A 247,860-nucleotide genomic window follows, 5' to 3' on the forward strand; every position below is an offset into this window, starting at 1 on the left:
TGAGTGACGATGGTAGATGGTGAGGCAGTATGAGGTGAATGGGAGAATGTGGATAACAGCTGGGTAGCTCCAGGCATCATTTTTAGTATTTTATTTTGCACAGGAGGAAGGTCTCGTGACCAAGATCACAGGCAACAAACATCTTCCTCTTTCTTATTTTGGATTAAAACCTCTCCATTTCCCTCCCTCACGGAGGGAAGACTCTGCCACTAACAGAGCTCCCTGTCTCTGTATTCAGCAGAGAGTGCTGCAAGCCATGGGGTAATAGGTGGCTAGGGGCACATCAGATGGGGAATAACAGTGGTGATTATCTTCTCTGCCTCCTTGAAGTAATAGATGAAAGCCTCACAATCATGTAATAGGCTACTTAAGTCTGTCAAGGCGGGAGAATTTTTTTCCCCCTGTCCTTATTTGCCTTGTGCCTCTCGTCCCTCTTTTGTGGTTAAATACGCTTTGTCTGAATGCCCCTGATGAATAGCACGGGGCCTTTCTTCCTCCCTCTTTCCTGACATGATAATAAAAAAAAAAACCACACGATGTGCTTTTAGTTCCCTTCAGGCTAGATCCCCGCAATCAAGAGTCATTTAAGATATGACACATCCCGCCGCTAAAGAGCAGTCTGGCCAAGCAGGAATAATCACACTGTTATCCATACTTTGACATCATTAATGAGGCAGAAGACGGGGACAAACCACGACGTGAGGAGTAGAATGAGGCAGACAAATGGGCTTTTTTTTTCCCAGGGAGATCATATAGCTGATGCTTTTGCATGATCATATCACTTAGCCCTCTGCGGCTCTCTCAGCAAGAGCTGTTGTTTAGCTGTTCTGGAGGAGGCGAGGCTAGCTGTTAGCAGGAAGCAATGACACCTTCAGTATCTGTGCAGCATTGATCTGAGAGCGTTATCTTGTTAAAAGCTCACCTCTAATGGCTGCTGATGCCATTAAAGGTGAGCGTTGGGTTTTAATTTGCAGCAAGCACCATGCACCCACATGTTAATCCAAAAGCACCTGCAATATCTTTGCATAACTCTGCATAAAGTCCTTATCTTAGGCTTGCACAAGACGTGTAAATGTCCTTTAATGTTCTTATTGGGAAGACAACTTTGCAGAGCAGAAAAAAAAAACGATCTAAATGCAAATAAACTGTATAATCATGTCACAATCGATTCAGTTTATCATGCCACAGCTGCTGCAGGGCACATTGTTTTAAATCAGACACCCTCCTTTGCGTGCACGATCACATCATTTTTTTTGGTCTTTCATTTTTGCCACCAGCCATCCTTGGTCAGGCCTCTTTATCACCTCCTGAATCATCACTGGCAGCGCTGCAGCCAGGCCACATTTGAAACCAAAATAAATTATTACACGTCCCAAACAGTGGCTTTCATCTACACTGCTAAACTGAGATTGGGGTGAAGCAACAATTTAGTCCAGCTATATCGCGTAAATTCAGTGGTTTTTTTCCTGGATCCAGCCTGTATGAGCTCAGCTACATGTTTGTTTGCTCCAGAAATAAATAAAGCTGCACTGTCCAACTAAGTTTCCATCAGAACTGTCATGTGTCATATTTAAGCCTGAGATGCACAATTTTGTCTCTATTAGCATTGGGTTTTCACAGTACAGCAGTTGCAAGTTTGTGATTGTTTTGTAGGGGTTGTGGTCACTGAATCCTAAATGAAGCGCATGCGACATATATCTAGATGCCGAGAAAACATACTCAGTTGTTAATTGTAAGCAGTGAGTTGTCTTCAGTAACTATGTCATCCAGTGTTAGTTGGTTGAACATCAAGGAGCACGCTGCAAACCCAACCTGCCAGTAAGTAATCAAGCATTCTTTGAATCAAGCAAATTTGCTAAAATGCACAACAAGCCTGAACTCCCTAAATTCGTTGCACCTTTATACTTCCTGTGTGCATCTTTGAAGCATATGGGGACAATGGCATTTGTCATATTTACTCACTCTAGGCACAGTTGCCTTGTATCATGTTCTTCGCACTTTACTAGCCTGTGACTCCTCCACAGGCATGACACACGTGTTCCATGTGTGCGCACAGTTGCCTGCCTAGTCCAACTGAATCTTGGGCAGGACAGGGCAGGCTGTGTTCGCGCAGGGAATCGGTCAAGTAAATCGATTTTGGGGGGTCAAACGTGCCTTGACACAGAACAGACTACCTAGTTTGAGTATGTGGAGAGTGATATGCCAAACTGAACCATAAAAAACTATGAAAAGGACACAAAGGGCTTATGAAATTCCTAAATATTTAAAGATACTTTATTTACTCCAACATTAAACTGGCATCGGCGTAACTCAAGCAGTACAGTGCCATTACTGGAAGATTTTTTTTAAATCTAGACAAATCGTTAATATCCACAGAGACAATAGAAAATTATGTTATTTACCAAAATCCCTCATTTGCTCAGAAACATAAACAGCAGAAGCCTCAGGTCCAATTTCCACGTGTTTTATGTGGTTTTGAGGAAACTTTCTGCAAGACACTTGCATTATCATGCATTATTGCTACAGAAATGTCAAACAAATACAAATATATTATAAATCTATTTACCATCCTTTGCCAGTACTGCAGTATTAATCACACTCTCTCTGAGGCCATCTTCTTTCAGGTTTAGGTCAGACTAAGATGCATCATCTCATTTGGTCTCATAACTGATATAAAAGACGTGGGGGTTTTTTCTTGTGTGTTGTGTGGCACTTGTGCTCATTTTGTGCAAATTTGTATATAAGGGAAAAGGGTTAATAAACACATTTCAGAGTGACACATGCAGTCAGGAGGGAGAGAAGAATAAAGGCGCACATCTGAAATAGAAGAAAAGCTGATGTAACAGGAAGCTTGTTTTGTTTCTGTGCACAGGGAGCCTTCCCTCAAAATAGCCTCCTGCATGTAACAGAGGGAGTATTAAGGAAAGCATTAATTATCTGAATAAAGGTAGCTGACATAGAACTTTTTAAAAATTCACCCTTTTTCAACCTACGTGAGAAAAGAGATTTCAAAGTTTATTTAGGAGGGAGCTACTTCGTGTAGCCCATAAAAACACTAGTTTTTGCATAGTAGACACAAGTGCTAGATGATTGAAAGGTGCATTAAAGGAGGTAATGGTGCCTCGTTCAACAATAACCGTTCAGTTTATTTGACCTAAATTACATTTCACAGAGACAACATACAGTAGAACTCTTCTCATCTTGCGTGGTAATTTTCAAGGGTTGCAGATCATATCCATGTTTTTCTGACATCATCTCTTGTTCATAAGAAGAAGATGATATTATTGCTACTTCTAATGTCCGCCAAGCTCATTGCTTCCAGTTAAACTAGTTTTACAGTGTTGCTTTCCTGCTTTCATTCTGAACTGATGTACACTTTGAGAAAACATAAATGAATAAAAAACTGTAGTGAACAACTATGGTTCACGAAAGATTACTGCATCAAAGGGGAGAAATGTGATCTACAGGAACGAAACAGTTTGTCACATCAAAGAAATATGCTTTGGCCTGCCACCAAACTGTGCTGCACGTTACTTTGTGAAATAAACGATGCATCTTTAGCCACCACGGTGCTCCGACTCTACCATGATGTGTTACATAACCTCCGTTTAAACAGACAAATCATCCTGCTTGAGGTACAGTGTATATTTGCATCAAGAGAAAAGTCTCTGCTGATGCTTTGACATGATGGTTGCTTCTATTGTGCTTCTCAATATACAGAGCAGTGACTTAACAATTTAAGCCATTTTCTTGTGTACTGATGTGTTAAAGCTCTGGCTTGAGGCTAGCGCCAGTTTGTGCCCCTGGCGTATTACCAGTACATTTCAATCACAATGCCATACTGCATGCACAGAATGGTGGTAAGCCACAGGACAAATACCTGAAAATGAGACTTAAGTGCTGTGTCATTAACTTTTGCACATGTACATTAAAGCAGATTTGAATGGTTTCACCCCATTAAACGGCCATTATCATTAGTATTACATTCATAATTATGCTTCAGGAATGTTATCGTTATAAATTATATTTACATTTTTTGTTACTGCAAAGTGAATTACAAGTGAGGTACAAGGCAAGCAAAAATCGAAGTGATGGAGAAGGGACGCAAGTGCAAGAAGGAACAGATCATCTTCATTTTAATCAAGCATATTACTGCATTGTAGAGATACTGCTTTAAATATATTATCTGTGTTCTGCAGTTCTTATATTTTACTACTGCATCAGGTTTTTTAAGCTCATCAGTTTTTATATTTATATTTCTTGTTTGCTGCATTTATCAATACCAAATGAGCACTAGGTATTTCAGTGCTGTGTGGTAGTTTGGAGGCGTCTCTGTACGTTAACCTGATGGCTCTTAAAACTGTTGTTTTTCACTGTTCAGTCGTTGCCTGTATATGAAAAATAAACATTGCAACCGGCACCATTTTGGAAATGGGCGAGCATTCTGGATTCAAACTAGCCCACATCTATGTTTCTGCTACACAGATTGGCCCTTCAGGATACCTATAAACCAATCTTAGCCCCCGATTCTCGGACCAACCAATGGTGTGCATTCCATTTGATGATGTAACAACATTCCATAGCCAATTAAATAACGGTTTCAACGATGTTTGTTGGCCCTCTGTAAATAGCAGTGGCCCCTTATTCTCAGTGAAATGTGGCTATTTCACTGAGAATAACGGGGACGCTCAACTGCAGTGCGCATGCAGGATGCACAACATTGACTTTAGCACACAGAGACAGATAGATAAGCCATCTGATAAGCTAATATGATTAGTTTTTTCAATCTGTATTAAAAAATATGGTGTTTTGCAGTTCTAAACATCTACAGAACCTTTTGGTCCATTTGGCGTTCGCCTGGCCATACCCTTACAAAAACCATCCAAAAAGCCAATTTTTCTGCTATTTTTTCACATCATTTGTTAGATTTCTGGTCTGCCTGGGAGTTCATATTGTTGTTTGGTTCGCCTGGCACTAATTTAAATTAAAAAAACAGAGAAAAATTCTGGCAAAGATAAACCCAACATTTATACCAACTTTGTGCCTCTGTTTGCTTCGGTATCACATAACAATATTCTGTCTTTTTAAAAAATTAGAAAGGCCATTTTAGGCAGTTTGCTTTATTGTGCACAAAAACAGCGGCAAAATCAAAGGTAAAATTTCATGTGCACAAAATAGATGTAGAACAGTCAAGATTTGCATTTTGTTGTTTGTACTGATACACACAACTTTCATAAGTGATAAATGAGGCCCCTGGTATGCTCCGTGTTTATTACTGTAACCGTGACGACAAGGTTTTAAACATAATAGACTAATGAGCAGACTACAAGGTGGAGAAGGACTCTGTTGTGGTAATACTAACTGATGATGAGTATTCAATAGCGTGGTCGGACTCAAAGCAGGAATGCAATTCTGCAAACAGCTGAATATCTGAGTTTAAAGACTGCTTTATGTATCTGGGTCCTCAAGAGCGAGCACACCAAAACCTATTAACCATCATCGCCTTCCAAAGCTCATCAATTATGCAACATTACAAGCAATGTCCATTAAACAAGCATATATGAAGCTGCTATTAGAAGACACACGGTCCACTTCACCCTTTTCATATGCAAAATGCACATCATCAACAGGCTGAACATGAAGAAGAAAACCAGCACTAAGAGCATAAATCACCACAACTTAGTGTCATGAGCAGGCGGGCTAGCATTAAAAGCTTGTTAGCATCTGTGCCAGTGCCAATTAAATAAGAATATTCTGTATGTGCAATTAGGAGTGTTAAACTCAGCACAGGGATTGCTATGTTAGACAATACCTGTGATATTGCCCTGGCTCAATGTGACAGAACCTGGAACATGTTCTCACAGTGTTATTGCATAACAGAAGTGTTATGTGCAGGTACACAAATTTAACACATGCAAAAACAGACAGACTCTGAATGAAATCTACATGATGCATCTTTAGGCGGATGCAGGCATTAAGGAGTGGGAGTCTCAGGGATCTCCACATAGCTGATGGGAAATAAAGCAAACAGATCGGGGGTGTGGACATGATAAGCAACAGTGAATATCTAGAGAGCAGGGGGCTGCAGCAAGGTGATAATCAGGACTGGTGAGAAAACGATCAGCCTGCTGATCGTGAAGACAGTGAAGATGCTCTTGTCAAAGAGTAAGCGAGGCAGAAAAACCCACAGCTGTAGCAGAAAAAATACATTAAGCTTAATATACAGATTTCTCAAATAAGAGCCAATTTAATAATAGTCAAGTCTCCAGTAACGGCAGCATCCAGGGCTGACGTGAGGGTTAAAAATACATAGGTTCAGACGGGAATGCTTATATAATTGTTGTTGTAATTATGAATGTTCACACATCCTTCATATTTGTGCAGTCTTTATGCAGTGTCAGCAGGACAGGAATACCAGGAAAAATACCATCATTCGGATGGTGGAGCATATCAGCATTAGCCTAACGTGGTTACCCTCACTGTTAGACCCGTGACACTACTAAATAGCTACAAGGTTGTACTTTCATTGTTGACGGCACTTGAAGCTTAGTTCACAAATAGCACAGAGGGGAAACCACGGAAACACACAGCAGTCAAGACAAAACAATAGTGTTACCAGTAAGTAAGATCATTCTGTTTTCATCTGTTAGATCATGAAGATGTGGTTTTAAAAAAAGTAAAGTTTACAGAATAATCACAATGTTGGTTACATTTTTGAATCCCAGCTTCTGTAAACATAAGCAGAGTAGTAGCAGCACTAATGTTAAAAAAAAAAAAAAAAAAAAGCTGGAGTCATTGTTTCAGCTTTGTTTACTTGTATGTATTTCACTGCTCTCGCTCACTGATGCATTTTATGGGCACAGACCAGAAAATACCGGATATGAAGCATAAAATACCCTGAGCCTGGTTCTGTTGGAGGTTCTCTCTCTTTAAATGAGAGCTTCTTCTCTCCTCTGTGACTTTTGTTCCGTAAGATTTCGACCATACTTAAGAACATTCCATAAGATTTCTGCTGTGATTTTTGCTTTTAAAACTGATTTGTGTGTTTGTTTTTCATGTAACCGCATACAACAGCATCTTTACAGCCACTTTGAACCTTTCAAATCTTAAACACATGAGTTAAAAGAACTATGCCGCCATAGCTAACAAAAATCCACTGTAAAGTATAAATACTGTGCTGCTATGAGAAATACTGTTAAATTATGTATTGTTTCACTTCTAACAATTTAGGCCTCATGTGAATCAGCTCTATTGCATCACTGCAATCTCTTTCACAAAACTGTGGTAAGATAATAAGAGATGCAGAGATGCTTTTAAATAAAAAGATTAAAAAACATATTTATAAAACATTTCAAATAAGGGAAAACCTGTCTAACATGAGGCTGCTTGAAATGCTTTAAATGAATGTTAACTTATCTTCTCAACAAACTGTGTGGTGAGTAAGCTTCAGACTGAGCAACCAAGAGTCAAATGAGCATTCAGTGCAGGTGAAAGTCTAACTTGATCTCAAGTGGGTCTGAGGCAGAAATCAGGCTTTAGTGGCAGCCTGTGTCCTCCCAATTCCAGTAATCAAAGCTCTGTAAATTACAATGCCACGGGGGATAAGCTGTTTTGAAACCTTGCCATGGATCAAATGGGCAATCTCGATTCAAGCCAACTACAAAATTAGCCCACCAGTTTCAGTGGTTTTCTTTTTTCTTTGTCTCCTTCCAGAGAGAAGTCCAATTTAATTTCACCCCACGTGGGCAGAGAGTTTGCTCAGACAGTGTGATCAATTGATAATAAGAATATGGGCCAAGCAGGATCGGAGTTTCATTATTTTAATTTCTTTATAGCTGCCCTCAAGCATAAAGCCACATGAATGTATTTGTGGTCAGATGAAAGGATTAGTATATTGATTACATACATGATTAAATGTAACAAGGCTTATAATGAGGGCTTATGGAAATCAAAAAACAATTGAAAATCATTTTTTTATGTTGTCTACAGTAAGTCTGCCGGAGTGGAATTTTTGTTTACTTTGCTTTGTTTTCCCTTGATGAGTTGGGGATTTTTACTTTCACAGTTTTATTGCTATTGCTGCATATGAGATCAATAAAAACACAGACATCCAACAGTTTGAAGAACATAAACATACTGTAAGTCAGTTATTTTGTACTGTATATTACTGGAGACTGTGGTAATGATAACAAAGCGGCAGTAAACATTTTATCTTTCAGCTCCCGTGTGAGGTCTGTGGATGATTCACAAACTTTGTTTTCATGTTTACTATAATTGCAGCAGCTCTTCACAGGCTAAGCAGTATAATTTTAAAAATGGTACAATATACGGGTGAGCTGCATTCCCCTTTCTTTCCTCAAAATCTGATCAGTGATGTGATGAACAGAGAGAAAGAAAACAATCCAGATGACTGAGAACAGTTTGCTCAACATTAATGTCTGAAACCAAGAGTTAGTATCAGTGGAAATTCAGTTCTGCTCCATTGAGCTTTAGCTTTAGTTTATATCTCTGACAGGATACGTCTTTTTCAACGTGTTTGATTTGGAGTTCGATGAGCTCCTTATTTTAAATCAACCTTATAACTGACAGTCACATTGACAGTCTTTGCTGTATCACTGTAATTTGTTTATTTGCAATTCCAACACTTATGAAATGACATTTGCCTTCATTGAGCATTGTGCACTTTGGTGCTCGACAATATTCACTCGACTTTTACCTCTGATTTAGCATTACCAACTCAAGAGGGAAATATCTAACACGAGCTGGCTACCTGCTGTACCTGCTACAGCTGACACAGCCAAAACAAACACAACAACCAACTGAACAGATGCTAAATTGCTCTGTAGAGCCTGGGGAACTGCCAAATTGTGTGACAATACCCTGTGTGGTTGTCCTTATGAGGGTAAAATATTGGAGAATAGGGTTTAGAGAAGGGCGGCAAAATGGAAAAATGTTTAACACAGTCACATCATAGCAATTAAGTCCGAGGTTCCAACCAGGGTTGTGTTTTCTCCACGTTTTTACTTGTGACTCTAAAGAGCCTGTACAGTTGGTCCTATTGAGAGCAGCTGCCTGTCCCTCTTTTTCGACAGAGCTATATTGCCATCAAGTTGACCTTCCTTTGCCTATTTACACTACACTAAAACACAGCCCTTTTATTAGCACAGCTGATGGCACCCCAGCATGGCATGACAGCTGAGATTACATCCGGTGTGATGTATAACGTATCCGGATCTTAGTGCATTTTCAAAGCATTAAAGGCAGAAGATGGAGTATGGATGCACTTTAGCAAGTCTTGCACATTTACAACATAATCTGGCCTCAAGCAAGGTTGTTGGACAGTGTGTAAAACATATCAGTGATTATGGCCATGAATTCACTTTCCTGCGAGCAACAAGTTTGTGCAATAAGATTTATATTGAAGGTGAAACGGGCAGAATCTCAAAGGACTTGTGCATTTTGGAAAAGGGAGAGGAAAACACTTTGGGTTACGTTAAATTTGAAGTCAGGTTAGGCATCATAACACATGAAAAGTCACTGCATGGCAAGGATTATGTAATTTGGATCCCCAAACATCTTGTTCCAAGAGCGTAGTGTGCTTCTGTACCAGTCTGCTCTTCTGATTTTATTCCACTCCATTTCGGAAGCTGACTGAGTGGATGGTTTGAGGAAAGCTCTCTGTGTGTGTGTGTGTGTGTGTGTGTGTGTGTGTGTGTGTGTGTGTGTGTGTGTGTGTGTGTGTGTGTGTGTGTGTGTGTGTGTGTGTGTACATGAACTAAGAAATATAGGCTCTTGGTCAAATGAAAATAATCCCATGTAATGGGTTTCAGCCACAAGCCCACACTGATGTTAAGTAACAAGGTTCCCAAACTCATCCCAAACTGAGTTGGTTGGATTCATGGCTCTGCCCAGGACAGTCCAGTTCATCTACAACAAGCTCAAATCTACTTTATAGAGGCACTGTCGGGTTGTAGTGCACCAAAAGAAAAACCTATATCTACAATGATCAGCCACAACATTATCATTAGTGGTCTTATGGCCACTCTGAAACGTCTACACAATAGTTACATTTTAATTGTACTGGGCAGACTCACTAGCTGTGCAGCCCATATTTCACTACTTGCAGGCCATTTAGCACTGTCGTTTTAATTGTGTTATTATTATTCCTTGGAGACACATTCAAGTGCAACTCTAACTTAGCCTGTACTCAAATCCATCTTTAATGCATTAATACTAACAGCATAAAATATTTAACAGTCCAGTACTGTTTTGTACTCTTAATTTTTTATACTTGTACTGTATCAAACACAATAGATATTGCTTTAGACTGATGCAACGGCCATCTGCAAACACACTATCTTTTAATAACAAAAGTAGAAAAATGCAGAAGAAAGTAAAGACCACAAACAATTTAGTTTTTGTTTTCAACGTCAGCTGAAATTACTTTCACTTAGTGAAATGACGTTGTCGCCCGAATTTTGCCTTCTGGGAAACACCCAGAGAACAAGAGGAAATTTGACAATAAAGTTAATTAAAGAAAGGTCTTTTTGTTTTTGGTAAATGTAACAATGAATACATATTTCAGGACCAGCAGTGAGTTCAGTACTGTGAGAAGACCAGATATATCAAGTCGAAAGCTGCTTTAACACATATACTCTTTAAAAAGGAAACCTTGCAGGCTTTAAGCAGTAGATTCAAACTGTCTACTTTGTATGAAATTGCACTGAATTGTCCCCAAGTGCAGTTTATCTTACAGGAAAGTAAGAGTCAATTTTGGCATTTGACACTATTCTCAGTGTCAGAGTTGAAGGAGGTGACAACAGGATGCAGCATGGTTTAGGGATCTGCACTGTAAGAAGGCTTCACATCATACTGCTGTACGTCACAAAAGCTTTCAGATTGACTTCTGATTAACAAACAGTAGCATGGCTTCTTAAACAAGTTAGTGGTGGAGGCATGTTCAATCGAGTTTTGTTGGGAAGTAGCAGTAGCTTCAGGCTGCGTGTCAGTATGACATCATGCATTAGTTTCTGTTTGAACCTCATACTCCATTGTCTCTGTCTGGTTGCCCAAGTTGTGTGTTTTTATTATTATTTTTTAAAAACTTTTTAATGGTATAAATAAAATAATTACATTTTATACTTCAACAACCCTGATTCAAAGTTCGTTTACCAAAAGGTAACACCAGAAAACCCAGAACCAAGTTCCTTGCTCACTTATTATTACTTGGGTCTAGATAAATCTACATAAATTTAGACTGAATTAAAACAAATGTCCTCCATAATGCTGCTTGTTGCTTTGTGAATTTATTCTGGATCGTGCTATTAAATGCAGCTCAAACAGGAACCAACCAAAAACCTAATAGTGTTGAAACAGATGTGAATACCCAGCAGCCTTTAACAGTGCTGACATCATTCCACCGGAGGGAGAGGGGAGTGAAATCTTGGTCAGTACTTTCTAAGACTGCAGTGGCCCAGTGTGACCCTCTTAACTCCAATTACATGCAGAGCTCCTTTCTGAGAATCACACCAAGCTCACCTAAGACATTAGGCTCGATGCTCATTGGCTAGGCAGGAGGGGTCCGTCCCCAGAGAGCCTCCACCATCTTTGCTAATTACCCCTTGTCTTGCTTTTACATTCAAGAAGGCTCCCATCTCATCAGACAAGGAGGGAAAATTGCACACCTTGAAGTGGGTAATTATTCCTCACATTGTTCAAGTTTCAACTGCAGGCAACTTAGGAAGTAAAAAAAAAACTAAATTGTGTATAATATGCTGCTTGTTTTAACCCTACTGCTTTTACACTCAGTAAAGACGCCTGAACACCGAAGACACAAGTTAATGCCTCTTCAACGGTAATTATTTGGCAACAGGTGGGTTAGCGTCCCTGCAGAAATAAAGAACACAGACCGCAGTCTGAGTTCAACTTCGGAGAAATTATACATTTCTGTTTAATGAAAACCTGCTTATTAATGAATGAGCTGATTTTGGTTAGCACTTTTCCCATTTCCAGTCTTTAGCAAAGCTTATGTTAACTGCCTTTTAGCTGTAGACGTGAAGGGGACGACCTTTGAACTGTTTCTGTACAACACATGAACTGAAGTTTGAATTATTTCACAGGAAATTATCTTCAAACTAATTTATCCGGCAGTAGCCTCTTATTAATTCTCTGATATCCTCTTTTATTTAGTTTATATTCATTTTTTTATGTTGCTGTTGATGTTTAAATCTGGTTAAATCTCTGCCTTTAATAAACTCCCAAACAAAACCACAGACATTTGCTATCAGACTGTCATTTTTTATGATATGCCAGGTAAGAACACAGGAATGTTAGCAACATACCTAATAATGGTAGCACTTATTTAAAGTTAGAAAGCTGGAACAAGTGGACCCTTAAAAAACATCAAGCACTGCTCTCATTAGGTGCTCATTAGCCTGTTTAGCCTTTTACAGAAAAGCAAATAAAACATTTTACTAGGCGAGTACATTTACGTTTGTGACCTCAATCTATTTTTGTCAATAAAGAAATTTTAATATTAGTGTGAAAAAAAGTGTTTTTTTCTTATTAGATTTTCTCTTTGTTGGCCCTCTGACATTCTCAGAAATAACCTTGTGAACTACATTTGATTGTGCGTGCACGCAAATGATTGTCTTTTGCAAATGTTGCTCACCCAGCGTGGACCCACTCTCCTTGCCTTGCTGAATGAGCTCACCTCTTTGAAACATTTATTATGAAAATTTTCTTTCATCCCTGTTAAGAGAAGTAATTTTACTAATGAATCTCTGGCTGAATTGTAATTGACAACAGCCAAAGACCAGGTGTTTTCCTGCATTTGAATTTCAAAATTGTGCTGGATAGATGTTTGCTTAAAGCACATATTCAAATGCTGAGTGTGTCAAGATGAAGGACCAGCTTTGGCACCAGCTGTCTGGCACTACAGAGTCCCTGATTATGGCACTGGGGGCGGCATGTCAGCCTGAAATACTATGCCCTGGGTTAGCATGTTTTGAGGCCAACAACTCTAGTAAAAACCCAGCTGGATCATGACTTTACTCTGTGATAGAGAGTAGGCGAGGGAAGGCTGCAAAGGAAGCAATCCCAGGCAAGGACATCTGCAAGGCCAATAAATAATAGGGTGCAAGGAGCCGGGGTGATAGCTAGCTGTACTTACTGTTTGCATTTGTTGACAGCTGTGTGAATGTGGTGTTTTCCTTCTATTTAAACTCCCTTGTCTGTGAACAATTAAAGAAAACCATACTCAGATCTAGACTCTCAATGATTATGGAATATTGATGAGAAGTGATGCTGAGCCAATCCTAACAGGTTTTCACTGCTGAGTCTTGCATTGCTTCGTTTACAGTATGTTCTGTTTAGTTCCCCCTCTGTGGGTGAAAAAAAGGCTCCAAATATTTGGTTGAGTATGATGAGGTGTCAATAAGGACATTTAGACGCATCACCTGCATAAATTTCTTTTCTTCTGCATAAATATGTGAGCCATTAAGACATTTCATTTATATCCAGCATTATGTTTTGTACTGATAGTGCTCCTTATGTAATAACATATGGGTTGACTCAAGATGATAACAGACTCAGGGATGGGGCTAAAAAACATTGTCATTTATGAAAAAACAATTTCTCAAACACTGTATTTATTATTTGATTAACTAATGGGGCTTCCAGCCACATGCCCAGGACCACAAGAGGCAATCCTGGGTCGGAGCCTTTGAACTGGCTTTTTTTTTATTTTTTCCTGAAAACCTGCACAGAGAAACCAAACAATGATAAAGTGACTACACAGACAATAACTACAAAGAGTAGTACAAAAATGTACTTGCAAAAAGACACAAAATGACCAAGAAGATGACTACAAAGATGCAAAAAACACAACATATAAAATGACCTGAAAATGACACTAAACAACCACAATAGCACCTTTCAGCCACCATGCACCCGTCTCCATTAATCTGACAGCATCTAAAAGGTGTTGGCCTTATGCCTCAATGAGCATCCTGGTCCTTTTCCCAAAAAGTCGCCCACTATCTGCTGGTGTATGTATGTTGGGCAGGACATTTAGTTGCCACAGTATATATTACAGGTGACATGCATGAAGAAAACTTCATTCATCTATTCATTTATGCAGTAATTTATGTAATAAAGGTCAAATACATTTAAGAAAATAGACAAACTTGGATGAAACTGTGCCTGGAGAACCTTGCGCAAGAAGTGGTGTAAAAATCTATATACAGGTGAGTGAACTTTGTACCACTAAGATGAAATTCAGCTTTGCATTGAAATCTAAGGGAACTTGATTACATCTCACTAATGGCACAATGCTGTATTTTTCTGTTTGTTCGCTTATCAGACAGGTGTCATAATTAATTCTCCCACACACACTTGCAATGTCAACTGGCATGATTTTGGCCCCGCAATATCTGAAATAATCTTGAAGAAAACAACTGCTGAGATGGAAGTGGAGGCAGAAGATCAGTATCCCGTGAATTTATCTCCTGTCTGTCAACAGCAAACTGGACTCCGGCCAGCTTGGTCTGATCAGCTGTGCCAGTTTTACCGTGAGCCTCTGGAAGATATGACAGTAAGTTCCATTAAAGGCAAGCGATAATCAAATCTTTCAGGTTTGTTTGAGCCAAGCAACTCCTTCTGCAGTTCAACAGCAGCAGCAGACTAAACGTGGGATCGAATAACAGGAGTTCTCTTCTTACTTGCAAAGGGCAGCACAGACTGGTAAAGGTGAAGCATCATAAACCAATGGGTCTCACTCATTTAGAGTTTCACGTTAATTGTTGTTCATGAACCACATGGTTGGTGCTGTCCTTGCACCTCATATTAACGCCATCATGTATGTCAGGGCTTCTCAGCCTTGTTCCTCACGGGACATTGTCCTGCTTGTTTTCTCAACTATTCATGCTACAGGCACCGCTGATTCTGTACTTCCATCAGTCACTGGATGATACCATTTACCAGCTTCTGATTGACTGATCAAAACTTGCCCAGGCAATCAGCAGTGCGTAGGGCAGGAACAGCTGGAAAATAAGCAGGACAGTGAGCCCTAAGGACCAAGACTGATCAAATCAAGACATAACCCCACATTCAACTGCTACTCAACATGTTTACAATTGGATTTTGGTACAGGTCAAATAAGATATTTTAACATGTGAGGTACTGAATTGCTCATGTAACTTCTTTAAAATTTTAGCACCATCTGAGATATAACTAGGAATTGTTTAATACCCTATAAAGAATTTAATTATCCAATGAAAGTTAATGTTAAAAGTAACTTGTCTTCCAGTGCATTTCCTCTGGTGTCCTGCTAATCTTCCATCAGTATTTGCCAGCATCACTTTGATTACTCGTTGACCTTTATTGTACACAAGTTTGAAGAAACTTAATCTAACTAATCTAATATCAGATTTCTCTGGACTTATCATAACCCAGTCTCTAATTAGTGGCACGGGAAAACCGCCACACAAGGGTTGATGATCAGGGTGGGATTAGATAAACTTTTCACGTGACCTCCACCTTAGTTTGTAAAAACTAATCCTCCAGGAGCATCTTCCTGATTTTGGTCATTCGGTCCAGCTTGTTTATCCTCCTATTTAATCACACGCTTCTCCTCTAATCTACACAACAGCACAAGAGTGTTGTGCTGATTACGGCTGACCCTAAAAGTAATTGGCAGGCTGCTTGCCAAAGCAGGGAATTAATCTAATGTTTTGGAACAATATGATGGATCAAAATCATTCAGAGGGGATAAATCACAAGAGGGCCAAAAACAAATGATAGTGACTGTAATTATCAGGAGGACTTTGTTTTCCAGTTTTACCTAAGAACTCAGTGTATTGAGAGAAAGGCAATAAAATTCTCTAAGATTGAGGACGTAGTCTCAGCAGACAGCCAAGCTATTGTGCAAGTTGAAGCCCGGCAATTACTTTCTGCATCAACCACAGTCGGAGGCAGCAGATTATGGAAGTCTGCTGAGGGGTGTAAACATAAGGTTGCCGCTTCAAATTGTGGCTGCTCCAAAAACACGGTGGCAAAGAACGTTCATTTGAAATGCTGTCCTCTTCCCTGCAGACCCAAACTCACCACACTGAACACGGTGGAACTGTTTAGTGGTTAAATTCAAACCATATTTCTCAGGTCAAAAAAAAGAAGTGGAGTCTGGTGTTACACCCTTATCCCATGCTACAAACACACTGTATGTGCTATACAGGAGAGTTGCATGTTCAATAAAGTTTAATGAAGTATTTCAGGCCAAAGAGAAAAAAGAAAACCCACACTCTGCTGTCTAAAGACAAAGGATAAGCAAATTAATTTTAAAATACATTCTTGAACATCCTATAAATTGAATATATTACAACACCTAATGTTTTAGCCCCTTCTTTTTTGTGATTTTAACAAGCTTCAACAATAAATCTGTTCCTGTAAGAAAAGCTTCAGCTCTGGGTCCCTCTCTTTATGGTTGCAGCCATATCCGGAAAGTGGGAGGCACAAACCTGACCTCAACGGACTGAGCTGCTTCGTCACCCAAATCTCAGTTGCAGTGCTCCTTCACCAGCTGTACATATGTTTAGAGATGCCAGTGTCACTAATAGCTACCAGCTACATATAAGAAAAATAGTGACAAAATGATGTGGATGAAAATGACAGCTGTACAGGTTGTGGGTCCAGTATTATGTCGTTATTTAAATATTTTTTATAAATAGTGTGTCACATCTGTGACCTTTTATTCACCAAAATGTTTAGATCCTCTAAGCACATCTGTCCTTACAGCCTAGTTTCTGATCCTGAATGAGAGTGGAAAGAACCTAGTGTGGGTCATGATCTTGCTGCAATGCAATCTCAGACTGGAGAAATTACATATGGGCTCAAAAGGGAGCCACATTGATTTTGTGGTTGTAGAAAGAATTTGTACTCATAACAAAAACATTTGTGCATCTTTAGAAAAGATTTGTGCTTGCAGAAAAAAAAGTGTACTCGCATTAAATAAGTTAGGACATACTTCAAAAAGAAGATCTGTACTCAATTAAAAAGTTTGTGCATTTATAAAAGAAAATACTTAATACTACATTTTTTGTTAAAAAAAAATAAATAAATCAGTTAACAAACCAAATTGGACCAGGGACAATGTTAGCAGTGCTACTACATCTGCCTACTACTAAAGTATGGAGTTGAATATAATTTACAAAAGCACAAGAAAAATCAATAAATGGCAACCATACAAACCTGTTCACACCTTCCAGGTGACACTTAAGTGCCTACAGCATCCTCAACATCTCCATCTACCATGTAAGCAAATTGAATGAAATCCAATTTTCCCTGGGTTTCATCTAAGAGCTCACCTTCAATGATCTACTCAAGTGCCTTCATGTCGTTGCAAGATTTTGGTGCTTCAATCTTGGGCACGGGCACATTGACAGAATCTTTACAAAGGTGAGGAAATGTATTTAACTGAAGAGAAAATTTGGAGCCAGTGCACATTTCTTAAGATGTCGCCCAGTAATATCAGGGACAGGGCTTTTTTCTTTTTTGTTCCCCTAAAAAGTTTAAAAACAAGGTTACTAGTAACGTCAATGTGTGTCTCCGTGTGTTGGCCGAAAAAGGTTGTCCAACTTTAAAACTAAATGCAGCTTTCAGGTGGACAGGAACATCTGCCCTCTTATTGGAGACTTAGAATGTACTACAGTCTTTGTCTTTATCCAATCAGACTCAGGTGAAGACAAATTGAAGAGCATTATTCACACACCCTCAATTGTTTTTACAAAAATTATTTTTTTAATTATGACTACAAATCTTTTCTACATTCTTAAGAGATGCACACCCCACAAATCTTTTCCACAAATACAAATCTCTGTGGCACCTTCTGAGCACTTAATCAATGCAGTGTTGCACTGCACAAGGTGTACGTATACATCACTTCCTAGCATGTTTGATTTGCCTTTTGATTGTGGTGTATTTTCAGGTACTGCGGTAAAAGCTTGCTCGTGAGGATCACGTATTTGCATCATTGTGGTGATGGCTACACCTAAGACTGTAAGCATGACAGCTGCAGAAAGCCAGCTGACAATCCTAAGAATGTACACTATCTGTCCAACATTTGTTTTTGGGGCAGTGTGTTCAATGTAAAGTGCCTTTATAAGAGGCTCAAACATATTTATAGTTGTTGATGCAAAATATAACAAAATGAGTGGCGGGTGTCCTTTTCGAAATTATTTATGGGGGAAATAGAAAATAATTTGGTTATCTTAAGCATAGAATTTACATATGAATTTACAGTTGGAAAATAGCAGCTTATGAGGCTTCTATTTCTCAGATGAATAAAGGCTAACAAGAGCAGACTGAATGATTTTACTTTCATGTTGCAATTTGTTTATAATCAACATCTATTCTTTTGAATTTTATTATCTGTGAGTGTCATCAGTAGGTAAATGGAAATCAGATTTAAATGGGTGGTTGTAAAATCAATCAGCACCGACTTTTCTTCCCAAAGCCAACAATAAAAGTCATTTTGAATCCAATTACCAATCATGCCTGATGAAATATGAAAATATATCAACAGACAAATGCCAAAAATCAGGGCTGTTAGTCTACAAGCTGTGATGTTTTGTTTCATGCAGTGCATTTTGCTCTTCGAGACACTTTGGCCGCTGACGAGAGAACTGCTTGTTCTGAAGGAGCGGCTGCTTGTGGATCTTTTAAAAAGAGTAGAAACATGGGTATTCATGAGATTCTGGAGACTTTTCAGAGCTGATGCAGAGCTGCCCTTCACCACGGATGAGACAGTCACAAAATACCTCAAATTAAAGGATAATGGTCAAATATTAGAGTGTTAGTAGGGACAGGAGGAGGGGGCAGATAGAAAAGGCGAGAATGAGAGAGAGGGAGGCGAGCGAGGAAGCAAGCCAGTGCTTTCATGTCCTTCCAGTCCTCCCTCTCACATAAGGGTTTACTCTGAGAAATCGGCCGTCTGTGGTTCTTCATAGAGTTAAGAATTGGCCCCATTGGTGGGATTTGTTTTGCACAAAAGGGAGACGTTTGGACTTGGATTATCACAGGCCCAGACCTCCGTGTCTTAGCTCAGTGTAGCAGCCTGCCAGATACGCTCCTTCTTGCCAAAGCCTTTTAACCCTGGACCCAAATAATGTTTGTGGGGCTGCAATGTTAGCTACGTTAGCATGTCTGTTTCACTGGACAAGAAGCATTTCATCAGTTCACAGGTTAAGTAGAAAAGCCACACAACTAGCCACGACCGACATATGTCTGTCCCTCGTTGTGTAAGTCAACTAAGGTTTTCAAGCTCGGGTTATAGTGAGCGGTTCTGTTTTACTTTTTGCTTTGGGGACACTCCAAACACCACCACCAGAAGAGAATATTATGCAAGACATTTGCCAATAGTCTGTTTTTATTCTACATAACGGAGAGGTTTTTTATTCCAACCTCTGCATTTCATCGCACTCTACCAATCCACACATTCCTATGTATGTGTACAATCTGTACCGTTGCCAATGAGAAATTGAAGAACTTGACTATCCTTTTCAGGACCTTGTGCACTCAAGCTGTTAGCTTTTAGAATGATATCACAAATGCAGCATCATCAAATGCCTATTTAATGTTCAGATTACAAGAATCTGGTATAACCTGAGCAAGACAGAAAGAGAGCACTTTCTCTATACTTACACGGCTTCATTTTAGCAGGCTGCAAATAAGAACCCAGAATCTGTTTACTTTTGCATGAAATCAAGGACTCACTGTTTAAAAAAGATGTGTTTATCATTGTGCCAGAAGAGAGTGGAAATCCTGGCAGACTTATAGTCACTGTCACTGCCCAGTGTCAGCTAAAATCATCTCCAGCCCCCTTAATGAATCCCTACAGGAACGGCGCTATAGTTAATGGATGAATGGATGGCCAAGTCATGAAAGGGCAGAGCTTAGCTCAGCAAATGGCCAAAATGTAGTTGCTCAGTGCATGAGTGAAAGTAGTTATTACAGTCTGAAGTCAATAAAAATGTTGATGTGAATGTGGTTTTAGTATTTCTAATGATCCTCCCTCCTTTTGCTGCGGCACAGAGATTGTAGCTGGTGATCTGGTACAGATCATTTATTGTTCTCTGTCCCCTGTTAACAGAATACGTAAATAGTAGTAGTAAGTACAAGGATGTGCCCAGCTATTTCCACTTCTTACTACCTTTCCTTTAGGTTTTCTACTGTTAAATACAAACACACACACTTCCTTTACTGCTAACTTAGGAAAAGAATGGATATTTACAAAGGGAAGTTTAAAACATCAGTGTTTTCATTAGATAACTGGTGCCATTAATCGCAGATTACAGTGTCAACATCTTTTGTAGTTGTGCCTCAACCATCTGCTGTGTACCATGAAGCACGCTGCGTACGAGACAACAAGCAAGGAAAGGCACTGATTAAAGGAAATTTGGTAAAAAGAGGTTCTCATTAATTTAGAGCAGAAGCACCAGTCTGCGTTTCTCCGGTGAACATGAAATTGGTGCAGCTGCTTATCCAGCTCCCAAAAAAATAAAACCTTTAAAAATTAAAAAGAAAGATTAGTCATTTGAGATCATTTCAATCAGATTTCTCTTCAAAGGGATCAAATGGCATTGCATCATATCTCTTAGAGCAGCGTGAAAATGTTTATTCTTACTGTGTTTGTGTGTATCGTAGGCTGAGCAAACAGCGGTGTCAGGGTTTGTCAGGGTAAAGATCTCTTATACCGAGAGCCACAACAACAGCAACAAAAATGAATAGATAAAATGCCTGGCTGCTAATGGTAAAAGCAAGACAAAAGCCAGTCACGGGGGATTTGTAAAGTGAGAAAAAACATTAAACGTTACAGATAGTTTTGTGGCACAGCTGCATCTCATCAGCAGAACTTGAACCCTGAAGTCTTTTTCTTTGCCCTTTTCCATGCAGATGCAACTTCTCCTGCCATATCCCTATCGTCACATCATCTCTGTCACCCTCTTCTTTCTGTGCCTGTTCTGAGCATTGCCATCGTAAGCTTAATGGCCTCAGATGCACAAAAACAGAGATTTAAAAACACATAAGAAAAAGGAACGACAGAGAGAAGCCCCAGAGGCAGCGGTTGTGGCGGCAGTGGCATTCAGTATATTTTTGTTAAGCTTCTTTTCTGCATGCCCCACAGACATATGAGATGAGATGCAGCTACCATGGAGAAAAGACCTGCAGAATATCATGTTTGCCTCATTAAAAACGACACTCACAGTGAGGTAAGCATGAACAAACAGACAGTAGGAATAATAAGAAGCCCTGCAGCTCCTCACATACCGAAATGGTTTGGTTACATGCAGATTTGCACATCAGTATTTAAAAATGTTATGTCCATGCTCACTACATATTACAGGCCATCAGCCTCAAGCAAGCAGAGGAGAATCAATCAATCCAAAAGTAGTTCCTTCCTCTGAAACTCTTTAGTCACTTACATTCTAGCATGAAGTGTGTTTCATAGGTTGATTATCATTAGTTTCATCCAGAACACTAAGGATACACAATTAAAAAAAAGCATTTACTTTAATCAGTATGCAGCAGAAACCTTATTTAAATATTTGCTAAATACCAAGTGGATTTTTAATTTAGAATTACCTCCACTGTTACGCACTTCCTCTGCACTTTAATGCGGAGCCAAGGACAAACAGTTTACACTTTACGGCCATCTGAGTATTTAGAACATTTGCAGATTGTCTACATGTATGTATTTAGCACCGTGTTAACCGTTTACCTGTACCTGCTACAGTGGTTAGAATGAGTTACCTGCATGTTATAAGTTAAGCTGAAAAGTTCTTATATCGCTTGAGTTGATTGGAATTTGTTGTAAGAATTTTAAATTGATTAATTGTTCAGCCATTCTATGAACATGGCAAATAATATATCACCATAACTACCAGCACAACAGCCAGACAAAGAGTCACACTAACAGTAAGCAAGAAAATATGTTATCTTGCAATTTAGGTGATCCGTCATGCAAAGTTTAGAATACCAATGTTTTATAACTAGCACCAAAAACTAAGTATTGAATGACAGTGCAGATATTTGGTAATAAATTTAAGTAGTAGACACATTTTCTTTAGAAAATGACCCAAGGACTCTCTCTGCAAACTGTCCTGCCAATCAAGCCTTTATATGTTGAAACATTTTAGTCCTAAAGTGTTGCACCGACTGACATATAAACTATTATAAAGTATTAGGCCACACTGATATTGTGGAATAATATGATCACATTTACTGCTCATTATTCTGGAAACGTATGCTTACACCCGAATTTCAACACAATTAAAAGTCCTCGGTATGTACACGTTCCTATTCCTCTGAATGTGTTGTTCCTTTTTTTTTTTTTTTCTTAAATTCTACAAACTTTTGCAATTCAAAAAATAAATATGTGGAAAATGGCCTTTTTGTTTGTGAACGCCACACACAGGGCAGTAACGTAACATTTATGTTTGAATTATGCATATGTGAGGGGAAGTGTGGCAAGTACAAAGCATTAGACATGGGTCCTCAAATACTGGATGTTATAATAGAATACCACTCAATATGCAAATTCTCTTCACGTTTTCAAGGCAATCACAAGCCCGCTCAGTCACTGCTCTTTGCTTTCACGGATACGGTCTTTATTTATTATATGGAAATATGTTTATTTTATGAATTCATTCATTTTTCTGTTCAGTACAGTTTACAGTATCCATCCAGGCAGAGAAATTGATGCATTTTTTTTCCTGCCAAACCAAATACTATTTTAAGGGGTTTGAGGTAACACACGTTCTCCCGTCATAAATTCATTATGTCTCAGCTAAATTCCACTGCAACTCCGTCGCATGTTTGTAGACTGAAGAGTTTCAGCCCGCACACTCTGACAGTATGAAGAAATCTAAACAGGCTCACCAAGTTTTTGTCCACACAATCCAAAGCAAAGGAAGCAACATGCACATTTATCAAAACAATGTTTCATGAGGCTGCTCTTTTGAACTCATGACAGTCCTCTGAACATCGCAGTGGGGATGGAGGAGTCTCACCAAAGGGTGTCATTAGACTGACAAGAGAAATGAGTCGTCAGATTCAAAGCTTCCTTTGTGTGTAATTAAGGGAAATTATCCTTCACAGTTTTGGCAGGGCAACAGGCTGATGAAAATGTGGCTCTGCTGCGGTCAGAATGACTGCAGAAAGGACAGTAAATAGGCCCACCATGGTAAGATGTGTCAGAGTGACTTCTGAGACCACCTAATGTTTTAAATTGACCCTTTCCTTTGAGTTAAGGTGGCAAATTAAACACAATTAAGTGAACGACTTTGATACATGTGGCACAAATGGACTTTTTAAAAAGCAGTTACATCTGAGATATTTTTCCACTGAAATGAACTTTCAAATTCCATTTTTATTTTATTTTTATTTCTTTTGCTTCCTTTGAGGTAGATCTTTGAGGAAAATTTAAAAACATAGTTTCCTGTGATCTTTCTACCGTTAAGTTTCCAGCGATGGCATAAAAATGTCCATCAAAAGATAAAAAAGTTGTTATGCTTTGAAAACTGTTAATAAAACCAGAAAGCTATGATTGCAAATCACTTTATACTGCTCCAGGCCCGTTTAGCACCCAGACTCTTCACTACTGAGCCAGGCCGTTAAAATGGTGGTTTGGCATTGCCTCGCTGAAATAAACACAACCTTCCCTGAAAAAGACTGCACGTCATCTGCACTGCAGCATATGTCGCTCCAACACCTGTATATAATGTTCAGCATTGATGGTGCCCTCACGAAAAAATGACTCAAAGAGAAAATATTTTCAAAACCAGCAAGAAGAGGTAGTTAAAAAAATAACTCAAATTAAAAGAGGGGCAGGGGTTCATGATGTGGCTGAATTACTTGGACATCAATAGAAAACAATTGAGGGGGGAGTGGGCTGATTCCTGGGGTGGGCTGGTTGAAGGTTACCTTTGTTCCTTGCTTGGAAGTTGCTGATGGCTTCTTTTTACAAGAATCCAGGCTCGTTTCTTTACTAATCTGATCATCGTCCCCTCAGCTAACTTACACCTCTCTTTAGTGGCTTTTACCCATTTCACGCCTTTTCACACACACACACACACACACACACTCAATGTTCTGGACATTTTGTTTTAAATGGACTGAAATAAGCTATGGTGTTGATTTTGTGTTAAACCTTACTAAATGAATTCATAATGTGGCTTTTATTACCAGATGAAGTATATTTTACTTTGATTCATTTGATCATTGTTTGGCGACTTACGGAAGAAAGTTATTGAATAATAAAACTTAAGAAATATGTGTTCTCTGTTTGTTTCCTTTTGTAGTGAAGGAAGAAAGATAATTTAGAGAGAAATCCTGGTTAACAGAAATTAATTCAACTTTTTTAAGTGACAGGTTTTTCATTATTCTGCTGTCTGGCTCCCTTTTATTTTCCAATCATGTTATTCTTCATTAGTTGTGAGATGGTCCAGCAGGTGTTGGGGGTTTTTTTTGCATTAAACAGCTTTTCCATTCTTTTATTGCCCCTGTCCCAACTTTTTCAGATTTCTTGCTCACATCAAAATCAAACTGACTATTTTTCAGAAGTTAATATTCAGTTAATATGAATTAGTATTCAGATGTTTGTACTTCAAAAGGAACAAAGTATGTAGCTTTAGTGTAAGGTGTGGGGTTTTCCTTTCACCCTTTTGCAAACACTTTCACAACAAGCTGCTAGGAAGCCTGACTGTGCTGGAAAATGAAACATTCACCTATTGGGATGTTTGGTGACTTTACCTGTAATGAAATGTGGCAGAAGTTTCTTTTCATGAGATATTTGGCAGTGAGAAATAAAGGCAGCCTTCCTTACTATTCCAGACCTTTTCAGTTTCTTAGCAGCTCCCTCAGGCCACCCAAGCTGGAAAGGCATTAGCCTCCACAGAACCAAACCAAATGAGTAAAACTATTCAAATTTTAAATGAACTACTTTAACTACACCAAGTGTTAAGCCAGTGTGATGAGCCACATCCTTTACCTTGGCTGTGAAGATCCTCATTAACAGGATGTTCTCTCAATGGAAACACTTCTTTTGTCATTTTCATTACTAGCCCATATGCTAAATAATAGCAGCTGAAACTATCAAGAGAACCTTTTCGTACTTCACATGCTCTCATTGGAAATCAATCTAAAATCCAAATGCCTGAGAAAACAACTGCCAGTGTTGAGCCACGTTTAAATTCAAGTCTTTCTTTATTGTCTCACCCTAAGGCTTCTTTTCTTAGATACTTAATTTTTAAAAATGAATACACAGAGCTGCTGGATCCCCCACCCCGCCATAACTGCCAGATTCCCTTTGTCTTCCCAACAATAGCACCTCTGGCATTTTGATCACAGCTTCAAGGTCCCCGACGCCTCAGCTTAAGTTGAAAATGGCATGAGAAAGGAACTCCAATTAGGTTTTTGCTCTTATTTTCAGTCAAACAAAAGAACTGAACTGTACGAGAAAAAGAAAGCAGAGTTTGAAAGCGTTTGGAGGTACAGTAAATACGATGACTTGAGTTGACAATTTCTTCGCAATACTTAAAAATTACGATGACAACCACTGACAGTGTTAAATTTAACTGTGCCACGAGCAGTTTGCTTTATCGGTTCCTGAGTGTTATTAACTGTGATTCATAATTTACTGTTTAGCTGAGATTTCACAGCTGAATTAAATTACAGTAAATGGTTACTGGTACCCAAAGCACTTTACACTGCTTCTCATTAACAATCACACACACACTCCACTGGGAGAGATGCTTTAGTACAGCTGGCCTGCACTCACTGAGAGCTGTCGATCGATGGGGGGATGGGGATCAAGGGACTTTTACCAGGGACATCTTTAAACTACTTAGCTCAGTTGGTAAGGCAGTCGTCAACGGACCACAGTGGTTCGATCCCCGGACCCGGGTATATATCTCTGGGCAGGACATTGAACCCCTAACAGCCCATTCCCCAGCTCTGCAGTGCCAAACCCGACACTGTCTTGAGATGACTTGGTTGTGAATCAGCGCTAAATAAATAAAGTTGAGTTAAACTGAATTGAATCGCCATCTTGCATTACTTAGATGTTTGTTTGCACTTCCAGTGCCTTCTGCATCTGGCAGGAGACATGATAGGTCCCAGGCTTACCGAAAAGTAAAGTGTATATGTTTTCATTCTGGTCACAAGCTTTAAATAACAAATTTGCACATTTTCAAAGAGCTGCCACACTTGAGGTTTTACCTTAATTTATGTCATTATCTCAAAAGGCAAGAAAAGAAAAATCCCAGCTACCGAGGTGACATATTCTCTCTTACAAATTTCATGTAAACCATGGTTCATTTGAGCAATGTCACGGAGAAGCCACTTTCCGTCCCTTGGTGGTGTTAAACGGATACAGTTGGTTTTTGCATGTTTTCCTTAACAGTTTCCAATCTCTAACCCCATAGTCAGCAAAGGCTGCACAAAGACTGGCTGCATGGGAAGCACAGTACCATTTGTACATGTCTACTGTCCCGGACTGCTACCCTTACTTCCCTACTTCAAAAATATGTATCCACTTCAGTGCTAAGATTCTGGTTCCTGCAGGAACTGATCTCTCTAAGGTGTTTACAGTAGATTTAAATCCTCCTCATATGATTTCCTTATTTGCCCATTGTGGCTGATGTTCGGTACAAATAAATAAATAAATCATCACACCAAGCATTACTACAAGCAACAATAAATGTAGAAAACAACCACAGTCATTGTTTTATACAATGTTTGTTGGCATAATTTGATCACCGTTGGTCTTGAAGGAAGGTTTCAACAAAGAAGCTCCAATAAACCCCCTACCTGCCCCACATCATACATCTGAAAATGTATAGACTGCAGCAAAATCTGACAAAACTGCGAACAAAGCCAGATCTATAATGGTTAATTTTTAATTGATTTGCCATGCACATGACCACCAATGAATACAAATGTTGCTTGGTGCAAAACAAAAGCTATCTGCTAACACATGGGACATATCCCTTTGATAAAACCATGAGAATAGCTCAGTGTTGTGTTGTGTTGTGTTAGAGAAATCTATGAAGGCTGCTCTAATCTCCACAATAGTACCATAACTGGCATCAAAACACACATCTGAAAAAGTGAAATGTGCTTACGATACCCTTCCCAGTGCTTATAGCCCTGAAATCCCACTTACAATATCATTCACAGTTTCGCAAACTGTGAAGCAATCGTCTAGTGGCTAATAGAAGAACTGCATCTGAGGCCACTTAAACATGAAAAACATTGAGGTGGAGGTCTTTCATTCTACGTGTAAAATTGCTCATCAAGGCCAAAACATGACAACATCCAGCTTACACATCAGAACTGCATGTGAAGATTGTACTCAGTGAGCATTCTCATGTCCTTGTGGAGGAAAAGCATCTTCTTTTCCACTTACCACAGCATTCAACAAGACTTTCTTTAATTTGTTTCTGGTTTAAACATTCTCCTCTCCAATTTTCTCACCTTGCTTCTTCAGAAATACAAACGTTATGATGCTTGGAATGGCTGGTTAAAAAGTCTGTGTTACTCAGCTCTGTCCTGAGTGTTAAGTACAAGGCAGCCTGGAAAGCTGACATAGTCAGTCATCACTAAAAGGCCATACATACCCCCAGAACCTCCCCCTCCAATCCAAGCAACTTGTCATCTCACATTAACCTCACTCTGCATGGCGCAAAGACGTGCGTGCATCCCACCACCCTGGACTCATCTGGAGTCTAGACTTATCTGAGAAGAGCTTTCATCAGCATGATCATCACACTGCAGCTCTTCAGCCCTGAGGCAAATACTGTGTCTCGTCTGAATTACTTTGTTAGCCACTCAAAGAGCTTCCGAACAGGTAGGTCTGACGTCCTTCCTCACATCTGTTAACAAGACTTTCATGCCATCACTTTATTTACCATTTGATCAAAACTGAATTTACAGGCACAACTTCACTGTACTTCACTGACATCTTAACTGAAAAAAATGTGATAAATTCTCCCAAATTGCCCGATCACAAGCAGTGGGAAAGTTGCAAATGAAATTTAAAATAAGTGCACAGAAGTGTGAAAGGAAGAGAGGCTATTTACAGCAAGTTAGTGGCTGTGTGTAGCACTAAAAAAATGATAGTAAACAAACTAAAACCACATTTATTTAAATAACTGGAACTAACAGTCCTTAAAGAAACAAAAAGGAAAACAAAACTATTATAAACTGAAACTAAATTACATGATAATTAAAAATGGAAAGAAATAAAGACCAAGTTAAAAAGGTGAAATTATAAGAAAACACTGGTGTTGAGGATTTGTGGTGCACTGCAAACTGTCGTGATTGAAACTGAGCATATCATGTTGGACTTGGCACTAATAGATGCTGAATAGATTTACTGAAATCCCTGCAACACAGAAATGAGAGAGGACCGTGGGTGAGATGATCTGAGCAACGTCTAAACCACTCAGGGCAGAGGGACCAGACTGACCAATCACAATTGCTGCAGTCTGCGCTGCTGCAATGTGCAGTTACATCCCTGTGGTGGAGCATGTGCGTGGCTACATACCGTAATATCTAAAAAATGCCTAAAGTGTAGATTTGACCCAGAAGCATAAATTAAGTTGTTTATGTTTTTTTTTAATTAAAACTTTATTGTTGGGCATTAAGACAAAACAACATCAAACACAGTGGAAATTATACCTTCTAATGAAAAATGGGCCTAATGTTTTTTTTGGGTTTTTTTTTTTTTAAAGGTGTTTTGCTTGTTAGATTGTTGTTTGGGCAAGTTTAGGCAGAAACTAAAGTAAAAGTAGCCCCACGCCCCTCTCTGCTGCAATATTTTATTTCCCATCATGTTTCCTTCTGTGGGAAAACTTGTTTACGTTTCACAAAACACAAGCAGACAAGGCTCCAAAAGTAAAGTGTTTTATCTAGCTCTAGTTGTTATTTTTCCTCATTTTCTACTTTCTGGGGAGACTTGAAGTATGTGTTAATAAATAAGACAAGCGACTGGGTACTAAAAACTGCCTGTGCTTCTTCTTTTGTTTGTTTTAGAACAACATTGTTATTATGATGTCTCTACAGTGAATTGCAAAAGTCTGCGAAGACAGGTCACAGCTCTCCTTGTATTTGCACATTAAAAAGCCTCACAGTTTCCTCTGCATATTATTATTCATTTTTTTCTCTCTACAACAGTGGAAAAGGTCCCTGCAGATGTTCCCTTGGCTTTTATGTCAAAAGCTATCTGACTGATAGGAGGAAATGTCAGCCGAATCCAAAAGTAAAAAACAACCTGATTATTCGTTTCCGTGAAAGGTCACCTGTGACACAGTATCTCGGAATGGTAAGATAAATTTGTACAACATAAGTTGTATCCAGTCATACAGTATCTGAGCTGGTCACATGTGTCTGTCTCTGCTCAGACTACAAAAGAAAACAATCACCAATCACACGCTGTTACATTTGTTTATAAAATCGGTGGCTTCCTGATAAACTGCGACTGCAACTAGTCACAGGAGTTTTATGTCGACAGTACACGGTTCACAACTGACATTGGTGTGTATTCATGCCACGACATCTGATGTCTCCATCAGACTCATTGTGTGTTTGTCCTCATTTTGTTTCCTTCCATAGGTGACCGCCTTCTTCACTCACACAAGTGATGGAAGATGGAAGAGGATTTCTTTTTATGGATTGTATTCTTAACAGTTGGGAGTGCTGCTTTTCTTGGGCTGGCTGTAATGTTCTGTACAAAATCACAGTGGGGGGTGGAGACTCTTTACATTGTGCAGTGGTGCAGCACCTCTTGAAAAGGTTTTTATCTGGTGGCCGTTGTAGAAAAAAGCTGCACTTATTTTTCCTGGAAAATGGTTAAACTGAGGTAATATAGTCCTGCACATCTTTGGATGATTTCCTGTATGTTGTAATATAAAGTACAATCAATATATGTACTCGTGTTTCGTGTGGCTCCCCACTGAGGACAGCACGAATTTCGTCTGGAGCTCTGACACTGAACGCAGCACTCAAGCTTTTTCCTCTTGCCTAATGATGCAAATTATTAAAATTTTTTCTCTCCAAAAACCTGTTTCATGTATTTCCATCCAGAAATAATAAAGGAATCTTTTTATGTTTTCAATTAGCAGCTTTTTTCTCATCCTCATCTCGGGTTGACATTCATTCTAATTGCTAAAGATTCAGGCTTCACTTGGAAATGTTGCGGGGCATTACAATAACAGGCACTTTATTTTCCCTGTCAATCTTCCACAATAGGAAGGAGAAATGAGAGGGAGTTTACAAATAATTACTGGAAGAAAAACATTTTTTTTTTTTGCTTTCTGCATAAAAAAAAACACTCTTTGCTCTCAGGGAGTAATTACAGTGAATAGTGACACACTACAACGATACATTTTTTGTTTTTGTTTTTTCAGGAAATTTCCTGTATTCACACCTGATGCACATACACCTTTAATCCAGTCTAGATTAAAACTGTTTTGGTTATTTTCTACATTATGCACAAAATAAAAGGTCTCTTGTATCATGTTGCTGTTTTAATTTTTCATTGCTTTGGTAGATAATTTATGTATTGTATCCTACTCTAACCTGCTGAGCAGGTTATTAAGGGTTTGCAGCGTCATCCTTCATGGACAGCAGCAGCTGCGGTCAGTTTGAATTCATTTTGGTTGCGCACATACACATGCATGCACACACAATTCATAGAAACCTCCCAGACAACTTCTGCAGTTCAGTTCCCTTCTGCTCTTCAGAGGATATCAGTTTACCTCAAACACCACATTGTCATTTGTTTAGAATTGGTTGGCTTACAGTGAAGCATCGATCGTAGCAGGAAGTTTTTAATCATAAATGCTACTTTTAATTGTTGGACAGACTCGAGGTCATGATGACCTTAACCTTTACCAACAAAATCTAATCAGCTCAGCCTTGCATACAAGTGGACATCTGTGTCAAACACATATTGCATTTACATAAATGGGACAGACAGACAAACAAAACTACTGAGAAGTAACAGCATACAAATACACTGGACAAGTATTGTTGCCAAATGCAAGTCATTAACAGAATTACAACTGCGTGTCATAGACAGGAATTATAATTTAAAAAAAGCTGTTTAAAAACGTCCCCCAGCACTGCCCTGATAGATGTGAAAACTAGACTGGATGATTCCCTTGGGAGGATGTGGCAGATGCACGCAACCATACTTGCCCTCCCCAGTACAAATACAATACACACATAAACTAGGCCCAGAGCTCTCCAGGGTTCTGTCTCAAGCCAAGCCAAAAACCCAAGCTGGGGTAATCCCAGGGGAGCTCAACTCCTCCAATGGCTCTCCCCACAAATCCTACTGGGTCTGAAAAGCCAGAGAAACAACTGCTAAACCACTGGAGGAAGGATGGGGGCGCGTATTTTGCTCACAGTCTGATACAGTAGCGTTGTCCCCGTGGAGAATGTTTGCATGGCGGTGGGGACAAATCAGACACAGGGGCGTTCCGTGACTTAGCTCCCAGCTGAGCCTGGCCAGCTGGGAGCTCGCTCTACAGACATACAGAATATATACTGTCATCTGTCTCCCGGGGTTCAGGGGCACATCACACACATCTAACAGTCGAGATCTATCAGCCACGATTAGGTCACATAAGTGAGTTGAAAGCAAAATCAAAAGAGGAAAACATTTTACATCACTCACAGCATTTCAATCAATTCCAAACTAATCTACCGAAAATACTGCGGCCATCTAAACAGCCAGGCCACAAGGTTCGCCTAGAAGCCTGGCACAGCAGCATCATGGCAAATTCCTGGGGCTGGCATAGAGAATCAAGAAAAACAACATGTGCCAAAGAAGAGTGGTAAATTACCAAAGATATAAAAAGTAAAACTAACTGGACAGATATGTAGGAACTTTTGTTGTGACATTTTAAAACGCAAATTTTCTACCACATGGAAACATCGGTATTACTATAATATACTATAATATTTAAGGCAATACATAAAGTAATACAACAACAACTTTATAATGGAGCAAATTACTTACCAGCATCAAAATATGCATGAGTCAACGCTGGGATTATATAAAATAGTTCCATGTGATATTCACATACAATCTGTCAACACATAAAAGTAGACTGTTATTAGTCTACAACTCACTGCCAATCCCCATGTGTGAAGCAACCGAAGGTCAACATCTGTGCTCGCCAGTTTGGAAAACACTGGGAGGCAGAGGAGGACTTAATTGGGTCATTAATTGGCGATCGAAATCTGAATTTGTTGGGAAAATGGACAGAAATTATGCTACTTCTAGATAATGCAATATACACCGGTCTGCCGCAGCACTACCTGCTGGTTTTAAAATTAAAGTATTACTTGTTTCTTCTAGCAAATAATACTAACTAATAAATGCTGAGCAGATAAAGTGATTTAAAATTAGTTCTACGTTTACCGACAGTGATCTCTGACCCTTATTTTTTAATAATTACTGGACGTGTTTTGCCATAATTACCATAATCAGTATGGCTTAAAATACTTTGTACTTGAAGCAGTACATAATATGCTTACCAACTGCTTACCTGATTTACCTTAGTACTTACCTTAGTACTTGTGTAGTGAGCTTGTGTACTTTTACGCCCTCTGCACACAGTGCATCACATTTTGCTCTGTATGAGACTGTGTAGTTCAGTCTGCTTCTTTACAAAGTGGGTAGTGGAGTCGTACTGTGTATTATATAAAGGGGTGTAGCTAATGTTTTTTTTTAATTGATGAGGGATACTGGATAATAAAGAGGTATTAAGAGGTACCACCAAACCCTGATATGTGTTAATTTGAGCCTTTTTTCTCTATGCTTTGCCTTTAAAGGCATACTTCAAAAATCAAGCTAATGATTTATTTGGGAGAAAATGTAACAAATCATCTACAACAACTTCAGTAACTGCAGTCAAATCCATTTCTCCACAGTCCATCTCACGCTCGCCGTTTCATTTTCTATTGTTTAACGTGGTAAATTGGCTGAGCACACACGGTCTTTAATAGTAACACCGTTGTTACAGTTGCACTGAGAAGTAAAACAAGTGCAACATATTCACAGCTCACAATCACAACCACATGAGCTCAATACATGCAGAACCAGGCAGGTAGAGGATGACTACTGAACAAAATCTGTTACAAAGACAAGCACAGTCCAGGTCTCTGTTTCCAGGTTACAGTTCTCAATTTCCTGTTAATATTCTCCCTACACAATAATAAGTAATGGGCAGTTGAAGCACTTCTAAGCCTTGGATGGAAATGACTGTTTTGTTGAATTGTCAGGCTCCGGTTTTTCAACATCTGCAGCACTATGCTGCAGATGCTCTAAAGCTCCAAGCTTGTGGCACAACAATTACATTATTTCACCATGTTAAATATAGTAATATCATGCAATGTCAGTATCAATGTGTAATACTCATATGCATATGAATTAGTCTTCCATAGTATTACAACTAGATACAACATTATGATCATCATTATCATTGCTATTTCATTATCATTGTCATTATTTGTTATTGTTATTATCATTGTCATATCATTGTCATTATCATTGCCTTTTTTATTTTTTTTTAAGTCATTGCACTTCTCTGTTTATGTGCTTATCATCATTACTGTTCATAGCCTTGCTTACCATTTCACTCTGAATACCTTTTGTCATTACTGGCCCCTTTCCATTGACTAAAATCTAGATTCCTGTTTTATGTCTGTGCGGTTCCTTTCTTCTCTTTTGAGTAAGGGGTATAAGTAATGTTGCAAAGCAATTTCTTCTTGGGATCAATAAATGTCTTAGAAACTTGAATCTTTGAACCATAAAAACATAATCCAATAGCATTGGTAAACTACCCTGGAAGGGCTTGTTTTTCTATGTTGGGAAATAATTTGCGAGGGGAGAAACACCACTGAAACCATTGGCCCTCGCCACCAATTTACAACTATATGTAAATGTTAGTCAAATTCTGGCTAAAAACACTTAATTTTGCACAGTTAGGAAATGTGCACTAACGTGCATTCATTTCCTGCATAGTAGAACCCTTTTTGGCTGACAAACCTCTAAAAACTGTCAAACGACATTAACTAAACACCAGAGTAATGGCAACAACTACAACCATTTCCCTTCACTAACAGAAGAGCAATTTCGTAATATGCCAAGGTCAAATCATGTAGAATATATTGTAGATATAGGTAAGATGCCCATGTTTATTATTTGCAGAAGTTCACAAGAACATGACAACTGAAAATTGTTGAGTTGGTGTAGGCTGAAAATATTGTGCATTAACAAAGTTGTGCAACATCCACAAAATTTTGATTAATTACCTCAAATAAAAGACCAAAAATGTCCATGTAGATGTATATACAGTAGCACTAACACTCACAGCTTTCCTGTTGTAATTATAACTTTGATAGTGATACGAACTATATTTACAAGACGTGACAAGTACATAGATGTAGCTACATTTTGAGTGGAGGAGTGTTGTGCAGTGTTGTTTCAAAAGAATCTACAGATGATTTATACGTTTCCACAACCTGCTTTCTTCTGTGAAAACATATGTGAAACTGGCCACAGCTGATGTTCGCTATGATGGAGCAAACTACAAAGCTTTTGTAACCACCTCAATGTCTTCAGTGGCTCAGTTGTAAAATACTGCATGTGGAACATCACTTCAAATTTGCAGATCCCAGTAACTTTGGAGGGATGTTTGTAACAGAGATGAACATGTTAAAATCAGTGTAGTGTCTTTATTATTTAAGCAGAAGTTGACATATTTGCATTTGTTACTCCATACTCCTGCTTTTGCTTGTGAATTAGAAAAAGCCTTTGTAGGAAAACCCTTTCTTCAAGAGTTTTATCCCCATCTGCCCACGTTGGCATCTTCACATTCAGTGTAACTAATCCACCGTGCAACATTTGTTCCTGTAAAATATTAGACACTGGTTTTGCATCCTCATGTGCACAGCATGTATGGATCACTCTGCATGGCATCTTGCATTTCACACGTCTCATCACTGCAGAGGAGGGAGACCGTCTCTGCAGTGACACACAGCAGCTTCTACCAGGGGTCCATACACCCGCATAATATAAGTAAAAACACAAACCCAATGAAGCAAAGACACACAATCACACAGTCATGCTGAGATACTTGGAGCACACAGACAGAATTTGAAAAACAAAGACTATTCAGTTTATCTGCTTGTTGACAAGTTGTGCCATATCAGTTTTTGCAAAGAAGAAAGAACATCAGCAGACAAACTGTTGAATCTATTCATGATGAAACTCACAAACTTCAGCTTGCATCACATCAAGTCACATGTTCTTTGATTGTCCTCAGAGTCGCCCAAAACCAGCACCTCTGGGACGATGCTGAACTCCTCTCTAACATCATCCTCCACTGCTCTCACAGCATACAAGCGAGTGTCTCTCTATCCAAATTATTCATCGAGTCAAGCCTAGCCAATCTGAAAACTTAGGACTGACAGAATGGTAACTAACTGTCAAGAGAGAAATTGGTCAAGTCCTTTTCTTCTCTCCTCTGCTGGTTTAAGATGTCAAAAAACAATGAATCTTGCACGTGCCGCTGACACATAGCAGACAACTTTTCCAAGAGATTTGGTTTGTCATTTAAATTATTTGTGCCACTGCTGTGTCACGGCCCGACCAAATCAACAATTCGCAGGAGCTTTGCAGCCTCTGGTGGCAGTGTTTTGTTTGGTATATCCAACTATGACAAACCTTACGTGACAGTTGTGTTGGCAGTCTATCACTGATCCAATAAGGAGAAGTACAAGGCTCCGAAACCTAATTTATCATAGGTGGTACCTGGGTGGCTTAGTTGTTTCATGCATTACACAACCATTTTGATATATCTTCGAGGTGCATGGTCTTGATTCACATTTCCCCTGTGATTTGAAGATTTCCTTTAGATTTAAGGAACAACTGGACAAACCACACCATCTCTTATAAAGTGTCGTATAATTCTTAAGCCAGTTAAGCATCTTTAATGTGGCGCTTCATATTCTTACGAGTCAGTAGTATTGCAATGTTCTTGTGTGTAGGATCATTCACTAAATGTTCCAATGGAGATTACCGGTTTATAATTTTAGGTTTCGTGCATTCTGGTGTAGGTTTATTAAGTCAGGCTGAAAGTAAAAGCCTTTCCAGGCAGTGCAGAGCCTGGTTTGACAGACCCTTTTTTTAACTGCACAGGTGACTCTTATAGCAACAAGGAGCTGAATCATGAATTAGACAACCAGGACCAGCAGCCACTGCACATGTCCATCAGACGGTAAATGGCAGTTTGCATGACTGCAGTCCAAAAGCCACTGTCAAGCCGCCAGCTAGCCACAAAGCAGCAACTGTCACAAGGAAGAGATAGAGCTGACAATTAGGAAGCTTTCGCTGTCATTCACTCCCAATCATTCACGTATAGAAGTGACTAGTAGTCCAGCAAGAGAGGACAGACTTCAACCACTATTTCTCTCTCCTGTTTTTTAACTGCACACTTTTCTCTCATTAACTGCCATTGATGCTTCACAGAGACTTTACCCACTTGTCAATTCTCACTAACAATCTGGCCATCAACCACAGCACACAGAGGGCATCTGGCGTTTCCAAAATTCTCCTTCCATGTGACTTCCAGGAAACTGTTGTCCCCATGCACAGTGGTCAAAAACATAAAACTCCAAAAAGTAGAGCACTGAGGGGAGTGTGTTTAGATGTCATTTAATAACCATCTGCTCTTTGCAGATCTGCTTTGACTCAAAGGGAAAAAAAGATAAGATATAAACAAACAGCTCTAAGGATTTTCTGATATTGCTGGTGATGTGTCTTAAATCTGCTGCCTTTAAACATGAATGAGATGAAAACAACAAATGCCACTCTGAATTGAATTGGCACCTCAAAGAAGAGCCCTGTGTGGTGATAACCTAGGCTTTTATTATTGTAGTTTTGGGTATCATTGGCACCAATAATGATAACATTACCATGCGCTTCTTTGAAATGGGAAATTGTTGTTGCACAGCTTCACAAAGATGAGGACGATACTATAGGGGTTTCAGTGTCGTGTCCAATGACAGTTCGACATGTGGCCAGGAGGCAAAGCGGATCGAATGACCAAACCTGGGGTTCATGGATGACTGCCTTATCAACTGAGCTACAGCCACAATTAGGATTAAATCTCCAACCTCATGGGAAACTATTAAAATCAAGCAGACAGTTACAGAATACACGAAGTAGTATGTGAACTATGGCATCAATGAGACTGCCGTTGACTCCACGTGTACATAAAGAGCAATAGTATCCATGGCCTTTACAGGACGAGGAGTTTCGATAATAGATGGATTGAAAATGCCAATTATAAATTAGGATTTGTAAAAGGTGGGGAAAATCCTTAAAAAATGTAAAGTAAAATGTCCCAATAAAAAATGTCCTCTAACCAGCAAATCAGTGGTAATAGGTAGTGTCACTGTAGAGACATGTGCAAAAACAACATGCTCTGCCCTACATTTAACGATTTCTTTTTCAGGCACTTCCAGTTTCTGCACCTTTGACAGAAAAAAGGCAGAATCCTCATTTTGCCTTTTTTCTTTATGCCGTCATTTTTTATTGCCTAACTATCTAGGTCTTACTTTAGTTTTATTCCTGCCTCTGTGTCTGTGCAGGTTTACCATGCTGCTCTAATTGTTTTTTCATCTCACTCTCTGGGGATGTGTAGGCATGGCCTTATTATCCCGGCTGATCGATGTGATTTATAGGTTTAGAGAGTGAGACATGCAAACTTTCTCATCTCCTGGGGATAAAGTGAAGAAATCAATCACACACTCACACACACACACTCGCTGAGTGCGGGGGGCCAATCCACACCTGAAAACTATTTTCTCCAAAGACCATCGTGGAAGCTGCAGCTCTTTAAATCCAACTACTATATCTATGTTGTTTTTTCCTCCAAATAGCAAATTTAAACTTTAACCCTTAGGATTATGAGTGGTTTGGGTGTTTATGATAAAAGCACACAGTATTCTTGATCAGTTGAAACACCTGGAAACATTTTACCATTTTGTGTTTTTCCCTGCAGTTATGCTGATTAATTTGTTTATGCCATTGGACTGTGTTGTAATTTGCCATGATGCAGATGGCCGGCTTGTTAACATAATCAGGTTGGTCCTCATGAGGACAGCAAGAAATTGCAGAGTTCTGCACAAGATTTCTACCAAAATTTAATGGCAAATGCTTTTTTATTGACATTCCGTCACGGCCCTTCATTAACAGAAAAACTCATGTCGGACTTGTATCATTGCATTACGTTGAGGTTAGTGCACATAATAAACTCCAAATCACTGTAGACTGGCAGCTGATTTTTCATTGATCGTATACATGAGTCTGTCTTGTGAAACTTACAGACAATGACAGCCATTCAAAGACAGCACTGAATTGAAGTAACTCCTAGTTTTTTTTTTAATGAACATCTCCCTTAACCAAGATGGTGCATGACAGTCTGTCAGACAGCTGTGTGATGTCAATCACGCATACGGCAACCTGTTAGTCACAGCAGGACGTCTGCATCAATACAGTACATTTAGAATCATCTCCATCCGGCGCTGCAAAAATGTAATAACAGATGACATCTTTTAACATTTATCTTCAGTACAAGCCTTGAATAGGGCTGTGCCATATCATATATAATGATTCTTCTCCAAGATAAGAAATTCCCGAAAATATCACAATATTGATCACATCACTAATGCGTCTGCATATATTTTGCAATGTGCCCATGAGCTTCAGAGCGTCGTAAAAGCCATAGTGAGCCATTATGCCAGGCTGCCAACTGTAGCTCCTCTCTCACACAGAGAGCAATTCTTTCCGGAACACAGACAATGAGCTTCGACTATAAACTACATTAAACTCATTTTGTGTTTTAAACCAACTTTTTTTGGACACACACTTTGTTACCAGCTTCCATCTTCCCTCCAAATACTTATCTGGGCTTGTAAGTGCGTTTATTGTCCAACCTCAACTTTCATTTTGTACACAAGGTATATTTTGCATTATTAACAACTATGGCTGAAACAACATTAGAAAATAATTACACTGCATATTTTATATTGTAATTTATCTTGCATATTTTGCAAATGTTCCTTTTTCCTCTCCATTATTCAATCCAAACGATAAATGACAAGAAGACCATGCCAACACTGAACAGAATACTGTCATCAAATGCATCATCAGGTAGGCCTCACACACATACACACAGTACAAAACATCCCCAAGACAAACAAACTTATTCATTCCATTATCATCTTAATTTCTGTCAATGCTCTCCATCGCCATCCCCCACCCCTCCTACAGCCCATTAAGAAAGTCTGGCTGGTGTATAAATTCCATTAACTGCGATTTGATCCAACTCCTTGTGAAGGTATGGCCTTGCACATTTGGACCAAGGTAATCATTAAAAATGTCAACACAGCGCAGTGGAAGTTTGCATGTTCAGTCAGTCAGACTCATTCAGTACGATGCCTTCTAAATCTTTTGCAGATACCTTAGTTTTCCATCTTGCTCCAACAAGTCAGGGTTTGCTTCTGCCGAATTTTGTCATGTTTAGCAGCAACTAAAGCTAAACTTATTTCAGTCTGGAAGTTTCTTTGTCCATCCTCACTCTTCCCCCAGAGCCAGGAGAGTGCATTCATTTACACTTTTTCCTGTGAGACTTAACGTAAGACTACAATTTTGAGCATTGGCTCTGGCTTTGTTGGCATGTGGCCATCTCATGAGTAAATGAGCTCATTGGAAATGCTTCCCAGCATCCGGGGACATAAAGTGTCGCTGGATGATTTTTATCTGTTTTCCAATGGCTCAATATTTTCAATTAGCTGCAATTAGATGTGTTTAAGGACAATTAATCATTAATTAACCGAGGGAGTAGGATGGTAAATATTTACTTATTTATCATACGTTTTTTTTGCTTCGCTTGTGATTATTTTATGAGACAATTTTCTTATAATGTGTGCTCATGTGCGGCGCATTCTAATCGAAGGGGCTGGTGTCGCTGACTGCCCATTCATCATGGATGTTAGACCATAACCATTTATTCCTGCTTTATACAGTCTGTTGATGAGATCCAGTTGAGAGCAGGGATCCTATAGTTAAAAGACTATCACTCCCCTTTAAAAAGAATTGATTGTAGTATTTAGAATGGTCATATACACAGCGAGAGGGCTTGCAGAAGTGAGAACAAATGAAAAAGTGGTGGAAAAGTGAGTGGAACAAAAGAGTGTATTTTGAGTCCTGCAGGTTAATTCAAAGCCTTTCAGACACAATTGCCATTTCTAAACATTCATGAGCCGTAAATAAATTGAGAGAGGGAGGGAGGGTGGCAGAGAAGTGAGGGGAATGGATGGAGCAACAGCGCAGTGCTCAGACACAAGAGAGAGAGCTAAAGAGGCAGCTGATGCGTGAGCTCGTCCACACGGCACTGAGCAGGTAGAGCAAGCACAGCGAGAGAGACGGTGAGAGACAGACACAGAGAGAGAGAGGGAGGGAGTACAGGAGGACGTCTGTCTTTTCACCTGAAAATTACTTTGTCTCGCACTTCACTCGCTCTGAGCACTGGAAGGAGCAACACGGAGGAGGGAGCCGAGTTGATCAGGAGGTGCCAACTCTTGCTCTCTGGTCTTTTTTCTTCTTCTTCAGCCCAGGGGTCAGTGGGACTTCTCCACGAAACTCCCCAGTGATCAGATTCCACCGGAAAGACTGAGAGATAGAAAACAACAGGACAAGAGCAAAAAGTGAAAAAAAACTGCAGCAAAAGAAAAGAAGTTTCACTGACAATTCACTTCTAGTAGGTAGGATGTGCATTTTTTTTTATTTCTGAGCACTGTATGAATGATACAACTATACAACCTCAAGTGCTAGTGACTGAATGTACATTCGTCTGTGTTAATATGTCATTATAAAAGATATATTGATTTTTGCACATTGTGATGAGAGCAACCAGTTGTAAGGTAAGTCTTCACATGCTGCATTTATGGGCTGCCATAAAATGTGGCTCCTGCCAGTCTGATTTATTGCAAACATGAATATAACTGATTGACTGTCGGGGGGGAAGCAGCAGTAATGTGCACTGTTTTATTAGTCTGAGCCCCACGTGGTAAAAACTGTGCCAATGTAAAGTTGAACAGAGTGAAGGGAGAAAAGCAGCATTTGTAGATAATACAAGTTACAGCAGAGCATGAGGTGAAAAATCTGACGGAGACAGAAGAAGATTGGACAGTGGAAGGAACAGAGTGGGAACGAAGGCAGGGCAGAAAAGAAACAAGTGTAAAGCAGAGCTGGACTGAAAAAGAGTAAAAGGGGAATGGAAGGAGGAGGGATGGAGGACTGGAGTGGCAGAGGCTCACTGGCAGCCAACTTAGTAACCAAGGCAGCTGACATGAGGGAGAGCCAACAGGGGACAGTGGGATTTCTATTTTTCACCCTCGCCGAGATACGCCGGGGCTCTGCCAAGTCCTCTGTCTCACCCCCAGATAAAGATTTCATTGTGCAGTGCTGTGATTCATTAAGCATCTACATGTACTCTCCCCTGGCCACACTTAACTCTCTTACGCTCCTTTTCTCACTGAACTCCCACTTCGCTGGATGATACTCACTCTGCAGTGTCTGCTCCTCCCCTCCCGCTTTCATTAGAGTCTCAACTGGCTCTATAATCAGCTCAACTCCAATTGCGTCAACAGTTGCATTTTGTAAAGGTCCGCATTGAATTTCAAAACCTTTGTTATTATTCTTAGGGGAAGCTTTTATTCAAGTGTCAGGATGCCACATGGGGTCGCTCTAGATGCAGCTTGGTGGGGGGGGGGGGTTCACAGGATGTTAAATAAATGAAATCTGGGGGATTCTGCTAGAGACATTAAGAAAGAGGATTGTAAAATAACTAATAACAGACATGCATAATAAAATAAAACAAAAATGGCCAATTTATTCTTTTACTATTCAGCACTTCACCTCAAGGAAAAAAAAGATGTTTATTAAACATGTCTATAAACCCTTTTTTGTTTCTTTAATATTAACAGCTCTAAGCGTTTAGCATGTTGCTGCTCATTGCTGCCCTAATCAGCAGGCAGCAGGTTTCAATGAAAATTCACAAAAGCCCACAGTATGCAGTCTGGTCAGCGCCGACGAAAGACAAAGTCAGTGATTAGCTAGTGACTGTTAGAGCATTTAGTCAAACTTATTAAATTGGCCTTACATTGTTCAGGCAGCCACTTACTTCTATTGAATGTGTAGATTTTGCCATATTAACTTAATGGGCAGCTTGTTTCTGCTGCCCCAGAAGCCGAAACAATCAGGCATTGCAGGTTTCAAATGAAAGCCCTAAATCCTGTTTGAGTTTATTCTGAGGTTTAATCTGTGTAAATAAACTAATATCTCAGATTGATTTTATGGATGTGACGTCCTTACACAAGGGACCGATTAAAATCAGGAAAACTATTAAACTGAAAGGAGTGCTTCATTTCAAATCAGCTCACCTGAAGTCTCTACAACTTGTGGCAAAAAGACTAAGAGGAAGACAGGCCCTGCTTGGCATTAAACTAATGTATCATTTCTTTAAGTACCCTGTTTGTGCCTCTTTTGAATAGTTGCAGATATTACACAAATGATATACTGTCATAATGATGGACATATCATCACGGTGCGGGTAAGGATTTTTATTTGGGAAACTTTCTGATTGTAGTTTGGTTTGATGAGATATTGTCAAGTCAATAGCCTCAAGAGCACAATTATACCAAATAATTAAATCAAGCTTTTCTAATCCATTACTTAGATGAGACCGAAGAACCTAAATACCAGAACCACATCCATTTGATCTTGGATCTGTTTAGCAATGTACAAACAACTGTTTGTACATTGTACTCAAGCTTGGTAATACTGTATATTTGGATTTTTTGGGGGCCCGAGTGTTTCACAGGAGCTGTTTTCCAGCATTCTCCCACTGGCAAACAGTCCAACATCTCATTTTAAAGTCAGAAATTCAAATTGGAACTGGAAATCTCCAACTTTGGTGGCATCACATTGTAGTGTCCAAGAAGACAGTGTGTTCGGTAACCACACACACATTTTGGATCCTTTTAGCAAACCCCCCCAGTAACACTATAAACTCTATTAAAAAGGAACAAACCTCAAGGTATACTTCATTTGTTTGAAATGTTTTGTCTTAAAGCATGATCTTAGTTAAATGCATGAATATATTTTTTGACACTATTCCTATAATAATCTTGGTTAAATACATTGTAGGCTTATAAACAAGTACAATACTACAGAGGATAATGACTTTACATAGAAAAAGCTGTATATGTTTTGTTTTTTTTGTGGATTTTCAGTGTTTAAGTCTTGTCATACCTTTCGTCACGTTTATGACCAAATCATCATCCCTTTAGGTAAAAGGCTGATAAAAGGCTCCTTGTTTCCAAGATGTGAGACACTTTGCTTCTGGTGAAATCAATAGCCCAGTAAATTCTTAATTGAATGACTGCAGGGCTGGAGCCTGATGGTGTTTTATGGGCTACCATAAAGGTATCGCCTTTGAGAGCATGCGGAATAACAAGGACCCCGCTGGCATCGATGTGGTCTGGGAAACAATGTTATGTCAATCGGTCATGCCTGGCAGGTGGCAGTGAGAATGTTTGTGCTTGTACACCTGCCATGTTATGCTTCAACTAATGTTGGTGTCACATTGCCTCCAATTAGCTTTTGTTCCTTTGAAACGCTGTTTTTTGCCCATTCGATCATGATGTAGCATGTCTCACCCATGTTATCTGACACCAGGAAGCATTATCATCATCATGCTGATAGAAGATGGAAAATCTCCTTCAGGGTGTCAGGTTGGAAACAATGTCGGGAAATGGACACTAGATGTCAAAAGAGATGTATGTTTTCTATACACGACACACCCTCATAGTATTGTGTAGCAGAGCGAATCCTTTTGTGGTGGCTGTCTCTCTGAGCTGTGGATGGATAGACTGATCTTTGGGCTCTTGTTACCACTTCAACAAAAGGGGAAACACAGGATTGTGCAACTTCATTTTTGACCAGACAACTAAACCAAACACACTCCATCCCAGTTTCCATAACTTGTATGCAACCAAATAATCCAAAATTTACATGCAAGTTTTGCAGCAAATGGACAGATGTGCAGAGTTGCAACTACTCTATAAATTATTTTGGTCATGTGCTCCTCCACGTCCTGGCCTACTTATTGATCTGTTCCAAAGTTTAGTTCGGCTTTAATTAACTAACCAAAAGTCTTTTTTATTCTTCCTCAAATTTTGCACAAATAAAACTAGCAGTTCTGTTTGTTTCATGTTTTAATTTGAGAAACTTTAGAGCCGTCAACATAAAAAAAGTAATTTTGTAATTCCTTCCCCCTGCAATTTGCTGGTGTTTTCCAGTTAAGGATTTTAAGGCATTGCTAAAATTTTAAATAAAAAGAGGAATGAAAACGCTGTGGCAACAACTTCATCTTTGAGGACGGCTTCTATGAAACATGTAAGTCTAGTTCAGCTGGCTTAATCTAAATGGCTAAAAACACGCTGTCCAATCATGCATTTCTGCAACAAGGACAAACAGTTTTAGCAAAAGATGTTTGTTCTTTAAACACATTTGCAGTGTCTTAAAAAGGAAATTACAATCTGCATTTCTTCATATCGAATTTAAAGTGAGGCAGGTGGTGGATAAATGGACAGAGTTAACTTAAGTATATTTTAAATACTATTGAAACTCTCAAAGCAAACATGATTAGAGCTAAAAAAAACTAACTTGCCAATAACAAGAGAAAAGTTCCTTCCTTTGTTATTCAGAATTTGTAACCAAAGTCTACACTTTTGTCTCACTATACACCACAATATTCATCTGTGTACCACTGTTTGTGTGTTAGTACCAACAAATTCCTCAGTGCCCGAGTCTGAACACGCACCAGAAGATACAGGTTTTCATTCCATTTAAGTGCTCCTGCAACTCCCTCTAAACTCAGACATTGAAATATTCCATCCTCTCTTGGATTGAAGAAAGTAATCATGGTTTTCACTTCACTTTTTCCCCAGGACTGACTCTCAGGCAATGGATCTATTCAAAATGAGAGTTGCTTAAAGTAATAGACAGAAACACCCCATCTCTGAAATTAATTTGAATTGATTCTCCGTAGTCCTTTTCCCCTGCCCTGACAAGGTTTTGAGAAGGAAATTTTAAACGTTCAAGGCCACATGTAAGAATCAATTTCTAAATGAAGCTGATCAGACATCTCAGCAGTTTCTCTTATTAGTGCTCACTACAGAGAGCTGAGTATTTCAAACACATACCTTAACTGGTGCATGGCAACATATAGACCCTAATTATTTTAACAACAGATTTAGTAAAACATATGTCTTCATTTATCCATGTTAAAACTTCTGTATGATATCTACAAGTGACAAAACTGTCATTTTTGTTCTGCTTTGTTAGGCTCAACACTTCTCAGAACAACCAATATGCTATAAATCAGGAAAACACAAGTTAATAAACAGTTTAATGCCATCTGGCCTGATGTGAATCCACAGTCTGTCCATACTGCATATAGTGTGGCCGACCAATGAAAAAACAAAAACGTCTGTGCCAGTAAGCAAGTATTTCCGTGAAATTACTTACAATATCATTGTTAGCAGTCTCCTAGAGGAGTCATGTAGTTTAAGACACGTGCGGCTCATTAGTAGCTATAGCAGGCAAACCAGATAAAACTTTCATTGCAGAGTTAGTTGTCAAAATATACTTGTCAGATAATGCTGTCTGCTATAAACATGCTAGAATTTGCATGTCCATGAAACTGACATTTTAGATTAAGCTCAACTCGCTAGTTTTGTCACCAGCCATTACTCTCGTTCAAGTTAGTATGCATGCTAGCCATTAGGCAGAAGTAATTCATTTTAAGTAATTTAATTGATGCCTTTAAAGTAGAGCAGCAATATCAATTGACAGCAAATGTATAACTGATAATGGTTTTAGTATTAATTATATCAAGAAAAACTGTCTGAAATATCAAAATTCTCAAATATCAGGATTTGATGCTTTTTTTTCCCCCCACATGAAACTAATGGGTCTACTGTAGACTGAGTGGTTGAGACTGTCCTAACTGATGTGTCACCAGCCTAATTCATTAATTAGCAAATGTTCTCAATGAATGTTCAAAGATCCTATCTACTCAGTTATCTCAGTCTGAATTCAAGCACCAAAAAAACAAACAAAAAAACACCTAAATCTTTTCATTTGAAATGCAATCAGAATAAAGAACCCATCACCAAGCATACAGGGAAAAACTAAAAGCTAATCCACTTTCAGTTAAGGCCAGAACAATCATCACATGGCACAAGTAACACAGTATGACCTTGGTCCTGGCAGACAGAGATTACATTTTATTGACTCAAAAAGAAAGAGCCCAATACTCACCGATGTACTTCGGAAGTATAAAATAAACGACGGAGAGGAATGAATTATTGCCTCTGCCGTAAATGTGCTCCAGTCAACTTTTTCCTTCTCCTATAGCAATGGAAGGGATGAGCTGCCATAAATCTGACCGATAGATCCATCTAGTTTCAGTACCCTGCAGCTGATGGAATTAGGCTTCAGTCTCTAATTCTCACTCTGTCCACGGCTCTTTGGACAACAAGAGTAAATGCATCCGTAATGCAAATTACGTTTCTTTGTGGATATTTTCACACGTAAAGTAGTGCATGCGTTTGTCAGTTTGCCAATCAGATCCTGTGAAATTTATATGTACTGTACATGTCTACAAAGAAAAATAACAACAAATAAAATACTAGAAGTTACTCATAAAGGGCAGCTCTGCCTCTGTAACGCCTACCATAGTAAGAAACCGCTGGAGGATCTAATCTGACACTGATCAACAGAATCCTATTCAAACTGTGTGAGAACATCAGTTTATCAATTTATTATCAACGAGCAATGGCCAAATCTAAAAGGGATCCATGGACACAGGCCTGAGAATAATTAGACCCTAATCATTTACAATATGGTGGAATAAAATAAAAAATAAAAAACAACCACTGGCAGCAGCTGCAATTGAAAAACCAGTGATTTGCTGTTTGTCACCACTGCACTAGTATCCAACGTAGTGTACCAAATGGAAATACAAGGCCCATTTATTGACCAGACGTAGCACTGATTACTTCCTCTTCAAAATACCCGCTCACACCGCCAAACGCCACTCACCCCCACTAGAACTCATGCTGCACAGTGTAAAACCTTGTTCTTTTTAAAACACACATGTGATATCTCTCTCACAGCTTTTGTCTTTCATGCAATTATGTTACATAAAACCTGTCCCGCACTTTGGAATGACTATAAAAAAAGTGTTCCCACAGTGTTGGAGAGGCTGTACTGGTTTACGGATTAGAAGCATGTCAAACAAGTAGGACACGCAAGACCATAAAGCTATGAAACAAAAGTCATTTTGAAATCAATACAGAAACTTGACAAGGACCTAATGTATAATCTTTAAAAAGGTGCAATATGTGCTGTCCTCGTTATCCCGGTCAAAACTAAGGCAGCAAAATCCTAAATCAGCTGCATCTGATTTTTGAATAAAGAACAGCACTGTATTAGTCCAGCTGGCTCAGTATACAAACATGCATTCGTTTCTCTGTATCACTCAAACGGAAATGGAAAAACAAACCAGGATTTAGTGACAAACCGTGCATATGCCTGAAAATTCAATTCTGAGTCAAAAAGGAAACAGATGGACCAAAACGTAAATGCTCTAACATTTATCCTTGGTGGCCCCACAAAGTATTTTAGATGTTTTGGACAAATTGTCATTCCCAGTTACTACGAACTCTCTGCCAGAAAGTAAAGAGGCCAAATCACTCAAGCAGCTGTGATGCCTCATTTTTGATTAAAACAACACACATATAAAACAGAACCCTAATACATTTTCTGAGATCATTCGGTAACTGAAGCTGGCGGTTGCTACTTTCTGTGTTTATGCATGACTTTAAACCCGCTAAATTACTGTATGTGACTGTGCGGGAAGTTTTTGTCTACAACCAGTGCAGATGCCTGTGTGTTTGTGTTTGCCTCAGAGCAGATTGCTCATGAAATATGACCTCTGGAAAAGTTCCTTGTTCTCATTCTCCTCTTTGAACTTCAATCCATTTTCTTCAGGTATCAAATTCATCCCAACAGGTGTAGTGTGTTAAATGATACGGGCCCATGGCAGCCTGCCATAGATGTAGGGATGAAAGGGGAGAGTGAGATCAGGTGCAATGCACTGGCTGCTTATACACACAAACACACACATACCTGCATGGCTTACACATTCACAGTGGCCCCTACTGCAGTTATCACCTGCATCATCTGCAGCTGCAACTGAGAGCGTTGCTCCATGTCATCTGATGGAAGATGGGCAAAATTAGTTTTTTCTGGTAGAGATGTGAATCGAGTTTTTAAAACATTGAAATCGGGATTCAATACATTGCGAGATACAGTTTGTGCTCTGATTAGCTGAAAGGCATTTATCTGAGCTTCCCTCAAACATCATTTTTCTACCGTATCCTGTAGCATTCGATCGATACAGCAAGAACCATGTAGGCAAAGAAGACAAAGTCAGGAAAGTCTCACATCTGTTTCTTTCCTGCTGTTTGCTGAGACAAGCAAGAATTGTGAGTTGGTTGAAGTGTAAAAATACATCTTTGGCTCCTTTTTTTTTTCCCCCTACTGAACTGGAAGTGAGATACTTCAGAGTCTCACACTTACATTGACAAATTCTACTATGCTATGATGAAAAAATACCCGACCATAAAGTTGACCTTTAAAGCACTTTTAGATAAAGAATGAAAAGTATTTCTAACTTAATCTTTAAAAGTAATAGCTTTTGGCACTTTAAAACATATAATGTCTCTAGTCACATACCACAGGAAGGTTTTGGACACAGCCTCAGTGCTTGCTCAATATTAGTAACTGATGTGGGAGAGGTAGCACAGAATCTCTTCTCCTACTCACTGATTGCATTCGAAAGTTACCAACTGAGATTTGCACGTCGCATCCATTGGCTTCTTCCGCTTTTTATTTAAGAGTGGAAGTGGAAGAATGATAAATTTCATGAAGGTTCAACCTTGGAATAATCATGACCTGGATGACTGATGATCTTCACAGACACAAAACAAATTGCAAATATAATTCCCTAGTTTTTAACCTTGTTCACGCTGAAGTCTTTCCATCAATGTGCAGAACTTAAGTGTTATGGATCGTGATAATGTGCTAATAAAACTGTCACTCTAACTCTTACTGAACACCAACTCAGGGTCTCATTCAAACAAGGGGCATTTAATGTGCCCTAACAAAGTTTGTCAGAAGTTTCTTTTTTTTTTGTTTTTTGTATTAACGTACATTATCACCTTGAGTGACAGATTCCTAGCCAGATTAAAACAAATGGGAAGGAAGAGGAATATCCACCTATATTACGTCTCTGAAATAAGTGATAGTGTACTACTATAACCAGACTGAACCAGGTGATATTTCCTATACAGGCCCATTTTTTTCTGTGAAATGATACATGTTGCTTCACTTCAGTGAAAGAGCTCAACCCAGAAGCTGTTTGCTCACACTATTGCAAAGCCTCATGAAGAGCTCATGAAGGCAGTTTGATGAGCCAACATCACTGATGCCTTGTTACTAGGAAGGTGGGGGTGGAGAGGTCTACGATTACCACCAACCCCCTCCCACACACGCAAGCCGTTTGATCTCGATGTACCCCAGTTCAAAAGAGACCAACCCCTCAACCGCGGTCACAACCATCTTCTCAAAACACACTTCATCACCCATCCTCCCTCTTCTCTCTCTTTCCGATTTCATGATTTTTCCTTTTGAAATCACATAACCTGTGTCCTCTTTTTAAGATGAGGAGTGAACTGTAGCAGATGAGACAGAATGGGAAATATAGAGGAGGAGTAGAGAGAGGAAGTAACCACAGGAAGAGTTCAGTATCAGCTGTCTACAGGAATTCCCAGTCAGGTGGGAAGATCAGTTTCTCTTCCTAGTGTATTCAGGAGACATGTCTCCAGAGGATCTGTGTGTCTCATGTGGTTGCAACAAAATACAAATCATTGAAAATTCTGAAGAGCCACAAGTGGAAGATAAAAATGACCTGTATTAGCTCTACAGTGCATGTTTTTACAGTTGCTTAGTTTCCATAAAATTGTGTGTTCGTAGTGTAGTAACTAGCATTGTGTCTGCAGTTGTGCTTGAGAGCTAGTGGACATACCGGAGCCATTTTCACTCAACTGCTGTGCACACAGAGCCCTGAGAGTATGCTCTGCTTCTATAATACAGAGGTTTGGGTTGTCAAACTAAAACCATGAGATAAAAGGAACTGAAATACATTGTAAAACTGAATGAAAGTGCCTAGTTCAATGATAATAACTTGGTGTGTTTGTCAATACACGATAAGTTTAAAATGAGTTTATTACAGTTACGTTAACATAACTGTAAAACCTGTGCTTCTAAAAATTATACACTGATTTTTTTGATCACTACAGCTTAAGCTGTAGCAAAATCTTAAAATGAAAAATCTTTACTTCACTTTTAACCTAACCAACGTGATTCTACACCAGTGCTGGTTTACATGTAATACACAGTTTCCGAATGAAACTCTGGAAGGTAATAGATCAATGTCAGTTAGGGAAAAAGGAACAATGGTTTAGCTTCCCTTCTTAACTTCGATGTGAGCTCTCGTGGCCATATGTTTGAGTAAGTGCCTGTCTTGTACAACAACCTACCGCTGCTTGTCAAGTGGGCCCTGGGATCCATGTTTGCAGTCACTTCAATTCTTAAGTCCTACCTTTAAATATTTGAAGAGGCAGACATGAATTAAGAACAAGAAGAAGAGAGGCTGCACGGTGCACATGCAAGAATAGGAATCCATTCATAATGAATGCGCCTCTGTTCCCTCTCCATTTATTTCAAGGCGAATGGGCATCGTGTGCAAGAGCGAAATAAACTTGTTTTACACACAATAACATGTGATGTGAATGCCAATTGTTTCTCTTGAATTAGAAATAAGTCTCCTGATTGTTTAAAGAAAATTTCCTATTGTCAGACTGTCAATTTGAGAACTTGAAAACACAGGCATGTATGGTCCTTCATGTTGGAGATGTACTCACCCTTAACTGTTCCTGCCTTGTGTATGTCAACTTTAGTCATTTCCAACATTTCCCATAATATGTTTTTGAAGAGCCACACAGCATGCTTTGCACAGCCGAGGGACACATGTGATCCATGAAAAAATGGGAGTCGTGTAGTGCGACTATGTCCTGTAGCTTTATAGCATCATGGTCTACTGAACCCACTGTTTGAAAAATTGGCCTCTGTCTTCCAATTGATTTTACTCTGTTTGATGCTTCACATGTCTAAAAATGTTGTCCTGCTCTCAGACACCACAGTGGCTGTATTTTTTATGGACCACATCATTAACACAGTCATCTACGCTACATGATTTAAAAAACAAAACAAAAAAAAAAAAAAAAAAAAAAAAGCACAAAAGCAAACAATAACGTGTTCAGTAGAGAGGTTCAAGCATGTCTGGTTGGATTGTTTTTCTGTCGATGACAACATATTATTTTAAAGATTAGATATGATCAGCAAAATGGCTGCAGGCATCAAGCTTTTATTATTTAAGATTCTGAACTATACTTAAACCCAACACTGAATCCCTTCCTGCTCATTCTCAAGTGGGCAAGCCGACCAAAAACTGCAAAAATAATAATAATTTCCCCTTTTCCTCATGACTTTGTTTTGCAATGGGATTTGAAAGTATGCAATCAGGAGAACCATTTGAAAATGCAGTTCAAACCTTCAGAGTCATGTTTTATTTGCTTAGTGGACTGTTTCGTTTCAACATTGACAGCTTTACACATTTGGCGTTGCTGCCTAGATTTGTTTTTATGGCTGAATGTTTATTAGAACAACTGATGTAAATTACTTCTCTTGAGGAAAACGCTACAGCACCGTTTATTCCCTGCTCCAAACACAATTTCTTTCCCTGTTTACTAAAATTTTCAAATTATAAGCTGCAATTTAACCATGTTGCAGTCAGTTATCTATGATTAGTATTAAAGCAAGAGAAAGAGTGTGTGTGTGATGCTGTTTGTAGATCTACATGAATGTGCTAAGCTTAAATGACAAAGAATATGTGACATTGATATAGTGTGAATAAGAAAGAGAAAACGAGACAGAGACAGATACATGCAAACAAAGCAGGCACAGAAAAAGTGAATTGGAAGCCTGCTGAGTGTTGGACTGTGGATCTGTCTCCTCAGCTCCTGGCTAAGGCCATCATCTGTTCAATAGTTGAATTAACATCTGGTGAAACCAGCATAAATACAGCTCTGTGAGCTGCGGATGGAGAGGCAGTGAGAGAAGCTTACATTTGACTGGGTGTCACAGCGGTGAAAACACTGGAGCCAGTAATTCGGCATTTTCAGAACATCAGTGTATTCTGTTGGAAGTAATGCATCATAAAGCAGGTAACCTTGCTTTTACCCCATTACGGTACCTTTGTGTTGGCTATTAAAGATCTAATTATAGTCATCACAGGGCATTTTTGATCTTGTTAACAGGCCATGTCTCACATTACACGTACAGTATTAGAAATGACACAGAAATAGCATACCTATTTAAGTCTCTGTGATGCTCCTGCATTATAACAAGAGCAGAGAGGTACAGGATGCATGCGAGAGAGATGAGAGGCTCTGATAGGAGAAAGATACTGTATTAGCCATGATACCGGTAGAGGTAGAAACTTCTAATAGGCCGCAGACCAGATATCAGATATAGCTTTGCCTATTGGTATATGGCTTAAGGTTAAGGGGTGAAAATAAAGTCTTTTTACGGAATTGGTTTAAGACTTTTTTCATTCAATTAGTAACCATAAACGTTAGCGTTGGTTTAACATGGTGTTTTAATTGATATAAGAGGGGTTGTTAAAAGTGGGCAAAGTGAAGTTGCTGTTGTGCTCGGTGCACTGGTCATTGCACACATCACCTGCGACGTCAACACAAAGCCAGAACTCGTGCATGAGGTTCTCTTAACTCACTCCATTCTTGTCCTAAATAGGTGGTGCTGCTGAGAAAATTACACTGCACCTTTGTATGTTATGGGTCATAGCCAACACGGTGCTGCAAGCAGTTTGCTGCATCTACAATTATATAAATACTGCCTTCTATATTATTATCATCATCTGTGCAAGGGTCCCTGTCCCTTGAATTGCTGAGTACTCGTATGCCTGTAGTGACAAACCTGCTCACACGCTCTTGGTCCAGCTCTTTAACGTCCTACTGTTCCACCAAGTTACACAAATTAGAAGCTCGACCAAGCCAAACAACAGCAATGTGCACTGCCCACCAGCAGTTGTGAGGCCAATTTTGGCAAGCACACTAGCTGACAAGGTGAGAATGGGAAGAAAGTTAAATCTCTCCTGCAACTAAGACAATTAAACTGATTGGCTATGTGCAAATTCACTACATCTCAATTCCCACAAAAAAGTTCAAGCTGCCTACATTTTAAGTCATTAGGATTCTCAAAGGCCCCTATACTTAAATGGAGGGAGGAGATGACCTTTTTCAGGTGTTGATTGTTGCATTTGTGCCACTATTATTAATGAGAGGTCTGCTGATAATTCACACTTTTGATTGCTGGGCACCAACACCCTTGTTAGAAATAACTACTTCTAGGCAATTATAGTCAACATAGCTGAAAAGGCAATAAAGTGCTATCTACAAAAACTAAACGTTTGTCAACTGCAATTTTAAGGACACCACAGTTGCAGCAATAAAATGGCTGATACAACAAGTGACAGAGAATCACAACAGCTATAGCAGCGTGCAACTAAAGATGGCGGAGAGAGTTAAAAACAGTGTGCAGTGTGTAGACACAGTGTATCAGTCAGCCTTCATGGCCCATCTTCAATGCATCAAGCTGTCGTTCTATTTCTGGGCAGTGGGAGAAAGACGTCCTGTATCAGTGCCTGTTCAGGCTCACTTTATGGGAGACCTCCTCCTCTTGCAGTTCAAGTCAATTGTCAACATGATTTATGGAGATGTGAACTATCTCTAGACTGGCTCTTCAATCTTCCCTGGACAAATTGGTACCATCGGCCCATGTAACAGCCATTTGTTTTCTTCACTGGCCAATTTTCATCCAAGCTGACAAATTAAGTCTGCCATGTTTTTGAGGAAGCTATTTTCCCCTCCCTTCTTTTTTTTCCATATATGACCTCCTCAGCAATTACTGGAGATATGGTTTTGACACCAAGAATGAACTTCACACAACAGTTTGGCACATCTTTTTTCCCCGTCTCCAAGGCACTGATATAAGTAATATCCAGAATTTAAATGGAGGTATAGAGTTGAGTTAACATTTAATGGTTGGGAACTTGAATTGGATTAGACGCTCAGAGTCCTGCATCTCTCAAAGACACGCACCACTTATTGTCTCAATAACCTCATATAGCTCACCAACACAAATACAACTTGATTAATGTGACTGGCTTTTATAAACAGCGTAAAAGGCTCTAAACATTACCAAGGCAATTATAATATCCCTGAAAACTCTTCTAAAACCAATGGAAAGCTCATGCAATCAACATAAGTGGTGGTAACTTTTTGAAGTTTTGCTATTTAAGTTTATAATTGACTTGTTTCCACTACAACTCCAAGGAAAGTAAGTATTCAGCCGTATCTTTATCCAGAGAATTGTTGTCATACTCTGTCCTGGAATTAACTGCCGGCAGCAGGCGGCTGAAAAGCTGAGGAAAACTAAACAAAGGCTAATAGTCTAAAACAAACTACTATGCCAATACACCTAAAAAGGTCATTATATTGTCGCCAAGGTTTTTATGCAGAACCGTGTCATCAACTTGTTGTCTGGCGTCCTTATAACTGTTTAGATACGTGAGGTGGGAATCCAGGGGGAAATGTTGCTGTGGAGGCCTTCTCTACAGGCAGCATTTTCTCTGGACATCGTCATCGGCTGGAAGTGGAGTCCTTGTGATGCGTTGGGCAGTTTTCATCACCTGTTGCAGTGCCGTGCACTCAACAAAAGTGCAGTTCCCGTACCAGACTGTGATTCTGCTGGTGAGGATGCTCTCTATCGCACAGCTGTAGTGGTTCACCAGGATGGCTGAGGACAGGTGGTTCTTCTTCAGTGTCCTTAAGAAGAAGAGTCCAGGCTGGAGGTGTTGGTCATATAGGACAGGTCCTCTGAGATATGTGTCCCCAGGAACTTGAAGCTGGTGAAATGTTCAACAGCCCATTGATGCAGATGGGGTGCCTCCATTCTAACTTCTAAAGTGCACAATGAGCTCCTTAGTCTTGGTGGAGTTAAGCAGCAGGTTATTGTCCACAGACCATGCAGCCAGGTGTTGTACCTCCTCTCTGCATTTATTTTTTTATTTTTTTTTTATTTGTTCATTTACAATAACGATCTGGCTAAGAGGCAGCATAAAAGACAGACGCAAAACAGTCATTAAAAAAAGATTTCAAACACATTCAAACATTTATAATGATAGTGCAGTATATGCAATGGCATATACTCTGATGAGGCTGATCACTGTAGTCTCATCTGCAAACTTGATGATGGAGTTGGAGCCATGCACAGGTCTGCAGTCATAAATGAAGAAGGAGTAGAGGAACGGGCAGCCCTGTCGTATGGGGATGATGATGGTGGTGGAGCAGGTGTGGCCTGAACTGACATGCTGAGGTCTGCTAGTCAGAAAGTGCAGGATCCAGTAACAGAAGGAGGTGCTGAGGTGTTGAATAGCTGGGCTTGTAGTTGCTGATGGCCTGGATGCCCTGCCATATGAGTGTATGAGTCAGCTGGAGTTAGAGAAGTGTTCCTCTACATTCAGCTTGCGAAATATACTCCAAGCTGTCTGTTGAAACCTGTCCTGAAGTATAAAGTTTGTCCCCGCTGGCTTCACTTTAATGGACTTTATTAATGGCTTCAGATCATGACATTGCATTCCATACATCTCTTACTGTGGGTGATGTGGAGCAGTATTTCATCCATCTTATTCACCAATGACCGCACATTAACGAGGAAAATCATGGGTAAAGAAAGCCGGTGCTGTGTTGGCTTTTAACCCGCTGTTCTTCCCCCGTCTTTCTTTACAATCTCAATGTCGCTTGTGTTCACTTTCGGCCAGCCAGAGTGCGTAGCCTCCGGTGTTCTGGAGAGCTTTTTTTATATATATATATATATATATATATATATATATATATATATATATATATATATATATATATATATATATATATAAAAAAAATGGTGATAAAACTGTTAGAGAAGCTTAGACCAACATCCAAAAGTTCCTGCCGATGTAAAAGCAAAGCTGTTCTGAGTGAACAGACCTGAAACAAAATTGCAGCTAAATTACAAAAACTGAAGAGAAGCCAGGACTCGCCATGTGCTCCCACCGCCATCTTGATAAATTTTCTAGCCGTATTCATGTTTACGGTTATCAAATGTAAAAAAAATAAGAAAACAAAATAAAGAGACTGCCCAAATGCTCATTTTCAGACCGCTGTAAAACCAACACTGCGAACACAGTTACAGAGGAAGCATAACATTAACTGTTAACAGTATTGTTTCCTTAAAATCCTGCCAATCTCAAGAAAATATATTCAAACTGAAACAAAATGCTAATAGTTCAAATTCCTAATATTTTTTTATGTTTTCGCTGACCAGTAAGCCTAAACTGAAGCTTAGTCGTGGCGAGTGAAGATTCAGGAAGGGATTAAAAAAAGCTATGGGGCAATGAAAGAAAGGGATTCAGATGAAACACAGCAGCAAGGTGATTCATGTGAGCTGTGGATTTCAGGAGACAGGAAGCAAAGCTTAGGGCTTTTAAGACCCATCCTCGCCCCTCCTCTTTCCTGCCACTTCCACACAACACAAAACAACACAAACACATGTACATCTGTGCACGATCACACTGAGTATCACCAACTATAGTGCCAGCTGAGAGAGATAGATGGGGTGGCAGTGGTTTCTGATTTAGTCGGCACAATGTGGCCAAGTGATTTTCTCTGTGGGGCATGTCTTGCCTGTCTTAAAACTGCAAAGGTAGGACTCGTCTCCCCCCACCCCCACCCCAATACCATACCCTCACAGCCCCTACCGTCTTTGCTGCTCAGCAGATTGCCTCACTTTTCCCCGTGTGATTGGGGTGATAACCACTAATGGATTTGGAGCCCTGGGCACATTAGGAGGAGATATGTTGGTAAATCTTGTTTTAACTCTGTAATAAGAAGGAAATGTGGGATGTTAAGCCTCTGCTATGTGGTCTTTATCTGAAGAGCAGGCTTATGAAAAAGGCTTTCAACTCCCATGTTGGCAGGTGAGCATATTACACGTTATATTTTCCCTGTCATTCATATTACTCCTGTCCCCCTTCATGATTCTCCACAGATGTGCAAAATAAACAACTGAGCAAAGGACAAAGAAAAAATACATAATATTAAGTGACTAAACTCATGGTGCACACTGTTTGTGTACAGGCTTTTTTATTTTCCATCTTGCCTGGGGGTGTGGAAACTGGATTGTCATGTTAAAAAAAAAAAAGTGCACTCAAAGCAACACTTTAAAGAAGGGACATGTCACAAGGAGCATGTGAGAAGCCCCCTCACCTGGAGGCAACAAGAAAACCTGTCTGCAACAGAAGGGAGGAGGAAGTAAACAACAGGCAGCAACAACAATACTTGACATTTGTGTACAAGCACTCATCGGAACTGCTGCTGAATACATCATCTGAGCAGCGAAATGATAAATATCCTGTCGGGCCTCCAGAGAGAGGAGTTATTGGGTTTGGAGCGAGGAGCCTGAGACTTACAGGGAGTCCAATTTACAACCCAAGAGAGCCAAAACAAAGTCATGCAAACTAAATAAAGTAGGTTCTTTGTCAATGCCTCTCATTTTCTAAGGCTTGTAAAACAAGGTAGCTTTGGAAATTCACCAATGTGGCCTAACAACATTCTTTATCTAACATTAACCCGCGATGCTGCTCAACTCGAACCAAGCAGAGATAACACCGTTATATGAAACCGGTTTGTTCCAGATAAAACAAAGTTGTTACCTGAAAAGAAAGTGTTTTAGAAAGTGAAAAGATTCAATGGATTAAAAAGGAAAGTCTCATTTACCACAACTCTTGTTGTAATCTCATTACATAAACTTACTTTGAAGAACCATGTTGCCTATTTGGTCGCTTATTGGTATATATCATTTTGGGGACATCTGTCAGAGCAGAGAAACAACAGCATTAGTGTACATACTTAAAATACTGGAGGAAACCATGAGACAGCATTGGGCTTTGTTTATTGCCTTGAAAATAAAATCTCTGCGACATCTGGTGCAGCATTTTGTACCATCCTCTATTGTTGAACACTTGAGAAAACAAGTAGGCTGCTGGGGAGTCACATATCCCAGCACCTGGCAAACTACATGTAGCTTCTCTTTTACTTAAGGGTCACTTTATGAAATAAGACAGAAACAATTGTATCACTATAAAAATTCAGAAATGTTTGACACAAATCCATTTTTCTCGTTAAAAATCATCACCATCTCACTGTGGCACCACGGTTGTATCAACTGATTCTCTTCAAACCAATAACAAATAATTTCTCACCATAGTGGTAATATTTTGTTTGTTTTAAGAAAGGCTTTAAGACCTCTATTTTTTCCAGGTGTCGTTCTGTTAATCTCCTGGTATCCTATTTGTATGCCCTCTTTGCACCTCTCTCTATTATGTCTGTCTAACAGACAGCCTCCGAGGGCTTTCACGCCTCAGTAGGCGTACATGCACCTAGACAGAGCGTCTTAAATGGGAAGATAGGTCACACCAACAAAAGCAGAAGTGTAGTAAACACATGACTTGGAACCGGACACACTGGCAGTGTGGCCAATTATTTTACTGTGTTCAATGTCTCCTTCTTTTCTTTTTCACATGTACAAATACACAGACGAGTTGTGCGGCAAAGTACTCATCTCTTGTTAAAAGGTTTTAAAGACAAGTTGAAAGCTGTAAATGTTTGTTAGCAAGATAGATGGGTGTGGGTGGACATCTTATTGTGACTTCTTGTCAGTTTCATCCATTTTGACAAGTTTCCTGGCTATACTGTCAATGCTTTGGCATCCGAGTAGAAAAGCAACCCGTGCTGGCCAGTAAGAGCGTGTGAAAATCAATGATGTTGCGATAAGCTCGCTATCAATCCTGACATCTGCTCTACCTCCTCTTCATCTTTTTCCTCTGCTGAGCACAACAACAAGATAAACAAGTGTCAGAAACATTGTGCTTTGTGTGCGTGCATGCACTTGTTGGATCAAAGTGCCTTATGGGGGGGCGAGGAAGATAGTTCAAGTACAAAGAAAAGCTAAATAGTAGAGGAGTTTGATGGTGAGGTTGCAGGGTGGAGAACACTCATTCTACATTATGCTAATTTTACTCAAATCCTGAGCCTTATACCAGCATCAGTGGTGAGAAGTGCTTGAGTTTTGGGATGCACAGAATCTAAGCTGCAAAGTTTACAGATCTCAGATTGAGATCTGAGTGGGTATAAGGGAATGTTTACTTTTGTATGGTTTTATTCTATTTTTGTTTGTATATTTTCTCACTAAACTGTGAAATAATGTTATTTTAATGTATTCCTGATTTATTATTATCTTTGTTTTAGAGACTTATTATTGGTATTTCTGTCTCAAGATTTATTTATTGCTCAGCAGCAACAATTTCACATGTGCTGAGAATGGAATGAGACCCACATTCTCCCACCTCACATTTCCATCCCGCCTTTCTTCTATGATCAGAAGCTAACATGAGACATGAAGAAAAGCAGGAGATGGAAGATTTGAGTAGGCCTCAAATTACTATAGTTTAGAACCAGACCCTCTCAGGGAAAGAAAATACCTGCTGTAAAGAGGTCCAGGTCAACATTAGAGTGGATCCTAGAGCCAAAGCTGCATATGGGCCCTATTACCAGCAGCAGATGGCATGTAGAATTACAAATAAAGAGAGATGAGGAGCATTTGATGCGGGCTGGATGATAGACTCTAGGGTCAGGGGTAAGATTTGGAACCAGAGAGCAAAGCAGAGTACTCATGTGTAATTTAGAGCCAAGTGAAACACCAAGTTAAGTTTCTAGATGTGAGATGGTGGCCTTTCCTTCTTAGGATGGAGACTGTGGTTATTATATGGATGAGTGGAGAAATGATGGACAGAGAGCTAAATGAGTAGCGACGATGTAATCATGATTGGCCAGCCGTGGAGTATCTGAAGAGGCAGATGACAATACAGTTTTTTTTTTTTTGTTTTTTAGGTTTCTAGTTACTGATTGTTGGCTTAACAACCTTCTCTCTTGGACAGACCTGCTCATTTTTTTTGTCAATGAACTAAACTTATTTATTAGGGATACTTCCAGCCAGTTTAATTCATCAGTTTTACAATAAATCCTCACTTTATAATATTACAAATTTGGTTTGAAACTACTATTTTTAATATTCATCAAATGTTTATTACGTTAAGGATATTTGTCTCTCACTTGGTATTATTGTATTTGAAGTGACACACAAAATGAGAGATAAAGAGAAAAGGGTTTGTGTTTATATTCAATCTGAACTTAAAACTGTATTTCAGAAATTCAGCTTAGGTTTCAGAGAACAAGCAATGGAGCAAGGATGGAGTTAGCGATTTAAGAGCTGCAGGCAAATGGAGTCAAAGTGTTTTAATCCAAGCTCAGATGGTCAGATAGAATTAAAGAAACACACCTATTTGAAGACTTTCTAACTTTGTTTTTAAAGTTGCAGCTACAATGAATTAACCCAATACTTCCTCTTCTACTGCTGTTGCAGTTTGCTACTCAAGAGTGTTCTCTTAAATAAATTACACAACAGAAAATGAAGCAGTCAATTTCCTATTTTCAATTTCTTTTTTCTGAAGTACTAATAACAGTTCTACAAGTACCAGATTTATGTGCAGTTAAAGTAGTTGCACTGATAAAATCTTAATACCAACACCTAGCACTGCCATTGATTAAATATAACTTGAAATGACTGAATTTCAGAACTAGACAACATAATGTTGAGTGATCCTCAACTTTTTAAAAAGTGTGACCGCTTGCAATTTAAATGTTTTTGGGACTTTTTGGTTATTATTTCTGACTGCAGAACAGCTTTTTGTCCAACAGCCATTGATGGACAGATAGTTGCAATGAATTATATGAAGACAATTCACAGGTTTTTGCTTCCAACAAACATAAAGCGACATTTACCATTCTTTTAACATTTCTGGTTACCAAACAAATGAAAATCATCTGGATACACAGTATATAAATGAAAATTATCAGTGGTGAGACTGACCCAAAATGCTAAAATCAAAACAATGAGGTGAAAGATGCTACAACATCCTGTAAACTAAGGGGATCTGCATAGTCGATATTTTTCTGCTCATTACAAGTGGATATTTTCTTTTAAAACCCTTTTTAACCTTTGACCTCCCATGTTTGGAAATATCTAATAAACAAATTGAATGCAGTAACATTACAGTTAGGGACACGAGAAAAGCAGTCATGGACTAGAGAGAATCAGAGATAAGAAAAGAAATGAGGAGGCATCCTTTGGGGTTTTAGTTGTGTCATTTTGTTGAAACTCTGCTCTGTGCCAGTTCCCATTCCCGATGGGCTCTATTACAGCATATACAACTCCCTCTGCCCAGCCAGATACAAACATAATCCCTCTATGGTACAGCGAAGCCAGTAGCTCGGGGAAGGGCACATGTTTAACATGTCGATTCTTCTTATTCCACTGTGGGAGAAGCAGTCTTGGCAAGATCATGCTCCAAGATCAACACGAGGTTGACGGCCATCTGGTCTACAGCACTGAAAAACCTCAAATGGCAAATACCACCCACTGCCTGGGCTCTGTTTCCCAACAAACACAGCAGTGGCAGGCTCCAACAGTCACTCAGGCAGGCCAGCCCCAACAGGAGCAGACCAACAGCTCCAGACCAAACTAGGGAGATTAGATCAAACAAACGATTCACTGTGCAGGAAGGTGGCACGCCTCTTTAAACAAAGAGGTGATTGGCTTTGTACTCTTTTATTTATAGCAGTGTTTATCTGAGGGAGGAATAGATTTTGCGAAGGTCAGGGGGGCTCAGTCATGCAAGGGAGCGGGGTTTGTGAGCTAGTCAAGGCTGTATTGCACTACGCTCTACGATGAATGGACAGGAGGTGTGCATGGGGTACTATTATCCTCCTTTGCCAACATGTCCTCTCTGGATCATCATTTCTATAAGAGCTGCTATAAATCATTTTTACTGCAATGGAAACATCTATTGTGATTGCCTGCCCTTCTTTTGGCAAATGTCACTGTCATAATAATACTTGGGAGGTTTCACTAGTGTGATTATAAGTGCCAGGTAGATATGACTAGGTGGGCAGTACCATATAACCTGAGCGAATAACATCCTCAGGGGTCGGATGACTTTTATACAACAGTTAGCAACTCGTGTCTGTATGAGAAGCTCAATGTGAAAGGTTCATTACAAACTAAAGAAATTAAAATGCTCCAAAAACAAGTTCTCTCATTCAGCTCCTTTACCATTAAAATGTGCGATAGGGTCCTATATGAACATACAATTATTTATTAATGCTTTATGTGCTTTATGTTTATTTAAGTGCATTTGTCATTGGTTTGAAGTAGATGGGGCTCAGTTGGATAAAAGCTGGTGTGCAAATCAGAGCTTGCATTATTGAAACCAGAATGTGATGACAGTTGTGAGGTTGCTTAGTGACTTTTATTGTTTAGTTGTGAATATTTCATTTCGTAGAAGAGGAGCTCAAATAGATAATCTATGAACGTGAATAAGACCTAAATGTTGTAAATTAATACATATTAAAGCCTAACACATCATAACCAGAGAACCCTCTGGCAAGACAGCCACGCGGCACCTGTTAAAAAATCCTATCAAGACTCATTATTCTAAAGTGAAACATTTTGCACTCAAGATAAAAGCTTCTCTGTTACCGCAGTGACACTGAGTCCACTAGTTAGCGACCACTGGTATACAAAATGCATGTAATACTAATTGTATAAAAAGTATAACAATTCTCCGTTTGCAGCTCTTAATGGCAACATTAGCACGGAAAAAGTTTAATTCATATAATAATCCAGGTACCATTAACTTTGTTTCAAAATATCTTTCCTCTCTTTTGAATCAGGATTATACAGACATTTTTAGGAGAGATTTGAATAAAAAAGACAAAAGTAACAATAAGTTAAACAAAGCTACAGACATACATTAGGTGTGTAGGTAATTTCTGGAAAGTTGTTATTTGCTTAAGTGTGCTTTGATACATGAAACAAGCAAATCATATGAGCCATATGCAAAAGAAAATCACAAGTGTTACTGCTGCAGCATGCAGAAACCTGGTCCCAGCAGCCTTTTGTAAACAATGTCTTCCAGGAACCTGTATGTCAAACTTTACCAAACAGAACAACTGGTGAGCTCACAGAGGAATTCTGTTGTTTGGGACCTGGGATATGTCATTCTGAGTCTGGGGTGTCAGCTATGAGAGTGGCTTCCTGCTCCCTGTATCACCTTACACTGCAATGAAACATCTATATCCACCCTTTTCTACTCACTTTTTGTCTCATCTTTAACTCTCACCAACATATTACACTTTCTTTACTCACTCTCCTGAGACAAGAAGATTTTCCTTGTCAACCTTGTCAGCTGTACATAGATCAATCCTCTGCCCGTTTGGCTAATTGTTGGCAATTGTGAGTGGTGTTTAATATATCCCTGGGCATGATCCATCAGCCGATCGAATGTATTGACATGGAAGCTTCGACATTTTTATCACACCGCCACCACGAACACACGCAAAGAGAAGCCTGATGGATATTTATCATGTCAAGGAATATGGAACAATGTACTGAAGAAAGCTCAAACTCAACATAATGGGTTGTGCTGAAAATAATATTTAACATTTTTATTCTATAAAAAAACCAAAACAAATTTAACAGTAGATGAAAAATAAGCAAATTAAGAAAGTAATTATATAAGCATACGCCTCAACACTTAAACAATCACAAGTTATATTGGTGACATGAGCTAGTAACATTTTTAAATTCCCTCAGCCTAATTAATGTTGATCAGCTTTTCTGCTTTCAAAGCAGAAACAAGTACTGAATTATTTTAGAATTTATGAGCAATATGATCAACATGAGCCTTGTAGGACAATCTGCTGTCAGTGAAGATATCAAAAAGCTTTGAACAGGGAGGTCTGCAGGTAATTAAAACTTTCCTGTAACCTGGAGAAAATCTGGTTTGCTGTAGATAGTCCTGATGGAGTTGGAAAATAAAGGTGTTTTAAGAACAGAGTAAAATTAATATATCCTTGAGGAACTTCTTCACCAGCCACCTGGTAACTTAATTTTAAAGCATAGGCAACAACAAATTCAACTCCACAGATCTACAAAGAGTGCAGCTCAGTATTGCTATGGTCAAATTAATTAACAATGCCATTTAATACAGCACTTGCAGTGGATGTTGTGCTATGTGAAGGTCTAAAACCTGACTGCTGTGGCTGAGGGGATGTAGCTTCACTCTACGTCCACTTACTAGCTTTCAAATGGGCTCTGGAAAACACTGAAATTTCCAAGGTCAAGACAGAATGTCCAGAATCTACTCTATTTTTTTAGCCATGTATCTGTAAAACATATATAGTATCTGTTCATTTTAATTTTTCATCAAAATTATAGAAATGAATCCTTTCAGACAACCAATCAAAACCACAATTATCTAATGACATAATCAATAGATTAATTGAAATGTGTTCATAAATTGATCGGCCCACAGCACTGTTTTATTTTTGTTATATGAGAGCAGGCTAATTCTGTAAATCAGATGCAACTCCCTTTATGTGACAGACATACAGCACTTTAGAAACCTGAAATTGTTCCTACAAATCACTGTGTGTAATGAACACTGGGACCAGGACTCTTTTTTTTTTTTTGACGGACATGAATTATTGAGAAAAAGGAAAAATAAAAGACAAAAAAAAAGCCCAACACCACAAAAGCAGCAGACACCAACTGACAACACAGCCTCAACACTCAGATCCTAAAGTCCAATTCTCTGACAACAGAGATGGCAGCGCCTGCACTAGGTGACAGGCCTGATCCATTTGGCGCCAGCAAAGAGACAAACACAAGCTGTCTAAAGGGAGTAAGGTAGACTTCAATCAGCTAAAAGGTGATAAAACATAATTAATTCAATCACCCACTCACTCCCTTTCTCTCCTTGTCCTCTGAGAGAAAAGAAAAAAAAAAAGGCAGTGAGTAGAGATGCACTCACACAAGGAAGTTAATGGGAAACTTCATTCACTGGTTCTTTGGAAAAAGCCAGCACCGTCATCTCTATTTATCTAGTACTTACCAACAAGCTTGATCACACCTGATTATGTGCAGTTTTCACAAGGTGGCTCACAATACAGCCCATACCATTTAACAACGACCTACTAACACACCCACCATTACCTGTTCATGCAGATAAACAGATCTTTATTCACACATTGCATGTTGAGACCCTCTTTACACATTTACCTTCAATCATTAACTGCAAGACGTAGAGAATGATAAATGACTGGCGGTAAGGTATAAAAGACTCCCAAGCAAGTAAGTACATATATTGTTCTGTGTCCACACGATGCAAAATAAACAAGTGAGAAAGTGTCATTAGCACTGGTCAGTGCCCTCGTACTGTCTGAGAGACCGTTAACACCCCACCCAGCCCAGCCGTTATCTGTCAGGGTCAAGTAGGTCATGATTACTCAACTGCACGCTTCATTGATCATCAAAAAAGAACGGACTGCAAGCATCCGAGTTTGCATCAGACATCTTGTCAGGCTGCTAAGAAAAATGTACCTGAAACATTTGTTGGTTACCTGTGAATATCACAATGGCCTGACGGTTCACGTGGAGAGATCAGAAAAGTGTGTGATTTGTTGGAATGTGTGCACCTTGTTATTGGCCAAAATGAGTAACTGAGCAGGTAAAGTATATTACTGAACCTGGGCGGGAGAGTGCTCTCTGAGCGTATACCCCGAAAACTGGTGCAGTGGTGAAAGTGGAATCCACTTCCCGATAGAGCTCATCTCCCACTCCAGCAAGGTGTGAGAATGAGAACAATAGCTTTTGAAGGCAGAGTCATGTTTCAGCACAATTGCTGCCCCCTGTAATACAAGGCCGCTACATCCTGTCTCCCATGACAACCAAGCCCTGCGCTCCAGGGATTGGTAGGTAACAAAGGAGAAGGTTTGTTCCCTCCAGTGTTGCCTCACCACAGCAGATAGTTGTCATTAGATATGTGGAGGTCAGTAAAAATCAAGGTTGGAACAAAAAAAGCTCCCGTTTGCCAGAAATAAAAGCTATGATATATCAATATAATTCAGTGACTCTCAGAACAGGCATTAGTCAAACTTTTTTCCCTAATCCCATAATAGGACAACTTTAATTACTCTGGCACTACTTAAAATCAGATTTCAAATCAACAAGTTTTCTTCATTCTACATATAACCATTTCTATAATATGGCTGCTACTTTATTTTTGCCCTGATTCTATTTTTTTCCTTTTTGCTGTATAGCACTTTGTAATTTGTTTGGTAAGTGCTATATAAATAAAGCTATTATTATTATTATTATTAATTACAAGTATGATAAAGCAGTCCATTTTATCAATTTTAAAGCTTCACTAATGTATTGTTCTAAATAATAAATTTTCTGTCATTTTTATTAACTACAAGTGGGAGCTTGCAGCTGATGAATTCATAAAAAAATATATCATTTATATTATTTCCAACTATGTTGCTCTGCACAGACTCTAGGCTCTTTTCACATTTTGTGTCTGTTTTATAGCACATTTGCTCTATATAGTCTTCCTGCCATCACTTTTTAAGCAGCAGCATGCATCATTTAATACAAAATGACTCTGTTAAAGTCATTGAATGCTACCTGCCCAGCACCAAAGAGCAGCCAAAAATGTTAACTAGCTGGTCAACAACAAAGTGTAGATACTGTAAAAACACAACTTTAAGTGAATGCTAATTTGTTTCAGTGTATGGTGTCCCTGAAGACGCCTCACACATGATGAGGCACCAGGGCATCAGCTTAAAGAAAATGATGGGTAGACTTATCAGAAAAAAAGAAAGGGTGTAGCCATCACAACTACAATCCGGAACTGACCAATCAGGTGTTTGATTAGCATTATGGTTAACCTCTGTCACACAACAAGCAGAAACCTTTGTCTAAACACAAATTTTTGAATCTTGAACTGGTTTAGTGTAAAATAATTTACACTTTATGTCAGCAAAGTAATATAATGATGATATATCTAAAGTATTAATACTTAGAAGTAACACAATATCAAACTCCTTGACAAAATCTGTCTAAAATAGTAAGTGGACTTTTTTTTTTTGGGCAAATGAAATTATGTGTGGCTAGAACTCCAATGGTTTCAGTCTCCACTAATGACAGATTATAGCATCACAGCGCAATGTAGCATAGCTAGCATGCAGGACAGCACATTATAATCCCATTATAAAGAAGTCATTTAGTTTCTATTGAGTCCTTTAATCTTGTTTTCATAAGACCAGGTCAAAAATATTTCCCAGTGGGGTGATGTCATAATGAATACAATCATAATTTTATTCATTTCGGAAGCAGTTCTTCCTGCCAGGAGAATTTCTAAGCTGTAATAACTGTACACCACAACACCAAAAAAATACTGGAAATGTTTTAGAAACAATTAAAACCAGGATATGAATATTGTCCAAAGCCAAAGTACAGTTCTTGTTCCTTTTTCTGCTCCAGTGGGAGATGTTGCCCATTAAGACAGAACTAAAGAGCAAGAAAAAAGGGAGCACAATAGTTAGACAGACACACACAATGAGACAGAGCACTGAAGGAAACAGAGAGGTTTCTGTCTCAATGTGGATAATTACATTTCTACCTTTCTCTGGCAGCTGAATAGCCTTAATGCTCGCAATTAATTTAATTATTTTTGGCCCTGGCTGTTGAGTGCAGATTAGTTCTCTCTGAGTTGTGGGGATAAACACACGGAAATTGCTTATTACTCTCAGAGCGGGCATTAGATTATACTAAAGCCAACGAATTACAAAATATCCAATCACCTTTAGCTAAAATTTAAAACCCACTATTGTTATTGTCATTGCTTGTTTTCATTTGTCCAATACATCTTTTACTGTGTGCCAAGCACAGTGGAAGAGCTTATAACAACACTCTGTGGCCCTGAGGCATTCTGTTCATCTTTGTTGTTTAAATGTTATTTTTCCCCATTCTGTTTGTATTCTTCTCAATTTATGAAAAGATTGTTTGCTAATATGGTCTTGTAAATGCATGTTCAATGACTAGTTACATTGAACATGCATTCTTTGAATCTAGTGTTTACAAATTCCTATTCATTTTCAATACAATGACCATCTTTGATTTCATCCAACTTATCCAAGTCCTTGAGCCTTTTTTCACTTGCACTATTTTTTGCTGGCCTTTTCACAGTCCACAGTCCTTTTCATTGCACAGTTACATTTATACCTGGAAGCTGGCCTCCACAAACAGTCCCCTCCTGCTGACTACTGAGCAACAGCAAGAATGCGTGCCTTGCTCAAGCAGACCTCTGTGGTCGTTGTTTATCAGACGCTTCATACAGAGAAATAACGAGTTGGACTCTTCAGCCTTCTGGGCACAACTGTGATTCCCAAACATCTGTCTACTAATTAGCTGGTGTGTAAGATAGTTTTCTATGACAATTTTCAGTGAAAATAAAAAAAAAAACCTTTTCATTTGATTCTTCTTAGATAATTTTATGGGGTAATAATAACTCATGACGCCCTGATGGCTGTTTTTTTCTCCATCGTAGCAATTAGGTCTTACTGAAATCTTGTCAACATCTTTCTCATTACAGAGTGAGAAGAATAATCAGCCAGTTGAAAAAGTCAATACTTTGTGTGATTTGACTAATTCTGAAGTGAACAAGTATAAACTACAGCTATTAAAATTATTTAGCCCACCAATAATAGTGCTTCAAAGACTTTTATATATATATATATATATATATATATATATATATATATATATATATATATATATATATTTGCAATGTTGTTTAATATTCAGGGAAATGTTTGAAATGTAATTTTTGTAAAACAAAGTGCACATCCTATATAACAGCCCCAAATAATGTTTGAAGTACGTCTGCAAGACATCCAGAAATTTACAACTTAATATTATCATAGCAAAGCTGTATTAGTTCATCCACATCACACCACTTTCGTTAGGTGCTTTGTAAATGTATTTAAATTCATTATTGTCAGCATACAAACACACAAAGAAAAATGACTAAAAATATGCTTTTTATTTCTGTAATAAATCGGCTTCTTGTGCCATGCATGCCTATGCGTTTCCTGTGGTGTCAGCTATTAAACCAGCAGTCCTAGGCCAACAAAACCTCCGTCCCCCTCCAGGAACTGAACTGTTTCTGCTGGCTAGCTCTGGATTTGAATCTCAATTCACCAAATTGTCTGAACAAAGTAGAGATTATGACAGATCAGTTCAATTGTGGCCTACACCATGAATGTTTTTGTACCTGCCCTGTACATGCATTATCTTGATGAGGTAGAGTAACATAATAATAGAGAAACTAATTTCCTGAATGTAAGAAAAGAAAAACATGCACATTTGCAAGTGCAAAGCTTAGAATCAACTCCTAGTTTTATATGTTGGTACAAAACACACATATTATAAATCAGAGCAAATTACATTTTCATGAACATGGTATAAAAACTGTGCAAAACATTTTGTCTGTTTATATATACACACACTGACAGGCTGCAATTCTGCCTGGTTGTTTCATTTAAGACCCTATACTTTCAGTAGCTTTATGAGTAAATACAGTAGTACTAGTAAGTGAGCATTGGGTTATACTGTCTAACAACTGTCCCAAGCTCAGGGACTGTTTTTCACACTTAAGTCTAAATATGATTCAAATGTAATTCTAGACAGAAAAAAAGAAAGAAATGGACATGGAAACAAAGACCTGCTCGTATTTTAACTACAACATCCTGACTAGATAAGCACGCAGTGGAATCAATAGGTCAACATGAAAGTTAACCTGCCCAAGCAGCACCTCCACAACTGTAATCAACTGATCGATTGATCCCGAGAGAACTTCAAACACACACACACACACCCAGCAGCTTAAAGACTGCGTCAAACTTACAAACTCACACCAAAACATACACACACACACCCAATAATATGCATGTAAACAGTAAGCAAGCGTACAACCATGAGAAAAATACTATTAAATATTGCAAGCTATAAACAGTAAAATATTACCACTGCCGTTTCACACTAGATATGCCTGTAGAATTCTACTGCCTTGAATTTTCATACTGTACCTTGGCGGTTTGTGTATTGGGTCTCACCTTAGGGGAAGAAGTTATGGGCACCAGCAGGGTCCGGGGCAGTGATCTTCTCTGCCAGAGACAAAAGCAAAGCCAGGATGTAATGTACAGCGTAAACCATGCACAAAATTTGAAATTCAACACTTGATAATAATAATAATAATAATAATAGTATGACTGCCAAGAGCTGGCCAAACATTATTTTACAGAATGTTGTTAGCGTTAGCTTTGTTAGCAGTGGTTTACTAGCCACTTACAGTTAAGCTAGTCGTGAACAGCTAACTTAATAGCGCTCGCTAACCTGGCTAATGGGCGGCTCTTGTCACCGAGAACTATGGCAAATCATAGCCGAAACCCGCGTTCTGACCTACAGCGATGCTTATTTCGCACACCGTGACATTCAAGTTTAATGAGCGATTATGCTAACATGCTAACATTTAGTAAGCTAGCGTTAGAGTTAGCAAATTTGTCTGTTGTAATAAACTTGTATTTTTCCTGCAACCTGCCAACACATGTAATATCACAGAATTTTTGAGCTCGGATATGTTAGAAAAGCCATTTTGAGCAGTAGTCGGAGCAAGTTCATGAATTTGTCACCTACAATTTCCTTTTAGATTAACAGTGTTTTCTTACTTCAGATCGGGTCCAAGACAACCGGTTCATTCAAGTTTGACGCTGTATCAGCAATCACGCATGCGCACTGTGGCTTAAGCTACCTGCAGTATAAGGGGGGGGGGGTAATTGTCCATTAGCTGCAGATGACTTGAATTTCTCTCACAATTACAAAAACATATCTGTCGATCTACAAACGTAGAATTTGTAATGATTTAGCTCAATGCTGGATTTCTTATAAAAACACATTTTCCATATATAAATAGTATGATTGTAAATGAAAACAAGTTTTATCATTTAATATTGTGCACAGATTTTCCATAATGTAAATTTTTTTATTTTTATCTTGAAGACAAATTCCTTGTTTCTGACAACCTGCTTGGCAATAAACCCCAGTCCATTTGTACTTTAAGTTTGCCTATTAAATTATATATGTATATAAAATGTAGATTTATATTTATATTAAATTGATGTATAAATACAGGAAAATACCAACAGTCTAATGTTGTTTAATATTATCACGCCTTTAAAAAGCAGAGCTCCTTGGCACAGTAGCCACATAGAGAAAGCTGAACATCAGCTGCAGGAAGCCTTTTGACACCACTCAGAGCTCAGCACAGTCAATGTTACATATATAAAGTGTTTAAATCAAAGTTGATTTAAAGCCTGAGTTTACATTTACATTAAACCCGAGTTTACATTTACTGTCAAACCACATGGAGGTAGAGACTCTGTGAAACCTGTTTGGAAGCAGTTGATACCACTACAGTTTAACATGGACCCAAGAGCAGAAGTAGTAATCCATTAAAACCTTCTCTCCACAAAGAAGTATCATATTATCTGTGTCTACACTTTGTTGTGAGGTGACACTTGAGTATCTGTCTGACTTAGGGCTCAATATGTGGTTACTTCTGCTCAAAGGCAGAAACCCACTTATCTGTCAGCACCAGCAGAAAATCTACCTGTGAAGCACATCACAGCGCAGGCTGTTATGAATAGATCATAAGTCCCGTAACAAGATCTCAGACACAGACACCTTGTGCTCCATCGGCCCGGATGGGAGCTTGACAGGGACTGAGGGTAGGTCTTCAGCCAATGCTTCATTGTATGTAGCCAATTTTCAATGTGGCTCAGTGAAAAGGCAACGTAACGAGATCTAGCGGCCGGGAGAGGAGACAGGGTGACAGTGACTCAGTGGAGAGAGAGAGAAAGCGAGAGAGAAATCCCAGTGGCAACAGAAAAACAGAGGCTTCCAAGAATATCTGTGCATCTGTTTTTCTTTGTTCGAACTCTTCGTTCTGATCGTTTGTCAGCTGCTTGTTGTGCTGACCCCAAGTGACCCGAAATCAGTTGATCTAGATCTAGAGAGTAATATCAACTGGCCATGATAGGACTTTTACACATTTCATAGCTGATGTTGAAAAAGGTCCCTGTGTTAAAACTTAGTTTACAGACGATTGTATTACAAACTTGAGGTTGGGTGGAACTGAAGTGAGCAGCATTTAGTTGATGCCACAGATGCCATAGTTAGGTTAAAGGAAGCTTCTCAGCCATACAGTTTTTATTAACTAGCCAGACAGGTTGTGATTGTACTGCTTTTCCTCCCGTTTGGCTTTTTCTGCCTTTTTTAATTTAGTTTTATGCCACCAGCAGGTATTTATAAACCCCATTGCACTGGGCAGTTGTGAACGCAGCCTGTTGCACCACAGTGGGATGGCTGCATAGGGACGCTGCCCTCTAGGGCGACAATATTGTATGACAGTGAAATTGACAGTGCACAGAGGTTGTTTTGTTTCTGACCTCCCCTTCATATACACATCAAGGAATAAACAGGAGTCAGCAGCGCCATCCCAGTGCGCTCGGGGCCTGTTGTCGCATTAGCTACATCAAATTTTATTCCAATTTGCTGGCGATTTAAAACATCAAATGGCAGCGGAAAGCAGGGCAATCTTGACCTGTTTGGCTTTACATGTTGGTGATGAATTTCATTGTAAACAAGTGATTCCAGGGAGGTGGTTGATGGTGGATGTTTGGGTTAAACACAGGACTTTGAGATAAGAGGCAATAGTTTGTGTTTAGTTTAATTTTGTTGGTCAGCGTTATTGTTTTTGTCAGAGTTGACGCTGTATTTCGACTCGCCACACGATCTTTTCCGAACTCTAATTGTTTTGGTTTTTGTGAGTAAATCTAACCAAAACTATGATCAAACAACATGACAGCGCACATTCTCGCATTCACTCCTTACTACATTTTCATGAATTATTGGAACATTTTGCTCTAACCACTCGAAAGCTAATGAAGCAAACGAGCGTAGCAGCCATCCCCTTTGACTCCAAGAAAAGTCTCATCTTCTTATAGAGGTTGACACGGCGAGGGGGCAAAGCTCACATCAGCTTATTAAACTAACCTGATTCGACTCACAGATCAAATCCATGATCTTAGTCTCTGGCTGTCAAGTCCACATGTACACACGATCTCATGAAGAGTGCAGCCAACGTCTGCAGGGATGCGGCGCAGTTTCAAGCCAGTCTAAATTTCTTCTGAAGGACCAGAGGCACTCTCCTGGGAAGCAGCAGCATGGGCCTGCCACTAAATGTAATAAGGTCAGACAACTGCGTATTAGCTGTGGATCATCTCCTTTGACACAGCTGTTGATCTTACTGGAGGTTGAAGTGCAGTGAGGAATGAGGTAGATGGGTGTATTTAAACACTGGGCAATGAGCGGAGCGCCCCAGGTATACATCGAACCTCGCTAGGCATCCTTAATCCCTGCTCTGCGTGATGAGACGGCATGTTTTTCTAATGCAAAATCTACTTAAGTAGGTTTGACACACGCTCCTATCATAAGCTACAGAATATATATTCATCCTAACACTCACACACCTTCTCTCCATCTGTACTCTGCGTTAGAGATGGATAACGCCCAGGGAGACGAGAGGTCAGGCCATTCATTTCACAGAAACAAGCACAGATCAGTCGCAGAGCGCTGCCTCCCCAAGGTCCCTCATTTGAACAAGACAAACACAAGGCCTGTAATTAAAGATGTAACAAAAGCTCCGTCAATTGTTTCTTCTCTCATCTCTGCTGGCACGTCACCTTGCATTATGGCACAAACTTATTCTGGCACGCTCCGTACACAAGGCTGCTAGCTAAGGTTCAGTTGTGCTCGGAACTATTCAGCTGAAAACTGCCACTTTGAGAGAGAAAGCAGCACTTCAGTTGTAATGTTGTTCTTTTGTTTTAAGCTAAATAACGTCAGACAGTGTCTTCAGAGCTCGTAGTGCCTTCGCCTGTATTTGGTGACCGAGTAGGCTGGGATTGGTAGACTTGTTCAAGGAGACCATGACAGCACACACACTTTTTAAGGACTTGCGCTGCCCTTCAGAGGGAACCTGAACCTGTGGACAGATCGGAGTTAAAGCTACACACATTCCCCACAGACACGGCTGCCGTTGAAGCAGAAATGCTCTCAGCGCTCGGGTTAAACCTAAGTTGGCAGATCCAAAGTGTGGATCCAGTGTGTTTCATAACGAGTTGAAGTAATTCCCAAAAGAAATAGGTTTTACGGTTAACTTGTCTAATTGATAGAGCACTTTAAAAGAAGCTACAATTGGTTCTTCCTTTACTGAGTCTTTACTGAGACTGTAGACATTTGGGATTTAATAATTGATTTGAATAGGCTGAATATAAATTATGCACTGAAATAAGCACATCATCTTCTACAGTTAGGACTAGGGTTACAATAATTTGCACTGTCCTTTGTAAACGCTCATATGAAGGTTTTTTTTTTTTAATGCATTTCACGCTCTGTCCTTTCTTATTGCCTTTAGCCTAGATCGTAGGGATCCACAAGAGCGTCAAGAGAGTCTTTTGACATACTGGTCACCATGATGTTGGCAAGGCTAGTAAATGTAAGTGTTGCCATGATGAAAAGCAGTGTTTTATTGGCCACTCTGATTGAAAGATTGATTTAAATATTTGCTTATTTAATACTTATTAATACATTAATAATACTATTTATACATTTAGACGAAAACTTTATGTATTTTATTATTATTACTTTATTATTAATGAATTTCTATATTCAAATAACAATTTAGCTTGGTTGAAGTAAAGCTGCAGTGTATTAAATCTTTTAATACTCACAGCTTTTCAGAGATCTTTGCTTCTAAATGCCTTAGAGTGAGACTCACTCAGAGAATTTCACCAATGTGTTTGATTAGTGAGTTTTGCATCACTCTTGCTTACTGTGACTGGATAATGGTTAGTACCTAAAAGGCTGTGCAGAGCGCAGTGGATTGTAGCAGTCAGTAGAAGAGTGTAGCAGTGCTGGATGGAGCAGAGTGGATTAATTTAGATTCTAACTTAAGTTAGATATAATAACTTTAGGTTTGGATACTATTTGAATGCGTAATAATGAACATCAGAAAGGTGCACAGTGGAATTGTAAATAATCCCAGTTATGATTTAATTTGATTTTAACATGAATATCATTTTTTAATATAACACACTTGTGAGCTAGAAAGTTTCACACCAAAATAGTGTGAAACCAGTGGGCTAGAAGTATGTTCCGCATTTTCCTGTGTGCATTTATGATAATAACATGTAGATTGTATACACATTTCCGTAGTCTACCACTACTAATGCTACTGAAAAAAACTCAAGTTTCACTATCACAAATCGAGCACAATCAAGACAAGTTTCCAAATGTTAAAGAATTCACTGAAATCCCGAGAAGAATTGTCTCTTAGCAGTAATGTTAGAGTGAACTGACCTTACCCTGAAATACAACTCTACCTCACTGCAGAAAGCTGAGTAGTAAACAGCTGGACGCCAGTAAAAATGTTTTTTTTTGCCACTGTTAAGCTGCTTTTTTAAGGAAAAGAGCAAAACTGAAACTTCAGTCTGCAATCTGGGATGTTTCTGCCACCAGTGCACCTCATTTGCTTCATTCATGATCGAATTCACTGACACTAAATAAGGAAACGGAGTTGGCTTACAGCATGCAATTTACTGTAGGTTACTGAATGACATTTTTCCAGCTCTGAACTTTAAAATACTCTGACGCTAAGTGATATTCTGCTTCTAACATTTCATGTCACTTTGACTTTCTGGCTACAGCATTGCTACTATATTTGCAGTTGTCAATTCAGTGAATATGGAGGTGTCATATTATCCTATTTTGTGCACGGGGAGTGAGTTCTGGTTTAATTTTTGTGCAGATAATGCCCAGATCAGCCCCAGAAGTGTCACATCTTCAAAAACATTCATAGCAGCAGCAGCAGTGACGGCAATTAATTCCGACTTTAGGAGCACTGGCCTGCTTTCTTCTACTTTCATCAATACCAAATGTTTCCACATTCTTGGGATAGTTTTTGTCAGCTCAGTAAATGAGGTATTAAAATTCTCCTTTGCTTTCAGTGGCTGTCTATCCAGCACACAAATGACTCTTTTAGAAATAAGTGATGGTGACGTTTCTCAGACGCCTCTGGATTCCGCAGCCAAATATCCCCCGTCTCTGTGGGGCTGAGCACTGCAGAGTCATTAAGAGAGATGATTTCACATCAATCTGTCATCAACCCCTTGCAAACCCCAGTGTAGAGTTAATGGGAAAATTATTAAATCAGCTAACAGGTGCATGATTTGACTCGGAATCAAACTGCCGGCTAACGGTTTCATCCTGCTCTCTGTTTTTGTCTGGCATGTCAGCTCATGATTCAGGAAAGGACACGAGGAGAGGTTACTGGTTTAATACACTTGGGCTAGTTTGAACAAAGCGGGAATGAAAACTAACTGTACAAACGCGTGTTGAAATGCAAAGTGTAGTAGTGTACACATTTGTTTTAAAGTTTTACAATTCAAACTTTATTACGTTTTTGTGCAATTTACAAAGAAGTAGTTTTTTATTTTAATCCAGCAGATGTCTATGTGTTTTCCTTTTTAGTTTTTTCCAAAATATTCCCTACAGTCTAATATGAACAACGTTAGCGGGCTACATGGCCGACCTCTCTTTTGGGTCTGCGCGCCCACTCATGTTACACCCCTCGCTCTGCTCGGCCCACCAGCAGGCTTTTCGACATGCTGCCCAATCAGAAGTGGGCTTGGAGTGAAGGAGATCTTAAAGAGACAGGAGCTAAATCGGAGCTGAAGAGGTACTACTGCATTGTAAATCCTCCAAAACTATTTCAGTAGAACCCCATGATACAAATAAAAAGCCAAAATTGTGTGTAATATGGATTCTTTACATATTGTATTAACATATTTTCTGGGGTTCCCCCTCTGATGTGCAGACAGATATATTTCATCAACTATTTGTCTGACAAATATTTAAGGTCCCCCTTATGATCTTTTCCTAGTTCACTACTATAAGTTTGCACTTGTGGCCTTAGATAAATCACCTTAACATCTACAGCAGTACTGACCTTTATCTTCCCCCTTGGATGGACCTTGGATGGATTGCAAACATTTTGTGATTCCTTAAGTTTACATCTAGCACCAACCCTGGTCAAAAAAATGATTTATTTATCACTTTATTTCATCACTTGCAAAGCAGATGACCTGTTGGTGCCTCAGGTGTATGTTCCAAGCAGAGTAGCCAGTGTTAGCATGTTAAGATACTGTAGTTCACAAGGCAGGTTCCTTAGAACCATTTACATTGCATGTCCCATTAGCCCTCTGCCAGGAATGTTAGTTAGTGTTTGAATAGCTTTCCACACTACAGTTTTCATTTGTACTGAGCCAAACTGAAGTAAGAAAAAGTTGCTTTTGACGTCAAAAGCATGGCATCGCATCCTTTGATGGGGCTGAGCACAACTACATTTCATTTAAACAAAATGCGAACACAATTTAAAGCCGTATTTGTGAGGCAATGAAATGTTTTTACACAATTCTTCTGCACAACATAAAATCAGATGTTTGCAAACTGAATTTATGAGTCGCAAGTCGTCAGATTAAGTTCATGTTCCATCATTGCAGTGTTTAACTCAGTGATGCATTTTGCAAGTGTTCATTCATTGTGGTACTTTGTACTATTGTACAGTGTATCATAACCTACTCACTACCACCATCCATCCTCTTGTTTTCATACAGCCAGTTTAATGCTTGATTTTCGGTCCGGATGTAGGCTCACATGAGGGTGCACAGAGACTGGCTGCTTCATACAAAGCCACACACGCGCACACACACACACACACACACACACACACACACACACACACACACACACACAGACTTTTAAGTTGTACCCTGTAAAGTCACCAACACCGGAGTCTTCAACATAATCGCTGTAAGTGCACTGACAACAAAGTCATGTTCTTTAGTAAAAGGGTTCACCATCTTCAGCTGAAGATTCTTTGACCCCAGATTGGATGTTTATGAGAATAAAGCCAGTGGCAAAGCAAAGGTTTTGTGGATCTAAGACCTTCTAAGATGAGTGGGCCCCTTGAAGCTTTTAGTTGCCAGGTGACAGAGAAAATTTTATTTCCCCCCCACACAATTCAACCAAATCTGCTGTTACGGACCTTGGGAGTAAGACTGCAGAGGGAAGCAGGACCTCATAACTATCCTAATTGATTTTACATGCACCAATAGTTAACGAGCATTTGGCCAAAAATGAGCAAGAGCTTCATCCACAGCGCTGTGCAAGCTCGACTTCTTTGGAAATGATTATAGCGGAGCAAATAAAACATCCCTTCCCTCTGCTCTAACTCCTGTTCCTTTCCTCTGTTGAGATTTATTGTGTTTATGCAGCTGGAAAAGAAAACGGAAACTTTTCATGCACATAGCTTTGAAAGAAGCCACTGTTTTTCCACTGTGATAAACCAGGTTTGTTTAGAGGTGGAGGAAGAGTGGCGGATGGTATTGTTTAAACCCCCGCTGAACTATTTCTTCCTCTGATCACTGGATCAGCGTGGAACTACAAACAGACAGAAACCAACAAAGGAGACATTTATCCTGTGTGTGTTTGTTACTGGTTAGACGTGGCTGCCTGTGCATACCAAACGTGTAATGGAGCGCGCACACTCCCCCTAATTGTTATTCTATTGACTCTGGGATGTGGGGGTAGGGAATTAGGCACAGTCAAACCTGCTGATATGATACGCGTGCAGTTGCTACTGGTGAATTAGCTTTTTTTCAGACAGAGAGATACTGTATCCATTTGTTTAGCTTGGGTTAAACAAGTAAAGAAAAAATGTATTTTTTATGCTTGAGTTTACAAAAACTTTTTTGGGGGGGAAAACAAGCTTTCCTGTCTTCTTTCCACATTCATTTTTTTGTTGGCTACGTGTAAATAATTAAGCAGGAATAACATTACAGATGGATTACATTCATAATTTAGACATTTCATAGTCTGCGTGCATTTCTCTGTGTTGCTTGCATCAGTCACAAAGTATGTGCTCCCACTTAATTGTGCAGCAGAGACGGGGTCACAGGGACAGGGAGGTAGGTTTATAGGGAATGACAGAATAGGGAGGGGTAAATATCAGACTGCTCCTTAGGTTTGTGGTCCTGCTGCTCCAAGGCCCCATGTCTCCTCAGCTCCTGTCAGCTCATCAAGGCCAAGTCCCTGCCTATTCCTGCTGGAAACCGCATCAAAGAGCCGGGGGAGCCTTTTATCCAAACAGAATGCCGTCCCTTGTCACAGCGGAGGATTGGCAACGAGCTGCACGTGGATGGCAAAGTTTAACACGGTGGAGTGAAAGTCAATACCCTGCAGAGGTGCCGCAGCTCAGACAAGAGGGAGAGAAGCGGTGAAAAGGTCACCGGGAAAATGGGATCTTGAAAGACACAGCTTGTCGGAGACGAGAGCACACGCAAAGCAGGAAGCCAGATGATGGCAGGCAGGCAGTTAATGTCACGGTTCACTCTTTCCACCCTGCGCCAATTCTGATACCTCACAAGGCCAAACATAGCATTTTTGTTTTTTCCGCCAGTTACTGTAAAGCTCAGTGCTTAGTTGTGAAGTTGGCTTGTGTACACAAATCCTCAGTTCACGTGTGTGTGTGTGTGTGTGTACCTCAACAAAGACACCGACTTCCCCATCAAATTTCCCTTTGTTTCGACCTGTAGCCAAAATCTGACATGAAAAGGCTTGACTGCACACCCTAAAGACACAGAAGAGCTCTTTGTACTCAGGCTTGTTCTGCTCCATGCCATTTTTAATCTTGAGCAGAAGCAAAGAGAGCTGCTCCTCTTATCTTAGATGACATGGAGGCTTTGCTCCCTCTCTCTGGCGCTCTCTCATCTTGCTCTTCTGAAACCTAACCCCCTTTCATGCTTTCCCCTAGTGGTGGTTGTGGTGGCAAAGTGATACACTGCGTGAGACTGGGAGAATTTTGTTTAGGTTATTTCGTCTGAAGGCTGTTGCATTTTAAGTGAGGGTAAAGAAGGGCAGGCGGCGAGCAGGGTATTACCTTCCTGGGCTGTGTTTTTCATCAAGTCCGTGCACCACATGTTGTCATTACTTTAATTGCAAAGTGGTTGAACAGCACTATTAAGAGCTTATTTAACTTTTAATCTTGGGAAGGCAGGTCAGGTTTTCTTTTTTTTCTTTTTTTCGATAGAGGGTTCTCTGCTTTCTGTGGTTACAGACCTCAGAACTGTGGCAGATACCTTGGTTTATTTAGATGGTGAAACAACCGAGAGGATCTGAGGCTCTGATTGGTGATACTGACATAAGAAAACCAAGTGAAACTTAACGCTTTTATTATGATAAACATAATAATTGTTCTAAATAAATGCTACAGTATTATCTTAAATGTTTAGCTAAATGTCTGTAAAAAAAATGTAGATACAATTGTACAAATGTTTATTTGGTAGCTTGCAAACATGATGATGGGTTTCATTTGTGTCGGGATTTACAAGTCTCAGCTGGAAATGACGTCACTCACTCTAACTGGGTTAGTGCTTTTACCCGACACATCACGGCGTAGTTTGCACAGACAAAGGCTGTAGCAACAAGTCTACAGATAAATACACTAAGAAACAGTGTATTTCTACAGCTTTCACTCTGTTAACAAATGGAGCAGCCATATTAGATTGAAAGGTTCTGACTTTCCGAGTTGGACGTCGGACTTTGGGGGTTGTTCCATTTGAAACCATTTGACCTCTGCACATTTGCAGGTGGAAAAAGGGTTTTCCTGATGCTACCTGCAGCCTTTCGACATGGCAGGAACTGGCACACACACGACCTGACAGGAGAGGAAAACAAATGTGATCAAACAAGTCAAATTAGCACCTTTACTGAAAAGAAGGAAATTTGTGGCCATGAAAAACTATAAGTTCTGTAAATACAATAATCAGATATTTGATAGATGATCATTTAATCGAGACAAACATCTTTAAAACAGTTCTGTCGCAGCTGCAATGTGTCTCTTTACATTGTCATTTGTTGTGTCTGTGAAGCTTGAGAATTGACGCCGGAATTTAAAAAAAAAAACATTCTAATGATCTTTTATTGCTTGATCAAAAAAACAAAAGTTGTTTAGATAAGCACTAATATTTGAAGGCAAACTGCTAGTTAGCTTGGTTGATTAAAATCTCCAACTTTTTTTTTTTAACTGTATCAGGAAACATCCTCATGTATTTGGACTTGAATTTGATCAACACATTGTGTTGTGTAAAAAACCAAGTTGCTTTATTCAGGAGGGAAACGAATAACAAGACAATAATGTAAAACTGAATAATGGGCTTTTTATGAATTTGTAACACAGAGCATATTTGTTCGCAGAGGATAAGTAAGTCAACCATTAAATCCTGAATAGTCGTTCTGGGTACAAGGTACTGTGAGATGACAGAACAGGAGTAGGCGTACTTTATCCGAAGCGTGAAAACACCGTGTCCCCATAACATGTTGCATATTACCACAAAACCAGAGTCCAGGAACATGCAGAATATGGACTGTATCCAATCTATTTCTACGGCAGATCTGAGCTTTTGTATGGGGGCCCAAAGGGACTTGTTTTCTAGACGTCAGCCACCTTAACAGACTGAAGCCCATCTATGAGCCCTATAGGTTCAATTTGTTCCGCCAATTATTATCCACTGCTCTGCCACAGTGATGGAAGGTGGTGTTCAATGGGCCTGAATGCCACCTCTCTCTCTGCAGCCCGCCCCGACAAAGAGGGAGCCCCTGCTTTTTTCTGGGGGTCCAGTCAAGCATTCGCTGATAGATTGGCTGGGGCTCTAACCAGTCAGGTCTTCAAAGAGACAAAGACGATGGGGAGGCCGGCGGGGAGGGGGAGGGGGAGGGGGGCCAGCGGTGAAGAAGAATGACCTGCCAAATGAGAAAGAAGACATATTGAAAAGGACAGACTGAAAGGGAAAAAGAAAAAACATATTGAACCAATGGAGAAGTACAACCTTTTGACCATCTGGCTTGGTGGGTGACAACAGCCTTCATCTGTATTTTTAGAGCTGTACAACACACCAAATTACTCTGTCAGGAAGATTAAGGAGTGTCAAAGGGCTGTGGAGTGGGAAAAAAGAGCAAAGTCCTCCCAATGGGCTGTGAATAGTAGAAATACCTAAAACTCTGTTACTGTAGCTTATGCCTGAAGCTCAGTTGCTTCATTGTGACTATAAATATGATATGAAAACAGCTCAGACAATGTAATGAAAAAACGCAAAATAAGAAGCCAAGCAGCAGAATAGAACACTTCCCCTTTCTGTGCAATATATTTTCATTTCTGTTCAAACATGGTTGAGCTCATCTCCAAAATGATCTCACTTTCCCGGTCCTCCTTCTCCCGAAGAGAAATTTGCGAGGGACTTGAGTCTGAAAGCTTCTTTTTGCTGCATTAATTTCATGATTGCTTAAATGAAACACTGCTATTTTCTTGCTCCGTGCTAAACAGGGATCAGATCTCCATGACCATGACTAATCTTCTGCTGTGCTTTTTGTGTGTGTTGGCATGCACCTCATTTTTTTAAGATCTTTTTTGCCAATTTGGAAAACTAATTGCTTTGACTCTGACTGGGGCAGCAGTAGAATATAATGCAGTTTAAGGGTTCATCTTTTATGCCCATAAATCCCTCTACAGATGCAGTCGTGTACAACACCAGCTCATTAAAATGCATTAGGACATGTTTGCCGGCATGAGAGGGAAGACTTTTTATTTTTTTATTTTTTTTACCCCTCATCCTTTGCATTTTCTACTTCGCTGGTCAGTGATCCAAGGACCCTGCACCCCTGGCAATCTCCACACGTACTCCAGAGTTTTTCCCCACCACACTGGTCATTTTATTCACTTGCAAATACCCTGAGATGAAATGAGTTGCTTTTGTGGTGCGTGCAAGAGCCTTTCCCTCCACGGCTCACTATCTGCTACCTCATGTGTCCCTCTTCTCATTCCTCCATGGTTTCCTTGCCTGATTTCCCCCTCACCTCTCTGCTTCCCCACCCTTCTCTCGAATGATTTCAACCTTTTCCTGCTGTCAATCTATGACTCTTTCTCTCTCTCCCTCCTCCTCTTCCTCTTCTTTCTGCTGCATGCTTATTTTCCCATGCCCAAGGTTGTAGATGGCTGGATTACGCTGGAGCCGGGGGAGGCCGTCCCACTGATTGTAAAGAGAGGAACAATTGGTTCTTTAGTCTGATTGGATCTGCAGATAGGCAACACCAGGGATGAGAGTGTGTAGACAGCTATGAGAGGCAGACAGCAGCAGTGACAGAAGAAGCACCTCAAGGAGATATATACATTTATATTTCTAAATGAAAAGAGGGAAAACTTTACAAAGAGGACAGTGAAAGGGAGCGTGGACTCAAGGTGACTTTAGGGAAACTGATGCACTGCAGGCAGTAGCTTTCACAACTTTTACAAGGGAAATTTAGTGAGTGTGCAGGCAGAGGAAGAACAAAGAGATAAGAGAAGAAGAAAAATGAGCGTTTTTCACGGAAGAAGGACTGAGAAAGAGGAATAAAGTTAAAAAGCAAAAAGGTAAGGCATGGAATTTGTACTAAAAAACAAAACAAAAAAAAAAAAAACCTTGACTTTCACCGGTCACGTTTTGAAACACAACAGTACCAGTACGAAATGCCAATAATACTTTCAAGCTGTAAACACGGAATGGCGAGGATGACTTAAGGGTGACTGGGGATTTGTGCGCTGTAAGTGAGCACTGAAGCGCATGGAAAGAGCTGAGATGAATGAGACACGAGGTGGGAGTACTGTATCATTGCTGCACCCAATCGATAGCTTTTTTTTTTTTTGGTGTGTTAATTGAGAGACAATGTTTACAGATGCAAATATATTGCCTGTCTGCTTATCAAAAGTAGGTCACAGTGAATATTTGGGGAGCCCCTGCCTCAGCTGGAGGGGGGGGTGGGTTGCTGGCACATTACAAAACTGCTCAGTTTTGAGCTCAGACTCAAAGCGTTTCTCCAATTCTCAGCACGTCTGCACTGTCGCTGCATCAAACAAGTCATGCTGAAGGAGAGGAATGTCTATCTGCTTTTCACGGACCTCTGTTTGGCATTCAGACCTCATTCCTCAGCCCCAACCAAGGTTCTAGTTTCTCAAGATGAGGACAGTTTCATTTTTCTTTTTCTATCAAACCCATTAAGCCTGTCTTGTAAGCTCGGGCCGACAAATAAGAGCAAGATTGGCATGTGCACTCTCGCCGGGGCAGAAAGACTTTTCTTGCCATTATCAGTGTCAGCGAGAGGCAGTGAAGGATCCTCTGAAAGATGAGCAATGTGCACAGGCCTCCATATTAACACAACCTTTCAGCTTTCTGTGGTGGTGCTTCTTTTCGAGATACCTTAAACGACACCGCAGCACAGAAAAATATCTAATGAAGAGGAGGATTCTCCAGCTTCAGCCATGTGGTAGCTAGAAATTGTACACCCAATCTTCCTTCTGGAAAAGAAAAACAATGAAATCCAGTATTAACTGAGCACATCTGATCCCCAAGACGCCACTGTTTTTCAATTTGTGGTGGGGTGACACTCGTTGTAAAGTTTTCCAGATGACACTTATGCATGGTGACATCATTTCACCAGTGGCTGGGATGAACGCCAGTTTGTGGGATTTAATTTCTCTATAAATGACAAGGCTCCTTTTATGGCCTCCACCAAGCAATGAGTGAACTAATTGTGCCTTGGAAAGAGAAGGAGTGAGGTTAAAACGAGAGAAAGGAGTTTGAACATAGATGTACAGTAGATGCTGAAAACCACTTGCAAGAACGCAGAAGGGGGATGAAATCATACCAATTTGTCGGTGGTATTGTGGGTACAGACGTAGAGTAGCAGAGAGTTGAACAAACTTCTGAAGCTCAGTTGGCACAAAAAGCAGATAGAGACTGGAGGCAGGGACGAGTAATTAAAAACAACTTACAGTAAACGAGCTGCAGGGGATGTGATGCTCGTCACGGCACAGCGGTGGCGGCGCACACAGCTGCACAGGCTGTGGCCCGGGGAGCTCCCTACAATTAGAGAGCACGGCAGAAGCAGGTTCAAAGCCTGCCCCATGCCAGCGTCTGTCCTCGGGGGGGGGGGGGGGGGTGCAGGGTTAGGGGAATGAGGACGAATAGAGGGTAGCAGTCTGACACACGCACATACAGGCATGCTGTGCATCCACAGAGAACTCATATTCATATCCACACACACAAACAACCGTGTGATCTTGAGAGAGTAAGACCAGAATACATGCCTCCCTCAGTCTGACTGTGCCGTCTCTCGCTGTGAGCCGGCTGAGGAAACAGGGCTGCTGCTGCAGGCTGTGACAGTACAGAGGCTTTCAGAAACCAGACCTGGTCATTTTATTCCGTCTTTGCACAAACACACACAGACACACACACACACATATATGAAACGTATCAGAGGCCATGCTGTGACTACAAGTTAGTGCAGCAGCAGAGTTTGAACTTAATTATGTGTAAATAAGTAGGTAAACATTAGCATTTAGGAATTTAAAAAGGATGCTTTGCAGCCCAACGCTCCGTCACGCTCTGTCACGCTCCACACGCAGGCCGGGAAGTGGAAATTAGACTTCGCAGCTGTATTTAAGGAAACCCTGCTAGACTAGCACCAGCTCAGCTTATATAAAGATGGTGTCTCATGCCAAGGGTTTTGCAACAAAAAGCAAAGTGCGTCCTCCCCTGGGTCAGAGATACATATACGTTTCCTTCACGGTGGCGTCGCGTTCCACCATGCAAAATCAATTGTGGTTAACAAATTGGCCATGACGATTAGCCCTGCCAGGGTGGGTGGAACCCTTTTCATGGGTCCACCCAGTTTTTAAGGACCTTTTCCACAGTCTGGTAGGCCTCTCTTTACAGATGCGCTGAGTGGAGAACAGACATGGTCACTGTGAAATTAACACTTAATAAACAGGGTGAACCCATACTAATGTACCACACAGTGAGTGGACCCATAGTAACCTCCGTCAGCGAGGAGCAGGAGGTAGGTGGCCCTGAAAGCTCTGGGTGAGGGTTTTGGTAACATGACTGATATAGCAATTAGTATGAATCAGTTTTCTAGTGGATGATGTTTGGCAGCATTGCACAGAAAATCAGAAAAAGATTTTGGTACTAAATGGATATTTCCATTTCTTACTTTGAAACTATGTATTTTTCTAAAAATCCTTCATATAAATCAACGAATAAAGCTGCAAATGTAACTTTTTTGTGTGAACAACGTTTGCCAAATAGCTGCATGATTTCCTTTCAGATTGTTGTCTAAAGAATGTGATGAAGCACTCAAGCACGACTCTTAGCTGAACTTCGATCCCTAAAAGTATTAGCTGTATTAGTTAGCAGACGTGTTTGCACGAGTTACTACACCGGAAAAGAACGCTTGTTATTAGTGACTCATTAATCTAAACAGGTGGAGTTCTGCCTCAGCCCAGTGATGTTCGCTCAGTCGTGCTGCAGCAGTTATTTCCTGTTTGTTTGTCTCCACTGGAAACAAAGATTCACCTCTCCGTCTCATGTAGCAGCAGTTTGATATAGTCTGTTGTTGTCAGATCGCAGTTAATGGAGCAGCAGGTGGACTTGGAGTAAGATGATACAACAATATGGCTCATCATTTTGTCACACCAGCTGCTCCCCCCTGACAATCATGTCCCCTCCACTGTCACTCAATTTCTTCCTCCAGCTCTTCTTTGTGGGGTTTGTTGCTTCTCAGAACAAACAAAACCCATCAGATGTTCCGTTGCCTCTTAAGCCTTTTTGACTTCATTTCTTCCCATTGTGTTTGCTTGATACCAGGACTAAACCCTGCCAGATTCTCAACGGGGAAGAATGTTTCAGATCAGTGGGAAAATACCTCTTCCTCTTAAGTCTGGCAAAGCTCTTTCATGTGACTGCACCTCACTCCTCATCCTGGTACCTTCCCAAGGCTTCCATCCAGCCTGCGTGGCAAACGCCATCTGCTTTCTCCTTAAACAAGCGGAATGCCATGAGATTAGCAGAAGGAAGACGTGTGAAATGTGTTGCCGGCACAATTACGAAGCATGTCACCTCATTAGGTACGACAAAACGGAGCAAAATGCTTGGGCGCAAGCTGTGACCTTTGAGGGGGAGGAGCTGAGAAGGGGATTGTGGGCGAAGAACAGGGAGCTAATTTTACTTCATCATGCCAACCAGGCGGCTTGAATAGGCAGAAAGGAGGGGAGCAGCCAGGTCAAGTGTCAGCCGTCCTGCCAAGCCGCCCTCCCGGGGTTTGTCTCTGCAGACATACAGCACACACACATACACACTCGGCCCAGCGTCCCGCTGACAATGCAGCCACGCCCCCCACCCTTCCGTGCCTTTTGTGCCTCTTCAACAATGATTAACTGAGTTTGGTGATTCAGAGAGAGTCTACAGCAGCACAATGCACTCTCTCTTACAAAACATAATGGAGTCAGCCCAGTCTCTCTTTCTTCCGCTGTCTTTTTTTAAATCTGCCCTAAACTTTCCATCTCCCCCCTGCTTACAGTCTTTCTGCTTTTCTCCTCCACCCTCCACCCTCCTGCTGCCTGCCCCTCACTTTCTCTCTGCCTTTTGACCATAAATCCGCCTATTTCCCCCTCCTCGGCCTCGTTAATGCAGCGGGAGCGGGCAGATGCGGCCGTCCTCCTAATGCATAAGACCAAGATGCAGATGGAAAGAGGCAGCGGAGGGGCCGTGTGCCGCATGTGAAAAGGTATCGATTAGCTAAAATCGATGGCTAACCTTAGGAAGCATCTCCTGCACAAAATTTGCCGAATTGACCTTGCTGATCTTAAAGATTCCTATGATGTTCGTATCAAAAAAAGAGCCAAGCAGAGGGAGATAGTATTTAGAACCATGAAATCAAACATCCAGGCAGCACCTTGAAAACTAAGATATGGAAAAGAAATACACAGCACAGTTGTAATGAGTGCTGTGCAGCACTGAGGGGAACTTGTAGAACATGTAGCGAGTAAAGCTGAGCTGGGGTGTTAACAGAAACACTGCAATCTCTGAACATCACACCCCTGGGCCTTTTACAGGAGGTGTGAAGGAGCTCACCTCTCCGTGACAGGAAGAGGAGGAAGGAAAGGGAAGACTACACTTTTCTCCCTTCCTTGATGATGTGAAGTGCTTGATTGTCCTGAGCTAGAGGGAAAGGAGCCGGAGCCCGTGGTAGCCATCATTTCTGTTTTCTCCTCCTGGCTCAAAAAGTGGGACTAGTTATGTTTTCATTCTAAGTTTTATGCAAGTTCCCGGAGCTCAAGCAGTCAGGAATGTGAATTTTTGCATGATTTTATCTACTACTGTACCATAACATGGACATATCTTTATCAATATATCTGTTGGATTTCTTGCAAAGACTGATGAGTTTAGCAGAGAGACTGGGGTCAAGGAACAAGGCAACTAAGTTTTGAGCATTGCATTTACCTCTGAAGTTGGAAGTCAAAGCTCGACTTGACCATGTTCCAGTACTACACCATGTTACCATAAAAATACCAGTTAGCCAGTGTTAGCAGGTAAAACATTACATACATATACCATGATAAAATTGATTTAATGAGACACAAATAACACAGAGGTGCTAATAAACAGCGCATTACTCCAGCTTTCACACAGTTTGGAGCAGCCATCTTGGATTTTGAGGTCAGAAACTGTGGCTTGATATCTTTATACTAGACTTAATATTTTTCGTCAAGAAAGCATGTGAGCACTTCCCAAGATGTCAGACTACTCCCTTAACAATGAGTTACATTATCATTAAGCTAACGTGCTTGTCTGTTTGAAAATATACCTATTAACACCTATACATCTAAAGCTTCCTTCTTAAAATAATGTGTGCTATTTGTTTCATTTGCACATAAATAAAGATTTAATCAATGTGTGTTTGTGGAGTATGTTACTGTATGTGTTTAAACTGCTCAGCAGACATGTGCACATCAGCTTAGCATATATGTGCTAGTTTCAGTGCTTTGTTCTTAATTTTCTAAAATTGTTGTAAGGATGCTTTTAACAATGAGTGTCAATATGAGATAAATATTTATCTAAAAAATTAGAGGCAAATATTATAATATCCTTGTTTTTGTCAGAGCTGTGCAACAGATTTCCACTGTTGTAAGGGATTAATACGCTATTATACAAGACACATAAAACCTAATCTGAAAAACAAAAGTTTAAGTTTAATGTTTAACTTTTTATCTAAGGAACTAAGTAAGTTGAATTGAATTGAAGGTGGTAGTCGGATGATTGCTATTGTTCTGTTTGGACTGCTGTACTTTCTCACTATCTTCCCATATTTCTTGTCAGCTTCTCCACAACACACTGTAACTAAAGGCAAAAATCCCCCCTCTCAGCCAAAGCAGGTTCATTATTAGCAGCATAATAAGCATCTTACACAATGCACAGTATTTTGCTAAAAAACATGCCATAGCTAATGTCTCTGCACTATTTTAGCAAACAATCAATGTTGCCATTTTACTTAATTAACTCAAGTATAAAAACCCTTTTTGGCAATATGACCTCTATTTTCTGCGGTTTCCAAATGATATATTTAATATATTTATAATGCTTATAAAAACAGGTGGCTGAAATGTAGAACCTGACAAGTAGAAGGCTAATTTGGAAACAGGAAGAAAGACAGCAAATGTGTCATCTGCAGGACTCCAACAGTGCAACACATCCTGGGCTCCGTGATCATCAAAAGGATGATGTCCAAAAGGACATAAATCTGAGACTCATCTGTCAAATCCTTTCTTTCTTTCTCTTCCAGGACTCAACAACAGCCAGCCAGAAGGGAACCAGGAAACCACTGCACTCTTGAAGAAAAAGTCTTCTCAAATCTGTGCTTTTCACAATGGGAGACCGGTTGAATCTTCCAGCACTTGCCAGCACATTGCTCCCTGTGGCCCTCTGCATTTTGACCTTACTGACTCACAGCCTTCTGGGTAAGCCTGCAGAGGAGGACAATGCAGGCAGCTCAGCACTGCACCAGAGGGTGAAGCGAGGTTGGGTTTGGAACCAGTTCTTTGTCCTGGAGGAGTACACTGGACTGGAACCACTTTATATTGGAAAGGTCAGTGCTGATGATGATTCATAGTGTACTGTACAACCAAGCACACAAACACTCAGTTGGAAGTTTTTGAGGTTCAGATAAGAATAATGAAGTCGTGTTTGAGCTAGAAGAACCTAATAAACTGCCAAGTAAGTGAATATGGACACGCTTACGTTGTAAAACCTGAGGATATGCAAAGTGCTCAAGCTTCTGACTTAGCAGGTGAGCTGCTTTTCTGCTTGACCTTTCCACTTGGTGCACCTGGTGTGAAAGGAGCCCCAGCGTAGGTGTTGCAAAGAAATTTTAAGCACAACTTTCTGAACTACCTATAGGGCGGCCCGGCAGCCTGGAGGTCATCTGCTGCTTGGCCAGAGCTGAGCACATGAATACAAAAATGAACATCAGGGGTGGGGAGAGACAAACATCAGTGAGTGAGGGAAAAAAAAAAATCCCAATTTTTTAAATCCCTGGATGCACTGCGTCTACACAAAGACACTTTGAACAAGAGCCAGACAGAAGTGATTGAGGTAATTGACTCGAACTGAGGCTTCACTCGGCCTGTCCTGCTCCACAAAGTGCAGAAGTGGGCCACATGTCTGCAACACAGCTGACATGCTCTGAAAAGAACTGATGAGGAATGCTCACAAAGGAGCACTTTCATCGCTCAGTTGCTAAAGTGAATGCTACATTTGATCAATAGTTGTAAGGCCAGTCGTCATTAGTGGAGAGACACACAACAGTCTTGGAAACTGCAATGAAAATTGCCATCACATCACAAAAAAAAAGTTGTTTTCGGTGAAGCTTTTAGTGACAAAGTTGTTATGTTGAGCTAGAGAGTGGCGACGCTAAAACGACCTTGTTTTAAATGCACGGTCACTATAACCTGCCTGCGCCAAATTGTCCCCATAAATTTATGTGCATAATTGGTGCTTTTAACAGGCTGCGAGTGTTTAGATTTTATCAGCTGTAGTCAATTAACATTATCATTTTGTAAACTAGCCAAATGACAAAATGAAACTGTTGGCTGCTCACGAGTCAACATGCAGCACGAGCTGGTGTCTGTACTGCGTTGTCTGAAAAAGAAAAGAGCAGGAAGTAGATTACAAAATGTGCATTAGCCGCCTACACGAGTCAGGCTTGTACGTTTAAGGCCCCTAACAGTTGAGGTCTGACTGCGGCTAATGTAAGCTTATATTTAGCATATTACATAAATAATACCTAGGATCTCTGGGGTGGTCATCGAGTTGAGCAGCAGCGTCATGTCAGACAGCAAAAGGATCATGTGAGCTAATCCAGTGTTAGCACCTAAAGGAGAGACAGAGGTGTAGGTTAGATTTAGTTCTTTTAATTCAATTTACCTTGAATTAATCAACCAAATGTTTGAGCCCACATTTAACATTACAATCTGCACACACACACACACACACACACACACACACACACACACACACACACACACACACACACACACACACTTTAGGGATTTGACTCCCCAAAGACCAAAATATTTAGACATTCTCTATGATACATTCTTACCTGTGTGTCTAATATGAAACAACCCCCTCCAGTGGACCCCACCATTTTGGCTCTGTACCCTAAGCTGCGATAGCTCATAGTGACGGATGCAGAGACATTGCGGCAATATGACTGATCTGCAGTCAGTAGGCTGGCTGCATAACAATGGCTGTAACAATTGTGCAAATCAAAGCCAGAAAAAAGATCTGCATTAAATAGATGTGTGGTTTAGGCAACCATTCATGGTTATATTCATGGTTAAATTAAATAAACAATGATTATTGGAGATGGGTTGTCAAACTTTGGACAGATTTGTGCTAACAGGATGTGATGCCTCTAAACGCAGAGTAGTGTACAAGAATACATCGTTTTCGAGTTACATTTTAGTTATTTTTCATGATGGTTTTTAAGATGCAAACACAAAAATACTACTGCAGCATGAAAACAACAGAAAATCTTGCATGCAGAGGTGTAGAAGTACACAAAGATCCGACTTTATGTTGCTGATGACCTAAAGGTACGAGTCAAGTCCAACAAACTATGGCAAACAACAACATCAGAAACAAGGGTAAGGACAAAGATCTGTGTTACTATAGAGCAGGGGTCACCAACATGGTGGCCGTGGGCACCAGGTTGCCCACAAGGACCACATGAGTAGCCCGCAGGCCTGTTCTAAAAATAGATCACCATAGCGCCACTTACCAATAAGATGCAGCCAACTTTTTTGTTGCTATTCTTTTTTAAATCACATTTGATAGTTATTGTGAGAAATCATTAAAATGATCGGTGGCTTCACATAGATATCATTCATTTAACATATAATTAGAAGTAAATTTAGCAAATTTGTTATTTCAAAAGTGTTTATCAAACTGGTCGCCCTTCACATTAATCAGTACCCAAGAAGTAGCTCTCAGTTTCAAAAAGGTTGGTGACCCCTGCTATAGAGGCTTGGTGTGGAATGAAAAACAGTAACAGGGAAAAATTCACAGTTTCACCCATAATATCGATAACCTTGTTTCTTTAGCAGGCAAGTTTGGGTACGACAAGTACAAGTTTTACCCCAGTTTACAGAGAATTTGTGAAACAATTACATGATTTAAATAGGTCTGTCAGAAAAATCTGGCAAAGCATCTAATCCCAACGTTTGGCTCAGGTTTGACATTTTAAAAGCCTTTCAGTCTGTGCCCTAAAAGCATCAGCAGTAATACATAGGTAGTAAGAGTATTTCTGCTCATATACAGATATTTATTGTTACTGTGATGTACCAGCGGTAGAAAAACAGAATAATGATCTTTTTCAACTCAACACAGAAACTGTTAAAAGTCTCTGATTAGCTACAACAATGAGCCTTTAAGTATATTTAACAACAAAAAATTAATTAGCTTTAAGTAATTGCGGGTCCATCATATCATTAATTTTACTTTTCTAAAAATACCAACTTGTTGAAACTGAATAATAAATATAACTCTGGACTGAATAAAGTGCGATTCCTGTCGAGCATTCTGTCAGAACTTTGATGTAAGATCTTGCAGTAGCCCATATGTGATGCTTTCTTATCCCAAATTACTAAAACTGTGCTGCCCTGATCTTAAAGCTCTGATTCCAGACTTGTGATTGAATTTGCTTCACTATTCCCCCTCGACTTTTAAAAGACGGTAGTACTAACCGCTCAGCCTGTGAAATTTCCCTTTGGGGATGATGCAAACGTGCCTAATTATGGTTCTGGAATAATTTCACTGGCACCACTTGGGAAAACAGGATTCCAAAAAGTCACATGCTCCAGCGGATAGAGCAGTAATAAGTCCTGAGAGAGTGCCCCCAGAGCTCTCGAAAAAAGTGCTGTATCTGCTTATGTGCTATAAAAATTTACTCACAGTACCATCACTATAGTATATTCACTTCTGTCCTACCTCTTCTTCTTCCCCACTTACTGTTTTTTCACTCATTCCTTTCATGCCACCCACCCTAATTTTTCCAAGCTGAATGAAATAAATGATTCTGACAGCCTGGGCTACTACCCAGAGAGCCACTCAAGGCAGAAAGTCTTTGTAGGATATGACAAAGCAGAAGAAATACAGTATGTACTGTAGACTCCCTCCTATTTTACCTTCAGCACAACCCACCTTGCCTCGTCTCTGTATCTGGAGCTTGGGGAGCATTTGGGCTTTGGACTGAGGGGTAAGATGCAGCGGGTAATTGATAGCCTGAGTGTCAAACTCCTTCCTTTCATAGGCTTGGATGGAAAGGAAGGATCAGCGCAGGAGAGGGCGGATGAGATGGAGGGACGGCATCGACCTGAGATATATCGCCATCAGACATGGGGCTGAAGCCCACAAAGGGGTGTTGATTAAAAAATCTATTCTGGGCTGGGCTGGGCTGGGCTGCATAGCGCTTTGCAAGAGTGTGTGCAGGTGGGCGCGTTGTCCGAGGAGATAGGAAAAGCTGCATTGTCTGCTGCTTAGTAATGGTAGTTATTGTGAAAATTGCTGCTGAACTATCACCAGGATAACAAAAAGTGCTGTAGCTGCAAACTTTTAGCAGTTTGACAAACACAGCTTGGTCATTTGGCGTAGTGGCCCCAGACTGCACAAAGCCAAAGCAAGGCTCCTGAAAGGAGTGTGTTTAGAGTCAGACCGGCGATGTTTTTGTCCGAGTTGTGCAGCGTGCTCCCTGTGCACGCCTGTTGATTATATACGAGGCAGACATCAATGGGGGGCATTTAATTCTGCTCTGCTAGTGTGATGGCAGCAACTACTCATCATGCTCAGAGACCCTCTAAGTACAAAGTAAAGAGTGATTGCACATCAACAGCCTGGCATTTGCACTCACGGGCCACAAAATGTCTCTGATTGCTCTGCAGGGCCAGTGGCAACACACAGGCTGTAAGCTGTGATTAGATGTCTACTTACAGCTACAGTATTAAGGTTAACCACACACCGCCCCTGGAGGCTGTGGAGTTAATGTACCCATATCCATATTATACATACTACAGGGGAATATGATAACAAACTAATATGTAATACGTGCATTTTATTGTACTGTATTAGGTAGATAGGTAGACAGACAGATAGATAGAGTTATAGTGCTGGCTCTCTCTTTATCAGCATAGTGAATTTGAATGGAAGTAATTGCTTAATTGCTTTAAGTAATTAAAAAGTGCCATCGGCTTTTATTTGTGGTTGTTTATGTCCACGTTAGACAAACAGTTTTATAGCCGGTAATAGACTAAATTTGTCAATGTCTAAAGTGGGACTGGAACAAAGACACAAGGGTTTTCTATATCCATTAATTTTCCAATATATTTTGTGATTAATTAATTGATTGTTGTGTCTATTATGTGTCGAAATGATGCCACTGCGTGATAAATTTTTATAAATAAAAAAAAAATAGATATACAGTTTACAAAGATATAAGATAAAAAAAAACAAATTCTCATATTAGAGCAGCTGAAACCACATAATGCTTTGTATGTCAGTAACTGCCTGATGACCACTGTCTGTTGAAATGAGCTGACGCTGGATATCATGCTCTACCGAGCTAATAGTGAAGCAACATTTATGTTTATCCTCATTTCTAGGACAGCGTTTCTGCTGTCAGTCTACTCTTCAGCAACACATGTTCAGTTGGACTGACATCATATGATTGACTTGGACAATCAGGAACTTTCCATTTGTTTGCCCTCAAAGAGTAATTTGGTTGTCTCGTCTCTGTGTTTGGAATCATTGTGCGGATGCATTGTTCTAAAAATAGGGGACTCGGACCTAATTAAATGCCCTCAAAAACATCTTGTGTCCTAATACTTTTGGACTGCACCACACATCGGTTTTGGGGAGAGCTTTCTGAGATTAAGACGATCCCCTTGCAGTTTTTGACAAATTGTTGATGCTTTTTGTTGTCTCACATTACTTCCCAGCCTCTTGAGACGTCTCCAAATAACTTAAAAGTTGATGTTTACTTGTTGAATAACCTGTGAACATCTGTTTAGCTACACTCAGACATGGACAAAGGGGACGGCTCCATTAAGTACATCTTGACGGGTGAGGGCGCGGGGACCACTTTCACTATTGACGACAGCACAGGGGACATCCACGCCATCCAGAGGTTGGACCGGGAGGTGAAGGCGCAGTATGTTCTCCACGCTCAGGCCTGGAACCGCCTGACAGACAGGCCTCTAGAGCCAGAGTCCCAGTTCATCGTCAAGATCCAGGACATCAACGACAACGAGCCAAGGTTTCTGGACGGACCCTATCGGGCGTCCGTACCTGAAATGTCCAAGATAGGTGAGCAGAAGGAGAAAAAAAAAAACAGATGGACGGAGACAGAAACTTTTCTCTTTGCATATTTGTGGTTTTTTAGGGAGTGGCTGCTGCAGGTTTGCAGCTGTGGTACAGCTCTGTAGAGTTATTGTTGTCACTTGTTCTCACAGGCTTGTCTCCATCTGCTTCATCCACTATTCATAAATGCACTTTTGTGGTTACTTTGAAGTAAATAAACATAGTTAATTCCTGAACCTGTTCCAAACGCAGACGGAAAAACCCAGGCCAAGTGATGTTTTTGTGACATGATTGTATTGCTGATTTGGCATTTCTCCTCTGCTTCTTTCTTACTAAGGAACATCTGTGATCCAGCTGAGCGCTACAGATGCAGATGACCCCACATATGGAAACAGTGCTCGGGTGGTCTACAGCATCCTGGAGGGTCAACCTTACTTCTCAGTGGATGCAAAGACCGGTACGACTGCACACATGCTGCAAAACATTTGATCTGTAACCAGGGAAACCAGAATTTTATCCATTACACCAAGAGTCTGATGGATTTCAAAACCACTTTAACTACATTATTTGCTGCATATAAACTTGTGGTGACCACAATGATGTTGACCACGGACGGCCAGCAGTTGCCTGACAGCTACTGTTAATCCCCCATCTTGTTTCTAATACTGCATCACACCCTAATTGCACCACAGTCTGATTTTAACAGTCCACACATTAGGCCCCTGTGTATATCAACCAGCTCCGAATGTGGGAAACTCAGCATGGCTCCTGTTGTTGCTATGAGACTATCCAACACTTGTATGAAACATGGCAGTCTTTTGTTGCAACTTGCTGTTTCTTAAACTCCTGGCACTCGGCAAAAAAGCTCAAAGCGTGAGTTCTCGGTTGAAAATAAGGACGGACTATAAGGCGGGGAGCCCCGCGGTGTGGTTCAGTTTTTTTTTTAATAAACTTTCAATATGAGAAAGCTGAGACATTCGAAAGATATGAACTTATTCCTCTGCCTTTAAAGGGCAGTGTGGACAATGATTTAGCATGTTTACTATGGATCAAACGATGCTACTGTTTTAAGGTACAATTGACATCCATCACTTTATGTACTTTATGAAAATCAGTGAACAGACTATCCTGTGCTGCACGATCTCTCGCAGTAAACACAAAATTCCCACCTATTTGTGTCCACAGTTAGCTTAGCTTAGCAAACTGAGGGAAATCGCTAGCCTGACTCTGCTGACCAATATGTTCAAATATTTGTTGATTGCCTTTTATACAACAGAAAAGTTACTTTTATGTTTAATATTAAAAAAGTAGGCCTAGCTGTGGGTAACAAGGCTAAAGCCAGGAGGTGGTTAGCTTAGCTTAGCATAAAGACAGAGGGAAACAAGCCAACCGAACAGTTTCCAACAACGTTAAATATGTTCCACGAGTATACAAAAAATTAATACTGTAATATTAATACGTTTTTTAAAATTAATTTTAAAAAAGCAAAGCTGGCGTTTTTCCCCTGCTTCCTGTCGTTATGGTCCATTAACTAACTACCTCCTGGCAGCTTTAGTTTAGTTTAGTACAACAATTAATTGAAATTGCATGATATAATAATTGAAAATAATTCTCCCATAAAAATATTATTGGTGAAAGATGACAGATAAATAATTATAAAGCATCATATAATTTAAGTGACTGGCAGCTAATGTTTGAGAGAGAGGGACTGCAGAGAAAAACCACAGTATATCATTTTTGAAAATTTGGTGATAAAGAAGGTGCAAACACCCATGTGAAACTCCTGAAGTTTGGTAACAGCTACTCTGACTCAAGCTACCACATCCAAAAGCCCATTAGTTCCTGAAAGCCAGGAGTCACTGGCCATTGTTTACCACAGCTGCCTCATTTCCTTGTTTGTCAGCAGTGAAATCTGTTGAGCTGAGCCGCAGCCAGTCAGACTGCTACTAATGTGGGTTCATCCATCACTGAAACACCACAGGCTCTACAGCTATCAATCAGCCTCCCAGGCTCCCGGCTTTTGGTGGTTAGTTGTGAAACTGGAACTCAGAATGGTTGCGTGCACTCACTTCCTCAATGCCTCACTTGACCATGGTCGAATTCTGCTGTGTGTGTGTTCGGTCTACGTACGAATGTTTTTGGTGATGACACACAGTGTTGAGAGAGACTGAACAGTCAGAAAGAGACACTGAAGATGGAGAACAGGTCGACGGAAATAACCAGGCTATTTTACTCTGTCTGGGTTTGGAACTGTTTTGCACTTGTCTCAAGGTTTTTTTCTTTTTCAATTATTATTTTAGACAAGGACCTGTAGCCAGTCTAGTTTTTCATATCATGCAAATGTCTGAATTTGAAAAGCTATTCTACAGTCCAACCATGGAAACTGACTTACATTTCTAGAGGCCAACATCCTCTCATGTGAGTTCATCAAAGATGGGACTCACTTATTTTGAATGCGAGAATGCAGAGCTACAAAATATCTCTTCCTCCTACCACATGCTGGCACTTTCCATATCGTACAAACAAAGACAGGCTTTGTCGTGCACACAGGAAACCACGGTACAAAAGGGGTTTACATCTCTCGATGACCAAGGAATTAGACTTTACCAGCAAGGACCAGGCAGATATTTTACGGGTTATTTCCAGTCCTCAATACCAGTTAAGGAAACTGGGGTAAGCATTGAGTACAGCATTAGAAGTAGGGCTGGTGGCTTGATTCTTAGCTTCATATATATCGAAATATGTTCTGTTGAAATTCCCTTATTCCCCTGTAGAAATAGAGCTGGAAAGTAAAACACTGTCATGTACTTCCAAGTCTCCACTTGTCTCTTCTCAACAGCCTGCAAATGTATAATTTTACATTTCACATACATTCAATTATTATCGCAGAGATTTAAAGCCCTGAAAATAATGTTCCAATCTTAAGCGTTTCTCTGCAACACCAAATGCTCTGTGAAGTGAGCAATAAAATGTATTAAGCATCAAAACCTCAGCTAATTCCCATTATCGGGACTGTGTGGTTGGATCAGATTTGAACGGCAGCACAGGAGAGCAACCCCACAAATATGACTACTGTAGATTCAGATTCAAACATTATTATACCTGACTGCCGAACGGGAAAACACAATAGCACCATTTTCCATTAGACCATAGTTCACTTCAAACCAAAGAGAGAGAAAAATGTTCCAGCTTTGGCTGCCGAGCACTTTGTTGTCAAGTTGCTCATAGTAAGAAAGGCCTTTAAACCTGAGCCCCCAGAGTAAACTAAATGGTTACTTCTAGATTAGACCGGCCTGGCAGACTGAAAGTTTTCCAGGACACCATTGCTTGGACACATGATCTGTGTCAACACTGTTGCTGACCTGTAATTCACCTTCTGTGTCTTTGTTTGCCTTCTTTCTCTCTCTGTGTTTCTCTCTTCAGGTGTGGTCCGTGTGTCCCTAGCAGACATGGACAGGGAGACCAGAGAAAACTACACTGTGGTCATCCAGGCTAAGGACATGGGTGGCCAGCTGGGGGGGCTTGCCGGCACCACCACCGTCAACATTACGCTCAGTGACGTCAATGACAACCCGCCCATGTTTGACCAAAGTAAGTTGATCTTTTCCTCTTCCTGCACTCTGTCCTGCTTCCATCTCTTTTGTGGGTTTTACTTGATCCGTGTTACTGTCACTCAAAAGCTGAATCCACCCTTGTCTAATCCTTCCTGATACCTCCTGACACTCTTACACCTGGAAAAGAAACCAAATGCAAATTGTCTGGACAGTTTCTCTCCACAGGTGCTCTCATATATATATTTTGTGGCAGTTGTAACGAGAAACATTATCTCTGGAATTAAGTTTTTGTTTTGTGACTATTTGGAGTTAAAATAGTAGAACGTAAAAAAGTACATATCTTACATATTTGGCTTTTCTAACATATTATTATTATTAATATAGGCTTTATATCTGAGAAAGTTTAAAACTTTTTAAATCATTTGCTGAATGCGCCCCCCTATTTTCGACCTGCGTCCCAGCCTGGCCACCCCAATTAAAATAACTATAGATCCCCCACTGTGTTTAGGGATATCAGAAGCCTAGTGTTTACATTACTTTTTGGCTCAGTTGGTAAAGGCAGTCTCCACGGACCACAGGGTCGGTGGTTCGATACCTGGTCGCGGCTATATGTCGAAGTGCCTCTGGACAAGACACACACTGGACCTGTATGTTTAATGGATGGTGTTTAGTAAATATATGAAAGATCATGACTGTGTTTTATCAGCTTAGAAATATTGTGTTTGTTGATGTTTGTGACTTTAGCAAAGATAAGATCACATTTTATGAACAATTTATGCAGAAAACAAGAAAATTGCAAACAGTTTGATTACAAGGTTAATTTGCAAGAAAAGGTAACCTTTGACCTTTAATCACCAAGGTCTAAACAGTGGAAGTTTGGTCCAAGCTTTAAGAATTTCCCTAAGGGGGTATCTAGCGTTATGAGACATCCATCATCCATTAAACTGTTCATTATTGTCTCACTTTATCTTTTGTTGATACATTTTCAGGAAATACTCACACATGTCCATCACAATCTAAAATTACGGCCTCTAATGTCAAAGACAAGGAGTTTACAGGAAGGGGAAAGCAGTAAACCATTACATCAGCCAGGTTTCTCGCAGTCTTCCTTAGCATGGAACTTCTTGGAAATGAATTTCCTATGCTTCAGCTAATTGAGTTATTGTTTTTGGATGGCGTGCATGCATTAAATAACATGCATATAATCTACCAAGCTTATCATTTGTTCCAAATATAAACTGGGAAACCAGTTTGAGGTAAAATGTTAGTTCAATTAAGATGTTTAGGGAACGTTTTATTATCTCCACGGGAAAATGCTCACATCCTGTACTGTGCTTTATATAGGTTAGTATTCAGGTAGTGTTCTGAATATAAAGTATTTACTTAGTATCTTTAAATGTAAAATTGTTTTATTTGCATTTTACAAAAAGAAAATTATTCATTTTCACTTCTAAGGTTAGAATAAACTAGTAATTTTGTACAGCCAGTGTGTTTTAGACCAGCCTTTTCAAAATATTATGAATATACCATTCAGATTATCATGACTTTACACTGACACTAATTGTACACAGCACATGGCCAAAGTGGGACCTTACAGCGCTTTTAAATCTGGGACACTACATAAATACGTTTATTACTGAAAAACAACACAAATCCCTCAAATGAGCCTGAATTAAAAAACAAAACAAAACAAAAACAAAAAAACAGGCAGATTTTGTTTCAAAGTTGATACATGTGGTGTGACTCAGGCTGCAAATAGAGCAGTAGTGTTGATGCTATAAGTAATTTCATGTGAGTTTACTTTCTCCACATCTGTCCACCTCATTTCTCTGGAGCACCCAGCTGTTGGCCCCTCCGTCCACTTTTGGCCCCATGCTGTGTCTTTGTGTATCCCCATTCTTGTTCCTCTCATTTTGTGCCTCTAGAGGTCAGAGGGGTTGTCTGGTTGTTCGCGGCCATCTCAGCCTGGCCGACGGGTGGCTGCACTCACAGGCAAAGAAAAAACACCCGCTGCCCTTGTTGCTGTCCACTTCCACTTCCATCACTAGCCCCCCCACCAATTAGTGCCATCACTTCGAAGGAACTTTGATCAGCTGTGAAGAGCTTCAGGGATTCCTCTCTGTCAAGCACAATCTGCAGGCATTTCACTTTAGACTGCAGGGAGTGCCACAAATTGGACAGCTGTCACCTATTCTTTGAGGTTAAATGGTAGATGAAATTCAAGCTGGCCCATGAGATAGTACATAACCCAATTGTGAGGTGTTTATGGAGCCTTTTATTTAAGTCTGCCTGAGATGTGAGGCAGGAATATTTAGGAACAGGCTCCATCTAGAGGCCAGAAGAGTAAAACAGATGGAACAGGTATTTCTGTGTAACATGATCTCTCTGCTGATTTGTCTCCTCAGGGCTGTACCAGATGAGCGTCCCGGAGTCTGTCCCTGTGGGATCCGTGGTGGGTCGAATCTGGGCGAAGGACAGGGACATCGGGGTCAACGCTGAGATGAAATACAGCATCATCGATGGAGACGGAAGGGACACCTTTGACATCAGTACTGACCCAACGAACCTTTTTGGCATCATCACAGTGAAAAAGGTACAAAGCACACTGATAAAGAAATCTGTTATTCTTGCACGACTATGGATGGATTACTGAATGGGTACATCCTCAGAAGGTACTGTTCAGTTTTGGTGTTTGAAGGTCAATTAAAAGACACAAAAGGACGTGAAAGACACGTACAAAGCAACTCAAAATGATAACCAAGGCCTAAAACATAGGTACAAAATGACCAAAAACAAAACCAAAGCATCCAACAATAGACATCAAATGACCACCACCACGCAAAATGACAAAAAAACGGATGCAGATTTACAAATTCACATGTAAAATGACCACAAAACGACTTAAAAGCTAAGACACCTGATACAGACACAGAAAGTCAAAAATCTGTGATTTTCTTTTCGTCAGCTCTGTGTCCTTTGTCTAATGCCCTCGTGGATTTTCCCCATCAGCCGCTGAATTTTGAAAACAAGCTCAGTTACACTCTAAAGGTGGAGGGAGCCAACACCCACCTGGACCCGGCCTTCCGCCACCGTGGGCCTTTCAAGGACGTCACCATTGTGCACGTGAGCGTGGAGGACGTGGACGAGCCCCCCGTGTTCGACTTGCCGGCGTATTATATCGAGCTGCCAGAGGACTCAGAGATCGGGACGATGGTGAAGACGGTGACTGCGAGGGATCCTGATGCTGCCAACAACACAGTGAGGTGAGGAAAACACAATTACAGTACTCATGTTTCCATGTGGGTTTTCTGATGTACTTGCTCTTCACGTTCACAGGACAAAGACAGTCCACTGAAAGACATTTGTGTCATGCACAAAGTGAACGTCAAACTAGTCTTGCTCCGGGTCTGCTGGTGTAATGTTAGCTGGACACCAGCAGGGGGCAGCATCACAACATGGCTTCTCATACCAGGCTGTTACTGCAGGGTGAAGGTAAATGTGTTTGAGCTCCACAGTGAGGATACAGACAGAGCGGAGGATGAGCAGAACAAACATCATAATACTGAGAACAGCTCCGACAACATCCAACAGTCAGTCCACACACACCCCGGAAGCCCTCTCATTTATTTGAGAGCACGCTTTGTGCTCTAAGGGAAGAGATGCTGCATGGTGGCTTGACTGTCCAAACTGCACCTCTTGTGATCTAATTAGACAGAAACCCGTTAATTAGGCCATCAATCATCCAAAGGATTCAAGGACTGTGGCAGTAAATGGGTGTTTCACATGGCACAAACCTTCTCTTGTCCCAGCTGTGGCTTTCACACCCTCAACCGGGGTGAAAAGATGCACACAGGAAATGGACGTGGTGTAGATGATGCCATGGTTGACAGAGTGTGTGTGTGTGTGTGTGTGTGTGAGCGTATTGACGGGCAGCAGTTTACATTGAGACTTGGGTCTGACATGTCCTCCTCACTCACTTATTCACCACTCCTCACACAAACATACAACAATGGGCAGGAAGTTGGGATTTCGGCCCCTGCATTCATACTGTGCACTCATTTTTTACACCTTACTGTGGTTGGCCCACTGCGACAGTGGTGATCCCAGAGGTCTTTCTCCTCGTCCGGTCCAAGAGACCTGAAGAGCCGGAAGTGGCTCCTTTCAACATCAAGGAGTGTCAGATATTCAGAACACAGTTGATTAAAAGAATGAAAACGTGACTACTTAGTGCATCAATTAACACAGGATGCATTTTATCTCGCTAAGGGGTTTGCATGCATAAGCAGGCGGCTTATGTCTAAATGTTTTAACCACGTTTTAACCACAGTTAAGTCTGGAGAAAATGTCTTTATCCCGTAGGTGCCACCATGACCGTCGGCGGATGCCGTTCAGCTAACAGGTGCATGAGTAAATCGTAAAACTCAAGACTGTAGGGGAGAGCTGGGGTGTAGATCTGCTAGTGCTACTGACAGGCTCAGTCCTGGACCAGATCCACATTATTGCTGCCTGTCAGTGTCAAGCCTGATGCATTTATCACTCACAAACAAGTTGAGCTGCTTCCCTCAGACAGAAACTGTCAGAGCTCCAAACTAATGGTTCACACAAAGCAGTGTCTTCATGTGATCCCGTTTCTCTTTACTTGATTTTTTTTCTCTTCTTATTAGGATGATAATGTCAGTCATTTTGGACCAGGCTTAAATATCTCCTCAACTATTGGATGGAAGTTTTGAGTGATGCAGCTTTGGGTACATTTATTGATGTCACACTTGATTGATGTACACTTCATGTAGTTCCAGCGCACCACTGTCCACAGTAAATACATTCAGAGATGCTTGCATGGCCATGGAATAAAATATGTAGTTTATTGTATTCATTGATATCAAAATCTACATTTTCATATAGTAAATCACGATCACAAGGATTTTGCCTTCTGGCTCCATTTTCTACCCTAGAATTCTCGACCCATTCAATAGCTTTGAGTCCTAACATTACACTCAACTGTTTGATGGTCAAGGAACTTGACACCGATGACAATCAACAGACAACTGTCTAATTCCTGGAGAGAGCAGGGATCAGAGCAGTCAGCCAATGATGCAGCTAAAGCTCCAATCTGAATATCGTGTTTCTCCGAAATCCCCCAGAGCTGGCTCTGCGTTCTTGGCTGTACATCAGGAGATTTTCAGAAAGCCGGTCTGAAGCATGAGTTATGGCGAGAAAGTTTCTGATAGCTGAGAAATCAGCTGAAATGACAGTGAGGAGCTGAGGGCCAAGTACTGCAGCAGCTTCATCATCAGATCACAAATAACAACAACAAGCAGCAGGTGACCTTCAGTCGCTGTGTTACATCATTATGTCCTTTGCCAGCTGCAGCTTGACTGACAGACGTGAACCATTTCACCTGCTATTTGATGGGCACACACACACAATCACACACACAATCACACACCAGACCCTCTTCACGACTGTGGATGAGTGATATTATAGAATCCTTGAGGGAGATTCTTTGCTAGCTGTGGATCTGAGAGTCACCACTGTTTCCTGTGGGCACACAGTCCAAAACACACACGCACAGGCTGTAATATAACAGTTTGCCTGCACCATGCTCTTATTAAATATTTGAATGCAAATGTGATGGAGGTACATAGTTTAATGTACATTAATTAGTCTTTTAAAGGCCCCTTAAGCAGCTTCCTGCTACGCTGAATGGATTATGAGAAGATGTACCCCTGAGCGAAGACTCCCCCCCCAAAAGAAAATATTCTCCATTTGGTCTTTTGTGTAACCATATGGTGTGTGTCTGCTTTAGGTGCATGCTGCAGGTCTGTGTATCCCCAGTGTCAGTCTGGCAGAAAAGGCAGATACTCTGATTAAGTCTTAAGTGGAGCCTCTTCTTCATATTTTGCCTTCAGTAGCTGCCAGTCTGCCGCCTTATCGCTCACACACACACATGCTGCGCATGCTGAATTGGGCATGTGTGCGTGTGTCGCCCTCAGATAGGATTACAAGCTCCACAAAACACACAGCACTGATGTTCATGTGTTGCTTTGTGTCACCAGGTATTCCATCGAGAGGTCCAGTGACCCCGAGAAGTACTTCTACATCGAGATCACTTCAGGGTCGCTGATGACTGTGCGTTCACTGGACCGCGAGGAGATCGGCTGGCACAACATCACCGTCCTTGCCATGGAGATGAGTACGTCATGCACCGACACGCAAGCACAGTTATTCTCATGCAAAAACCTTCGCCACGTCAAGTCATTTCTGTATTGGACTCTTTGGAGACAGGTGTTATTTGTTGCACCCAAGAATTTCTACCAAAGTATTATTAAAGCATTGCTAGAAATGGTGGTTTGAGAACAAGAAATAGAAGAGCAGTAGCTGGACTAGAATAAGGTATAGAAAGTTGATTTTTTTTTTTTCAAAAAATGCCCCACAGACCCACACAAACCTGCTTAGACCAAAAAGCACCTTCATCCTTCCCTCGCTTCACTTTATTTGCCTGTTTGTCTCTTTGGTTTGGTCGACACACCTACACGGAGATGCTAATTGAATTAAAGGTTAATGAAATAACTACCTGCATGGGAGCTAATTAAAGATGTGCTGAAGATGGAGAGGGTGAGAGAGGGCACAGGTAGGAGGGGACACAGGGAGAGGGACAAACTAAATGATTGCAACATTAAAGGTTTTTGTCTTTCGAATGAGTCTCTTCCCTTTACTTCCATTTACTATAATTATCCTGCTGTTATTAATTGTTTTATACACAAACGTGAGGCTGCCTGTCATTTTATACAATGTGTCAGAAAATCTGTCAGAAAGTGAATAAACGTGTGAATCAAATTCATTTTGACAAGAAGTCACAATATTATCTCATTTGTAAAAAGGGCCACTAATTATTTAAAGATTATTGTTGTATCAGAGAAACAAGAAAGGATATTTAGATGTGAAATTTGGATTTTATGAGCAGTTAACCTGGATATGAGGTTCAATCATACATTTATGAAAAAGACTTGTGATATTATGAAAGCATAATTAAACTTTTATGAGCTGAAATATAGGAATCAACAAAATGGAAAACAGTTTAAAGATTATCCATAGTCTTACATTTTAAAACATTTATTTTATTACACCTGGAAATGTACAGTTGCCACTAACATTAACATTGAATTCTATAAGCAGCTATTGTTTTTTTATTTTTAATTTCTGTGCTTTTCTTGCTGTGACAGGTCAAAACGTCCTCTGTGAAAAAGCTCTATTAACTGATGTAATCACCTCCTTTCTTTCATTTGGAACAAAACTCTTATTTGTTAAAGCAACTCAATCAATATTCACCTTTTAATCAAACTTGCTTTTGTACTGTTCTTGAACTCCAATAGCTTTTCACACCAGTGATTTCACTTCGCCGAGGTAAAACGTCAGAGGGGCTTAACCGCTTTCACTCTATGAATTTCATTTTTCTACTGCCTCAGACACATGTGCACACACGCGCGCACACATTAACATGAGGCAGCTTCAACCTCCAGAGTCAAAGTCACTGCAATGATTGATCGATCATGTGATGAAACCTGAGAAAGTAGTTACTGCCCATTAATTGCATTTCTACTGCCTATTACACAGCTGGTTAAGGTATGCAAATTGCTGATTGGTAGCGGAAAGGCACAGAAATGTAAGAAGCCCTAATGCGCCGCCGGCTCATTGTAAATGAGGGGAAGATTAAGGAAGGCACAAACTGAGCTCAGCAGGATGCTCAGTCATTTATCCGAGTCCATCAATGCATCTCACAGCTTTCTCCTCAATTTCACTGTTCTCTGTGTGTGCGTGTGTTCCTGCAGATAACCCTACACAGATTGCGAGTGTGTCCGTGGCCGTGAAGGTCCTGGATGTGAATGATAATCCTCCTTCGCTGACACACTACTTGGAGGCTTACATGTGCGAAAATGCCAAAGCCGGGCAGGTAGAGAGACACGAGCATCTGACATGACAACATTACACAGTATTGCAGAGTGACACATGTGACACATGTAGACCATCAGATGTCCATCAAAATCTTAAAAACATGAATGTAAATGTATTGAAACAATTAGCTTACAGAAGATTAAATAGTGCCTACACAAGCACAGCCAAAGATGAAACAGAGCCTTTCTTTTACTGGGATCTAACTTTGAACGTGGGTGTTATCCAGCTGATCCAAACAGTGACGGCAGTGGATCCAGATGAGCCTCTGGGTGGACAACACTTCTACTACAGCTTGGCTCCAGAGGCAGCAAACAACCCCAACTTCACCCTGAGAGACAACCAAGGTGGGTTTCCAAGGTCCAGTCACCAGTGTCATCACTGACTTGATGGGTCAAATGCAAGTGAAGAGTTAATCAAATAACAAAAAATATAAATACCGTGGAAAATGTTTAAAGCTTTTTGTGTGGCTGGGTGGTTTATGTTGCACATGGTCCTGCATGGATTTGCACTCCTCATGTTCCTGGATTTATTTCCACCTGCTTTAGATGTTATCCCACCCTTAAATGGCTTTTATATGTTGTTATCACCACCATAGACATGGGCTAGTAGGTCTCTACACCACCAGCTAGTAGCTGACATTTGCCAGAAGTTTTTAATCTTGTCTTACCAGAAGCCAACAAGGGTTAGAGTTTAGTGATTAGTTTTAGGGAAAAAAAACATCTGACAAGGTGATAAGTCCCAACTGAAACATCTGGACAAAGCCTGAAATTCTGGAACATACTGGCTTAGGTAGACCTGCAGTCTGTGAGCTTTATTTGCAGGTAGGTTACTCCACCTACTGGTAGGTAGTACTACCTTTGCATTAGCTTAATAATGACGAATAACTAGTTTTACAGATGGAAAAAATAAAATCAAATCATGTGCTTCACAACAAGAATATTGTCTAGTCATCTGGGCCGGGAACCAGGAAGTAACCAGGAACTAGATCCTTTTCTGTTACACTGGACAATCTATGAGTCAAGTTTTTTAGGCAATATTTGGCATTTGATTATAACTATGCAGATTATGTGGGAATCTACACTCTGAATAACCATGACCTGAATGGGCAACAATCCTAATCACAACAGACATTCAATGGCTTGATAATGATGCTTAAAACAGCTCTTATATTAGTGACCATTTGCTTCAATTCCATCACCTGCAACTCCCATAACTCATTGCTCACTCACCTAAGCCTTCTGTAAACCCGACTACTTATCTGCAGAAGTCAGTCACTGCAGAAAAAGTGACCTGGGCTAAAAAGACTCCAAACTCCAGTTTCTCTGTGTCTCCGTGCACTAAACTCCTTTCTCTGACCTCTTTGTTTCCTTCCAGACAACACAGCATGGATCCTGACTCGGCGCGGAGGCTGGTCACAGCAGGACCAGACCACCTTCTACTTGCCCATCTCCATCTCCGATGGCGAGCAGCCGGTCCAGACCAGCACCAGCACGCTGACCATCAGAGTGTGCAGCTGCGACCAGGAGGGCAATGTCATGTCGTGTAATGCAGAGGCCTACAGTCTCCCCGCCAGCCTCAGCAGAGGAGCGCTCATCGCCATCCTGGCCTGTATCTTTGTCCTGCTGGGTGAGTTATGTTCTGCTGCTGAGAGGATGTGCAGAGAGAGGCCAGTGACCTTTTGTCATACAATGATATTTAATGTGAAACAATGTCGAATCAATCCCTCCATAGCCTCTGCAGGTCTGATTTCATAAAAAAGAAATCCTCTCAGTGTATTAAAAAGCCCTATATTTATGTTACAAAGGGTCACTAACATTTACTAGCCATCGCAATCATAAGCAGTAACGTTACAATAGGTAAACTGATGTTTAACCATCCAAACATTTTCTACTGCATCTCCAGATCATGAAATTTGAATTATTGTTATCTGCTGCTAAGAAGTACCAACAATTAGTTGCACCAGTGCACTGTAATGATCGAAACAATGATGAGGAGATATGACAAACTACAACCTCATAAACACTAAATAACACAAGGAAATTGCTCATACAGCCCCTCTTAAAAATATCTGAATTAATGAGTCTACTTTAAAGGATGAGCTCATATTTGAAGCGAGCGTGGATGTGTTAATAAAATGTATTGCTTCCTCCTGGAGGAGCAGAGTGAGTCAACCTGCTGAGGCGTCCAGCTCACAGTTCCAGGTCTGCGGGGAGAGATAAAGTGGGTCCGTATCCTCCTCCAGGGGAAAAGAAAGTGTTCTGCTAAAGGACAGCTGGCACTAATGAAGGCTAGGCTTTTGCCAGGATCCATAAAGAAACCTGGATTTAATCCTGCACCAATGATGCCACAAAAGGAGTTTTTCCACATCCTTTTTCTAATTCATTCTCATGTTGTGGGCAAGAGTGCAGCAACAAGTCATTAATTTCTATTTAATAAAATGGGTTAAATAGACGTGTAGCCTACTTCAGGCTGTTAAAGCGCTGCAGCAGGAAAGTGCTGTAATCAAGGTCCAGCTCTGCTCTAGGGTTGTCCTCAGTTAGCAATTTACATTTGCAGTGCAGAACGACACTGCATTGGGACTAGGAAGGCGTTTTCTACCCAGATATTACTGTTACGGCAGATACATGACGATTTTCTTCATGCTTTACCCTTCAGTGGCTTTCATCCAAAGTGAGAGAAACCATAAAATGTCATCTGTACAAGCAAGGCTCCTGCTCGCTGTGGGGGACATAAAATGATGTGAAAAATGCCAATCAAGATAACATCTTTTGATTATCCACAGTATTTAAATGTCACAAAACTGACAAACATCAAACCTCATTGTACAAATGTTATATCATTGAAAGGAATGTGTTTTTCTGACGCACCTACGTAAAACTACAGTCTGTTTACACGCTGACAGTTTATTATGTCTCCTCAACAGTAATGATTCTACTCATGCTTTCCCTGCGGACTCATCGTAAGAAGCCCTATCTCTGTGATGAAGAGGAGAACGTGCACGAGAACATTGTGCGTTATGACGACGAGGGCGGGGGAGAGGAGGACACGGAGGCCTTCGACATTGCCGCTATGTGGAACCCGCGTGAGGCGCATCAGCACCTGGGCAAGATGAGGCAAGATATGCTGCCAGAGATCGAGAGCCTGTCTCGTTACGTCCCTCAGGCGTGTGTCATGGGCGGCGGAGGGGACAGTAGCGTGCACGGATATGTGCTGGCAAAGCTCCTGGAGGCTGACATGGACCCGTGCGCCCCACCTTACGACTCCCTGCAGACCTACGCCTATGAGGGCGAAGGCTCTGTCGCAGAGTCACTGAGCTCGCTCCAGTCAGGCACATCCAACACCGACCACGAGTACGACTATCTCAACGACTGGGGGCCTCGCTTTAAAAAACTCGCAGAGATGTACGGGGTGTTGGAGGCAAACATTCCTCCAACGTGGTAGAACAACAGAAACTTTGCCTTTTTATTCTTAGACCACATACACCAACACAGACAGACACATCACAGAAGTGACAAACAGACAAAAAGTCTCAAGGAAGACAACAATACCGCCAGGGGGTGATCATGTCCACATTCTTGACTGTTAGCACCTGACCTCCTGCTGAAGTCTCAATTCTCTACAGCCTCCAAGGCCTGAAGTGCCCACAGCAGCAGGAGACGGTTTTAAATCTGCCCCAGAGACACCGACCGGATCGGCAGCTTCACAGGACGGAAACAGCTTCAAAGCACATGTAAACTCCTCCACCTGACCCGGTCACCAGGAGACCCTCTTTGGCTCTGAGAACACTGAGGGGGAATCAAAGTGTGCCGCAATGAGAGACGTCACATTTCTTTGTTTCATCTGTGGCAGGTTTTAATTTATTCTTTTGTTCCATGTGCCGTATTTATAATTTTTTATAATTTATTGGGATACTTCAAACTGACACTGTAAACTGCCGCTACATGAGGAAATCTTTAAAAGATGACATACGTGTTGTATCATACATGATGTAACTGCCCTTGTTTCGGTCTGTGTGTGTGAAAAACGTTTTCTATGCATCTCCACATGTTAGGTGATATGCACAGGAGATGACAATGCTGTAATCCCATGTGGGTTTTCAAAGTTATTACAGTAGGTCGATTGTATTATTGTTTTTGTATCTTTTTTAACTTTTTGTATTATAAACGTTCGTTTTTTCCAAAAACATAAAGCAGATATACATTAGGGAGGATGAAAAATGTTTGATGGAAGTGTGCATCTCCCAGCAGACGGATGGGTGTTGCTCAAGATGCGTTCTCATACCCGGATTAGCAAACGACCGAGTCGCCTTTCATTTTGGATCCACCACCGTGCCAACCAAAGTCCGGCGGCAACGAGGCTCGAGCTGTCCTCTTAGAGATACTGCAATGCTTTTCTGTCAGCCCACAACCGTGGCTTAATCCTCCAATCCTGTGGACTACACAGACAATAATAATCTGCATTAAGTGCCAAATGTAAAAAGGACAAAAAGAGATTTTGGAAGTGGAAGGAGAAAAAAAGAAAAAAAAGAAAAAGAAATCAGCAACACACAAACACCAAAACACAAAGGATTTACAAACTGCGAGAGAACAGAAGGTACATTTTGATAATTTGATGGGGTTCAGTTTACTTGAAATCTATGTGGTCAGTCATGCTACAGTAAGTGGTATGTGAATGTAGATATTTTTTGTATTCTTGGTAATAAAATGGTTTCAAAAAATATTTCTCTTATGTCTTTAAAGCAGCTAAATTTGTTGATATTCACAACACTGTTGCAAGAAAAGGATTGGCAAATAGTAGTATAGTATTATTTGGTATTTTATTTTTATTATTTGTAGTATTTGGAATAATAAACTGCTTCCTTTGTCAGTACTATGCAGTATTATGCAATCTCCCGAAGCATGACCGACGTGCAAGTACTTCAAAAGATACAAGTAGCTATTTAAATTTGCATCATATAGTAAATTGTCCTCTAAAGTGCAAAGTGCTTAATTTGCTTGACTTGCTTTGTTGTGCCGTGATAATGCTCGGTGTTGATTAAAAGCTCAGCCCCAACACAGCCTGCTCTACCTGAGCTTGAGTGTCGGTAGCACCTCAGAAATAGGTTCCATCCGATTGCTTTTACTCTAATATTCAAATGGAGAAATGGAGCAAATGCCAAATGGGAATCAGTCAGTTATAATCAGAATGTCAATCAAAGTGATAAAGTGAAGGGCAGGGGAGACAAAAGACGAAGAAAGAGGTGGAAATGATTTAAGAAATTGGGAAGGAAACCTGAAAATGAAATTAAGATATGGAAGGCAAACGAAGAGAGAATCAAATGCTCATCCACGCTGAAACATATTGGCCACTGCTCTGAATTTCCATTTCCACAGTCAAAACAAAACTGACTTTGAAATCAGCCGCTCTGGATACCTGCTGCGTGGTATTCAACAGTGAAATTGCACAGAGGACGAGCCTATAATATTCCCAGGATTTTAATTTTCAGTTAGATGCGTTCATATCCTCTGCATGCTGAGCAGAACATTTCAATTCCACGCCAGGAGTTTTCCCCCTCTAATTTGTCCGCCTTTGTTTTAACACTCAACAGTACAAAGGCTTTACAAATGTTTGTTTCACCAGTGGTTCAGTCAAATGGATAATGTATATGTGACGAGCTGCTCTGTCCTTCTGACCTCATAGAACTTTATCTAATAGTAACCCATGCTATTAATGTGGAATGATGTTTGGACATTGAACCCGACAGTGGGTACCACCCCAGGCCCCTCTAGTAGGACAACTAGGTTATATCAGAAAGTAAGCAGTGCACCTTTGAAACATCCTACTCACCCCCCCAAATACTTGCCTTTCCCACACTACATGACAACTTGTTATGTTGTGCACAAGTATAAGAGTGCAGGCAAGTCAACATGTTCATCTTAAAGTATGAAGCCCCCCCAGATCCACCCTCGCTTCACCAGCACCCACACACTCTTCTGCCTGTTCTGCCACCTCCTGTTAGCCAAGCAAGCTAGGCAGTATGCCAGCAGCACGCTAAGCTAGTCAGTGCACTTCCTGAGCCTCCAAACATTTAAATAAACCAGACTTCCTGCACCAAACACATCTGTTTAAAAACATGTGGAAGTTCTGCACATTGGTATCTTCGCCCGAATCGCTTACCTCAGTGTTTCTCCACATCATTTCACAGGAACTAGCTGCACTGTCGGCCATGTTTTCCACTTCCTGCTTCAGGCTTTGTCCTTTCATACGTTACATGGTCGACTGGGCAGATCTTAGCTTTCCAACCACAGCCCTTTGCCTCTTCTGCCAAATCTAAGCAGCTACATTTTTTTGTCTGAAAGTTGTAATGCCTGCTAAAGATGTATAACATAAAAAAAAAAAAAAATTAGACAAGTCTGTGCCACACATTTGGTGCAGCAAGCGGGAGCTAGTTAGCTTAGCTTAGCATGAAAACAGGAAGCAGGTGGCAAAGGCCTGGCTCTGTCAAAACAATATGTTCACCGACATTTGAAAAGCTCGGAGACTGTGAGGCTTGTTGTTATTTTGGACACAAACAGAAGTGTAAAGACATGAAAATTTTTTTTTTTTAAGGAACTATAAATACACAAAATACATTTAATAAAAAAGAAAATCAAGTTATGACTCGGCCATTTTTAATTTTCAGCAGGATTGATCATTTTATCTTGTGGCTTCCAAAGGGTTGATTTTCTCATTCAGTTTATCAGTTCTCCAGTGGTCAAATAAAATAAGGCTCCTCTCCTCTCTAGGTCTCCTCTACTTTGTCTTGAGCTGGGTTGTGAAAGCAAAATAACAATTTTTTTTAAAACACATTTATTTGTTTGTTTGTTTTAACTAAATATTTTTACTAATATATTTAAATAAATTGCTTAAAAAGAAACTGGTGCATAGAAAAATTCGAGTATTCCCCTTTTCCAACAGAGACTCACCCATCTCTTCAGTTCCCTGAAAGCACACTGCAAATCTTTTGGCATTTTTGATTTGAAAGTATTTAATTGATATTAAATTCTTTTTAAACTAAAATATAATTATTGTTAAATTATAACTCTTCTGTTGATTCATAAAAAGAAGATGGATGAGTTGTTTCAGCCTAGATGAGTTATTGTGTGGAAATGTTATTTCTCTACGTTGCCAAACCCTTTGTGTGTTCATTCAGTGTGTTTCTCCTCAAACTCAATGAACATGTGCCTTTTCTGTGACCTTATTCTCTCTTCTCACCATGCATCTCTTGTCAGGAGCATTTGTCCGCATATACAGCTCATGTCCTCCAGTCTCTTTGCTCCTCAGCCCCCTTCCCTACTCTTTACCCCCATTCCACTGCATAAGTTAAATCTTAACTACTCACATTCACAGACACACCCCATCAAAGCTTTTGTCTCCTTCTTCCTATTCGCCCCATATCCAGACTCTCCCAGGGCCATTTCCAGGCCGGAGCAGTGCCATCCAAAAGGCACTGAGGGGGCACTTTGTCTTAAGCTCCACTGCTCTTCCTAACAGACGAAGGAGCTCAAACGGTAGAAGATAATAAGGAGCCTTCCAGCTCTAATCCTGCTGAGGGTAAAGCACAGCAGACCCAGTGAATCATCCCCTAATGCCAAGTGGAAAAACACACTCTGCTCTGCTGGAAACTAAGGGCTGGAAAGAAAGGCAAAGTCTAGGCCATGGGACAGACCAGGTCCGACCCATTTGACATGTGGAGTTAGAGAGCAAAACATATCTATACAGGACCACTTTGCTGCCAGGTTTACTTCCTGACTTTCTCTGTCTTCTTCCTTTTCTCCTCCCACTTGTTTCTCTTGTCTGTCTTCGTCTCTCGTGATGAGTTCTTGCCACTTTATCTCCTTAAGCCGCAGCATAACGAATTTCTGCCGTGAGAACACAGCATCTCCATCCTCCACGTCTCAAAGGTTTTGCTTCGCACACAGCTTCACGGCACAAGTGCACATATTTACTTTGAAGTTTGCTAAATTGTTTTGTCCTTGTTCCTTCTTTTGGATGTGTTGTCGTTCAACTCTCACTACCTAAATTTTTATGTTGAAGGTATCCAACACAATAAGCCACATTTAAGTTGTAAATTCTTTATAAAAATTGGTAAAACCAAATTCAAAATCACATCACAAAATATTTTATCTTGAATCTTTTGGTCATCTTTAGTTTTTGAATCATTTTGGACAATTTATGCCTAGTTTTTGGACTTTTTTGTCTGTTCTTGGACTTTTTTTGTCTCTTTTGGATCATTTCAGCTCGTCCTTCATTATAATTGAGTAGTTTTTGCATTTGTTGCGCTAATTTTTTTGTCATTACCCGGAACTCAAACCATCCATAGGCCGCCTGACCTCTTGAGCCCTTGGATCTTTGACCGTTCAGTAATTCAAGTCAAAATCACAGTACAAAAGCTTTTATTTTGGTATTTTTAAATTTGTGTATGATAGTTTTATATTATTCTTGTTTTTTTATTTCATTATGTGTTTTTTAAAAATAATTTGGTGTCTATTTTGTGGCATCCTTTGCTTAGTTTTGTGGATTTATGTCTCTTCTTGGACTATTGTGTCTCTTTTGGAAATGTTGTAGTTTGTCCTTTAAAATATCCACCAATGTTGTCAGTGGAAAAGCTGCTGAAATTTGACAAATGTTTATTAATTTGTCTGAGAAGAAACTTAATAACCAACATACTTGTACGTGATGCATGTCAGTTTAAATGTCCTGTAGAGACAGAAAAGAGCAAAGTAAATCTGTGAGGAGCGATGAGGAGACTGGAACACACAAAGTTAGATTTGTTTGCTCTTATGTTGGTTTATTAGCACCTGACTAGAAAATTTGTGTCACCAACTGACAATCATTTTTAGCAGTGGATAGAAATTTGAACCAATTCCCAATTTTCTTATGAAGATTTTCCAGAAATTCTGTCACAAATTGCAGTGTGCTGGAGTGAAGTCTGGCGTGATGAAGAAAAGCAGCTTTATCAAGCAGCAGATAAGCTGGCTGGAGTTAGTGAGCAATGAGCCAAAGCACCAAACACCTGTGCAAGCTCACAGTCAGGGCAAACCTTTCTGAAGGAGACGTGGAGAATGATGTTTATGGCTGGATCAACTATGCACAGTACTGACTGGAGATAATTACAAAGGTATAGACAAAACCTTTGTGAAAAGCATGTGGATTTTCCAGTTTCATCCAACTTACACTGATGCTCATGTTGTTTCGGTTGTTTGATCAGTTCTTCACAGTAAGTTTGTAACCTTTTATACGTCTTTTGTGTTCATTAAAATGTGAGTCAGCTGGTTTATATCCCTTACATCAGCAGCAGCATTGAGGTTTTGCTATGGCAACAGGCATTGATCAATTTAACAGGTGCACCAAAGATCAAACCCCCAACTCTTAAGACTTGGCATAAGATAACCATTGAGGTGTAGATTAAACAAACTTCTGATTAAATGATCCTGCAAAATAAGTCCTCCAACTTACACACTCATATTCCTCCATCATCTGTGCCCTGTCCTTTGACGCACAGAAGTGCCCATTGACCTCTTTGCCACCAGGAAACACACGCAATGGCAGCTGCTGTGTTTTACAATGACATCAAATTGTCAGCTGGCATCATAACATTTTTCAACCTAAACAGTTAGATGGGTTGGGTTTAGGTACTATATAAACATGGTTAAGTTTAGTAAAAGTCACCTCCTCATTAATGTTTCAAACATAGAATCATGTACCTAACTTTCCAATACTCCCATCCCATCCAACATTTTTGCGATTGTCTCTAAACATGGGGATAAAAAATTGTTGATACAGTTCCTGTTTAGGTCAATCAGTGCATTTTGCGCAATTTTTTAAAATGGCGACATGGGTGGAATTGGGTGACTTTTAATCTTAAAGAGATTATAATGTACGATAGAAGACTGAGCTTTACTTCACCCTATTGATTGCTATATTCATATTGCTATAAACAGTACATTTCTTTTTTCCACCACAGTTCCTGCATGAAAACTACTGACTACTGAAAACTGCTACTATCTTTATTCCAAACCAAGACACACATAGAATTTCCACAAAAGACCCATTGACCTCCGGGGCTTCAAACTGTGTTAACATACTGTAGAGTGTCACTTAACATATGTCAACTGGCATTGGTACAGCATGAAAACATCCGTCCCACATCCAGAATAAAATGACAGAGAAGCAACAATGCCTCATCCACAAGACCCACATAGGAGACATCTCAAGTATTTTCCAAATGACAGAAACATGACAGAGGAACAGAAGCACATTTTTTTACTCTGCACTTCAAAATGTTGTTTTTGATCCTTGAAGATTTGTCACTGTACACTCCTTCCTGCCTGTCCTGCACATTGTATTATTAATGTCGCTGAGAGACACCTTATCTTGGAGAATGCAAACAGGGGCCGAGGTGGGACATGATCCAGGAAGCGTTAAGGCAATGCATTAGAAAGGGAGAGATTAATAAAAAAACGATTCCCTGACTGCTCCTTCTATCCTTACTACATCCTCTCTCATTCTCCAATTTATTTGGTTGTTTACTTCATCCCGGGAGAAGAACGTTGATGCTTCTTCCTGCTTTAATGACAAAAACAAAAAAGTGAAGCATGATAGCACAAACTGGTTCTGACAAATTGGACTTGGCACACAGCGCATTAGTCATCCTGGACCCCCACGACAAAAGCAACTTTCTACAGACAGAAAAACAGCGTGTGCCTATACCAGGTTGATTTGAAGTGTTTGTCCAATCACAGCTGGACTGAGATGAGCCTCCATTGCTGATTCTTGTCCCCAGATATTGTTTTTATTGAGCCACTGAATCATATCATATAAATCACATCAGGACTCTTTGCAGTCGTCTTCATTTTGTTAGACCACAAACATGAGTATATGTGGATGTGACTTTTCACAGATTGCAATAGTTTCTGTGGGGATCCAATAAAACATATAAGCCTTCTTTTGACATTTACTGTACTTTTGTCCCCTCAGAATAAGAACTGCTTCAGCTTGGGTTTCTGTTCAAATCCCATTCTCCAAAGTTCTTTGCATTGAGAATAATGTGCTGTATATTGTGGAAGACTCTACTCAATTTTGCTCTTTTCATACCCACTCACAATACTGACCTGCTGCCTATCAACCTCATTAGTTGTAGGGTTTTTTTCTTAATAATACACCACACTAATAGTCTTGTGCTGCCCCTATTCCAACATTATTTTTTTATTCCAAGAGGTGTTGGCGGCTTTAAAACAAAGCATAAATAAAAAAATGTTTTTATAGAAAATTATAATAATGCTTTACATCACATTCATTTAACTAAAGTGTTGTGTGTGTTTCACTGAGCTATAAAATGACTATTATACATAATACATTTCTAGGTGGTCACTTTTATTGTGAAAGGAAGACATTTTTACTATGTTTATTAAGTTATGTAGAGCTCAAATAGTGTCCTACAAAACTATACCTAAATATAATGTTTAACAACTGTTTTATTTTACAACTGGTCACTGGTTTTGTGTTTTGCTCCTTGATGCTGGGCAAAGTTTTACAGATCTCGACTTCAAAGTCCAAAATCAAGTCCCAGCTGTTTTGAGTTGTGCATTGCGTTATGCCTGCACATCAGATTAATTTTTTTTACTTTTAAACAAAGTATATACAGTATACAGATATACAGATAAAGAATGTGATAATTGCTGGGACTTGACAGAGTCTTTGCAATCTAAATCTAGCAGTGATGCAGAAGTGTTTTGATTGATCTACCCTTTGGTAGATTTCGGCAGTATGCTTTGTCTACTGACTGACTACTGACTACTGACTGCAGGCCAAAGCTAACAACGTTAATTAACCTTAAAATAACCCTTTCAGCTGTTTTATTACATGCAAAAACTAATCAAACCACCTGGAAGGTGCAATCATGTCCTACAGTGTCTGTAGTCTGCAGGTTCTCATTTCAGCCGCTCACCTCAGCAGGAGAATCCGCTGAAGGTAATTTTTTTCTAATCACAGACATCAGCAGGTGGATGCTGGTCAAAGTTAAACTCTGCACACTCTCAGCTCATCTTAGCATGATTGTCTGTCCTCTGACACATAATAACAACAGAGCAAATGGCTGAGGACATGTGACACGTGTGCTTTCTGCCACGTGCACATAATCCAGCTGTGCAAACAGAGTCTTCAGCAAAAACACATGCATCTTATGATGCTGGAAGAGAGAGAGAGCGTTAACTAAATCGTGACATGGCAGCGAGGTTCATAAATGCAAAAATAATCATGCATCACTATAAATGATAAACACACAAAGAAACTTATTTTGGCAGTTTGGTTTCGTTGTTGTCTCCACTTGATCCTGATGTTCAGCAACCTTAGCTGAGATGTTTGGATCTCTGCACAAAGTCAGTTTCACTTTGCTGTTTTAACTGAGAACAAAACGCCAAAACAAAAATCATCTGATCCAAATTCCAAAAAGACTGTGAATGTGTTAACATAGTACAACATAGAGTAATGCTTTAGGCTTTGGGAGTCCCAGGTGTGAATGGGTTTAGACAATAAACACACATTGGTTAAGGTTGGAGAAAGACTGTGGCTTTGTTCAGAAGTAAATAAACGTGTGTGAAGTGACTTAGTTTACATCATATTACCATATGATGTGAACGGTCATGTCATGTCATGATTTGTGTGTCACGCACCATTCAATGGCCGTTATCTGCTCTTATCAGAACCACCTCTGCAGTCCAGTAGGTACCTGCTCCACATTTTAATGGCCTCAGCAGGTCTTTATAATGTGATACCATGTGCCACAGTGTGGTTGTGCTTGTTTTGGATTGCACCACCAGCTCTTTTGCTTTGGCATAAACAAAATACCTGCTTCTGTTCCGTGTATCCACACTAACGAGATGGTTAGGGTTGTGGTGTGGTACAAAACTGAAAACCCCAAAGTAGCAACATAGAATGGAAACAAACTGGCTAGATTTAGACACATAAACAAGATGTGGGGTTGCTTAACATCATTTGTCTCAAAGTCCTGTGTTTTGTCACCAAATCACCAGCACTGAGTGCCTCCCTTATGAAATATGTCACCGTATACAATTCTGTTAGTCTGCCATATTTACTCGGGCCGCCACCTGCCAGTAGGTAGTAGGTGTGTTGTCAAACCACAGCTAAGGTCAACTGATCAATCCCCATTCAATGGCATGATAAAGGTAGAATTGGCTGCTGTAACTAAGCATTGTTTCTCTGAACTGTGCAGCTTAAGTCATCAAATTATCAAAGTCCCTTGTTCACCTTTCTTGCATCTTTTGTTTCCTGTTTGTTGCACACCTGAGGCAAATCTCTACCGCTGACAGAAGGGAAGAATCTCTCCCCTCTGATTACAAATGCCTCTAACCAACAGATGCAGGGAGACAGCAGCCATGTTTTGCAGATGTGCGTGTTGTGTCATGGCCTTCCTGACTTTGACAAATGGGAAGACAAAGGTGCAGCTGCATACAGATGTTGCTTGCACCTCACTGTAACAACCCTTGGTTGTTCCTGAAAACTGTTGAAATAGAAAAGAAAGAAAGAAAAAAAAAGAGTTGTCTGAAAAGATGAAGATGAAAAAAAAAAAAGCAAACGACAACGTTAAGGTAAAGTCTGAGCTTGTTGTGGCTGCTTTGTTGAGTCTGTGAATCTGTGCTGGGCTCAATGAAACCACAAGATCATCAAGTGATTCTGGAGAGAGAGCTCTGTCTCAGTCTCAGCTCATGACTCTGTCCGGTATGTGTCAGGCTGATGCCAGGATGAAGGTGGATTTGGAGACAAAAAACCAGCACATTGTGAGCAAGCATTTTGTAAGGGCACAGCGTACACGTGCGCACACACACACACGCAGCAGCATGATGCATATTCCAAGGATTAGTCACATTTGTTTTGAGTTGAGCATGACCTCCTTTAATCCGTCATGCTGCCTCTCCAGCCTCCCCGATGCATTCATTAAGGCCGAGAGGCGTAAACAGATCAATGGCTTCAGAACAGGTAGAAATGGAGCCTCGAGCAGGGTCAAATGCAGACACTGCTCACACATAAAAAGAATCAAATATGAGCTCCACGTTCCAAACCCTGAATCGTTAAGGGTTGTAACGTTAAATACAATAATTACAGTCTTTAGGTATATGGGTAAAAAAAGAGAGAATGATGCTCTGTGTTGGGGTTTAGGTTGAAAAAACAAAAGACTGCACCCCAGTGAGCTGTACGGATAAATCTGGGGAAAATGCTGCACGACACAGCAATGTAAGACCTTCTGCAACAATAAACAAGCCCTCAGTGACTCTGTCGATGTACTGTAACAGACAACCACAGGTCCAAAATAGGCAGAAGAGATAGGAAGAAATAGATTCTCAATCTGGCCATGAGCTGGTATATAAGTTGTGAGCTGATAAGGAAAAAACAGGTGAGATGAAGTCTGTGACTGGAAATATGGGAGAAGTCTGGTATTTATGTCCAGGTTGGATGGGGGGCAGTGACAAACAGCTCCAATGTGACAGTGTTGTGCTGTTTGGTAACTCTGTAGTCACCAGCAGTTAAAAAGCAGACAGTGCTTCACTGTATGTCAAGGCTACAACATAAGTGCCTCGTTGTCTTTCTGCTCCCGAATGATCACATACTGAAATGTACATAATTTTTAAAAATGTTACTATTGTTCTACACTACATTGACTTGAGTTTGATTTAAAGGACTCTTTACCCTGTGACATGTTAATACATTTCATATTAATCTATGAAGTGGACATCTGAACATTCATGATGTGCCGGTCGGGATTCTCTCTGTTTTGTTGAACATTCCAATGAACAGAATGCACACGAACACATTTGTATGTAGGCATATCATACTTGTAACGTCATTTTTCTGATTTTGTGCAAGGCCATATTTCCAAAACATGGGCTGAAAGTATGCAAATAGATGTAAGAAGAAAGGACAGGGGTCCTTCTTGTTCATGCACAGGGGCCATCAATGAGTCCTGTATTATAGCACGTGAATGATGAATGTAAAAGAATTCGAGCAAAAGCCTCAGACATGTATATTATGCGCATTAAAATATGAGTCTTGGGTGGCAAATTGACCTTTGATCAGTGTGCCTGAGCCGGGGACAGACAGGCAGATTGATGACTTTGACGGCTGCAGATTTAGTGAAAACGGCTGTAACGTCATTTGCTTGCATAGCGCTTTCACCACAACTGATGCATTAGACAAGCTGGAGAAAAGCAGCCGTCTCACACTGAGCAAGCCTCGCTGCGTGGTTCACTTCAGCCCAAAGGAATGAAAGAAACAAGTGGGGTATGCATTTTGTGTGTGTGTGTGTGTGCAGAGGGATGCAGGTGTTTGCTTGTGTGTGTGTGTGTACATATTTTTGCTTGTCTGCCTTTATGATTGTGAGCATAAAAAATGCACTGCTTGCAGAAATTTGCTTGCAGGCCTGTGTGATGATGGCACAATAAAGGTTTCTACAGTCAATACGCCTGTAGAGCCCAATAATTTGCACAGGGCCACGCATTGCTGGGAAATATCAGAATCAATAAGCGGGTAAATAAATTAAATCAGTGATGGGACAGTCGAGGAAATTCAGCGCCAAATGGCAAAAATGTCAGCGAGGTAGAGGGAGGAAGTGCTTCGCTCTCTGTGGCACTGGCAGAATTAATTTCAGTTTATGCCTCTTTGAACTATGAAAACACACAAGGCTCCTAAGACTCCTGATGTTAAAATATGATAATTTTAATTTCTGCCACCTGCAGCTAAAGGTCGTCTCCCCACAGGCTTGATGCTGCCACGTGCCATCAGCTCCATCCATCCTTGCCTCCACTGACTGCAAATGATGTTTGCTACAAATCTAATTAAGAGAGAATCCAATTGAGGATGAAGTCTTTTGCTGGTAGAAAAATTAATTGAAAGTCGCTCCTGACACCAGTGAGAATCAATATTGTCTTCATTCACTTTGAAGACGGAGTTTAATATGGGTCATTTTGTGGCTGTAAATAGTGTGGGAAAAAACTAATAATGGTCTTCCAATCAACATAAACAGGCTCAAAATAAAAATATGACGGAAATTCTGCCTTATGAGACACCTGTACATAGACGTACGTATGCAGATACCACCTTTTTTTTTTGTGCCAAAGCTAATATGGCAGCAACCAGTAAGTTTGACTTTTTTACCTAACAATGTTTGTGTAAGACCAAAAGACAGACGACGTCGGCGTAGACGGTCTGGATTGTCACATTGTTGGTTCGCTAGCTTTGCTAACGCTAGTTTTCACAACTTTGCAGCAGAATGCACGCTAAGCTTTTCATCCAGGCTGTCAAGTCTGTCAGTAGGTGTTCCAGTGATTTCCGAGGTCGGACGGAGAGGCAACGACCGTCAACGTTCCATTACAAGCATTTTACTTCTAGGCTAAAATGTGATTGTGAAGAGTTCAGACAACAGGATACAGATCAGCTTGGTCAAAGACAATAATCGCAGTACTGAAGGTGAGATGCATGCCAATATCTGTCTGAAAGCCTCGTTACTTGTTGATGATCTTAATTATTAGGTTTTGTCAAATTCACCCACCCTGTGCGTGACGTCAGAGCAAAATGGCCACCGTGTGAAGATGGTCCATTTAGCTCAGAGTGGATGGGCAGGTATCTGAGCGATTACAGGCACTGACGGAGAAGAGTTCGATATTCTTCGGAAGGAACAAAAAGAGGGCTGTGCTGTCATGTTTCTGAGGAGCCTACCTGCAATTTAATGCACTAAAGTGGAGAGAAACGGAAAGTCAGAAGAAACAGGTGACAGACAATTGAACCCCCTCCAGCAGCTCAGTAATCAAGACCAAGGCTGTGTCCAAAATCCCCCCCTCAGTCACTTATTCACTGCTCCCTACATTATGTAGACTGAGTAGTTCACTCAATAGTGAGGACGCCTAACTATGGTTTTCACGCTGTTTCATCACTAACAGCTGTTTGAGTTGCACGACTATAATTGTCTCATCTCTAAAACAGGGAGCATTGCATTGTGGGATTGTTAGCAGAGAGTAGGGCACATGTTATGTATTGTACTTTACTGTTGCATTGTGTTATACTTTAAGTGCACTATATAGTGAATGGTTTTTAAGTACTTACTCAACATTACTTCCACAAAATGGCAAACACACTATATAGTAAGTAGGGGCTGATATAGATAAAGCAGGACAGGCTGGTTAAGTGGTGTCATTAAAAGAACCACCTGATGGTTTTCTACTTTCTATAAACTACATGTTTTGCATTTTTCTATATTTTCCAAGCTGCCAACACTAATGACGCATTGGCTACGGAATATGAAGGACTTCAAAAACTGGACTACGAAAGCTGTGGTTGGCCAACCCTCTCAGAAATAAAGTGTTTCTACGCGTTGGCTTTATTTTTGTGGCCACACGTTATAGGAATACACTGGGGGCAAGAGTTGCTCTTTACTCTGACAGCCACGCTTAGAGTGAATGGAATGTCAATATGTCCCTGTTTATGTCTGTCTACTGATACTGAAGATTAAGCTGGCGTCCAGAGTGTTGAGACAAACGTGTAAGTTAAAAAAACTAACCTGTGATGGATTACAAGTGAGTTTTACATTTTCTGCTCATATGTTTTCTTCTGCATTTCATCACTCTACTTTTGATCTATTTCATCTCTCTTTTTTAACTCAACCGATAAATAAATACTGGATGAATTCATGGCTTCATGAATAATAGTGTCAGGGCAGAAATAATAGACCCTCTGTTCCGGAGCCCGTGAGTGTTCTCTCCAAACTGCTTACGCTTTGTTTACCATCCCTGTTGTCATCTGCTGAGACGCCGTATTGAAGCGATGAGGGATGAGTGCTCCGTCACAAAGACTGAAGCCCAGTGATGGTTTACTCTCCAAACAGCAGAGGTCAGAGGTCATCCACTCTGGTCCAGATCACCTAAATTTCACTTTAAAATGACTTGCAATCACATTCCCAGCAGGAAATATAACATCAGGGAGCCCATGAGTGTTTCTGTAGCACACAGTTTAGAATTAGAATCTTTATTGAGCACATACACATTACAGTGAAATTACTAACCCCCCCTCAGTGTTTCACACAAGGACGTACCTGGTGCGTAGGCTGGGTCTTAATCCTGCAGACTTCTGCATCCGTGCCTGATGCTCAACCTAAAAATCCAAATGATTGTAAGGTTTACCTAAATATCTGAATTTATGGTCTTCAAGGGTTAAATTGTGATTCCTCTGATCCTCTGACTTTTTAATTTAAAATAAATGTAATAATAAATTTACACTGAATCATGGTCGAGACAAACACCTATTCATACGACTCCTCTGAAGAAGCTTCAGCAGCTGACATGGATACAGCATACAACTGTCACCTGAGTTCCTCGCCAGTCATAAGGTCTAGTCTGGGGCCCAAAAAGCAAAATTTAGAACCTTCTTCCAGTTGACTCCAGAATCTCCAACATGTCTGTGGCCAAGAGTTAATATGACCTTTGCCACTCTCCCGTAAAGCTAAAGCAATAGTTGATTATATAAGATCACAAAGGTGAAAAACATTCCCTTTGAGAATCTGAACATACAAATGTGATGCATTTAATTTAATGAAGTACTTAATTATGATGAATTATTTACTTAAAGTGTGAAGAGTGAAGCACGCAGAAAAACCCACTGAAACTGATCCTGTTCTCTCTGTCTTCAAATTTATCTTCATACCACCAATAATCCCTGTGGAGACTGATGGACATCTCTGCGAAAGAGGGCCCACTTCTTCCAGAAGCAACGCTCTTGGCGGCCTAAATTCCTAATTAAGCCTTTTCTTAACGGGTATCCCTGCAGTCATCGACACCCCTCCACAAATATAAGAGGACACTGATGGGCATGGAGACAGACAAGCAACAAGGAGAAAAAAAACCCATCTATTAAATCAGTAATTAAGTCAGAGCAAAGGAGTCAATTGGAGAGGTATAAATCGAGGAGAATCCTGGGGCGAAAAAGCAGCAAATGTCAATCGGTGTGATTAAGTCCTTGAAGTGTAATTGCAGGAAAGAATCAGGGTATTGTCTGCATCAAAGGGGGATTTCCAGGAGCAAAGCGGAAGAGAAGGGGTGGGGAATGATTGCGTGTAAACACTTTGGGTCCTGCAGCTCGGAGAGGAAGAACCTCTGGCTGGATTACACTGGAAGCAAACAATACTTAGTTCAAACAACAGCACGAGGGCTGAGTGAAGGAGCTGAGTGCTCGCCGTTGATAAGCTGTACCATCTGGTGTTTATACCCCATCGTTACCTCGTGGGCATCCTCTGTGAAGAAAATGAGACAAACACATGGGAGCCAGTACAGCAATTCAAATTACAGACCCTGTTTGTTGTCTTTCTTACCGTCCCCCCTGTGAGCTCTTGGACAGCTCTCAAACTTTTGTGCGCGCTCCTGAATTCTGCTGTGCAGTTTGCAGCGGCCACAGTGAACAGCTAAACTTTGTCCCGCTTGTTTTTCCACACCAGATGTGCCTGTCCGGAGAGTACGATGTCTCGCCGGTTTAACAAAAGTTGGAAGCGGTTCAGGATCCATTTGGCCATCTGCCTAAGGTCGCAGTAAGAATATGTTTGAGCAATAGGTCGGTTGCTGTGTTGCAGCTCAAATCAGACTTTCCTGTCAAGATGTGCTGGGAGGGGGGAAATTAACAAGCAGGAACCTTCATTTCCTGACCTGAAAGCCAAATGAAACTTGATAGATATCAGCGTGCTTTGACTCCAGTGTAAACAGATGCTTATCAACTCTTGCACACACAAATTTAGAGAATTTGCTCTTTGACTCCCTCATCAAATGACCCATAAAGACATAGTAAATACTTTATAACAACCTGGTTCAAAGGCAACTTCACCAATGTTTTTACTTGCACTCTATGGCTTTAGTTTAGGGTGTAAAACGTGCATTAATGCTTTTACGCTTCCCTCTGACATGTTAAAATATTTTTGTTGTTCTGGATGAAAAGCTCCTCCAGGTGACGTCACTCACTGGGAGTTCAGATGATGCCATCTGGTGGTGCCGTGGAAAAGCAGGTTGGCCATGATTACAAACGTCATAGCCCATGAAGAGGTACAAGAAAATCAGACGGGCTTTTTATGGCAGTTACATGTACTCAAATTAAAACCAAGTTCAAAATCGGTGAAGGCATCCTGTAACAAAAATATGTAAAAATAGCTTCATCGTTCTCTGTATATGGCATCTTCTCAAACAAAACTGATGATGTACACACTCTGTGTCCCCGCGTAGTGTTTTACCCTGAGAGAGGCCCAGATCCTAAAGCATCTCCTCTCATGATCAGTTGAGTAAGCATACGACAGCCTAAACAATATCCACACTTTAGATTGAAATTACTACAGTAGGATTTTGGGTGTGAAATGTCACCTCTGTTCTTTCATAAGCAACATGCGGCTTTAATGTTCAGGTGTCCACATACTGATCGGAAATGTTTTGTCACTGGAGCTTCTTTGTGCCTCAGTTAAATAATAATGAATAACAAATACTAATGTACTCCAAGGCCTTCACACACATTTAAAGATGCGTACATTTACATTTTTTTAATCTTTAAAATCTCTATGAAACTTAGCAAGCCACGGACTTAAATTGACTCGTCAGTCTAAATACCAATGTGAAATGTTATTACTTTCATGCCAGCACACATTTCCTAATACTATGTGTCATCTCCTGATTCATTCTTTAATTTCTCCCTTGCTATATGTGGTGTGCTGGTGGGAGTTAATGTCAACAAGACAAAGTGCCCTTGGTGTCTGTAACTCCAGACTCGGCTTTGAAAAAACACCAGATTAAAGCATTTTCAGAGGTAAATATTTTCCAAATTGTTCTTTATGCTGTTTTCTCTTTTGTAATACAGAGAGTTTTCAAGGGTTTCAATAAAGAGCTCTCAATCAAACCCTCCGCCAGGCCTCCAGGAGAAGATTAGCTTGTGACTTTCATGATTGCGGATTGATTGGTGATATTCTCCTCATTGCTGGACACCGTCAAAATGCAAATGAGGGTCCGTGTACCCTGAAAACCCACCAACCGTCAGTTGCTGGAACAGAATGAGGGTCACACATATTGTATGCACGTACAGCCACCCACGCATGCAGACACACGCTTATTAACCTGCCATTACACACACCTGCACTTCAAAGGACTCAACACACGAGCATCAGAATCGATTTTCCGTCTCGTCTGCACGCTGAATTTGCCTGCTAAGTGCAGGTCATTTTCAGAGGCTGTTACATTTCAATTTGTTTGATCATTCCGAGCTGGTCAAAGGGAGCTGCAGCACTTTCTGTCTCGGAAACAGGAAATGAGTGCTCAGAGGTGACCATTCAAATTCTAATTTTAGCTTTCATTTTGGGGCCTTTTGGGAAATTGGGGGAATTTCAATATATAATTGACACAGTTTAATCAGAAAAGTCTTGTCATCACTTCAAAAGGAAGTGTAGCCAAGGAAGTTTGGCGAATCTGGTTCAGAACCAGATAAAGTAGAGCTGTTCTTTTATGCACCCGTGTCTCTTAAAAATCATGTTTCTGTATTACAAACTGCAAACGCAAGCAAGCGTGTTTCTGGGGAATTTCAACCAGACACCAGATTTTTCAGGAAAACTTTTGGGTAATGTGCAGAAGTAGGACGAGAAGTACAAACAGTACTGTAGCTGTCCTGGAAACCCAACATCAAAATCCAAATCAAGTCACTTTTATATAAAGTTACAGATGTTCTGCATGAAAAGGCCTCATAAATACTACATATTAATACTAATACTAATTATATTGCAGAATAAAACTGAAAGAATTTTCAAGAAACATTATCATCAAGAACCCTCAAACTATCGGTTTCTAAAATCACAGTTGACATACTAGCCTTTAAAATTGCTCAGACAGGATAGAAAGTAAGTAAAATTTTGCTACGAAAGAATAAACAGATTGTCAGTCAGTTGGGTGAATTTATGGAACAAACTTGTTGAAGGATGAATTAGTATTAGTAAGTGTGTAAAACTCTCACTGGGTTTAGGAAGATGCTTTCAAGAATTTTGTATAACATGACATGACAAATTAAAGAAATGCTGGCTTCCTGTTTAACTCCTAGTTATCTTTGTTTATTTTATTTTTTATCTCTGATAAATTAAAAATCCCACCCCGCCAGGTGTGGTGGCCGGATAAAATGGGACAAAGAAAATCACTGACTTAGTCCTTCAACACAGAAAACACAGATATTCACTTACATTAGTTTTATATATAATGTAAATAATTTGTATTTTATTTATTGTATTTATTTTTTTCATTAATTGAAAACATCAGTGTTTTCACTAAGAGCTGAGCTCCGTGTCATGTTGTCCCGCAGTTGTGTGCACTGTATTTCACACATGAATAGTGTAGCAGCGAACACTCAGCTACTGCTGATGTAGACAAATTGCTTGAGTAGTTCCCAGAAACTTTGTCCCCAAAACTTAAAATGACAATTTTACCCCTGGACCCCTGCATGTCTTATTAAACTCCAGTTCCAGATCGAAACATGTACATACTGTACACCTCTGTCTCCTCAGACCTCTGAGCATTTTAAGTAACGCAGAACTTTGTCCTGTAATCCTCTCAGACATTTCAGTTTCCACTTGCCTGACATACTGTAGGGGTGTTCACTGAAAAACTGATATTGCTTTTATTCCCTCCGTCGCACACTGTCACCCAACACTGCCTCCTACAAATAGGAACCATAACTTTATTCTACCAAGTCTCGTCCGCCACCAGACTTAAATGGATGACGGTTTAGAGTTTATGCTCTATGATACATCCTCTAGGGCGCTCACATGATACAGCGTGATATGGCTAGGTCATAATTTAAAAGGCACTAGTGATGGTTATGTGAGGTTTTCAGTAAATAAATAAGGAGGGCAGTGTGGAACTGATACATGATTTCAGCAGGTGGTAGTGCATCATCTTCAAAAGAGAACATAAGCTAAAGGAAAAATTCCTGATCGGTCACCTAATTTTTAAAAGTAGAAGTCTGCAAAGAATTTGGCCAGTATGGTTTTTGTTGTCTGGGGAAAGTTTATGAAGCGTATCACTGAATTACTGTGGTCTACCAGGTACCTTATCCTGCCATTGTGCATGAATAAATTTAAATTATAGATCCCCCTGGTAAATCCTTTCAAAGAAGACATTAGCTCTACTGGCTGAAGTTAAACTGCAGTACCGGTGACGAGCAGCAGAAACTGGATGAAAATCTAAATGAGCAAAGCAAATGTGACAGGGAATTCGCTTAAGTCTCAATGTCATTTGATACATAATATTTAATAGTGATTAGAGCAATGTGTGTTCCCATAATTTACATTACCTAATGTCAAAATGATCACAACATATCACTTGACAAACTGATCTCATTTAAACTTTGATATGATCTCAAAATGAAAGAACACAATGGGTGTGAACATGTGTTTTATGAATACAGCGTTGAGTTGCTCTAATATTGGATTTTATGTTGATGCAACTGCATTTGCAACCATTCTGCTCGCGGTTTGTTGACATGCCTGTTGATCCAAGTGGAAAATAAAGTTTTTGTCAAAAACGTACAGTTTTTCTGACTCAGTCAGAAGGTGAAGTGAACAGATTTTCTCATTTGGCTGATCACAAAGGCGTTTTAAACAATTCATTTTCCAATCCGTTGCCGTCCTCCAACCTAAACCCACAAAGACTGTAGTTCCCTGCACTTTAGAACGACCCAAAGTAGCTTCTCGTGAAACAGTTTGGTGAAATACATCCATAACAGCAGGTGGTCTCCTGCTCTGTTCTTGTCATGGAAAGCGTAATAAAGACCTGATTGTGATAGTGAATTCATCGTTGTTTACTCGTAAGGGTTAATAAAAAGATCATGGCTTGGGAGGACAGTCATGGGCCTCGGTTCCCTGGAGACACAAAGTAACAAAGTAAGCAAGAGCAATCTTACTAAACAGCAGATGCAAAATTACCACAAAGAAAGAAACAACAACTCAGACAGAGACTCAAAAGAGACACCAAATCCCTAGAAAGAGACGCAAAGGCCTAAAAAAAAGACCCAAACTACAAATGGTGATGCTGAACAGCTAAAAAAAAGAGGAGAAACATTAAAATGAGACACAAAATAACTAAAAGAGACAAAACTACCACAAAAACGCAAAGCACCTAAATACAGATGCAAAACAAACACAGGTATAAAAAATACCCTATGTCTATTAGATTTGTTTCTATTTCATAGTTTTCCAATTTTGCAAATGCTAAACCAGTACACTCAGAGACTACTGTAGAGTCTGTGAATATGAGCATGGGATTGAATGACTACAAACATCTTTACAAATGGTGTAAAACAGTGACAAACGCTGGGTTTATGACATAATCTGAAAAGCAATTTTATTGCCAAGTCCATCACTTTTCAGTAATAATTGATGCTCTCCAAACCGAAACATGACCATTAAAGAAACTGTCATTAGGCATAAATGGGGCTGGTTATTTGTACAATCTGTAAGTGGCTGCTGCCTGAGGAATAGAGGTGTTTAGCAGCAGCAAAGACGGCTGAAATTGGTCCCTGGAGAGCGTTAATTACCTCCCTGACACCATATCAATAAATATTTGAGGAGAAAAGAGGCTTCTGAGGGTAAACACCACCATGTTCACTCAACCTTGAAATATGAACTTCAATAACTAAAGCTACAGGGAGCACGCTCTTTATCTTTTACTGGGCTTTTTTATTTAAAATGGAAACATTTAAGAGGAAGCTGTTTGTGTCTGCACAAAAACATGTTTATGTTACAGCAGAAAAGGATCCACGGTAAAATAAAAGAGTTCAATAAAGCATAATTAAAATGAAAAGAAATACCACTGGAGTCCTTGTCTTTCACATTCATAGCGTTTACTTTAATAGGTCACCAAAAACAGCTGCTGCTTGTTTCGCCAGCCGACATCAGGCCTGACACAAACAGGAAACTACAAAGAGAACTTCATAGCATTTTACAAACACACAGGCACAGAAATGACAAGCATCTTTTCCACACTCCTCCAACGGCTGCTCTGAGAGTTTCTGTAAAAAACAAACAAACCAAAAAACCCCAAAAAACAGCTTAACTTTAATTTGAGAAAGAAATATGACAGAGGACATGAAGGAGATTCAAGAGGCATGATGTGCTTTTAAATCACAGCCAAAGGTCACGCTTGATAGGATGAAAAGGTCAAATTAAGACGGGAAGTGAGCTGCTCCGTAAAAGATCAGGTGGTTAGGAATTTTCTGTTCCATCTTTCAGTGAAGAAGTGGAAAAAAAATGAAGAAGCAATAAAACAAACACCTGGGAAACATATACATCCAACATTTGCATTCATTGCTTTCGTGCATGAGAGCATTTTACAGCATTTGCCTCCAAATAATGGCAGAATCAATAATCTCATCACTTACAGAACAAACAAAATGCATTTGTATCTCTACCTGTCCCTCCCTCATCCTTTACATCGTTCATGATGGATTAGTAGAAGGAAAACTGAAGATGGGTTCATTGATCATGAATGGCGTGAACCCTGTGTGTGGTTAATCACCAGCAGCACATCACAGCTGTTTGTAGTGGTTTCCAGCAACAATATTCCAGTTTGACATGTTATTCAGGCAGCACGTCTCTGCCTCTTTGCTACTTAACTTCTGCAGAATCCCCAACACAACACTCCTTTGTTTTCTATTTAATATTGAAAAAGGCCTTTGACATCTTGCAAATCTGTCATTTGGACAACCAGGAAAATGGGCTCAGCATAAACATTTTACCACAGGGTGATGTGTAGCGTCTGTGGTTAAAGGACCTAACATTCATTAAACCATCCATTCGTCCCAATCTTCCAGAGTTTTGTTGACAGCACATCAGAGCCATGCAGTGTCAGTCAACTGACAGAAATGTCTTCAACACACCCGTTCGATCACTTTACATCCTCCCAACAGTTCAGGACAGAGCAGTGTCCTCCCTGATCATAATCTAGATTATGTCCGGATGATCTCAGGAGCATCTTGAATATTTGCATTCTCACATACATCACTTCTGGATAAAGTCAGGAAATTTTCAGGGTTCCAGGACATGTGTGGAGGAGGCTTTAGTGTCTAAACTTAACTGTGCTTTAACCCAAACAGCCATGTTTGCACAGCTGTAATCCTGAGTGTAATACACTGTTACAGTTAGATGGCATCCACCATTTTGGTGCCAGCAAGGGGTGTTATAATATGCCTGCTTCGCTATTCAGTCCCTATGACCTTTGCTATTATTGGCATTTTTTTCACCTGCTAATGGATTATTGCAGAAAATAAGCTCCATGAATACTATTGTTGGGCTATAAACAAGCTGCACTAAGTCTCCACCTTTAAGCTTTATAAATGATTTTATGCATTTACCTTCTCTACAAAACCAGATGTGCATTACTGTAAACTCGCTCATAGGCTTTAAGGCTCATTCCTACAGCACTTTAAAGATGGTTTGTGTGAAACTCTTCTATCAACAACATGCAGTACCATCACAATACTTAAAATGGTTGTAGACAAAATGGATTCGTCTTTTTAAGGTTTCTTACATTTTTTAGTTTCTCCGTTTTTAAGTGGAAACTGTCAGAAAGGTGATAATTTTAGGGTGTGTTAATTATTGAGGTCATAGTGTGAGGTGCAGTCGTACTGAAATGTATTATATTTAGATGTTTTGGACACTCTGTTCAAATAAGGGGAATAAGGGGCCAAAACATTAGAACCAACTTTTAGTAAAATACACTGAGGTCACCCCTTCAGCCTCTCAGTGGATCACAGTCAGCCACAAAGCCCAAAAGGTGCCATGTTGTGTGTGATGTACTGTACTTGTGAGTGTAAAATCCCATCATGCAGAGCACAAATGTGTCTGGCAATCAGTTTTTTTTTTAATTGCCAGTTCCTGCTGACTTTGCCAGTGGAAATAAAGTACAATGTTTCTGTCAGTGAATTCTTTGATTAAAGTTGTGTTTATTTTCTCTCACCTGTTTAGCATCAATAGGCAGTAAATAAGAACGAATAAGTGGTTTGTGAGACAATTTAATGTAGATGTTAGCTGACATTAACTCACATTCTTAAGACAATTTAGTTGCTGATAAATACAGTGCAGTAATAAAACCTTCCTATCTGCCTACAATTACATTAAGGTGTCCTAAGACATTTATTAAGTGTTTGTAGAGAGCTTCCACAGTGGGAAAAGGGGTTAAAAAAAAAAAAAGGTAAATGTTATAAAGGCTTTATAGCTCAGGTGTAAACCATTAGTTATAACTTTTGAGTTGCTGGTTTGTGTCAGGTAAATTGTGGGGTACAAAGCATTTTTTTTGCAACCTGGCAACGTAAAAGGTCTTCTAATGTGTTTATTATGTAAATGTAAAAGCACTAATGGTTTATTAAAAGGGATACATACTCTTCTTTTCATTTATTAACTGGGCCGAGGGAAATTCGTCACTAATGCCTATATTTAATTCACAGTTGTCTTGCTGGCTTCCCTGATGATTGTTCACATAGTCGTCACCAGTCCATGTTTTCATCAGACAACAGAAAACAATAAGTTTGATTAAAAATATGTTATTTTTATCCACAGTATTTAATTTGTTGAGCAAAGAAAATGACCTGTGTGGATATTATACAGCTACAAACCTCTACGTATAGAAGCTTTAGTGCCAGTTTAAGCACTAATAAAACCATGATTAAAAACATAATAAGTTAATAAGTTTGCCTTAATGAAGATGTAATTTTTATTAAATATCACAGCACTCAGTATGTCATATCTGTCAAACAAACAGCCAAACGATGTAGCCCAGATGCTTTTGTACCAGAAGATTTTAGTGCAGCAAGGCCTGAGATGCAAACAGAAAAGCTCTCCTCTCAGAAGGAGCATGAATACAATATGCTTTTTGTTCATTGTGAATGAAAAAAAAAAAACACTTTTCTTTTATTGTAGAGGAGGAAACCTAGAAATCGGTGGTAAAATCATGAAAAAGAAAAACCTAAATAGGTTCTTAAAAGAAAGAAAAAGAGCAAAAACACTTATCTTGGGTAAAGTTTTTAACCTCAATTGACTGAATCATCTGTAATTAAATGCATTAATTAAGTAAACAACTGGATATTTATATACAACATTTTGATAATGTATATAATGTGTAATTGAGATGCAAAATATCATCCTTATCGCTTTGTTTTCACATAATGTGCCAACTGATTTGAAAAAGAGCAAACCCACAGAGCTGCGTCACCTCAGATCAGAGTTCAACAAAGTAAAACATGTCGACAGAAAGACGTTCAGATCAGAAAAAGAAGAAAGTACAATCATTCTGTACATGGCGAGGCTGCGACACAAAAGAGTTCGGTCTGCTTCTACTGTACACTCCAGTGCTTTAATGATACAGTAAGCAGACAAATTGCTTGCCTCAACGTAGAATAATGAAAAAAAAAAAACCCCACATCCATCTCTGCAGATGTGAGAGATATTCAAAAGCAGATAAATCGATACAGCCATCATTAACTGGAACCCTGCAGCACCCACCCACTCCTGACCCGTGACTGACCCGCTGCTCACACACATAAACACACTGAATGAGTGGAGGCATTAAAAGCTGGGCAGTGTGTTTTTAGAGGACGCTGGTGGTCTGAAGGGTGAGAAGTAGATGGACAAATGAGTAATTGATGAAACATTAATTATTAAGCGTCCATGGAAAAAACACAAAAACGGACGCAGTACAACAGCAAACAAAGAAAGCTCGACCTTTAGAGAAGGAATCGTACTTGCTTTTTGCAGAAGAGACGGATATCACTGACACATCTGTATGTACGGTACAGAGCTGCAGCCAGGAGGCGCATCAATGTTGGACAGCCAGCCTGAGCTCTCTGCCGTGTGTTCAAATCCACCTGACCTCTAAAGCTCGGTAAATGCTGTAAAAAGGCACTAGAGGGCTCAAAATGGAACCGTGGGAAACTTACCCGAACCGGACGTGCGTAAACCCATTTTCAATAAACCATAGTGGTAGAAAAAGAGGTCAGTCGCTTCGTCTCCAACCCCCAACCCTTAACCTAACCTTCACCTAAGTGTAGTAACTCCTCCCCGAGGACTAATCTAAACCTGACCCCCTTCCGAGCCTGTCCGTAAAACCCCCTCTCAACCCTCAAACAGGCCTTTGAACCTGCAAAAGGTACTAGATCAACCAAAAGGTTCAAACTCTGGTAGAAGAAAACTTTGGCCACAATTAGGAAACAAACAGACGTAAAAATGTTGTGTTGTGACGGACTGTAGCATGTAGCATTTGTTTTCACATTTCTGTGACGGATACACAGTGAAGGTTCTTCGTTGAGCTTTAGAGGTGCTGTTTTGAATGTGGACAGAGGCAGGCTGGCTCTTTGTCCCTTCTACTAAGCTAAGCTTAGCCTAGTGTATGCTAGGCTAATAGTTTATAGCCTAGTTCAATCTACTTTCTGCAGATCTGTCCTCCTGGCTTTGCAATGTATGTACTGCATGAGTAGTATCAATCTCATCTTATTATGAGAAACGTTTGATATGAGCAAAAAATAAAGCAAATGTTTCAATTAATGTTTTTAACAGATTAGCCTATACATTTGTAGCGGCTAACATATAAACTAGAAGATGAAGAAGTTTGCCACCATGTTCAAAATAGGACAGCAATGTGATCATTTTCATCATTTAGTTTTATCATTTTATTAAATCAGGTCTTAGATCATTTTCATGTCCATCAAAAAGTTCATTTTGCCCAACCATGGGAGCAAAATTCAAAACCTCATGGTTCACTCATAAAAATCAAAACCTCACATCTAAAGCGGTTCGAACAATGAAATGATTGGTATTTTCACTTAATCAAATAACCGCTGAGGTGATTTATCATTTCCAAAAAAACAAATCAACAGCACTAAAATCACAATTTTAAAGCCTTTATGAAGCAACTCAGTGCTCCCCATGTTTATAGTTTATATGATATGCTGGCATGAATGAATATTTCAGTCTCATTTTTAATATCTAACATCATAGCAACCATTGTAACATTTTTCATATAAAGGGAACAGATTGCGTTGAAGAAAAAAAAAGAAGCTGTGTCGATTTTGTGTTTCCCCAAACGATCTAAACAGAGCCAGACGTTCGTTCCTGCGGCATCAGAGAACGGGGACGCTGTGTGCAGCAGCACCAGCTGGAGACGAACCACTTGGATCCTACATTCAGCTAAACAACACGATGACAACCGAAGCACTTCTACAAACCACAGACTAAACGGGCAACCCAGCCACTGCGAAACGTGAATGAAATGTCAGGCTGGCGTCATTCCCAAAGCCATCTTTCAGAAAAAAAAGGGACAGACTATAACAGGACAGGATATTCAGAACCAGTATGCAGTTTGACAAAATAATGGTTGGTGTTTTTCAGTTTTAAATTCCCAAAGTTAAAAGTGGGACACAATGGCAGAGCATTTTTGATTCTCCTTCTTGACCTCTTCTTCTCCATCTGTGTCTCTCTACATTGCTCAGTAAGTTCCTTGGACGCCCATGATGTGAGTTTAGTCCCCCCTTCTCTCCTGCCCTGAGGAGGAATCTGGGGGGAGGGGCGAGGCCGTCCTTGCACCCTCTCCCCAGGCCTCAGCCACAGGAGATGACGGTGAAACGTTTGGAGATGCAGGACATGTTGTGCAGCACGATGCCCAGGAGGAAGAGCAGCACGCACGCCACCAGGATCACCGTGCACACACCGGACAGTGTGGAGCCCTTCCCTCCGCCTCCCACCGGGCCAGTGACTCTTCTCTCGCCCTCGCCCCCCTCAAGCCCCACTCCATCCAGATCCATAGCCAAACCCAGGGGCTGCTGCTCGGGCACAGTCACCACCGTCACCCCCTTCTGCTGGCTGCCGGGCAGGAGTCGGCATCCCAGCTCCCCCGGAAGGCCGAGCGATCGCTCCTTGGCGATGGGCAGGGGAACCATGTAGCAGCCGTTGCTAGGGAGGCGGATGAAGACAGGCGTGTGCTCAGATGTGTGAGGGATGGCTATGACAGTGATGATGTCTGGGTCGTCTGGGAGGTGGGAGACGGACAGGCCTGCTGGGAGCTTAGTGACGCCGCGGCACCAGGGGCAACGAATCTCCTTCTGACTGCTGCGCATCTGGGTCAAACACACTGAGCAGCACGTGTGTCGACAATCCAGGAGTTTGGGCCGTCGGCGGGGGCTGTAGTAGTTAAAACAGATCTGGCACTCCAGAATTGAATCCTGGGAAAGAGCATCCATCTTTGGAAGGTGGTCTCTTTGTTTTCACCGGCAGATAATGTCTTTAGATAAAAAAAAGAGATGTTGTACAAATGTCTCGCAGCTCCGAGTGAAGTTAGGAAAGCGCAGCTGGTTGTGATGCTTACGGCTTCACCGCCGTTCATGAATTCACAGAGATGTAACAGCCCTTTGGTGGCAACATCGCTGTTGTTCTGCAACAGGAGAGAAGAGAAAGCAGTGTTGAGATGGGGACAGCAACAACAGTGGGAACTGTGCAGTGCTATAGGTGAATTCATATTTCTGAAATTGAATTTGGATCTGAGTTAATGTGCAAGAAAAGGGAACAAAACTATACTTTCTATGAAGGACAAGTTTTTTTTTAATACCCATATATTTATAATAATCATATAATCATCAGCCCTGACCTTCACAGTGTTTATACACAGAATTTATACCATGTTGATAAAGGGGAAGTCTGATTATAATACACTCAATTTTTAACGCTCATCCACTTCAGAGAGTTTCCATGGAAAACCATTAATCCAGGCACTGAAACATGAGCTACGGTAATAGTACAAGCCACCCTTGTACATCTTGTCTTTCAGCCACAGATTTATGTTGTCCCCTGTCAGAATGTGGAAATACAATATTTATTTTCTGAAAGTGCTCTCCCATATTAATTTCTGCAGAAATGATGCTAAATGTACAATTTCCTTGCTTCTTAGAAACATCAGGCTGAGCAAAGCTTGTACCCAAAGCAAATACTATTACACAGAATTGCCTGTCTAAAATAAATATAAAAGGCCTGTTGTCTACTTTGAAGTTTGCAATACAACACAAAATACTGCACATTAAAATCAAGCATCAAGCACTTTATGCTGAAAATAAGTTGTACTTTTGCGGCAATGTATCAATGTGCAAGTCCTTTGCTAGTGTTGATGATTATGGCATTTCTGAATATTTTTACACCCTTAAAAACTGTATTTTCTTAAAATCCATGTGAAATCAACATTTTTTAACCAGTTTGTAGAAAAAAGTAAGGTTAAAGTAATATAGCTGTCAAGTTGTACTAGTACTACTGTATAAAGTAGCAGTGCAGTAGTTCACTAACGTACATTCACTTAGGCACTGAGTACTTCACTATATTCCTAACATTTAGATGAGAAAATATCATTTCTTCCTGAAACAAACGCTATACACAAAACCATGCTAGACACAATGTAACTATTTTCTTACATTTGTTACTGTTATAAGTGTTTTTTTTTTTTACATAAATTCCTCCTTCTAGCAGAAAAAACATTAGATTTGTTCTGGTTCTAGCAGTGTCAAACACTACATTAAGTCAAGTTTGTAGTGTTTCTTTCTTCTTTGGTAGTAAAACATTGTGAACTTTAGGTTCAATGCGGTAAATATTTTGTTGCTTTCAACCACCGTTCGTGTTGAAGAAGACACCTTGCAAACATACTGACTCACTTCTGTATCTGTGCTAAGTACGGCTAGTTCTTTTAAGTGTCTCCTTCGGGCCACAGACTCCATAAACAATTTCTTCCTCGTCCTACTCTTCTTGCATAATCACGTTTACCGTGTTAATCCATGCGGAAGCTGTGATATTGAAGCTGTGTGAAGCTGTGATAGTTTGCTTTTACAGATGATTAAACCCTTTCAAAATAGCACCAAGGAAACAATGAATACCAAAAAGGGCCCTACCCGACTTATTATTTTATTTTTCAACCAAATCGCCAAAGTGTGAAAACTGCTGAGAAGGGAAGACGAGCACATTTTTCTTTCTCTTCGCTGCCATCTCAACAGAGTGGCTGTCCCTCCGGGGCAGGCACCACTGAGTGCAGACAGCTAGAGTGAAGAGTGAGACAGATGGAGGGGTGAGATGGGGAGAAGAGTGCTGATAGAAATGGAAAGAGGTGACCACCGATTGCCCTGCAACACCGTGCATCTCAGTCCTTTATCGGAGACAATATCTCAGGCAATTAAACTGCTCACATCGCCCTGTGGGGACACTGACGTAGCATTGATTTACACCGAGCTTTCTGCGAGTAGTTTATTCAGTCTGGAGTCCTTTGGTTTGGTTATTTAGAGGTGAGAGGATAATCACATTTAACCTTGGACAGTGAGACAAAGCTTGGGATTTGAGAGCATTGTATTGAACTGAAATTCCACACAGACCCCGCTTATCAAATCTGAATCCTCTTGAGAACGCTCTGCGGATTGACCGGTCAACATCCAGGGTGTCTTTGCAGCGGAACAGACAGTGCAGATTAAGGTGCCTTTATGTGTGGTGGGATCCTTTAGGTTTTTCTGGGGGGAATTGGATGCATTCACAGGTCAGATGGGACACATGTTGTAATTCCTCCAGTTTGGTCACCTGACAACCCCGTCTCCTAAAAATTATGTTCCTATGCAACTAAACTGGAAACGCAATTACGTTTTCATGGAAAACCTAGTTTCAACCACATTTCATTTCCTGTTAATGTCTGACATGTTGTCACGTAACGTAAATGGTGAGTTGCTAATACGTTGATACCGACCGTATCATCATATAACGTATTTTTGGACTCCAAATAATCCGATCTTGCTAAAAAATATCCGGTTTCATTTTCTGCCGTAAAACGCGATCCTGCAGTACCATGTCCAGTTTGTGCATGGTTGTGATGAGGCAGGTACAGGAGCTGGTTAGGGTCAGAGGAAGATCGAGGGCTGGTGTAATAGAGGAAAATCCGGATTCAGGAACCAAACTCGGGTCGTTGGCTTGGACGTCCTGAACATTATTCCAACGCGAGCCTCCCCTACCACCTCCTGGCAGCTCCCTTTCCCTTAATGAAAGCACCATTTCATTCATTCAAAAAACACATTGCATTGGAAAGTAATTATTGAGTTCGCTACTAAAACATAATCCTATTTGCAGTTTAGTTGTATAAGGATGTAATTTTTTTAAGAGACAGGGTTGCAGGGAGGCTAATCTGAAAGTCCTGGTGCCTCCATTATTAAGCAGATTGTGTAAGACAACATTCAGTTGTCTAATACATTTTCTGTCATTGTCAGTGTCTGTGTTTAGGTATGGGAATGTCTATCAGGACAATAAAAGTTGGATTCGATTAGTTTTAGGTTTAGGTTTTGAAGCTAGAAAGTTGCTATGTTATTAGCACAGTAGTTACACAACTCAAGGGATGGCAAATATTGATAAGGTGATTGGAAATTGCAAATAATGACATTTTAAAAAGTAAAGCTAAAAAATGTTGTCAGGGTGATTATTCGTTCAAGTGGCGACATGAATGTTTACTCATAGTTAAGAAAATGATTAAACATTTGTTTGCAAAAAACTTTTAAAGGTATTTTTCTAAACTTTAACTGTATACAAAACATAATCTAACCTCATTCACTAAACTACGATTGTCACTATAGATTAATCTTGTTATTATTTGATTTTCATGATTTCTAAAATGAAAATAGTAAAAATGGCTCGTTTTATTTTTTTGTACAGTGTACATCTTCAAATGCCTCTTTTATGGTAAAAGCTTTGGTAAAGAGTGCAACACCTTGAGTGTCACAGATGAGAAAGATAACAATGAAATCTTAACAATTTGAGGAACTGGAACCAGCAAGAAAGTTGGCAGTTATGGCGAAAAGATTAAATACTAATCCAAATTTGTGTTTTTTTGGACATTTGTTACAATTTGCTTTGGACAGTAATAAAAAACCAGCTATTCTCACACCTCAAAAAGCAAATCATCGCTGAGCTGCATCCATCAGCACCGTCCACAAATCATTCGTCTGCTCCCAGCAGCACCAGCACCAAGAGCAACAACGCTCCCTCCTCATCCACACCCAGAGGACAGACCCACCGCTTCTCCTGCCTCTGCACTACCCAGCTGACCTAGTTTCTCCACGCCGTTAGCGAGTCAAAGTCGAGGAAAAGTGCAGAAAAATCCTGGTGTTTTTATGAAGAAGTGAGAGGATGAGGAGCGGGAGATGGAGGGAGAGAAAGAGACCTGCCCTTGAGGGGGTGAGACAGCCCCGGGTATTACTGAGTCCTTCTCCCAAAGATAAGGATTAGCTTTGATCTGACATAAATGCTTTGTGGCTCAATATTCCCATGCACCCAGTTGCTCTCTCGCTCTCTCTCTCTCACTTCTGACTGAAACACGTTTCATTTTCCATTTCACATCAATTCTTTATACTTTTTACTGTATAATTTCTGTCCTTTCTTCACTTCACATTCTCCCCTTTCCACATGCACTTTTCCACTCATTTTCTACTTGTCCAGAACAATATAAAAGCAGCACAATAAATACAAAAATGGGGGAATAGCAAAATTAACAACTGAAATTAAATCTTGAACAAGTTCAATTCAAACAAAGCAGAATGTTGATAAGAGTATTGATTTTAGTCACCGTGTTATATCCTGCACTAATTATAAAGGAAATAACAGAAATATTTAAACATGTTTCCCCTGAACAAACAGGCCAAGAAATAAATGAAAAGGAAACAGGACATTTTAGGGGAATCATGAAAAAGGAAGCATTTTAAAAATTAAATTGTAATTAAATTAAATTTAAAAAGTCTGAAAAAGAAAAACTGTTTCCAGAACAGAATTGTGGAAGAAATGTGACACAGTTAAACGAATGTTAAGAAACTGCAAATGGAATTTTTTACCGAATAGTAAAGATTAACAAGTTTGACAAAATCATAAAAAGTGTAAAGTCAGGAAATAGTAAAAATATCAAAATATAAAATCGTAAATGTGACCAAATTAGCAATTAGCAAAAATCAAGTTAATAAATTACAAGTACTTATCAAAATATTATAATATAATCACCTCTCTGCAGCTGTGATGAGAGTGTTTCCTCAAATGTAGAAGATTGTAACAATGTAAAACACAACCATCCAGTGTCGCTTCTCTCCAAATTTGAAAAAGAAACTAACACAACTGCTCTTGGGGAGCAACTCTGAGGTCATGAAACAGCACTGAGGAACAACCAGGGCTGCAACTTAACAATATGATTTATCGGTTCAACTGAGCTGTAACCAGGGCAACCTGGCTTTGCAGCAAAAAGCTCGGTTTGTGACCCATTTTCTATCACACCTACACCACAAAATATCACTGAGAGGGTGCAGCAGACACACACACACACACACACACACACACACACACACACACACACACACACACACACACACACACACACACACACACACGTATTTCTGAGCATTGGATACAAATGCAACAGAAAGTTCACAATTTGATGATTTAAAACAGTGGTGGATGTTTGCAGAAGCGTGACTTTCAACAGTTCCACCACAGCAGCATCAGGGGAGCAGGGAAGGACGTATGACTTAGTAATGGTGCAGAGTGACCGAGGGGCACCTCAACATGCATGTGGCCCACTGGGAGCATCCAACACAAAACACACACCTGTACAAAGAGGACTGAATAGAAACACACATTTATACACACACATTCCCTCAGGGCCTCCACATGCAATCAGCCAAGGAGAAAGTGCACTCGTCCTCACATATAGAAGTTAAAAATAACCAACACACACTCACACAGCTCCACCCAGCTCGACATAATAAACTACCTGGAAGCATGGGGAGGTGGAGGAGAAGCTTGTTAATCTGCAAACCCTGCGGTGGTTAGAACCAGCGAAATGTGTGGTGTAATGTAACGGTTCATGTATGTGTTCATGCATGTGCACAGTGGTTCACTGTAGGACCTGTGTTCATATTGAGCAGGTGCAAAGCAGCTACCTGAAATACAGCATCACTTAAGGCTGCACCCAAAAAAGCCACAATCAAGTCCTTTGAGCGTCATTGGATTTTCAATGTTATTTAGTGATAGAAAATTCACTTATTTCTTCCTGCGATTTCAGCAGCCCTTCACAATTTAAGAAGTTAAACTCGTCTCTGTGTCCTCCAAATGTTTGCCTCTGTCTTTTCAACATCCGAGATTAAACGCCAGACAAACTGACACGAGCTAACACACTTTCAGATATGGCAGGAACATTAAGAGCAATCAGCTCCATTTGGAGTCTGTCCATACAGTTTCTGGCAGTGCAGCATCCCATTTGTCATTGAAAATGGACTTTCACTCATTGAAATGACAGATAAATGCATTGTATTGTGATGCAGGTGTTGCACAGATTGGTTTTATGTTAATTGCTTGTCACTTTTTGCCTGATGAAGTGATAATATTTTGCCAGTCAATAAAAGCCAAAGTGGTTATTTAGTAGCTGATTAATATCCACCACTGGATTTTTTGCAGCAAGATAAATGTTAAAGCACAAGCAAACAAGTCAAATAAAATGTCTCTGTATGCTGAGCTAGCATTTGCATGTGTCCAACTCTTTGCCCACATATTAAAACTGAAGACGAAAGGGTCCATTGATCAACGAAAGTAGTGATAGAGGACCTGCAGGGGCTGAAGGGCAACAGCATCTCCCTGACTGCTTCTTACACAGCACAGTGTGTGAGCGGAGGGTGAGCTGCCGTCCTTGGGAACAAGTTAAAGTGCAAAGTATGGATACGTGTAGAACTATCTTTGTGGGGACATAACAGTTTTAGCCCTTAAACTGAAAATATCTTGGCACAGTCAGGTGGGATCTGGCATAAATGGTAGATTTACCAGCAGAAAACTGTCGGGACTTTACTGATCCTTGGCTAAACACAAGAGTCCAAAATGGAGGTGAAGTAGCCCCCGGTAGCGGATCCAACCATCCTAATAACCTGCTGCTGCTAATTTAATCACTGCTTGAGCAGAAAGTCTCGCTTTGAGAGAGCTGGAAAGTCCAACATGGAGAAAACTATCATCGCTTTTTGGCTGAGCCATGACCAGAACCCCACTCAACATCTTTGGGAAGAACTGGATCGCCGACTGCAAACCAGGTCTTATCAGCAAACATTAGTGTTGGAATGGCCACAAATCCACAGCAGACATAGAAAACACCAGAAAATTTACACCATGTTCTTATGTACACTTACTTTTGGCCACTACTACTTGTAGTTGATAGTGTTTGCTCATTTTGCTTGATAAAGGTGCTTCTTGGACGTCGTTATGCTGGAGTTAACATCTCTAGCTCCACCACCACCAAAGATTTGATGTGTGTGGCCTCGGCACAGATGGAGCCACTGATAACGGCCTGTGCAGCCGACCGCTCCAGGACACATTATGGCAATTTCCAGCTTGAGAAGCCAGCGAGCGTCAGCCCTGGCAGGTGAGCTCGATGGGCATTGGGCCCCGTGGACCTGCCTGAGCATGACCGGCCACCACGCTTACCCCCCACCCCTCAGACCATGGCATTTATCCAGTGCATCTCTCCAGGTATTTGGTTTCATTTGCTAAAGTCAATATTTGACTGGAGAAACTTTTTTCCAGACTTATCACAAGACCCAACGTACAAAATAGAAAGTACTGACGGATTAAATGACATCTCTGGTTCCTTAAACATACTAGGTTTATCAGAACTAGGTGAAAATGTTAAAAGCTGGGTGAGTTTCCATTGGTGTAGACAAAATTTAGTACCGAAATCTCTAGATTCATAGTGTTGGTAACTTTGACAAAAAGTCTTTACAGCTGTTTCGGATAAGGGGACGTTTAATACAGATACTGGATATATGTTACCACAGCCCACATTTAAGTAAAAGTCACGAAAGCAAACTTGATTATTTATTTTTTGTCCTTATCGCCACAGCGGATCATTGCATCAAGCAAACTTGATTAATAATAAAAACAAATTTTTCAATTGAGGAAAACAAATCGAGAAACACCTCAAACTTTGACAACAGCTCAAATTTCAGTCTCTAAATTTGTTGCACAGTTGAATCATCGCCCCTCAAAAAGTGAAGATCATCATCCTCACTTCCTAAGGCAAAGTGATAAACTGATAGTGTTGTCAACGGTGTCATGTTGAGGTTTTGCTGTGCAGAGAAAGGAAAATCACTCATCAGTCTGTCAGAGTGAAGAACTGCTTCTACATTCAGCCAACATAAAGTGAGTAATCCAGCAGAAGAGCCACGGCCGTGTTTTAACACAAGCATCCCTGGTTTCTGTATTGGGTGCATCTGTGCTTTGACGCTCTACACATTTCAGCCAGAGCCTCCAGACCGTGCCACCAATCTGCAGGTGGTGCTAAGCATAGATGATAAAAATGCAGTGACTCCAAGAAAACACACTGAGATTTGGTGATTGCCTGCATTCAGAAGCATTCAATTCCTCTGCTTCACCGGGTTCGTGGCACCACGAGGGACTCTGGTAAAATTACGTTAATTATGTGCTGAAGAAATGATGAGTTTCAATATTTTCTGCAGTGAACTCTGAAAAGGCGACGTGCATCCAAGCGTAAATTCCTAGCGGATCATTCTGCAATGTCAACGACGTATTTCTGGCTGCTGTACTTCACTTGCATTGTCAAACAAAATGTGAATAATTAAATAAATCATCCACAAAGCGGAGGTGGATGCTTTAGTGTTGTTCACACTTTTTTTTTTTTTAAATTCAATTTCAAAATTTCCAAAAGTGTAAGAGCAGATTGCTGACGCTCCTATACTGTCCCATCAATGGCCATTGACTGCAAACAGTCCCATCAGCAAAACAACTCACCGGCCCTGTCCACTCTGTGATGAAAGCCATCGCTACAGTGAGCAATTGTGCAATTTTCAGAGGAAAGAGGTAAATGCAGTGATGTCAGCAGCCCAAGGCCTGATCCCCATCTGCAGATTCAAATCAAGATTCAGGAGGTCTGAGATAAAGGGACGCACAGCAGCTCTGCTCAAACTTCAAACACTATTGACACTTTTAATTAATCTGAGACCAGACCGCTTATGGCTATGTAAATAGTATGTACTATGTACATGAGGAATATTTTAAAAAATATGAACTGGGTTGACAATGGTGCTGTCAACATTATGTGTCCATTCTCAAAACAACACTTACATTCAAACCAGTTCTTTAAAAGCGAAGATGTCTCTTGAAAACGTGCTAAGGACAGGTCTCCGGGCTCTGGTTCCGCAGAGGAGATGGAGTTAACAAGACATCTGAGAAAGAGAGTTTCATGCTTTGATCTAGTCGCACATCTGGCTTTAAGTCTGATAGGAAATATAAGACTCAGTTCTGCTGAGACAACTTTTAACATGGTGTATCTCCACAGCAGGCTGCCACATGCACGCCTGCCCCAGTCCCTCCTACTGAGTACGGGATGATTCGCACATTAGTGAGCAGTGCAGCGGGATTGTGTGTGTGTGTGTGTGTGTGTGTGTGTGTGCAGCAAAGACTTTGCTCGAGTTTTTAAGAAGCTCAGCAGGTAGACATTCAGGGAGAGAAAAAGGAAAAAACACTTTCTGCAGAAATGGCCTGATTAGATATTCATCACATATATCGTCTGCTGTTCAGCCTGCACCTCAACTCACACGTCTAATCGCACTTACAGCAACGCTGCGAGCTAACGCTTTCAAGAGTCTGTCAGTTTGAACCACAGATGGGAGAACTAGCATGTTGCTTGGAGATAAAAGTTGTCATATCCCGGCTGTTTTGACGAAACCTTGCTCCGAGTTTCACAAGGGGGGGGGGGAACCAGAGGTGGGAGAAGCGAGGAGGTGATGGCGCCGCACGTTTTCAAAGCTGCCCTTCAACATCTTGGCTGATGCTATGACATGTTAATGCAAAACCCAAACAAACGAGGCAGGCGGAATTATGTACTGCACAAAACAACCCCCCACCACTACACACACACACAGACACACGCACACACACACACACACCGTTTTTCAGGAAGTGTATGAGTAGTGATCCTCAGGAAACCATTGATAAGCCTCCCGAAAGGATTAACTGCCTTCTTTGGTGTCTTTTAAAGCTCACACACAGTCATAATTGTTGAGCAGTTTTTTTTTTGCTATGTTCAAGCACAATAGTTATCACTGAACTATCCTGTCTGTCATTATATAGCACTTTTCCATCTTAGCCAAAGGTATTTACAATGTACATAGACAATATACAAAGAGAAAACAAAACAACAGAAAACTACATTTTACAAAACAAGTCGCAAAACAAAATTTCATAAAACAGAAAAAGATAACAAAAAGAAAATTCCCAAAACACGATGACAGTTCAGAAAACACACAACAGAAAACCCAACATATCGCAAACACACTGATATTTCTTTGTACCTTTTTACAAAAAACGAGGTTTCGGAAAACGTTTTCAGAAAATACAACAAAAGGCAAAAAAAAAACAAAAATCGCCAACAACAATGCACCAACATAACTTAACAACACAACGAAAGAGAGAACACAGTATGTAGCAAAACAAAACTTTTAAGAAAAAGTGCCAAACAAAAAGATTTTACATAAGAGAGCTATTTTCAAAATGCGATTTGCAAAATTTTGTTTTATGTTTATGTGATACAACATATTAATACAAGGTGCATGGAAAAACAAATGTCGGATGGAAAGACTGAAGCATGTTACCTCAGCTTCAGGCCCATGATTTCGGGATTTATTGTTTAACCTGCTGCAAACTGCATTTCTCCTGCACTGGCACAATAAATCCAAACTATAACAGATAACCGTGCTTAACCAGCAATATTACATTAATTACATTATTGAGAAATTACAGGAATAAAAGAAAATGAATTTAAAAGTATGAATTTGTTGCCGGGGCAGCAGCCGGTACTTATGACAAACAGATGCAAACAAACTGCACAGGTGTCATTTTTATTTGCAAAGCTGCCTGTTAATCTTTGTATCATTAAGAAACACACTGACCCTTCACTACAAGGCACAGGATTTATTCCCATATCATTCAAAGGCCAGTTTGACCTTGATGCATACTTTTTCACACAATGGTGGATCATTTCCAGTTCTTCACATTTGATCTGATCCTATTGAAATTAAATCAAACACATGTCAGCAATTTAACGCAACTGAGATGTAAAATGCCAACTGAACCGTGGAATATGGTTTTCTGAATAGCACGAACGGGCTCCAATAATGGAGCGTGTGTGGTTGCCAGGCGAAACAGTCACATTTAAAACACATTTTACAAATGCAGCGCTGCAGCCACAATGACAACAACATGCCGTGTCCTCTATCAGTGACAGGCTGTGTGTGCAGTAATCCATACTGTGTAAACAGTCTGCCACCAGTCATTAAGGGACACGGGAATCAGCACAGAGAGTAAATAATTAGCCTGCGCAGTTTTCAATCTGAGATCAGCCACACAAAGAGGATGTAAGCAATCTTTATCCGAGCACAATAGACTAATTCAATGGATGACGGCCAGTGTGGGCAGCACAAATGCAATCTGAGAGGCGACAGCAAAATGCCATTTACAACCGAATCTCTAAATCGCCCTATAATTCAGCTAAATGTTTGGCTCATGGCGCAACAATGTGATCAGAGAATGCATCAGTTTTTGATATTCATACTTTTATTCTTTCAGTATTATAATATGCATAATTCTGGGTCCATGCTTTTATTTGAAGCCCTACTAAAATTCACATTTGTTTTCTTATAATGGGGCTTCGGACAGGATTCGGGAAACTGTTCATTTTAGCTCCCGTCTCTTTTATTAGTAGATCTGGATACTGCGCTGCCTCTCAGCTGTGCAGCCAACTTTACCCAGTGGTCACATACAGCACTATGTATTAAACCATTGACGGGACACCTGGGACTACAAAACAAGGTCGAGATTTACTCTTCCCCACAGTTTAGCTATTCCAGTGTAAAGCCAATGGAGCGACTGGGAATGTGCGGAGGGACTCACCATGCATAAGCAAACCAGGAAGCCAGAAAACAACTTTGGCAGGCAGGCAGTTATAGTCAAGTAACTGAGCAACATGTTTCAGTCCAGTGTCCAGCTCTTTTTCTTCCATGGTGATGACGCTTACTTCTTTTGCACACTAGTGTCTCTGTGCTGTGCCCACCTGCTAACTCCTGCTCACGTACAGATCCTGAAAATAAATAACTTTTCCGAGATCTGGGAAGGTTTTACAGATCCTCCAATCCTCCATGGATTAAACATTTGTAATAAAAATGTTTTTGTCAATCGAACATGTTTTCTGGTTTTGTTGCAGTACCACAAGTAGCCACTGGTTAAAATTGGATGGAGGGCTGCGAGGAGGTGCTGCTCCACACAGCTCTCAACCCAACCGTGGACTTGCTGTCCACTGGGTGCTGTGCTACAGCTGCACAAAGTAAAAACAACCTGTCAGAAATATAAATATGACTTTATCCTAGTGAACATCTAGTAAATCGCTCATATTGTGTTGCAGGGTGCGGTTACCTGCAGGCAAAGTGATTGTTGCTACAGGTCAAACACCAGCGTTTGGGCTGACTAGTGCAACTTTTTGATGCCTTTGGCACAATGGAGCAGGTCTGACGTTTGTGTTCATACATGTTGTTCATGTCTGTTACCATATCAGAGAAGGTGAACAAAATGTATGATAATGGATTCATTTGGCCGCAGAGCTCGAAAATCCGGGCATTTAACCAAATGCAAGCTGGAGCAAACATGGAACAGGCTATTAAAACCTCCCTTGACATGATAACTGCTGGGTTGGGGTTACATGCACGAACAAGTCGGCATATTTTCAAACGCTTTGAATATTCTGAATGACAAAGAAATCTTCACTGCCAGCTCCAGGGGTTTCTGTTTGGCAACAACAACTGGTTGCTTTGCTTCCAAGTCTCCAGGGTGACATGTAATGTGATTTCCAGCTCTGCTCCCTTTCCTCAATGTGTCAATTTGGATGAATGGCAAATGGGAAAAAGACAGTTCGGCCTCAGTCGGAAAACTGTAGAACAACTGCTCTAACTGACCCTAATGATGCCTGATTACGTCAACGTCTTTAGCTAAGCTGTGCTTGCTTTCTTACCAGAGGTGATCTGGGTGATCTGTCTTCAGTAAATGGGCTGGTCCGGGGAAGGGGGGGGGGGTATGTCAGCTAATCTCTGGGACTGGGGGTGTGGAGAAGCTGCTGCTGTCTGCCGAAAAGAAGAAAACACATTTATGTAACTGCAAAACAAATATTTAAGTAGAGAGACATATATTCATTATAACATCTGGTTTCGAATGGATTAACGACAAACGCTGTGATGTGTGGGAGCAGTTTAAAAGTCTTGGTACGTGGTGTAGAGTAGATACATGACAGATACACACAATATTTTTATCATAAGTGCTTGTGCTTGTGTAAAATCTGTATATTTATGTTTTTCTGCTTTTATTGTTTGTACCTTGGTTTTCTCTCTCTTTATTTTTATTTGTTGTGCTTGTTTTTAAAGATTTTATTCTTCATTATTATTACTATATTACTATTGTCATATTATAATACTATTATTATTATTATATTATAACTGTTATTCATTAACCGTAGGTCATCAATATGAACTAGGTGAAGCATGTTGGGTTACTTAAAAGCCTCCCCAACCTTCATAAATCTCTTTTTGTCATTTCAAAATGAGGAGATGGAGACTTTTGCACCCAACTGTGAGCAATTGGACACATGGATCAATTGCACAGATTTATTGCTCGATTTTGCTGTTTTATGAAGCTTTTTGGTTTATAGTCCTGCTGCTGCCAGAGATCTAACAGGAATAAGTTGCTCCTGTTCTGAAACATTTACTTCTTAAATCAGATTTTAAGGTGCTGCTGCCAGCCTATCACTCACTCAGTAATACAGGGCCAAAATATATTCTTGATCCCCTTAAGAATATAAGCTCAGCGGGGCCTCTGAGATCTTTAGGAAGCAGTCAGCAGATGAAAAACTCCAGTCGGAGCCAAACGGATTCAAGCTGCTTTCAGCTACTGTGCTGCAAGTCGAGGTGCTTTCAAAATAAAATTGGAAACCCTGATGTCCTCCTTTGCACTTTTTACTTGAATGCTTTCTTTGCTTATGTAAAGTACGTTGAATTGCCTTTGTGTTTAAATTTTGCCATAAAGTGGCACTGCCTTGCCTAAAAAGGTCTGGATATTTTCCTCAGGTTCTAGGTGGAGACCAAAAACAGAGCAAAAGGAGAAAGAATACTGAAGTTCTCTGGGTCCACACAAACTATGCCAAGTGCATGATATATTTGTGCTTTTCACACCCATAACATTTAAAAGATAACTTGTTTTCACAGATTTTCTAAATAAAACAATTTCTTTGCAGGTATACTGATAAAGATGTGCTTTTGTGTTTGCTCCCATTAAGAAATCAAACAACAAATCATGTCCTATAGATTTTGGACATCAAACTCAGAATAGATTCTCGCCATTTCTGAATGACGTTGCTCCCTGCACGGCATTTTATTCATCAATCAACAGCGTTTCCTGGTAGAAAGTATCTGCAGAAAGTCAGTGCTTTAAGCTATTAGCAGAAAGTCCCAGTTTGAAATTTCCCTTTTTCTAATAATTCCAACTTTTAAACAAGTTAAAACCCTTCAATATAATCCTAAATCCCCAAATAAAGTATAAACCAATCAAATGGATTTAATCTCACTGTTTAAAGAGCAGTATAGATAGCGAAAATCTTTAAGTGACGGCTGTAGTGTCCCTGGAAGGAGAAAGGAGTTGAGGTTGTCTTGGTAAAGACATTAAACTTGGAAAACATGCTGTACAGGAGCAAATAGTGGCCATTTTCCTGACTAACTTTAAAGCCTAATGATAAAAACAAAAGCAAGGTAAAATAAGCAGAAGTGGTTCCTGTATTTGCTGTAAAGAACCAAGAAGTGAGGCTGCCGGCTGCCGGGCCACCTGCTGCTACAGTTCTGCGACGTCCTCCATCGGCTATTTTCACATCCTCTCCCCCCCCGCTCATCTTTTACTTAAAGAGACAGCGCCGAGGCCGAGGACACATTTGAAGCTCAGCCAAGGAGAGTAATATTTCACAGAGGCCGATGCCAGCGTGGACACCTCTGGCTGGTGAAAACACAAACGGGTCGATATGCTGATTGGCACGTAGCTCCTGCCTCACGGGTCGAGTCTTCCCCTTGACAAATCCATCAGGACGGACCGCGTACTGACAGTATAGGTGCTGACTGTCAGCCTCCTGCTAATTTACATTTCTGCAGCAGTAGCCTCAGTCACTGTGCCTCCACCTGCTCTGTGGGAGTCGAGGAATTGGAATTAAACGTAAATTTCTTTCAGACTAAATTAATGCAATGGCTTCATGGCCATTCTCAGATTAGTGGGAATAGTGAAAACCAATAAAGTAAGATGTCACAACGCCACCAATCCAACAGACAGACAAGAGTTGCAACACTGAAAACTCTGCTTAATTCAGTCTTTTAATTAATTAATTAATTTGTTGAACTTGTGCAGCAGATGGTTAATGTTGTTCAAACTTCATGGGTTTATTTTAAACATCTTTTTTTTTTTTTACCAAACAAACAGCACAGAGAAACTGATGGTCACCTGTGTGATGCAGATACATGCTAATACACCAGGGGCGCAAACGGGGGTTAGTTACACAAGTCCTTGTTGCTTAGAAACTGCAGACAGTTGTGAGTCCACCAGGGCTCTCACATTAGCTGCAGGCACTATACAATGCTTCTCTAATTAGTTCAAGTATTTTGAATTCAAGAGGAGATGAAATTATCTGATGTTGCAAATGGTTTGTAGGGTGCAACCTGGAAACTTTCATTTTACTTTCACTCACAATAAACTCCGTGTCTGCAACTGCCTTAACAGCAAGTCTGCTGGTTTAAAGGACGGGTTCACTGTTTGTAAAAGTTTGATAGGGGCCAAAATCTACAGTTCTTCAAACGTTTCATCTGAAGACGAGAAAAGGCTTTAATATTTCAAATTAGTCGTTAATACAGGATAACTTTAGTCATTTTCCAAATTAATCATACTGTCAACAATCATTTCGCTCTGCGTTCTTGCGCTGCTTCAGCTTCCTTTTAGCTTCATATACACCTTTAAACACATTTGGGCACAGCACAGGGAATCTGGATTTTGTCCACCATCACTTCTATTGAAAGGGCTTTAAAAAGAGACTTCTTCGCGGCCAGTATGGAGGAAGGATTACAGAAAGTACAATCTGTTTCTGTGTTCATATGGGCACCTTAAGGTTGTTTCGAGACAAACTTTAAAACTGCGCAGCTGCCCTTTAAACCTCTACTCTTCCTGTTTCCTTGAGGAAGACACCACTAAGCAAACCACAAATACACTACTCACAAAAAGTTAGGCATATTCGACTTTTGGGTGAAGTTTATGGAAAATGTAAACAGTTCATGATTCAGTGATATTATATCATGAAAGTAGAGGATTTAAGTAGAAGCACGCAATGGTAATTTATTCATCTCAAACTGTACTGAACCAATGAACGCATTCAAAAGTTTAGAGAAGGTTAAATTAGGTTCAGCTGTAGAAGTTATAGTGGATTCTAGGTGCATTATGAAATTTTACCTGAAAGTCGAATATCCCTGACTTTGTGTGGGTGGCGGTAGATAGTAATGGTTTTCTATAATGACCCAGGCAGAAGTCAAGGAGCTGTAGGAGCAAACAGCTGATCAATCACCTAAACAGGTACACCAGCTTTGGACCTGCTCATTTCCTCCAGAGGAAGCTAAAGTGAAAACACCAGGGTGAAATAAGAACCTGATGCTTGTGGATGTGACTGTGAACCAGCTTTGCTTCCTCTTCATAAATAAATGGACAGTTGTCTCTGGAGGAACTTTTACTAATTCCCACTTTAAAAGGGACAATGTTCAGTGGCTTCACTTCCACTCATTGTGCACAAATTAACCCAAGATGCCGCTAAATAAATAAGCTTAGATATTCCTTCATGTCTTATCCCCGGTTGGCAAGCTTGCAGTCTTTAAAGGGAACGTGGTGCATCTGACAGCTAAGCGGGAGTTTGTGTTGCCAGTAACAATGCGAGGGACAACAAAAGAAGCTCCTACATCAAAGCCCTGCAGCTCGCTCATGCAAACACACACGGAAATGTGCAGCATCTTACAGAGGGCGGCTTATTTATCAGTACTTACACAAGCTAGGTTACAAGTCTGAACTCACACAGGCAGACAGTAAAACGACTCCAACTGCTCATCTGGAAACGAAGGAGTAGCACCCGATCGACGCTCACTTAAGATAATGGGCCCTGCTGGGGAGGATATAGATCGGTAAGTAGATCTCTGAGCTTCTTTGTGTCAATGACCGGGCAAACGAGGCCGATAAGGAGCTTCAGGAAGTGACTACAGTACAGTACAATCGTGGCAATTTGTCAGGACTGAAGCACGATGGCGTCTGTCCGTGTGTGTGGGTGTGGGTGTGTTTGTGTGTGTGCGTGCTTGAGGCAGCATCAGCTGTTGTTCATTACCCTGAGCTTGTCAGGAAATTGCAGCACTGATCTGAGAGCAGGCAGAGGTCATCTGAGGCTGCGCTGCTGCACAACCTCCTGAGCAGATCTGACCAATGCTGCACCAGCTCTTAGGCAGATTTCATTACACAAAAATAAGAGAAAACAAGGAAATACGAATTTATCTGACTAACAGTCCACGCTCCTGAGATGTTTTATTTCCAATGATACAAAACGTCCGAAACATGAGTGTTTGTTTGAAAAAAATTAAATCAAACAAAAACTCAAGCCTCTGTCCTAAGGATTTGTAGAGTTTCTCAGAGATTTTCCATCCCAGAAGGTTCCCAACAGTCCGATAGAATTCTCAGTCCATTAGCTCAGTGTTAGGTCTGCACACATGGCTCACTGCCCTACTGGCCCTACATACCTGGCCAATCAGGTCAGAGAGGTGAGGAGGGTCCTAAAATAGGAGGAGCTAAAATGAAGGAGCTGAAGGAGTAGTGCATAACAGCCCCTTGTAAGAAGATTGGTTTTTAATTGTGTCTGAATAAAAATATAAACCACAAATGATGCAAAATATGACCTTTTTAAATATTTGCCCATTAGTTTTTTATATGAAAAAGTGTAAACACTTTTCTGGGTGTACAAGGTTCTCTGTTTTTTGTTAATAACATAATAAACTCAATATCTTTCGAGTTTGGACTGTTTGGGGAACAAACCAATTAAACTGTTTTTTTATTAATTAGAATCAATATCTTGATTTCTCAGATGAAAAACTTTGGAAATTCTGACAAAAAAAAAAAAAATGTAATCAAAACAAATTACACTAGAAAGAGATTCTTCCCCCTGCTTTTTCAGGGGTCAGTTAAAACAGTCCCGACCCGTGTGTCGTACGTTAGGTGGAATAAATGGCGAGAGCTTAAACAAAATCAACTACAGTTGTACAGTACAGTCAGTCGACTTATAGGAAAAACTTTTACTTTGATATGTGGCAACAATCAACATGTAAAGTTTCTGCCGCAGGACCACAGCTCCTGAGCTGAGTGACAAATACATCGACCGGGCAGATCCATCACTTTCTCCTGGCTGGATCATGGTGGTATCGAAACACAGTTTGTGATATTTTGTGCAGTGTGCAGAGTGGGAGCATTAAGAGGAAGAAGAAGGGAGAGAGAGACAGAACCTCTTCTGATGGTCTCTGCATCCACACGAGCTGAACGACGCCTTTCGACCTGCACGGGCTGAACCTATGATTACGTCCCTCTCCATCCCCAGCACTGCTTTCTCCTGTACCATCATCATGTGTACTGTAGCTTGCACTCTTTGAACCTCTACACACACACACACACACACACACACACACACACACACACACGTTGCCTGTTAAGAGAGCCCTGCAGCAGAGCCAGAGCCCGAAGTAAAGACAAATGCCAAACATAAATCACATATGCACACGCTGTACATATGCAGTGGACGGGCCTGACCTTCAGCAGTGTCTCCCGAGGCCAAACATGTGAAAGGCTACCTGTGTCCAAGCAAACCGCTCCAACAGATGCTTTCAGATGCGAATCAGATTGCTCCAGCCGCACAACACTGAGCTAATACGGATTCACAAACGCGAGTGAGGAAAGCTCAAGGAAATAAAAAAGAAAAAAGAAAAAGAAAAAGGAAAGCAATTCCACAAAGCCCTCAGAGCTTGAACTGACAGCGAGAGCCGTTGTTGTAAACAACATGTAGCCAACATTAAAGACAAACCTAAACCTGAGCACAGACAGGGGACGTCCTTCTGCCTGCAGATGTTATGAAACACGCTGATATTATGCAGCACTTCCTCCCTCCTACACACCGTGACACGAGCCCATTGTGTCCGATAAATTCATTACAGTAGCTGTCGGAGCAATTTCATAACAGTCCAAAGAGAAATCATCATGACTGAGGGTTGAGGGTAGAGTGGAAGAGCTGAGACCCAGTTCATCGCTCTATGAATTCGATTTGGGGTCCAGGTTCAAACACAACCTGACTCGAAGATGTTAACCAATCGGCTCGCTTAATGTGATCCTCCCCTCCCGAATCTTCGGGCTGCATGCACCCTTCAGTTAACCACAACACCCTTCTCTGAGTAGGTCCAGGTTTATGTCACCCTGGGTCACTTTTTCAGCACAAGCGCCACATTCTCTAGTTCCAGTTTCTAAGTTGTGAGGATTTGCTGCTGACCTGGGTTTTAGATCATTAGTTGGACATAACAGACATTTCAAACGGCCTCTGTTTAAATTGATTGGCTGTTGGCTGTCTCCCAAGCATCTCTGCAGTAATTTGGACACCTAATGTTACTTCAAATGCACATTAAGCTTTTAAGAGGGCGTATGTTTGACGGCGTGGTGGCTTCAGTGACAGCTGGACCTGTCATCTGCAGCGGCTGACAAAATGTAAAGTCACACTCTGAATGTATGAACAATGTACACGCACAAAAGCCACGCATGTGGGTCCTCACACGAACTGGTAAAAACACAGAATGTGCAGGAAAAATGTACACAGTCCCAATTATGAGCTGATTACCAGCATGCACAGCTGTGTGAAAGGCTGGTAATGTTAGCAGCTTGTGGGTGAGAGATGATTGATTTGGAAGCGTGGACTTCCTCCAGTGACACGGAGTGGCCAGGGGTCCAGCACGTCACCAGTGATCGCTTGCAGCAGATGGCTGAAGCTGGATTTGGAGATAAGCTCAGGAGCAGCTCACCCAGTCTGACAGGTAAGGTTAGGTCTTCCTTTTCATTTACAGCCATCATCACCCGGTCAGTGATGTTTAAACAAAGGAGCCATTCTGTGAAGTTGCTTTAGACGTGAGCACTATAAGGCAACACGGTTAATTACATGTGATGAGGCCCCAACCATTGCAACATAATCAGTATAACTGTGCTTCCTCTTTGCCGCCCATTCTTCACGCGAGAGGTCTACTGAGTGTAGCGCACAAATCAATATTTATCTTATAAACCTGATGAAAACAGTGCATTTTAGTGGTGAAGCCACACAGTTGCATATGCTGGTGAGTGAGCGGTGAGCAACTAGTCTTGACGGGTATATTATATGTAAGGTGTCATTTTTTCCATAGTCACATCTTTCCTTGAGCATCTTCAAATAAATAATCCCTAACAGCTGCCCAGGAAACAGCACAGATGTGCAAGTGGTTTGATTTCAACAAATCTTTCCATCACATTTTCAATTACACACCGACAGCAGCACAGGTGTGGATGCTTCGCAAAATGAGCCGCGGTAACACCTGGTGAAGCATTTTGCACAGTAACCTAAATGTTAATGACCCGAGCAGTTGGTGGGGAAATTGACAGCATAACAAGCTCTGATGAGGCTCGCACAGTTAATCAGTGTCAGCGAGCGAAGATGGTGGAGAAGGAGCAGATGAACGCCGCACAAAGACACAGTCCGTGGGAGGTGCGAGGACTCGGTCAATTGGGGCGCGATGCAAACTCAGCAGCTACAAGAAAAAAGTTCAGCTTGAGAGGATTGGCGTCAAACAAAACGCACCGACTCCTCTGTGCAAGTCCTCAGTTGGAAGCAGATGGGAGAGAGGTTGCACAGCATGAGGTCATAAATCAGCCAGTTGTGTTGTCAGGCCGCGGGCGTGTTTCAATCTACAAGCCAACAGACAAGCTGACAGCACGAGACACAAAAACATCGAGGCGCCCAAGGACTCTAGCGGCTTTGCCGAGACATGAGCCGACACACATCAGCTCCTCGAGTGGGTGAAGTTCTGAAAAGTGAAATAACACAGTTGTGGATCACACGTCTGCCGAGCTGATAATCAGCCTGTCACAGACACACATGAACAGACTCGTGAATATCCTTCCAGACAGATCCTTTTTCTTCATTATCCCCCTCACAGCCTTTTTTGCTCAAAGTGACTCTAATTGTGTAGTCGGACCAGATCACAGCACAAAAACAATTGGATTTTACTGACAGGATTATTAGGAGAGCGAATAATTCAAGTTCACACTGCGATTGAAATCATACTGTGTCGGCTGGTGTCAGGTTTACAGGAGTTCAAACTCAAGGTGGTCTCACACATTGACCATAAATTTTTATTAATGTCTGAATTTTAAATGTACTGCACAGCTTAATTATTAAATACATAAAGGGAAATTAATGTACGACTCGGACTCCCTGTAGATTCATTGTGTAGTTATTAAATGAACAAATCCACACAAATGTTAGTTTTGATTGAAGATGAACTGTAAAGCGCAAACAAACTGCATTTAAAACGGAGAAACACCCAAATTGAGGCCGATTCTACTTTTTCAGGATGGAGCGCTCACTCACTAACACCATTTCCTGTGTCCAGACAGACAACAGAATATAATCCTAACAAATCTAGTTCAATTAGAAGAAACTGGAGCCATCTTTGCTTCTGCCTCCTTGTTCAGGATTTAGTTGGATCTAATGGGTGTAATTATACATGATGAGCCTTGCCTGCTCTGGGAGATGCAAACACTCATTCTGATGCCAAGTGTGGACATCCATCCATAGATGCAATCTCATAAAATCCCGTCTTTGGGATTTGGGATCAAACGCAGCACGTGCACTAGAATAAACACATCAGTACCACTCCTGGAAATTCTGTGATTACAAAAATTGCAGTTTGTCCAATGAAAACTCCACCTGCCGCTGGTTCTCCACTGTTGTCCGCCTGATTATTTCTGGCCACAAAGCTGGAAAATCATTTATTTCCCAAGAAGAAATGTGGAGGGAAGCAAGGAGTCGGTTTGTTTGATCTGTCAGCCAGCTGGTGCTTTCACTCAGGCCACCCCAGCAGTGGACAGATTATCATCGGCCGTCTGGGAGAAAAGCAGAGCTGCGGGATCAGTCTCCATCCTGCCGAGGTTAGGCCTCTGGATGCAGATAAAGCTTTCCTCTTTATCCAACACCTTGTGGAGAAAACCAATTCCAAATGCTGCTGCTGTGTGCTGCGGCAGACTTAACGCTGCAAAGTGCTTCGATTAGAAGGGAAGTAATGGCAGCAATTCAAACAGCAGCTTAGAAATGTGTAGCTTTTGATAGGAAAACCAAATTGACCTGGTAGGAGTCGGGAACTTGTCTGATTAAAACCATTTCAAAGCTTTTAAAGGGAAATCAAAATTCCCGTTAGAAGAAACAAGTGCATTTAAATACAGGAGTCCGACTTTCGCAGGTGTTATCACCTTCTCAAATTAATACCTGGAAATCCTGCAAGGTGACATGACGTCAAACCGAACACAGCACACTCATGTTCGCCATGTCACCCAAACCGTGAAGCTTTAAACTGAAGAAACCCCACAGGAAGCTCAGAGGCAACACATCTGGAGGGAGTCCACCTTGTCTCAGAGGGAGGGAAGGACACGCTCTTCTTCAACCTCATTTTGGGATTCAGGCTGATGAAACTGGCTGCATTTTCACAGATTCTAGCAAAGCTTCTTTAGGTGTGAACATGTAACATGCATCTGCATAACATCTGGATGTTATGTTCCTTCACCTAACTGAATATATATGTGGGTGTCGCTGGGACAAAACAAGAATCTACAGAACAAACAAGATGATGAATATATTGAAAAAAACTCTATGGCTTCATAATAAATGATCAATTTGATGAAAAATATCAGTAAAAGAACATTGTACACTAAAAGACACTTGACAACCAAAAGGACAGAATGACATTTGGCACAACAACCTAAAAGCATCAGAAAATGACTGCGGACAGACCAGAAAATAAGATATATTGCAGCAGGATGTTTTGAAGGTTTTGTGCGTTCAAAGTAACAGCAGCAGCATGAAAAACTGCTCTATTAATCATTCTGCCCCTTCGCATGTAAAACCAAGGATTTGTCCAGCAGATGTTGCCATTTTTACCTGCGTCAAATGCTTCACTGAGCTTCGGGTTTCTCCGCCTCCAGCCGTGGGTATGACGCGAGAAAGCAGGTCGGAAACCAGACTTAGCACAGACCGTAGGCTTACAGTCACCAGTATGGCTTTTGTAGTGACTCTAATTGCATGGGCTGAGCTACAGGTGAGTAAGTGGGCGGAGTCTGTGAAAAAGGGTGAACATGATTGGGCCGAAAAAAATCCAAATTCAGGATTAAATTGTATTTCACGTTAACCATAAATGGCCTGACTTCCCCGTTCTAGGGTCTCTTGAAGGCAGGCTGCTGTCTGAACCTCCTTTACCTTCCCTTAGCTTATTAAAAAAGCTAATTTCTAACTTATTTTATTGCCATTTTACAAACCAGACAAATATTTGATCATTTAAAAATACTGTTTAATAATTGGTTGCAGCCTCACTTTGGATGTTAACACATTATTCCAAGATTGGCATTCAGATAATCTGCATAACTGAGCTTCCTTGTAAAACTCTGCACAGGTCCTACAGAAGTAGCTCTTACAAAACTGCTGTTTATATTTGAGTATGTGCTGATGTAACTGACCTGAAATTGGTATCCAGCATCTCAGCTGCTTATTACCATCAAACTATTCATCTCGCATGGGTTTCTCCTCTGCAGATACAAACACGTTAATACCAGGTGTAAAAAGGACAGAAACATGTCTTTATTCAACCTGAACCCTCGTTTCACACAAATCCCAGAGTCCTTCCACAGAGGATAAACAGCACCTGGTGCAGGGTGCTGAATGTAAATCTACCCACTGTGGGAGCAGTAAGCTTGACAAAGACATCAATATGGACACCTGTGGGCCTTCCTTGTTGCCATGACCACCAGCAGCAGCAGCGGCAGCATCGCTGTCCACTTTCGTCACCGGCTGCCATCGGAGAATCAGAGCTTCCTAAACAAATTAGCCCAGAGAAATGGCAGAGGCCCAAACCCTTTAATTACATCAACCTGAGACTAAATAATAGGCCGACTCTTCTCTGCTTCATAACAAATGCATCTCCACCCTCCACCTCATCACTTTGGGACATTTATATCGTGGTATTCATTCCCAGGAGATATAGAGAGAAATGTCAAGACAAAAGAGACTTATCCTCCCTCTCTGGCCTTTTTGTTGCTTATTGTGCCACTCCCTCCATTCTTTTAGCTCCCCTCCCTCATTCCTTCGCCGGGGCTCAGTCTCCCTCTCTCTTTATCCTGTCATCTACACTGTGAGCAGGAGTCTGTGGATCCTCTGAGCCTCAGCTGTGTGAGCAGAGCGGGCAAGGTGAGAAGCGGAGGGGCTGTAACTCGCAACGGTGACGCACAATAGCTGAGAAGGTTTTAGCTGGATGGGATTTAAAATTCTGCCACCGGTGAAGCCAAATAATATGTGCACCATCTAAAGAGCCTTAAGCTTTACAAATATGACTGTGCATGAAAGGAATGGTGTTGCTTCATTTATAAGTTGTTTCCCAAAGAGCTATTGAGTCATTTTGTGCTGAAGACGTCACACAGGGCTTGTGTAAATGAAAGTTTGTATATTTTCTTCCAAACTTTGCTTAAACTGTTAAAATCGTGACATATTGAATAATTTTGTCTTGCGTTTTGGTAATTTTTTTTTTCTAAAGACCTACATTTTCTGATGTAAAAGCTTGAATCAATTATGTATTTTTAAAGAGTGAGCTATTTTAAATTTAAAAATGCCTATAAGGAATCTCGGACACGATCAAACAGTTCTTCAACAGGATCAGCAGGTGTAGATCAATGATGAATGGGTTGACAAAAGTGACCAATTATCATCAGTCGTTGCCCCCAGAATTCTTCACACTCTAAAAGTTACATTCGGGCAACAATTTCTTCCAAATTGAATTTATGAAAGTATTTTCTGAAACCCGGCTACTAATTCATTATAAAAACATTACAGTTTGACTTCACATCCTCCTCCTTTTGAACAGAAGTGTCAACACCTTCTGCGGGGAACTTGTATTGTTTATCTTCAAACTATTAAAGCACCATCCAGGCACTAAGGTAATTAATTACTGAATTATACCATTTTGGTGCTCACTGAATGCAATAGGCCCTCGGGGCTTTTTTCTCATTACCTGGTACACACTGTCCTACACAGGCGAAGCAGAGGGGGCTTTTAATAACATTTACTATTCAGATTAAACTGTTTTATGCAGCCAAAGCTCCAGCTTCCAGGGTGTTAGCTCCAAAGTAGGATCAATTTGCAATCCAATTAATTCAGATTGTGTGGAAACATGCTCACGAGGTGCAAAATAATCAGCCGTTCCATTAATGCAAAGATAAATGTGGGTCTGGAGCAGAAGGACGGAGGACACTTAATGTGTTTGACATGCCTGCTTTGATGATTCAGTGCAACAATACAGAGACCATGTTACAGGATTTTAAACATTAAAGAAACCTAACCATTTATTTGGTGTTTAAGTCTTACCCTGATGTCTTTGTACCTAAACCCAACCAAATCGCTATGTTTGCATGGTTGTAAGTCATTGTTTCTGACTATTCAGGTGCCTGGCACCAAAAGCGGATGAATTTAACACTTTTCAGGGTGGAATCAAACAACCTATATGGGGGTCAAGACTTTACTAGCCTGCTTCTGTCATATTTACTCATTATTAATGACGGTGAATCTACTGGGAGGCAGACGGTCACCTACTGAACCATAATAAAAGGGCTGATAACAGGGAGCAGCCCCTCTGCTTTGTGATTATCGTTTTAGGTGGATGCAGATTGCTTTATTTACTCCTCCAGCTACACATGAAGAGTCGGATATTCCGCACATTGACAGCAATAACAAATAGAGCATCCCTGTGCATTTCAAACCAAGCAGCACACTGAGGCAGAAGCTTGTTAATTCTAAGGCTAAAACGCCCACACCTTTGCAGTGCATTGCAGTAGGGAACGCACAGACTTTGGATAAACAAGACAACTGCTTTACAAATGCATGACACAACTCAGCATCTGCACCGTGACACTGGAAAGTTCATTTAAAACGGGAGCTGGTCTATGCTCCACAGGGTCTTTAACAGTCCCCAGTGACCCTAAAGGTGTGGACAACTACACACATAATGGAATAATTGGCCAAGTATAGTGCTAGAAGTGCCTTCATTCATAAAATCAATTTACATGCACATCATTGTTTCTGATATATATTTAAAAGAAATACATAAACAGAAAATATAAAACATAATAAATATATCTCATGATGGTTGAATGCTTATAAAATTGAATCACACAGTGAATAACTGCCATCCTCAGATGAACTCCATTTTGAGTGTACATGTGCTCAAGTGTGCGTGTCAGATGGGGTCGGGCCCCGCTGTGCCGCATGTGACCATCAACCTACCCACCGGCAAGGTGCCGAAGTGTGGCCAGCTGACGTGGGCTTGCACGGACAGAGACGCGTCACGTAGCAGAAGGGGAAGCGGCCTGGCTGTGGTTTGTGGTTCTGTTTGTGAGCTGATTCAGACTTAAAAACAGGTATGGCAAAGTGTGTGTGTGTGGGGGGGGGGGGCAAGTCACTGAAGCTCCCCAGTTAAGACACATTAAAGGCCCAGTGGACGTTTTGTACTTGGATGAAGTGAACGCGATGCTGCTGCAGACTCCCCGGTGGCCAGGATGATGTGAAGAAGTATTTTTTTACTATTATCTTCTGAGGAGCATGTGTGAAATTCTCAGACATATTGGCTTTCTGTATATTACAGACAGGAATTTCCAGAATGTGGACTGCAGGAAAAAAAAAAACTGCATTCCTCTGTGACACATGTGACAGACTAGTCTATCAGTATCAAAGGCAGTCACACATGTGACATCTAATTTTGGCACCCTGCCTCTCGGCTCTAACATTTCTGGGTGGAAATCAAGGATTTAAAAATATTCATCCTGCTATCCTCACCACCCGCAGCTTGTTTTATGTCCAGCAATGATCTGTGGGAACGGCTGCCAAGTAAATAAATTTGGCTGCGAGGACAGGCTCATTGGCAGGCCTGAGCAGAATGAGCACAGCGTATCCAGAGACAGTACATCATTATTACGGTGTGAATGGATGGAGCGACAGAGGAGCACAGAGAAATGATTGGTGAAGTGCTGGACAAAAGATAATGGATACAAAGGAAAAAGACAAGACATGTATCATGTCTTCCACCTGCCACATGAGTCCATCAGTCAAACGTGTGGTTGTGAAGAACTTCCCCAACACATCATGCAGCGGACTAAAGTGTGATAAGTGTGAAATTTCCTTTAGTACTAAAGGAAGTACTACTACTAGTACTACTACTACTAGTACTACTAGTAGATGTTTTAGCGTTTTAGCGGCCACATTACCATCTCACCATGGAAACATCATATCAAATTCAAAGTGTAGCATTTAATAATAACATTTATATGTAAACTTCTATTATGTTACTTTAGTGTGTTAACGTTGGCTCTTAGCTTGTGGTTTTTGCAGTTTGATTTTAGCTGAACTACCTACACCTGAAAAACTGGACAGGTGTGTTCGTCCAGTCAAGAGCTGGCACCATCAATCAACTTAGGGGTCGGTGTGTGTGTGTGTCTGTGTGTGTGTGTGTGTGTGTGTGTTTCTTGTCGCCTGTTTTTCCTGTTTGATGCTACGTAAAAATTCAGCAGATCACTAACATCATCTTAGGACCAAACCAAATTTGAACCCATCCACAGTTGTGAAGACATTCAGAGCAAAGTGTTGGCAGACTGACTGTAGCACTGTGCTTCTAGCGCAGTTTAAAGAAAAAAAAAAAATCAAATAAACTCCCCTGCTGCTCAACTGTCTTTGAGCCTTATGGTGTCTCTCTTTTATCTGCCCTTCTCAACTTTCCTTGATCTTTCTCCTCTTCTTTATCTACACCTACTCACTGGAGCTCATTGCCAAAGCTGAATCCCTTCAGGGGCCGTGTCCTTGTGTACCTAAAAAAAATCTCAATCGTGGCAGAAGTGTGTTGTGACCTCTCTCCCCTAAAGACATAATACAGCACGCTGCCTTTTTACCGCACAATGTCCTCAAACAAGCTCAGTCGGGTGCAAACGTGGAGGTCATCCAAAGACCTTCGCCTCCCCGGATAAGAAACATATTAACAACTTTCCTCCTCCATCAACCAACCGACTGCTGCCCGTACGCTGACGGAAAGATGAGTCACTCGCCATCTTTTCCTTATGCTGTCACAGATTTGATCATGTCCCCCATAATAAATAATGAAAACATGTACAAGCCGGCGAGGCAGACAGCCCCAGATGTTGAAATAAAAGAAAAGTGGGTCAGGTATGTAGTTGATGCTGACTGCACAGAGCGAGCAGTGAGCATTTGGCCTAATTGTGCAAAGGCAGTTGAAGGATGGGTTATGGAACTGTGCTTTAAGGTGGCACCTGAACACACGAGCTATTTCAATTATTTATTTCGTACCAATGCACTCCTTGTTTTGTTAAAAGGAATAAAAAACGGCACCTGACACTGAAAGGGGACTATTAGCACTTTACTCACCTTAAAGTCACCTCCTGCTTTTTTGTCCCCCTCTTAGTTCATGTGCTAACACTGCAACAAGGTGTGATCCAAATCAGAATAATGCAGAACCAACGTGCTCTCAAATGAGTCCCGTCCTTGTCAGTCAGTGGTCTGGACAAAAGAAAACCTAGAATTAAATTAATAAATTATTATAAGTGAGTATGTCTCCTGACCTGTTGAGCTAGAAGATATTAAAAACAGAAGCCATTCGCAGGTAATTGGAGCCAATACGAAGTGAATCAACACACTAGTGTTTAACCACCGGTAAAGCTCAGGTCAGCGAGCATCGGCCTGGATCTTCCTGCCACGAGACATATAGACTGACATCATCCATAAAGATTCTAAAATAAATATGTGAATTATAAGGCAGACACTGTTTAACATGGAGTCAAAGTAATGATGATGAAACACAAAACATTAATAGAAATTTGAATATAAATCCCAGAATATTTTGTTTTGAAGAGGTCAATCCCTTCACCTATGTCGGGTCACCTATGTTGTTCGATACAGTACATGACTCTCAGGGGTCGAGTATCTTTCCGTCAATATATCATTCGCTGTGCTCCAGGGTGGGGGATTATAGGTTATAGAGTTTGGACCTTCACAGATCAATGATGTTACACACACTCATCCATCTAAAATACCACACATCCGTCATCTTCCATGTCTGTCTCAGATGTGTAAACCTCGGCCCCCACTCCCCCTCTGATCAAATGTGAGACGGAACGCTCCTCCAGCCAAACAATCATCCATCGTGCAAATATTTACGGTGTGCATCGTAAATCAGCCATAAAGGAGCCGCTCATCAATCACACCTGGATCATTTGATGCACCACGCCCTTGTCAAATTAAAGCTCCTTGTTCTCCTTCGTGCTCAGCCATAAAACAAACCTCTGTAATTACACAAGCTTTATGAACACCAACAATATACTACATGCCTGACAGGCGTCACGATCGGTATTTGAATGCGGTTGCCATAACGTGAATATCGTCTGACTACTCACTGACAGTTGGACGCAGGGCAGCACGTTCAGGATTAAGGCAGTTTTAACTAGACCGATTTCCCTTTTTGCATGATGCATCCACCCAGGCTCATTCATGCTTATGTCACGACAATGTGACCTTTCGTGTTAAAAGAGGCGCTTTGTCACTTGGTCATAGCGCTGGACTTCAGTTAGCCATCGCACACCCACCTCTTTAGGGGGATCAGGGAACAGTACTCTGAACCAGATCGATCACACTAGTCACATTAACTGGACTTATGGGGTCAAATTCAGGCACGCTTGGCGATCACCCTAGATGTGCACCAGCCAGCTGGCCTGCACCCACTGGGAGCAAGTCAAACCCACAACCCTGGGATCGGACTGTTCTATCTGCAGAGTCACAATCGCTCCTACAAAACTAAACCAATATACTGGAAGCACGAGGGAAGAAATGTCGTGTTTAAAATTCAAAAGCAACAAGAGAACATTTTGCAAACTCTTCCCGTTTTGAGAAGTCATGGTGGCAGAACACATGGTTGTTGAAGATTTCCGAGCACGAGCCCTTTGGCTTCCTGCAGGAGAGGTTATTGTCAGTGAGGTCCCACGATTTGTCAGGTGTGTTGAGTCGTGTAAAAAAAAGGCCATGAAAAGTACTGAGGTGTGATGGCACCTCGCTGCTCCGTCCTTGAGACAGAAGGTGACTCAGAGGAGCAGAGACCTTCGTCCTGACGGCGGAACATGTTTCGCATCTGCACACCAAACATTCACACCGAGCGAGCCACTAATTTACTACAGTTGGGTACTCGTGCTTTGAGGAGGGAGGTGAAATACGCAGTATCCAGATAAAAAATATAGATACAGATAAAAAAATACTCTGGGCACTGAAGACATAAAAAAGCTAATGCATGTTTGTACTGTAAAATGTCCATGTCCATGTAACATTTATGTTAACTGATAGTGAAAGTGAAGACTGACTGAGTTTAATGTTAAAATCATTAAGAAATTTGCATGTAATCATTTAACAAAGTCCTGCTGGTCTCTTGTTTTAAGAGGTTGTTTTCGTGTCCACAGATTGAGAAAAAAGTGCGAGTTGCTTTTTCAGGAAACACTGAAAACAAACTGTCAAAGTTGTTTCTATTAATGGCTGCTACAGTTTTACACTGAAAAAACTGAAGCAGCCATTGATAGAAACAACTTTGACAGTTTGTTCCGTTTAAGTCATTTATTAAATAAAGAATTTTTAAACTAAAGTCATTTTGATTAAAGTTTCTGACATTTTCTGTTCCCACGTACATAAAGAATTAATATTCTTAGTTTTAAAAAAAGTGGCACCGTGGTCAAAATATTTTGATTCGTCTTCACATCACCAGGTTGATAGTAACTGCTGCAGTGTCATCCTGACACTTTCTAAGATTGACAAGTTGGACAAGGATAAAAACCTAACTACCAATCAGCACCAAAAACTAAGGTGTGTCATTTAATGGGCCATTATCAGTTCTTATCGACCCATATATATGCTCCAGTAGGTGGCCTACTACCTCCCTCTTGAAGCTACAACCTGGAGAAATGAAGACCACTGGCAGAATTTAGCTGCCTCATCAGACCTTTGGATGATAATGAACCTACAGAACCTACTGGGAACTAGAAGATCCCCTGCTGAAAGAGTAAGGAGAGACAACTACTGATGATGCGCCACTGACTGGTGCAGTAAAACATCTGGAATCAATCGTTTTTTCCATGATATAAAAGACTGTGCTGAAGTACTTAAAAAGAAATGAAACCTTCTTACATCATCGACCAAGCACAAACTTATCAAGTGAATTCACTCTAAATTAACATGTTAGACGTGTTAGTGATCACTGGTTATTGGCTGTGAGGAAACATTTCCACATTCGTACAGAAATGAATGTGCATAAAGTTGCCTGTGTGTAAACTGCAGCATCCACACTTGTCATCGCGCCTGTGTCCTGTCACTGCAGCTCCAACTTTTCTTCCTCCCCTCGACTTAATGGATTGTGAAGGAAAGGTGAATGATTTCCCTCTGACAACAGAGGATGCATTAGCCGTCACCATTCGTCACTGTTTACAATCCATCCTGCCAACGGAAATAACAGCATCTATCATCGGCGGAGACGTCCACAGAACAACAGGAACAGCGGGCAGACGGTGACTGTTTCGCACTGGATCATTTTCAGGAAATTCAGGCATGAAAAAAAGTGGCAGCAGATGTCACAGGTCCAAAGCTTGTTCTCAAACACAGCATTAAATACTATCATTAAGGACAGAGAGACAGGTGAGCGGCCGTAGCAATTTGTGTGTGTACGTGCAACGTGCATGCAAGTTATTTCAGATGTGATCGGGCAGCAGGACAGAGAAACAGATACCAACTCAAACGTCTGCTGCAGACAATCAAATTGTGATCCCGCTCGAGATCAGGGAACTAAAAACAATAATAACGGCATTAAATAAGACGCGTACTGATGTGCACAATTCTCCGAGAGCGTCTCAATTCCTGTGATAGCCTTGGAGGTCTAACACTGCCAGTTACTTCTGTCATCTTCCCTCAATTGCCACTTTAAACCTCATCTGCTTCCCATCTCTTCCTCCTCACTCCTTCTTTTATAGCAAATTACATTTACCCAAGCAAAGCAGTGGTGTATATTTCAGTAGGCCCATTCAGCCTCTCCTTCCACTAAAGAGGATAGGGGGGGGAAAAAAACTGTCACTTATTTTATTCTCTCTTTTACCTCCACTGGCAGATACGGAAACCTTACCTCATTACAGAAGGTCAACGCTGACACCCCATCAATTGTCGGGAGGCTCTCAAAAAGAGCTTGAAATTGATTCATCATCGACAGCTCTCTCAGAGGGGGGATCATGTGACAGACATTATGAATACAAATGCACAGATGCAGAGCGATGACGAGGTGGAGGAGGAGAGGTGAAGGCCACAGCAAAGAGCTCAGCGTGAGAGTGTGTTTGAGAGCTGCAACAACGCACTGATTGAATCATAATGTGGGTCTAAGGTTAATTATATATACTTAAATTATACCCATTTGTAGTTGGCTGAGGTTTCAAACACATTATTAATATTTTTGTATATTTTGTTATTAAAAGGAATAAAAAAAAACCCACTTCATTTAAGCAGTTTTTTCAAACGACACGTCAGAGCTGATCTACATGCTGTAAATGACTGTTGAGTCAAAGTTCTAAGCTGTATTACAAACAGCCGATGCAAGTTTCTTAACATATTTGGCCGTTTTGTTTTAGATGACCGAATAATGATTTAAATAGTAAAATGCCACCAGAAGTTAGGATATAAAAACACAGTTACTTTAATATTGAGATTCAGTATTATGTATTACTGCATAAAATTACCAGATTATTATTAATTCTGGTTACAGCATCTGGCAATAAATGGCACTAAATGGCACCAGATTTTGGCCGAGGAAAAGACAAAAAGTAAAACAGATAAGGGATATGTTTTTTTTTTTAATTATTAATTGTATATTTAACAAGAGACACACACTTAAACCACCGAACGATGAATTGCTGTTATTCACGTTATCTTTGTGTGTGCTGAAAAATAGGTGATCTCACACATCTCTGAATGACTCTCGCTTACTTCACGTTGGTTGAGAGCATTTGCAAAAAACATTTCTGCACTAAATACTTTAAAAATTTAAATAGTTTTTGGACATCAATGAGGTTTACAGCACAGGAATTCAAGCTAATCCAGGTGACAAGACAGTTCATGTTTTCATTTGAGCGGTTGCTCTTTAATTTCCAGCGGTGTGGTTTTGAAAATGAGGACTTTATTGTTCGGTCTGGGGTGAAATTTTATTGGCTGCTAAAAGTGGGAAGAAAGCAAAGTTTGTACCATTGTCCTAACTGATACACTAGTAGTAATATATGTGATGGTAGTAGTTGAATCTGTATATTAAAGAGGCCAAACTGAAACGGAAAGATTGCACATTGAAAACCAAAATAGATACTATCAACAGGCTGAGTCGGACTCGTCTTAATGAAAAACAAACATGTCAAGTCTCTGCGTGAATTTCAGTCTTCAGAGCCCAAACTGTGTCCTGAATGTTTAGTGGGTGCAGTAAAGTGCACCCGTGGACGGCTACTGGCACGGCTGAGTGAAAATATTCACCACGGGTTAAAAAAAAGGTGCTCTTTTTGTTGTTCTAACATCTGAACAAGCATCTCAGTGGTTCCTGTCACTTCCTGTTTCTGTGTTAATCAGCATTTCAACCACTTCCTCCTCTGAACCTGATGTTTACACGGAACAAACTGCAAGTCGTGCTGCAGACAGAGGTTTAGAAATTAAAACCCACAGTGAGTTTGATAAATAAAAATTGCTGCATCTTTAACAACGTGCAGAAACGCAATCATCCAATTTGTGCAGAAACAGTCTATTTAACGTTTCCTCACACAGGAACAAGTCAAACTTACAGAGTTAACAAGGATTCCAGCATTCAAATAAACATACCATTTATAAAAGGAGTTTAAAGTTGTAATCATTCGTTTATAGCTAATACATCATTTATTAATGCTTTCCAGATCATTTTTAAACCATTATTAACTTTTGGGTTGCCAGAATTTGGAAAATCTCCCACCTTTCTTATCTTTTGTGAAGTAGTTTGACCCTTAACATCTGGAAAACTGAAAACGTGGATGTGACGGCCCAACACCTTCATGTCAAATTAGCATTTACAACTATAGAGCTGATGTCTTACTGCAAGGCCTTAAAGATTCTGTCCTGCCTCTTTTTTTGTGGGACTTTTGTTCTTGAATAAGCCAATCAGAATCCTCTCCTTTTGTGAGGTCATAAAGGGGAGTCATTTACACAGTGCCGCCTCTAACTCGGCCCAAACGCTGTCCAGGAAAAAATCTTTTTTTAAATCACAACACACAAGAAAGTAATATAATAATCGGTTTATAAATTGATTTCGCTCGAGGGGTCCTCCAGTCTCTTTCTCTTCAGATTGGATTTGTTCTCATTAATGTTCTATAAAGCATTAATAAATGTATTAAACATTTATCACTTTATTTACTGTCACTTGAAAAGCACTTTTTAAAAAACATTTTTTTGTCCTTTCGGCTTAGTCTGTGAGTTCAGGGTCAAATAAGGGACCAAAATATTGTAGAAAACTTGGGAAAATGCGACAACGTGAAAACAAGAAAAACTCTGTGGAAAAACCAAATCAATACGTTAAAACTCCTGATACAAATTAACCAAGAGCCCATAAAGGCCACTTTCTCCCAACAGATGGGAACCAATTAGCCGCCTGACTCCCAGAAAACACTTGGGCAGCCGTGCGGAGCCAAGATGCAAATGAAGCAGAGGGAAGGTGAAAGTGAACCTGCCAACATCTTGGGAGAGGAGAAATTAATGAAGGAGACAGCAGCGGTGCAGCTTTGGAAAATGGAAAGAGTAAAGTGGGAAATGATGTAAGCAAGTGCTGGACTGAAGGTGTCCGGAAAGGTTACGAGAAACAAATATCTGGTGATGGAAAACGTTGCCTTAATCCTGTGAATCAAATGTCCGCCGACATCGGTATCCACTCCATGTATTTAATTCGAGCCTAAAATGAAATCATTGATCTCGTTAATAAAAATCCTGTCGTATTTATTTAAGTCACGTCCTGACTGGACCAGAGGCTGCAAGCGCTGCAGAACATCACTTACAATTCTGAGTTTTAGCTGCTGGCAGGAGGCAAAAATGTTTTCTACAGTTATCAAAGAGGTTTTTAAGTTTTTTTTAATTCGCAACATTAACTATTAAAAATTGTGAAATTAAGATATTAAAATTTTCAAATTGAGGTTAAACGCTTTTTGCTTTTTTGTTTGCTTTTTTTCTGATACATTGTAATGTAAACTAAATGCTTATTTTGGTAGCTGCTTAATTGTCTGTAAAGTAAACTGAAGCATTAATAGTTACACCACACACCTGCCCCTCACAGTCTGCAGGACTATTACTGCTCAGCATTAACCCTCAATGGTTACAGAAAAGATTGGCGTGGATGTCTTTGTGACCTATTGACTTTTTTTCTCAACAACTATTGGACAGATTTCCACACCAACGTCATCAACTTATGTGAAGGATGAAAATCCCAAAAACCATAGGAACATCTTCACATAACAATGTGAAGACCGTTTGAAAATGTGCAAAGGCCTAAAACTATAAGCTGTTTTCGGTTTTATTAACCTGCAGCCTGTGCTGAGTACAAAAGGCAGGAATAAGATGCCAGGACACGTTTAGCTCTACAAGACAATTTCAAAAGGTGTGAACACGTCTAAAGCGCTGTGCCCCAGTAAACTCAAAATCAGTGTTTACCTTCATCCCCTCTGGCTGCTCACATAAGCCATCAAGCAGCTGTTCGATGACAGGAAGTAAATATCAGTGGGTGATATAAGGCTACAATTCTATAGTTGTGCATTAAAAAGGAAAGCAGGGCAGGGTCACTTCACTGTGTTTTCAAACTGTGTTCTTTAAGATGTTGGAGACTCTGCTTCTGGTAGCCATAAACAGTTTTTTAAGTATAACACATCATGGTTTGCAAAGGAGCATGACTCACAGATTACAGTGACAAGTTTCATAAATAAAGGGATTTTATTGGGACTCTAGACCTTTAAAGTCCACCTGGCACCAAAAATAGGTCAATTTGGGTTTTTACACTTTCCAACAATCTGTCCATTCTCCATCCAAATGAATTTAAGAATGTTACCAGTCCCCCTACACACACTAAAACAATGCATTTCCTCGACTCATGTCGAGTGTGTCAGTTTGCAACCTGGACGAGCTTCGGTTTTTGTTGCAGAGGACCAGTGTCCAGAAATGATGAAAATCCACATGATCCACACACACGGCTCCACTGGTTGACATGTTTGTTCATCTAATAGCACTTGTTGGAGATGTGTATTGAACGTTATTGTTCAAAACACTCTGAGTCATCATAATACGCTGCAGAGGTTGGACGCAAGCGAGCAGCTTTTTCAACACAAACATCAACATAAATTTCAAAAATATCTCAGGCAATCATTTCATTATGAAGAAACATGTCGCCCAGAGGAGAGCTGTATCTGGAGAGACTGCAAAAAAAGAGTCTGCACACTTATCTGAGCTCTGAGTTTGTGTTTGATGGGCAGATGTTATCTCTGGTGGAATATGCAAAGTTGTGCAAATCAGCTGATCTGTCTGAAGGTCCAAACTGTTGCTGCTTCTCACATTGTTTACTGTGTGTTTTGTCTAAAACAAAGTCAAATGTATAACTGAAAAGCTTTGTCAGCTTTCAAACTACAGGAAAGGTTCAACAGAACATTAACATTGTTTCTGTTCATTTGTGCAGGTAAGAATGAGCTCAGTTGGGCTCAAAGGTCTGACAATGTTTGTCTTAGTCCGTGAACACAGCAGCTTTTGTGTGCGGAAACCTGCTTTTAATCTCAGCTGGTGATAACACACTAATAGCTGAAATCCATTACGTTTCACTTAAAAGTGCAGAGTGCAATCAGTTATGTGTTGATTGCCTGCACCTCACGGCTAAAATGTCCAAAAAACTGGCACGGAGACAGGTTAACACAACGCCGTCCAGCAAACAAGCTGCATGAATGCAGAAAGGATTCTAATCAGCAAACAATGCAGCGGCGTAAACCATCCCTTTGTGCCCTCGTGAGTCACCGGTGCCAATCGCAGTTCATTTCTTTCTCTTGATTGAGGCTGTAAATGCCAAGCGCCACGTGATGACCACCACCAACCGGACAAATGTTTGGCTGAAAGCCTTTCTGTTGGGCCTGAAGCTCCATTCACTGGGTCAGCGGTTTTATACCACGTTCCTCTTGGCTACGTGTCGAAACGTCCTTGTGCAAGATGGTGAAGTTGCTTCAGGTGGGTCACACGAGCACTTTACATCATGGGTGTGTGTAAAGCAATTCATATTTGGATGCATCTAGATACTACTCTAATTATTGTAAATTTCATTTACAATGAATTATTGTCCGCAAAAAGTGGAAAATTACCATCACAACAAAGGCAACACGACAATCAGTCAACAATGTGACATTTTCATCAGGAATCAGCGCCTCTAAAGTGCCGGGTGAACCTCCTACATTTCACCAAACTGTTGGAGCACTGACAATCCAAAGTAAGCAAACACTCCAACAAATACTACATTTCACATAACCACAAAGCCTCATGTTCAGTCCACCTTCTGCAACGCTGATACCAAAAAGAGAAAATGTGCTGCAAAGCGTCAAAAAACATCCACTTTAGTTCCTATTACTGCTCAAGCTGCAGAAGCCTTAGACACTAGATTTTCCACAATGCAACTAGGCCTGAAAAGGTTGAATACTGTCATTAGAGATTCATCCACAAACGGTTTTTCCAAGTGATGATTTTGTATGAAATATTACAACATAAACAATTTGTGCTTCATTCCTAATGCTATCTGATGTGTCCTGTTCATAACTTCAGATTTAATGTTTGCTTTCCTTCCCACAAATAAATCGACCATATTTGGGTGCCAATTTCAAACTGAGGTACAATCTTTGTCAAGACCCACAAACAAGTTGAATGGGTGATGAGCACTACTCACCTTTTCTGTTTAATGAGGACATGCTAATGGCCTTTAATGGGTAAATGCATGGTACCTCTAGACTGTAAGGCCCTGTTCAGCTGCTCCTATGCATGCAAATACGGGGGTGGTGGACCACACAGTGAATCCAGGTGCAGGTACAAGCTCTGAGATACACTTTAAATACTGTGAGACAATAGGGGCCTGGCAGCTCTTTTCACCTCAGGGCCATTTAGCAGGTCAAACGGGCCACGGTACCAAGTTTCCAAAGCCCAGGGCGATGTTTTCAAATGCAATCGTTGCCTCCACACAACACACCAAAGCCAAATCAACAACAAAGAAAAGTGAGAAATCCTCCAGCTTGAGAGGCTGGAATCTGCAGCGCTGATCGAAACGTCCTCATCTTGTGCAGCAACCATTCGTTTTGTAAATGTATGGTAATTTACAGTGGATAACATGCTGGGAGTCACTGCAGTGTGAGACACAATCAGTCCACTGTGCAGCTGTAATCACACACACCTTCATACACATACACTGCCATCTGTCATCATCTGTGTAAAACAGGAACAAAAAAAATGCTAATTTGTAGCAGGGAGGGAACAGCTCACACAGCAGCCAATGCTGACTGTCTACAGAACAAGATAACCAACACAGTGAGCCTGCAGGCAATTAAGTTAGCCAGGAATTAAGTAAGAGTTGAAACATCCTGAACGTTGGATGAAGTCCAGCTGCAGCAAATCGGGCTTAAAAGGGAGAAGAAGAGCAGGGGATTACAAGGATTTCCAGGAATAAAATATAACAGGCAAATGCCAAATGCAGCATTCACTGAGTGGCTCCAAACTTGAGATTCAGATCAGCATCTAAAAGCGAGCACAGTCTTATGACCCAGTCCTCGCTGCTCTTGCCCAAAGTGAAGCTGCTTATCAATCCTGATTGTGCATCTGAAAAACACACTGTGGGGTGTAGAAAAAAGCCGCCGACGGTTCGCCACCTCCCTCCCCCCCCCCTCAGTTTACGCACGAACAGGCGGACTGTGACCGAGGCGGCAGTGCGCACCGGAGGAGCCCAGAGTGTCAGAAAACCTCTGATTCCTGTTCTGTTTGTGATCGCAGACATGAGGTAAAAGGTCACTTTGCTTTGTGTCTCTTCTAATCACTGTAACAATGAGCATCAGCGGTAAAGGAGAAACACTCCCGATAACAGCCCCCAAACAGAGAGTGTAAGGAAGATGATGTGAAATACAACAACACACTTAAGTCTTATTCCCATTCACACCCGTATTAACGCCGCAGTCAGCGTTTCGCGCACAACGTGCTCGTAAAGGTGTTGAGACAAAGCCCAACAAACAGGACGTTGTTCCCACCTTTCACAGCTGAAAACAGCGAATCTTCCCCCCTTTGCAAATAACTTTATGTCGTCTCTGCTCCTGCAGCCACGCTCCGTGCAACACATCGCGATTTATTTCCTATATATTTTTTTCTTTTTAGACAAAGGACAAACACGGCGCTCACCTTTTGTTGGTCCCTGTGTCGGGGGACAGACAGCAGTCAGTCCTCTGACTGTCTGTGGGCGTCTGCTCCCGTCTACATGGAAACGGAGCAGCGGCGGCGTTAGGGAAGGGTTGATGCGCGCTCCCTGCTTATTCAGTTCAGTGCGCGGCTCATCACTGTTCTCTTCCTGTGGTTCAAAGCGATTAAAGCCCCAGAATAAAGCCCTCCCACTCAGTCTCTCTCTCTCTCTCTTTCTCTCTCTCTCTCTCTCTCTCTCTCTCTCTCTGAACGCGGATCCGCCCTCTCAGTGGAGGAGGAAGAAGGTAACGCACGGTGCGGGCTCCAGGTCACCGCAGCCTGGGTGTGTGTGAGGTGATGTCCGGAGCTGCTGCACCCTCAGGTCAATGTGGAGGCAAAAAAAAAAAAAAAACAGACAAAAGAAATGTCTGTATTGTGGAGTCTGACACAGTTTTAAAGTCACAGCAGAGGTGCGCACAGGCGGGCACAGTGTGTCCTACTTGCTAAAAACCACGTCTGTGAACATAATGTTTCTATGGACATGAGGCTTTTTGTGTGTTACTCTGTTTTTTTTTGCAGATGTGTGTAAAAACAGACCAGAGACCCTGCTTGTTGCCCAGATACATCTCCTGGTTGACCCAGTTTCCCTTCTTGGAACCTAAGTCTCCTTCTGACGGGTGCAACCGACTCGCTGTACAAACTAAAACCCTTCTAGTCTCTTATTTCTTGTTGCTAGAACAAACCCGCAGATGGTCCACTTGACCCAGCTGACTTTCTTGTTACCTATGTCTCTCTGATTTGGTCCAAATGTCCTACTGTTTTTCCAAACGGTCATGTTTGAGGTCATGTGTAACACAAACCGAGTTCACTGTTTAGTTCAGGTTCATTAAAGAACTCTTTTCATGTACCTTTTATGATATTTTTTAACCATTTTCCATAGCTCATTATTACAAACACTTAAATTGAAGTGTTTGCTGCTTGAAACAGCAGTTTCAGAGATTGCTTTCAAACGATACCTACATTTAAGAAAAAAGGTAATTTCTTTTTCGTGTATCTAAGAAGTGATGCACTTTGGAATAAATGTAAAAACCAGCCCACAGTAAGTGGTGGTAGCAAAACCGGGGACAAGACGCAGCATCTTAAAGTCGAATTTCCCGTTTTATGGTTGCTGTTCTTGCAGTGTGTGGCTGCTCTGCTATAGCTGTTTAAAAAGCAGTGTTTCCTCTGTAACAGTCAAGTTAGGACAGATTTACCTTATTTGGGCTGATTATCACTGAACCATGAACACGGGCTGTATGCATTTCAGTTATGAGGTGTGTAACTTTTACCACAAAATCCCTTTGGCGTTAAATAAAAGGATGCAGTTTAATATAATAAGGTAGACGGCAGCAGAGTATTGTTATATTCCCGAATAGAGGATAAAACAAATAGCAGAAATGATGGAAAAGTCAGAATTAATCCTTGTTGGGCACCCGAGGCACATTCTCAGCGTTGCTCTGAGACCATTACAAGTGTATTAAACCCATCCCCTGTTAGCGAAAGAAAAAAGCCTTTATTTGCACTAAAAAGGTTTCCCCACCATCACGATGAACATTATGTGGTGTAATTACAAGTGGTGGCAATTACTTTTAATAAGCAGACCACTGCGAAATATGCAGGGATAGCTCACAGTTTGCACATAAATTATTAAAGGGAACTCTCAGGACACATTTAACAAGATGCTATTTTTATATGAGTGTGTGTGAGAGAGAGAGAGAGAGACCGAGAGAGAGTGTTAGAAGCCACCTGGGCTGCAGGCGTGAGCCTCTGTCCCTCTGGACTTCGCTGCCGGCATCACTGCAGTGTAAGCAGTCTTTGATATATTTGCTTTAATTATGGAGGATAATGAATTTAAATTTGTGATGCATCAAGACTCTGAAAATGGCAACCCACCCCTGGAGTCCATAAAGGCCTGATGCAGCGTCAGACTCCAGGGGGAGTGTGGGAAATTTTATACAAGACTGAGTTAATGAAAATAGATAGGCCTCTGAAATGCTAATGTTGACTTTTGGTGCCTAAATGTTGCTGCAGCCCATAGGAGACACTGAGTTGCAGTGGCTCAGCGGTTGTAATGCTGTAAAGTGTATCTGTGTGTGAGAGTAAGAGTAGAGAAAACCTTTAACTTAGCCTCGGATAAATGCTTTACATTTTGTTCTCTGCAGAAACTAACAAATTGCGCTTCGGAGATCAATCGCGGAAAAAGACCCCTTTCACTTCGTTCTGTCGGGGAGCAGCGAGGCTTCACTCTGTCCCAATTTCTCGCCCTTTGTTTTACACAAAATCTACACGAAGCACGAGTTCTGCTCTCCGCCGACATCCGTATTCGCTCTGTCCACCCACGTGCAGCTGAGCCACTGGCAGATAATTAAAGGAACCACATGCACAGCTCAGCTGTCAGGCCTGCCAGTCATCAGCGCAGCGTGACAATGATCTGACTACCACTGGCTTAATTGGCATTCGGCAGACATGCTCTGCTCCTCACTGTAGGCTACACAAACACAGAGTTAGGCAGAATGCATCCTCCAGTCCTCAGCTCTCTTGATCAATAACTCTGCAACGCCACGTCTGACATGCAGTAACAGCTACAGGAGCATTTTTCACCTTAGTGTTGTTGTGTGGACTCACACAATTACAAATTCAAATTGAGGGCCTGCCAGGGCCAATTAGAAACTTCTGAAGGGAAGGTTAATGTGGGGGGGTTTGGGCTTTGAAGCAAAATGAAGCAGATGAACAGGCTGAGAGCAGAAGGGTCAATTCTGCTTTACTTGAGATTTTCCTAACTCTTTTGTGGTATTAATTGTAAACATGACCACAAGGATGTTATGTACCAGCAGTAACGTATGTCGCATCGCATTTTAAGCCCGATCGTATTTTTACTTACCTGTGTGTTTTTGTGCCTGAACCCAACTCAACGGCTGTGTTTGCTCAGTTGTAAATGCAGGGTTTTTACACTGTGTGGGACGAAATCTAGTCACACCAGGTGACTTTTTAGTGCTATCACAAGACCCAGCAGGTTGTTCCTGGCACCTAAGGGGTGCAATTTTGACAGACAACTGCTGCCCTGGGAGTTCTTTTTCCACACGTCTTTCTATGGGTCACATGACAGAGCAGGGACAAATGTCATTAGCACATGGGGTGAACTGGGTGATTGTGGAACAGGTTCAAGATCCTGCATTTCGCCTGGAACACTCAAAACTTGTATTCAAAGAGAACTGACGGTGTCTCTTGTGTGAATGATGAGGATTAAATAGATTTTATGTTTTATTGTTCACTTTGTCACAATAACATATGTTGGTCTGTTTGATTTGACAGATGAAAGTCAAATACAGTACTCTACATACAAGACAGTATCATCAGCATATGAGAGCATTGTTCTCTTTAAATGTGTATGCAGGAAGATGTTTTGGCTTTGATTATTTTTGTATGAATGATGATAAAGCCACAGAGCACTTACAGTCCTGTCAATTGGGTCATTTGCTGAGCAAGTCAAAGACTCCAACTGCGACAGGGACTGAGATGAAAGGCAACGCACGTCTGTGGACATTTACATCACAAAACATCAACCACCTGGTACCACTTCAGGCTGAAAAGAGGCCATTTGAAGGATTAGGGTGAATAGAGGAGTGAAGTGTCTTCTTCTTCTTTACAATTTGAAGCATCAGAGCCAAGTATGGAACTCTTATGTCATTGTGTTCTAAAGTAGCAACGATTCAAAGATAAACTCCTTGTGTTTCCACATATAAAAAGAGGTGATTGTGATTGTTTTCCTGCTGGTAACGGACTCTTCAAAAGATGCAACATTCTCATCTTAGCCCCCTCCCCTCCACCCCACTTTTTCCCCATTATCCACTCTGTTTCCTGTGCTTCTATGGGAGCTTCTAATTGCCTATTGTGCTCACTGTTCAGCTGTCTTGGGTGATGTGCAGTGACAAGCTGCATCCTCAAAACCATGTACACTCCTGAGGTTCTGCAGGAAAAAGCTTCATCTGTGTCTCACACGATTTCTCTCCCACACACATCTCTCCCTTTCTTTCACCCTCCTCACGTCTCTTGCAGTGTAATGTATGTCAAGTGGAAATGTAATGTATGTCGAGTGGAAAGTGAGCGTGCATGCCTTGTTCCCAGGGTAACCGCACAAGGAAAGAAAAAAAAAAACAGTTGAGCAGTTTGTCAATTGTTCTCGCAGCTCATCCACAGAAGTTTGTTCAAAGTTTTTCTTAAAAGCTGTGAGTCGTTTTGTTTCCACTTTGATGAGTTGGAAAGTCTGGAGAGGAAAGACAAAACATTGTTGGAGAGGCTCTTTATTCTCTCTGTAGACGGATGCCAGTTAAAATCATGGGTTGTATTATGTAAAAGGCTCGATCTTAAAAAACATTTTAACATGCAATCAAAGTCCATTAAGTGGAGAAATTATTTTGCACTCACATAATAGACCAAATGAAAATTATTTGAGAATAATCACATCAAAACTTGATTTTCAGATAATGACATTACGTTTTCAGGCATTCTGCATAAATAAAGGTTGCTTTTCTGGGGCTGCACACAACATTACCAACCCAGAGGAGCGAGCACTGCTCAAAAACCTTTGGTAGTGAATATGTTTTGAGAATCTGTGTCACGGGAAGCATTCACATCAACTCTCCACTTTAAGTAGAGATCAAAGTTACAGATCAAAGATCAACGGCTTTCAGCTTGTCCCTTTCAGAGGTCGCCACAGCGGAACGTCTTCCGCTCTTTGAGTTGGCATGAGTTTTTACCCCGGATGCCCTTCCTGCCGCAACCCTCCCATTTTGTCCAGGCTTGGGACCGGCACCAAAGTGGCCCTTGGTGGCTGGGCTTTACTTATCTTAAAAACAATTCATAAAAAAAAAAAGGCACAAACTAACATACACGATTACAGACCCAACGTCAATGAGTTTATTAATGGAAGAATCTCCACTGTGTAAAAAACTATTGTGCAGCTCCAAGTGTTTGTTTTACTTCTGATTGTAACATGTACATTTTTAATTTATCACCATAGTAGCAACTTTTAATATTTTATAAGTAATAGCAATAGGTGAAAGGTCAGTCAATGGGTTTTTAAATGTGTTTTATATAAGATACAAGTTGAAGTACAAAGATACATCCCTACAGCACTCTGTGCCATCTTTGTTAGATGCTGACTTTTATTTTAACTAAAATTACTCGGTTTTTATTTGTTCTTAAAGGATGAGACACTGATACTGAACCTGCTTCTTTTGGTTCTAATGTAGGTGGTACATGTAACTGAATGCCATAAATCTTCCCTCCGATTTCCCTATATTAAAATATCTCTTTACTTCTAGCTAAAAATGGCCTCCATCCCTTGGAGGAATCTACACTTCAGATAATGTCATCGCGTTACTCACACTGTGAAGTTTCTTAATCATGGTCAACCTGCTTTTTCAGAGCTCCTCCAGATGACATCATCTGAACTCCTAATGATGAAAACTCCTCTGGGTGATGTCAGCTGGAGTAATTTCTCAGCTAGAAGCAGATGTTTATTTTATAATAGGGAAGTCAGAGAATAGTTTAAAAGCATTGATGTACATTTACACATTTAAGCTAAAACCATAGAAAGCAAGTTGAAAATGAGTGAAGTTGCCCCTTAAGTTGCTTTCAAGGAGGAATTTGAAATCCCAGCGTCAGTATTTCTTGAATCATTCTTTCAGATCTGATTCCAAATGTTGCTGATATCCTGCTCAAACACAGACTTTCTCAAACAACATTATGAAAACAACTCAGGTTGGAATGTGGATGGGAGCACAATGGACATAAATGGGGCAAAAGGACACAAAGGTGACCTAAAGCAGCTGCACAAAAAAGAGGAACTGTACAATATCCATGATTCATCTTGATCTCTGCATCCGGCAGAGTGAAAATGAAGCTCATCAGTTAAATTAGCGTAATCAGTGAGCCTCTCTCAGTGGTCTTTCAGAGGGATCTGCTCTGGGCTCACATCTGCTCTCTGTCAGCTCTGTTGCAGCACCAACGTGGCCTGCAAACTGATGGGACCCCACAGGCCTGGCACCAGGTTCAGCCACCATGATGAGGACATTTACATTTTAAGCATTTGGCTGACGTTCACATCGGGGGTGATTTACAGTCGGGGGGTCCTGAGGGCAGAGACTGACCTTGTGTGAATCACTGGTCCTCTTTGTTTTACGATCTAAGCCGGGGCCACGTGTGCACATTCATGTTCCCAGTTATCAGACGTCGGGAGAGGAACTGGGGTTTTCCCACATCACACACTTTGTCAAAACACCTTGTGTGTCTGAAATGAACTAATCAACCTTGAAGCAGGGCACTAAAGCTGAGGACTGACTAATAACGCGTGCATAAGTGTAGAAAGTGCTACTTGTTAACAGGAAAGAGAGCTCTCTTTATTCAAACCAGGGACTACAGCTTCAACTTACTCTGCACATACAGTGTTTACATTTCAACTAGATTAAATGTCATCTGAAGAGACTCTTGATGTAATAATTCTGCACTGCTGGCATGAAAAAGAATCTGTATCTTTTGCTTAATAACATCGACCTTGGCTGCATGAGAAAAACACAAGCAGACTGTCCAATCATTCTCGTAAACCAGTCGCTAAATGACGTGCACGATGATGATTATTTGGCAACTAGAGTAAAAATGATTCAAGTCAACTAGCCAAGAGCAGCACTGAGCTTTGGGGTGAGTTTGGTGTTGAGACCCAATTAATACTTTACCGTTCAATCTGTCCATTATTATAAAAGCTGCCTGACTATTTTACTGTATTTTCCAAAAAGTCCCAAAATTCATAATGACTTAATTTCATTGGAATGAATTGTGCCCAGAAGTGGACACCTGCACATTTTACACAATTACATAGAGGTTTGTTGGTATAACATAGAAGTGATGTTTCCAACAAAATTCTTATTGTGTGTAAAAACTGATTGAGCAGTTTTGGATTTGAAACTTTGGTTTAGTCAAATCCTCTGGCGCCTCCATGTTCTATAACCAGTTGTCAGGGAAACTAATAGCCCACTTTTTGTAATAAGTGGTTTTGAAAATCACCATTATTGAGTAATTTCTCTATCTCTATATTTTTGGTAGCAGTTTCAACTTTCCTCTCACAGCTCCGTCTCACTGTGTCTGCATGTGGACGAGGAAAAGATGTAAGACATTTAAAAAAATCTCCTTTACATTTGTTTGGAATTGCTCGAAGTAATACAAGCCAGAGAGGACTGTCCACCTGCAGCTGCAGCCGTACTGTCCCACATCATATTTGATTGGATAACATCATTTTAGATTATAGGACACAGATGCAGACCGTGGATACTCTGTATATAAACACACAAAGAGGACATTGCTCTTTGTGTGATTTTAACTTGCGTCTAACTTAAATAGTAAACATTAACTAATCTTCCTCTCAGGTATTTGACCCAACATCAGCTGGGATAATAGCATTGATCACACCTGTACAGAACGCTTCTTAATAAGGTAACATGCATTCAGAGACAGATGTGGCTGCTTTGTTTAGTATTGCATTTGTAACAATGCATGATAATAACCTGCTGAGCCTACTAAGATGTGGAGCACGTACGTACTGAAGCACATCTGTGGTGCTCATAACAACAGATAAGGGCTTGGTAACATTATAAAAGTGGGTGGATTGTTTTGCTCTGTTGCAGGATCGTGGAAACAAGTTATGAACACAATAATAACTTCAGCAAATTTTAAGTAGATGCAATAGCTCAGCGAACTGGTTATAACTGGAGCAATAATGTCATTCATTGGAGCAGGTTATCTATCTAGCAGTACTGCTTCTGTATTAACTGTTTTCAGTCTCTACCAACTGCTTAGGGAATTATTTGGCTCTTTAGCTGCTAAATGATCCAATACCTTCACCAGTGAGTCTCCAACTGTGTCTGTCTGCTGGTTGCTGATGAGAAGGTGGTGTTCAGTAGATATTAAAACCTTTTATTGCAGTAATGTTGCAGGCCACACAGCTAAACAATAAGCAGAAACCCACACTAAAGCTCCACAAAGCTGCAGCGTGGCTGCTTCCAACTTGCTTTCCAAGTGTGAGGTGAATCAACCAACTGTGTGATGTGCAGGGCTGCACGGTGCATGGTTCCCTGTGAAGTCCACAGACATATTTATCTTCACAGGAGCACACATCCAGCTCAGCGCTGCAGGTTCGTTTATACTGTGAGTCAGGTTTGTCATGAACGAAGCACAAATTATTCTAAACATTTCCAGTATGCAGGCTGGACATTTTATCCCTTGACTAACAATTCTGCTGTCAAGAGTTTTCTGCCCTGCAAAGGAAAACGTAGTTCCCATCAGCTTCTATCAATTTCAGCTCGAGATCACAGCAGGATAAAGACCAACATATTACTAATTCATCACTTTTCAAAAGAGATCTGCATGGTCCTTTATGAGCCAGTGCCGCAGCTCTATGTGGCAGTTCTGTTTCCAGTTGCTGCAGCTGTTGCACTTGTGCATCAAATAAGTTGCTTTATGTTTAATGCAGTGCTTGTGGATGCATGACTTCTCTGTACCTAGCAGAATATTCTCTGACTCATCGACTGACCCCGACCACTACTTTTGCCTCCCAGTTCGGTTAACAAGCCTTTATTTTACCCCCTGAAGCATGAAAAAATAGCTGGAAGTGGTTGCTGATGAAAATTTTACTGATACACCCTCACCATCTTCCCTCCGTCTGAACCATTATCAACCCAATCGAATCCACCTTTCAATCTCCGCTCAATGAGGAAGAGATAGGAGTTAAGGTGACCTCGCGCTGAATGAGGCCAGCAGGACTGTATAATTGGATACACTCTGACGTGAGATTGAGTTTATCCAGGATTTTTTTTTAAAAAAGCCCTGACTGCTACACTTTCCCAGAGACGATATGTTCTGAGATGGATGTTTGTGAATGAGACTAATCACTTTCCAGAGGCTGAGATTCAGAGACAACAATTTTTTTTAACCCACAATGGGGTAAACACACAAGAGGTCAACTCCAGTTCCCCTTTCACTCCTCTGAACGATGTCTTCATTTCCACAGCTGTTCTAACGTCTGTACTTTTTTGCCACTCTAGCAGTGAGGCTCCCTGGATGGCAACATTGATGACTTTGTTTTGCCACCACTTTGGTCCAGACTGAAATATGTCAACAAATTGGATATTTGTGCACACAATCGTAATGACCCACCGACTTTCTGATTTTTATTTTTACAGCAGTAGAAAGCGAAAGTGGGATTAAACAAATCCGCTTCTTTGTCAATCGAACTTCTGAAGTTTTCTGATTTTCACTGCAAACTATCAAAACTCAACAATCACCGTGTGCAGCGGGTTTTTTATATTAGTAGTATAGTATTTACTCGTTCAGCGATTTTCAGCACTCAAGGCCCTGCCCCAGTCATTCCAGGATCTTCAAAATTGGTGGGTAGGACTAGCCCCCTGAACCACATTTACCAGCTTTAAGTGAGAGCGTGATGCCTGACTATTCCTGCGTACAGAGCATTACAATAGTCAAGCCGTGCACTGATAAAAGCATGTTTAAGGGTTTGAAAATTAGAGGAGGATAAAAACAGTTTTACTTTCGATAAACGTCCCAATTGGTAAAAAGCCAATTGTTTATCAAGCACAAAATCAGGGTCCATTTCCAGCCCAAGATTTGTCACCACAGGTTTAATTTATGGCTTCAATAGAAGTTTGCCCCAGAACCAAACTTTGACCTTGGTTCCTCCAGTGGGAATGCAGGTAGAGGAACTTTTGTCCTGCTGTGGACATGCAAGTTACAATGCACAAGGTTCATTGTTGTTTGAAAACATGTTGGGTCACGCTGGGCGACATGTTCCCTCATTACCAAAAATAATATGGCAACTGTAAACAGCTTCACACACTAATACCAGTGGTGACTTTCACAGTCTCTCGTGGTCACTGCACTTGTTTCTGAACGTGTTCATATCATAAACACTCAGTGTTTTTACCTTGTACAAAGTTAATATTAGATCATGAAGTGCTTTGTACCTGGTATCTGTCCACTATGCATCGGCAGAATCAGCTTCACATTGTACCCATTATTGTATCATATCTACCTCTGTTAGCCCAACTGTCCCCTAGTTCTGTCCAAGGCTTCTGAAATATGTATAAGAACTTTATTCCAAAGTCGATGGGAGCACAGAAAGTTAGTAAAGTAGAGAAATGTGAACAGAAAGCGTTTCCGAGCATGTGCAGCTACAGGGATTACTGTCAGGAGACTGTGAGGGTGATGGCCATTAAAAGTCTGTGGAGCTGCACAAGTGCCCATATTTTTCACAACATGTCACCCATTGTAATGGCGTTGCTCAATTAGAGGTTTTTAATAGATTTCAGAGAAAATAGAGCTGTGACCCAGAGGAAACAACTCAGTCAGGTTCTGGATTCAGGCCTTACAGCTGGTAGACTGTTGGTCTCAGTCTCTTTGTGTCTTTAGTGTCTTTAATTTAATAACTTTGGGTTTGAGGCTGTTGATCACACTTCTGACTTATATTTATTTATTATTTATAATTATTGATACAATAAACAATAGCGTAACAAATAATGGAAATAATCTTTGGTTGAAGCCCTGAACAAGAGACATGGGAAAGACAACGGAATTAAAAGTGACATGTTCTCAGTGATCTGCATAAACTATCTAGAAAAGCTCCAGTTAGTGCAGAACGGAGGGAAGGAGCAGCTCAATTACCCAACATGTCCTCCACCCTTAAAGAGCATGTGGGTCAGTTGTCCACCCGCGCCTACAGCACACAGGAGTGTGATTATCGCCCTCATAGCGGCTGAGGCATCAAACCTTCGTCATTGCGGAAACAGTTCTGGTTTGAGGCCCCTTAATGTTCCTTAACGTTAGAGGATCTTCATCATCATGATTCTGACAATGAAGACGTAGGTTTTGGCTTACTTAGTGAATAAGATAAACAAAAACATCATATTTGTATTTGAAATATTGTTTTTTGGAACTTAAAGGCAAAATGTCAATCAACAGTTCACTGCTGCACAATAATGATTGTTTATGTGACATAAGATTTGTACATTTTCTATGATTTTGATGTTATTTTGTTGTTGCAGTGTTAACGTTGTAACTAAAATGATAATTGCATAAAGTACAAACATTATAAACTGTAGATAAATATGGACAAATGTCATCACTAAACTGTGTGGTAAGGGGAGTTAAAACCTGCTCTGAATCTTTGTATAGAAATTACAGAGAAAACCACGTCTGTTTATTGAATTGTTCTTTATCTTGAGATACTTGTGTCCTGATGGAATCCAACGTTGGCGTTTTTTTCCCCTCAGAAACTTGTCCTCTGGTGACGTTAAATCATTGGGACGACCTGAAGTTTCTTTGTCTTTGAAGCCAAGTTGAGATGAATTCAGAGAATATTGCAGATCAAACACTAAACTCAGCAAATCAAAGTTCCAGTGAGGCGGAAATTAGTCGCTGAACTTCTTTAAAGCTGCAGCATGTAACTTCTTTTGACGTTAAAATAAAAAATGAATAAAAGCTAGCTCATACATTACCAATGGTTTTTCTTAAAGTTTGACATTTTTTGTCTTTTTGACATGACTCATTTCCAGATAACTACACCTGGACCGTCTGAGCTGAACGTGTACAGTCTGATCTGGGCCTTTATCACCAAGTCTGACGCAGTGATCATCTTGACAGACGTGAACGTCTAGTCTGATCTCTGATCTTCAGGAGTCTTGAGCGGACACAGGTTTGTCTCAATGGACAACACCAGGACATAAACTGTTCAGCTGTAAATACTCACAGACTGTCTCAGTGTCTCTCACTGGCTGGCTGTGTCTGTCGTTCTCTGTGGACACACACTTCCTCCACGCTTCAGTTCATGCCACTTCCTACTTTCCACTCATTCTGTCTCACTTTGTCTCCCCCCACCCAAATCTCCTCTCCCTTACAGAATCTTCTCCCCTCGTCTTTCTCACTTTCTGATCCCTCCGTCTAATTAATTCTCTCCTCTCATCTTTCTCGGGCTGTGGGTGATCAATGATCTCTCACTAATTTAGTTGGCAGTGTGTACGGTGCAAGTTGGACGCCATCTGAAGGAGTTGGCGGTGGTTATGTCAGCAGGCGCCCATGTGCAGAGTCTATACAGGGGGGCTGCATTAACATCTCAGTCGCAGCCTGGAAATGAAGCAGAAATTGAATTTTGAGGCAGACCGCTTCTTATTTCCGAAAGCTGACCTTCAATTCTAACACTAAGTGGAGATGGATGAATATATTACACACTGTGTATACAGAAACAGCTTTTTGGAAATTCCTGCACAGCCTACTGCAGCGTCCAGAGGTCTGATGACCTTGTTATGAGACGATCTCCAGGGAGAAATTTCATGCATTTTGAAATGAGCCAAACCATGACAGGAAATGTGTGCACATTTACACCTGGGTGGCACTGCTGCTCATCGGCTCCATCTCCTCCTCGCCTCTGATTCCAATTCAGCTCCGCTAATCCACCATAAAGGTGCAGTGGGGTCTCCAGAGACCAGTGCCTGGGTCAGATATTTCTTATCCGTGAGGGATTATCTCAGCCTTGAGGGAAGTAAAAAAGCTCCATATCTTGTGTTAACAGGCCCCAGAAGGCAGGCAGGAGATCAGGTTTTCCTTGCTCTTGAGGTTTACTCATCCCAGTTGAAAAGATAAGCAAATTTTTCCTGACAAGCATCAAATTTAGTGAAGTTACCTTCACTTTAAAGCTCTGCATTGGAGCGGCGACTGAGTGAAAACTGCACAAAAGTGTGGTGAAATGTGACCACGCGTTGTAGAAGTGCTGGCACGATTGTTCCCAGCGTGCATCTGAATGAGGATGGAGTGTACAGTAGAAGTCTGGGCTTCTCTTAGCAGACCACATGGTGGAGGCTTTCACGCCATCTGTGCTTCAGTTTCATGGTCTTTAGTGAAAATGAAACGAGGCTCATCACAGAGAGAGCTCATCTAGAGGAGCCCATCGTGGTCTCTGACAGGATGAAGGCTGCACATCTGAGGCTGAGCAGCAGTTTGTTACCTAATAACACACTGTTAGAGGATGAGGTTTGTATAATGCACCACACTGGGAGGCCGTAATTTATTCTGGTCCTTCTCCACCTTCTAGTCAGTGCAGCGGGCTGCGACAAACAATAAACAATACACAACATCACCTGCATCATCAGATGGAGGAGGTCTGGACAGGAAACACGAGGGTACGAGTCGTGCGACAGTGATCGGCAGCCGAGAGACACACAGCTGAAACTTGTAGCTTGTGTGGCGCAGCTCTTGAACCTGCTGCCACAGCTGTACAGGTGCATGCGTGTTCCTCCTCCGTGTACCCCACCTCATGTTCCCCATCACGTTACATAACCAGGATCAGCTCATTGCTGTTTACCTCTCTATCAGCGAACAAATGCTCAGCCTCTTATCGCCACATCTGGTGCACGTTTCTGTTAATTAAGCCTGTGAAGGAACACAATGTTCCTTCATGACCTCTGAGGGCCACCAGCTACACGTGTGGCAATCTCCCATTTCCTGAATTCAGTCATGTTTGGCATCATCCTCCCTCCACCCAGTGTGTTTGTTGGGTCTTGTGCCCCTCCTGCCGCGTGAGCCTCATTGTAACTTGCCTACATTTGCATGGATCTTTGCTGACCTGTCTTCCCACACGTCCCCAAATGTTACCTCCAATCTCAATCGACCGGCTTCTATTTCCCAAGGTCTTCGTGCTTTGTCACTTTGTATCTTTCCATGTAGTCCAGTTTCATTCAGAAAATATTTGCTGTTGCATAATTACTGAGGCGGCCACATGGCTCGTTGTTGAGCTTGTGGGGACAAAAGTTGAAAATGTTTCCATTAGAGAAGATACCGAAAGCACAGGGCGAGTATTATTGTGCTCAGATCCGCAGCACATAAACCTCAGGTAACAAGTCAGACTCCTACGTTGCCATCACACCATCAACATCACCCACTGAAACAACCCGGCTCCATTAAATCCTGCTTCTCTCTGAGTGTTTTCTCTCACATCCTATTAAACCTGCACCATCCTCTCGGGCTTTGCTGCCACTGGCTGCTCTACAAGGTGCACTTTATAAACACGGGTCATTTGTCAAGTGAAAGGCATTAAAGTGTTAAAGCCCCAGGTGTTAAGATGGCAGAGCAAGGCCTGATCTATCTACTATTGCCTCCATGCTGTAGAAATGAGGAGCCTGCAGCCAGCCGGCTCCTTTCCTGCCTCCGCTCTGTGATGGAGCTGTTTTACAGCTTCGCCCTCTGTGCAGCTAACAAGTGGACATGCTGAACTTCTTCTCCCCTCTGAGCTCAGCCGTTACATTAAAGTACAGAACGCCCGGAGATCCGGCTGTGCCCCCTTCTCATGTTTTGGTTTGTGTCGCAGACGATGGGCAAACAGGACGGTGCTGTGATTCTGAGTGGGGCCATGGCTCCTCCAGGTAAGAGTATTAAACAAACCCTGACATTTATGTGTGGAGCTCGTGAGCCAGCGAGCATCACCGCCTTTTCAATTTTGACTTTAACAAGAAAACACTTGTTGTGAATGGTTGGAAAATAAAACAGATGTAGTGTTTGATTCCTCATTTCCTCCTCTTTTCAAACTGGGAACACAGCGACTTCATCCAGGGGTCCTCCTCCATTAGATGTGTTGCTTGTCATGTATTTCATAAAAGACTCACCTCAGGAGACATTATGTTTTCAGGATGTCTGTCTGTCCCATTAGTGTGAACAAAATATCACAGGAATAAGCCAAAGTTAGTCTGTTATCATTGGTCTTTTGTTAAGCAAAATTACAAGCTGTTTAAAATTGATATTATACATTGACCAGTTTGTGTTGTTTTTGTTTGGATCTTTTAACGTTAAGAAGGATACGTTATAGTGCAAACTTTTGCATGCTCTCTGGAGGCGCTGCCATGGTGGACACAGCCTGAAACAGCAGCAGAATAGAATAGAACCTAACTAAGTTTGGCTAAATAAATGTCACCAACAGGCTTCACAGACATACAGGGCAACAGAAAATGACACCTCACCTTTAAAAAAGCTAACTAGGCACCGCATTGTAGCTCCTGTGTAATTGTAGTTCACGTTGTACTAAAGCAATGACAGAGTCAAGGTCGTGTTTCTCTGCAGCTGCTGGCTGATCTACATTTCCTCCAGCTGCAGCTCACTGCTGCCAGTAACCACCGCGCACTGTGACCTTCAGCGTGTTACTGCTTAATTGAGTCCAAACACCTGAGTGTGGCAGGCCCCGGTGGAAATCAAACTCCCAACCCCGCCCATGTCAGTGCCAAGGAGTCGCACAGGACCACGTTTCTGCTGAAAAACAACCACACAAGTTTTGGTGTATTAATCAGGTTTTCTTGCAAATGTTGCACTGCACCTGTACCTCTGTGTTCACTTCGTACCACACAGGTTCACTGTGGAAGGAGTTTAAAGTGAATTGCTGTAAGTTACTGCAAATGTTTTCGTCCGAACGAATACCATTGTTCCATAGCCCACAAAATAATTTCAAGTATAAAATATCCAATATTCCTCAGTTTTCAGCAAGTAAAACTAAGTTTACTGGTGCTAACACCGAAAGCAGCCCTCTATTAAAACTGGGCTTTAGTAGGTACTGAAGGTTTCAGGTGTCCATGAGAAATATGACCCAGAAAGTCCAGTTTCCATAACAGATCATCATACGATAACTTATGAGACAACAATTTCTAATTATGAAAAGTTAATATATAATCTGTCAACAACCACTATGCAAATTATACAGATATTGTGTTTCAGTCATTGCCAAGTCTTTCCAGATCAAGCTACATTGTGGACAATACCTGCTCTCTGTGTTGGCAGATGGGGGTGGGAAGATTTTATTGATACCAGTGCCGTCATTCAATTCTCTATCATTTAACTTAGTTATTTTATCATCTCTGGGTGTAAACACTGTTAATCTCCTCCTTGACTACTTTTTGTGACTCCTTGTCATATTTTCAGGGTTGTGACACATGAGTTTCTGCTGTGTGCAACCATCGGGAGGGGCAGGGCCAGAGGGGTTGACCTGGGGGGGCACTGGCCCCCCTCAAACATCTGAGGTGAGGAGGTGGAAGGTACCTGCTATAAATCTTTGAAGCTTAAAAAAAATCGCTGTCATTAAAAATAGAAAAGTTTTTATGATTATGTTTATTTAAGGTGGTTTCATTTATTTAGTCTCAATTGGATTTTGTAGCCATGCAGATCACTGTTTAGTTTCAGTTTTACATACATTTATAAAACCCATAAACTGATATGAGTTTGGAAATAAAGGGGAAAAAGTATAAGTACTGTAAAAAGATGTACTTGGTCAAGTTATACTCTTATGGTTTTGATGCTCCTGATCCTAATTCCTCTGATTCACAATGTCTGTCACCGCAGCACACAGTACATAGCAGTGGTAAGTAGATCATGCAACCATCATCAACTTATATGATTCTGTGCACTGCAAACAAAAGTGTCCTTCACTGGCCTCCCACCTCTAAACCCAGCCAGTTTGTGTGTTTGCCATTGATTGTTCTGACCAAGGTGGAAGCACCACTGTGGATCAGTACCTCCGCAAGCTGGAACAGTGAGTTCTATTTGTTAAAAAAAAACCCTATTGTAAGCAGGGCAGGTGTGATCTGACAAGCAAATGAGCATTTCTCCTGCAGTGTGTCTGGAACATAGTCGACACTGCTCTGCTGTATGTGAAGACGTTTCAGGTACCACCTTTGACATCCTGTCTGCTAAAGCTTTGTCACCTTCCCTGGAGAGAACTTCAGCCTCACAGAGTAATTTGTGTTGCTGCGTCAGACGACCAATGGACAGAGCTGTCAGAAAGTCTGTGTGGTCCGCTGAGTGACTGATGCTGCCCTCCCGCCTCTCAGTCCGGAGTGGCCGGCTGTGGCCGGTCTCTAATTGAGCGTCTGGATGACAGAAGGGATCCTTCAAAGAAACATCCATCATGCCCTTCAGGAGCCGGAGAGAGCAGACGGCGCTGTCAGGACGCCAGTGGTGTTTGTCTGGGGCTGAGAGAGAAAAGAGGATCTGATAATGTAGACACACTGGTTCTGACAGTATAGCTGCGTAAAGCTGGAACACATGCACGCTGATGCTGGAGGAGGCCGTTTTTCATTACATCTACAGTGTACAAAACAATATGTTTTAGTAGAAAGAAAATCTGTGGAGAGTTGTCAAAAAACTCTTTTAAAAGAAATTGGTTTTAACCCATCAGAGGTCAATAATTCCTGCTGGATTAGTTTGTAGCATCGCACTTTTTTTAATTTCAACAGATTAAAACATGAAGATCTAAACTCCAAAGACTGGGGGGCAGGGCAACGCTTACTGTAAGCTTAACTCACAACAGTATACAATCATTTTTAGTAAAAGCAGTACTACCACAGAGTAGAAATATTTGTTTATAAGTAGAATTTGTGTGTTAAAGTGTTACTAAACAAAAATAACTATAAAAATTCAAATTCATGCAGTTGAATAACAATTATTAGATCAGCTCTCTAAGGTGGGTCTAAGTTCTGTCCAGATCTGCCCTCCCTTCTGTTCATTTTGCCCATTTTTGACATACCAACAGGGGGTTGGACTAGTGCAGATGGCGTGGGACACACTGGGAGCTTAGCAGCAGCCTGACATTAGCCGTAGAGTCGCTTCACCAGTAGCCACTAAGATGGTCAGTCTGCCTGATGTTCCCACATAATATTTAAAATAGTCTTATCTCAAATCTTCAGCTATAAAGAAGATTATGCAGGTGTTTACTCACAATCTATGGGTAAACCTTCAATTTACCGGTGCTACAGTATATTCTGGTGCTCTATTTTTATCCAAAGTCTCTATTTATTTCCTGTAAAAGGAGCAGAAAGCACTTGAGGAAACTCTCCTCAAAGTAATCTGATGCTCTGATGCCACTTAGTCATCTCGGAGACATCAGCCGATGATGAGCATTTTTAAAAGCACTTTAACCGTGTGACACATGCGCCGATGAAAACCGACTCGACAGCCTGACAGACTCACTCCAAACAGCTAAGGAGGGAGGATGGATGCTCTTAACCTCTCACAGCTTTTATAGGCATCTCAAGCAGCTTCGCACGCCCACACTCTCATACTGAGGTGTGCACTGACGTTAACACAAGCTACTCAAACACAGTCCAAGACACTGTCGAGGGACATTTCCAAAAATATTTCAATCCTTTGTCAAAAGTACACACACACACATACAGCTTGCACACACAAACTCCTGAGATAATACCTCAACTGACATTTCATTTATCGTGAGCTACAGCCTTAAATCAGCTCAGCGATTTGGGAAACTCTTGCATTATTTTCAAGAATGACGTTAAAAGAAATCTTTCAGTCTCACATCTGTAGCTGGAGTCAGGCCGAGGTTAAACTTGTTTAGCATAATGCCTGGAAGAAAAAGAAGAGAGAATCACGTGCAGCAGCGATTTCTTAATTGTATTGTTCAACTTTTCCTTTGGCAAACACGTGTTAAGAGCTGTGTTAATGTGCTGTGTTAACTGTCAGTCAAGATGTAGAACTCGATTTTCTCTTGGCCTCAGATAATGGGCTCGTCTCTATAAGTGTTCTGTTGATCTTAGTGCTGCATTCGATATCATTGATCACAAAATTTTATTACAAAGACTGGAACATGAAATTGGGATTAGAGGAACTGCATTTTGTTGGTTTAAATCTTATCTGTCAGACAGATTCCTATTTGTTCATGTTAATGATGAATCCTCCACACACACAAAGGCTAGTTATGGAGTTCCACAAGGCTCTGTGTTACCAATACCTTTTACGTTATATATGTCTCCATCAGGCAATATTATTAGAAAACAATCCAAAATTTCCATTGCTATGCTGATGATACCCAGCTATATCTATCTATGGAACCAGATTTTTAAAGATCAGTTAATCAAGCTTCAAGCATGTCCACAAGATATAAAGGCCCGAATGTCCCACAATTTCTTACTTCTAAAACTGAAGTCATAGTATTTGGGCCTAAAAATCTCAAATTCAATTTGGCTTCAATTTCCACTCACCCCCACTCGGTCAAGGCAGATGGCCGCCCACCCTGAGCTTGGTTCTGCTGGAGGTTTCTTCTGTGGGAGGGGAGGGAGTTTTTCCTCTCCCCAGATATCTAGGGGATATCTTTCTCTATACATCTTTATAGTCTTCTGGAAAATACTTTGAGATGACTTGGTTGTGAATCAGCACTAAATAAATAAAGTTGAATTAAATTGAATTGAATCGCCATCTTGCATTACTCAGAAGGGCATGTTTGTTTGCACTTCCAGTGCCTTCTGCATCTGGCAGGAGACATGATAGGTCCCAGGCTTACTGAAAAGTAAAGTGTATATGTCTTCATTTTGGTCACAAGCTTTAAATAACAAATCATTTAGCAGGAAATTTGCACATTTTCAAAGAGCTGCCACACTTGAGGTTTTACCTTAATTTATGTCATTATCTCAAAAGGCAAGAAAAGAAAACTCACAGCTACCGAGGTGACATATTCTCTCTTACAGATTTCATGTAAACCGTGGTTCATTTCAGCGACAGCAGAGTGCTGTAGAAGACTTTGTTTGCATTTGAAAGGATGCAAATTGCAGTAAGTCAGTTGCAATCACAACATTTAATTCAGTCAGTCTTCTGTGACTTCTGCACAGTCTTCCTTTTTAAAACAATACAATAACATAATAATATTTATATTAAGTGCTTTAACATAAAATAAAGCAAAACAGAAAAAAAGTAGTAAAAACGTGCTAAAATAACAGGGAAAGCAAAATGAAAAAGAAAGGTTAACAGCTCACATCACAATAACGTACGTGATATTTAGTGTGTGAGTTACAGGAGTGAAGCTATGTGCCTTGAGGTTGGAGAATGTTTCTAAAACATGTGGAACACCTCAAAGTCAAGTTTAACTAGAACTAAAAATGTTTTCATTTTGGGATTTGGGTAAAACCAGGTCCGTAAAAGGAAAGAACCTGCTAAAATAACTTCACAATGTCCCACGTGCTGCTTTATTTTCCAAACCCTTCAGAGCAGTGCACCATTTGAAGAGCTGATGCTCGAGTCCACTAGGTAAGAAGTCTTAAAATGTCCTCTCTTCTGAGGACACTTCTTCATCTTTCTGTTCTTATGAGGTGTGGAATACATCAACCGGGCCCACCATGTAAAGAGAAATCATCCCTGCAGGATGATTCACCTGCAGAGAGCCTGACTGTTTATGTGGCTCTGTGTGAAATATATGAGCTTTCTCCAGTTTGATGTGATACACAAAGCATATCAGACATCCACCTTATACTGTAAATCCCCCTGGGAGCCGATCACATTTAGTGATAATGCAGGCGTCATGAAGATGGAACTGCAGCGTGAAGGAGTCGTCTGCGAGATATGAGCTCTGAGACAGTCCAAACTGGCCAATCCATCTCCGGCCTGAGAGCGGTGAATCTGAGGGGAAATCATCTGCTGTTCCGCTGCTGCAGCTTTCCTCATACGATCTGGCTTCCCTCTCCACACATTGTTAGCTTCAAAGAACCTCTGCACCCCATTAGCCAGAAATCACTTAAGAGGGTTGTTTCAAATAGCAAAAGCTTTCGATTGTGTCAGAAAAAGAGAGAGGCACAAAAGCAGGACTTGCTTTGCCTTTGAAGACAACACACTGTGTGGGGTTTCTGTGCAGAGCTCTCCACGGAGAATCAGGAGAAGAAAGCAAACATATCTGAGGTAAAGTAAGCAGTTGTTGCAAGATCCTCAGATCAGCTCCTGCAATTGTCTCGCAGAAAGACAGAGTGTGACGTACATAATGTCGGGAGGCACATATTACGAAAGCCAATACTGCTGCACGTGCATTGCACGTTTCATTTGAACACTCAGTAAAATAGTTTTCATTAACACTGAACACTGCATAAACTCCAATACTTTGGTCCAACGTGATTCATTTACCAAACACATTTGTGTGTTTTATCCCTTTGGCGAGCGACATTACAGTCGGTCAATGATGGGCGTCACACTTACCTACAGAGCTTGACAAGAAATTCTGAAAATCTAATAATGTGCTTTTTGACCAACACTGCAATTCCTAAATTTGAATGGCTGACTGCAGGTTGTAATAAAAGCCTTCTTATATTGTGCTTCACAGAAAGTTCACAGTTCAAGGAGATTAAAATGCAACTCATCTTTTATATTTGTTACGTAGCTCTCTCACTGGGAAATACAAATACACAAGAACGTGTGTTGTTTTTGACTTCATTAGTTTTCTATGTATTTATTTAGGCCTTGTAAAGCTCACTTGCAGGATAAGTCCACACAAGCATTTCCAAAAGTGCTTCCTGTTAGAGTCAAATAAAAAAAAATCAGATTTTTGTGTAGCTAGTGGGCGTATACCACAACAATGAAACATCTCCTGAGTTGATCAAGTAATAAAACAACTTTAGCAATGTGACAACAGAGGTAGCATTTATAAAAAAACAAAAACCCTCCAGGAATTTGCAATGTTGCAATTACAATAAGTAAACTGATTGCTTTCTGCATGACCTTGCAACTCAAATAGTCAGAAAATCATCCCTCAGTTTGTTTTTTCCCTGTTGTGAAATCAGACATTTCAGGTCTCCACATTAACAAAGAAAGTCTTGCAGGAACTAAAAAAATCTCCAGCTTAGTAAAACACAACCAAATATAAAAATGAGGAAACAACAGGAATGTTTTCACAATCCACACTCTGCTTTTAGAGACAAAGTAGATTTTCATGTTTTCAAACACAAGTAGCAGCTTCGCTTTGGTGACAGTTCATCTATAGAAGGAAAAAAGTATATAGTTTATATCCTTTTAGATATAGTTACTTCACATTTTGCTACTGGACATGATGGTGTGGGGGAACAGACTACATTTAGTCATGTGGTTAGATAATGAGCAAACAGGCAAACAAGGTGGGCTTATTAAAGAGGTCACAGAGGGGACAAAAAGTCACAGGGTGTGTCATGTTAAGAGGAATGCTTAAGGTTACTTTAGGCACTTTGTTGTTATAAGGCCCAAAGGAATGTAGTAGATAGTGGGTCCTGGGGTCACAAGGTCAACAAGAAGGTGCAACAAAAGGATTTTATTGCTTTACAACTGGCATGAACAGAACCTAAAAAAGGATGGAGACTGTCAATCTGACTGACATGCATTCAACTGAGATGGTTTATCACACAGAGTCCTGTACTCAATTCTTCAAAGATCTGGTAACACTTGAATAAGGAAGAGGGGAAATTTCTACTACACTCAGATATTGCACCTGTTTTTTCTAAATGTGGGGCTTCTGTTGTCAGAGTCCATGCTGTACATTTAAATCAAACCCTGAGGAAGCACTGAGACCAACTCACCTGAACATGCTGGAGTCAGTGACACTCTTCACAGATAAGACTGTCGAAGTGACTGATGGTGGAGGTGAAAACTGTCACCTGTTCTACTCAGACACAAGATGGGTTTGATATAATGCTTAAGAGATGCAGCTGTGTGCACTGGAAGGAATAGGTTGCCAAACAGGAGGAAGATTCATGTCTCAACATGAAAATGTTCAGCTTTATCCAGAGTTTTGTATGAAATAGTTATGAATCATTTCTGACAGTTTATCATTCCAAGTAAAAAAAGATAAAACTAAGGCTTCACATTTTATCCCCTGAATAGTTTTTGTGATTTATATAGAAACTGTTCCATCTAGTGGACAAATTACTGCTACTTCATAGTTATTCCTCAAACTTCACTGGAAGAAAAACAACAAGACCTGCAGGTGAAAAAATTGCAGTTTTAAAGTAAGACAAAGGCAAAGTTATAACAAAGCTGTGTTTATTTAATTTAATAAATAGTGAATAGTGATTTTACAAATATATTTCAGTGAAAATATTTTAAGTTAAGTGTCCATCTTATAAAAAGTGCTTTTTACAGTTTGAATTGTGCTCTAGTGCAAGTCAGCATCTGGTGTCTTTTCTTCGAGTTCCTGTAGAGACAGAAAATTATAGAAAATTTGAAGCATTTCATTTGTGCATAATTAAAATACTGTGATAATTACTGTATATTCTCCCTATAAAAGCATGTGTAATTTTAAAAAGTTGCAAACTGCAAACATGCAACTCAATGTCTCAGCATTCACAATGACTTTCCTTTGACTGTACTCAATTTACCACACAGCAAAGAAGTTATTCCTGAACTTTACATTTAGATGTCAGGACAAGTTTCACACCTAGGGAACCATATTCATTTACATTAAATAAACCCTGGAAAAACATCAACAACGGGACCTTTAAAAACGATGTCTGTACAAATGGAGGTTCTGCTTTGTTATGTCCATTGGTAGTCGCTCATCCTGCATTTGACAGCTTGCCTTTTGCCAACTTTTAGTGAGCGCGTATGATTTTGAGAGGGAGTCAAAAATCAAACCTTGTGATTGTGATTTCTTGTGTTTGTTCTGTGCTCTGGCTTCATTGTTTGAGCCGTTGGGGATCGTTGCTTTCCATGCCTTCTCTGCTGGATGAGAAACTGTTGGATTAAAAAGAGACAAACTCACTAGTTCCTGGGACTTGGATCTATACAAATAAATTGCTATAATCTGTCTTGTAGCTTGTAAAACTGTACTTAACCGTTTCCTGTACCGTGTTACATTCACCCACCACATTTATAAAGCTGCAAACAGCACTGACTTACCATCAAAAGCATGACAACTTTGCTTTGAACAGTGATCACCTGAATGAAAATGTTCACTGATCAGCTACAAAATGTTGCACAAAGTGTCAAGGAAACCACTAATGTTGAGATTGTGTACAAGTACATTTTGGGCATTTTCCTCAACAATTTGATAAACAAATTAACAGTTGTGTCAATTGATGTGACAAACCCCCACCCCGGTATAAAAGTCTACTCACCAGTTTGCCACCTGTGAGTCAAATAAATCGGATCCTTGTTCCTCCATTTGTCCTGAAAGGACACCGGTGTGGCACAGTTTTCATCCATTTCTCGGATGGCGTTGCTGTGGGGACAGTGGTGCAGCTTCTCTCGAGCAGCAGGCTGATGCTGCTGCTCTTTACACGCACAGTTCTTTTCCCTCAGCTTTGGGAACATGGCTGTAGGAAACCGCTCAAGATTCTGCTTGCAGGCCAGTGGTCTTTTGAGGTCTGCAAGCTTGGGATCTTCGGCTGCCCTCCATTTCTGCCCTGTGCGACATGTGCTGTTTTCTGAGGAATCTCCCTCAGTGTCATTTCCATGATAAGAAACTCTAACATCAGGATTAGAGCCTTTTCTCATCAGACGTCTCTTGTTGTGAGATTTACATGTCTCACATGTTGGTAAAAGAGCATCGTTCCACTGCTGGAAGGGAGCGGCTTTTCTCTTCAAGCTGCGGCCATCAAGTCCTGGACTGGCAGATGTGCAGATCCTGCGTTTTGCCTGACATCTGGAGCAAAGTCTCTCCATCTTAGACATGCAAGGGGAAAATGAATTCTCATTGAAACCTCTGCTAACGCAGCATTCATGATCAGAAAGGCTTCGCCAGTCTGCTTTGCCTTTAGGTTTGTACCTCTCTCTTGGTTTAGGAGCAGTGGGTTGTTTTTTGTATTCCAGGTCTAGTTTTCTTCTTTGACTGGGTACATCCATGCAGCGGTTGCCCTGAGGTTTGCGCTGCTTTTTGGGAGGTGGCATCTTGCTACAGTAGTAGACACTATCAAAGTCAGCAAGCCAGCTGGTGGAGGGGAGGTAGGCAGGTAAGGACTCAAATGAAGTGTCCTGGTGGTCCTGGATGTTTGCTTCTCGTCTTTGTTTGATTCCATCTCCCTTAAGAGGGGAATTCAACAACAACAAGTTATGTGCAAGATCTACCTCTGCTGTGTGTGTCAACTTGGTTGCAAGACCCTCCTCTACAACATCCATCATAGGGCATATATCACCCTCAGACACCTTCTGATCCCCAGGAGCTTCCAAAGTGGGGACCATGTTGTCCAATTGAATAGTTGCAACCTCGTCTGTAGGAGCCACTTCTTTCATTGTCAGCACATCTGTGGACACCTCAGCAAGAACTGTCTCATCAGGAGAGTCTGTGCAGCTGTTTTGGATCAGCAATCCAGGAGAGGGAACCAAAGTGTCCTCAATTGACCAAACTGTGGATTCCATCTTCTGCAGCTCATTCAGGTACTTTGGGTCGAAAGGCAGCCGAACAACTTTAAAGTCAAAGCCCTTGGAAGTGTTACCTGGATCTTTCTCACTCCTTGTCACCTCAAATCCACTATTAGTTGATAAGTTAGATGTCTCAGGGTTCATCTGGTTCTTGGACTCATCCAAAGCTGCAATCTTCTCACCACTACTGGATGACCCACCTAACAGGATGTCAGGACAAGGTTGGAGTGCCTGCTCCGACTGCTCTGAAGAAGCACACAATCCCTCATCCTCCAGCACATGACCTTGGAGGATTGAGCTACACTGGACAACATCTTCAGAAAATCTGTGGGACATTTCTGCGGTCTCACGAGAGTGCAGGAGCTGCAGTCCCACTGGTGTGGTGCAGCATTCGATCCTCACCTCCTCAGTCTGAATCACAAAGCTGCCATTTTGGGGCATTGTTGAAGAGGGCACTATGTCCTTGAGCTCCAGAGAATGATCACCCTTTTGCGCAGCCAAAACTGGTGAGAGTGAATGACTGGTGGAGTCACTGCTGCAAGCTGGGAGGACACCAAAGGCTTCAATGTCACTGGAACCTGGGGTACTGGTCCTCTGGGGAACAGACACTGGCTCGGTTTGAACCTCAGAGCTTGTCATTTCTCTGGTGGGACCGTTGCGCTGGTAGCGGAGCCTGCGGGAGTGGTAGGCCATGGTCTGGTAATACTGGGGGTTGAGCATGCGCCTGTAGTCCATGAGATGGAGGTGGGTATGGGGTACAACAAAACCAGGGGGCTCTATGCAGGGATTAGCCTGATAGTGGGGCATCACTGGCATGCCATAACCTTGAATGACAGAAAGCATAAATTTAAGAAGCTCTCACTAAATGATAGACTAACATTTCGACCCAGTCTTCTAAAAGTAGTGGTTCTATGCAAATGAACTTTTATATGAGAGCCAATCATGGTCCTGACAAACTTATCATACTGGATTTAGGACTTTGTTACATTATGGCCAATATGTGGTTATTTTCTATTGGTAATCTCTCCCCTCTGACAGTTGTAGTGTCCATGTGTGATTAAAAAATTAAAAATTTTAAAAGGGTAAACTACTAAAATAAATCTAAATGGAGCCATAGCAGCAAAACAAGAGGAAGACAACAGCTAACAAAATCATCCTGCAGCACTGCTGGCTTGTGCTACATGCCATCACTGGCTAATGATCTTCAATAATATTCACCCAACTTGCTAATTAGCACTGAACAGGATGTATTTTTGCAGATCTTTAACATCAACTATACAAAATATTTAGCATTTACTGGAAACTTTGTGCTTTAAAAATTTCTGTACACACGACACAGAAAAGGCTTCAGAGGGTAGTAACCATTGCAACAGAACATGCAGCATAACTTCTGAATTTTCAGCTTCCTAAATAAAGACAACAGGTGATTTGGCAGCACTCACCTAAACCTGGATACCCATAGAATGGGTTGTAGGACACTGGCATGGGCATGGGCACAGGCCACTGCAAACCCTGCATGGGCAGGTATGGCTGCGATGGCTGTATGTAGAAGAAAGGTTTGTGGTGCTGCTGGTGCTGTTGCTGCTGGTGTGGTCGGTGTTGCTCCTCAGGACACGGAGCTCCTGATGCTAGTCCTGGAGCTGGCTGATTAGGCCTCTGGGCCTGCTGAGCTCCATGCGGTGGGCCCAGACCACAAGAGTGTTGCAAAGTAGATGTAGCTGCTTCCATATCTGGCAAAGAAATGAGAAGCAAGTTTGTTATATCAGGAGGTTTCAGTGTATTTTGACAATAAAATAAGTGCTGAAGAAGCTCACCTTCAACCAAAAAGTCTGTTGCTATCAAACCAACAAAGCTTTTCTAACATGGTTTAACCTGGAAACCAAAGGCATGGACTCACATATAGGTTTTCCTGCTCCACCGATTGGCTAGTTTTTTGATCCAGGTGACACGACTAATTAAAGCCAATGGAAAACGCTTGTTTCTGATTCCCTCCCACTGAGGTGCATCCACTCACCTGAGGAAAGGCTGACAATTAATCAGAGATGGGAAATAAAAATAAACGCACCGTCTCGGATCAATTTTCTGTGACCTGAAGCTTTAGTTGGAGGAGATGGGAACTTGATTGGCTCTAATTAATAAAACATACCCGAGGCCTGTTGTCATCGCTGGCTTAATGAGAGAAGAGGAAGGACAGGTTATTGCACAAACTGATACAAGGCTCAAAGTCAAACCTTTCATCCTTTTTAGCATCTGCGTTGAATTCCTGCTGTCACTGGTCGTATCATTCACAGCTGGGCAAAGCTAAAGTGCAAAGCTCACACCCACATGCCTTGTGTTTAGATGTAGTTTGATACACCTCTACGTTTGCAGATGGTATTGTCCATGAACAATAAACATGTTATGAGTTTGCTGATTTGAAAAGTTAATAAAATCTGTGGTGTTTTAAAAGGTTTTTGGTGTATGGATTATGAGGGGATCAGGTCAGTGCACCTTTAGGAGGGGACATCCAGACATTTATTCTATTATAATTCTAATAGAATAAATTCTATAATTATATTTTAATATCTACACATACAATCTAGTTTGCAAAGTGCAACAACACCACATTCTCCTGTTTCTATTGGTTTATTGGTATTTAGTAAAAAGCTTTTCTGTTTAAAATTAATAACTGCTGCCTCAACTTTCACTAACTGTTAAAGTGCAGCCACTGATGATGGTGATAATATATGAAAGTACTGCAATTAATCTACAGTTGTTTGGTATTAACTGATAATTTGGATTAATTGTCAGAATAAATCTGGAAAAATTCCTTCTTTCATCCAATAAAGTTTTTACAGTAATGTTAAACAGAAAAGAATCAAATCCACCTGTTTGAGTAAGAATCATCAAATGTCTGCTTGAAAAATGACTCAATTGGTCAACTATTCAATTCCTTTCAAAGAACAGATCCAATCATTTTCATAAATGTATCAGCTTTTAGCCATTATTGACAAAGATTCATATTGACATGCAAAAACTATTCAAATACATTTGCAAGCCTCCATTAAAATAAGTAAAATTTACTGCCTGATGAACATATAAATCACAGACCATTAAATTCCTAAACCTTCTCAAACCTGAAAACTGCTGGGTACTGCTCCCAGCTGTCCAGACCACCCATGGTTTCAACCAGTAATTAAGCAACACGTCAATTTTTTTTTAATTTTCAAAACAAAATCAGCTGTTACAAAATTAAACAAGTCAACATAAAGCTTAAATAATGACTCTTTTATTGGACTGGCCCCCAAACTGTGACACACCGACATCTTTGACACCATTTGCCTTTTGGTGAAATTCAGTAATGATGAATAGTGAAAGGCAGTGTCACCATATAAACTTTTTACATTTTTTTTTAAATTTTATTTAACAAAAAGAGGGTTCACGTGCAGTGCATTTCACCTGGTGCTTTAAGTATTTTCAAACACATTATCCTGAAACATTTACACCATTGTGGGGACCTGGGGACAAAGGTAAAGAAAACATTTTTACCAAGTGTTAATACTTAACTGTCAATAACAATTAATTGAAGAAAATTGGGATTCATACACAAAAAAATAAAAAAAAAGTTTACGATTTTACCTACAGTTCAACACACTTTGCTCAAAAGTCAATCCAGGGACATTAGCGTCTTGGTTCTCTCATCATAGAGCCTTTCAAGATGAACAACAGTAAAGGTCAGTTAATAAGCTCAGTTGTCAGAGTTGCAGAATAAATAACATTAAAAACAACATTAACCTCTGTCCCAGTGCAACGGTGGTGGCTCATCGTCGTCGTCATTTTCCTCACCTCTTGGTCTGTGGTATATTACTTTCCTCTGGGCACTCATCTCTGTCAAATAGGAGATGATCAAATCATGAAGGGCTCAATTTTAAAAATATGACAATGGATTGCTGCAACTCATAACATGCAGACGCAACCATTTTAGGTCTTAAAAATAAGACCTAAAATGACAAAAACAGATGCTAAATGGCCCAAAAGAGACATTACAACTAAAAAACAAACTTGCCATGTGGCATCTAAGAGGGGCCATTCTGCTGTCTGTGCCCAGGGGCCAGTTTCCTTACAAACCATCTATGTAGTAATTTCAGTATTTATTTATACCAAGTGAAGTACTACAGATTCAAAATTGACAGCGCATGATATGTGAGGTATGCAGAATATACTCCATGTGCATGAGTTATGTGGATCTTCTAAATAATTCTGCGTGTGCAGTGTTGCATTAGACTATTGCATGTTGGTACATATCAGCATGTCAGCAAAATAGGAGGAATAAATGTACAAATTTGGAGCCAAAACTACACTCTTATGCTGTTTTAACAAATTTTGACACAGCAACAATCACAGCTGCAATATACCAGGGGCTTGGTGCCTCACCAGTATAGCATTGAATTGGGATGCAGAAGGAGGCAGTTTCGAATCCCACCCGACTAGGTGTGACCCCGCCTAGCCACCAAGGCCCACCTTGGTGCCCGCCCAAATAAAATGGGAGGGTTGCAGCAGAAAGGGTATCAGACGTAAAAACTCATGCCAAATCAACGTGCCGAACACATTCCCCTGTTGCAACCCCTGAAAGGATGAGCAGGAAGCTATTGATCATTGATCAGCTGCAAATTACCACAAAGATGGAAATTCATGTTGCATTTTCCTACAGTGGAGTATCAGTTTTCATTTTTAGTTGACCAGTCCTTTAACCTTGTTGTTGTAGAGAAGCAGTTTGTCGCCTCCTTGGAATCATGTCACATTCTCCCCACCTGCCTTGGTCTGCAGCAGTCAGGTCTTCTCTGCAGAGACCATCTGTGAGACAGGTGATGGATTAAGGGCACATTTCAGAGGTGATTCTCACCAAGAAGGTATAAAGTGTTCCAAGTGAGGAAGTCAAAATAAACGTACTCACCCTGGCACGTTCTACAGTGTGGTTCACTAGCAGCCATGTCCCGAACCACACCATCATTTGGCTCCTGTTTGCAGAAGTCACGACCATTGTCCTGGTCAACTACATCTGACTGATCTTTGTATTGGCCCCTTTTATACCAAGGTTTCGTTGCATGTCTCAGTGGGACAGAATGAGATTTCCTAGGTGCGGAATGCTTCCTTACAACCACTCGGATTGGCTGCTCGCACCCTCTGCCGTAGCTGCTCTCTTCTTCCGATTCACCAACTTCTTGTCTGTAGTCCTTGGAGCTGTGGACTTTGCTCCTGCTCGTCCCCTTTGCCATGCTTTTCCCGCAGCAGGTGCATACTACCATCTTTGAACCTGGCAGCCACACTTCTTCTACTTGTTCAACAGCCTGAGGAGAAGACGTACTGGCGACCTCGGCGAGCCTCCTGCCTGTGTAGACACGTTTCGGGAAGAGATCCACATCCTCCAGATCCGTGGAGAACATCTCATCTCGGGAGGAAAGCTCATCCAGCGAGGGACTGAGGACGCTCATCCGCTCATGGGTGGTCTGCAGTGACAGGTAGTTGTAGTAGTAGGGGGCCGCAGGGGAGGAGAGAGAGCCAGCGCCACCAGCCCCCGGTGTCAAAACGCTCTCAAAGGGCAACCTGAGGATCTGGTAGCTTGGATCGTATTTGACTTCATCAAAAGATGCTGCCTGAGGTTCTGTCTTCGAGATCTTGTCGCTGCTTTTAGCTTCCTTATGTACAGGCTGACTGGAAGAACAGGAAGGCCTCAGTGGTGGTGCTGACTTCGGGAGCTCTTCAGATTCACATCGGGGAACACTCTGATTGGTCACTAAGATATCTGACTGGATACTTGTGACCTCTTCTCTCTCATGAGCTAGATGTTCGTCTCCCGCTGGCTTCTCAAGACACTCTTCATGAACAGAGGAACTATCGAGGGGAAGTTCCTCTTCCAGCCCTCCCGACCAGCACTCCTGGGAGTTGAGGCCCTCTATGCTCCTCTGGCTGGTCTCACCATCGTACTCCGCTGCGGTGGAGTTAATATAAGTCGCAGCTGGAGAGTCAAAATGACTATTATCAGGTGCTGCAACCTGCTCATCGCTTTTCTTTTCTCCCTCTGGGGAAAACATCCCCGAGGTCTGCGAGGCCACACCCGAATCAAGCTCTCTCTCGGCTCCCTGCAGCTCACTGGCTCGAATTTTGTCCAGGCATTCGATGAGCTTGGTTATGGCATCGCTTGGGTCAGTTTGAGCCTCCGAACACGCCATTTCTCGACGCCCCTGTGGCTGCATATGCTGCTGCTGCTGGCGAGGGACGTCCCCCCAGGTGGGAGCAGGGAAGCGGGAATCAAACATTCGCCTGTAATCTGTTGGATATATCATAGCAGGTGGGAAAATAAAGCCAGGGTACTGCATGTACTGGTACGGGTGCATGCAGGGACGGCCAAAGTTAAAACCTGGAGACACAAATGCAAACAGATTTCAGGCAATCAACTCTAGCTTTTGCAAGCAAACAAATCATGGTTAAACCCGTTAATACCTCCAGGCAGACCATAGTGACTGTATGGATTGTTCATCTGCCAATGCTGGTAGAGGTAGTAAGGTTGAGATGGCGGTTGGACGTAGAAAAAAGGTCTGGGATGGTGAGTTCTCTGTGGTCCACCCCCAAGTGCGTGCGGCTGTTTGCCTCCATCTGCAAAAAGCAGCAGGTTGATAGCAAACTGACAAAAAATTATATTTCTCTCCTATTGTTTTTCAATAGTGAAATGCTGAAATGCTCTTAATTAACTTTGGAAAATGAGGAAGACAAAGTCATTACCGTCCATTTCCACCTTTGCGTTCTTGCTCTACCAGTCAGAAATAAAACACAGCTGAGGGGTGAAAATAAACGATAAACATTCCCCAGCTTCCGAAAACCAAAGACAATTCGTTTACACACGGTTTTCTTTTAAAATGACAAAAGTAGAAACGTTTTACTCTCGGGTTCACACGACGTACTACTGACAAAAGCCGCGACCGCCGTATAATCAGTCAAATAGGAAACAGCTGGTGCGACGCTGCAAACAAAAGAATAAATAAAGAATGAAATAATTCTCCAACAGAATTCTCTATTTGCTCTTAAAACTGCTACTCCTACTTTGCTTGAATATTTTTATTTTTCATTTTTACTTTTAATTCACTACATTAATGTGATTATTCATTTTTAACCAACAGTCAGGACATAATGTGGTACAAAAATGCATCTATAAGTACAACCCCAATTCAAAAAAGTAGGAGGAGGATGACGACATATTAGATGTTCAAAATAAGCTAATATTTTCCATGAAATCATAAAATGTCTCAGTTTCAGCATCTGATATTATGTTTATGGGTTGATGAGATAGCATTCTGTTTTTATTTACGTTTTACATATCCTCCCAACTTTTTTTGAATTGGGGTTGTATTATCCAGTAATATATATTTATCCATAATGTTTACTTTTGGTACTCTAATATTTTTACCCTCATATTTTTGTATCTTCACGTTAGCAATTTGTTTCTGTTCAGAAACTTCACAAAAAGCCTCTATGTAGGTCTTTAGCTCTTGTTTTAATTTTTAGGGTACCATAATTTTCTCCATGATATTGTATATGCAAAACACTTTGGTGCTGTGGCATTAACAAAAACGCGACCCCGTTAACTCTAAGCCATATATTCAATTTCAAATCGTCTGCGACCTTTAACTGAAAATTATTTGCCTTTGAAAGCACAAATGTGAAATGTGTTCAAAATTATTTCTTTATTTCTGAAGAGAATAAATTAACCTTAGAACTGTAATTCTTAATTTAGGTGGAACTTTTTAGTCAAGTGCTTGCGAGTATTATGTATTTCTGTCACCTCCGACAATGATGAGTGTTTTCATAAGGTCTGTTAAGGTTTTATTAATTTAGAAAGCGCAGGATCACAGATCATGACGTTCATGAAGGCTGCAGTTCTGCTGTGTCTCCCTCAGTCCAGCAGAGGTCGCGGTTTCTCTCTCAAACTGGACAGACCGCTCAGTTTGGACGCATGCGCAGTATCCTCAGTTGGCCTCTGGTCTTTTCAGGCGCTTGTGCTGTGCTGAAAGGTTGTCCGCTGCCCAGCGCTTCTACACAACAGTTTAATGTCTAAATTCGGCTTGAGGAGCTTACCTGGCACTTTCTGCTGACGAGAAGAGCGTCTGTGACTGACTCTGTGTGCGGGGTCTGCCAGCACTTACTGTAAGAAAGCTTAGAGTTCCGTTATTATAACTGAAAAGTGACTCAGTCAGGTAGCTAGTTGACGTATATTTAGCTAACTGTGCTAGCCGACATAGCTAGATAGTTGTGGTGTGTGTGCTAGTAGCAGCACGATCGCTCTCTAATTTGGTTGCTGCAATAGTTTGTGGCTATTAAACTCTCTCTCTGGAACAAGTTTGCTGTTGAGCTGATCATGACAGACGTTTGGCTTTGTAACAGCTACTTAGTATGCACCAACAGACAACGCCACTTCGTTAGCTAATCCTGCAATTGTGCAGCGAAGAGAAGCTAAGGTAGCTAACTTGCCGCGGGTGGCAATCAAGCAAGTGTCGCTACTTAAGCTAGCGATGTAGCGTTACATCGAAGCTAGCCGATCATAAATGCAGTACTCATTGGGTCAGAGGCAACGATGGCCACAGCGTTTAACGTGGACTTTAAAATAAAGCTGCAGCGGAGATGGTGTAAAGGTTCGCTGGCTTACAGATAGCTGTCTTTAGTAAGATGTGTTTTCAAACGGGGCCCGTCTGTCATATCTTGCTTTGCCGTGTTTTACACAGCACACAAGGTTTGTTTTGAACATGGTGAACGGTAACGCGCTAACGTAGCTAACCACAACCACGCTAGTCCTGTTAAGAATCTGCGCCTGGTAGTTAGCCGGTTTCTGTTGGTACAACATTTCAAAGTGGACTGCTGTTAGTTTGTTAAGGGAGCTGATCACAGAATCGGGCATTAAGATGGTGTTGCGCTGTGTGGATGTCATCACCTAACGTTAGGGGAAGCATGCGTCTGCTTTGGTGATGTTAATGCATGTTCACGAAGCTCGCTAGCATCAAACATTAGTTGCCCCTTGCCTGCCCACATTGTTAGCAAACTGCGTACCTAACGTCATCTATCTGAAAAACAGACAACATGCTATCACACTGTTGGTCACTCTAACTAACCCATTGACAAGCAGCATCTTCTTGTTAAAAAATAAATAAATAAAAAGGAGAAGTAGTCGTGTAAACATTTTTACATTTGCCCAATTTAGTTTCGGTATGTTAAACACGGACTAAGTAGCTGCTCGCACAGAAGGGAAACAAAACACGAATCGTTTGGTGACAGCTGTCGCGGTGCGAGTTGACACTCGGAAGTGTTGATTGGAAAAAGATCAGACTCCCGATCAGTGATCGTGTCGGCTGGTCAGCTTCTCATAGATCTGATTCCGTCTGGTGAGCAGATGGTTGTGAAATTAATTGACGTGCACATAGATATTCAGCCGTCGGGTTCATAAAGCATTAAAGACGATGAGTATCTGCATTTTGCATGCTGCCAGAAATGATCTTCTTTTATTAAAACTGGCTGCTGGAGTCTACATTAGTAGTCTTTGTTTGGTGTTTTAGCCATACACTTCATTTATGATGTGTATTATTATTTTGTCTCAAGTCCTACGATCAACAGAAGATGTGTTTTTGTCTGCGTGATTGTAACATTTTATTATATTTTACTCTTGAGCTTTTGATATCTGACGGTTTTTTTTTACTGTGGGGTGTTTATAATTTCAGTAGGTGCATGTCATTGACCAAATATTATCTTTGTGTACTATAATATCCTCACGGCAATCAGACAGTACACAGCATTAGAAACTGTGAAAACAGCATTTTCATTTTGCTGCAACCTGATAGATGAAAAATAATCATATAACCATTATGTCAGACGGTAAGATCTGGGCCCCACAACTAAAAGCCTCTCAAATGTAAAATCAGAGTTTTTGGTTTAAAATGCTGAAGGTAAACACAAACAAGACCTCCTGGATCTTTTTTCTTTGTTTTTTATGAAGATTGCATATTTCGGTGATCCTGACTCTTGTAAAATAGTTGCCGCCCACTTAGACTAAAACAGACTTTTGTTGTGTGGCTGTGAAGGCAATTTGTGGATGACAGAGTGGAGGAGAATATCGCAGCAGGTGGCCTGCAGTGGGAAGCTGCTTGTTTCAGGTGCTAATTTTATGTGAAATAAGATTTTCAGGGTGTCTCTGGGTCTGACAGCCCAAAATACAGAAACAAAGCAAGTGCATAGTGCGTAGTTCTTTTTTCCATAGCGCTGGTTTCCAGGGATCCTAGACCCATTGTTGCTCATTTATATTTTTTCTGTTTTTCAGATCCAGCTCTGATGTAGCAGTGTTGCGAGAGTAGTCGCAGTCTTTACCTACCTCTAGTGCCAAGTGCCACACTGCATTACCTCAGACAACAGACCCACAAGAGGAAACTCCCCCTTCCTCACCCAGGACCCCTTCCTCCGGACTCCTGACAGTGACACTTGTTTCTTGCAGCCTCTTCTCCAGCATATTGAGCACCACATAGGAATTGAACACCTCCACTTGGGCCAGTGGAGGTGTTGCAAATTTTCCCCACTGTTTTCCCTTTTCATTCTAAAATAAAATATTTTTTATCTCCTGGTTGGCTTGGGTCCGGTTCTGCCGGCTGAGTGACTTTTCAAAACTGGGGCGCGATTCATGGGATGCAACCATGTCGGATCTCAGTGAGCGCAGGCCGGTCAACACGGACTACGCTGTGTCCCTCCTGGAGCAGCTCAAGTTTTTTTACGAACAGAAATTATTGACTGACATTGTGCTGCTGGTGGAGGACACTGAGTTCCCGTGTCATAAGATGGTCCTGGCCACGTGTAGCTCCTATTTCAGGTGAGTGTGCAACACTGCTGTCTGCGTCATTCTGCGGGTGTGAAATAACTTATGTTATATGTTGGGGATTTCTGAATTAGCAGTTTGCAAGGTGATGGTGACCATGTTTTCTCTGGTAAATCTCTCGTCAGTTAGTTCACTTCATTTCTGTTACAAGTGCACCAAATATCGTAAAGATGACAATCAATAACTACAGTCTGTTATAAACATTATACATGCAGGATGGAAAAGAAGGGGACGGTGTTTTCCTTTAAAGGCAAGGACCTGGGTCACTCTGCTCCAGTTATTCCTCCTCTTATATATTTCCACATGGAACAAATGACGCAATCGTTAACCTGTAGTACCACGGATTTATCCCTCAAGGCCCTGGGGAGGCCTCATTTGTACGCACAACATTGCATAATGAAGTGAGTGCACTGCAGTGAATTTGACAGAATAGCAGCCTCAGCTCTGGGAAGAGTCCATCTGCACATGACAGGAGCTCATGCAGCATTTGAACAAACTGTCTACCTCTGTCTCAGCCCACCCTGCCTTCCTCCCCTTTCCCTGCACGCTCACACACGCATTCCAAGAAAAGGCCCCAACAACTTTATGCCATCCTCAGCCCCACCTCTGCCCAGTCCTTCCCAGCTTCTCACACACTGGTTTTCTGGTGTGAACATGCAAAACATTTCCCTCCAGGGTTTAGAGGTGTCAAAGCGCTTCCTCTAACCTCACTACTCCTTCCCTTTTCTTCGCGTCTCTCTGTCCCCTCCCCTCCCACCTCGTCTGTCCTCTCCTTATATACCTTGCTTTAGGGAACTGGGGTGCAAAGACTCTTCAGCTTTAGAGCTCACGTTTGTTGGGTGAAAGTCTGGTCACGTAGGTCTCGGTGAGAGATGGAGAGGGAGAAAAGGGGAAGGAGGGGGTGCAGGGGTATGCCTGCAGGGTTGCGTAATACAGAGTGGCAGGTTTAGCCCCTGCTGTGATCAGCACACAGACACACGTGCCCAAATCTCCTGTTCACGATGGTAAATCTGACAAATTACTGTGCAAAAGCAGTTATTATTTTAGCCTTTTTATTTACTTTAATTATATAGTTTCATTTAAGCAATTATTAAAACTGTAGAATGTCTTAATATTTAAGAAATATGCTAACGAGTAGGATTATTGAATCAGCAGTTATTTTATTAACTGATTAATTCATTTAGGAAATGAAACCCCATCACAAGCTTCAAGAGCTTGAGATTATGTCTACAAATGTATTATTTGTTCAAACTGTTCAAATGCAAAAAATGTTCAGCTTACTTTGTTTTTCTTTTTAAACTAATCAGTTAATTGACAAACTGTTTCAGTTTGCTCAAATTTGTATGGTCACTATGACCAATTGCCAGGAAGCAGCAGAGATGCTGAAACCAAAACATTTTGGACACAGAAAATGACTTTAAAGGACCAATTGGTCATCAGAAACTGAAACTAATCCATTAAAAAAAACTACAATAAAAATTTTTAAATTTGGATTGTAAATATAAATAAACAAACAAACAACTTTATTTAGTCCAAGAGGTTAAAGAAACTCACAACACTGACAACATGGCAGTGTAGCGTTGGTACAGTTAACCCATCAGCCAGCTGCTCAATGTCACTTTTCGTCATATGAGGGACAAGCTGAGTGTCGATATAGTAATAAAACCTTAAATGATGGGTGCAAAAAACTTCAAGTGTGCCTTAAAACAACATATGAACACTGGAACAGGTTTTATTTGCCGTAAATATAACTTGTTACCGTGACCTTAAAGAAATCACTCCAAACGATGTAAGTGGTGCACGACATAGTCCAAAGTCTGTCTGCGCGAAAATATGTCCAACATTATCTGTAAACAATAAAAGACTCATCAACCTTATCTTGCAAATTACTCACTTTAAATGAACCCTTTGCAAATAATAATAAAATGAAAAAAAAAGTTAACTTTGGAAGATATCTATGTAATTTAAAAAGACTCAGACTACTTAAGTAAAACCTCCTTTTAGTGTTCATAGGAGCATCTGATTGACACAAAATAAAATAGTAGTCATGATGATCAAGTGATTCAAATACTAGTTTCTTATTCTTGTAAATAATTTAGATTCTGGATTTACAAGAAATGTGAGGGAATAACTTTATATGAGTGATATTTTGATGGGCATCTTAACTATTTCCCATTAATCTAAAAAAGAACTAATACATTAATCAGTATTCAGAAAAACAACCAGTAGTTCATCGTAGTTGTCTTTTTAAAAGGAGAAAATTTAACATAGAGATGTTTACAGTATTACGAAATCCTGTTTTATATCTGTATTCTATAGATACACACCTGGATCCGTGTAGTAACATTGAGTCTGGGTGGTGTTGGCTTTCAGATTACATGACAACGGTGGGGAAATTAAATCCAGCAACAGCCAGTTACATGTACCCAGGCTCTGGGTGGTAACTTTGTTTTTCCAGCCACTTTGGCCATTTGCCAGCTGTCATTAGGAGGCTCTGTTTATGAAAAAGGAAAAACTTGGACAAGTGGCTATTTAACCCACTATAGACATAAGATTTTTTTAAAGGCTCTATTACACTGGCTTTGAGCTTTTTGATTTTAGAGTAAATCTAAGCTTAAAATGATGTTTGGTTTACAGAGAGGAGTACATTTACCATTTTGTTTGTGACCAAGTTTGCCCCACTGACTTTTCTCCTCTCACTGTGTGGAACAAAAATATATCTTAAGTGATAGTGCCACTACTGTGGATCGAATTTCACTAGCAAATGCTGGTATGGATTCGCCAAGTGCGGTAGAAATCTGACCTGGTTCACTTTACAACAGAGTTACCGTAATGCAGGTCTGACGCATTAGATGTGGCTAAAACTCTGCGTGCATTGCAGCAGCTGATAATATCTCTTATCGTCACAGACACCATAAACTGAGATCTCGCATTGCACTTCCTCGTTCTGCAGTCATTGCCGATGCTATGTTATTGTAATCTTGCTCCTGCAGGGCGATGTTCATGAGTGGCCTGAGCGAGAGCAAACAGACCCACGTCCACCTGAAGAACGTGGACCCGGCCACCCTGCAGATCATCATCACCTACGCCTACACAGGCAACCTGGCCATCACAGACAGCACGGTGGAGCCGCTCTATGAGACTGCCTGCTTCCTACAGGTCAGGGAGGGTTAAAATGCATCTATAACCAAGTAATACGTATTTTTGAGATGTCAGAGACCCTTCATGAGTCCTTGTTTCTCAAACTGTATATCTGTGACCGTTTTTTATTTTACATATTCTGTGGAAAGTAATTAGTAATAGTTAAAGCCACATATATGCTTGGGAAGTCTGAGTATTGAGTACTGTATGCCAATGCAGAGATCTGAACCGTGGTGTGACGGGATGTGTTCTTTTATGCTGATGAGACCGTGCTGCTGCATTTTTGAAACATCTGGACCTGATATCAAGCTATACAGAATTTATTTTTGCCATCTCAAGTAAATTGAATGCTCTGAATTCAGGCCTTTTACATCTTTGATAGATATACATTCACTGAAAAATAAGATTGGATAACTGCTTAGTGGTCATGTTGCTCCATGTAGTTGGGTTTTATGGGGACTGACCTGTAACTGTTCTGTGTCCTGTTCAGGTGGAAGACGTCTTGCTGCAGTGCAAAGACTATCTGGTGAAGAAGATAAACGCTGAGAACTGTGTCCGCATGCTGAGCATCGGCGACCTGTTCAGCTGTAGTGAACTAAAGCAGAGCGCCAAACGCATGGTTGAGCACAAGTTCCCCATGGTGTACCGACAGGAGGCCTTCCTGCAGCTCTCCCATGAGCTGTTGATAGACGTCCTGAGCAGCGACAACCTCAATGTGGAGAAGGAGGAGACAGTGCGTGAGGCAGCCATGTTGTGGTTGGAGTATAACATGGAGGCGCGCTCGCAGCACCTGTCCTCCGTGCTCAGTCAGATCCGCATCGATGCTCTATCAGAGGTTACACAGCGCGCCTGGTTCCAGGGTCTGCCACCTAATGACAAGTCTGTAGTGGTGCAGGGCCTCTACAAGTCCATGCCCAAGTTTTTCAAGCCTCGGTTAGGCATGACTAAGGAAGAGATGCTGATTTTCATGGAGGCCATGTCAGAAATGCAGGGGGAGGGCTATGTAATGTCTGGGTCTTTGCCTACTACGGTGGTATGTTATAGTCCGCAAGCAGAGAAAGTATACAAGCTCTGCAACCCCCCAGGAGATCTCCAGAAAGTGGGCACTCTTGTCACCCCAGACAATGATGTGTTCATTGCTGGTGGACAGATCCCTCTGAAAAACTCCATCACCAACCACAGCAAGAGTGGAAAATTACAGGCCGTGTTCCGCTCAGTTGATAGCTTTTTCTGGTTTGATGCCCAGCAGAACGCCTGGGTACCCAAAACCCCCATGCTGTGTGCACGAATCAAACCCTCGCTAGTTTACTGCGAGGGCTTCATCTATGCAATCGGGGGAGATAACGTTGGAGGAGAGCTGAACAAGCGCACAGTGGAGCGCTATGACTGTGAGCAGGATGAGTGGACCATGATGAGCCCCCTGCCTTTTGCTTGGAACTGGAGCACTTCAGTTGTGGCACACAGCTGCATCTACGTGATGACCCATGATCTGATGTACTGCTACTTCCCCCGAGCCGACACCTGGGTGGAGATGGCCATGCGCAAGACGAGCCGCTGTTTTGCCTCTGCGGCTGCCTTCGGTGACCTCATTTTCTACATCGGTGGGCTCCACGTGGTCAGCAACTCTGGCCTGCGTCTGCCAACGAGCACCATCGATGGCTCCTCTGTCACTGTAGAGATCTATGATGTCAACAAGAACGAGTGGCGCCAGGCTGCCAACATCCCTGCCAAGCGATACTCGGACCCATGTGTGCGCGCGGTGGTGCTGCTGAACTCTCTGTGCATTTTCATGCGTGAAACCCACATGAACGAGCGGGCAAAGTACGCCATCTATCAGTACGACATGGAAATGGACCGCTGGTACCTGCGTCAGCCGGTGTCTGAACGTGTGCTCTGGGATTTAGGTAAGGACTTCCGCTGTGCAGTGGGGAAGCTGTATCCCTCCTGCTTGGAGGAATCTCCTTGGAAACCCCCGACCTACCTCTTCTGCCCCGACGGAGTCGAAGAGTTCGAGGTGGATGGGGAGCTGATGACCCTCCCTCACGTATAGCTCTTAAACTCCCCTCCCCTACCTCGCTGGCTGAACCAGCAATCTGTAATTCTGAGGGATCAACATGAAGGGGGGGGAGTCACCTCAGATCTCTGAGAAAGGAAAGGGTTTGACATTAGCTTCGTTTTGGGGGGAAATCCCTGGACTTTGGGGGTTTGCATTAACCACAGCTGTTGCTGCTGAACAGTGCAGCCCAAAAGGAGCATGGAGCAAAAAGATGCCTCAAAAATTTTAGCAATCTGAGAAAATATCTTTTTGTTGTTGTTTTTTTTTCTTTTGTCAGTTGTGACATCTGTTAGATATTATGACAAGTCTGTTATACTGTTTCTACAATGTGATAATTTGAACAACAACTGATTTTGTGATGATGAGGATGATGATGCACTTACCTGGTAAACCTTCTTGGAATGACAATGGCAACTGTACCAAATTACCCCAGCCCCACCCTCCAGTCATGGCTTCCTCCTCTTACCTCCTTCTCCTCTTTTCTCTCACCACTGATAAAAGGAACATTCTGCGGAAAATCTGTGTTTCGAGTAGCAAATGCTCACTTTTGGTGGCGTGTAAAGGTTGGGCTCTGAGAAGTTTGTAGCTTCTGGACTAGAATTCCCTGTTATTGTAAAGTACATCTTTTTGTGTACAGGTCATTCTCATCATACAAGATCATTCTTCAAAGTTATGAATCTGTTCTTAAAATGAATAGATTAAAGGATAAAGTGGCATATGGAAAATAAGGGAAGCACAGGTTCCCAGAGCTCAGAGAGGGATCTTTACTTTTGCTTCGTTTGGCTGACTGTTCCAAACTCTGAGATTCGGTTTAAATGTGAAAGTCTCACATTTCAGACGATAAAAACGACCATGTTATGCATTCCTTGCACGAGAAATCCCTTAAATGTAAAGTTGAATCCAGTAGTTAATTAGTTCATTATACAGAATGTAATAAAACAGTAACATATTTTAAGTGAATATGACAAACACAGTCTTATTCTATTTTGTGAGATGTGTGGATTTGTGGTAATGTAAATTGAAGATGTCTGCTAAGCTCCCTACACAAAACAGACTTCCCAGCTAAAGCCACCTTTTAAAGTCAGTATTTAATGCGCAAAACACAGATTTGACGGTGAGCTATTCTTTTAAAAATCAGGATCCATCTGTTTCGTCAAATGATCCTGCAGACAAGTACAAGGGCCATTGTTTTTTGTTTTTTTTAGTGCGTGGGAGGTCTGATGACAGGGAAACAAGTGATGGGGGAGAGAGTTTTAGCAAAGGGTGACTGCAGGTCCAGTCACCTGTCACTTCTCCTTTCTCACTGCTCAGTCCTCCACCCTGACTTCGCTGCAGCACCTCTATAGCCTGTCTGTCTGTTTGCACATAGGTCGTCCACTCAGCCGGCAGTTTACACCTCACTTTATGCATCGTCACACGATCAGAATAGTTTTTGTTTTCCTTTCCACAAGGGTCTCTGCAAATGCACACAACTCCACTCTCAGTACCAATATAGGTTATGGGCTCATGCATTTTTAAAACATTTTTAAAAAATGTCAAGCTGCTGTTTGTTTTGTTTTATATATATATATATTTATATATATATTTATATATATATATATATATATATATATATTTTTCAAGTTTTTTTTTTCAAGTTTTTTTTATTTTTTTTTATTCATATGTTTAAAAGACAATTGTTTTAGTGTGGGGGGGAAATAACCAGGTCTATTTTGTATTATTGTCTTCATATCAGACATTACTGTAGTGTGATTGTAGGTAGGTGTCCATTTCCCTGTCAGATTTCATTTTTCTGAGTGAACATTGAAGATCCTTGCTGCTGATTGGTTGTGAGAGGAGAGGGCTGGCCCAGGGCTGTTGCTATGGAAATCATCCCAGCAACCACTAGCAGTAGTGGAGGGGGGGTGCATTGGGGAGGGACGGGGTCTTCCTCCTACCTTAAAAACATGAGCACAGGTGCTTCATGACAAACTTTAATAGCATGTTTGGCTGCATCATATTCCTTTGGCACTGTATTTTGAATGAACGTTAATTTATTAAAAAATATACCAAGAAACGTTCCTGAAACCGACTCCGTATTTGGTTTGTTCAGGGTGAAATATGGGGGGGGGGGGGGGGGGGGGTTCTGCTGTATCTTATTGAAATTTTTACCTTTTTAAAAGGAGGTTTGACTAGCTAGGCTAACTGACATTTCTCAGAGTATATTTTTAAGCTAACAACCACAATATAATTGTCATAAAACCACACAAGATCACATTTTTGTTAATGATCAATATACCGCACTTTATACTTCTGCCGTAACATTATTTATGTTTATTTAACTGTAGCTAATATTTTTTAACAAGCAAGCTAATGTCGTGGCTAATATATAGTTAGCTAACAGTACTCGACAGTTTTTCTATCTTCAAAACATTTCGAGGTTCGTATATCTTCCTTAAACCACTGAAAATAAATCCTAGAGACTTTGTGAAAATGTAATAATTTATTTTCCATTTTATCATAGCCTCTGTGGAAGCATTGTGTGTGGAGTGCTTTCATTGCTACAGTATCAAACATGCAGTGCTTATAAAACAATGGAAGGTTAGAACTGTGTGACTGCAGACCAGTAATTTCTAGCACAAAGAAAAAGATGAAAAGGTCAGAAGTTCAGCTGACCATTGCTTGACTTCTGACCTTTTCAGTCTCTCTTTTGTGCCAGAAAATTGGTGCATTTAAGACTTTGGCTTTCTGCAGAGTCGGTGTAAACGTTAAACGTTGAGATAGAGTGGGTGTAAAACAGACATTTACAAAGACATCTGTCTCAGCCACATGTGGGATTTGGCCTGGCAGATTCTCAAACAACAGGAGGGGAGGTCACAGACTGAAATGTGGTAATAGATGACTCATTTTTTTAATAAGTAATATTTTATAGCTTGAGCAAAGAATAGAAATTGATTTTAAAGTGCAACTTCTGTCTAGCTGAGGAACTCATCTGAAGGATTTCATCTGGTTGGTTACAGCACTGAGGTTTGAGTCTTGTTGACCTGCTCACAATCACACTGGAGAACCAAAGGAAAGTCACTGAAAATTGAAGTTGCCCTCTGAGGGTTTCTAATTTTATTAGAGCTGCTTTGTCTACGGCAGCTAGTTTCCCCAGAATTTTAACTTTTCTCAAATGAAGAAAAGAGGGTTGTATGAAAAATGAATACATTTATCAAAGTAAGTTTTATTTTTCTATAGTCATTTTAAAAGTGTTGTATAATTTAGTGTCCATAAACAGAAAGAAACAAGTGAAAAATGTCACGTGACAAAGTCCAATTATTGATAGCATTTCAATTAGTCTACATGTCTAAAGAAATTTACTGATACCTTGATATAGTTCTGTCTGGCCAACAGTTCAGCAGAAAAAAGCCCTTTTTACATCAGAGTCTGGGAAAAGGCAGAAAGTAAAGACTCATCCACGTTAGTGTTAAAACTATTTGTTGTTGAACTGTAAGAAAAAGGATCAATTTCAGGTGGTCAAGTTATCAAAGGTTTTAGCTGATACAAGAACTACAAATACTTTTTTTTTAATTTTTCTCTTTTTCACATCATACATTTAATAAGTTTATAGGATTGTCTGCCCCAAAGTTTAATAAAAAGACATCAATAAATCTGTTTAAGAATCTGGGATCAAAAAAAAAAAAAAAGCTAGTCTGGCTCCACTGGGTGTGAATGCTTGCCTTGAACCATCCCAGGGGTCGCGGAGTTCATGTGTCCCTGGGATGCTGCTGAATTGTTGTCAGACAGTACATGGGTGGGTTTCTGTCTGGCCATGTGCTCCCACTGCAACAACAAGCCTCTACAAACACACACTGGCCACAAAGTGGTGGCTGTGCACACGCACAGTCTCAAGAGGCATAAAAGAAAACGATGATTCCACTACAAATTAAAATATGTGGCCTTTTAGTTATGTTTTAATACAGCAATATAATATAGCATCAGTTTCTTCTCAAATACATCAAAAGGATCTGTCAAGAAAATATTGCGAATCTGGCTTCACAATACATTCATATCCCATAAATACAAACTGAAAAATATATCAGAGGTTTAAAAAAAAAAAAAAAAAAAAAAACAGCTTTCAGCCGTAGTTTTCTTACGGATAACCCAGAAATCAAAAGCAAATTTCAACAATGTGGCAATGGCAGAAGAATGTGTAAAAAAACATTTAAAAGTTTAAAACTGGACTGGACAGCATGCTCATATAGGATTTTTGAATGAACATGGGGGGAAAACATAAGCACTTTGAAGTTACAGGTAAATACAAGATGTAGATTCACATAAAGAGAATATTAAGTTCGCTTTGTGCAAATACACACAGTGGTCCACAGATTTGGACTTGTTCCAGTGTTGTCATGATAAAACATGGATATTTATGATCCCAGGATCACACACACACAACAAATAAATTAAATATACTTCTCCAAATATATCTATATATATAGCTGACAGCAAGGTACAAAAAGGCCTGGTTGGTGGCTTTTTAAATACACCCTGCCAAACTCACAGCTGGGTGAAGGTTTGTTCAACGTTAAGACATTTTATTTTTCAGTAACCGTATTCAGACTTTGTAATTATGGTGAAGTAGTGTTTTGCACAAAATTTATGGCTGGAATAATTATTTGAATAACCGCGTAAACTAACTGCAAAGTAACTATTTAAGTCCTAATTCTATAAAATCAAAAGCCTTTCTGTTTCCTGCTTTTCAAAATGTGATAATTTGCTCATTTCATATTTCATACTATTGTAAACTGGATGCAAGTGACTCTGGGGCTGCTGAGTGGACAAAACAAGTAGTTTAAATTTGTCGGTGAGAAGCCCCGACTCAGATTTTTAATGTTTAGTTATGAATCTGGACTAATAACTGAAATGTTTATACAAAGTATTTCCCCAGGAAACACTTGCGATTTTCTCATTTGAATTGGAACGTGGCCGTGGGGCTAGCGTAGCTTAATTTAGCCAGCAAGCTAACATTACTGCTAAGCAAACTAGCTAGCTGACAATAAATGGTAAGTGATCAACCCTGTGTTTTTTTCCCCTCTTTGTCATCAAAACCACATTAAAAATAAATCCTACAGATGTTATTGTGTACATTTGTACGACTGAATGTTTATTTTATCATAACCTAAGCTAAAAGTTACTAGGCAATGCTAGCCAGCTAACTTTAAGACTTTCTGGTCAGCTAAAATGATTTAACTATAAAAAAGTGAACCTCTTAATATTTGAGAGTTTAGATTTTCTACTTGTCCAATTCCATTTCAGCGTAAACCTGGGTTCCCAGACATATTTAAATTACTTGTTTTGTTTTTTGACTCAAACTGTTTCGTCATAAAACGTGAGCCAGACTAAATTTTAAATTGAAACCAATAAAATCTGCAGAGGCGCCGCAGCTCAAGCCCCCTTTCCTCAAACCCAACATGCCCAAATTTTAGTTCTCAGCAAAATGTTCACTTGTAGTGAGCAGGGAGTGAACAGCACAAAGCCAACGGCAGCATCTTTAGTGTCTCACAGAAAAGCATCCAGCAAGAAAGGAGTAAACGAAAGTCACACAATGCAGCCTTATGAAATTTCTGGGGATTTTACCAAAAATAAAAATCACTGGCCGTCTCTGCCTCACAGTGGTTATAGACTGTACAACTGATAAGATGACAGCGCTGCCTTCCCTTAGTTAGGCCTCCTGTGCTGGGAATCTCCAATCAGGGATTTTAGGCTTATGGATTAGACTTGAAGCTCCCATTTCATTTTCAAGAAAGATGACCGTTTCTGCTCATATTCTTCACAAAACCAGGTCTCATGCCACGGACCCTCGGACAGAGGATCAGAGGACGAGGAGTTAAGAGTCACTGGGGGACTTTGGGGCACTTATGGTCACGGTTTGACCTCAGTTGCAGGCTCGTGAGACCCCGCTGGGTTTACGGCAGCAGGCTGTGCCAACGTGGAGAACCAGGAGGACATGGCTGACCTGGCGGTGGTCAGCGCTCCGCCGACTGACTGACCTGAAACAGAGATGGTGAGTGGTGAAGGTAATGTTTTCATAGCTTTTGAAAGTTGGCTGAAACCTTAAGATTAGTGACAAGTTGTGTATAATACATTTTTCAGTGCTGGTCTGCTGTGACTAGGATGCTGCGGATACACAAAGCATTTTGTTTAATTAGCAGGAATAAGTGAACGGGGCCGTGTGCTGGGCTCGTTCAGAAATTCTGCAGCAGTAACTAACTGACAAAGATGTCACCAAAACGTCAACAGCACACACCTAATTCCATAATTGCACCATCTGAATAATCACAGTATTTTGTTTTGTAAAAGTCAGCTGGTGGAGAGGAAATTGGGATATTTTCAAGGTGAAACCTTTTGCGCTGCAGTTTTTTTATGAAATAAACAAATGCAAATTAGTCGTGGGCCCAGGTGACATGATATTTGTGAAAGTGGTTCAAATGGTCTCAGCAGCAAACTTGGGAGTTAAGGAATGAAGACACTCAGCTGAAGTGTTTCAGAGCAAAGTCATGATGACATTCAGCTTTATTTTTTGGACTGTATGCGATTTTAATTCGCGGGCTTTATTTCCATGCTCTCTTACCCACTGCCTTCCCCGTCTGAACCACACTGCGACTGGTCGTCATCATGGCATTTCCGATCTTCTTCCCTCGCTCGCTGTTCTGTACAGAGCTGCAGTGGACAATGAGAGAGAACAGAGGAAAGGTTCACAAACGGACATCATTCACTCCCATCTCAGTCTCTGTTGTTTATCTGTCTCCCTTTCAAGAAGCGAAACACACCAAAGAGCTTTTTCTAAATGTTGCCTTAACCTCTTCGCTTGGATTATGTGAAAGGAGAAACTAGCCGTCACAGGTGGTCTATCTGATGATCATCACGGAGAGTGGAATCCAGTGGCTTCGCAGCAAATAGACGGCTAAATGCAGCAACACCTGGCTTTATCTAAACAGCAGTTTGGTCCAAGTCCAACATGCAACCTTTCACGCGGGATCCCTGCTGACCTGACATTCAGCAGGAATCTCACTCCTGCATCATCTGGGCAAACAGCAGTGTTGTTAAAAAGACTGTGTGGATACATGTCAGCAGCTGCAAAGCACAGACGTCTGACACTCAAAGCCTTCACACCCTCTAATGAGCCAATTATTTCATCAAAAATAAACTGTACTACAGTGGCGCTGCCTGTAGTAGAGGCTTATTACAGAACTGTTACAGGATTGGAGTGTATTTGTGAACATAAAAAGATAGTTGAATCTATTTTAGTAATTAGCAGTTAAGACGCTTTTATCCAAAGAGACTTACAAGTGAGATACAACAAGCATCTTTTTGCTTGTCCTGTCAATTTACAGCAAGTGTTAAAGTGGCAATAAAATCAGACTTCTGAGCATCACGAGTTAAGGAGAGGATCTAAACTGCACTGTTGGATGCACACGTTTGTGTCCCCTTATTTTAAAATAGAAAAAACAGCAAAAGTAAATACATTTGTCTTCATTCCTAGCTAAAATAATAATAAACTACTACTACTACTACTACTACTACTACTACTACTACTACTATCAGAAAATACAACAGAGCAAAAGAAATGAGCTAAAAGGAAGAAAAACATCAAAGAACCTTGTCACAGCCAAGATTTGGCGGTAAAATAAAAAGAAAAAAAACCTGCAGGAGTCTGAAACCTGAAACCAAAGAGAAAGTGTGTGTGCGCGCGTGTGTTGGTGGCACAGCTGCTGTCATTCCTCCACACCACAGACGACACAGAGTTTATCTGACTACAGCGTCAACATGACACCGCTCTGAGCTCGGCCAAGCGTGAACCGCTAGCCTCTGTGGCGTCTCGGAGTCAGACGGACGTCCCGCTGTGCCGACATTCAGCAAGTGGATCCAGCAAACAAGCTGCAGTTGCTAGGCGCTTGTTGCTAGGATCAATAACCTGACTGCACATCCACCAGAGGAATCTGTCCTCGCCGTGCCAGCTTCCTTTTGTCTGGCTTTCCAAAGTAAGAGACCTGCTGCTGTGCACTGCCAGCAGTGTTAAAAGGTGTTTTTTAATGCCTGATTAAAGCTTCTATATGTAGAGGTTTAAAGTTGTGTGTCCCAAAGCCAGCAGCCAAACAGACAGAGCCATTTATTAATCCATGAAATTAAGAGGGAAATATAACAGCATTTACATCTACTGCCACCACTGTCAAACATTTAACAAAACATTTCAATCAGATTTAGGTCTGTTAAACCATTTTTGTTGGCTCATAATCACAGTTCATCAGGCAGACAACTGTTTTATAAATCTGCACGGCTAAGTAAAATAGATGAATACATATTTTTAATTCAAAGGGAAAATCCTGATTCTCCTCTATAAAATTTTTTGATTGAATATAAAATTCACTAAATGCATCATTCTTGTTAAAATGCAGACTCTACCGATTCTAAAGTGCTTTAGTGTCATAGAAATTTGGGGGGAGGTCATTTTCTGTACTATGTTATTTAATAGTTCATTTTCAATCAGCTCATTTTTAGACATAAACCTTCAATTTTTAGTCATGGTCTGATTTATTGGAAAAAAATAAAATTCAAAAGACATGTAAGGTGAGGTTTTTATGTTCTGCTACAAAAATATATTTTCTGTGTGTGTGGCACATTGTCGAAATGGACAAATGAAGAACTGTACATTAATATTCTGTTTAGGGGACAATTGGGTGGAATAATAAAAATAAAAAATCTGGCTCAAGTGGTAAAATGATCATATTTAAACTATTTTCAGATGCCACCAAGCTTCTTGGTTCTAGCTTCTCAGTCCTTCTAACCAACCTTTGGTAACAGAAAACAGTCCTCTCCCTGACTTAATGTGGGCAGTATTAGCTCAGAAAGAAGCCCAGCGGACACAGCGACTCTTCGTCTCGCTGGCTGACCCAAATAAACGGCTCCTTTTAAAGCGGTAGTGGGCCGACAATACAGGAAGATCCTCCAACTGCATGTCTGCCTGCAGCCGTGCAGCTTGTCATGTGACTCTTTTCTGAGATCATCTCTGCCACCGGCTGCTCTTTGTCCAACACTGTTGACAAAGAATCATGAAAAGGGTTGGCCTCAGTAGCCCTCAGTGCTTCTGTACTACACACGCAACACAGCAAATTCCCAAGGAAGTTGAGTGTAGGGCCTAGTTTTTCGTTTTTCTCTTGTGTGTGTGTGTGTGTGTGTGTGTGTGACGGGGAGTATAAATGGAGGGTAGATGGCAGGGGCTGCAGCATATAAGGAGAAAGTGACAAAATTAGCCGAGTGGACCAGTATCTTGATGATTGCGACACGTCAGAGAGGTCCCTGTGTGTCCCATTAACCCCAGTCCCCCCAGCATCGTCTCGCCTCAAGTTGCAAAACAGCTCGTTTGCTCATGCACTGAGATTGGAAGTTTTGTGATGTCCGTGAAAGATCACAATCTTAAATCTAAGTTGCTTGTGCAAAAGGTTTCAAGACACTTTCTACAGTCACAAGTCATCCAGATACTAAACTGCAAAGATCATAGAAGAGCAGTAGGGTATTTTGTGTCACTTTGTGACTGTCAAATAATTTTCTTGGACTCATTTTAATCAGCATGTTGAAGTGAAACCTGTTTTATTTGTGTGCAGTGTGTCTACTGAGCTTCTTGGAAAAAATGGGGGGGAATATCAAATATTGGTTTAAGCACTGAAAAATCAACACTGATATGATTCATGTGGTATTCCCTGGATTTAATAACTGCCTTTAGTGATTTCAACATCTCTCAGAGATGACGTCCGTGAGGCTCGGAGCCTCTGACAGTCAATAAACACTCGTCTCCTATGTTCAAGGTCGGGGTCAAGAAGGAGCTGCAGCCGCGTCCTCGCCTCTCCACGTGCTGGGAAGTGCAAACGCTGAGGCAGGAAATGGGAGGTGTTTATACCAGAGAAGCTCTGATGGCTGAATGCCAAACCTCCTCCATGAACCCCCTGATCACCCCCCCATCCCCCACCACCAAAGCAGCTATATCTAGAGTTTTATAGAGCAGTGAGGGGAGCTGAGAGCCAGCAGCCCCTTTAACCACACAGTTGTACTTTTCAGCTCTTTTCATCTCAAGGTCACGGTCGAGGCTGAATTGAGGGGACGGTGCATATACTGTTTATTCACAAACTATTAAGGGCTGCAACTGTGTAATTATTTTCACTGCTAAAAAAGCTGATGATTATTTTCTCCTACAATGGCAGAAAATAGTGAAAAATCCTCAGTTTTCCTAAAATTGCTTAAATATTCAGTTTCCTATGACAGAAGACTAACCAGCAAACATTTACACAGTAGGTGGGAAAATCAGTTAATTATTATTGCTTTGGCTTTGAAATTTGGTTAAATGAATATGTGACTGTTAAAGCAGCTCTCATTTCATTTGCTCTCAGCTCTTAGCACAACCTGGATAACATTAAGTAAGAGGCTGCTTGGTTTCGTCATTCGTTAAAACAATGTTGTCTCGGTCAATGAAACTGCTGTTGTTCAGGTGAGGATGAAAGTGTTGGTGCCTTTCCAAGAAAAGAAGAAACCTACAAAAACCCACAAAGCTCTAAAATGACTAAAAAAGAAACAAAATTAGACTATGCTTTTGACTTATGATTCAACATATTTTAAATAATAGGAAAAAAAAGACTAAACCAGACAGCAGAGGGATTAATTCACTCCAGTTGAAAAAGGCTGAATGAATAATTGTGAATTTCTTCCTCTTGTAAAGCACCTTGCACCCCCAAGTCTGATACATGGTATGCAAACAAACTTTGACTTATTTGACTTATTTGGGAGAAGAGGATGCAGAGGATATGGTTAGAAGGAGGCAGGTGATTCGCTGTGGTGATGAAGAATCCTAACTATAACTACTCTACTCAGTGTAAGGTCCCTCCACCGTGTTTGTTTACTAAAGCATTACGACAGAGGTCACAGCACACATGACACCATGTCCCCTGAGTGTGAAGTGAGACCACCCCGAGTATCAGAGCCCATGTTCCCACTACGAAGCTAAGTTCAGGACGAGGACACAACTTATCTTAAGTGTAACATTAGAAACTGCACTCCAGCTGTGCAGGGAGTCACCTTTCATCCACACTTCCTGGACTGAAAGCCGAGACGAAGCTGAAGAAGTCTCCAGCTCACGTTTTTTGAGAATCAAACTCACTCATAATTAATGACTGATATGAGATGCTTGCCGCCACCATAAAACCCACCTCAGCCGCCCCCAACGCGAAAATCGGTGAGCTGCTGCAGCATAAAGTAACACACGGCCTCCAGCTCTCTGTAACATATATAGAGTTTATAGAGCGTTTACAGCTGGGTGCTGGACTGCACAGCGTGTGACAACACGCTGAGGTTCTAGCAACAACACATTTAGATTAAATGATTTTGCATTGATTGATGACTGCACTGATTTTCCAGCTCTATAAATTGTTCAATTGTACTGTACGTTTGTTATTATACCAGATATTTGCCACAACCCTTCAGTGTTTGGTTGTGCTTCCAGTATTCAGTTGTCTTTTAAGTACTGAGTACTATTTCCTGTATTAAGTTGCACTTTTGTGATTGTATTTTTTAGTATTGATTTGTATTTTCAGAATTGGCTGTGTTTTTAATATTTGTTTGTTTGGTTGCATATGGACTAGTTCTGTATATCACACCCCCTGTCAACTTGCATGTGTCTTCTTAAGTGTGCTTTAATGTGGTGAGCTCTCAGGGCGATTGTATGAATCTGAAACCCAGGCACTGACTTGTATAATCATCATGTCACCACAAGAGTGCAGCAGCCCGTATGTTTTCGGGGGAAGTACAGTAAATCGACTGATCTGAAGAAAAACACTGTAATCTGCTCCCACTTATTTAGGTTATTGTTTTATACTGCTGAGGTGAAACGAAAGACACATTTTCACTTCACAAGTCATTGTGTGTTATACTTGGAGGCAGGGCGATGAAACGATACTCACTGTGAGAGCCGAAGCTTCACATCAGCAACACTGTACTGACCCTGGAACGGGTGTCTGCAAAAAAAGAAGAAAGGCAGAAATAACTCGTGTGTAAATAATGTGCTGCCCAGTTTTCTACAGATTTGCCTTTGGAGATTTACATTCATTTTATTTATTTATATTTTTATTCTACTTGTTTGGAAGGACTTTCTACAATGAAAGATGACAAAAATGACACATTTAACAATAAGTGTATTTGAACTGACACTACATCTGCTATTCCAAGAATATTTACAAATAATTTTTGTCCACTCTTTGTATGCAGCACTCAGGTTGTCAATTGTGCCAGAGACCCTAATATCCTAATACCCTGCTGTGTGCAATCTAACTGCAAATTTCTTTACTCCATCTTAAAGGCTTCCTGGCAGAAGTGCCTGGTGAAATTGGAGATTTGTCAGTCACAGAGGTCCCCTTTCTGTGCACCTACCCTGGGGTTATGGAGGTCATGGCAGGGTGCTTGTTGCTGTACCACACTCTGTAGTTATGGGTGATCTTCCATGCCGTGATAAAAGGTGCACCATAATCAGCCAGCAGCCGCTCATTATCTGAACACAGGCAACAGGAAATAGAAGGCAATCAGATTGTACAGGATCATTAGGTGTGTGTGACGAAATACTTACAGCACAAATAATCAGTAGTGAAGCATCTCAACAGGAATCACTCTCTATAGCAGGAAGTACAACTAGTATGAATACAGATTTGACTGACTAAACTAAAGCTAAACTATATTAAATTTAAGTTTTTCTAATTCTTTGCAATAAACACAGAAACAAAACGACAAAACCTGGTGCTCTCTACTGGAATAAAGGTCATTTTCTAAAGTGAATTAAAGCACAAGTTTTTTTCCTAAGTGTGTCCCAAAACAAGAATCGGGCCCATATGCACAATATATAGCTTATATTCTCAGTGTCTATTCCCCCAATTTAATACAGGTTTTTAATAGATCTGAAGATAATAAGTCTTTAGCTTCCCAGTTTAGTCACATTAAGTGCAAGAGTTTCAAAGCTGCAGTCTTTTTAACTTGAATTGTTCTTTCCTTAAACTGCAACTCAACAGGAAAACACTGTCGAGGGAAAGACAAAGAGGGAAGTTCACACTAAAACAAATGATATATGGAAGATTTCCCCTTGATTGGTTGATCCCCTGGCACTCAGAATGCCAGTCTCAAGTCTCATTTTAGCTGTACATAGCATTTTAGATCTCAGAAGGAACGATTACAGAAGTTAAGACCTCTTTCAATGTTTGTATGGGCACCTGACTGTCATTTGAAGAGGCCCATAAAAAAAATGTGAACCCATACTTTAATGGTACACGAGCAGCGGAAGAAACAAACTAAAATAAATGAATCGGGAAATAACTGTCGTAGTGCTTTTGTATGTTTTAGCCATTTAAAGACACACTGTGGAGGAATTAGATTTTCAAGTCACTTCAACAATTACATCGTATTTTCTGTTTTGTCTTTTGATTTGTTCTTTTGTGTTTGGGTGCATTATTCTATTATAATCCCTTGCTTCCATTAGTTTGATAAGTTTAGTTTAAAAGCAAATGAAACTGTACTTAAAACGACTTAACATTTAAATTCAGATCAAATGTGTTCATAGCCTTATTGCCGTTTTTTAATAATAGCCTGCAGGTGAACAAGCCAATTAATAAAGAAGTAAGTAAGATAACCACTATATACAGGAACGTGACAGAATGAATAAGTTCATATGATGAGTGTATGAGAGAGGTACCTTGCTGTATTGCAGAGGACAATAAAGAGTGGAGGTACAGGGTGAACTGGGCTCTGATCCACTCGTCTCCGCCCTCCCAGCCTGTCCCGTCCAGGAAGACGTCATCGCGGTTCTCCGTCACGTGTTTAACCAGGTAGTCTGCGAATCGTAGGTCTGCCGTCGTCAGGTTGAGGATCTTCCGGAGCTCGGGGTCCTGGATCTGAATACGAGCTTCTTCCACCTACAGCAACAAAGCATGCGAGACTCATTCTTTCAGGAAGACCACCTCTAAAAGTAAACTACAGTACAACTTTTTTCCCACTGAATTAAAAGTAAACGTTCAAGACCTACCTCCACAATAGCATCACTGAGGTGCCGCTGCTGGCGGAACAGGATGTTAGTCGCTCCAGCAACAAAGCCTCGCACTGTCACATCTGATAGGAGGTGATGCTGCTGCAGGGCCATGTAGGGCAGACACAGGTAACCCTGGAAACAACAAAACGGCCACTGGGAGTAAAAATCCATTCCTTTGGCAAATGTATTTACTTACACGCTGTACTCACACGTAAAGTCACATACACTAATGATCAGCCACAAAATTAAACCGCCACCGAATTATTGTGTCTGGTATTATAAGATCTGGGGAATTTGGAAGCAACTGACCAAGCAAATGCTTTAGGCGGTGAAAAGGGGTCAGCATGGGCACTTCCCTTCACTACATGAACCCATGACCTTTTCTTTGATTCACCACTTTGGGTTTGTTGGACCACTTTCAGTAAGCACTAACTACTGTGTGCCAGGATTACCTTACCCTACCCAGTTTATGTCAGCGTACCTCAAAGCCATTTGCTTCCTCATTTTTGTCTGCCTCTAACTTTAAGAACTGACACTTCACTTGCTGCTTAATACTGTTTATCCCACACTCTGACAGGTGTCACTGTAATGAGATAACTAGCGTTATTCACTTCACTTGACAGCAGTTTTAATGTTCTGGCAGTGAATGCTAACATAAATACGCACCTTATCTCAATTATTCTCACATTTTTAGTTTTGTCTGTCTTGTTTCGTGCTGGTGTTTCAAGATGAAAACGTCATTTGAGGTTCTAGGAATATCTGATGGAAATTGTTTTTCATACATCTCTTTCAAACAAATCCCTTAAACTTATAAAATGAAAGTATTAAATCAGTGGCATCTCTCATTACCTTAGTGAAGACGGCAAGTGGCAGGCCATACTGATCCTCCTCCAGTCCAGACACCAAACCTTGGACGACCCCTCCCTGGCTAGTGGCTGACTGCGGCTGCACTGTAATCGGTGTCCCTGATTTGGAGTCAAAGGCGTCTGGCAGCTCGAACCCCACCTCCTTTCCCTCTGCTGTCTCTTTAGGATCACCCTCCTCTAAAACACTGGGGTCCAGAGTCTCCCAGTCGCTCTCTGAGGACTCCGGTGAGGTGCGGGATGGGGGTTTGAGGAGGTGGTTGACTCCCTCGGTGCTGGTCCTAGAGGACAGAGACACTGCGGCGGGCTGGGCAATCTTCTCCTCCGCTGGCACCAGGGTGGTGTCAGGGATGTCAGTGACGGACACAGAGACAAACTCCTCTGCTCCGGAGATGCTCTCCACCAGTCTCACGTCCTCTGACACGCTGCTCTTAGGCCTGTAGTGGGATGAGTCCACCAGCCCATGCTCAATCATACCTGCACCAACCAGATCAATTAAAATGTCAGCTTGTTACATTGTCTGATTGCAGGTTTTCTACAAACACTCTGTAATAACTTGGTCTTTGCTGACACTTTGTTGTTTATCTCCCCAGCGTTTGATGTCATTTTTAATCTTTCACACTTTAATCTCCTACACAGATGCACAAGAAACACCCAATGCCTCACCAATGTCAAATTCAACATTTTGGAGTCACTGACCTGGAAACAATGACAAAACTGTCATCAGAGCTCCGACTAGTCTGTTGACCGGAGACACATAGAACAGAACCTGCAAACATAGGTTAAAAAATATATATATACACATATAAAAATAAAAATAAATATTTACAATTGCAAAAGGAAAGGAAGAAAAGAGGAGTTTCAGTTTGTAAAATACCTTTTTCTCCAGCAGAATGAGCTTAAAGAGGATGACAGCCTGTGAAAACACAAAGAATGACTGATTCCACACACTAATTGTTTTGCTTTAATTTTCTTTGCTTAGTATGATCATGAAATATCTTATTTTCTACCTTGTGTCGAAAGTGCAGTATTAGATCTCTTGGTGATAAGCCTGAAGAGGGGAATTTACCACGCAGAAACAGATGCATGAATATTTGTTGTGCAATAAAACCATTATTTGTGTTTAGTATCATGTGGACAGACTGTGATGTGTAACTGCTCAATGTTAGATTACAGGCACATTATAATGACGCTTTACTCACCTAAGTAAACCTGTGAACCATCCAGAGCCGAACCCCTCAGAGAGCTGTTCATGTGTTCGTACAGTTCCTGCGACGCCGAGAGTAAACGTGAGGTAAATGGAGGTGACAACCGAATATTACAACATTAACAAATGTGTTCTCACCTTCAGAATAGAGATCTGTGAAAAGTCTTTCTCCTCAAAGTAGGCGTGTGTGATGAGCTCCAACTTCGCTTGAAGCAGCCCGTAGAGAGGCTACACATCAAAACAAACACCGTCAGCAGCAGACCACGTGTGTGTGTTTATGTCTGACTCACTTACAGTACGGCCCATAAAAATTAGACATTATACTTCCTGTTTCTCCAGACCAACATTTGCTGCTTCATGCTCTTTTTAGAAAAGGCTGGAATGAAGCTTTTATTCCTTATTGTTACACAAAACAACATAACAGAGGGAAACTAAATAGGTTTACTAAATCTAAGCAGCCTGAGTTTGTATAATTGTCCCTCCCACCTTCCTAATACACATAGTCTGTCTTTCAGCTAAAAAAAAAAACTACAGTTATTTTAAGATGGCACCATGTTGTTGTGATCAACATGAGAAGTGTGTTTTTGTACTACAGTGCAGAAACTGTCATGAATGACTGGTTATTCATTAGCAGGAAACACATGTGTAGAACTGCTATTTATCACCGGCTAAGCTTTCATGCATAAGTGCATCCTGTTAGTTTCCACATTTCTGCCCATTCAGATTTGTGGTGAGAGCCTGTCAAAAGGTCTAAAAGCAGGAACATTTTTTTTTAAACGTGCAGGTTATTACTGATTGGCCTCATATTTTCAACATTGCAGTAATTTTCCAACACATCAGCAGAAAAACATGATTTTTAATTTTTTCTGAAGTTCAGTTTAAAATTTCTAATGGCTCAGCCCAATTGTTTCTGAGTGTACAGCACCAAAACCCTCACAGTGAGCCGACAAATCTCTGTGGGGCCACACGAAAGACAAATTAGGTTCTGACACCCAACATGTCGAGTTTTTCTTTTTTTATTACTTCATATGAGAGAAGATTGTTGCCTCAGAGGCTCAAAGGGCAGATTCCTGAACACTGTGACATAAAATATAGGGAAATAAAAAAAAAAGAAGCTTTTTTTGGTTATAATGAATCTCTCCCATATTTTCTTCCTCTTGTCTGCATTTTTTATGATCACAGTAAGGTCACTGCAATATTTCACAGCCCAGTAACTTGACTCATGAGTTCATTTGTTTGTAAAGCCCCTGAAGCTTATTCCATTATGTTTTAGGACAACGGCATCATCCTCGGAGAGACTCACCACTCGACTGAGGACACAGACGCTCTTCTGAACCGTCTCCCTCGTGACGTCGGCTTTTCGGACCTTCAGGGCCTGAGGTGGAATTTTTTAAAAAGTAAATAATTAGACCACTTCACATCAGACGAAAATAGAACAGGACATAATCATTTTACATTCTCCAAATGTTTCTAATCAACTCCGATCGTAGACACAAATGATGCTTTGTCTGCATAATTGTGAGGACACCACATGGCCTAAAGTATATGGACACCTGAATTTTCCATCCCAATGTAAAAACCAAATATTTAATTTTAAAAGCACTGTATTAATCTACTGCTATGTCTAAGTTTTGATCTTCTTTTGGAAACGTAGGGGTCCTGGTGACTCAATGGTTGGAGCATTGGTTTGTGATGCAGAAGGGTGCAGGATCAAATCCCAACCCACCAGCCAATAAGGGCCACCTTGGTGTCGATCCCGAGCCTGGATAAAATGAGGGGGGGGGGGGGGGGGGGGGGATTGCGGCAGGAAGAGAATCCGGCACAAAACTCAAGTCAAATCAACGTGCGGAACACGTTCCGCTGTGGCGAACCCTGAAAGGGACGAGCAGAAAGCAGTTGATCTTTTGATCTTCCTTTTGAAAATTAGATCCTCGGCTTCTTTTTGACTAAATCTTTCCCCTCCTCAAGTTTAAATCCTCCACTCTGCTTGCTTGTGTCCACAGTCCAGGACTCCTTCACTATTTAGGACAGAAGCTTTTCTCTAGATAACACATTTAGAAAAAGTGACACAGTCTCACCTTTGCTTCTATTTGGCGATAACAGGACACACCATAGACGCACTTCATGTCTCCACTGAGAGGGGGCAGGTGAAAATACACTGTGTCTGCAAGAAAGGAAGTCAGGCATTAGGATACTGGTGATGCTGAAGACTAGGAGTTTAAACTAAAAGAGAAAATTACCAAGATGAGAAGAAACATTCTATAGTGATGTGTTACTGCTGAGAGGTTTGCCCTGCTCTCACACTGCAGAGCAGACCCCACATAGGTCAGGCATGGACTGATTATGAGAAAACAGATCTTTTAAACAAGAAATATGGAAAGTAAATACAGAGGTTCTGCTATATAAACTTGGTTAGTAATCTCCACTCTAGCACCGGATGTTTACCACTTCACATTTATGAGATGAGAGGTTTGGACATCTGACACACCAAAAGTCTCACATTTCACTTTGCTCATTATTTGCCATGTATGTAATTTAGCAAAAACATTGTTTTGAAGAGGGGGCGAGGAGCATTTTATAATGCGGTGAAATTGTTTTTCAGGATGAGATGACAGCAGAGTCACAAAGGTCAGACTACGGACGCCAAGATATTAGCAAGTCGGACGAGGAGGAAAAGGTCCAGGCTTGGCAGCAACAGGGCATCTGGACAGATGTTACAGCACAGCATAAGCCTTAAACCTCTTAAACCGGTTCAAATTAAACAAATCACTCTTTCACTGTCTCACGCTTAGTACTGTAGTAACTGTCTCCTTCCAACACCACGTCTTCCATTACTGTGACATAAAATCCCATATTTCACTGTGTGACACAGAAAGTCTAAGCAGACAAATGCAAAGCAGGGAGGACAGACTGTGAGAACTGAGAAACTCTCCTGTCCAACATCATGGCTGCAGCAACAGTGCTGATGAGTGTAGTTTATCGTAAAGTGTAGATGAACTTTGCCTCTGCTTCTGCTGTTTGTCTTCACGGGATGGTGAACCACAACACTGTCACATGACCTGGAGCCACACCGCACTCTCCCTTTACAGCCTGGATACTGTTCCTGGTTTCACCAGCTTTTACAAAACCAACACAGACATTCACCTGTGGCATACTGTACTCACGCAGTCTTTATAATGACCAAATAATGGATTCCCAGTGGCATTTTACCCAACAGGTTTTTAAGTACACACAGTCCATGAGTGTAAAACCGAGACATCACTTATACTGTGAGTCCAGTGAGCTTCTTGGCATTAAGTAACAAGGCAGCTGAACTGACAAAAGGTCTGTTTCCACTACAGTAACCTTTCCCAGTGACCAGGAACATTTAGAGGAACTTAGCTCCTCAACTGGCCTTTCCACTGGAGGAACTAGGCTCTATATTTAGTTCTGAGGTCATAGTTCTGCCACCTAAAAATAAAAAGTCACTGGTTGGGGGTAGTAATTTTAGGATTTCAGAGCATGGCCTGCAGAGCTAAGTGAATGGTCAAATATCACTCAGCATTCCTGAAACCAGCTGGACTTGAAAATAAGTTGAAAATAAGAATGGAGCAGCCAAAACGATTTCAGGAGCGATGAGCCAAAGATGAAGTGCATATAGTAACATAAAAATAAAAGGACCATCATTTCTTCCATAAAGAATCCTTTTGATCAAGAATTCAGAGATCCTTTTACTAATCATTGCTTCTGAACTCTCAGTCTGTCCTCAGGCATCTCGTCATTAAGAATCAGTTCCTAATTAACTACTTGCATTTGGTGTCCTGTTGTGTGCAGTGTTACTGGAATATCTGGAAATTCTGCATTAAATACTTAGGTTGTGGTACAAATTAAAAATGCTGCACTGCACACGTGACATACCTTCCTGATAGTTGTGTGCCCCATCAGGTAGAGCCAGGAAAGGAAGGTACTTCCACTCCTCAGGCAGCCGGCTACTGTCATGACCCTCATCTGGCATCAACGGTGGGTAGGAGAATTCAACCTGATGACACAGGGAAACATAGTGTGACTTGATTTAAATGAGCTACTGCGGTTATGAACGGTGGCATGTCAAGTTTCTCTCAGTTTAGTTCCCATTTCAGTCATGTTCTTTGTGTGCTTCCTCTTAATTTCTCAGCTTAAAGTCAGATGATTGCCTGCATCCGTGTCAAGTCAAACCGGCTAGAAAATAAAACAATATTTGACAGAGAAATTGATGAAATTAAGAATCAAAAAGGATCTCGGGTTTGTCTCTTTGTGTTGGCCACAGTGGACCCCGCCTCTCGCCCAACAACAGCTGGAAGGGGCTCCAGCCCCATATGACCCTGAATTTGATAAGTGGGTTAAGACGAATGAGTAGTGCATCAGCAATTTAGCACTGAATGAAATAATTGAACAATCATATCCAAACAATATGAAAAACTGCTGTCAGTATGTTTCTCCATGCCACAGTTGTGGAGTTTACAACTTTCAGTGACCTCATCATGTTCCTGCTGAGCTTCAATAAAAGCTACAATATCTGAAGAAAACATTCACAGTGCTATTGTCATTCTAATACAAAGCCCAGCCTCCTGTCAGCAGTGATAGCAAGGAGCCTCCTACAAGATTAACCTACACCTTGCTCGTCCTGAACGGCACACACACCCGTGCTGAGTTCTCTCCCTTAGGGCAAAGTGCCACTCCTGAATCTGCAGGACTGGTGCTCTTAATAAAAACACTTCAGCAAGCTTCCTGCCAGACAAACAGGTGGGCAGCAGGTGAATAAAAAAAAAAAAAAAAAAAAAGCAGAAGCTTGGTAGAGAGAGAGAGAGGGAGACAACTGATGGATTAAAGACCCAGGAACCCAATCTTCTGATACCCAGCAGGAGGGCACTGAGCCCTATCAGATAGCAACACCACCAGAGGCACCAGGAACAAAGAGTGTGCCCCGTCTGCTTTGTTGCAACTTCTGTCTAATTTCTGCATCAAAAAGTGCCCCCCGCCCCCTCCCCACCCCAATAAGCAGCTGCTTCCGAAGCCACTGAGTTGAATCAAACAGGCCACAGTAAAACAGACCCCTTCACTTTTGAGAGACAGATGGGGAACGGCGACTACAACAAGGCTCAGTGTTTAGCTTATGGCTGCCAGATCAGCCTGTTACAGTGATAAAATCAGAATTGGGCCACTTATGCCTGAACGCTGCTTTTGTCACGCAGTATGCAACATCTCAAACGTGTCAGCAGTCTTCTTTGCAGAACAGGTTTGCAGAAGCAATAAGCCCAAAAACAACCTGTAAGCTTTGTGTCAGTGACTTTGTATTAACTTCAGTTAAAAACAAAGCAAACTAGAGCTTTGTAGAGAATAAGTAATGATTGTAAAACCTTCAGTGGCTCTGCAGGTAGAGCTGAGACAGACATTCACACCCTCTATCTCCTCATATGTAATGTGATTGGAGATATATTTTAGTTCATAACAATTGTTTGCCATGTTTTTGGAACCAACTGATGTTTTTTTTCCATACCACAAAGCATCAACGTTTACTTATTAGTCATTCATCCGTCCATTATCTATAAACACTTATCCTTTCCTGTGTTGTGGGGGGTCTGGCCCAGCTGTCATTGGGCAAGAGGTGGGGTAACGCCTGAACAGGTCTCCAGTCTGTCTCAGAGTCAACACAGAGGCACATACACAGGAAAATAGGTGTATCGCAGGAATTAAGGATTAATGAGCAACTATTTTGATAATTGATTGATAGATAGATAGATTCAGTCATTTTTCACAAAATGACAAAACATTCAATTTAGCAATTCTCTGTTTTACTTGTTATAAAGGCGAATACACTGAATATGTGTGTGTTTGGACCCATTGGACTACGTCACCATGAGCTCTGCCAGTATTCTCTTTTCTGTGATTTTGAATTAATAAACGAAGCAAATCAGCCGCCCATGCATTAACCAATAATCCAGCCACCATTTAAAAGCACTGCTGCTGACAATGTACCAAAACTGTGATACTGCATTATTACTAGTGTCGAGGACAACAAACTTTACCACGTCATCCTCCTCATATGAATTACAATGAGTCTGTTTCAGTTTAAAAAAAAAACTGTGTGTACATAGGTTTGGTCCTGTATTAATTTTCTTTCTCAAGAAACGAAATTGCACAAGCACTGTGCAAACCACTGCATTAAAATACACATGGTCATCCCCAAAACCTCCTCCTACTCCTACAAGCAGTCATCACATCACATTGGCTTTTGCCTGGATCGGCCAGCTCTGTTTGAAGAGTGAATCATCAACAAGGGGGAGAATCGTGTGCTGTACAAACAGAAATCTTGTATTCAGAAACAGTAAGTAATGCAGTGTGTAATTTAAAAGACACTGGACTGGAAATGTGTCCAAGTTGGCAGCAGAGCACATGTTACATAAGAGTGTGAGCCCAGAGCAAACAGCTGATGTTAACTACAACCTCTTTTCAACGCGTGTCAGCCGGGGAACAATTATTATCCCCAAACCTACAGGGCTATTTATGCACTATCGGAGCTTCAATAAGCAGTTTAGAGAGCTGGAGCACAGTCCTGCAGCTGTGTGGAGTCAAAGTGCATCCGAATAGAGTCTCTGTTTTCTGTTAGCTACTTTAGCTCAGCGCAGGGGGTCACGCACCTGACAGCCCTTTTTGTGGTGAAATCCAACCACCACGATATGAAGCACCGGACCTTTGACTTCGTCTCTGCCCTGGGACTCCATCGCCCCAACGGTGTTCGGGCACTTGGTGTAAACGCAGTTTGAAAACGGAGCCGACGCGGTTCCTCCTAAATCGACGCCGTCTGCCAGACACTGACAGGCGGGCAGCAGCGATGCAAAACACACAGATGCGTTTCTCTTCCGCTTTGGAGAGCTGCGCCTCCGGGGCGAGAGGGTTCACTGCAGCGTGCTTCCGTGTTCGCTTAGCTAACCGGACATAGCTTTGTGAAAACATCGCACGTCACCGTGACTGAAACCCGGACCAGCGGCAGAGCGTTGCCCAGCAGCACACACCCGTGTCAGTCTTTTCTTAAATTTGCTATTTTTACCTTTTAAACGTCTCTAACAAACACAGTTGCCATGATTCGTGTTATTGAGGGAGTTCTCTTGTCTCAGATGGAAGAAACGCAACTCTACGTAGCAGCGTGAACAACATTTAAAACTAATTAATTTACTTAATTGCTCCCTCGATAAACTTCCGGCCAGGATGGAGCTGTGGACAAACGTGTTCTGCGACAGAGTCCTTCTGATCGGAGTTCTTGTAAACGTTTTTCTAAATTAATGAACAAACTAATTGCACAATTAGCGTGGAAGCAGCCCAAGTACCAGGTACAAGTCCAATGCTCTATCAAGCACCGCCAAAACTCCAGAACCAACCCTGTTTGAACTCCAAAATAATATCATAGTAATCGTCTCTGAAAAAAATAACCAAAGGGGAAGATAACCGAGAAGGATTCTGCTGAAATGGAAAACCTGAGTGAAGCTCTTGACGCAATCCACAGAGATGTTAAGGACTTGAAAACAGAACATGTGGAATTAAAGAAAAAACATTGTAGATCTGAAAGTAAACGACCAAGAGCGTTACAGCGTTTGGATGAAGTGGGTGCAAGTCAGAGCAAAAGTGGGGTAAAAATATATGGTTTGCCAATTATCGGCCAGCAGGGGTCAACATTTTAATAGATACGTTTAAAGGACAAATAATATACAGTCATAAGGATATTAACTGTTTATTCTTATTCATATTTATGCCTCCAAGGATGAGACCAGAAATACTACATTATTTCATCATATTGAATGTAAAATCAGTCATCTTTGTTCTACTTACCCATCAGCTACAGTGATTTGGGGAGAAGATTTAAAGCAGTAATATAGACAGTGATCTTAAAAATACATGTTTGTGACTGAGAATTCTGCATGTCTGCAGAAGGAAAAACCCATAAAGAATATGTAAACATGGCATAATAAGGATCAATCCTCACAATCATGGATTGACTTTTGGCTAATCTCCTATAACTTCTGCAACTGGGTTACAGAGTTTTCAATAGAACCAGTTATTTCACACGGATCATAAGAGAATCCTTCATAAAGTCAAACTACAGGACACCTGGGAATTGATGAAATATGAGATCCGCAAAGTTGCAATTATAAAAAGGAAAACTATTATCACAACTAAAAAGAGATAAAGAAAAACAAATCATTAAAGCAATTTTGGATTTACAAAAAAATGATGGGAGTTCTAACACTCAGGATAAATTAGACACAGTATTAACTTATTATAAAACCAGTTGGATATTATATATGAGGACAAAGCTAAGGGTGCCTTTATTAGATCTCGCAGTAAATGGCTTGAACAGGGTGGGTTAGAAAAAATACAGCGGAATTGGCAACAGTAAGTAAATTAATTATTAATGGCAGGCTAACTGAGGATCACAGAAAGATTTCACAAAATATAAATCAGTTTTATCAGAACTTATATTCCTCAGTCTCCTTGACATCTAACGTTGATACTTTTCTAGAAAATATTTCCTTAAATACTAAAAAAGTAAGCGGTGACTTTAAAGAACTATGTGAAGAAGAGGTCACCGTGCATGAAGTAGTAAATGTATGAAATGTCTCACAGAAAACAAGTAACCCCAGGTAATGAGGGCCTGACAGTAGAGTTTTATAAATCCTTACAGGATTTTAATTACATTAAATCCTAAACCTAATAAATACAGGATCTATGTAGAAAATTGGAGACGTTTCAGTCTGGTCAACAATGAGAATTACTGTTCTAGTTACTTGCCTTGATATTTGCTAGAAGACTGAAACAAGGGTTACAACATTAATAGATGAAGAACAATCCGGATTCACATTGCTATTTATATTTGTTTGGTACTAGATATCATTGATTACAATTATCTGTTTCCGGATAAGACTTTTATTTTATTTATTGATTATTACAAAGCCCTTGATACCATCCAACAAAAGTTTATATTTAAAGCTATGGATTTCTTTGGTTTCAGGAAATACTTCCAAACGGCCATTCAAACATAATTTAAGGGCTGTTCCAGGAGTGTTAAATTAACATGGGACCCCTGGAAGATTCAACCTTAATCGTGGTATTAGACAAGATTGCCCAGTGTCACCTTTGCTATATCTGTTACTCACTCAAACAGTGGCTTCTCATATAAAAAAATCTCAGTTTGTAGGAATGCACGCTGTGGGAAGGGAATTCAAACTATCTCAGCCGGCTGATTTTCTAAATGACAATCCGCAAATTCCAATATCAACGAATTTACCAATATTTGCGGCTGGTCTGGCTTGTCAGAATATTATAGGATGCCAGTTGAAGAAAGGATCACATATTTACGTATTGTTATTTGTAAAAATGTGGAACAAAGTATTAAGATGAACATAATGAATCCTATCATTGAAAAATACGGGACATACCGATATATCGCAGGGTTTGTTGTGCAAAACAGAAGGAATATCTAGGTCAGTATATACTGTATCTCTTTATCTCTAGATGTCCCAAATAATATAATTAAAGAATTAGATAACATGTTATATGATTTTATTTGGAGTAAAAAACCCATTATCTCAGAAAATAAGTCATTCCAGGCGGTAGAGAACATGGTAGTCTTGATATTTTATACTATACTATTCTAAGCAACACATTCAAGGTTAAGTGGATTGTTGAATTCATAAATAAAATCTCACAGCATCTGATATGCTTTTCACGCATATCTATTAAATCTTGTCAGTGGCATTGATTTATTTATTTCATTTTTTTGTTGAAATGCAATTATTCTGTGGACAAACTCCCAATTAAATTAGCCAGTTTTCGCAGGCAAGCTCTTTTAGCCTGGACTTAAGCATATAAACACAATTTCAGATACTTCATCTGGAATATTAAGAACATGTTACATGAAGTAGTGACAGTTTTTTAACTTGTGGTTTGAAAATGGAATTGTGTTGGTAATTGTTAACAATTATCAGTAATAAGGTTAAAGAAGTATGCTTTAAAGTATAACATCGTATTTACCCTGCTAAAGAAGTATTGGAAAGATTTAAGTTAAACATAGATTATTTTTGTGACTTGTAAAACATATTTCACTTGTTTTTTCACTGTGTATAAATCATTCTTGATAGATATGCAGTTTTTTTGTCGAAAGGAAATTGAATGTCAATTTACAAATTGATGTGTTTGATGCAATGTTGTATTTGGTGGACAATGGAAAGTCCAAGGTTTCCTATATTGTGGAACTCAAACACTATAGCACCTTAAACAAAAATGTCAACAACAAAAAAGCTTTAATATTTAACATTTAATATTTTGAATGAATTTAATTTAGTTGAAATTAATCAAACAACTTGATCTTAATGGGCTCTTGGCTCCCCTGGCCTGTACAAAGTTTTCATCATCTATATATTTGTAATAGCTTTATTTTAATCCCAATATATTTGTAGACATTGAAACTGTTTAGTATAAATTAGGATTTGTTTTAAAAAAATTACATTATTTAATTCTTTCCCATTTGATGTAATGTATCTTATGGACAACAAAATGCCGGCAATTATCTCCTGCATTTAAGATCTAATTATTTCAGGTAAATTTCACATCCATTCTCATTAATGGCACAGATCCAATCCCTGCTTTTATTGTTTTATCGTTGAACAAAGCAGTATTATGTGAATAAGATACAGAACATAAAAGCCAAGAAGACCTTTAATATAATTTAAATTAAAACACTTTTTGGAAACATTAAACTGCAATCAAAGTTTAGTTTGACAGACTTGCACAAAGTGTTGAATTATGCTTGTTGCATTATTTGCTCCCTCCTTTATCCTGTTGTTCAAGTCTGACAACAACATTCTGCACGCAGGTAAAATATCACCACCCGCTGGACACCAGATGTATGAAATGTGTTGCAAGGACAATAACACTATGTACATTTTGTGTTTCTGGGCGCAGCTATTAAAATATACAGTACCATTACTTATAGTACTCTGTTATGAAAGCATACTGTACCATTTAAAGTCCAAATTAAATGAGGTCCACAAGAAAATACATCCCAATGTTGATTTGAATTATAGTTTTATTAATATGTAAATTATTTAAAAATAATAATTATTTAAAACATTTGTAAGCACATGTTTTATCCTGCTTATAAATGCTCAAGCAGAGTAAGAGTATCTAATAATGCTGAAACAATTTGAGTAAGAGACTAACTTACTCCAGTCATTATGATTTATAGTGGAGTGTACTTGAACACTGTGAAATGAGAAATGGGGGAATACGAAAACACAGATACATAAGTTTGAAAACCC

At 40.8% G+C, this 247,860-nt stretch overlaps 5 protein-coding genes across 13 annotated transcripts; 2 read left to right on the top strand and 3 right to left on the bottom strand.

Moving 5' to 3' along the window:
* Positions 1-40,485: 40,485 nt before the first annotated feature.
* LOC137104922 (cadherin-20-like) lies at positions 40,486-112,586 on the top strand. 3 transcript variants are annotated; one of them, XM_067486801.1, is made up of 12 exons: positions 40,486-40,899; positions 90,422-90,724; positions 96,204-96,498; positions 96,830-96,949; positions 99,916-100,083; positions 102,452-102,639; positions 103,056-103,309; positions 106,103-106,239; positions 107,876-107,997; positions 108,226-108,343; positions 109,374-109,625; positions 110,923-112,586. In XM_067486801.1, the coding sequence occupies exons 2-12, from the start codon at positions 90,506-90,508 to the stop codon at positions 111,438-111,440; spliced, it is 2,391 nt and encodes a 796-aa protein (XP_067342902.1). In that variant the 5' UTR covers positions 40,486-40,899; positions 90,422-90,505; the 3' UTR covers positions 111,441-112,586. The 3 variants fall into 3 exon arrangements, with proteins under 3 accessions (XP_067342902.1, XP_067342904.1, XP_067342903.1); XM_067486803.1 differs by having other exon boundaries at positions 40,486-40,895; XM_067486802.1 differs by lacking the exon at positions 40,486-40,899 and adding an exon at positions 83,774-84,176.
* A 23,190-nt stretch (positions 112,587-135,776) lies between these two features.
* rnf152 (ring finger protein 152) lies at positions 135,777-179,269 on the bottom strand. 7 transcript variants are annotated; one of them, XM_067486466.1, is made up of 4 exons: positions 179,087-179,269; positions 157,755-157,902; positions 152,168-152,276; positions 135,777-139,498 (listed from the first exon to the last, which is right to left on the bottom strand). In XM_067486466.1, exon 4 carries the CDS (start codon positions 139,305-139,307, stop codon positions 138,669-138,671), a length of 639 nt encoding a protein of 212 aa, XP_067342567.1. In that variant the 5' UTR covers positions 139,308-139,498; positions 152,168-152,276; positions 157,755-157,902; positions 179,087-179,269; the 3' UTR covers positions 135,777-138,668. The 7 variants fall into 7 exon arrangements, with proteins under 7 accessions (XP_067342567.1, XP_067342566.1, XP_067342563.1 ...); XM_067486465.1 differs by lacking the exon at positions 157,755-157,902 and adding an exon at positions 167,996-168,127; XM_067486462.1 differs by lacking the exon at positions 157,755-157,902 and adding an exon at positions 167,996-168,143.
* A 28,654-nt stretch (positions 179,270-207,923) lies between these two features.
* buc (bucky ball) lies at positions 207,924-211,422 on the bottom strand. The gene is made up of 6 exons (XM_067486476.1): positions 211,067-211,422; positions 210,788-210,940; positions 209,241-210,704; positions 209,039-209,140; positions 208,082-208,174; positions 207,924-207,996 (listed from the first exon to the last, which is right to left on the bottom strand). The coding sequence occupies exons 1-6, from the start codon at positions 211,071-211,073 to the stop codon at positions 207,968-207,970; spliced, it is 1,848 nt and encodes a 615-aa protein (XP_067342577.1). The 5' UTR covers positions 211,074-211,422; the 3' UTR covers positions 207,924-207,967.
* An 875-nt stretch (positions 211,423-212,297) lies between these two features.
* On the top strand, positions 212,298-222,453 carry kbtbd2 (kelch repeat and BTB (POZ) domain containing 2). The gene is made up of 4 exons (XM_067486026.1): positions 212,298-212,485; positions 214,644-215,183; positions 218,183-218,348; positions 218,821-222,453. The coding sequence occupies exons 2-4, from the start codon at positions 215,011-215,013 to the stop codon at positions 220,378-220,380; spliced, it is 1,899 nt and encodes a 632-aa protein (XP_067342127.1). The 5' UTR covers positions 212,298-212,485; positions 214,644-215,010; the 3' UTR covers positions 220,381-222,453.
* Positions 222,454-223,723: 1,270 nt separating this feature from the next.
* Positions 223,724-243,422, bottom strand: avl9 (AVL9 homolog (S. cerevisiase)). Its single transcript, XM_067486025.1, has 16 exons — positions 243,187-243,422; positions 240,428-240,548; positions 238,609-238,694; positions 237,834-237,905; positions 236,669-236,758; positions 236,526-236,592; positions 236,334-236,374; positions 236,201-236,239; positions 236,023-236,092; positions 235,310-235,800; positions 234,458-234,592; positions 234,128-234,347; positions 232,822-232,939; positions 232,356-232,409; positions 226,982-227,070; positions 223,724-226,400 (listed from the first exon to the last, which is right to left on the bottom strand). The coding sequence occupies exons 1-16, from the start codon at positions 243,268-243,270 to the stop codon at positions 226,273-226,275; spliced, it is 1,905 nt and encodes a 634-aa protein (XP_067342126.1). The 5' UTR covers positions 243,271-243,422; the 3' UTR covers positions 223,724-226,272.
* Positions 243,423-247,860: the final 4,438 nt, after the last annotated feature.

Source organism: Channa argus, chromosome 19, assembly GCF_033026475.1.
Source record: "Channa argus isolate prfri chromosome 19, Channa argus male v1.0, whole genome shotgun sequence".
Lineage (NCBI taxonomy): Eukaryota > Metazoa > Chordata > Actinopteri > Anabantiformes > Channidae > Channa > Channa argus.

Bases quoted from the DNA above. Each gene is read 5' to 3' on its own strand.
- LOC137104922 (XM_067486801.1), top strand. From the start codon at position 90,506: ATGGGAGACCGGTTGAATCTTCCAGCACTTGCCAGCACATTGCTCCCT. The intron at 106,240-107,875 runs GTACGTCATGCA...GTGTTCCTGCAG, and splicing joins CGTCCTTGCCATGGAGATGA to ATAACCCTACACAGATTGCG. The intron at 108,344-109,373 runs GTGGGTTTCCAA...GTTTCCTTCCAG, and splicing joins CACCCTGAGAGACAACCAAG to ACAACACAGCATGGATCCTG.
- rnf152 (XM_067486469.1), bottom strand. From the start codon at position 139,307: ATGGATGCTCTTTCCCAGGATTCAATTCTGGAGTGCCAGATCTGTTTT.
- buc (XM_067486476.1), bottom strand. The intron at 210,705-210,787 runs GTATTAACGGGT...TTGTGTCTCCAG, and splicing joins TCACTATGGTCTGCCTGGAG to GTTTTAACTTTGGCCGTCCC. The intron at 208,175-209,038 runs GTTAAAGGACTG...CCTATTTGACAG, and splicing joins TGCTTCTCTACAACAACAAG to AGATGAGTGCCCAGAGGAAA.
- kbtbd2 (XM_067486026.1), top strand. From the start codon at position 215,011: ATGTCGGATCTCAGTGAGCGCAGGCCGGTCAACACGGACTACGCTGTG. The intron at 215,184-218,182 runs GTGAGTGTGCAA...TTGCTCCTGCAG, and splicing joins ACGTGTAGCTCCTATTTCAG to GGCGATGTTCATGAGTGGCC. The intron at 218,349-218,820 runs GTCAGGGAGGGT...TGTCCTGTTCAG, and splicing joins AGACTGCCTGCTTCCTACAG to GTGGAAGACGTCTTGCTGCA.
- avl9 (XM_067486025.1), bottom strand. From the start codon at position 243,270: ATGGAGTCCCAGGGCAGAGACGAAGTCAAAGGTCCGGTGCTTCATATC. The intron at 232,940-234,127 runs GTACCTCTCTCA...GCCTGTGTTCAG, and splicing joins GTCCTCTGCAATACAGCAAG to ATAATGAGCGGCTGCTGGCT. The intron at 227,071-232,355 runs GTGAGTATCGTT...TGTCCACTGCAG, and splicing joins GTGAAGCTTCGGCTCTCACA to CTCTGTACAGAACAGCGAGC.